A 288,358-nucleotide genomic window follows, 5' to 3' on the forward strand; every position below is an offset into this window, starting at 1 on the left:
GGATATCCATCTGGAAAAAAAATTACGTTAAGGCATACCTCATACTGTATACTAAAAATAGATTCCAGATAAATTGAAGATTTAAAGTTATTCTAAAAATACTAAAAGAGAGAACAAGAAAGTATTTTATAATTTCAGAGTGAAGAAAAGCAACAAAAAAGTTATCATTATTCATACATAATATGGTTATATATATAGAAAATCTAAAATAATCTACAGATAATTTACTAGAATTAAAAAGTGAGTTTAGGAAGGTCACTGGATAAAGAGCCAATGAACAAATCAATTGTATTTTCTATATGTTAAAAACAGGAATGAAACTTTATAAAAAGATAACATTTAGAAATTACAAATACTTAGGAATAAATTCACATACACACAAATCTGCAAGATCTCTACATAGAAAACCATAAACTTTATTGAGAGAAATTGAAGAACTAAGTGAAGGGAAGGCTTTACTATGTTCATGGATTAGAAGACTCAATGATTTTAAAGATGTGAATTTTCCCCTTATTGTCTGTAGAGTCAATGCAATTCCAATCCCAAGAAGACTTTTGTTTTATTTATATAAACTCTATAAGCTGATCCTAAAATTTATAGAGACGTGAAAAGGACCAATAACGGCCAAGACATTTTTGAAAAAGCACAGGATGGAAGTAATTGCTCTGGCGGATAGCAAGACTTATTATAAAGCTACAATAATTAAGCCAGTATGTTAATGGTGCTAGGAAAGAAAATAGACCAATAGAACAGAACACAAAACCCAGAAAGGAACTGCCAAATAAACACCTGATTTATAACAAAGGTGGCACTTCAAAACAGTGGGAAAAGGACAGTGTTTCAATAATTGGTGGGTTGGGTCATTAGATATCTATATGCAAAAAAAGGAAAAGCAATACACAAAACTATAAAGAAAAGCAAGAAGTTATCAGTAGGAAAATTCAGGATTGTGGTTACATCTTGATGTGTGGAAGGGAGCGTAAAGAGGCTTTGGGGATACTAGCAGTGTTCTATTTTGTTGATACTGGTGGTGATTACATGCATGTTTGCTTTGTGATCATTCCTTGAGTTATACATTTTGTTTTGCAGACAATTCTGTACATGTTTGTATTTCACAATTTGTAAGAATGTTTAAAAAACAAACAAACAAACAAACAAACCCTCTCTCTAAAGGGAAAGCAAATGTGGCAAAATGCCAACAGTCACAGCAACTAGGTGAAGGGTGTATGGGTATGGTACTATTCTTCCAATTTTTCTGTAGGTTTGAACATTTAAAAACAGTTGGAGGAAAAAAAATAAAAGTAAAAACAGTTGGAGGAAAAATCTCTTTTGACTTAAGTTCCCCTGTGGCCACTGTCCCATTTTATTCTCTTACATAATGACAAAACTCCCTGGAAGTATCAAGAGTTTGGGTCTCCAGTCCCCTGCCTCCAACCATCTCCTGAACATACTCCTACAGGGTTTTGCTTCCACGACAGCAATGAAACTGCTGTTCTCAAGGTTACCAATATGCTCCCCGTTGCTAAATCCAACAATCACGTCTCAGTCTTCCTCTTTATATGCTGTCTCCAGCATTTTACGCCATTTTTAAAAAGATTTTATTCATTTATTTGAGAAAGAGAGATCACAAGTAGGCAGAGAGGCAGACGGAGAGGGAGGGATGCAGACTCCCTGCTGAGCAGAGAGCCTGATGCGGGACTTGATCCCAGGACCCTAGGATCATGACCTGAGCCAAAGGCAGGGGCTTAACCCACTGAGCCACCTAGGTGCCCCCATTTTACGCCATTGATGTCTCTCTTCCCTGAAACATTTTCCAGCTTCCAGAACACTTGCCTGACTTTTCTTTTACTATTCCACATGCTTCTTGTCATTCTCCTTTCCTTCCCTCTTCATTTCCCCTGACTTCTAAATATTGCAGTGCTTTGCTCATGGACAGCATAGAGACACTTCAAATCTTTAGTTAAATGTAATATTTTTTCAGGGGCACCTAGGTGGCTCAGTCGGTTAAGTGTCTGACTTCGGCTCAGGTCATGATCTTGGGGTCAATGAGCTCAATGCTCGGCAGGGAGTCTGCTTGTCCCTCTCCCTCTGCTCCTCCACGTGCCCCATTCCACCACCCTTGCACTCTCTCGCTCATATAAATAAATAAAATCTTTTTTAAAAGTGTAATTTTTTTAAGTGAGGACTTGTCTGGCCACTTAATCTAAAATTACAACCCTATAATTTTTTTGGGTAATTTTATTTTATTTTTTCAGTGTTCCAACATTCATTGTTTATGCACCACCCCCAGTGCTCCATGCAATACGTGCCCTCCTTAATACCCACCACCAGGATCATCCAACACTCCCCTCCCCTCCCCTCCAAAACCCTCAGTTTGTTTCTCAGAGTCCACAGTCTCTCAGGGTTGGTCTCCCCCTCTGATTTCCCCTAACTCACTTCTCCTCTCCATCTCCCAGTGTCCTACGTGCTATTCCTTATGCTCCACAAGTAAGTGAAACCATATGATAATTGACTCTCTCTGCTTGACTGACTTTGCTCAGCATAATCTCTTCCAGTCCCGTCCATGTGGATACAAAAGTTGGGTATTCATCCTTTCTTATGGAGTATATATACAATGGAGTATTATGCAACCCTATACTTCTTAACTCCTTTTCTTAGTTTGTTAAAATATTCACCCTGGAGTGCCAGGTTGGCTCAGTCTGTCGAGCCTCAGACTCTTAATCTTGGGATTGTGACTTCAAGCTCCATGCTGGGTGTAGAGATTACTTAAATAAAATATTTAAGGTGTGCCTAAGTGGCTCAGTCAATTAAGCATGTGACTTTCGGTTTCAGCTTGGGTCATGATCTCAGGGTTATGAGATTGAGCCCTGCATCAGGCTCGGTGCTGGTCATGAAACCTACTTAAGATTCTCTCTCTTCCCTCCCTCTGTCCCTTCCCCCACCCCACACACACATGTGCAAGTGCTCGCTCTCTCTCTCTGAAATAAGAGAAACAAATCTTTAAAAAAAGAAGTAAGATCTTTTAAATAAAATAGTCTTCCTAGCACTATCTAAAAATGCTCTTTTACTTGTTTATTTTATTTACTGCCTGCCTTCTGCTCTATAATGTAATTTCCAAAAGTTACTTTCAGTACAGGTGAAACTAATGCAAAATGGTGTGTTAAATACTTAAAAAAACAAAGTTACTTCCAATGTTATTGCTGCATGTCCAGAGCCTAGAACAGTGCCTGGTATACATTAGGCATTCAATCAGCATTTACTGAACATTTAATGAATTGAACTTAAAGTAAAATCCATAGTCCTAGCTTATAAAACCCTGATTAATTTGTCATCTGCCAGCCTCTCCCCTCTTATTCGTACCCCTTTAATTTCTCTACACATGCCAAGCCCTACTGTTCCCTCTGCTGAGAAAGTTTTTCCTGGCTACTCACAAAACTGGCATCTCAGGGCTCAATTTAAATACTCCCTCTTCAGAAAGTCTCTGGCCACTCTTCACCTTCCATTCTATGCAATTACTCTTTTATATAATTCCCTGTTTAGTTCCTTCATAGGACTCATTTATCACAATTTTCTGGTTCATTTATTTGATGACTTTGTTGTTGTCATTTGTCTACCCTGGTAGAATGTAAGCTTCATGGGGGTAGGGATCCAGTCTGGTTTTCATTGATACATCCCCCAATTCTAGCACAGGTTTGGTACATAGTTGGTGGTCAATAAATATCTAGTGAGTAAATGAATAAGCAATTAAGTAAATAAATGAAGAAAACACCTTTCTCAGTGTTTAAAGTAGGGTTCAAATAGATACAAAGAAGCTGGGCCATCACTATTCAGAGGACAAAGGAAATTTGTCCTGATGCATCAAGAGTCCAAGAAGGACATACTCAGCATTCTTTTAGAGTCAGCTTCCCTACAAGATCCTTTTTCCCTCTGAATAGTCTGACCAGTTACGAAAGGATAAAGAGCAAATGTCAAAACAGTCCACCTGCATCGCCGTTTGATGTACCAATCAGAGATGGCTTGAAATACTTGGTTATGGATCGTTAAAAAATGACCAGACTTTGAGGAACAGGAGTTTGTGCTGGAGACAATGATGGCTGTGTGGGAAGAGGAGTGGGAGGGGGGCTTCCTGGTGGAGGGCAAAGTACACTGTGTGTCCCACCCACTTCTCCACTTATTTTATTATTATTATTACATGTTTGAGAGCAGGTTTTACAGCAAATTAAGATCAGCCTTAAAGGGAAAAAGAACCCGCAAAGAAAAATGCAACTTGGAATGGAGAAGCTAGAGGGACAGAAAGCCCATCAATTTCAGGAGAAGGAGGAGGCACTAAGGGCCAGACACTTCATTTACCTGACACCACTGAATCCTCATTATAATTCTTCATGGTAAGTATTTAGCTGCCACTGAGCAGATGAAGAAAAGGAGGTCTAGAGATATGAAGGATTTGTTCAAGTTTAAACATAAAGTAAGCAGCACCTTGCTTTAAACCTCCATTCCTCTGATGTCAAGCTTGTGCATTTCTCACCATATTTGGCAGTGTGCCTCCTCTTCCTCCAAATGAACAGTCCTGGACCCTCAGAACTGTGATGCCTGAGAAGACTGCCCGAGAATTCCTTTTGTAGTGCTAACTCATGATAGAATTCTCTCCATCTCCAATGACTGGGATAATGCCTACTACATTGCTGGCTCCTCAGCAATTTTATTGCAAAGTAAATAAATGAATAAAAGAATGAACAAAGGAGATGTCTTGGACAATATGGCTTCCTTTGTAAATCACATGCTGAGAACAAAAACACTTAGTTGTGTGTGTGTGTGGGGGGGGGTTCTTCTTTCCCACTACAGCTCTCCAGAGAAAGGATAGCTCTTTAAATACTGTACAAAAGGGAGCCCCTGGATGGCTCAGTGGTTGGGTGCCTTTGGTTCAAGTCATGATCCTGGAGTCCCTGGGTATGTCCCTCAACAGGCTGCCTGCTCAGTGAGGAGTCTGCTTCTCCCACTGGCCCTCTCCCGTCTCATGCTTGCTCACTCTCTTATTCTCATTCTCTCTTAAATAAATAAATAAAATCTTAAAAAATAAATAAATACCATATGAAAGACCTGGCCAAAAAAACACAAACCAATCCAAAACAAAGCTGCAGTCAGTTTAGCATTGTGCTTCCTCTACTCTGATCTGGGAAATACTCTGGTTGTAAAACCTGTGGGATGATCTTCTAATGGCGTCGTAGATGCTCATAGAAATAGCTAGTGTTTATTGAGCATATACTGTGTGTTAGGCACTGTGCTAAGCCTTTTTCATGTTTCACTTTAATCCCAAAAAGACTGAGAAGGAGAAAATTTATTATCTCTCTTCACAGGTAAGAGAAGGGAGGTTTTGGCTTGACTATAAAAACTAATTGTCAATTTGTGAGGCAAATAGTGTAAAGTCCCTACTTTTTGCTCTCCTTTCTCTCCCTCTCTTCCTTTATTTTTAAAAATAATTTTTAAAAAGATTTTATTTATTTGACAGAGAGAGAGAGAGAGCACAAGCAGGCAGAGAGAGACAGGGAAGCAGGCTACCCGCTAAGCAGAGAGCCCGATGCGGGGCTCGATCCCAGGACCCTGAGACCATGATCCAAGCTGAAGGCAGAGGCTTAAACCACTGAGTCACCCAGGCACCCCACCCTCTCTTCCCTTCTTAAGATATAAAAGTATAATGAGTTTCTGTAGAGAAACTGAATTGTTTGAAAATAGAGGCAGAAGGAAAAGATTTATTCAGTCGAAAGACTCAAGACCTTGAATTTGCTCCAATGAATGTACTATGAGGATGGTATGACAGGGTTACTCTAAAAAATGCAATGTTTTTATAGAATATAATCCATCAAATTTGATATCAAAGGTCCTGGATTTGAGTTTCAACTTCATGACTGACTGGGGGTCTTTGGTTGCCAGTAACATTGAAGAGCCTCAGTATTCTCACATACCAAGTAGGATAATAAAAATCCTTTCCTCTTGGGCTTGTACTAAAGGTCAAAAAAAGGAATGCGATTTGGATGGAGTGAATTCTCTATAAATGTTGACTATTCTTCTCCTGCTTGGAGATGAACTGGACTTTCCAAAACTTTCAAAGATCCGGATCCACCATGAAGCCGCAATTAGAGTCCTTGCTAGACCTGGTGACAGTGAGCTTGGATTCAGGATTGCACACAACCATGCTAATAATATCAGGAGCTGTTTCTTTTGTTTTTCTTTCTAATGCAAGTGTTTGTTTACAGCAAAAAAGAAATGAAGGCAGGTAGGTCTCTGAGGCTTCAGGACTTGGGTTCCAAGTAGGGTACTGTATTTGGAGCACTAAGAAGCAAAGTAAAGGGGTGCCTGCTTGGCTTAGTTGGTAGAGAATGTGACTCGATTTCAAGGTTGTGAGTTCAAACCCCACATTGGGCATAGAGCTTACATTAAAAATAAATCAATAAATCAATGGCATACATTTATTTTAAAAAGCAGCAGGGTTGAAGAAGGCATTCTGAACATGGTACACTTCTCCATTTCTTTTTGTCTTCTCTAATGTCTGTGAACAAAGTTTCATTCTTCTCTTTAGAGATAGACACATCTTTTGTAAGTTATTCCTGGGCTCTTGGTAATTGCTTAATTGTTAAGTCGTCTATTTCAGATATTTTAAAAATTATTTGTGGTATGTAAAAGTTCAATTTATTGCATCCAATAAACTTTCCAAGCATTTTTTTGTCTTAATAATGTATATGTAGTTGTTTTTTTAAATTTTTCTTCCTGAATTATCTATCTATAATCTAAATTTTTCCCCTTAGCTGGCTAGGACCTCCAGGACAATGATAAGTAAAGGAAGTCTCTTATTTTTTTTAAATTAATTAACTAACTAATTTATTTATTTATTAAAGTGATCTCTGGGGTCCCTGGCTAGCTCAGTTGGTAGAATGTGTGACTCTTGATCTCAGGGTTGTGAATTTGAGCCCCACATTGGGTGTAGAGATTACTTAAAATTAAAATCTTAAAATAAATGAATAAAAGCAATCTCTACACACAACATGGGGCTTGACTCACCACTCCAAGATGATGAATCACATGCCCTACCAACTAAGCCAGACAAGCTTCTAAGTCTCTTATTCTTGACCTCAAAGTGATACTTTTTCCATATTGCTTTAATTATTTATTTGAGAGAGAGAGAGTGGGGGAGAGGAGCAGAAAGAGGGAGAGAGAATCTCAAGCAGACTCCCCACTGAGCATGGAACCTGATGCAGGGTTGAATTTCATAACCTACGAGATCATGAACTGAGCTGAAATCACAAGTCAAACACTTAATTGACCGAGCCACTCAGGCGCCTCAGTTATTCTCTTTTAACCATTAAGTATGATATACTTTTTAAAAGTTATCCTTTATCAATTTAAGAAACCTTTTGCTTCTTTAAGCATAATTTTTAAAATAGATATCCTTTGTCAATGTAAGAAGTTCTCTTCTACTCCCAGTTTGGCAAGAGTTTTGTTTTTATGAATGGATGTTAAATTTTATCAAAACTTTTTCTGCATCTATTGTTATGGCCATTTATGTTTATCCCATCAATCAGGTAAGGAATAAACTACATTTGTTTTTATTTATTTATTTACTTATTTATTGCAAAAGATTTTATTTATTTATTTGACAGAGGGAGAGGGAGAGATCACACGTAGGCAGAGAGGCAGGCAGAGAGAGAGGGGGAAGCAGGCTCCCTACTGAACAGAGAGCCCCATGCGAGGCTCAATCCCAAGACTATGAGACCATGACCTGAGCCAAAGGCAGAGGCTTAATCCACTGAGCTACCCAGGTGCCCCTACATTTGTTTTTAAAAATATTAAACCAAACATATATTCTTGATATTAATAAATGGCTATGGCGTATATTTTGGGTTTGGTTTGCTAGTATTTTAAGATTTTTGTATCCATATTCAAAAGTGAAATTAGCTTACATATCTCACTCATCTTTGCAAAGTGGGTTTTACCATCTCTGTTTTAGCTGTGTCTCTTAAAAAGTTGAATAACTGACCGATGTCATATAGAGCTGGTTGGCGGCTATGTCAGGGATGGAAATCAAGTCTGTCTGCATGCAAATCCTGTTTGCTTCCTCTAAGCCACATAGCTTCTTTGAACATTTATTAAGGCTTCAAAACCAATCCTCTACCTCCTGAATGTTTTGAAAATGTAAGACTGAGGGGAGGAACATGATAAGGGTAATAGCAACAAAATGTCTCAGAAGGCTATGCTAATATTCTGATTTACCCAAGGCAAGAAGAAATAATTTATCTGCACTTGAGGAGAAAATGTGAAGCCAGGAGCCTAAGTAGCAATCCATGCAATTCCACAGGAATCAACTTTGCAAGTAAGTATGAAGGAGGAAGAAGAAAATACAGTAGTAGTTACTACATCAAAAATTTGAGATCACTCAGTGATCAAGGCTAAATTATAGGAATTCAATTTCTCAAGATTAAAAATATAGTTCCAGCTAAGTACTGTAATGTCCAGAAACCATGTTAGAGCAAAGGAAACTACTGAGAGAAAAATAACTTGAGAAATTTAAAACACACATTTTAGACCTTAGATCTGAATAAATGAGGAAAAACTCATCAAGATGGAGGAAGGAGAGGTGCCTGGGTGGCTCAGTCGGTTGAGCACCCGACTCTTAATTTCAGCGCAGGTGATGACATCATGGTCCTGAGACCATCAGACTCTGGGCTTCTCCCTCTGACCCACCCTGATCTCTCACTCTCTAAATAAATACAATCCTAAAAAAATTTAAAAAGGAGGAAGAATTCCCAGTATGGATAAAAATTGTATTTGTACTTGTTACATGTTTTTATAAAACTTAAAAGAAATGTGCTTTACTGATTTAGCAGACTACAGAGTATGAGGTATTGCAGGGGTGGTATGTCCATTCCTTAAGGTATGCCCATTTGTATACATGAAAAGCTTTGGAAACCAAAGTGTATTGTCAGTGATTCCCAACATTTTCTCACACTTTACCCAGAGGACTTTTAGATAGTTGCTCGTAAGCTCTCATAAAAGTAACATTCATGTTTCTTAAATTAATGAGGCTAATCACCTTTTCTATTGTGTATCATGTGCCAGACACTGTAAACAATTTCTCTCTCCCTTCTCTAGGTTCTTGTCAGATCTTGTTGTATTAGGATACTTGAACCGCTATAACAAACAACCCCCCACATCTCAATGACCTGACACAGTACAAGTTTATTTCTGGTTCATATCACAATCCAGTAAAGGCTGGAGGTAGCGGGGAGGAAAAGACAGGCTCTTGTACTACTGGTTTTGCTGGATCCTCTCCAAAATGAGGGAAGAGAGCCTGGAGAATTAAAAGGGTGAGTTTCATGGGTCAGACCTGAAGATGATGTTCATCACCTCTGGTCATTTTTCATTGACCTGACACACTACAAGTTTATTTCTGGTTCATATCACAATCCAGTAAAGGCTGGAGGTAGCGGGGAGGAAAAGACAGGCTCTTGTACTACTGGTTTTGCTGGATCCTCTCCGAAATGAGGGAAGAGAGCCTGGAGAATTAAAAGGGTGAGTTTCATGGGTCAGACCTGAAGATGATGTTCATCACCTCTGGTCATTTTTCATTGGCCAGAACAAAATGTGGCTGTAAGTAAGTCCAGGAAATGTAGTCCTTTTGTGTGCCCAGGAGAAAAAAGGAAAATGTTTTAGTGAAAAATTTGTTAGCTTCTACCACCCTAGTATGTCATGAAGATTAAAATAATTCTTGTAAATAGTTTAGCTTATTTGCCCCAATTACGTGTATTTAATTTGAGATTAGCGGCTTAGACAAACCCTTTCCACCTTTCTCTAGTTAAGAGCTCCGGTCTGTGAGGGGCACCTGAGTGGCTCAGTTTGGCAAGCACCCAACTTTTGATTTTTGGCTCTGGTCATGATCTCAGGGTTTTGAGACTGAGTTGGTCTCCATGCTGCATGGAGACTACGTAAGAGTCTCTCTCCCTCTACCCCTTCTCTCTCTTCTCTCCTCCTCTCTTAAAAAAAAAAGTTCTGGCCTGTGAACACAGTAGTGACCAGTATCTAATGATCATGCAATAGGAGTTAGTTGCTATTATTAATTACAAAGCCCAAGGAGGTACAGATACTTCTGATGCTAACAGAAATTATTTGTATATAACCCCCACCATTTTACATCAAGTAAACAACATAATCTGGTCTTTTTGGAGACAGTTCTTTTGCCTGTAATTATATTTGCTGCAATTATGCTTGTCATAATGCTAATCCCTCTTTTAATGTGACTTGAGGAGACCCAGGAAGACCTCTCTTAACTCCTTCTCCACTAACAAAAGCCCCCTATCTCATTCCTGCCCAAAGCCCCACTATTATTATTTATTCCTGTCAAGAAGATGAACTTTATTCCACCCAGGCACATCCCCGCTCAGTTCATCTTCCCTGCTCTCTGCTCCCAGGTACATAGTATAAACCTCAATAACAGCACTTTGAATGTAGGTATTTGTTTATGTGTCTGCTTGCTGAATAATACGTTCTAGTGGGGATAAAGGGTATTTTATTCACAGGTTTTGGAGTTACAGAGTGCTCACTATTCAATCTTAGGCATGCTACTGAACTTCTCTCAACCTAGGGTCTCATTAATAAGGTAGGAAAATACTTTGTAGGGTTGCTGTGAACATTAAATGAGACAATATATTTTAAAATATATTTGGCTTATTTTACATGTTCAACAAAAGTTCTTGTTTTCCCTATCCCTACCATGGAATACAATAATAGATGATTTTTAAATGTATCTTAAGTAAAAGAAAAATGAATTAAAGCCCGGATGTTCTCTTATAAAATATGAATTTTCTCTGAATAATTGTTTTTCAAGAGAATTTACTTGTCTCAGGTACCGTGATATATGCTTTGTACTCACTTTAACCTTCACAACACATCTATGAAGCAGGTACTTAATCCCCATTTTGCACATGAGAAAACTAAGGCATAGTAATCAATTTATTCACAGGTTAGTGGTAGAACCAATATTGGAATTCAGGTCTAACTCTAGGGTTCATATTCTTTTTTTTTTTTTTTTTACATTCTTTTTTTAAAAATTTTAATTTTTTTCAAGTGTTCCAAAATTCATTGTTTACACATCACATCCATCACACCCAGTGCTCCATGCATTGTGTCCTCCTTAATACCCACCACCAGGCTCACCTATCCCACCACTCCCCTCCCCTCCCCTCCAAAACCCTCGGTTTGTTTCCCAGAGTCCACAGTCTCTCATGGTTGGCCTCCCCCTCCTATTTCCCCCAATTCATTTCTCCTTTCCTTCTCCTAATGTCCTCCATGTTATTCCTTATGCTCCTCAAGTAAGTGAAACCATATGATAATTGACTCTCTCTGCTTGACTTATTTCACTCAGATAATCTTCTCCAGTCCCGTCCATGTAGATACAAAGGCTGGGTATTCATAGGATTCATATTCTTCTTTGGTTTTTTTTTAAGATTTTATTTATTTACTTGACAGAGAGAGATCACAAGTAGATGGAGAGGAAGGCAGAGAGAGAGATGGAGAGGCAGGCAGAGAGAGAGAGAGAGGGAAGCAGGCTCCCCACTGAGCAGAGAGCCTGATGCGGAACTTGATCCCAGGACCCTGAGATCATGACCTGAGCCGAAGGCAGCGGCTTAACCCACTGAGCCACCCAGGCGCCCCAGGATTCATATTCTTAATTGCTCTATTTCCTGCAGAGGAATACTTAAGATTTAAGTACCCAATTTTAAGCCATGCTTAGGGCCAATCTTTTTCTATTTTATTTTTTATTTTATTTTATTTTTTATTGCCAGCGCTAGAACAAGCTGCATATATTTGGATTTAGAGCAAACACTGCCTTGGTCTTTTGCAAACACTTCCTGGAAACCATCCTGTTCCCTCCCCCACAAGACTCTGCCCTCTGAAAAGCAACGTGCACAGCAGTGCCAGGAATCAGATCCTTTGAAGTATACAGCCCATGAAATTAACCTGCCTGGGCTTTGGCCCATCGGCCAGCTCTGAGTCAGCTGGCAAGTAAAAGGGCCAGAGGCTCAGATGTAATCAGTTCCTGAACAGGTTCAACCACGCCACCTCCACCTTCTTCAACCTTTTTTATCTTTCTAATCTGATTTCACCACATCAAACTTGTTTGTGGGGGAAGGCACCACTTCTCTCAGAAAAGGCCAGGTAACTCCCCCTTAATCCCACCTTTATGGTCTCCCCACTATGGACAGCAAATGACAGCAAAGATTAATGGTTATATATTAGAGGCTTTGGTAGTGTTCTGGAATGGAGTACAGACTTCAGAGTCAAATCAACCAGGGTTCAAAGTCTCAGCTTTGCAACATTGATGGGTAAATTTCTAATCTCTTTAAATTTTTTAAAATTATTTATTTATTTATTTGACAGATAGAGATCACACGTAGGTAGAGAGGCAGGCAGAGAGGAGGAAACTGAGCAGAGCCCAATGCTGGGCTCTATCCCAGAACCCTGAGATCATGACCTGAGCAGAAGGCAGAGGCTTAACCCACTGAGCCACCCAGGTGCCCTTTACTCTCTTTAAACTACAGTTTTCTTGTTAGTGATGAGAAGGTTAACAGTATTTTACTGAGTTATTACAAAGACTGAGAAACCTGTGAATGAAATTAATGCAAATGCAGCTGGAGCAATGCTTTTGCTTACAGTAAGCACTCAAATGTTAACTGTAACTGTGTATGTACCCTGTGGTAAGTGTACAATGGGGACTCTGTTACTCTTCACCCAGAAATTAAAAAGCTCCTGGCACATAATAAGTGCTTAAAATATTAATCCATCTGATTGACAAAATCTCTATTTTTTCCACTTTAATAATAATAATAATAATAATAATAATAATCAACAACTTAATTTTCCTCCATCACAAGCCTGGATGAGATGCCTTCTTGCTGTCAAGTAAGAGCACAGGAGGTACTGGAGATTAGATAAGCATCCAAATAACTTCTCTGTAGTAGGCCCTGGATTTTATAACAAATTAAGGGCCTTGTGTTTGGAAAAGTGTAGAGTTTACACAACATTGTTTTCCTTTAACCAATTTGATTCTCACTGCTTTATGGGGGGGTTCTCATACCGTATTTGGAATTACTTAGAATATTTGTTTTATAGGTCATCGTCTTCCATTATGAAATAAGGTCATTTTTTTTTCCAACATCTTTCTCTACCCAGATAAAATTTCACAGATGAGGACACTGGCCTAACAATATTTTAAGTGGGTTTCTGAATGAGAAGGAAGAAAGGAAGGAAGAGGAAGAAAGAAGGAGGGAGGGAGGAAGGAAGGGAGGGAGGGAAGAAGGGGAATCATTCCATTTAGAAAGCCAGAGATATGATACTCACATAAACTCGGGACAAACCTTAATTTCTTCATCTGTAAAATTAAACAATTCCTACTCCAAAACCCTTAAAAATATAATGCTGTTCTTTGGTTGTAGCACGTATTAATGAACCAAAGAGCAAGTTGGATATAATTTCTACTCATAGAAAAAAACAAAACAAAATGAACAGTCAGGAGGCATGGTGCAATTTTCTCAAACCTGTAAAGGACCAATAAAGGATGACAGCTCTATAAGCATTACAAGTTAATGGAATTAAGCTCCTAGGCTGTCTAGATATCCAGAAATGTTTCTAGAACTGAGTTCTTAACCTGGAACACATGAATCAATCACAGAAAGGTGGAAAACATTCCAAAATCATGGATTTTGCACAAATACATATGTGGAGTGACTTAGGGCAAGGAGAGGGAGTTGCCTATTTTTTATTTTGTTGTGTTTGTGTAGTAGGAGAGGAGACATACTTGGTGGGTCCATAGCTTTTATAAAATTCTTAGAGGTCCATGGACCCAAAGGACCTCTACTCTAAGGACAGGAGAAAAAAGCCTTTTCATTTCATAAATATTTGCCAAACATTATGTAGAAGAATTATGTTGTCTGTGCCCTCATAGGAGAGAATGACATGAAAAACTTTATATTCTGAATAATTCCAATGACTTGTGGGATGAAAGAATTTTTTCCCTTTTGTTACCAAGATAAATAGGCTCCCTTCCTGTCTGCCTTTAACAATGACCTAAAGAAGATAGGCACATATAAGGTACCTAGCACACAGTACATCCTCAACTCTTAGTTCTTTTCCCTTCACTTACCAATTGAAAGCCACACACATCTTCCTTCCTACTTCCCCTCTCTAATGCTAGTTTTAATATTCACTAAAATGAGATCTTGTTGTAGGAATGTTATCCTGGATGGGGGTAGGAGGCATGGTGTGATTTTCACATACTTGTACACTTACAAAGGACAGCAGCACTGTAAAATTTCTTAAATATCATAGGTGAAATACACTACATTACAAATTCTGGCACACAGAAGTACTAAATGAATAGTGACTAATAACTTAAAAAAGTAAAATCAGAATAGGTACAGAGGAAATGAGAATAGAAATAACACTGGTTTTAATAGGTTTCACTTTCATAAAATGTGAAACCGCAAGGAACATGTATCTAGTTATTCTACAAATGAGAAGACTAAGGGCCAGAAAGCTAGATCACTGGAGCCCAAATGAGATCAGTATTAACTTTGCTTTGCAGCTTCTGATATCAACTACATGACATTTTAAAGGATCTTAATAATTGTTAAAGTTTGGTTATTGTTATCTACAGATACGCCTCTCCAGTTAAAATGGGACAGAAACTCACCACTCCCCTCAGACACACGTACCCAAAAGTTTCACCTGGGTTGGAATAAACTTGAGAATATACTCAGATAGGCTTGAGAGTATACTTATTCCAATTGTTTTTTATAGATGATGAAATTGAGTCCCAGAAAAAGGAAAGTGACTTTTCAAGAATGAATTACTGGCAGAACCAGTGCTGGAATCCCAGGACAGTAGTTCCAGATAACAACAGACTGACTAATCTTTACATGAAGTCTACCCCTCTTCAGGACTCATCTCTTCTTTTGTGCCCCTTGTATCGTTGAGAACCCAGGGACCTTACACTATTCAAAAACATGCTACTCTTATCCTTCTATGCATGCTGTTCCACTGTCAGGCCCTAATCTCCTCCTCTACCACAACTACTATCCTCTTTCTAATCTAACATACACACACCACATACATTGTTTACCTTTTCTGAATCCTAATTCTTTTCAACAGCATGATCTACCAACTAAAGTGCAGATGACTTACAATGGTGTAATGTTTTGGATATCCTTCTTTGGATATCTGTATTTCTCCAGAGGCTTATTAGAAGTGGTACTATCTTAACCCACAGACATACATTTCTGATAAGGAAAAGATGTGCATGAAACAGCCAAACCTTACCTTTTGAAAAACAATTGTACCAAAATAATGAAATACATGAAATTTTAAAAGGGGTAGTACAAAAGAACTTTTTGAGGTGATGGAACTGTTCTGTATCTTGGTTGTGGTGTTGATTACAGGACCTCCATGTATTTGTCAAAACTCAAGAAATTATATATAAAAAATGAATCTTACTGTATGTAAAATTAACAAAAAGATTTTTAAAAGAGGAAAAATTCCACAGCCATTGATGCCCCTTAGTTTTCCTGCCCAGAGGCAATCACAATGCAATAATGGTGGAAATTTAGTAACTGAGGCAAGCTTATCGGGGAGACATTTTTGGAAATGATTTTTTTAGTCCTCTTAAATGAGGAAATAGCCTATTCGACTATAACATCATATTACACTGCAGGGGTTTTTGTTTTTGTTTGGCTTACAAATATCTTTTGCCACCTCTCCCGCTTAAGACAGATTCCCAAGAGCATGTCTGTACTTAGTTATCTTGATGTCCCTAGAATCTACCTAGTATATCTGACACCTAGTGGATACTCAGTGAATATTTGCTGAAGAAATAAAAGTCCCGTTTTAAGCACACAAAGAAATGTGAAATTAAATATGGTATAGTTCCTGCTCTCAAAGAAACATACAATTTAGTGGTCATGTACCCTCAACACAGTTACTACAAAAATATAAGTAGGTAATCAGAGGGCAAAAGGTAGGCTGAGTGTAGGCTAATTATGGGAGCCTTCCATCTATCTTAATGTTCTATTATGAGCATAAGTGCTAAAGTGTGTAACAGGAGACTCTTTAACGTTCTTTCAGAGCTGTGGCTGCTGATGAAAAACATTACTGGGTAACAAGAAAATGGATCAGATGGAGGCAGTCTATTTAAAAATGCTTTACCTAATTGCGTTTTTTTTGTTTTTTGTTTTTTTAAAAGATACTGAAGATGAAACAGTCTTTGACAAATTACATCATTTTGGAATCTGTTTCACTAGAATCAGGTCCCAAAAGAAAATAATAATTAATTCCACTAAAAACCTAATCATTCTGGGGTAACTGGCTGGCTCCGTTAGTAGAGTGTGAGACTCTTGATCTCAGGTCATAAGTTACAGCCCCACATTGGGCCTAGAGCTTACTTAAAACAAACAACACCCGGCTCCCAAAACTCAAGTCATTCTGGAGACATTTCACAGGCTTCCTTTAGAAGATACACTTAAGTGTTATAGGAATGGCTTAATGGTCATGGCATTAAGCATCATGACATAAAGCTCAGCTATAAATAAGATTTTATTCTCAAATACCATGGCCCTCTCTATCTCTTTCTTTCAGGCTAGTTATGATGTTATGATATACTGGGAATCAAGGACTCCCAAATTCAGTCTTGTGTCCAGGCAGGGGTGGGGGGGATTATCAATTAATGAATGTTTTATTTCCTTCATTGTCTCAAACAGTTCACTCATAGAAAATCTGTCACAAAAACATCAGGTGATAAGGGGTGATGTCAGAGCTTACTCACAGGACTAAGCAATCTGTCAAAATTTTAACAACTGTCTTATCCATCATTAAACAATTGTTGCATGCCAACTGTGTAGGTACCAGGCAGAATAGCATGTTACCTACTAACAGCAATAACGTCTGAATGGTTTATGAGCTAGTCGTTTTGCAGTGTCGTGTTAAAAGGAAAGGAGACAATGCTTATTTGCATTTAAAGATTAAGGTTGTTGAAGTTGCTAAAAATTAAAAAAATAAAAGGGAAAGAGAGTTAGAAGATAGAATCAAGCTGTTCCCTAGACATTTTAATTAGCTTTGAAGGAGCACTGTGAATATTAAAGGTGAGTTTCTAATCCCCCATTGGCCTACAACTAGTCACTGATTTTACCCTTTCCAAGTCAATAAACGATGCAGTTATTTATAATTATTTTCAAGATATAAACTGTCACGTGACCCATACAAGTACTACAAGTTTAAAAGGACGCTTGAGGGCACCTGGGTGGCTCAGTTGGTTAAGCATCTGCCTTCAGCTCAGGTCATGATCCCAGGGTCTTGGGATCGAGTCCCACATCAGGCTCTCTGCTCAGTGGGGAACCTGTTTCTCCCTCTCCTTCTGCCTACTTGTGATCTGTCAAGTAAATAAATCAAATCTTTTTAATAAATTAAAAACATAGGATGGCAGTAAGGTCCATACACCATGTTATGAAACGTCTGCAGCAGGGTCCAGGGCAGCACACTGTAGTCAGTATTTCTGCAGTGAAGTCAATGTATGTTCATGCCTAGTAACAATGGTAAAACCTATAAATGGCTTCACATTACTACAGGTCAGGCCAGGTTTTATTTCCCAGCTATTCACTTTCTTCATCTAAAACATGAGTTTGTGTCTTGGCCAAGTGGGAGAGAAGATACTTTGGTCTGGGAAACTGACTGCATCTTGTTTTCCAAGTCCTCTACTAGTTAATGAATAACTCTGGGCAGTGTCTTAATTTTAAAATGGCAATTCCTATCCTCTTGGAGTGCTGAATGGAAATGGTAGGTAAACTTGTACTTACCACAGCATTTATTAGCTTTCTGCTGAGAAAATAAAATATCTCTCTTTATTCACTTACTGAATGTCTAAGGAAGAGCTATTTTTAATTTCTAGTTTGTGGTAGGTTAATGCTTAAATGTTTCAGCAGCATCTAGACAAATGGAGGTACACAAATCTGAGGATGATCAGGTGAGCAGATTAGTTGAGTGTGGCAGGCAATTTCCCCAATATTTGGAATATACCAGATACAATGAATAAAACAAAAATCCTACCCGCATGGAGCTTACACACTAGTAGGATCACTTGAGGATAGTAGCCCAACTCAATTTATCTACAAGTGAGATCACTTGGGTTACAAACAACCCCTCTAAACTGTTCATTTAAGAGAAATGAGCATCTATCTGGTCCCTATTACAGTATTCCACACTTGTTATACCTCAATGTTCTCCAAAACTGTGCCAACCCCTTATGGAAAAGATCTTTCACTTTATTTTACTGCTATTGAGCCCTTTCTATATACCAAATGTAGTAGATACAATCTTAGACACTAAACCCATACTTTCACACAACTGCAGCATCTCCTGTTCATCCACATAAAACAAATGGAGTACTTTAGTACTTCTTCAGATATAACTTAGGACTTTCTAAAAAGCATGAGAGTCTTTACCAGGAGAAACAGCACTTCTTTCAAATCTACTTTATGGTATAAGTATTTTTATTTTGAATTTTATGAGGTGAGGAGGCATCACAAGTTTTTCAGTGCCTACATAGATCTTACTTAGGCCCTGGATACATGAAAAAGTTCCTATTATTAAACAGTTTAACCAGGGTTCTTTTATTATTGTTTTTTAAGATGAGGGAGATTTTTTTTTTTCAAAGATTTTATTTATTTGACAGAGAGAGATCACAAGTAGGCAGAGAGGCAGGCAGAGAGAGAGAGGAGTAAGCAGGCTCCCTGCTGAGCAGAGAGCCTGATGCGGGACTCGATCCCAGGACCCTGAGATCATGACCTGAGCCAAAGGCAGCGGCTTAACCCACTGAGCCACCCAGGCGCCCGAGGGAGATTTAAAAAAAAAAAGATTTTATTTATTTATTTGACACAGAGAGAGATCACAAGTAGGCAGAGAGAGGCAGGGAAGCAGGCTCCCTGCCTGGCAGAGAGCCCGATGTGGGGCTCGATCCCAGCACCCTGCATCATGACGAGCCAAAGGCAGAGGCTCTAACCCACTGAGTCACCCAGGTGTCCCTAACCAGGGTTCTTAATAGAATTTTCAGGGTGACCATGAATTTAGATGGAAAAAACTGCATCTCTAGCTTCAGTAACTCCTAATAAAATTTGAACACAGGCCACAGATCACAGTAGTAAGAAATAATTTTTTATAGTTCAGTTGAACTATGTTTTCATATAATTCTTGCAAACAACTTGAAATATCATTTATGTTCACCACTGTTGAAATTACAGATGAGAGCTACTGTTAAATCTTGTTAATGAGTTAATAAAACATACAAATTTCTATATAAAATTTTTGCTATTTCATTATCACTGGCTTCTTTTGTAATCAGATATACTGTACTTTATACCTTAAAACACTTTTTTTCGGAAAAGTGGCCCATGGATTTAACTACCTTGACAAGGGGTAACACTAAAAACATCAAGACTCTAATGTTTAGAGGGTTGTAGTCATCTTTTGTATCTCTAGGATCTCTAGATCTTTTGTATCTCTAGGGCATTTAACTTGGTAATTAATACATACTTACAGAATCAAAGAAACTGATTTAGGATTGAAACTGTGTCCCCAAATATTGATACTTTGAATGTCTGTAATAGAGTACTATAGGGCTTAATTTGTCAAATGCTTTAGATGAAGATATAATTTGTTCATTTCTCTGTATTACACACCTTAATTAAGCAATACTTGTCCAAGTGGTTGAGTTTGATTTTTCACTGAATATATGTATGCAGAAGAACTTTTAAAATCTTGGCATCTGTGTCTTGGAATAACAGCAGGAATAAGAGCTACTGAGCACGAAGAAAAGAGGAGTTAGGAACACACAAAAAAGAGGGGGCCTGGGGCTCCTGGGTAGCTCAGTGGGTTGAGCCTCTGCCTTTGGCTCAGGTCATGTCAGGGTTCTGGGATCAAGCCCTGCATCAGCTCAGTGGGGAGCCTGCTTTCCCCCTCACTGTCTGCTTGTGATCTCTGTCAAATAAAGAAAGTCTTAAAAAAAAAAAAAAAAAAAAGAGGGACCCATCCTTAGAAGTAACTCTGGCAAATTATTTCACTTTGTGCTTTCAAGTAAGATCAGGTAGAGAAATCATCTGATGAATTTATTTAAAATGCAGGTCCCCAGGGACACCTAAGTGGCACCATCAGTTATGCATCCATCTCTTGGTGTTAGCTCAGGTCTTGAACTCAGGGGTCTGCTTAAGACTCTTTCCTTCTCCCTCTGCCCCTCCCCTCATACACTCATGCACCACACACATTCTAAAATAAATATTCTTTAAAAAAAAAAAATGAAGATCTCCGATCTCTTACTCACATTTTTAAGCAGTGTATGTAGGCCAGAATCTGCATTTTTTGTGTGTATTTCAGATTCTGATGCTGAAGCCTGTACATCAAACCACAGAACATCACAGAAAACCATGTATTTGATGTTGTTAAATGCTACCACATTTTAAAACATAAACAGGTTCAGGGAGCGCCTGGGTGGCTCAGTTAAGTGTCTGCCTTGGGCTCAGGTCATAACCCTGGGGTCCTGGGATCCAGCCCTGAGGTTTTGGGGGAAGGGGGTCCCTCTCAGCAGGGAGTCTGCTTTTCCCTCCTCTGGGCCTCGTGTTCTCAAATAAAATCTTAAAAAACAACAACAACAACAACAACAACCACCCCAAACCCCACAGATTCAAAGTTAATTTGCCTAGGCTGACACCTTAGTTACTAATTATCAGACCAGAATCCAGAACTCAGGCCTGAGTTCCCAGTATTTCAAGCTATGCCTTTGGAATTTTTTTGACTGACATTCAAGTGGGACATAAAGCCTGAAGTCACTTCAGGTATTGGCAGACCAAACTCTGAAAATGGTTTTTAGGTAATACTTCCTTGTCAATCTTTTTTAATTTGAGAGGGCAAGAGCTTGAGAGAGGTCTTGAGCAGGCAGGGAGGGGTAGAGGAAGAAGCAGACTCCCTGCCTAGCTGGGAGCCTGATGCAAGACACACACACACACAAGAGCACAGGCTGGGATCAAGTCTTGCATCAGGCTCCATATATATATAGTTTTTTATACATAGGACATACTCATATTATACATTATATATATTTATATAATTTCTATATACACAAATAGGCTGTAGTTCTACTTTGACCTCAACTAATTCACAAGTATTTTAATAGCATATTCTGGCCAGTAGTACTGGAAAAATTACTTTTCAGTTACCTGTGAACTATTAAATGCATCTGGTTTTTTTGTATTGTTTTGTTTTAGGTTAAGAGTTTATCTGAGAGCGACAGTGATAGTGAGAGAGAGAGCACTAGTAGGGAAGATGAGAAGCAGGCTCCCTGAGCAGGGAACCCAACATGGGACTTGCTCCCAGTACCCTGGGATCACAACCCATGCCAAAGGCAAATATTTAACCAATTGAACCACTTGAGTGCCCTATTAAGTGCATTTTAAGTGAATTCAACATATTCCAAGGTATATTTCAGAAGTTTAGGGTTATCTCAAGGTACAATGGGTTTCAAGTTGCTACTTAGTTTACTGAAAACCAGAATGGACTCAGGCACATAAATGAACAGCCTATGTAATGTCTACCTTCTATCTTAAGACTACTGAGCAGGTAGGTATTCTTAATATTAATAATAATTACTTGCATTAACTTGGTAGTAAGCAGGAGTACCAGAGGTTTCTGAATCTGGATAGAACTTTGGTCCCATAAATAATTACAATAAATATTTGTTTTCATGCCTTTCTCTCCCTTCAGTTGGAAGTGGTAGAAGAGTGCTGCATAGGCTTACATTTGTCAGAAATAGGTTATTAGCTTGATGTATCAAGTGTTAGCTAACCTGGGGAGTCATGTTGGGTGTAGAGTCTTGCACAATGCATTGTAGTTCAAAATGTAACTTGTAATAGAGAGTAATTCAATTGGTAGCCACAAGTGTCTTTTCTTAGAAATACCTTAAGTTATTTCTTCTGGTGCCTAACTCATCAAAGTAACTCATTGAGAATTAACCCTTTATATCAAGTTCAAATCCACACAGCATCCTCAAAAACCTCTATATCAAGTTAAGAATTTTAAGTACATGCCCACTTGCGTAACTGCTTACAACTGCACATCTCTGCAGTTTCCTTAAAAGGCTTTATATTCATAAACATTTATATTTGATTAAATTCATCTTCACATACTTAAACTCTGGCAAAGAAATACCTTCTAGTACTACAATTACCCAAACCTATTAAAAATTAAAAAATAAAATCATAGGATAAACAGGGCTCATTTTTTGGGATAATCATTAACTATGGACATTTGGATTTTAAATGCCAACCCGGGGATATTTACTGCATTTACCTTCAGTGGCCTAAAAAATCCAGCAGCTAAAATTATGCCAATTTGTTACAAACACAATGCATCAACTAAGACTAGAAAACATACATTTTAGTTTCCGGAATATTAAGTGGAAAATAAGGATTAAAGTTTCCAGAATGAGTGAAGATCTACCCTAGAGAAAGTCCAATTGCTAAACTCTGCACGTCATGCTTATTTGTTTTCACTACTAAGAATGTACACTAGAAAATATCTAACTTAATCTAAGGTGAGTCTGAAAAGATACCTTTTGGTAAAAATGTTTTCTTCCCCTTTAAGTTTGCTTGTCTCAACTCTGATCAGGTTAGAGTAATTTTTAATTTAACTACTGGGTCTATATCACCTTTGGGTTACTGACATTTCATTTCTGATAGGTAAAAAAATTAATTCTATTTTGGAAAAGAGATACAAAAGGGCAGACAATAGAGCTGTTCTCTCAAATTGCATAGCTTGGAATAGAAAAAGCATTACTTTATAACTTTAAGATATGAAACAATTCTAACATTTTTCATAATTAAGCAAATCATTTTCTTTAAGGGAATACAATACTGTGATTCTCAAAAAAGAACCTGATTTTCATAACTGACTTGGGGCTTCTTCAAGCTACATATGTACACAAGTGTTTAACAATGAAATTGTTACTATGTAATTTTTTAAACTTTCAATTTTTTTAACTTTTAACTAAATTTTTTAAACTTTTTAGTCACTCAAGCACAACTATGATCTCTTAGGAACGTAACTCAGTAACAGGCATTTTACATTAACTTTAGTAGTATGGGCTGAAAAAGATTGTAGCCCTGTATCACCATATGAAAGGGAGAAATGGAACTGTATTTTGCTAGGAACTTGGTCACACAAATTTGACTTAACCAACTGTTGGAAGAATGTATCTGAATTAATCCTTGTCCTTGGGGCTCTAACTACTCTGTGGCTAATTTTTAAAAACAGCCAATAAAAAAGTAGTCTACCCAACTGTTAAAAAAAAAAATCCACAATTTACATGTTTCAAAGTCCTTTGCTAAGTGCTTTACATAGATTATTTTGTTTAATCTTTACTAACATCCTTACAGAGGCTGCTATTATCAATGAGGCTTAGAAGATTACGAATGGCTGTGAAACTGAGCAAGCCACTTTAGATTTCAAACTGAAGCAGCAGAAACCAGGCCAACATTCCTCAAAATACTAAAGTCGGTCTTCATATTCCACATCCAAGAGGGCTCCCGTCCTCTAAAGATGGATCCATTAAGGGCTTGAATGATAGGGCTGCTTTAATCATTTCAAATGCTTGTCCTCTTGGATCTTGTATTTTTTCTTTAGCAGACATACATGACATAATGTTAAAGGATTTTCAAAGCAGAGACCACAGACAAATTCAGTACTGAATCAAAGGATTTGGGGCTAAAAAGATGCTCCACTGCATATCATTTACCTAAATATCAAGAATACTAAGATAACATCAGTAATTTTAAAAATTTAGGATTCAGGGCAAGGAGAGGAGTTATTGAAGAAAAAAAAAAGAGTATTTTCAGAAAATCCTAGTACCTTATTGCTTCTAGGTACTTGATTCTTTTACATTTTTGAATAGCTTTACCATAATCTTTTTTTTTTTTTAAAGATTTTATTTATTTATTTGACAGACAGAAATCACAAGTAGGCAGAGAGGCAGGCAGAGAGAGAGGAAGGGAAGCAGGCTCCCTGCTGAGCAGAGAGCCTGACGTGGGGCTCGATCCCAGGACCCTGGGATCATGACCTGGGCCGAAGGCAGAGGCTTAACCCACTGAGCCACCCAGGTGCCCCTAGCTTTACCATAATCTTGTGATAGCATGAGCTCTTACTTGGGTAGGTGTCTCTTATCACGACTTTCTTGGTATCATGCTAAATTCTCAGTCTCAGAAATATCTAGGTAAGTCAGGATATCACAGTACTCATAAGGCTAAACTGAAATCTCTCCCACCTCCTCACCAATGTATAAACTGATGTACAAATCATTTCCTCATCTACACATTTTCAGAATTCATTTGTGGGTACAATTAGTTGTGAAACTAAAATCTTTGCCTAAACTTTTATTAGTGTAATCCACCAGACAATTGTACCCTACCCCTGTACATTCACTCAGTTTTAAAAATAGAGAATAAATTGTTCCAACCTGGCAGAATAATTCAACAGGGATGAGTGAAGGATAGTTAAATATTTTTAGAGGTGATCCTGACACAACACTGTTGAAAAAATTGCTGGAAGAGCAAATGACTCAATACACTTTAATGAGCTACCTATAATTTTAATACAAATCAACACCCTAATTCTTTTCTTAGATGAAAAGAATGTAAATTGCTTTATACCCTAAAGGCATTCTTAATCCCACTTTTCAGTTTTCCTAACCCAGTGTTTTCTCTGAGACACTAAGGTTATTCTTTTAGATGCTGGTGTCACCAACTCCTCAAATATTAACTTGGTAAATAAAATTTCTAAGGAAGAATGCAGAATTTTTGCCCTAAAAGTTAAAGGTTAAATCACTGAACTTAAAAAAAAAAAAAAAAATTAGATGTTTTATTTCATTAACTAGATGTCCACTGGATATAAGCCTGGAATAACTCCAAACTACCCAAACATATGCCAAATTATAAATTATAGAAATCACTGCATTATATAGGTCTAGTTTCTCACCTATGCGATTTGTAAGCAATCTGCCCTCACTCCCAAAAATCCGTCTTCTACAGGAAATCAGATGCAGATTACTGCTTATATAAAGAAATATTTTACACCAGGAACAAGATTCACTACATGTTTGTAAAACAAGACATACCAGTGAACCACCAATCCCTAAAATTAATTAAAGAGTTTGAAACTAAGCTAAATGCAAAGCTGTCCACTGTTTTCTCTCTGTTAAATGTAAAACACTTCTACAGTTATACTGAAGGTCTGAAAGAAAACAGCGAACATTTCATTCCCTTTCCTATACTTACCACGATTACTTGAAAAGAAGGTGGTTCTGAATAAGAGAAATATTTGTATGAGCCTTTCCCATTGTTGTACTGCATAGATAAATGAGACCAACACATGTTACCTCTGTTAAAAATGAAACAAAGCCTTTCATCTTGTGACTTGCTCCCAGAAACAGGACAGAAGATGATTCTTCTAAGTTTTTGTAGTTATCATCTGTATACATCTGAAAGACTATTTCTACCATGTTTTATTATTTTTAATCACTCTGCCTAGCTTCTCCGGATAGGAGAATCCACCCATCAGCTGTAATACTACTAACTACTAACAGAGAGAGGAAAGGCATATCCTTAATGACCCAAAGTAACAAGTTAATAATTTTGTTTTCCGAATAACTGTGGAGAAAAACACAAAATATGTATCGTATTTTTAACCCTTCAGACACCCCCAGGAAGAAATTTTCCATCTTTCATAGTGTAGACAGACTCTGAAAAAGAACAAATACACAGCATTGTTTTAGTAACACAATTAGAAAAAAAAATACAGTTCATTTGATACTGTCCAAGGTAACTTGAAGACCAGTGACTTTGGTTTCAGTTAGTTAAAAAAAAAAAAAACTACTTAAGGTAATCGTATATATGGAGTACCACAATTAACACTAACTCTATTTTTAAAGTAAGTTGGTGGTCCATGCTAATGAACATCCTATCTTCTCAATATTTTAGCATACACTCTTAAGTTTATCCAAGACCCCACGTTACTTCGAAACCGACCGCCAGCTGTCCATAGGGCTATCGTCAATAATATCCCTGGCATTTTAAACCGGGAGTTACTCCCTTAGACCTCTCTTAATCTTTTCTTAACTGGGGCGCCACAGCACCGTCCCCTTCCAGCTTAGTTACTCGTGTCAACATTGATTTCTTTGGACCCTTCTGGCTAATCATTCCTTTATGAAAAACCAGTGAGGGTACGAAACCTTGCGGAGGGGTAAGGAAGGCTGGAATATAAGTGACAAAAAGATTAAAAAAAAAAAAAATTAGGAGGAATAACCCAATTCCGTGGGTGGAAGCTGGCTTTTCCGACCAAAGTGAGAAGGGTCGCCGTCCAGGGTCCCCGCAGCCCAAACAAGACGCCAACGCTTCCGAGGATCCTATTAGTCGGCCTAAGTGATGCTCTGGGCCCAGAAGTAAACAGACTCCCTCAATCCCTTAATAAGAAAAAGGACGAGAACGGATAGGGGGCCTATACAACCTGCTGGACCTTAAGGCCGAGGCCCAGTGGGCCTCTTGATACTGCCTCCAGCCGGACCCACCCTACAATTTGTCCTCAGTTGCCGCGTCCGCTCCCGGGTCCCCAGGTTTGGGCCCTAGGCTCTCCAACCCGTTTATGCTCCACCTCACCGTCCCCACCGCACCACCATTCGGCTCGCGCGCTGCCTAAAACCTCGGCCAGGCTCCGCGGACTGTTCCCGGTACTCCTAACATGGCGGCCGAGACCCCTTCGCTTCTTTGGCCCACTCTGGGCGCGTCTGATCTTGGCGCATTTTGGGCATTGTAGTTCCCGCGGTAGCCTCGGTGTCCCACCAAGCCTTTAGAAGACTACGATTCCCAGAATGCATGGCTCCTGAGCATGGCTATTGGGGCCTTTCGGACAGAGGGATGATGTCATTGCAAAAACCCCACTGCATTCATTGTGCTACGGTCTATCCACCCCCCTGCTGCTGCTGGGCTTGCGATTGCCGCTTGCTCCAGCTGAGCTAAGAGTAACAGCAGCACCGGGGCAGGGACTGACTCCAGCCCTTGGACTTAGGACATCGCAACACGTTCACTTGCCTGCGTGACTCATTCGCACATCATTTCTGTTTATGCCTGGGGTGGGGAGAAATATCCCAAACCAGGTGAGTTGAAGTGATTTATTCAAATGGTTCTACCAAGTTATTCCTCCCGCTGAATTCTCAAGGCTTTCTTTTGGGGCAATGGGGGCGGGAAGACTGGAGAGGTGTTCGAAAGTGCTGCTAAGTGAAAAAGCTCTGTGCAATTTGGGTCACTGCAAAGAACAACTCTAGCAACCTTCCCCCGCGGGAGGACCGATTGCTGCCGATTCCCTAGTCGCAACTCCCCTCAACCTTTTTGAGGATTAGAGAGGGGGGCTGGGCTGGGAAAGATGTTGGGAAGCGCTCTTGGAAAATCAGAAAAAGGCAGAGGTGGGGGACTGCAGTCCTGTCACATACGGCCCCGAGTGCTGAGGTTTGAGTGGGAAGGGGTGATGCGTGGGGAGAAATGGAGACAGTGATTTAATGTGGTTGCACTACTTTAGAACATTCCTGTGTCGCTTGGGCAAGCACACGCTATTTATTTTTAAGATGAGCGTGCTTCTGAGTAGGTTAAGTTTTGTGGGGCTCTATTTTATGTGTGTGTGTGTCTGTGTCATTTGTCTCGCCTTTTCTAATGATTTGAGGTGACAGTGTCCTTTACTGGTGCACTCCCTGCTAGTCAGAAACATTTCACGTGTCTGGGGAAGCTTCTCTTAGGCTGCTGGAAGGAGCATTTTTGTTAAGTGTTTTTCTTCTTCCCACTGCAGGATTGTTTGGAAGTGGAGCCGACAGATTTGTGCTCGTGTGAGTGTTTTAAATGATGTTGCAGTAGGCTTCTTGCCACTGACAATGGTACCATAATGAGCTGCCTTTTCGTGAGGCACAATCACCAGTCACAACTAACGGTTTAGAGAACGGATTAGGGAAACCCTGGTTCGTTTTAACGCATTAGGGAAAGGAAAAGTTAGAAGCACTGTTAACCTTCATTTGCCGTTACTGAAAGGTACCCGAAAGGTATCTTCTGAAAGGAAGAGTGATCCTGGCTAGGGAAACCAAGGAGCATAGAAGTGGGGGTCTTTTGGTTTTGTTTTTGGGGGTTTTGTTTTTAAGCGAACTGACACATTTAATAGGAAAGAAAGCATTCTGGCTTGTGTGATTTTGGCTCTTGTAAGAGTTATTAGGATGATTAGTGCAATAAATGTTACTTTGGGATAAACAGCTGGCTAACTCCAGAACAGATGGGGCCAGTCTTAGCCGAGAGATCTACAACCTTGGAAATGAATGGACTTGGGGTCAACCACACCCCCTCCTGGAATGTCAAAAGAAGGAGAAATGCCAAAGCATTTTATGCTTAACTCTAAAATGCCAAACCTCTTTATAGGCAGTTTGGAAATTGGGTGAAAGTCATTCCTGGTTGCCTTCTGCTGCTGAACACATTTTTTTCATTTTCAGTTCAGACCCTTAGGTCTCCAGAGTTGCAGCTGGGTGATGCTTCGTTAAATGCTGCTTGTTACTGAATGCAAAGGACAGTCCATTGTATGGGCTCTGTAGTAGAGTGATTTATTGAGATGCAATGAGCAGCTTTGGGATTTGGGAAAAGACTGCCTGGCTTTGCTTCCTTCTACTTCTCTGATGCTTACCGTTTTTTGCCTGTACCTTCCCTGCCCCACCCCTCTATGTCTGTCGAAGTTCTTTCAGTTTCTTTCCCTGTTTCTCCGTTTACAATTCTCACTTTTCCTCTGTGTTTCAAAATTTCCCTCTTCTCACCAATATGTCAAGTCACTCTAAGTCTTTTTCCAATCTCTGAATACCTTCCCCACCCCTTCTCTACCTCACCCAGAAACTCCAGGGTAAAGGTGGACTGTGTGAGTATTTATTCCAGAGAGTCCTCTTAGAAGCTTTGACTTTTTTTTCTTTTTCTTTCAGTGGGTGCTAGGCAGGATGAGCAGCAACGAACCTGACCCTTTGGCCTGCTCTGTCGTTTCTGTAATGGACATAATTTGGCCTCAGCAACTTGTGGGCAATGCAGTGTTGCAGTTGAGCCTATGTCACTGTAGTTTTCATTGGTACCTGTATTAAGAATGGAAATAAGTCAAGCAGAGAGAGTCAATTATCATATGGTTGCGCTTATTTGTGGAGCACAAGGAATAACACGGAGGACATGGGGAGATGGAGAGGAGAAGAGAGTTGGGGGAAATCAGAGGGGGAGACAAACCGTGAGAGACTGTGGACTCTAAGAAACAAACTGAGGGGTTTGGGGAGGGTGGGAGGTTGGGTGAGCCTAGTGATGGGTATTATGGAGGGCATGTATTGTGTGGAGCTCTGGGTGTGGTGCATACACAATGAATTTTGGAACACTGAAAAGAAATTTAAAAAATAAATAAGAATTTTTTAAAATGCTTTAAAAAAAAAAAAAAACTGCCAGTGCGTTAGCAATGTTTTAAAATGCTTTCTATGAGGGGTACCTGGCTGGGTCAGGAGAAAGAGCATGTGATTCTTGATCTTGGGATTGTGAGTTTGAGCCCCACGTTGGGTGTATAGAGATTACTTAAATATGTAAAAACTCAAAAACAGCAAGTGCTTTACATGAACTGTTCTCTTAATTCCTAAAGAAAAAGAAGACTTTGAAGGGCTTCTTTCTCATTTTATACTTTTTCTTTCCCTGATTTCTGCTCCGGTAAGTGGCGGGAAGGCCATCTTTTCTGTTGATTGCTGAGGAGCAATCCAGGTGGCCAAACTGCCCATTTGCTTTTTTTGAAGACACTTGGAGCGGCAACAGTGTTCCCTCTGGTGATGTCTTCTTTGTGGCTGAAAAGAATTTTATTTGTTCTCTAGAGGACAAAGGTGTGGTGGTGGTTGTGTTTAACTCATTTAAGGCTTTTCTGGGCATAGAGAGTCTAACTGTTTTTGGTATGGAGGCAACTACTGTGACAGGCAGATTGAGAAGTTGTCTTTCGAAGCCTCTCTCTCACCCCCTTCTCATTCCTATTTTTCTTATTCTAAAATGCTCCGTCCCCCTACCCAAGCTGTTTAGTGTTTAGTGGGGACAAATGAGCTGAATGATGGGTTAGATTTGTCCCCATCACTATGTCTTTGACCTTGAATAAATATGCATTTCTTTTCTGCCTCTGTTTACATTTTTGCAAATGGATAATGATCCTTGCCTCTTGGTTTAATTGTTCTCATGGCATAACCTGCTACAGTTTGTTCCCAGCCCATAAACTTGATGACAAATATTAATTGAGCAGCTAGTGTGTTTTAAGAACTATGGATACATCAGTTGGAAGAGAAGCTTCCCAGAGTGACTGGGTGACTCAGTCGGTTAAATGCCTGACTCTTGATGTTGGCTCAGGTCATGAGCTCAGGGCTGTGAGATCTGCCCTCGGTATGGAGCCTGCTTGATATTCTTTCTCCTTCTCCCACTGCCTCTCCTCTTGCTTGTTCATGCACGTGTGTACTCTCTCTCTCTAAATAAATAAATTAAATCTTAGAAAAAAGAGGAATAAGAAAGAGAAGCTTTCCCAGCCCTCATGAAGTTTCTATTCTAATAGAGAGACAATCACTGGACAAGTAATCATAGTGTGATGAATGTTACTATCAAAAGGGGATATACTATATAGGGGAATAGGACTGCCTCACTGGTGCTTTCACCTTGTTTCAGGAAATCAAGAAAGGTTTCCTGTGGGAGGTGGCACTTCAAGAAACTTGAAGAGTGAGTGGAAGTAATTTAGGTTGGGAATGAGAGGAGCTTGCAGGGAGACAAATAGGATTTCTGACAAGGGAAACTGCATGTTCAAAGTACAAAGGGAAGAGTAGTAAATTAAAGATTTGAAAGGAGGTCAGTCAGTATATGGGAGCAGAGCTGGGGAAGAGAGACCAGACTGGGCTGGAGAGGTGAGCCGAGTCTAGAGAGTGGGCGGTTTTCTGAGCCTCATGTGAATTTTGGTCTTTATCCTAAGAGCAATAAGAACCTAATAAACGGCTTTGAATAGCTAGGTGAATTATTTATGTAGAATGATATGAAAAACATCATCTTGGCTGTTAAGTGAGGAAGAGATTGGAGGAGAGGATTGGCCAAAGTCAATGTGTGGAGGACAAGTAGCAAGTAATTCTCGTCGTCTATGTGAGGAGTAATGGTGGCTTGGATCTAGGGTGGTGGCAGAGGGCTTGGAGAGAAGGAAAGAGTTTAGAGAGAGGCAAAACTTGAAGAATATAATCGATAAGATTACTGATTGATTGGATGTGGGGATAGGGAGAAGGGGGACTAAGGATGACTTGAGTCTTTCCTTGAGCAACTGGGAATGCAAAAGAGAACACTGGAGAAGAGACCAGATTTTTGTTTGTTTGTTTAAGAAGGAGGGACTTTTAGCCACGTTCAGTTTGAAATTCCAGACAGATATATTATACAACTTATATGGAGTATGGGGCACCTAGGTGGCTCAGTCAGTTAAGTGTCTGCCTTCTGCTCAGGTCATGATCCCAGGGCCCTGGGATCAAGTCCCACATTGAGCTCCCTGCTCCTTGGAGAGCCTGCTACTTCCCCGGGTGTGTTTGTGCTCTCTCTCTGCCAAATAAATAAATAAAATCTTCAAAAAAAAAAAAAAAAAGTCCCATTAGGGACTCCGAATATTTGTTGATTGAATATATTAACTTAAGTCACTGAGTGTCCATTCAAAGGAAGTATCAATGCACTGGAAGAGGGTATTTAGTAATAAAAGTGTCAAATGTGAAACACTTTTAACAAATTCATTAAAATGTATTCCTGAGACCTGCACCCTTTGAGGTGTTATATAGATGACTTGTAGGAAAATCCAGAAATATTTCAGATCTTGTTTCTTTTTAGGCTGAACTTCCTTTATTCAAGTTAGTTTCTCAAAAAATTATTTTAAAATTGTATAGAGTTCCTTAAATCAATGGGTCTCACACTTTTGAATTGTATAGGTAAGCAAAATTCCAAAAAATAAGGTAAAATTGCCTGAGCTGTTTTGACAATGGTTATTTTTCTATAGTAGAGATAGATTTTTTAAAAAATGACCCTTTCACTTTTAGACAATACTTTCAAAATTAACAATATATTGAGCTTTATGAAAATTCTCTACTTTGTCTTTATTTTTCTCATTTTGTTGCAGAATAGTAAAAAAAAAAAAAATGAACAAAACACCAGAATGTTATAATAATTTATGGAACCAATGCCCTGTTTTCTTGGCTGTGGTGGAAATGTGGCCCATCTCCAAATAAGAACACTTCCAAGTATGGAAGAATTTTGTATAGACCATAGATAATTTATTTTCAGTTCCTTCTTTATAGTAACCCAATCACTGAAAACTAGATGGGTCTCTTCGAGATGTATCTAAGGTCACAGTTCTTTCTTGTTCCTGGAGGATCCTCATGAAGCCCCTCATCCCTGAGATTATATTTTAAAGTGTGTGTGTATGAGAGAGAGAGTTCACATTCACATATTTTTCTATCACTATATGTGTGTCCTTGGGCAAGTTATTTAACTTTAAATTTCAGGTTTTTTGCAAGATTGTTATGAGGTTTAAATGAGATAATATGTTTTAAGAATCTGGTACTATGACTGGTATAACTGATGCTCATAGTAACTGTTTTTAACATTATATTTATTTATTGGTTTAAATATTTTATTTACTGGTTGATCCTTGTTTAGTATCCATAGTGGTAACACAAAGAAAAAGATAACCGTATAACCAGATAAATGGAGGCAATGAGAAGTGTATTTCACTGATGTAGAATTCTTGCCAGAAATGTTTAACCTAAATCTAATCATGAGGAAATATTCAGGCAAATCCAGATTGTGGGACATACTGTAAAACAGCTGGCCTGCGATCTTCTAAAATGTCAATGTCGTGAAAGACAAATAAAACAAAATAAAGCAAAATATACTGGGGACCAATCTAGATTAAAGAAGACTGGAAGTATGACAACCAAATGCCACACGTAACCCTTGATTGGATTCTGGACTTAAAAAAAAAAAAAGCTATAAGGGACATTTTGGGGACAAATGGGGAAATTTGAATGGGAATTGCATATTAGGTAATCAGTAACAATGTTAGTTTTCTTGGATGTGATAACGATTCCATCTGCTTAGCCTGACATGTCTAGATCAGTTGCCATTCCTGAATGTCGTCATTAGGAATGTCACACCAAAGCTAGAAGACATCAAGGGCTGCTTCAGAAGGTAGTGATTTTCTTGGTCCCTGCAGGTATTTAATTAGCTGACAGGCTATAATACCAATTACTGGGGATGTTGTAAGTGATTTTTAAATGTCCTTTCTAGGGGTGCCAGTGTGGCTCAGTTGCTTAAGTGTTCTACTCTTGATTTCAGCTCAGGTCATATCTCAGGGTCCTGAGATCAAGCCCCACATTAGGCTCCGCACTCAGTGTAGAGGTGCTCGCATTGTCTCTCAAATAAATTGGCCAACCCCTTTGAGTCCCCTCCCTCCTTGGGAGTTTTGGACTGTCAGATTGCTATAACTCAATAAACTTATTTTCTGCCCATCAAAAAAAAAAAATCAATCTTTTAAAAAAAGTGTCCTGTCTAAACACTATACTGTTATTCTTTAAGAATGCAAACTTCTAGGGGCGCCCGGGTGGCTCAGTGGGTTAAAGCCTCTGCCTTCGGCTCAGGTCATGATCCCGGGGTCCTGGGATCGAGCCCCGCATCGGGCTCTCTGCACGGCAGGGAGCCTGCTTCCTCCTCTCTCTGCCTGCCTCTCTGCCTACTTGTGATCTCTCTCTCTGTCAAATAAATAAATAAAATCTTTAAAAAAAAAAAAGAATGCAAACTTCTAGAGCTGATACTCTACCTTTGATATTACTAGAGGTAGTAATACAGATGGAGCACTAGCTGCTTCCAAAGTGAAGAGGATGGAGTTCCCAGGATGGCTCAGTGGATTAAGCCACTGCCTTCAGCTCAGGTCATGATCCCAGGGTCCTGGGATGGAGCCCCGCATCGGCCTCTCTGCTCTGTGGGGAGTCTGCTTCCTCCTCTCTCTCTGCCTGCCTGTTGCTGACTTGTGATCTCTGTCTGTCAAATAAATAAATAAAATAAATCTTTAAAACAAAACAAAACAAACAGACAAACAAAAAAGCAAAGTGAAGAGGAAAGGATGGCAAGAGGCACACAAATATTTATCTTAAAATTTTTTTGAGTCTAGACATAACATAGGATTAATCAAAATTTATTATAGAAATACACAATGTATTGGATAGTGGAAATTCCCCTTAATTCCACCTCACAAAGATAATCACTTTTCAGATTTTGATGTATGCTCCTCTGTCATTTTTCCTTCATACATATACTAATGATATTATCTATAATTCTGCTTGCTGTCTTGTAATGTATTTTGAGCAGTTGTCCCACATATTTGCATGTCACTCTAACTTATCTATTTCCATGGCTGTTAGGCACCACTGCAATGAGCATTCGAGAACACATTTTTTTTTTTTTGTGATGAATTTGTGGGAATATTTCTGTAGGACACATTTCTGGGGGTAGAAATGCTGGGTCAGAGGGCATCTCTTTAACTGACCCCTGATTTAAATTCTTTTTTTTTTAAGATTCCATTCATTTTATTTGACAGATAGAGATCACAAGTAGGCAGAAAGAGAGAGGAGAAAGCAGGCTCCCTGCTGAGCAGAGAGCCCTATGCGGGGGCTCGATCCCAGGACCCTGGGATCATGACCTGAGCTGAAGGCAGAGGCTTTAACCCACTGAGCCACCAGGCGCCCCTCTCCCCCCCCCCGCCCCGATTTAAATTGTTATTAATAGTCGTTGACAGTGCCATTTCTACATACCTTTGCCAAGTCCATTAGCCACTTGCACTGAACTCTTAATAAAGGAAAAAAGTTGTGAGGGGTGAACAGAAAGTGAGCAAAAGTGGAATCACAGAGTTCCTGCTAGTTTTTGTGAAGTGTATAATAAGGTTAGTATGTAAATAATACGGAAACCTCTGGAAGAAAGAAATAAAAATACATCATCTCTGCCTACAACACAATGTGATATTTAAAAAGTGAACTGAAACAATAAAGCAGCCAAGAGTTTTCCCCAGAAAATTCTGCAGAAAATTTTTATTTTTGAGTTATGGTTAGCTTCACTAAAATGTGGACAGCATCAACCTTGGGATGAAAATAACCCCCTCTGCTCACTTCCTCTCCATGTCAGTCACACCACCACACTAGAAAGGGGAATTTAAGCTTCACTTTTTAAATATCTGAACTAGGTGGGTAAAAGGCCTGATGGTTCATCTTTCTGAATATTGACAGAAGCAGTCCCAGAGCAGATTTTGGCATTTTTCTGTAGAAAAGGTATGAATTTAGGACTGGCCATCAAGGACTCACTGTGCCCCAGTAGAGACCCTGGGGGAAAGACTATGAGAATCACAAGCTATGAATTACTTCTGTTCTTATGGGGCTGGGTGGAGCCAACACAGATTTGAGCTCTGTGTTGTGTGGGAATTTATCTTTTCAAGTCTCAGTTTCTTCTCCTATAAAATGGGGGTTTTTGTGAGACCAAAATGAGATGATGTGAATGAAAGGACTTTGGCAAATGCATATGTACATAAATACTTGCTTCTGTTAAGGTGCTGCTGTGTCTGACTGGGCCACCTCACGTCACTCTTTCCTTTAATTCCTTGGCATTTGTATTCCAAAAGACTTTTTGAGTCATTCTATCTCTTAATGTCTCATTGTTACTTCTTCAATATCTGTGAACATAAACTAAATGTGAGATTCTGTGCTGGGTTTTCTGATAAGTCAATAAAGATGAAACTGTCAGGAGCCTTCCTTCTTCCCCACTTTTATTCTAGGAGACTAATATCTTTTAATGGGAGTCTTTACAAAAGATGTTTTCCAAAGGTGTATTATGTATGCTGTTTTATAATCTCAAGCTTAAGTGGTAGATTTTAGTTCCACTTTTTTCCATATAAATGAGGAAATAAGTCTTAGTGAGGTTGAGTAACTTTTTTTTTTTTTTTTTCTTTTTAGTTACCTAGTTTAAAAAAAGGTTGCAGATGGCCCTAGGTAGGTATTCTGGAACCAAAACCAAAAGCATCTCTGGCTGCTTCCTATTTTTGCTTTGCCTTCTGATCAAAAGCATAAGCTTCATGAAGGCAGGACTGGCTGGTGACATTTACTTTGATGGCTTATTTTACCTTCAGGCACACAGGGAGGAGCTTTCCTTCCATCTGTTGAGTTAGTTGAAGCCATGATGTAAATTATTATAGCATCTACCAGGTGCCAAATGGTTTGCATGTTTTATTTCATTTTTTTCCCCAAATCATTTTGAAAAGTTTCAGATATGTAGAAAAATTGCAAAAATCTTACAGTGAACATTCCATATACCCTTCATCTAGCTTAATTTGCTTTCTCTTACTGCATCTGTGCACACACACACACACACACACGCACTTTCCCCCCCAAAATCACTTAAAAGTGAGTTGCAAACGTTACAACACTTTATCTCTGCCCACTGGAGCATGTATCTCTGAAGAAATAGGAAGTTGGCCCATGTAACTGCAATATCGTTACATTGAAACATTGAAATTTTGAAGATTCCAAATCTGTTGCCTTTCTAAATTGGATTGGCCTGATTGTTTTTTCTTTATCAGACTCATGTTAAACACTTGTAGGAATTTAGCGTTGCGTGTTGCATCCTTTTCTTTGTATCACATTAGGTAACACATAATGTCACTTTGTAACATCACTGGTGATATAAGATTTGGTCATTTGGATGAAGTGGTATTGCCTGATCTCTTCATTGTAAAGGTACTTATTTCTCTTTCTAATTAATATAATAGTCTGTGGGGTGATACTTTGAGATTGTTTGAATATTGTTCCTCTGTAATTTTTATCCACTGGTTTTAACATCTCTTGATAATCTTGGCCTAGGTCAGTTGGTATCTATGAAAGGATGATTTTCTAATTCTCTCTTTCTGTATGTATTTTATTTTTTTTAGATTTTATTTATTTATTTGACAAACAGAGATTACAAGTAGGCAAGAGAGGCAGGCAGTGAGAGAGAAGGAAGCAAGCTCTCTGCAGAGCAGAGAGCCCGATGCGGGGCTCAATCCCAGGACCCTGGGATCATGACCTGAGCTGAAAGCAGAGGCTTTAACCCGCTGAGCCACCCAGGCACCCCTCTTTCTGTATGTATGACCAGGCGTTTTCTGACAGATCAGCTTTCAGCTTCTTCTCTTTCTCCTCCCCCTCTTCTTCCTGGTCCCCCTTTCTTTAAGCATCATCTGGATTCCTGGATTATTTTTTACCCTCAAGGTATTATAATCCATTACCAACCTTCTGCCTGGTTCCTCAGGAATTTTGCCCACTTTACAAGTGAGGAAATTAAGACTCAGAAAATACAAGTAACCTTCTGAGAGTTACAGCTAGTTAGCAGAGGAGGCCAGACGCAGAGCCGATTTTGATGAACTCTGAGGTGGTTTCTGTTCTTTTTTGCCTTGAGGCAGTCCAGGTATAAAAGATTATGTGAGGAAATCAAGTTGGAAAGAACAAGCATTGCATTATCGTTGCTTATAGCAAATGATTGGAAACAACCCTAAGCGTGTCAGGGGAAACAGGTTAAATAAATGGCTAAGTTCACACAAGGGAAAACTATTAAACCACACACAAGAATTGGGGTGTTCTTTAAGTACTGATATGGAAAGCTCTCAAAGGCTATATTAAATGAAAGAAGGAAGGTGCAGAAGAGTACATATTCTGTGAAAGAAGTGGGGATAAGAAAGTGCATTTGAATTTGCACAAAGAAACCCTAGAAGGATATAAAATAACAAAGTAGTTACTGGAACGGGGCTGTAAAAGTGAGTGGGGTGTGTGCTGTGAGATTTCTTAAGATTTACTATTTTATAAGGTTAACTTACAAGATAGCTTTATTGAGATATAATCCACACATCACAAAATTCACACATTTAAACTGTACAATTCAGTGGTTTTTAGTATGTTCATAGAGTTGTGCATCACCACAATTTAGAACATTTCCATTATTCTAACAGGAAACCTTTTACTCATTAGCATTCATTTGTCATCTCCCCTGCTCCTGTGCCTTGCCCTCCCAAACTGCCCCAGGCAACCACTTTCTTGTCTTTACTTTCTATCTCTATAGATTTGCCTATTCTGGACATTTCATATAAATGGCATCAGGTAATATGTGGTCTTTTGTGACTGGTTTCTTTCATCAGCATGATCTTTTCAAGGTTTACCTGTGTTGTAGTATGGATCAGTTCTAGTTTTATTACCAAATAATATTCCTTTGTATTGATATACCATACCAGTTGATGGACATTTGGGTTGTTTCCGTATTTTATTTTATTTTATTGAGGAGGGGAGAGGCAGAGGGAGAGGGAGAGAGAGAATCTTAAGCAGGCTCCACACCAAGCATGGAACCTGATGCAGGGCTTGATCTTATAACTCTGAGATCATGACCTGAACCAAAATGAAAAGTTGGATGCTTAACCAAGTGAGCCAGCCAGGCACCCCTTCAACTTAAAAAAAAAAAAAAAAATTAAGTAATCTCTACAACCAACATGGGGCTTCAGCTCAGGACCCCAAGATCAAGAGTCACATGCTCCTCTGACTGAGCCAGCCAGGTTCCATGGCTTGTTTCTACTTTTTGACTGTTAGGAATAATGCTATCAACATGTGCATATAAGGTTTTCAATGTCCATTTGTTTTTATTTCGTTTGGTCTGTACCAGGAGTGGGTCAAATGCGAACTCTATGTATGAACTTTTAAGGAACTGAAAAATTATTTTCCAAAGCAGCTGCTACCATTTTACATTCCCTCCAGCAGTATATGTGGGTTCTATTTCTCCACATCCTTGCCAACACTTGTTATTATTTCTTCTTCATTATGACCATCCTAGTAGGTGTGCCACATTGAGTTTTGACCCATGGGAATGTAATACCAGTGTATTTCAAAATTAAAACAAAACAAAACACCGTGGAAATAAATGGCAGCTCAAGAAGAAAAGTTTCAGATGGTCGGCCAGAGGTCAGTTTGTAGGGATGGCCTTAGGGTAGGGATGATCTTAGGTTTTCCTTGTTCAGACAGATGTGCTGATGCATATACATTTCCATCTTCTGCTTTTTAGTACCAGCTGACTTCTCCTCCAGTGCTCTCCCAGATTCATTGTCCAGAGAGGAGGCTTGGGTATAAAGTACTGCACTGCTCTCAGGATTTCTAACACTTTAGAAACAGCTCTATGGACTCAGCAGCTAGGACAATGTCAGTTCTTAAGAGCAGAGAAGTATCAGGAATCTCTGGGCCATGAGGTCCTCATACTCTTTCCCCAGTGCTCATGGTAACGGCGTTAGAATGAGATGCTTTTACCTATTGGTGACTGGTCTAGGAAGCAGTGAAATGCATTTGAAGAATTTTGAAGCCTACAAAATGCAGTTTGAATTTGTGTTTTGGTGCATTTAAGCTGTGTGATCTTAGACAACTCATAACTTCTCTGAGCCTCAGTTTTTTCATCAATAGTAGAGGAAACTACCTAGTCTAAAGTATCTCTTCACAAGATACTTAATTGTTAGAAAGTAGGCAAGAGTAACTTTACAGTGCAGAAATATGGCAGATACCACTTTTACTAGATGATTAAGGTTAATACAGTGTTGGGACAAATCATCATATGAGAAGGACACACCACTAGTGTGGCATTCCTGCCCAAAATGCATAGCTTGAATCTAATCACAAGGAAATATCAGATAAATATAAATTAAGAAACATTCTACAAGTCAAATGGACTGTATTTTTAAAAAAATGTCAAGGTCATGAAAGACAAGCACTGAGGAATAATTCTATATTAAAGGAGACTAAAGTCACATAGAAACTAAATACAATATATGATCCTGGATTGATTGGATCAGAGAAAATTTTTTTTTCTTTTTCTCTCTCTCTCTTTTTTTTTTTTTTAAAGATTCTGTTTATTTATTTGTGTGAGAGAGAGAGAGCACAAGCACATGAGCAGGGGGTAGGGAACAAGGCAGAGGGAGAGGGAGAATCGGATTCCCTGCTGAGCAGTGAGCCCTATGTAGGACTCAATTCTAGGACCCTGAGATTATGACCTGAGCCGAAGGCAGCCACTTAACTGACTGAGCCACCCAGATGCCCCCCCCCCAATTTTTTTATTTTGCCATAAAGGACATTATTTTGTTTAATCAATTGGTGAAATTTGAATAAGGGCTGAGATTAGATTATATAAGTATTAAGATTTATTTTCTGATTTTGATCATCATATTGTGAAGATAGAAGAGTATGTCTTGAATTTTAGGGAGATACAATGTTTAGGAATAAAGTAATATCTATATCAGAAAGAATGGTAAAGCAAAGTGGTAAAAAATTAACATTTGGATAATCTGGGTGAAGGGTACATATGAATTATTAGTAGTTTTCTTAAAGTTTTTTCCTTTTTTAGTTGAAGTCTGAAATTAATTAAAAATAAAGAGATAAGAAAGGAGGGAAGGAAGATGCCAGTACTTAGAGATAGGGTTGCTGTGAGGATTAAACAAGGCCCTGTATGTCAAGGCTCAGTGTGGTGCTTGTCACCTGGTAGCCTTCAAGTACATGGGGACATCCTGGGATGGGCAAGGCAGCCAGTAGCTCTTAGCTGTTATTGGGGAGCCAAACTAAAATTGACATGTGGTATATGGTGACAGTATTGTTCTGAATGCAAAATTGGGATTCATGGTCTGAGAAAGAATTTATTGATTTAATTGCAAAGTCTTACCAAAAAAGAAAGAAAGGAAGAAAGGACCTATATATATATATATATAGAGAGAGAGAGAGAGAGAGAGAGAAATAAATATAATATTTGGTTGCCCATTTAATACATTATCTCATTATAGTGTTAAATTTATCAGAAGTCATGATTATCTTAGGAAAGCTAGGGGTTATGGTTCTTTTAGGCTATTTTTGGGCCAATATTAGCATTTGGGCGGCTTCCTCTTCTTACCTTCTCTTTTTTTTTCCCTCTTCCCTCTTCCCCCAACTATACAATCAAGTTTCCGATTTTATCTGTGAGAGTCATTTGAATTAGCCATGTCAAATGTTAATTGTTTTGGCAGAGAAAAAGAATCTTGGACAAGCTTTTCCTTCTAAGACTCAAAAACTTATATTTCTAAGAGCCAACTTTGGAAGGAATGTTACTGGTCTGGAAAATTCGGATAGCAACCTCAGAAGGAATTCATACCCTAGAGGAATTGGGAGTGGGGTGGGGAGCTCAATTTCCTTTGAGACAGATTGAAATAAATAGTTCTTTCTGAAATAGAATAAAGATCTATTTATTTCCTTCATCTTTTTACTAAAAGCTTCAAAACATGAATTATGATTAAGTTCAAAATAGATTTAGCCCAGGCACCAAAAAAAACCCTCAACTAATCCTGATTAAAAAACATTTATAAAAACTTGGACAGGCTGCTTTGCTGAATGACATGATCCTTACTATAACGTTTAAGTTGGCCCCTTTGATGTGACAGAATTTCCAGCTCATGAGCTGCAATTGTATAGCTCAAGATTCCACATTAAGTGATACCAATCCAGAGTCATTGTTCCTGCTGTGGTAGTGTCTTTCTGTGTTGACTATTACCTGCTATAAATTGTCTGGTCTCAGAATTTTTCGTGTTCTTTGCTTTTAAAGTTACCATGGCCAGGAAACTAAATGGCATGTTGGTATGTGCAAGCTTTTTTTTTTTTTTTTTTTTTAAGTAGTCTCTCTGCCCATCGTGGGGCTCAAACTCATGACCCTGAGATCAAGAGTCACATCTTCTACTGACTGAGCCAGCCAGGTGCCACCAAGTTACTTTTATTATAAAACTTAATAATGATAATAATAATAGCAAACATTTTTTATGATGTGCCAAGTGGTGTGCTGCTTTCCATAAGTTACAGCATTTAGTTGTAGTGAAACCACATGAGAGATCCAAAGCTCTGAGAGCTGAAGTTACATGCCCAAGATTATATGACTAGTAAGAAGCAGATCCAGAGCCAGAAATCAGAGCTGTCTGACTGCAGAGCTTGTGCTTTTCTGCTGTGTGAAATGCCATTTTGCAGACTGGTGTGGAAGATGATTACTTTTTCGCTTCATCTGTGGAGAAGAGTCCTGTCTTATTTACTTGATGGGTATTTATTGAGTGCCCATCACATGTTAGTCACCTACAGAAGATTGAAACCCAGGCCTTGTCATTAAGAAGTTCACATTCGGTTAGCCTGGGTGGCTCAGTGGGTTAAGCCTCTGCCTTTGGCTCAGGTCATGATCTTAGGGTCCTGGGATTGAGCCCCACGTGTGGCTCCTTGCTCAGCGGGGAGCCTACTTATCTCCTGCCTGCCATTCCCCCTGCTGTGCTTGCTCTGTTTGTCTCTCGCCCTCACCCTCTCTGTGTAAAATAAACAAACAAAATCTTTAAGAAAAAAGTTCACATTCAAGTAGAGGAGATAAAACAGTTTCCTCCCTATATATGCATGTTCATAACAGAATTATTCACAATAGCCAAAGGGTAGAAGGAACCGAAATGTCCATCGGCAGGTGCATGGATAAGTCAAATGTGATATGTACATATGGTAGTATATTACTCAGCCTTGAAAAGGAAGAAAATTCTAACACATGCTACAACATGGATGAATCTTGAGGACAGTATGCTAAGAGAAATAAAGCAGACACAAATGGATGAATATTTTATGGTTACACTTATATGCGGTTCCTGGAATAGTCAAACTTATAAAGACAGAAAGAATGGTGGTTGCCAGGGGCTAGGGGGAGGGAGAAATTGGAGAGTTGTTATTTAATGTGTATGGAGTTTCAGTTTTGAAAGATGAAAAATTTCTGAAGATTGGTTGTACAATTCTGTTGTACTACTGAACTGTACACTTAAAATGGTTGAGATTATAAATTTTATATTACATATATTTTATCACAGTTTTAAAAATGCAGACAGATATCCCCCCCCGACATTTTGTGATGAAACATTAATTAGCGCAACAAGAAGGACTGATGAAGTCATAGGACTTAGAGATTCTTTCTAGACGGGGTGGATCAGGTGAGGCAATGGAAGATGGGTCAGATTTATGTAGCATTGAGGAAGGTGGAAAGGGCAACCCAGGTGAAGGGAACAGTGAACAAAGTTATACAGACTTGGTCCTGCTTAAAGATCCAATTCTGGCAAGGAACAAATCTCCAAATGACTCTGTAATTATGGGTGTCCTAGCCACCTTGCATGTGGGCAGAGACTTAAATGCAAAGTCTAAACCAGGTCCATGAAGTTGTGGTATGCTGGACAAGGACTCATTCATGATTCATTCAGTCAACATATATTTAGCACACAGTGCCCATGCTATGCTAGTCACTTTATGTATGCTGGCAGATGTAATAGTCCCAACAACTCTGAAGTTATTAATAGCCCTAATTAACAGATGTAGAAACTGTGACTCAGAGAGATGAGGTAACTTGCCCAAAGTCACATGACTGATAGGTGGTCAAAGTAAGACTTTGCCTGTGTAACCCATGCTGCCTGTGTCCACTAAGCTACACTGTCTCCTCTTGGGGTGGGTGTGAAGTGATGTCTGCCTTTCAACTCATAGTAGAAGTGGCATGTGACTGCTACCCCTTGTCATCTTCTTGCTGCTTTTGAAACTATCTTGACAGCTCTGAGACTCTGCTTCCTTATCTGTGAAATGAAAACCTTGTATTGAACAAGATTATTTCTAAGTCTTCTCCCAGATCAAAAAACCCTATTTATTCATTCTTTTATCCGTCTATCCATCGATCCAACAACAACCTGGTATCTATTATATAATGGGTACAAGCTGATGGGTGCTGGGACTGGTAATTGAGATTTGACAAAAACACTGTTCTTGCCTGAAAGGAGGCTGTGGGCCAGGGAAGGAGATGAAATGGATGGTTATTGTACAGTATGGCCATAGCACTGGTAAGGGTGTATACAGAAGGCTGGGGCATAGAGAAGGGGCATTTGTCCCTGCCTTGGATAAGAGGTTGTCAAGAGGAGAGGAAGTCATCCCAAAGACCAGGAAGGTAGTGAGGAAGACTGTAAGAATCTCATCCATCCTGTTGTTCCAGTGGGTATAAGCACAGTACATATTTATTACATTTAGTTAAGCTTTGTTGACTTTAAAGGTCCTTTTGATTTTAAGCCTTATGGATAGTTTAGTTGAATTTAACAGTTAAGTGCAGCCAAATATTGATATTCATCTTGAGCTGGTGACCCAGCTTGAGAATTTGGAGAAAGATTATAAAGTTGAAGAGACACCTAAGAGTTATTTTTTTTTTTTTAAAGGGAATTTAGGAAGCATGGGGTAGCCTCGTAAGAGACCCAAGGGCCCAGGGTTAATTTGAGGTGTTCACAGCTAAAGTCATAGATGATTATATTTCAAAGAGATGAGTGAAACGGCTAACATTGTATAACACATGTGATTCTTTCAAGACTACTAAGGACTCATGAGTTGCTAAGTATGAGAATGATTAAGTATTAGAACTCTAATACCAAGGAATTGAAATGAGGGTTGGGTGGGGGAAGTTAAAAGCGCTAACATTTATTGCACAGCTAATACATAAAGGCATTGTGCTATGCCCTTTACGTTTATTATTTTGTTTTATTCTCCCCACAGTCTTTCTTATAAGGTAGGTGTTCTTATTCTTCACAAATGTGGAAACAGTCTCAAGGAGGTTTGACTTGCTTGTCATAGCTAACAGGAGACAGCAGGGACTCAAGTCCAAGTTTTTAAAATTAAGGCCTTTACCTTTTCTACACAAGCTTCTTCAGGTTTCTGGGTTTTGTACTTCTTTTTTTGGAAAAGATTTTATTTATTTATTTGACAGACAGAGATCACAGGTAGGCAGAGAGAGAGGAGGAAGCAGGCTCCCTGCTGAGCGATGCAGGGCTTGATCCCAGGACCCTGAGATCATGACCTGAGCCGAAGGTAGAGGCTTTAACCCTGAGCCACCCAGGTGCCCCTGGTTTTTGTACTTCTGGAAAAACAGCACCAGGGTAACAGGGCTTCCCTATCATCCTTGGAGCCTAGAAAGTAGTGATATTTAGGGTCGACCAGCTCTTAAAAATATCCAACATACCCAAGGACAGCTCTCCCAGCTTTCTGTATCTTCCTTCTGAAGTGGTGGGTCACCAGCTCGAGATGAATGGCTCTTACTAAAATACTGATTTCCCCTCCCCACCCCTTTTTTGCCTTTCCCTGGTAATTTATGAATGGCAATTTCTCTCTTAGAAGTGGCTCATAAAAGTTATCTGAGAAAATGCTGTTTGAAGCCAGCTCAGTTTGTGTATTTAATCCCTTCTCCTTCCCCAACAAAGGGTCACTTCACATCATTTGCCCCAGATTCTGTCTTTGGGGTCCTGAGAGAGCTTGTTGCCAAGCTCTCAGAGGCCTCCAGCTCTGAGGTTCTGACAGGATCACATAGAGGTCTCCACTATTAACCCCTTACATTTCTGGCTCCTTCTTCGTCTCTCAAAAGGTTTCCCCACGGGCATAAGCTATGGTGTCTTCTCAGGGAGTGTTTCCCCAGCTTATTTTGGAAGCAGGCCAGGCTTTTGGCTCTGGGCCTTTAACCCCCTAGAAAGTTCCCACATGTGGCTGCACGAATAGCAGACTGTCCTCCAAATGGGTTGATGAATTATGGTAGTGGGGAAAGGTCTCCAGCAGGCTCTTTCTCTGGCCTGGTATTCCACAGTTTGGGCTCCAGTGACATGGACAGAGGATGTGGTGTAAAGAGACTGGAGCTCAAGTCTTGGCTCAAGGCATAAATCTTGGGGCTGTGAGACTTGACCTGTTTGAGCCCGTGTTCTTAGCTCCAAATGAAGGACTGATGACAACCCGAGCTTCGTGCTGTTGTTGTGAGAGGCAAATATCTCGATGTATAGTATTGACGTAGTGTATAACAAGCCCATAGAATGTATAACAGATGTCAGTGCTTGTTGTTATAAAACAAATTTGGCTCAATGAGAGACATTTCTGGAAACTCTCTGGCCCCAGTTCCTGGCAAATCTTTTCATTGCTCAAGTAGGCATGCATGGTATCATTCTCATGTTTATTTTTGTAATCTTTTCATTTATAGTCATACACTCCTAGAAGCTTTGGTGATTCTTAAGTATTTATCTCTGAAGACTCTGGTCAGGGTTGTACGCTCATACCCAGAGCTAGTTGCCTCAGAGTAATTATTTGGATTCTCAGAGCTGTATGTGGATCCATTTCCCAAGAAATCCTGGGACAGCAGAGCTGGCTGTGTATGATAAATGAGGTTTGTCTTGCTTGCTAGGATTCGGATGGTTGAGAACTCCTAAGGGTATTTGAGAGTAGGTAAACCCCAAGGCAGGACTATTATAACTCCGTGTATGTTTCTGGTAATGAGATGAGAAGAGTGCCTTACTGTAAGTGGTTTGAGTTTAGAGCTAGAAGCCTTTGGAAACTGACAAGTCTTGTGTTTTGTCATAAATTTGTTCGGATTATTACTCTGTTGTGAGAAATTTTCTAGGTATTCCTCAGACACTTGGGGATTGTTGCTTACTATATTCTTGCCATTTCAGATGGTTGTATTTCATTCTTCTTGGCTATGTTTCTCAGAGCTCTTTGAATTGGTAAATGAGGGGCACCTGGGTGGCTCAGTGGGTTAAAGCCTCTCTGCCTTTGGCTCAGGTCATGATCCCCGGGTCTGAGATCGAGCCCCGAGTCAGGCTCTCTGCTCGGCAGGGAGCCTGCTTCATCCTCTCTCTCTGCCTGCCTCTCTGCCTACTTGTGATCTTTATCTGTCAAATAAATAAATAAAATCTTTAAAAAAAAAAACACAGCACAAAACCAAAAACCCATCCTTTGAAATCCGCACAAGGTATATGCCCAGGGGTGATTTATGGGTGCACGGAGAAGGAACATTAAAGAAATAATTGTTGGCTGTTTATTTTGGAAAAGTATGTGTACTGAGAGCAGAACCAGGGAGGTTTATTTTCTCTTTTACCTTCCTCCAACTTCCATTAGTGTTAATAGGATCATATATTCTAGACTTTACTTGGCTCATTGCACTCACATGAATGTTTGAATTGTTTTGGTATTATATACGAGCAGCAAAAGGGAAAGAGGAACAGAATGCTGAAAGCTAAATTATTCTATATACCTTATTTTGGATGGGATTTATTCTCTTGAGACCATTAAAATTATCTGATTAGATGATTCTGATAGGTACATCTAGACAGCTATATTACTTGTTTGTCTGAAGTGGTTTGTTCAGGGGATGGCTAAATGTGTTTTGTATTTGGTGGAACAAGGTGAGCCTTAATGCGGGTTATCTAAGCTTTGGGCCATCACAGGTGTCGCTGTTATCCAAAGGACCAATGGAACTGCGTGTTCCCCTGGGGTGAGTTGAGGCTGGGGGCATTTGTTAGGCCATGATTTGATACACACTGACCCAACTTACCCTCCTGGTGGTAAGGGATTCAGTTCCTAAGGTTGCTGCTACAGATCCATTTATTCAATTAAGCAAATAACAACTGAGGTCCTGCTGTTCCTTGGGTATTATTTCGGTCTTAGAAATACTCTGCGTGAGGAGCCAGAATCAGACTGCTCGGGGAAACCCTGTACAGTTAGAGTGCTAAAATTTCTGGGTTTGAAGGGACCTTAGAGACAATCTAATCCAGGATCAGCAAGCTTTTTCTGTAAAGGACCAGAAAGTAAATGTATTTGATTTAGGGGGCCATATTATGCAGTCAAATGCTCTACCACTGAGCTGTACCCCCTAGGGGGCCATATTATGATCTCTGATGCAGATCATTCTTTTTTTTTTTTTTTTTACTATCATTTAAAAGTGTAAAGATCATTCTAAACTGAGGTGGGAGACATAAGCTGGATTTGGCCCATGAGCCATAGTTTTCCCACTCCTGATCTAACCCATTCCCCCTCCCCTTTTTTAATCAAAGAAACTGAGAACCAGGGGGTTCTCTGTACAACCCTTCCCACCACCACCAGCAAGAGCACATCTAGTTCTTGACACTGCTCAATTGTTGACCTGTAATAAAGGATCCCCAGAGGTTCAGGCCCACAACCCAAATTGCCTACTTACATGGCAAATACATAGTTTTGGTCCTGAGGTAAGAATGAATTTAATTATTCAGTAAGTCATTAGGTGCCTGCCACATTCCAGGCACTGTGTTTGGGACGGGTTGTAAAATTAGCAGGACAAAATCCCAGCCTTCCATCAGTTCAGGCAGATATGATGCCCAAATGACAGTTAGCCTGTGGAGACCAGGAGTGGGTGTCTTTGGAGCAGAGGAAGGCACTCCTTCCTCAGTATGTGGGATGCTTCCATGGGTGTATAAATGAATCCACTCATTCATATTTGGAAGCCACTACCCAGCCTATAGGAAGGGGAAAGAGACTTGGCTTCCTCCATACTTGCTTATTTTTTTCTGTGGGGACCGATACCTTATGATCCTATGTATGCATGGGTGGGTTCTGAGATTAAAGGAACTAAGGTGAAAAAGGATAAAGACAGTTTATCTGGCACTGGCTTTGTTGTACCAGTTTATCCAGTCAGTGGCACTGAGACACAGATGAAAGCATAAAAGATCAATCAGAGAGCCTTTTAATATTTTCGAGCTGGAAGGGATTTTATAGGTCACTTGGCAGTACCCTTTCATTTAACAGATAATGAGCATGAGGCCCAGAGATGTCAGATTTTTTACTGTGGGTCGCACGCTAATTCATAGAATCTCAAGAGTTCTAAAGGCCCATAACATATGGAGTAGAACTCTCCAAATAACAATAAAGAATAATAATCAGAGCCAACATTCTTGAAAGTTTATTGACATGCCTAGTAATACATATTAACCTCATTTAATTCTGACGATAACTCAATGTAATTGGGGTAAGATTACCATCCCCGTTTTACAGCTGAGGAAACTTCGCTGGAAGAGATTAAGTAAATGTGTCCGAAGTCACCCAGTCATTAATAGTAGAGCCAGGATTCAAGTACCAAGCTCAAGGGCTTAACCTGCTCAGAGCCCTTTACTCCCACTTAACTGCGACAACTGAATGGGAGCTCAGTGACTGAGGAGACCCGTGCCAGGTCTGTGGATGTCTCATCTTTTGGCCAGATGTATATGCTAATATGCACATGTGGGCCAGGAAAGCCTGTTGCTCTGCAGCTGTCTTTATAGTGCCCCAGAACAGTTCTGAGAATTAATGTGCACAGTAGAATTCTGTTTCAACATCAAAGTTCCCTTGAAGACAGAGAGCCTGGTTGGTAATTGGTTTCCCTGATTCTGCCGAAGTTTGTGGGGGCAACTGGAAGACTCTCTCTGCATGTTACCTTCTTCCTGTTGCGCAATCATTTAGGTTTAAAATCATAGTTTCAGGGGCAACTGGGTGGCTCAACAGGTTAAGCCTCTGCCTTCGGCTCAGGTCATGATCTCAGGGTCCTGGGATCCAGTGCTGCGTCGGGCTCTCTGCTTGGTGGGGAGCCTGCTTCCTCCTCTCCCTCTGCCTGCCTCTCTGCCTACTTGTGATTTCTCTCTGTCAAATAAATAAATAAAATCTTAAAAAAAATAAAATTGTAGTTTCAAACTGTAGTCTGAGGCATCCTGGGGTGTGTGGACTAAAGAACTGAGGGAGTCTGTAGGAAAAATTGGGCATGGATTTGGCTTTGATCCAAATGATGTCTAAAACAAATCTCTTTTGCTGCATTAATTTTTTTAGTTCTGATGAATGAGAACAACTGACTCATTAGATGTACAGTACCTGTGATGCTTGTGATGTTTTCTTTCTGTTCTTGCAGAAGTTGAATGTTTTTCTCACCTGACAATGGTAATACATGGATTTAGTTGGAGGTTTTTTGTTTTTTGTTTTTTTAGCCAAACACATTTTTACAGATTTATAGAGGTTATTCTAAGAAAACCCTCTACCTAGATTACTGTTTTGTTTATAAGGAGCACTATAGGCTTTGTTTGCCATTCATTCATTGTAAGCAGGTTTCTCTATATGGCAGAGGAAAGCCTGGGTTCTTAGATTTCAGCTCAGAAAGCTATATCCTTTGAACCTAGGCCCCTGGGTTGGGATGGATAAGTCAATACATAGCATTAATAATTGCTGCATATCACTTGGAGGAAGATCCAAATTAAATAAAGAAGGCTTTCATTAGGTCATGAAAAAACAGATTTAGGCTTTCTTGGTAAGAATCTTGAGGGATTTTGCAGAGGGAAGAGATGTAATACAAGATAGTCTTCTCATTTGTAGGCGTTTGAGAAATCCCTTAAAATAGAGAAACACATGAATATTTGTTTTCTAACAGAAAATAATTCAAAGACCTGCCCATGTGTCTTGCCAAAGCTTTTTTTCTTTTCAAGCTTCAGTCAACCTGCCAGAAAATTTTTTTTCTGATTATATCAGGGAGAAATCTCACTTAGTGATTGCACGCTGTTAATACCTGCTTTATTATTTTTTTAAGATTTTTATTTATTTGAGAGAGAGAGCATACAAGTGGATGAGGGAAGGGGCAGAGAGATAAGCAGGCTCCCCTCAGAGCAAGGAGCCTGATGCAGGACTACATCCTAGGACCCTGAGATCATGACCTGAGCCGAAGGCAGCCGCTTAACCAACTGAGCCACCCAGGCGTCCCTATTTTTAATAGTCTTAAGAATATCTCACAACCTGCCATTTGTCTAGTTATTTCTCTGTTATTATATACAGATTAAACTTATTTTTTTTAAGATTTTTATTTATTTATTTGAGAGAGAGAGAGATCACAAGCAGGCAGAGAGGCAGGAAGAGAGAGAGAGGGAAGCAGGCTCCCCGCTGAGCAGAGAGCCCGATGTGGGGCTCAATCCCAGGACCCTGGGATCATGACATGAGCTGAAGGCAGAGGCTTAACCCACTGATCCACCTAGGCGCCCAGGTTAAACGTTTTTGGCAAGAATTCTAAATAGCTCATTTTGTGTACTCGCCATTGCTGTGTGAAGGGATGTTAGTTTATCCCATTATTGGTGATGCTCAGTGCAAACAAACATCTGGCTAAAGTGGGGTCTGCCAGATTTTGGAATCATAAAGGTGTCATTTCCTAGAGATAGATTTGCATTAAGTTTGGTACTAAAGTTCTCCCAGATATGTTAACATACATTTATTTTATTTTAGAAGGTTTTATTTATTTGAAAGAGAGTGTATGTGCATGAGCATACAGGGGAGGTGGACTGGCAGAGGGAGAGAGAGAATCCCAAGGAGACTCCACACCTAGTGCAGAGCCCGATGGGGGCTTCGATCTCACAACCCTGAGATCATGACCTGAGCTGAAACCAAGAGCTGGTGCTCAACCAACTGAGCCACCCAGGTGCCCCTGTCAATATTTATTTATTAGATACCTATTGCGCATCTAGCCTTGTGTTTAGTACTGTGATGAATCTAAAAGAATTAGATAAAAAAGAATCTATCTGAAGGAATATGTAGGTTCCTTGAGAGGGTAAGTTATTTTTTAAAAAACTAACAAGTAAAGGAGTGGTGATTCTTTTTTTTTTTTTTAAAGTTTTTTTTTTTTTAATTTATTTGTCAGAGAGAGGGAGAAAGAGCGAGCACAGGCAGACAGAATGGCAGGCAGAGGCAGAGGGAGAAGCAGGCTCCCTGCTGAGCAACGAGCCCGATGCGGGACTCGATCCCAGGACGCCGGGATCATGACCTGAGCCGAAGGCAGCCGCTTAACCAACTGGGACTCCAGGCGTCCCAGGAGTGGTGATTCTTAAGTTAACAACTAGTTTATAAAAACTTTTTATTGATGTATAATATACATAGAGAAAAGTACACTTGTAAGTGTAATAGCTTGATGATGTTATCAAACTGAGCACACCAAGGTACCCAGCACCCAGATTAAGAAACAGAATTTAGGGGCACCTGGGTGGCTTAGTTCATTTATGCACTCAACTCTTGATTTCAGCTCAGGTCATGATCTCAGGGTCTTAAGATCTAGTTCCATGTCAGGCTCTATGCTGGGCATGGAGTTTGCTTAAGGTTCTTCATCTCCCTCTCCCTTTGCCCCTCCCTCCCCAAAGAAATGGAATATAAGCACATCTCAATAAGTCTGATTTTTAAAAAGATTTTTATTTATTTATTTTGAGAGAGAGAGAGAGAGCATGGCATAGGGGATGGGCAGAGGGAGAGGGAGAAGCAGACCTCCTGCTGAGCAGGGAGCGCTATTTAGGACTCATCTGAGGACCCTGAGATCATGACCTGAGCCAAAGGTAGACGCTGAACCAACTGAACCACCCAGGTGCCCATCAATGAGTCTGATTTTTGTGTGGAACTTATATCCAAATGATTGTTGACTTTTTCCATACCAACTTATTTATGAGTGGCCCAAAGAAATCATTATCATTTTAAGCCTAAAATGGTGTTCCCTAACTTGATTGGTTTGGGGATCTATCCAGCTTGATTCAGAGTAATTTTTCACAATGTGCATCCAAGATAGTCTCCCCTTATTCATTACTGTCTCAGAACAGAAGATGACCTCTCCTTTCCCATGGATAGCCTCTTCCCTGTGCATTCCACCTTGCCTCTCTTGACTTTACTGGGTCTGCTCCTTCTCTTTCTTCCTTGTTTCTCCTCCATGTATCCTTGGTCTTTGGTTTCTCCTTTCCCTTAGGTTCCTTAGCAGTCGTCCTCCTGGTTCTCCTCACCAGGCTGCTATTCTCCCTCTTTTTTGTCACCAAACTTCTTAAAAGACAAACTCCTCTTCCTCTTTAACCCGTTCATCCCAATGCCCTTTGAGACGTGGTTTCTTTCTCCACAATTCTAGGGAAGTTCATAAGCAAACTCCTAGGTGTTAATCAGCCTTTTCTAAAGCCCTTGTTTTCTTAGATATTTCTGCTTCCTGTTGAAGTCTTTTTCTTCTTTTCTATGAGACTGTCTCCTCCCTTGGCTTCTATTTGTGTGCTCTTAGTTTTCAGCTACTGCTCTGAGTACCCCTCTAACATTGAACTTCCCAAAAGAAAGAACAACAGTAATTCTGGCTTCTGTCAGTATGTCTGAGAATGACTTTTCTTAGGACCTTCTTCATGGGTAATAGATAAATATCTGAATTTATCTGTGTTTGGAAGATAATGTTTTTAATGGCAACCTCTCAATGAAATTAATAAAATTCTGTGTTACCCTAGTTTCTCAATGCTGTACCTGGTAAGAACTCAATATGTGTTTGTTGGAATCATTTAATCATTCAATTATTCATTTATACGTTCAATAAATATTTACTAAATGTCTAGTCAGTGAATTGATTGTTAAGTTCCACAGTAGGTTACATTTTTAAAATATCTAAACTTCTATCTAAATATGTATTCTTTGTCTTTTTTCTTTTCATTTTTGTTGATGTTTGCTTGTTCCCACCCCCACCCCCATTGAGCAATTACTAACTATATGACTCTTAGAGAAGTTATTTAACCCCTAGAAATCTTTACTTTTTAAAACAGGGATAACAGTGGTATCTGCCTCCTGGGTTGTAGTAAAGATTAAGTGGAAAAAAATGCACAGAGAGCACATAGCACATACTAGGATATAGCAATGACTCGATAGATATTAGTTATCATTATTATTCTTTTTTTTAAAAAAGATTTCATTTATTTATTTGACAGAGAGAGAGATCACAAGTAGGCAGAGAGGTAGGCAGAGTGAGAGGGAGAAGCAGGCTCCCTGCTGAGTAGAGAGCCCGATGTGGGGCTCGATCCCAGGACCCTGAGATCGTGACCTGAGTTGAAGGCAGAAGCTTAATCCACTGAGCCACCGAGGTGCCCCTATCATTATTATTCTTGCTGTAATGGTTCAGTAGTGGACTTTGGTCCTCAAGGCAAATTAAGCATTAGTCTTCCCATTTTTCTTTCTTTTCTTTGTTTCTTTTCTTTTTTTTTTTTCAGTCTTCCCATTTTTCCAAGAAAGTAATGGAGACTCAAGAGGATTTAAATAACTTGCCACAGGTCACAGAGCTAATAAATTGTAGATCTTGGATATCTGATTGATAGCTTGTGCCTTTTACAAAACTATATAAATGTACACCAGTATATCCTATGCTTCCAGCATCTTGTAGGACACTTAGAAGTAAACTAGAAGTCACTTTATAGTGGCTGAAATAAGCTAATGCTGTTCTTTTGCTTTCAAAATGTAGGACATATCAAGGAAGTTCTGCCTGATTGGGAAAACTCCAGCCCTAATGGTCAGATTTAACAAAGATTGTATCTTAAAACCACAGGATCTTAGGGGTAAGAAGGATTTTAGGCTTAGAAGGATTTGCCCACCCAATTATTGAATTTTATTGCTAACCATCCAACCAAGGGGTCATTTGATTTATTCTTTAACACTTCCAATGACAGGGAAGTCATTGTCACCTGGAGGTAGCTCTTTTCCCTTTCCACAACCCTGACCACAAGACTGTCCTTCTCCATCCAACATCCATCTGAACTTCTGTGTCTGCCTTCCACCTGTGGATTCCAGCTTAGTAGAGGATGGCCACATGAAGTATGTTGATCCTAGATCAACTTTTTAGGTTCTTGATGTTTATTCTCCATTTTTCATTCTCAGCAGCTCTTCACCAGATTGAGCAGCTTCAAACCTTTCATTTACAGCTTCCCCAGAGAAAAACACAACTAGATCTACTCTTTTTTTCTTTTTAGTGTAAAAAAGAGTAAAATCTATGACTATCTCATGAGCATTTGGCTTTTCCTTCAGTCTTTCTCATTATGCTTGGTACTTCCTTCTACCCAGTTAGTCAAGCTAGGAACCTAGGAGTTTGTTTCTTTACTATTCACATAACAGTCCATCAGCTACTCTTTTTGGTCCTATCTCCAAATATAAAATTCATCTCTTCTACCATCACCCCGATCTAGTCACCAGATCCCTCAACGATTCCTAACTCCGGCCCCCTCCTTGCCCACAACAAGTAGAGTTATCTCTCTCTCTTTTTTTTAAAAGATTTTATTTATTTATTTGAGGGAGAATGAGTGAGAGAGAACATGAGAGAGGAGAAGGTCAGAGGGAGAAGCAGACTCCCCAAGGAGCTGGGAGCCCAATGCGGGACTCGATCCTGGAAGTCCGGGATCATGACCTGAGCCAAAGGCAGTTGCTCAACCAACTGAGCCACCCAGGCGCCCTAGAGTTATCTCTTTAAAGCACAAATTCATGGCATTTGGGTGGCTCTGTGGGTTAAGTGTCTGAGTCTTGATCTCAGTTCAGATCTTGATCTCAGGGTTGTGAGTTCAAGCCCTGCCTTGGGCTCTACATTGGGCATGGAGCCTATTTAAAAACAAAAAAAAAAAATCAAAAGCCCAAATCAGATCATGTCAGTCCTGTAATTAAAACTATTCTCTGATTTCTCATTGCCCTTACAACAAAATTGAGACTCTTCTATGGTCAGCAAGGCCCTGCGTCATCTCAAATATTCTTCCGTGTTATTCATTCAGCCTTGGTCCCTGGTGGCCTTTATGTTCTCTAGACATGACAAGCCTTCTCTGGCAGCCAGCCCTCACACTTCTTGTAACTTCTGCCTGCACTCTCTGCATAGCTTTGCAAATGGCTGGCTCATTCTCATCCCTCAGGTCTCAGCTCAGATACCACTTCCTGAGAGAAGCCTGCTCTGATCCCTCATCAATGGCCCTAATCTCATTATTTTGTACCTTCCTTTCAGATCTGCCCTGCTTTTCTTGAGAATGTAAGTTCTTTGGTGACTGGACACTGGCCTTCTTGTTAGCAACCATGTTTTCTCTTAAGTGGCATAGTAGGTGCCCTTGGAAGGTACTTGATAAATATTTGCAGAATAAATAAATAGTTTGTGAATGACTGGGTGTAAGGGTGTTGGAATCATATTAAAAAAATGAATTTGATTCTGAAGTTGCCATTCCCTGTGTGACTTGGGTCAAATTATGTTACCTCTTTGGGCTTCAGTTGCCTTATCTGTATAAAAGCAATCCTAGGGGCACCTGGGTGGTTCAGTGGGGTAAGCCTCTGCCTTCAATTAGGGTCATGATCTCAGGGTCCTGGGGTCGAGCCCCACATCGGGCTCTCTGCTCAGTGGGGAGCCTGCTTCTTTCTCTGTCTCTGCCTGCCTCTCTGCCTCCTTATGATCTTTGTCAAATAAATAAATAAAATCTTAAAATAAAAAGTCTATGACCTCAGTAAGTTAGGTTTAATCACTAAAAAAGAAAAAAAAAAGTTTAAAAAAAAATAAAAGCTATCCTAGACCAAAAAAAAAGCAGTCCTATCTACCTCATGAAATGTTGTGAATATTTTCTTTGGATGTTGTGAATATGAATTAAGATACTGGCTGTGAGTGTACCTGCCATAGTACCTGTCACATATTAGTGTTTGGTCTCCCTCCAAGCCTGGCACTTCATTCTAAACATGTGTAGAAGAGCTCTGTCAAGTCTGAACCTAATTACTGGAATGGTTCCTGTGGTGTGCCTGGGAGTGCCTGACCCATAAGCCTGGGGTGACATGTCTGCATCATCTCTTGGGTATCACTTGCCTGGCTGGGAAGCTATTTTTTTTTTTTTTAAGGATTTTATTTATTTATTTGACTGGCAGAGATCACAAGTAGGCAGAGAGGCAGGCAGAGAGAGAGGGAAACAGGCTCCCTGCCAAGCAGAGAGCCCGATGCGGGACTCGATCCCAGGACCCTGAGATCATGACCAGAGCCGAAGGTAGAGACTCAACCCACTGAGCTACCCAGGCGCCCCTGGGAAGCCAGTTCTAACCCTGGATATCAGCTGTTGTGCTGCGTAATGCTACAGTCTGATAACCCAGAGGTACGAGGCCCAGAGCCTTCGTTGGGGTGCTGAACACAGACCCCCAAAACATCATCAAACCTGACATTGTGTGGCCCATTTCTTGTCAAGATGGATTGGGATGCTCTGTCTAGACAGTCGTCTCCTTTGGGAAATCACGGTTGCTCTAAGAGGAGGCACATGGTCTACCGTTAAGAATACAAACTAGGCCTGTGAGCTGTTGGGGAGGGGAGGAGTTGCCGTGAGGTGGGTGGGCCGGTGCAGCCGAGCCTGCAGAAAGGAGCTGTCAGCTTCTGCACTTACAGGCATCTGGGGATCATTGCTGGGAGCCTTCTCCTGCACCCGTGCCGTGTTAACAGAGCTCCCTGTCCATAGCAAGGTACAGATGTCACTGTCAGCCTTCTCAGAGCCAGCGACTCTGTGCCCCCACTGAGGAGTGCTTGGATGACTTGAAAGGTAACCTGGAACGGGGACAGCCTGCTGGGGAGTGGGGGGCTGAAGTCTTCATGCAGCTTGTCTGGTCAGTAGGACGACCTGCGTGACTCTCCTGTCGATTGTCAAGAGTGAGTGTTCTAACATGGGGCTCTAGAGTTAGGTAGACCTGGTTCGTATCTTGGCAGTGTCATGACCTTGGCTGAGTTACTTGACCTCTTGCCTTAGCTTCCTCATCTAAAATGGGGATAATAAGGACTCCCTGTCTTACATGATCGCTGTGAGGTTTAGATGATACAGTACACACAGAAATGTTAGCTGAGTTCCAGGCATAGCTGATGTTCAGAAACGAGTGTTCTTTTTATGAGGCAGGACAGGTTGCAATTTTGAGTTTATTCCTGATGAGCCTCACCCGTATTGAACTTTGGGCCTTGATTGTTTGCCAGCTAGGTCACTTGGGACAACTTATTTAACCTCTCCACGTCAGTGTTTTTATCTGTCACATGAAGTTTATAATTGCCTCCTCCTAGTGAAGGTGAAATGAGATCAGGGTGCCTGACACATAGTAAGTGCTCAAAATCCTTGTTTCTTCCACCTTTGGTTATTGAGTATCTGAAATACGGTCCCTTTAAGCTTGTTAAGATTCCTCACTAGCCTTGTATGCAGCTGTGTTCAGACAGCTTTGGCAGAAGGAAAAGCTTTTTTTTTAAATAGACTGTTTCATAATCTTTTGGCTCAGATCTGTTGCTGCTGCACCGTGTGCTTCTCAGGGTCCCTGGGTCCTCCTGTAATCAGCATGTACCTTGCCTCTCACCTAAACGACCCTGGAAAGTGGCTGCCGTGGGTGATGTTGCTGAATGCAGAATGGATTTTCCTCCCTGCTCTTTGGCTCTTTGGGATGAAACTGGCTCAGGGATTCTAGGCCGCAGAGGGGAGGGGCTGTTGGGCCTGGACTGCAGTTGGACTTAGTGGCCGAGAGTTTTCTGGTTTTCATTAAAATTCTCTGGCTGTCTTTCGGGATTGCTCATTGGATATGACTGTGCATTGGAGGTGGTTGTGCCATTCTCTTGGCTACACACACCCAGCAAATCACAGTGGCCCTGAAGACGAGAGAGAACTGAAGGTGGACAACAGGCTTTCTAAGGGGTATAGCTCAGCAGTCTGTGTGATAAGGGGCCCCTTTCTGCAGCTGTATACCATGAGTTTTACAAACTCTTCAATACAGATGGGGAAGCAGACAGCCGAGCTGGGAACGGGTTGCCGAAAGAATCCTCTCACAGCTTACTCTTGATGACAGACTTGTTCTTCAGGGCAGATATAAGTTTCCTGGCAGCTGTCAGAGGGTCCCCAAATGTGACATCAGTGACTGCAATGAGTCTGATCTAATCATTTTTCCTTAGGTGCTTATGCCCAAGGGGCGGAGGGTGAGTGGCAGTTCTCGGAGAGTGACAGAAGATTCAGTTTTTTAAGAGTTAATTGCTGGTAGTTGAAATCTCACTTGAGATTAGAATTTGAATCTGAAAATCTGGCTTCATATGATGACTCTGCTATTGACTTGCTTTGTGATCTCAGGCAACTTACTTCCGCGGGATAAATTATGTAAAGCTAGTGGCATATCATATGTTCTCAGTAAGGGCTAGATGTTGTGATAAAGTACGCTAGATTTGACCTGTCACTCCAGCTCACCGAGCTATATCCCAGTTCTGTCATCTAAAACATTTGTTCAGCATCCCTCCCAGCTTTGTGTCATTTAAGAATTTGAGGCAGATGTGTTCCCTAAGGCTCTTCTTTCGCTAGAGAAATACATCAAAACCATATTATTATGTTTCCCAGTGAGACGCTTACAACGTTGGATATGTCATCCCTAGGTAACTTAGTAGGGAAAAGGAAGGATTTTTTCTGTCATTCTTGACAGAAAATAGGTTGTGAGAAGGACATTTTAATTGATCTTGGGTATAAATGTCCCTTGACTCCCAAGAGAGCATCACTTAGGCTGCCATTTGCCTTCAGTGTAAACTCCATTTCCCATCTTCTCTCCTTTTACTCTACTCTTCAAACCCTGTGTTCTAGCCAGAGTGGACTACTCACAAAGAATAATTACTGTGGAAACTATTGAGTATACTGAAAAGTGTTCTAAAATGGATTTACAGCTTGAAGAAGAACAATAAAAAGAAAATTGGGCATCCACCATTCAGCTTATAAAATGGAATGGTATTGGTGCATTAGAAGCTGCTTTTGTACCTTCTGCCCCCAAATCACGTCCTCTTCTCTCCTCACCAGAGTCAGTGATTATCCTGACTTCTGTGTTGATCATTCCCTTACTTTTTTCTTTAATGATTTAACTACTCATGTTTATATTACTGAACTGTATATTGGTTAGGTTTTTTTTTAAGATTTTATTTATTTATTGGACAGAGAGAGAGATCACAAGTAGGCAGAGAGGCAGGCAGAGAGAGAGGAGGAAGCAGGCTCCCCGCTGAGCAGAGAGCCGGATGCGGGGCTCGATCTCAGGATCCTGGGATCATGACCTGAGCCGAAGGCAGAGGCTTAACCCACTGAGCCACCCAGATGCAGTTTTTTAAAACAAGGAGCAAGTACAAATCTAGCAAGCTTTGTAAGAAAAGGGCAATAGTGCCACTACTGGGTTTAAAAATAAGCTGATTTGGGTTCATATTGTGACTTTAGCTTCCCTAGAGGTTACAAAAGTCCTAATGGGGCAGTCAGTGGACAAGGCTGTAAGTGGATCCTAGGAAATTTAAAGCCCACCATTATTAGGGCATCTGATGGCCATAGTGTGGGTCAGGCACTGAACATCTGGTAGGGTGTGGTCATGGAGAATGGACTCTTCTGTCTTCTTTACCTCTCATTTTTCCAGCTGTCAGGGAGTAGGTCAGAGCAAAAACTTCCTTGTGGGGTGAAGTGAATGCCATCAGCTAATGCACACAGTCAGCCTGGAGGGGCCGAGCAGGTGCTTTATTAGCACAAGGTCGAGACAAATAGGGTCAGAAAAGAGTCTGAACCAAGTTTGCCTATCATTCTTGGGCAGGTTAAAAAGAGAGTATGCAGTTGTGAGAATATACTATCTGTGGAATTCTTTTTACCTAAAAATGGACCCTTAAATCTAATCAAGCCCCTATAGCTAACTTTGATTTATTGGAAAGATGGAAGAAATTAAACTACACTCTAAGGAAGCGAACAGATAAATGCAGATTGTTGGACAACTGATTTGGCTTTTGCAACAAGTCAGTGGCATGAAAAAAAATAATGTAACTTAAAAATTATAATCAGTATAATGTATGAATTTTTTTGGTTCAGGTAGTCTATGTGTTGGTCTGCAAAGGCTGCCATAACAAAATACCACATACTGGGTAGCTTAAGCAACAGAAACTTATTTTAATTTTTAAAAAATTTTGAATTGGGGCACCAGGGTGGCTCAGTGGGTTACAGCCTCTGCCTTCGGCTCAAGTTATGGTCCCAGGGTCCTGGGATCGAGCCCCGCATTGGGCTCTCTGCTCCTCTGGGAGCCTGCTTCCTCCTTTCTCTTTCTGCCTGCGTCTCTGCCTACTTGTGATCTCTGTCTGTCAAATAAATAAGTAAATAAAGTCTTAAAAAATTTTTTTTAAATTTTTTTTTTTTTTTTTTTTTTTTTAAGGGAGAGAGACATTAGAGAGAAAGAACATGAGTTGGGGAGAGAGCAGAGAGGAGGGAGAGAGAGAATCTTAAGCGCTTTCCACACTCATCACGTAGCTCAATTTAGGGCTCAATCTCATGATCCTGAGATTATGACCTGAGCTGAAATCAAGAGTTGGACCAAGTTTAACCAAGTGAACTGCCCAGGTGCCTCAGAAATTAATTTTCTCACTGTGCTGGAGACTGGAAGTCCAAGATCAAGGCGCTGGTGGGTAGATTTTCCCTGAGGTCTCTCTCTTTGGCTTAGAGATGGTTGCTGCCTTCTTCCTCCCTCCTCACATGGTTGTCTTCTGTACACTTGTGGCCCCAGTGTCTATATGTTTTAATCTGTTTTCTTCTTATAAGGATATTAGTCATGTGGGATTAGGGACCACCCTGAAGGCCTCATTTTAACTTAGTTACTATTTAAAAGGCCCTATCTCCAAGTATAGTCACATTCTGAGTACTGGGTGGGGGGGGTGGTTCAACATATAAATTTGGGGGCCAGGGGAGACACAATTCAGCCCATAACAGTCTAATTATAAAAAAGCATTTCAGGGGCACCTGGGTGGCTCAGTGGGTTAAAGCCTCTGATTTTGGCTCTGGTCATGATCCCAGGGTCCTGGGATTGAGCCCCGCATTGGGCTCTCTGCTCAGCAGGGAGCCTGCTTCCTCCTCCTCTCTCTCTGCCTGCCTCTCTGCCTACTTGTGATCTCTCTCTGTCAAATAAATAAATAAAATATTAAAAAAAATTTTTTAGAGATGTTGGGGAAGTTTTATTATGGCCTGATATCAGGGGTTTGATGTTAGTTTTTCTAGGTATGATAATAATATTGTGATGTTAGAGAATGAGTAATATAGAGGTGGGTTCTGAAGTATGCTAAAATGAAATGGCATGATACGGAATTTGTTATAAAACATTTAAACAAAGAAAAGTAGAGAAAAGGGAGTAGATTAACAGGCCAAAATGTTCATATATTGAATTAATGATGAGTATCAAGGGCTACTTTTTCAGTATGTTTGAAAACTTTCTAATCATATATTTAAAATATTTAGATAAACAACACCAAAGAGGGTTTAATGGCAGGAGGGTTTTTGGTGATGAACAACTTCAATATGTCTGTCCCTTGAGCTCTACTTCTGCAGTCTGGTTAGTTTCTTCATGTGGTGGTCATTTTGGGGTCCTCCACTGACTGTCTCTACTCAGTCCCTCTGTTCCTTGTATACCACTTGGTGAAGGATATCCTTCGGGAACTTCTTAGGTGAATGGAATTTGAATTTCTAAGATCTTGTATATTTGAAAATATTTTTGTTCTGTTCTCATACTTGATACATAGTTTGGTTAGAAATCATTTTCCTGGGACACCTGGGTGGCGCAGTTGGTTAAACGACTGCCTCCGGCTCAGGGCGTGATCCTGGAGTCCCGGGATCGAGTCCCACATCAGGCTCCCAGCTCCATGGGGAGTCTGCTTCTCCCTCTGACCTTCTCCTCGCTCATGCTCTCTCTCACTGTCTCTCTCTCTCAAATAAATAAAATAAAATCTTAAAAAAAAAAAAAAAAAAGAAATCATTTTCCTTCAGGATTTTGAAAGTATTACTTCATTGCCTTGTTTTTATTGATGCTGTTGAGAGGTTGGTGTTGAGAAATGTTTTAATTTCTTACTCTTTATATGTAGCCTGTTTGATTTTTCTCCTTTCTGAAAGCTTATGTAATCTTTTCTTTGCTGTTTCCTGAAATTTCACACTGTGTTTTGTGTGCAGGATGCTTTGAATCAGGCAACCTGCATGCCTTAGTTCTTCAAAGTTTTATCAAATTATAATTTTTCTTTTTTTCTATTTCTTCTTGGGAATTTCTTTTATGTTTTAAAAAGATTTATTTATTTTTGGAGAGTGCGAGCATGTGTGAGAGTGGGGGGAGGGGCAAAGGGAAAGAATCTTCAAGCAGACCCCCCCCAACTGAGCATGGAGCCTAATGTGGGGCTCCATGTCATTACCCATGAAATCATGACCTGAGCCAAAACCAAGAGTTGCCGCTTAACTGACTGTGTCACCGAGGTGCCCCTTGGGGATTTCTTTTATTCAGATATTGAACTTTCTCTACTAGTCCTTTAGACTATTCTTAACTGCTCTGTTTTCCAATCTTTGTCTCGTGATTCTACTCTCCAGAAGATTTTCTCTACTTCATTTTTTAATCCTTTTATTGAGGTTTTTTGTTGTTTCTGTTTTTGTTTTTAAATTTCTGCTAAGTTGTCAATTTCCAAGAGCTCTTTTTTTGTCTTCTTGGTGTTTCCTTTATATAGCATCCTATTTGCATTTCATGGTATTTCATTTTTGTGAGAATATTAATGGTATTTCCCTCCCACCCTGCTCCCTGCCTCTTATATAGTTATCTATTTCCTTCAAGCTCCGTGTGTGTGTGTGTGTGTGTGTGTGTGTGTTATTTTGCTCTGGTCTGTATCTTCATTAGAGGCGTTCCCAAGATGTCTTTGAATGTGATCCTTGGCTGTGTGTCTAATTAAGGGTGAGGGGGTAGGGAGAGGTAGGTTAAAAAAACAGAAAACAAAAACAACTGTTGAGACCTTGAGGGGTAAATGAAGGAAGCCACTCACAAAAGACCACAGAGTATATGATTTCATTTATATGAAATTTCCAGAATAGGCAAATCTGTAAAGCCAGAAAATAGATTAGTGGTTGCCTGGGGCAGGAGTGTGGGCGGGGGTGGGGGGTGGGGTGCGGTATATGGATGGAGTGACTGCTAATGGGTAATGCTTTCTTTGGGGTGATGAAAATGTAAAATTTATCATGGTAATGGTTTAGAACTCTGTGACTATACTAAACACCACTCAATTGTACACTTTAAAAGAGTGAATTGAGTGAGTTTATCTTAATGAAGTTTAATGTTATATCTTAATAAACCACCCCAGTGGTGATCGTTGTACCGCTCTGTGAATATACTAAAAATCACTGAATTGAGGCACCTGGGTGGCTCAGTGGGTTAAAGTCTCTGACTTCGGCTCGGGTCATGATCCTAGGATCCTGGATCCTTGATCCTAGGATCAAGCCGCACATCCGGCTATCCCCTCTCACAAAGGGAACCTGCTTCCCCTTCTCTCTCTGCCTGTCTTTCTGCCTGCTTGTGATCTGTCTGTCAAATAAATAAATAGAATCTTTGAAAAAAAAAATCACTGAATTGTACACTTTAAAAGGGTGAATTGGGAGTTAATATCTTCATGAGGCTGTCCAAAAAACCCAAAAAGCTGTCAAGAAACTGACTGTGGGCTGGAGATTATTAACCCTGGGCCTCACTGAAGTGTGATAGGGGTGGGCTGTTTGTTGGAAACCCCTGAGGCAGCATCTTCACGTTTTCCTCCGTTCCCATCTCTTTGCTGGGAGGGGCAAGAGGGAAGTCTCTAGAGGAGAGGGACTAGGAAACTGTTGTACTTCACCTTCAGCAGACATAGTGCCCTTGTGTTTTTTATGTTCCCCGTTAACCATACTGGGTACTCCTGGACCGAGCCACTCTTACTTTTTATTATGGAAAATTCCAAAGATTACAAAATGGAGAGGACAATGCAATGAATCCTCATGTTCCTGTCACCCAGGTCCACCAGCCATCGTTTCATCTGTGTCCCTCCCACCCCGTCTCCCCAGATTATTTTAAAACAAGTTCTGGACATCTCTGTTTTATGCTCTCTAGCATCTAAGCTTCCAGAATTCTGTCACTGAGGTGGAGGATCTAGGATTTAACTTCTTTTCAAGCAGCTTTCCCTCTTTTCTTTAGCTTCAGCTTCTGCCCCGCTGCTCTAGGAGCGTGATGACTGCCCGTCCTGGGCCTGGGGAGAACCCCGTGGTTCCCATCAGCTGCACACTCAGCTTTCCCTGCCTCTGGTTTAGGATTCAGAGTTCTTGCATCTGCTGTCAGTTACTATGTGTTCATCTGTTTCCCAAGCTTCCAAAATTTGAAACCATTATCTTCTCTTTCCCTGAACTTACAGTTTTGTTATTAAGACAAAGAAGTCTTTAGTGGATTTTTGTAGGGTTTTGGGAGTAAGTGAAATTAGATGCAGCTGTTCAGCATGCTACTTTCTCAGGAAGATCAGCTGCTCCCCCCGCCCCCCACCCCAGTTTTGCCCTATCCTACCCGATTCTACTCAATCGTACCTAGAACCCTATTGGTAGATAGATACATAGGTAAAGAGAGAGATTTGCCAGGAAAGCCCCTTTCCAGTCTTCTGAGTACCAAGAGGAATCCTCTTATTTTAACATGCTTCTCTTCTGACCGGAAGCCCAGGCAGAGTTAAGGAGTGCCTGCCTTTGTGCCTCGCTGGCATTTTGCACTCACCTCTTACAGAATGGTTTGCTTGCACTTTGAATGCTGCATTGCAGTTTGTTTCCCCGCCTGTCCTCCCCATTGAGCTGTGAGGCCAGACTCAGGAGCAGGATTCTGTCTTGTTTCTTTCTGTATCTGGAGCCCAGTGCCTCGCTCCCAGTAAACATTTGTTAACTGACAGGCTGGAGAATTGAGCACTGCATCTCCAGAGTGGGGACAGACGGACATACAATGCCCCCTTCCTCCTTGTCCCTTGCGGGCACTACTGTTTGGTAAATATTAAGGAGGGAAACATGCCTCGCTGGCTTGTTATGTAATGCCATTCCCTTTGCTTTTAAGTCTGGGTTTTTTTTTTTACCCAGTCAGCATGTTGGAGAGGGAGAGGGGCGCTGTACGAGAGTGTAAACATCCTTCCATAGAAGGAATGGACTCTGGCAGAGATGCGTTCTTTCCCTCCCTCCCTGGATAGAAAGGCTTGTGGTCTGTACAACGCTTCACAGTAAAGGAGTCAGTTTGTTCTGTCTCGACAGCTACTTCATTCTGCAAAGTCTCCCATTGCTTTTTCGTTTTGGACCAAGTGCCAGGAGAATTTTTTTTTTTAAGATTTTATTTATTTATTTGACAGACAGAGATCACAAGTAGGCAGAGAGGCAGACAGAGAGAGAGAGAGGAGGAAGCAGGTTCCCCACCGAGCAGAGAGCCTGATGCTGGGCTCGATCCCAGGACCCTGAGATCACGACCCAAGCCGAAGGCAGAGGCTTAACCCATTGAGCCACCCAGGTGCCCCAGGAGAATTTTTTAAATTGCTGATTACATTATTTAAAAGCATCTGATGTTAAAATATTATCTAGGAGAGGTCCTGTTAAAATTCAAATATACAACTTTAAAAGGTTAACAGTAACCTCTCGTTTGTTTCCAGTACCTTTCTCAAAATGCCACATAGAGCCTCCAGGGGGAAAGAAACAGAGAACTAGTGGGCAGTTTGGGGGTGCTGGATTAAACACATTTAAATAGGGTTCTGTACTTCAGGATTTGTCAGCCTCCCTGCTGTGCAGTGTGACTCTCCTAGAGGGACATGCAGGAGGCTGCGTTTCCTCTGTTTATCTTACTTTCCATCAGAGGGGCAGGAGCATTTTGGCGCTCTGTTTTTTTTGTTGTTGTTGTTGTTGTTTTTTTTAAGATTTTATTTATTTTAAAGCGAGACAGAGATCACAAGTAGGCAGAGAGGCAGGCAGAGAGAGAAGGGGAAGCAGGCTCCCTGCTGAGCAGAGAGTCCGATGCGGGGGCTTGATCCCAGGACCCTGAGATCATGACCTGAGCCGAAGGCAGCGGCTTAACCCACTGAGCCACCCAGGCGCCCCTTGGCGCTCTGTTTTGAGGAAAACACACGACCCTGGAAATAGCCCCTCAGCTCTATAAGGCCCAGTTGAAATGCCACTTCCTCTAAGGCTTTCCTGAATTTCCCCAGAGGTATACAGCCTTTTTCTTTGAATTGTCTTGCCTTCATCTGTCTCCCTGTCTCTTCCCTTACCCTCAGCAGAACCTAAATTCTCTGTGATCTCGTGTTACTTCTGCATCTGGGACATTACCTGGCACAAAGATACTCAAGAAATGTATGTGGTTCTGCACTGGTGCCTCAGCTAAGTCATCCTCCCTGTTCAGAGGACACCGTCACAGGTGGGAACTCAAGACAGGTCTGGAGCTTGGGGCCCTCACTGATCAAGGATATGGGTTGGGGAGCGGGCTCACAGCAAGGACCCAGGGCCAGTGTAAGAGGTTGATCCTAAAGGACAGAATAGGAAAGCAAAACCAGGAGATGCTGAGAATATAAATCAAATATGCTGATGGATGGTTATATATGACAGCCACCTGTGGTCAACTTTGAATATTTAGACTTAATTCCATCCCTTCAAGTAGGTGATATTCTTTCTATTTCATAGATGAAGAAATGGACATCAGAATGGTGAAGTAGACATAAGTATTGGGGGCACCTGGGTAGCTCAGTTAAGTGGCGCCTTCGGATCAGGTCATGATCCCAGGATCCTGGGATTGAGACCCATGTCTGGCTCTCTGCTCAGTGGGGAATCTGCTTCTCCCTCTCCCTCTGCCCGTCCCCCCTGCTCATGTGCTCTCCGTTGCTCTCTCTCAAGTAAATAAATTAAATCTTTAAAGAACTAAGTACCTATATGCACAAGGCACTGTGCTGCTGGGGATACAAAGATGAATAAAATTTAGTCTTTTCCTTCAGGGAACCCTTGTTTTATGGCATAGGTGATTCTGTAAATAATTAAGCAAGGAGGTGAATGTGGTGATGAAGCTATGATTGGGGTCATATGGGAGAACCTACGGAGTGAGGGTAGAGGAACTGAAGGGACCAGAAGACAAAGCATGGGGTGAGAGATACAATGATGACTTTATCATCAGCAGCAGGAAATGTGAGGTAGGCTAGGAATGAGGAGAAGCTGACAAGATGTTGTGAGCTGGTTGAAGCATTTCAGACCTGGTTTCGAAAACCAGGGGTTTGTAGGGTTTTCAACCAAAGAGCAAACTGTCCAGCATGTTTCAGATACAAACCCAGGTGGTAGGAGATGGTCATATTATTTCCATTTTCTAGGTAGGGGAGCTGAGGTTCCGAAGGTGACTTGTCCAAGATTACTTAGCATGTTAGAGTTGGAACAGAGCCACAATTTCAAGCCAGAACCACCTTGATCTTTGTACTACTAAGCTACCTCTCAGAGTAACAATGACCAAACACTATATTGAATTTCTGACTGAAAAGTACTCTTACTCTCACTCTGATACTTGAATCAGGGAATAGTTTTAAGTCTTCATATGATCAAGAGCCAGATTTACATGGTACTAGTTCTCAGTGCTATAGAAGTTCAGAGAAGGAGAGATCAGGGAGCAGTTCATGTGGGAGGTGGCGTCAATATTGCTCTGAAGGAAGAGATAAATAGAACAGGTAATGGGAAGCCAGGTGTGAGAAAGGTGATGCTGTGCCACCATGTGGTAGGGCAGGAGTGGGCCTGGGAAACAGATCACGAAAGGCCACTTCTTGGCATCATTACAGTCACTTACTTCCTAAGATAGCTGTGTAAAGAAGAGAGAAACAATGACTGTGTACCTCAATTCCCATCTTCTCTTTTGCTGAATATAAACACACAACTGACATTAAAAACATATTTTTACCTCCTTATTATAGTTATTAGAGAGTTTATTCAGTAGTGTTCCCCCTTACACTGCACTGTGATTTATCTCAGTGTCTCTGTCCTCTCTTCAAACCCCCTCTGAATATATAAGGGAAACAACAGAAGGTCCTACAGCTAGTAGAACCACAACCAAGTGTGCAAATAGAAATGACATTTGCCGGTCTGTGGGATGAACAGAGCTTGCTTATATAGAAGGGAGTGTATGTTTGTGTTGGTGCTCCAAAGTTCTCTTATGATTCCTTCTAACTCCTGGAATTGGGATCTTTTGTAAATTCTTCTGTATTATATTATAGTCAGTGGCGATAAAAGGATGCCCTTAGGAGTCAAAACAGATCTGGATTAGTATCCATCCCAGCTCCCCAGACTACAAGTTCTTTTACCTTGGGCACATTATTAATTTTGTTAAGATTAAGTCTTGTAGATTTTTGGTCTTGTAATTATGCCCCTTCTCTCTACCATCATCAGATTTACCCTCATCACTGGATAATTCTCAGTAGCAAATAAACATGCCCCTGTATTTCCTATCTGAAAATAAACAATAGCCCCCTCCTCCACACCATCTGATATTCCAAAATGTTTTCTAATTTTATCCCTTAAATATTCCAAAATAAATTCATTAATTAGTTTACACCTCTGTTGACATTATATCCCCCTCTAGCTGTCTCCAGTTTCCTTTTCTCTGTAAATCTTACAGGCTGTACACAGTTTGGGTTTTGATGCCTTTCCTTCGCTCTAATTTCTTCCCATTGTTCCATGAGGACTGTTCTTGTCAGTGTCAATCAATGAATGACCTTCATGTGACCAAGTGGAAGGTCACTGCTTTCTTTTAATCTTACTCCTTTTTTCGGCAGCATTTGACAAGGCTGATTGCTGTTTTCTTGGACACTCTACTTCCCTGGGTCTCCTCCTGCCTCTTGGGGCTCTCCTCTATCTCTTCTCTCCCTCTAAATGGTGATGTGCTCCATGTTCTGAAACGGCCCCCTTCTCTTCTCTGAGACATAGGTATCCTCCTTTAATCCAGTGACTTTCAGTAACATCCATTTGCTAATGAACTTCAAATTTGTATCTTTGTCCTCAGACTTTCTCTGGAACTCCAGACTCCTGTCCAGATAGTACCTAAGAGGCATTGCACTTTTCACACCACTGAAAGAGAACCCTTGACTTTGTCTCCACCCAAAACTTGTTCTTCCTTCAATGATTCCCCACCTCAGTAAGTGGTGCTTCTATCCCCTCTCCAAGCGTTCAAGCCAAAATATCTAGGTGTTGCTTTTGATTTCTTTCTTTCTTCCTTATTGTCATCCATTCCTTCAGCAAGTCCTAATTTTTCTGTCTTCCCAAACATTCCCAAATCCCTTCCCACCATTTCTCACCATAGCCACCTCCTACCATATCCACTACCCACACCCTAGTCCAAGCCTTATCATCCTCTTCCTAGACGACTTGCAGTGACCTTCTAATTAGACTTCTTGCTTCTGCTTGTATCCATACCATAATGCCCTCCATTACAGAGACCAGAGAAATCTTTAACACCATTTGTCAGTTTGTGCCACACTCCTTTCCCGTTCTCCATCTCCCCCCAAGTGGCTTCCCATTGTTCTCAGAATGAAATCCACACTCCTTACCCTGACAGACCAAGGTCTCTGTGACCAGCCCGGTGTCACTCACCCAACCTGCTTCTCACTGACAGTGCATCAGCCTCAGTGTGCTGGCTTTGGTTCCTTGAACTTGCCAAAGTCCATTGTCATTTTAGGGCCTTTGCCCTAGTTCTTCCTTCAGCGTGAAATACTCTTCTTCCAATCTGCATGTGCTTGATCTTTCTTGTTTAAATCTCATCTTAAATATAGCCACCTCAGAGAGACCTTCTCTGACATCCCACTCTAAAATTGCCGTCTAGTCACTCTGTTCCCTTCCTCCTATTTTTGTTCCCTACTAGTTCTCTACAAGTGAGAACTTGGCATTATCTGGTATTTTCCTTGTTCATTAAGGTATCTGCTCATCTCCTCATTCATTCATTGCTCTGCTTGTTGCCCAACTGGAAGGTATATTCTCTGAAGTGGGGGAACCTTTTTCTGTTTGTTTATGGCTGTATCCTCTCGTCCTAGATCAGTATTTCGCATAGTAGACGTTCACTCGAAGTATATGGGGTGTGGGAATATATTTTTCTCATCTGTAGAATGGAGACTCTAATACTTAAATCTCAGAGTTGTTCAGGACTTACACTATCAAACTTGAGAATACACAGGAAGTGAATAGTTCTGTGTCCAGCATATTGTATTTAATAAATAGAAAATATGTTATTTTTAAAGTATCCAGCTTATCATGGACACCCAAGAAAGATTAATTCTCTTTCTTTCTTACAGTCTGGGTCTCCTGTAGTATTTTATATTGAGATAGCCTGCATTCTCAGCAAGATGAAAGGTACTCCCCAGTCAGCTATGACACTACATTTTTCTGAAGAAAAGGTTTAAAAAGTACTATTCAATGAATAGTCAGCATCAGCTAGTTCAGAACCATTATTAATGTCGCCTCTGTCCCATTCCCTATTATACACAGACACTGCATTATAACAAGGTTTGACTTTCTCCTGGGAAATCATAATTTTCTTCTTTCCTTTGGTTATATGATCTCTTCCAATTAACTCTCCTTAGAGTCCAAGTGTTTTGGGATTTGATTTCTAAATCCTGGTGTTTAGGTTCTCTGAAAAGTATTTCCAGCTTTGTGTGTTCTGATCAATATTTCTTTTGTATTTATTTAATAAATATTTAGGGTTGACTGAATGCCAGGCAATGGGGATACAGCTAAAAATTCATAGGGCCCTCCGTCTTGAAGGTCTAGTGGTAGAAGTAGAATACATAAATCAATGAAGATAATAAAGTGTCTATGAAGAGAGTCTTATTAGTACGTAGCAGAGGTACAAAGGAGGGAGTGGCTAATCTATTTGGAGGGGGAAGGAAGGTTTCAGAGATCTGTGGTTGTTCACCCCAACAAGGAGAGACTGTCTGTGTGAGTAAAGGTGTGGAGGAGTGAACCTTCCTTGGGGTCTGCACTCTGGGAGCCTGGCGTGGCTGCATGATCTCAGTGGCAGTGATAACTCAAAGGTCATGAGAAACAAAGCTAGAACGAGGGGCGGGGCCTGAGTCATGGCTGGCTCTGTATGCTCTGCTAGAGAATTTGAACTTTCTCCAACAATAGCAATAACAGGAAAAGCATGTACCTCTTACCGAGTGCTTCCTATATGCCAGACTCTTTTCTTTGTTCTTCATTGATTCCTTTAATCCCACCATGACCCTATGAGGTAGCTACTGTAATTATCCCTGTGTACAAATAAAGAAACACAGGCACCAAAAAGATAGGGAACTTGCCCAAGGCCATCAAATTCATAGAGGGCAGAGGCAGGACTCCAAAGTTTGCCCTTTTCACCGGGGCACTGTACTTCCTCTCACAGCTTTGTGTGGGCAGCCGAGCCCCTGAGGAGATTCAAGTGTGGGAATGACATGGTCAGATGAGTCTTTGGAAAGGTTGCTGTGGCATGGCATTACATCTTATACCTGGGTTAGTTTCTAAAAGCCTTGAAGGCAGAAAACGCAGTTACCTTTGTCCTTGACACGAGGAGTAGTTGAGGGAGGCTTGCAGTGCAAACAATAGCGTGACCTGTCTCACTCAGCTCAAGGCAGCAGCTTTTCCCCAGCCTTGGGACGAAGGCCAGCCTTGGGACGAAGGCCAGCCTTGGGACGAAGGCCAGCCTTGGGTCCAATGCATGTTCAAGAGGAAGAGTCGGTTTGTGTTGAGGGGCTCTGTGGATCGAAAGCACAAATGCGTCACACTCCTGCAGAAACTGAGGCCCTCCATAGCCACAGCCGACTCAGTCTCCTGTCTCCCTTTCCAGGGCCCACGCTCACTTAGGGGGCAGCAGAGTTCATACACTTCTTAGTGATTTTTTCCCTGTCTCTGTGTCTCTCCGTGGAAGGAGTCCACGTGGCCTGGATGTGGAATAGGGGCAGCTGCTGCCAAGGTAGAAGTTGGCCCCAGTGAAGGTCAGGACAGGTGGACAGACAGGAGAACGAGGATGTGAGAGATAGAAAGGAGGGTAAATGTTCTGGACGTAATGGCCATCTGGATTAGTTCCCTTCATGCTTTTTTCTGATGTGAAAACTTGATACATTGTTTTATATATATATATATATATATATTTTTTTTGTTTGTTTGTTTTTTGTTTTTTGTTTTTTTTTGTTTGTTTGTTTTCAAAGTCTGGTAAAATTGCTTCCAGTTTCCAACGATGTCTGCTTTGGTAACAGTCTTCTCCTTGCCCCTGACATATGGTTACTGAGGTGGGCCTAAGATGTCTCTGCAAGTGTCGAGGAACTTTCATCAATCCATCTGTTGTGACAGTGACGCAATACGTCCGTTTTTTGTTTACAAATGGACACTATTAGGTAAACTCTCCTGATAGTGCTTGAGAAACCCCACTGCTGTGTTCTCTTGCAGGTCTTAGGGGAAGTTCCCTGAATTTTTAAACAAATTGAAATGATTTTGTAACTGCTTTAAAGAAAACATTGACATGATTACAGTGATAAAAACCAAACCAAACCACCCAGTGCGTAGGAAAAAGGGACAGGGAGGAACACATCAAAATGCAGGGAGGAACACATTGTATTCCTTTTGGTAATTTATTTTCACCTTTTCTTTGTTTTCCATGTTTTAAAAAATGTGCCTGTGGTACACTCAAAATGTCAAAAACTTGTAAAAGAAACAAAAAGGACAAAACTTAAAAAATAAAAAAAGCTCCCTGTGATCCCATAATCCTAACATTCTTCCTTTTTGAAATGCCGTCGTTCACATACATGCTTGTTCTTCATAGCTGTATTCCCGAGAAATGCAGCTTCGTGTATTCTCTTTAGTTTATAGCCTGTTGTCAACATTATTTCATATTTCCACATAGTTTTCATAATTGGCATTTCTGATGGCTGCCCCGCATTCCATGGTGTTGATGTTCCATGCTGAACGATCCCTTGTTGGACATTTGGATCGTTTCCAGTTCTTTTAGATAAGACACAGTGAACATTTTTGTTCATTTAGCAGTTTGAGTTTGTTCAGTTCTTTCCTTAAAGTGAATTCCCAGCAGTGAGCTCACCACATGAAAGGTTTGAACTCTGTTACCGCTCTTGGTTTGTACCTAGTAAGAGCCTATTTCCTAGAAGAGCAAATTGGATGGTCACTACTGTGTCCCTGTGTGCCTGTCCCATGTTTCCCGCACTAGCATCGAGCCTCTATGATATTTTAGTAATGTGTGTTATCTGTAAATGTCACGTTTCTTGAAGAAAATTTAGAAAGGATATACATTCATAAAGAAGAAAATAAACTATCCATAATCCCACTACTCAGAGGTAAGGTAGGCATTTTAAAAAGGTATTTCCTTCCAAGTATATATTTCATAATGTTACATCATGTGGCTCAAAGAGAAACCAAAACAAAAATATGACCTCTTCTTTGTCATATGGAGGTTTTACTCCTCTCTCCATTCTGGGGCCAATTCTAAGTAATACTGGAATGAACTTTCTTGGGAATAAATCTTCATACTCATCTTGACATCATGCCTTAGGAAAATTCCCGGAAGCAGAATTGTTGGATCAAAGAGTATGGACATCGTTAAGACTTTTGATGAATATTGAAAACTTGCTGTTGAGGAACATTGTGCCACTTGGTATATACTTCACCTGTTCAGAAGTCCATGGCAGCCTGGCTGGGTGGCCGCCGAGCTTCAGGCTGGGCCTGAGCCAGTTTGGTGCAGTAGGGACAAAGGTGGTGCCAGAGAGGAATTCCAGCTACATTTCTGATGGAATCTCTGCAGGCTTTGGTGACAGATGGCTTGTGTGTGTGTGTGTTTGTGTTGTGTGTGTATGTGTGTGTGTGTATGTGTGTGTGTGTGTGTGTTTGGGGGGCCGTGTTGAAGGAGAGTTTCACATAGGCATTTGCCAGGATGCAGGTAAGATCATTTACAGGAAAGCACTTAAACTTGAGGTGCTCTATAGATGTAAAATCTTATTGATAGTAAGGGTAACAAAGACATCCCCACCTCCCCCATGGGGCTGTTCCAAGGATGAAATGGCGGTGTGTGTGAAATACATACGCCCTAAACAAATAGTCATTCTCTTGAGTGACACAGGACCTGGCACAAACTTGAAAGACAGACTTGGGAGAATTCCTATATTTTATTCTCATCCATATGAGTCCCAGACCATGTGGACACTTGCTTCCCTTTCACTTTTTCTCATTCTTCCTATGAGGAGGGAATCTGTTTATTTTTTTATTTTTTAAAAGATTTTATTTATTTATTTGACAGACAGAAATCACAAGTAATAGGCAGAGAGGCAGGCAGAGAGAGGAGGAAGCAGGCTCTCCGTGGAGCAGAGAGCCCAATGTGGGGCCCGATCCCAGGACCCTGGGATCATGAGCTGAACCGAAGGCAGAGGCTTTAACCCACTGAGCCACCCAGGCGCCCAGGAGGGAATCTGTTTAAACAGCTGAAGCAAGGGTCCAGCCTGGAGTGACAGTCTTCTGGCCAGGAAGGAGACACTCCTGTCCTTGCAAGGCCATGGGTCCCTAAGTCTAGGGAAGTGCATGAGTCCCCTTGGGGGCTGCAGCCCTGCCCCCGGGCAGCCTGGCAATGCTGCTTTGTGTGCTCAGCCTCGGGGAGGAGACTGAGGGTGGCGGATAAGGAGGCCCTTCCGGTCCAGCCAAACAGGAGCAGGAAAGCTTCTGCAGAGGAGAGATTAGACACAGTCCCCAATTTAGAGAACACAATGGGGCGGGCATTGGGCAATATTGTTTACTGTTGGAGAAGGATGGGGGAGGGAGCCTGGCCTGCTTGTGCAGATGACTGAAACAGCAAGTTGGGACTGGGAAGACCTTTTTCAGAGCAGTTCCACAAACATGTTTTGCATACAGAAGCCCCCCCCCCCAACCCCATCTTGGAAAGGGATGAATGAGTGGGAACGGTATCTTTTACCCCAGGAAACAAGGTACCAGTATTTCCTGGCTCACCCAAGACTCAGTCAAGCACCTGCGCCCCAGTGCTAAGCTGCAAAACAGACTAGTTACGCCTGGGGAGCTAACGGAATGGGGGCCCAGGTGGCCGCTGCTGCTGCTGCTGCTGCTGCTGCTGCGGCTGCGGCTGCGCTGTGGCTGTCTCTCCTCCTCTCCCCTCTGAGGAAAATCAAATCTGTGCTCAGTGCAGGGACGCTTTCTCACGAGGGAAGGGAAGGAGCACTATGACTTCAACAAGAGAATTCAGACATTGGCTTTGGGTAGTGCCGTTGAAATGCTGTTTTATGGATTAACTTTCATTTTCCTTACCTGCCTGGTATCCCAAATCTGTTGCATGTTTCTGGGAAATATGACATATAAAAGGAATAAAATATAATGTTTGATTGTGGAGATCTCAGGCCTATTTTTTAATTTTTATTTTTTTTACATGTCTGAAAAAAATATTCCCAAGGGCTGCTTTTGAGCCCCCTCTCATCGTGGGTCCGTGGCAGCTCTGCCCCCCCCCCCGCCCCCGTGCTGTGCCTGCGGCCTTGCCCAGTAGGGATTTATACTTGCAGACCCGGGTGTGTGCCCTTCTGGCTCTGTAGTTCGCGTGGCCTGAGGCAAGCCACTCCTGATTTCAAAGCCCATTTCTGTAAAATGGGGAGAAAACGATAGGCTCCTTCTCCTTCCTCAGGAGGATTCTGTGTCAGAGGGGAGTAATTTCTGAGCTATGATTCATGATACAAAATGTGGGAGAGTTTTGTTTTTCCTGGTGAAGTTGTTCAGACTGTGGTTCTGTTGGTTGGTTTTGGCTGCCGCGCGATGGAGGCTCGGTCCTGAGGGAAGTTGGTATGAGTGAGTCCATCGTGTAGGCTTTTCCTGGACTGGGACACGGTTTAGTAGAGAAAGCAGTGGCACACACAGTGAGCGGGGAAGGGCAACCCCACAGGCGGGGAGGACATTCCTTCCCTGTCATGTGCAGGGCTGCAGCAGAGCAAAGAGAAAGACTGAAAGATAGAAACAGAGCACCCCAAACAGATTTTTTTTTTTTTTTAAATAAAGACTTCTCTCACTGTGTTAGGAAAACTGTCTTGCCTTGCAAGCACTGCAGACTGAGTAGAAGGTTGGAATACAATGTAAGAGTTGGAAGTTACCTTCCTTCCTATAGCTAGATATGACACCTTCCCCAGAAGCAAATACTGCCGTGCCTTTTTCTGGAGATGCTTTATGCTTATGCAGATAAATAACTAAATGCCCCCTTTTCATACTATACATACCATTTTCCACCTTGCTTCTTTGACTTAAGGCATCTTGCAGATGTCCATGGCAGGCTGCATGGTATACTGATGTATAGTTTTCATAATATTACCACCGTTTTCCTGCGGATGGACTATTAGGTTGTTTTTCATATTTGCTAGTACAGATGTCGTTGTAATGAATATCCTACTACATGTGTCTCTGTGCGCCTATATTATGTAAGTGTAGAATAGATTCCGGGAAGTGGAATTGCTGGGTCATAGGGTTTGTAATAGCCTTTTTAGTTGTAAATCAATATTGCCCTCCACAGAGGTTGGATTGACTTACCTCCTACCAGTGGCATACCAGTACCCCATTTCTCCCTGCCCTCTCCTTCACAGAGGGAACTCTGCCAATCTGGAGTGAAAAATGGCTTCTGCTTTTGAATTCATTATAGTTTTCATTACAAGTTACCATCTTGTTTAAAATAATATTTATAATTATAATCTTAACTCTTTAAATTTATAATTATTAATTATACATTAGAACTTGAATTTACTCTCAGGAGTAAAGCTGGTCATTTAAAAAAATACGTGTCATTTTTCTTCCCTGTCTTATAAACTATCTGCTTGTGTCCTTTGTCCATTTTTTTCTATTGATTTATTCAATTTTTCTTATTGATTAGTAGGAACTCTTAAAGCATTTAAGGAAATTAGTCCTTAGTTATATATTTATTTCAGATATTTTAATCAGTTCGTCTTTTCTTGTTCTGCCATGAAGAGTTTTTTAATTACGTAGTCAAATTGGTCAGTCTCTTTGTTTTCTAGCCTTGATTTTGAGTATTTCTTAGAAAGCCTTCCCCACTTTAAGATTTTATATGGTGTATGCTTTCTTCTAGTACTCTTATGTTTTCATTTTTCAAAATCCAAATCTTTAATCCATCTGGAATTTATTTTAGTATAAGGAGTGAGATAGAGTTCCAACTTAATTTTTACCCAGAAAGACGTGGGTTTTGAATCCTGGCAGTTTTACTCATTAGCTCTGTGATTTTGATGGAAGCTTACGGTGTCCTTTTCTGTAAGCTGGGGATAATAATAAAAATTATAGTACCCTCCTCCCAGGATTGTTGTGAAATTTGAATGAGTACATATATGAAGAAGAGCACCTGGCACATAATAAGCATTGAATAAACCTCAGCTGTGATTATTGGTATCGAGAATGATAGAATGTAGGGGTGCCTGGGTGGCTCAGTTTAAGTGTCTGCCTTCAGCTCAGTTCATAATCCGAGGGTCCTGGGATGGAGCCCCACATCGGGCTCCCTGCTCAGCAGGAAGCCTGCTTCTTCCTTCCCCACTCCTCCTGCTTGTGTTCCCTCTCTCTCGCTGTCTCTCTCTCTATGTTCCCTTTCTCTCGCGATCTCTCTATCTCTGTCAAATAAATAAATAAATAAATAAATGATAGAATGTAAATTCCTTACATCCTCCATGGCTAGGATGGAGAGGCCACGTTGCAACTCACTAGTGTGGGACTTAGTGTGACACTTCATTCCTTCAACTCTCAATTTCCTCACTTGCATAATGAATGATAAGAAGCAGCTCATGAGATTGTTGGCAGGTGCAGATGAGATCATGTCTGTGACCACATTTTGTGAACGGTAAAAGGCCGCGTCAGAATGCTGGAGATTATGGCTTGCTGAATGAGGAGCAGCCATGGCCCAGGTGGGTGTTTGACATCCCTGGCCAAGGAGAATAATTAACTTGCAATAACATGAAATTAGCAGCTTATGTAAAGCAAGTGAGCTTGCAGCAGTTGATTATAGTAATGTTTAGTAATTGCCTTCTAGTAATTAAGCACTAATGAGCTTCCTGAGACAGAACCTTGTTAGAGTGAAAGATCAAACACTTTGAATTCACTGTCTACTTGAACGTGGCCCTGAATATGCTGACATGTGAGTCTTCCTGAAGCATGGTCCTTGGCCTTAAGGACAGCAGGGGCAGCAGATGCATAGAGCACCCCCTCCTCCACCAGGCAGGTGCACATGTGGAGATGGACTGGGAGGAAAGGCCACAGTTGCTCTGAGACTGTCCAGGAGGGAGAAATCCTCCTGCAGAGCGTGCTCTATGCCAGTCTGAGCCTCTGGAGTCTGGCCTAGATTCTAAAGTACCCACACTCAGTAATGCCTTCTACAAATGTTACTTGTTGCCCTTCTTTATTCCTCTCTTGTGGTTTTGGATTCATCAGGCATATCTTGTTTCTCATGCCCTGCCAACCTCCCTCCACAATCTGGGTAGGTGTGAGATTGTGTTTACGGCCTCTGTTTCTAGTAAATCTGAGTGAAAACTACTCCGATTTTCTCTGGGTAGGATTGCGCAGTAAATTTGAATGTCAGATAAACATCTAATAACTTTTTAGTATAAGTATGTCCCATGCAATATTTGGGTTATATTTACATACTAAAAATATATCCCAGGCAATATTTGGAACAAACTTATAATATCAAAATGTATTTGTTGCTATCTGAAATTGAAATTTATCTGGGTGTCCTCTTTCTCCCTTCCCCTTCCTTTTTCCTTCTCTTCCTTTATTTTATTTTCTTTCATGTAACAACCCTCCCTGAGTGGTAACCCTGATTTCAAGTGCTGTAAAATAACATTTACTATACTGATGTTTCATGGAGCCCTAGTAGCTAGACACATTTTTGTTAGGAGGTGTGATATAAGAAAAGAATTCTCAGTTAAAATCATGTTTGGTGAATCGTAGGTTAAACAAAATCAGTTTTCTTCATTATGTGAATTTTTTGAACTTTAAAGTCTTTAAGACTTAGTTATATCACTTTGAAGCTATCTATCTTCTTGCCACCCCTTTCTTGGGTATTTAGGGTCATAGGAGCAAATGTTGAGTGAACACTGAGGGTCTTTGGTAATCAGTTCTGTTGGTATACCATAAGTTTTAAATTTTGGGGTTTGGGGAAAATACCACTCTATAGAATACAAAAAAATACTGTATAATGTTATTTTTGTTTTTGTTTTTAAAATCCATACATTTAAAAATCGACATACATACAGGTGAGTGTATATAAACAAAAAACCTAGAAAGATGTATACCAAAATGTTAACTATAATTATCCCCAGGAGGGGATTTGCCTAGGGAAAGAGATTACAGATTGTTTTCTCTTTCATTTTGTTTGGTTGTATTTTCTGCAATCAGTATATATAATTCTTGGCAAATATTTCATTTGATTATTGTATTTTTTAAATGTCACTTTCCATGTATTATCTTATTTGCCTCTCAAGCAGTTCAATGATAATAGATTCTATTATCCCCATTTTATGGATGAGGAAACTTTATAGAGCTCTTCAGCAGACCCAGGTCTTTCTCTCTCTTCTTTAAGGTTTATTTATTTTAGAGAGAGAGAGACAGACAGACAGACAGAGTGGGGGAAGGACAGAGGAAGAGAATCTTCAAGCAGACTCCCTGCTGAGGGGAGCCTTATGTGGCTCAACGTGGGGCTCTGTCCCAACCCTTGAGGCCATGACCTGAGCCTAAACCAAGAGATGGACTTTCAGCTGATTGTGCCACCCAGATGCCCCCAACCCAGATCTCTGGAGGGCAGTACCCATGCTGCCTCTTCGGTATGGAGAGTGGCAGCACATCCTGCTTTCAGAAGGACCATGGTGCCTATTCACCCAACCCCTTCAGTTTACTCTTCAAGGTTGAGGCCCTGAAAGGGAAAAGGATTTAGTGAGACACATGGTCTTTGAACAAGGCCAAGTCCCCCAAATATCATTTTCTGGAGCAAGGCTGGGGGAGGGATCAGGCCTCTGTTTACCAGAATCCTTGACTTTATCTGTTATACTGAGCCCTGAAGGGTAGGGGGAGAAATGTACTGATGTGCAACAGTGAATACAGTGTCGTTTTTTTGTTTTTTTTTTTAAAGGTCACTTTGATAAATGGTTTATGTTACCAAAATCACATTGTTTTAGTTTTTTTTTTCATAGTACATCTTGTTCATCTTGTTTCCTATATCTTTTCTAAACTCACTTTTTTTTTTTTTTTTAGGGGAGGGAGGGGCTGAGGGAGATGGATGAAGGAGAATCCCAAGCAGGCTCCATGCCCATTGCAGAGCCCAACATGGGGCTTGATCTCCAGACCTTGAGATCATGACCTGAGCTGAAACCAAGAGTCAGACACTTAACCGACTGAGCCACCCAGGTGCCCCTAAACTCATTCTTTTCTTTTCCTCATCTTTCCTTTTTTGAATCTTATTCATACATCCATTTATGTTGAGCTACTGTGGTGATTCTGATGTTTGGGGTTTTGCTGGTAGTGTTCCTGTTTATTGCCCCTATGCCCAGTACTTAGTTACATGGATGAATGAATTGTGGGAGTGGTATTTGGGGGAAGGTCAGCATCCCCAGAGACCTGGACTTGGAAGGCACGATGAGGAGCAGTGCTTGTATGATCTGGAATAATTTTGTGTGGCTCTATCAATGTGGGTGTGCTGCCTCAAGAGGAGGGAGATTCTAGAATATTGCAGCTCACAGGGGTGGGGTTCCCATTCAGTTGTGCCGCAGCTCTTAGGATAGTACAGCAGTGCTGTCTACCATAGGGCAGGGGACAGCAGCTCCTACTTTAGGAGCCAGATTTTGGAGTCAGAAGGATCTAGATTTGAGTCCTGGTTCTAAGACTAACTAGCCATTAGATTTCAGGATAACCTCTCCGTGCCTCAGTTTCCCCAGGAAGCTGGGGATGGTGATGGTAATAATAGCTACCCCATAGAGTTGTTGTGAGAATTAAATGAGTACATGCAGAAGCGTGCCTGGTGCATTATAAGCATTGAATAAGTGTCAGTGATGATTATTATTAACAATGATAGTATGTAAAACCCCTTAGAATAGTGCATGGTCAGTAGTAGATGTTATGACATGTGGGCACCCAGACAAGGTGTAACTTTTGTCAATTTAGGGCTCTGTGGCACTCGCTGATTCTGAATGGCTGCTCTTGGGATGCTGTCTTATCCCACGGTCACTGGTGACGCCTGAGCTGTTACCTTACTTCCTGATCAGAAAGGCTTTCTCGGAGCATAGTTTTCAGAGAATCTTGTGAGCTGTTCATTGAGCCGTGTTTCTTATTAGAAATAGAACAGTAACCACCGCAGGTAACCCAGAGTTTATCAGCCTTAGTCACAGACGGCCTGATTTTTAAAGAGACCAAACACTTCCCCCAGAGATTTATTACACACACACACACACACACACACACACACACAAAACCCATAACATTCAGCAGAGCATCAAAGTGATTTCTTATGGAAAGGAGGGAAGCCTTAACTTGTCTTCTGTGGCTTTCTCTGCAGCTGGTGGCCACAGGAGAACTGACTGAGCATTGACTCAGTCCACCTAACTCTTTCCCTTCTTTTCCTGAAGGTGTAGAATTTGGGCACTGTAAAACCCCTTAGGAGCCCTGTTTCTCAGGCCTTTCTTTTTGGACATTCTCTTCTGAATTTTCTGCTTTTTCTCTTTGACTTCTGCCAAAGATGGAGGAGTAAATGTGTGGCAAGCCTCTGAGCACAGAAGGATGCTGTCCAGGCCTCTGCTCCCTGTTCACTGGCTAATGGAAGCCGTCATTTGTGGTCCATGTGGGGCCCACAGAGCCTCCTGTCCTCCTGCTATCCCTGTCCCTATCCCTGAGTTTTATTTTCTTGTCACTTTTAACAGCTTTCTTGAATTTTAATTAACATTCCACATCCCAGAGTCTTTATCTAGAGTCTGTCCTTGATTCTTATTTAAGCTACTACAGGGTGGTGGGAAGAGTTTTGGATGTGAAGCCAGAGGGGAAGAGAAAAAGGAAATCACATTTTATGGAGTGCTTGCCCTTTAGCATTTAGCTCATTAGATCTTTCTTAAGCTTCTGCCGTAAGCCAGGCATCGAGAAAGGCACTGTGGGTATTGTGTCAAGGACGTCCACTGGGGCTGGACCTAGGTTCCACCAGTTAAGTGGGACCTTCGTGACTTCTTATTTAGCTTCTCCTGTGCCTCAATATTCGGAATTCAGATGCCAATAGTGTCCACCTGTTAGGAGTGTTATGAGGATTAAATGAGTTAATAATATAGAATAAGATGATGATGATGATGATAATGGCAAGGATGACGGTGACTATGATGGGGAGGGGTTAGGAATGGGGACTCAACCAAACAGATACATCATTGCTTCCGTGCTGCTCACAGTCATGCACATGTGTGTGCGTGTGTGTGTGTAGGGTGGAGATGGGCTTGGAGCATAAGACAGATATACATAAACTAGTACAGGAAAGCATGCTGAGTCTGACATGCGAGCTTATGGCAGGGGGTCGGCCTCCTCTCAGGTCAAAGGAGCATACTAGAGAGATGTTTAAGTGAAACTGAAAGGAGAACTCAAAGTTAGTTGGGCTGGAGGTGGTGAGGGGAGGCTGTGTCCCATGTTCTGGGCAGAAGGAACAGTATTTGTGAACGTCTGAAGGGGAAAACAGTCCTATGGCATTTCAGGAACTGAAGAAATCCAGTGAGCCTAGAGCACAGAGTGTGAGCAGATGGTGAGAGGTAGGGGCCGACAGTAAAGGTAGAAGACTGACCATGAAAAACTGCTGTCATATTGAGGAGTCTGGGTGACTAAGAACCAGGTACTGTCCTTGGGGGACAGTAATCCCTTCAAGCATCACAGCTCTGTGATAAAGGTGTTATTAGCCCCATTTTATTGATGGGGAAGTTGAGGGTCCAAAACGTTTTCACTTACCCAGAGGCATAGACTTTAGAAGATAGTGGAGGGACTCCTGGGTGACTCAGTCGGTTAAGCGCCTGCCTTCGGCTCCGGTCATGATCCCAGGGTTCTGGGATTGAGCCCCGCATCAGGCTCTTTGCTCAGCGGGAAGCCTGCTTCTCCCTCTCCCACTAGCCCTGCTTGTGTTCCCTCTCTCGCTGTGTCTCTCTCTGTCAAATAAATAAATAAAATCTTAAAAAAAAAAAAATGAAGAAGAAGAAGATAGTAGAGGATTTGAATCTAGTTTCTCCAGCTCCAAAGCTAGAGTTCTTTTGGTGACACCATAGGCCTTCTGACCTTGACCTCTGGCTATTAGTTTTATGACTTCAGGCTCCCCTCAGTTTACTTACCTGTAAAATAGGTAACAGAGTAATAAATACCAGACTCAGAGACTTGTAAAAACAAATGGAAATACCCCTCAGGTGCCAAGTGCAGTGCCTGGCGTATTAGTGAACTCAACACTGCTTATGGCCCCAGATTCTTGACAGAGAACTGTTTTTCCTTCACAGTCCCAGCAAACTGAGAGAGAACCCCATGAGCTGCCACATGCGTGTTGGCTTGGTTGTCAGGCATCTTTCCAAGGATAAGTTAAAACCCACACAGAAATCATCTGTGCACGTAGGGATCTGCTCCCCCAGCTACTTGACTAGTCCCCGTGCACTGGGCTCTCTTTCGACCCTGCGAACCTGAAGTCACTTGAGCTTCAGCTCTGCTGGCAGGAGTGACCCTGGGAGCTTCTTCCAGCTCTCCCTTCACCTCCTGGGCTCGCGGGTTGTCCTTCTCCTCTTCCTCCAGAGTCCACAGGCTTGTTCTGCCTGCACCTTATGAAATGGGCTCCGCTCCTGGTTTGAATTGTATTTAACTTTGTGGTTGTTGTTTAACTTTTCTCACATTAGTCTCGGGGACAGGGACTGGTTCATCTCCCTGTATTTCCTACCACGATTAGCACAGTACTGTAGTAGGTACTCAAGAGACAATAATGGTTTCACCAGGATAGAGCTTTGTGGGTACCAAGGTTCTTTTGTAGTTTTTAAAAAAATCCTTACAACTGTCCTCTGAAGTAGACAGAGCATGTAATATTCTTTTTAGCACAATTGGAGAAACTAAAACCTACACTTAAGCAATAGGCCTATTCATTAACTCTTTAGTTCTACAGAGTACACATTTACTAAATATTACTGTCCCACATGTGGGCGAGGAAAATAGAGCTGAAAAATATAGTCCCTTCACTCAAGGATGAGGCAGACCTTTGAAGTTTAAGGACAGAGGAATGATGAAAGTTTTCACTTTATTTGGGGAAGAGCGGTGAGAAAGTCAGAGGGAATGAGATGCTTCCATTGGGCTTTACAGGATTGACTTGATGGCACCATAAGGTGGGAGGGAGGGCATCCTGGGCAGAGGACGTGGCACATGCCACAGCCCATAGGAATGAGCAGAAGGCACCTGCCGCAGCATAAGGAGTGGTGGTAGGGGGAAGATGGCCATAACTCCCACGGTTAGGACCCCAAGACGCCTGGGACGTGCAGGGGACTGAAAGGTTTCTTTCTAGCTCCTTCCCCTTTGTTCAGTCTCCCGGTCCCTTGGCATTCTTCCCATAGGCATACACCACGTGCACATAAACTGCCTTGAAGCTTTGGATGGGCTCTTCTTTGTTCCTGCTCCCTTGCACCCACAGCTTGTCTGCACACAGGCTTGTATTCTCCTTTCCATGCTGAAAGAAAATAGATCTTACCACAGGAGTGACCTGTGACTTGACGACTTGGAAGAATAAAGGTTACTGGGTAAAAGGACATTTGTGTCATATACTCTGTGTGGCATGAGGTGACTGGGAAGGAGTAAAGTTCGTCTGTGACCAAACACCTGTGTTCCTCTCTCAGTGTCGAGATCACCAGAGGGAGGCATTAAATTGCTCTTCCCAGGAGTCAGATCTGTTGTTCCTGAGGAGACCAAGCTGGTGCAGCTTGAGCGCTGTGGGCAAGTCTGACCAGGTCCCATCTCACTCCTGCCTGTGTTTGCCTTGCAGCTGTGTAAATGAGTATGGAAGATTATGATTTCCTGTTTAAAATTGTTTTAATTGGCAATGCTGGCGTGGGGAAGACGTGCCTAGTCCGACGATTCACTCAGGTAAGAGAACTTGGAAGTCCGGGTTTGGGTTTCTCAGTCTAACCTGTGGGGTTAGGGGTTAGGGGTTAGGTTAGAGAATGGAGGGCTGGTCTCAGCGCTGGCCGCTGGGCTGCTGGTTCTTAATATGCCCTTTGAGAGTGCACCAGCTTTATAGCCTGGCTCAAGTTTGTTCAGCCATCTTCAGGGAGTCTGGCTCTGGGGGTCACCACCAGTCCTCCCCCATCCTGTGTTGCTTCCTTTATGAGAGGAGCAAATGGTTTTGCTTTCAGTGTATACTATAAAAAACAGATTATTAGATTAAAATAGATTATCAGTCAATAATCTAAAGATGTTAACAAATGAATCTGGACTTCAGACTAAACCTAAGTATTGAGCGCCTGGGTGGCTCAGTGGGTTGGGCCGCTGCCTTCGGCTCAGGTCATGATCTCAGGATCCTGGGATGGAGTCCCGCATCGGGCTCTCTGCTCAGCAGGGAGCCTGCTTCCTCCTCTCTCTCTCTGCCTGCCTCTCTGCCTACTTGTAATCTCTCTCTGTCAAATAAATAAATAAAAAAATCTTTAAACCTAAGTATTAATTTTTTAAAAAACTTAAGTACAAATTAAACCAAACTCCCTGCCTATGCCCTCTCACATCCCCCCCCCACCCCACAACTGAGTGAGTCATTGTGGTTTAGAACCAAATACTCTGATGCTTTTAAGTCTATTAAATGGGAATGAAGCAGGAAGAGTGAAGGACTCTCTGAACGAAATTAAATGTTCCCTCTGGATTGAGCCCTTATCGTATGATCTAAGTACAAGTTCCCTTTGGGGCAGCCCTTTTGAGAATTACTGCCAGAGATTACATGCCTGTTTTTATACAGAAATGAGTGACAAATCATTCTGAAGTTGACCTTCTTTTGTGTTTTCCTGGAAAAATATGAATGGCATCCTTTTCAGAATTATCATGCCTGCAACTTGCATTTGCTTCAAGTGCTGGGTGGGAGAGCTGAGCCTAGCTCTGCGAGGGCAGGGGACGGCAGGGTCCCGTGGAAAGAGCACCAGCTGGAGTGCGGAGAGACTCAGGTCCTGGTCCCAGCTCTGCCTTGGCTCATCCTGTGAGCCTGGGTTCAGCTCCCTCCTCTGGCCGGCCTCCGTGCCTCCGTACCACACAGGACAGGCTTGGTGACCTGCAAAGCTACTTCCAGCGCTGAATGTCTGTGGTTCTGCGCAAAACTGGACAGGATAGCACAGACAGCTTTAGGGCAGAGAGTCACCTGGGGAAATGCCAGGGTTTTTCCCAGGGTACATGAACCCACAAGAGAACTCGTGCTTTTTACTAAGCTCCGGCCTGGTGAAATCAAAAGTAAGAAGCTACCAGGCATCCATGCTTAGTCAGCCACCAGGCTGTGATACTGGAAACTCCAGCTGGTTTTACTTCCACCTACCAATAATCTTTTCTGCTTTTGGCAGGAAGACAAGCCTGCAGAGCCGTGGAGGAGTTTTTAGTCTCTTTGTTATCAAAAGTTCCCTTGACCTTGTCTTATTATCTAAGGAAAGATCCCTTAGAGATTATTCAGTCCTCTCCTCTTGTTTTACAGATGAGAATTTGAGGTCTACAGGGACAAAATGATTCCTTAGCATCATGCATCCTGTTAGTGGCAAGGCTAGGATTAGAACCCACGTCTCCTGCTTCTTAGCCTGATTCTTTTTTATTTTTAGTGTCCTAACCTCTGAGACCATAGGAATCTGGCTTTTCTCTTTAAAAGCATAAAGTTTGTCATTAAAGGTAAAAATGCTTCCATTTTTGAACACTAATTTTTGCCAATAAGCACACCACCCCTTTCTTTTCTGCTTTTTACCCCTCCCAGCCCCTTAACTCCCCCCAAAAGTAACTTCCCAGACAGTATTATGTTTGGTTTTGTTATTTAGCATGCAGTTAAAATGAACTGGATTCAGCATTTTTTGAGACATGAGGAGTTGGGGAACAAAATGATGGGGGAGACATTGGGAAGGATTTGTTTTATTTTTTGGCATTTATTAGACTGCAAAACAGCTGGAGCGATAAACTCGAAACTTGGCAGCCTTGTGTTTGAGCCAAACCAAAATAGAGGAAAATTGATTCAATATTTGTAAGTACAGTTATGAATGTTTATGTTTACATCTTTTGCAGAACATGCAATGGAATATTTTCTGTGGGTTTGAAGCTCAGTCTTTTAAGTTCAAACTTTAATTAAAGAACTCTCTTGTTAGGGAATAGACTTAATTAAAGATGCCCCAATCTTAGCTGCCAGAGCTCATAGAGTCCATTTTACTTTAATTTCTGGCAATTCCCGTTATAAGTGAAGAGGGAATAGAAACTAGGTGAAGAACACTTCCTTATTAGAATTCCTTCCCACATCCCAAGTCCCTGCCTAAGCCTGCAGGAAAAATTATATACCAGCAACATATATTGTACATGTAATTTTGCTAAAATCCTATCTTTCTAGCTCAGCTGCCAGTCTGAGGTATAGCTTTCTGTTTTGTTTTGTTTTGGAATGCCCATTGAATTTGAGGCCGGAAGAGGGGGACTGATTTGCCTTAGGCCACACACAGAGCTCCTCCAGACTTCTGGTTTCGTACTGTTCCTACTTTCTCCCTGAATGATTTTATTTTCTTCCATGATTTTCCCAGTGTCAAGGGCCCCAGTTTCATGTAATTACTATGTGTGGTACATTGCACTGAGGGAAGTAGTTCTCACCCTCAGAGCAGAGGAAAATTCAAAAGCTTCACTGTCTCATTCATGTTTCCTGTAGCGTGTTGTTTGTTTGTTCATGTCAGTGGTTCGTATCTTAGAGGCTGATAACCAGTTTTAATCTTCTAGGATTTACCTCTCTGGGAGTACCTATCCATTTTGCTCCTCTTCTAACAATCCTGATCTCATCCCTATGGCTTCATGCTCTTATCCTTGCATCTGAGTTCTGTTTCAGTTTTGGAATGGGGCTCCCTTGCCCCTTCCCAGTTTTCTCCCTTCCCCCTCTCTGTCTTCCTCCCCATTTCACTCTCTTTCTTCTTTTAGCATTCCTCTCTCCTACTTTCTCCCTCCTTCCTCCTCCCCTCAAAGCATACATACAAAATTAAATTCAACATGGCTCCCATGACACTAACCAGAGTTCTCAACTCAGCCAAAGGAAGGGGCTGGTGGTGATGCATGGTGAGGGAGGAGAGGGGAGAGAATTTCGTTTAACTGAAAGATTTGCTTAATTATTTTCCTTTATGTCCTCTTCAGGGTCTTTTCCCCCCAGGACAAGGAGCCACGATTGGAGTTGATTTTATGATTAAGACGGTGGAGATTAATGGTGAAAAAGTCAAGGTAAGATGCTAAGTGTTCAATAAGGCTTTCATTTCCCGAGAAGAAGTAGTGTTATCATAACACTTATTAAATCTCCTAATTGAAACCCACATTGAAAATAATATATTCAGCCACAGTGACTTATTTCCAAACAGAGTTCTTCTATTCTTTTGTAGATGTTGCATTTAACGATGGGAAGACAGGGGTGCCTGGGTGGCTCAGATGTTAAGCATCTGCAATGAGCTCAGGTCATGATTCCAGGGTTCTGGGATTGAGCCCCACATCTGGCTCCCTGCTCAGTGGGAAGCCTGCTTCTCCCTCTTTCTCTCCCCCTGCTTGTGTTCCCTCTCTTGCTGTATCTCTCTCTGTCAAATAAATAAATAAAATATTAAAAAAAAAAAAAAAAAGATGGGAAGACAGAGAGAAGGTCTAAGGCAAGTTGGTCCTGTCTCCTGTCATGTCAGAGCTTATATAAAAACAAGGAACAAATCCCAAAAATTGGGAACTCCTGAGTTGGGCCAATAAGCAGTGCTACCTCTTAAGAACAGTAGGCCCATGAGAGAGCCTACTGATTCCCACATTTGTTCTGGGTCATTTGGTCGTATGAATCACCTATGGGAATTATTGTGTCTCCCACCATACCATACTATGCTATTGGTAACAAGGGAGAGACCGTAAAGGAGGGATCCAGGAAGGATCCATGCTCTCTCTCTTTCCCTCCATGGCCTCTGGTACCTGTAAGAACCATGGTATGTCTGGTAATGGGAGAAGGGAGATAGTGTTTATTGAGCACCTTTTGTCCGTCTCACTGCTAGGTGCTTTTATATGAGCTGTCCTATTTAACTTAGTCCTCACTGTAACCTCTGTGAGGTAAATGGTGAGTTATCTTCCTTTTACAGATTTCAGAGAGATTCAGCCACTTACCTATCCATGGCTGCACAGTTAGGAAGGGAGGTAGGCAGGATCTAGCCAGTTTTGTGAGTTAGCGCATCCTCTTCCTCCCTGGGATCTCCCCTGCCAGGAGTGAAGAGGATGAAGGCACAGTAGGCCTGTCACTTTGAAGCAAGGACAGGAGGAAGGTGATGGGAAGAAATATGGACTAGGACTGAGTTACTTGGAAGGAGGGGAGAGAGGTTGTCTTTGGCTCTGTGCTCTACCTGCCTCTCAGAGTTAGTGAAATTCCACGGTCAGATCTTTAAGAGCTGAGTCGCAGGGCAAAAAGCAGTGTCCCTGGCATCAGCAGCACAATGAAAACTGTGGCATCAGTTTTCCAACTAGATCCCAACCTAAGCACCCCAAGGCTTTAAATCCATGTCTTTTGTACCCTTCTCCCAAACCCAGTACCTGCAGTCCTGCCTTCACATGCCACAGGAAGGGCAGAGAGTCTCCGGCATGCTCCTGCCACACAGAGAAGTGTGTAGGGAGGCTCCCAAGAGGGGGACAGAAGCACTCCCAGTGTCTCTTCCAGCCCTGACTCGTCAAAGTGGTTCCTTCTGCAGAGACATCCACACCGAATACAATAGTGAATGGAGAGCTAGGGGCCCTGGAAAACAAAGCAGGGTGTAAAATCCATGTCAGTGTCAACCAGAAAGCTCAGAAAAATCATGCATTCAGGTGGGGAGAAGGAGCTAGGGAGTGGGGGTAGGAAGGAGACCATAGTGTGCATCCAGGAATCATCGGAAGGAAGAGTCACTTGTAACCATGCTCGAAGCAGGTTGGAGGTGATCGCCATCCCTAGGAGTTGATTAAAGATAACTAATGTTGCAGGCATTTTACTTCCAGAAGGTTTCCTGGTCATATACATATCTGTGTGAGTTCATTCCTTTGACCACAAATGTTAGTGCCTCCCATGTGCCAGGCCCTGGGTATGAATAGGGGTGAATAAGAAACGGTTCCCACTGTTAAAGAACAGGCTTATTTTTCTTTTTTGCCATTTTCTGCAAACTATAACCTCATTGTTAAGCACGTATTACACTCAGCTAAAAATCCATCTTTTCATAACCTCCAATGCTACCATGAGACCCCAGGCTCCTCAGGAACGAGGTTTGTGTCTCACTCCTTTTCCTGTCCACAGCACAGTTCCTGTCCCCTCACCTCTTTTTAGGTCTCTGGACCTTCATCTTTAAAAAGTAAGAGTTGGTTAATCTCCTAAATTAATGAGTCCTAATTAATTTGCTAGAGTTTCTTTCTAGCCATTTATGTGGAACCAAGATCTAGAATGACCCTCCTCAACCCCATTAATCCAAAGGCCTCATTAGCACGTGGATGCATGAGGAGCAATGTCTTTAGTCTTTCTGTGAATGAGGCTAGAGCTGCCCAAGCATCACTAGGGATATGTTTGTTGTCTCATTGTTGTCCTGGTTCTTTAATGTTTACTGAATCCCTCTTCTCAGTGATGTTTTAAGTGTCTTTTTGCAAGTAGTTTGCTGGGTTTCTCAGAGTCCCACAGAGGACTCACAGGTGATCACAAAGGTGATCCCACAGGATCACCTGCCTGGTGAAAGCCAAGGCAGCCCCATACCCCAGGCCTCTCTCCTGACTTCTCATCTCCCCACTTTGGCCTCCCCTCTTCAGTTCTGTTTCTTTGCAGATGGCTTTCAGGATTGAAGGCAGGGAATCGAAGGTATTAGAAACATTCTTGTGGCAGTGAAGCCTTAGTTCCAAGTCAGTAAAGGCAAAGTTGAGGCCCTTCTCTAAACATGGTCTGCCTTTTGAAATGACCTTGAGTAGACAATGCGATTAAAACAGATGTAGAATTTTCTCCTATCCATTTTTTTAGAAGTCTATCAAACAAACAAAAACAAGTAAAACTTTAAGCTGAGGCTACAACACTGTAACTTTAGGAGAGTACTTATAAAGAGAAGACTTGCTGGCTGTTTTTGTAAGCAGATACATATTGCATAGATAAGAACGTCTTGAACATGTGCACATATATTTACTCATTTGACCATCTGTCCTTCCATTCATCCCTCTATCCCTCCTGCAGTAGAGTAGATGATGCATGCAAAGCACTGTGTTAGGTAACGCAGTTTTGCCCTCTAGGAACTCATTGTCCCCTAGCTCAAACATTTTATCTGTGAAATCCTCTTTAATATCCTACCAGTCATTTAAGCAGAATTAGCCAGTCCTTCCGCCATCCTTTTTTCATGCAGCTAGCCATTATTCACATGTGTCCACCATGTACCATGTACTCTGTTAGGAAGGCACTGGGGTATAAGGTTCAATAAGAGGCAGCCCTTGCCCTCCAAGCCCTCCCTCTGGCACAGAGGCACTCAGGTGCACCTGGGACTGCAGTGCGGGATTGCAGCAGTGAGATAGGAGAGAGAAGTTAATGGTGCTCAGAGTGTAGGCAAGCAGTGTCACCCCTGCTGGAGATGAGGACGGTTAGAAAGCCCATGGCTGCAGTATTGAGAACATACTGACCAGCATGAGATTAAAACCTAGGACACACTCTCTCCTGATGGCGACTCTTCAGTAGAAGAACTTCTCCTTTTTTATTACGGTTAGTTTACTATATATGATATCCCTGTAGATGGTGAGCTCTTTGAGGTCAGGAATTGTGTTGTATTCCTCTAGTTACCCACCCTGTGCCTAGCACTCTACATACATTAATGACATACAAGTGCTGAAAATGAGTGAATGAGTTGCAGAGAAAATGTGAAACCAAATGGAATGATAAAGGCAGTAGAACATGGATATTATTAAGACTCAACTGTGAGGCTAGAAAAGGGCAGCCCCCTAGGAGAAAGCAGCCTCCGTCTGGGCAAGGCCATACAATCACTCTTTTAGAAAATATTTTTAACCCTCAGAGCTGTTCTCAAGATGTGCCAGTCATGAGAACATAAGTGATTTCTGATAATTGACAGTATTAAATTCAATGACAAGTGTTTTTCAAAGCTCATTGTGGTATGAAAACAATAGTCTGTTGTCCTAAAGACACATCCTGGCAGAGGGGAACCATGTCCCTAGGTTGAAAGCAGAGCAGAGAAATAGCTTTTGTCCCAGCCAAAGCCGTAACATCTGTATGGTCGCCTTCAGCACACACAGACTTTCATGTACATCATAAGGAGCAGCTGCGACTTTAGATCAAAGGAGAGCCTTGTGCCACTGCTCGGGGCTAGGGACCACTGGTCCCTCATTAGTCTTCTCAGCTACACTGGTATGAACAGAGGGTGACACCAACTAACTCATCCTCTTTGGATACAGATGTAGCAAAATTAGTCTTTGGGCGCAAAGGCAGCATGGTGATGGGATGCATCCTCAACTGGGTATAGAAAACCTGGAGTCCGAGTCCCAACCTTGTGGGTAGCCAGTGAGTAGATGGAGGAAAGGCATAAACCCGCCCACCTCCCTGGGTTGTTGTAAAGATTAAATGAGACCGGCCATACATATATGAACATTTACTGTCTGCCAGGCAGGCACTTTATTTGGAGTGGGGGATTCTGTGAATAAAATGGACCACTTCCCCTTCAGGAAACTCTCAGTCTAATGAAAGACAGTCATCAAACATATTATTACAAATAAACTATTCAAGTATGTCAGGTGCTATGAGGGAGAATTACAGGGTGGGTTGCAGAAGAGACTATGGGTGGGAGGTGGGGATGAGGAAGCTGGCCCAATTTGAATGTTCCAGAAGGTTTTCCTTGAAGAAATGATGTTCTCTTAATGGAGGTGAATCCATTTTGTGACATGAAGTTTATGCAGTTTAGAAGGGAACATTCTTACTCTTGATGTTATTTCTCAAGGCCTTCTGCATTGTCCTGCACTCAGAAGGCTCTGGAGTACGGCTCTCTTTGTAGTCTTCTGCTCTGTGCAGGGAAATCTGGGGAGAAATGTTTTTTATTTTCTTCTTTATTATTAGAACCATCAGTTGTTAGGTCTTATAACTGGTAGGTGACTTCAGAAAAATACGAACTTCCAGTAGGCTTGTCTATTACTAACATCTTTTTATAAAGGAAGCCCTAGCGTGCCTGGGTGGCTCAGTGGGTTAAGCCTCTGCCTTCGGCTCAGATCATGATCTCAGGGTCCTGGGATCAAGCCCTGCATCAGGCTCTCTGCTCAGTGGGCAGCCTGCTCCCCGCCCCCCACACTGCCCCCTGCCTGCCTCTCTGCCCACTTGTGATCTGTCAAATAAATAAATAAAATCTTAAAAAAGAAAAAAAAGGAAAAAGAAAAGAAACAGCCGAAACCCGGAGATCAAGTGACCTGCCTACGGTCTCAGAGCTTAAAAATGGCGGAGGGGAATTATTTTATCTGCCATGGCATTGTTCCCATTTTCATTAACAAAGATAATATCTTACTAGAGCACTTTGAGTTTTGATCTGGAAAAGGTGATTGAGCTCAGATGTTCTTCCGCTCCAGTTGCTGCCTGAAGTGCCAATAGTCACAGAACGACCGCCTGCTCTCTATCTCAACATTTGTAATACATTATTGTAGCTATGAGCATGAACTCTGGGACCACAATAGCCTGGTTAAACTGGCTCTGGGACATATTGGCTGTGAGACACTGAGCAACTTAATTAATCTCTCTGTGCCTCAGTGTCCTCATGTGAGAAGTGGAGTAATAGTACCTATTCACTGAGTTTGTTAGATGTAAAATGCTTAGAGCTTGATACATACTAAATGCTCAATAACTTTTTTTTTTAAGATTTTATTTATTTATTTGAGAGAGAGAGTGTGCAAGAGAGAGAAAGAGCACAGCTGGGGAGGAGGTGAGCGGGAGAAGCAGGCTCCCAGCTGAGAGCCCGATGGACTGGATCCCAGCACCCTGGGATCATGACCTGAGCCAAAGGCAGACACGTAACACACTGAGCCACCCAGGCACCTCACAATAAGTTTTTTTTTTAAATTAAAGAATGAAAGAAATTCTTAGGTAACATAATAAAGGGAAAAAAAAAACCCAAAACAAAGAAAGTCCCTCTCCCTAACCAGATATACCTACCACATTATTTAAAAAGAAAAAAAAAAAAAAAAAGGGACGCCTGGGTGGCTCAGTTCTCAGTTGGTTAAGCAGCTGCTTTCGGCTCACGTCATGATCCCAGCGTCCTGGGATCGAGTCCCGCATCGGGCTCCTTGCTTGGCAGGGAGCCTGCTTCTTCCTCTGCCTCTGTCTGCCTGTGTTTGCTCTCTCTCTCTGATAAATAAATAAAATCTTTAAAAGAAAAAAAAAAAAGGGCGCCTGGATGGCTCAGTGGGTTAAAGCCTCTGCTTTCGGCTCAGGTCATGATCCCAGGGCCCTGGGATCGAGCCCCACATCGGGCTTTCTGCTCAGCAGGGAGCCTGCTTCCTCCTCTCTCTCTCCCTGCCTCTCTGCCCACTTGTGATCTCTGTCAAATAAATAAATAAAATCTTTAAAAAAATTTTAAAAAGTGGTGTTTTGTTTTTTGGGTTTGTTTGGTTTTTGTGTTTTTTTGTTGGTTTGTTTGTTTCTTAGGGCAGAAAATAACTATGAAATTGAGTGAGGTGTTTCCATTTCTAAACTAAAGCAAGGCAACACTCTCTTTTCTGCTTCTCCAACCAGATCTTTCTCTTACCCCTTTACAGCTTCAGATCTGGGACACAGCAGGTCAAGAAAGATTTCGGTCCATTACCCAGAGTTACTACCGAAGCGCCAATGCCTTGATCCTCACCTATGACATAACCTGTGAGGAATCCTTCCGTTGCCTTCCTGAGTGGCTGCGGGAGATAGAACAATATGCCAGCAACAAGGTCATCACTGTGCTAGTGGGTAAGTAAGGACTAATGAGGAGGGAAATTGATTTGTGGCCATCAGAGAATTTATAATCACATAATGCTTATGCCTTGCTACTTTCCACTAACGTAGTCTACAGCTATATAATTCATGCAGTCAACATTCAGTTCTTCTGAAATTGAGGAGAAAATGAAATAGGTCATATCCCAAGGCGATGGTTTAGAAAAGTAAAGTTGAAAATATTGCTGATTGATTTTTCTGTCAATGAAGGCTCTAGGCAAGAAGGTGGACTGCCATGGAAGTTATGTGGACTGCTAAGCATTACCCAAAAAATCTAGTTACAAAATCCTGGAAACTGCTGGTCTAGATATAAACCTTATCTCAGAAGTTAATAAAGAATTTATTCTTAAAGTAATTTCTTATTGCCTAAAGAAATGGACTTTTTTTTTTTTTTTCTCTTCTTACATTTGTGCTGACTTGAGAAATTCTAACTTCAGGGAGAATCCATTAAGGGAAATTCTGCAGTTTGTTTCATCTTGTGAGAGGGTAGAACCTCTGTTTAGTAAGGCAGAAAAACAGAAAACAACCCATGAGTTTCTGTGGTGACGAATATGCCCATTAACAATGAGATTGCAGTGACATGGATTGGGTTGTTAAAAACTCTTCTCCTGGTGATGAAAAATGTTAATAATATATGGCTGTTAAAATGTTTTCTTCCTAAAAAGGAATATTGCTGTATATTCTGGCAAGACTTGAATTTGGAAATCCAGGTAGAGAATCTTAGAAGCATTGTTAAGACACAAATTATGGTTAACAGTAAGCTAAGTAAACACTTAAACAGGAAGCATTATAGCTAGCACTCATGTGCGAGGAATCATGATAGGAAATTTATATGTAATGATTCCTAATTTACGCATGAGGAAACCGTGGCCCAGAGAGTTGAAGTTCTTTGCCCAAGGTTGCATAGCATGTTAAGATCAACTCCAAACCTTGTATCTGTCCAACTGCTGTGCTGCTCTGTAATAAGTTGCTGGACTTTTCTTTCAGGTGGCTGGGTTAAGTATCTGCCTCTCTGTGAGCTAGTGCTCTGTGCCCACTCCTGAAAACCCTCTTGCACACTGAAGAATGTTTGTCATTAAGCGCTTGAAAGCACCCATCTCAGGACTTGGGCTTTCTTTCGATTCCACAAAAGGCCCTTCAGAACTTGCGTCAAAGCATATTCCTTGGGATTCTGTCTAAGGAAGTTAAATGAAGATTTGATGGGAGATAATTAGTCCATTCAGTATGAAAGAGGCACTGGCTTTAAAAAAAAAAAAAAAGCCTTTTTATTATGGAAAATTTCAAACACAAGTGAAAGTAGAAAAAATGGTATCAGGAACCTGCATGTACACATCTCTCAGATTTGACGATCATCAACTCATGGCCAATCTTATTTAATCTGCTCCCCCTTTATGTTGTCTCCCCTTGCCTTCAGATTATTTTGAAGCAAATCCCAGATGCTGTATTAATTCATCTTTCAATAATTCAGTGTATAACTTCAAAATAGGATTTTTAAAGAAAGAGAACCCAAGCACAAATCCATTTTCACACCGAAAAAAAATTAAGTTCTTAATAGCATCAAAAGTTTAGACAATGTTGAGTTCCTTGATTAACTCAGACATTTTTAAAAAATTTGTTCACGTCAAAGATCTAAATAAGGCTCATATGTTCTCATTGATTTTTGTGTCTTTTAATTCTGTAGGTTATCCCTCTGTTTTTTTCTCCCCTGGAATTTATTTGTTAAATCACATGTTTATCCTTCAGAGTTTTCAAGTCTGAATTTTGTTATTTCAGACCACCATATATACTTTGACAAGTTCCTCCATTACCTGTATTTCTTGGAGAGTTGTAGGTAAATTTAGAGGCCTGGTCAGATGCAGTTTGTGTTTTTCTTTTTAGCGAATATACTTCCCAGTTGATATTCTGAGGTACAGTTCTCATAGTACAGCCAAGAAAAATGCTTGATTCCCCTTTTTAAAATTTCCCACTTTTTAAAATAATGAGTTCTTTCCCTAGTATTTTCAAGAAGTAACTACTAAAATTTGTTTCTGTTTTGAACATTATTATAGATTTAAGTATACTCAACATTTTCTAGGCCCTGGCAGTTCTTATCATTGAGGGTCCAACTGTTCCAACTCTGAGAGTGGAGGAGTTGCTTCATATGGTCTCCTGAGTTCCTTAGATAGGACCTTTTGACAATGACCTTGCTTGCTCTCTGGTGTAAACATTCCAGGCACAATTTGTGCATTTCCTGCCCCAGACCAGGAATTACCCATTTCTTCAAGAAGCACTGATTATTATTAATGTGAAGTTATATTTAGAGCCACAACCAAATTGATAGGATTCTTCCTTATGAGTGGGTGGTCATTGCTTTTAGGCTTTTCAATGGACAGACGTAGTGTGTGTGTGTGTGTGTGTGGTGAATTCTGTAGTGCCCAGAGGGGTTGTCTATTAGGCTCCACCAAATGCTCTGACTCACAAGATAGGCTACACTTGGCATGATGTTCACTTAGGTGGATACAGGACAGAAAATATGGCTTCATTGCAGGTCAGTTTCTAGTTGGCTTTATTCGCTTAACAGTATACCCTCGTGTCTCATTCCATGGCAGTATGCAGAGACATTCCTCACTGCTTTTTACAGAGGTAAATAACTTCATTGTGCAGATAGATGGACCAAATTTCATTCAAGCCAGTGCGCAACTGAGGGGCATCTGGGTTGTGTCCAGGTCTTTGCCATTACAAATGGCATTGATATCTTACACATTGCAGTAATCACAGCCACATTTGCTTTGCTTTACTTGCCCATCTGTCTGATTTGACTTCAGATACGAAATAGAATTTTGAGGCTTCCAAGCCTGTAAAAAGTCCAGTGATGTTTCCTTCTTTGATCTATCCCTGTTCCAGGCAACAAGATTGATCTGGCTGAAAGGAGAGAGGTCTCCCAGCAGAGAGCTGAAGAATTCTCAGAAGCTCAGGACATGTATTACCTGGAGACCTCAGCCAAGGAATCAGATAACGTGGAGAAACTCTTCCTTGACTTAGCGTGCCGCCTCATCAGTGAAGCCAGGCAGAACACACTTGTAAACAATGTATCCTCGCCCTTACCCGGAGAAGGGAAAAGCATCAGTTATTTGACTTGTTGTAATTTCAACTAAAGGCTGAGGCAAGGAGAAGCAAAAGGAATCAGCAGCTGCCCCGATGGGCCCCAAATTGCTGGGGGAGATCTGGTGATGACTATGGCTCCTGCTCTCAGACCTTCTGACTCCCGTGGGATCCAGAGCTTACAGAGCATGGCAGGCCGAAGGCTTTGTCCACAGGCCAGCATTAGCAGAACATATAACGGTTTCACCCTTTTGCAGTTAGGAGTTGGAGCAAGGAGAAAATTGCACTAGGCGCTCCGTGATCTGCAGAGCATGTTGCTTTTGTTCTTTAAAAAAAAAAAAAAAAAAAAAAAAAAAGCAAGTAAAAGCGCATTCCTGAACACAGCCCTGGGGGAAATGTACTGTAGGGAGATCCCTCCTGCACGTCAATGGGTGCATGTAGGGGCTGTGCTTTAGGGTTTCTGGGGGCCCTGGTTTTCTTGTCTACCAGATAAACCAAAACTGGAAAGGCCAAGTACTGCCTCTGTGGTGTGTGTTGATGACTCCATGGAGACTTTGAAAAGTGTTACTTCTCTTGTCCACAGGCACTTTCAAGAACTTTGGGATGTAAAAATGAAATGAAACCTTTTCCCATGACCAACAGTTAACAATCATTGGTTTAATATTATATATAAGCTCCATGACTCCTTTTGGTGCTAATGAATCCACTCTTTCATAGACCAAACAATTTAGTACATCGATGTCCTTAAATGTATTACATTGAAATAAGAAAAAAAAAAAGGGAAGTCCATGAATCAGCACTCTTTCTCAAAGTCTCATTACTACCTTCTCTAGGGTGGATTTGTTGGAAAATAAAATATTTTCATGTTCTTTCCCCTCTAAATCTCTACCATTTTCTTCTTCTATTCTCTCATCTTTCCAGCCCTTTAAGTAAATGAAAACATTAGAAAATTGAGAAAAAAAAATGGCTGGTGATATTCTAATGTAAAAGACTAGCTCTAAGACATCATGAGTAATACAAGAAAACAGACCTGATCTGACCAAAATACTGTGGATTAATGGACTGCGATGCAGAGTTCTAAGCAGAGCACAGTCCTTGATAAGCAGGTGACATCTTTTACTTCCTGGTACTATCCATCTTGGACAGACCAAGGCTTAGAATTCTGTACATGTTTTTAGTATGATAAGTGACAATAGCAACAGAGGAAAAGTCTAATGAACCATTTTTGTATCTTCAGTAACCTTGGAAAAATTCTGCTTGTGGAAGCAGGCGGAGCTGTCATTAGTTGCCTCCTTCATGTTGTAAAGTTACTCTCAGGCTCACGACCATACATTCTTTCCTATTTTTCTTTTCCTTTCTCTCCTGGTATCCCCATTCTTTCTTTCTTTCTTTTTTTTTTTTTTAACTCCCTTCCTTTACATGCATGTGTTACTGCACATCTCCAATTCAAACGGAGGTGTATATGCCTTTAATTAGCCAATTTTAAAACACGATTCAAGATGGAAGATGTGCTGCTGGATATTTGTTACTAATTTCTTTAGTGCCATACTTTGATGCCTTCCAATTTGTTCACTGATATAAATGCAAATTGGGGAAATAATTAAACCTGTATGCTGTTGATGCTGTCAGATGTTTCTGTAGCTTGCCACTTGGCATCGCCAAGGGATGAATAATGGAATAAGGGCAGGATATGCAATTTCTGTTGTTGTAGATGGTGGCAATCTCGGTCCTGATATGTTGATGTTTGAAAGCTGTTTAATTTTAAAGAAATGAAGTGCACAGAGACACGATATTGATAAAGCATTTCCAGTGTTCCTCTAGCGGATTTCAAACTGACTCATCTCTCGTATACAGATTATACATATTGTATAGGGATTGATACTTTTGGTTGGCTTCACTGTGTTTGTTCTGATCCTCTCCTATGGGTGAGAGAAAGAGATCCCAGAAGTTTGAATTGCTTTCACTTTGAATCTGTTTCTCCAGGAAAGAAAAGTCATTTTAATAAATACCAACCAAAATAATTTCAATAATTGTTGCTTTTCCCTCCCCATTTCTCCACTAAGCCAGCAACTATGAAAGTACTCAGAAAACAAGTTGTCCAAGTGGGCAGAACTTCTCTTTTTAAAACTGTGAGGAAATGTCTAAAGGTTTAGATTTATTGTCTTTTCTTTAGGGCAAAAATCCAATTCCCAAATCATAACTGAACTCTATCTCCACAGCAGCAAGTGTGTTGAAACTAAACTGCTTTGTGAATGCAGACAATTAGGTTAGACAAATTTAGTTGTAGAACAGCTTCTAGGATTATTCTTGCACTCTGAAATTCCTTTTCCCTAGGGCTCAGCTGCTTCAGTCTACCCTTGGTCATACTCCTAAGGGGATTAGAAAGTTCTGCTCTTGGGCCCTTCCTTTCCTGTTACTCCTTGCAGCCTTTCCATAATGTACAGTCACCTATCCATGGCCCATAGGTAGAGATACATGGGAACTTAGAACTTTTCTCCCTGCCTTAGTTGTGTGAATTCCAGATTAGGCCTTATGGACACTTGTTCACTGGTACATCTCTAGTTTCAGAACAATCCCTGACCATATTGTTGGTGCTCAATAAATATTAGTTGAATAAATGACTTAGTGCCAAGTGGAGATTGGCCAGTTACATAGAAATTTCTCTAATAGAACTTGAGAAAGGATACTGATTTAATGTGATCCTCTTAACCTAGACCGGAAACTAAACTCATTGGTTTGCTTACTGGTGGTTATTGCCATGGCAACATTTGCTAAGATGACCCTTCTTAAATAAAAATGAAGTCTTACTTCATGGTGGATGAAAAAGAGAATTGCTTTCTTATAATTCAGCTTGGCTTGATCTGCCTCACACTATCAGAGTCTGTCTGCTTCCATTTTTTTCTTCTTTTAATAAAGTTACAAAATATTTGGCAAAACTTTTCCTTTTTCAATGAAAACGCATCATATTTATGTCCTAGAATCAGGCGTGGGAGAACCTGTGAAATCATATAGCTCGCTGACATTAATGATATTTTATTATAGCTTTGGGTAGTCTGTATCCTCATAGGATTTTGTGCTTTTTCCTTTACCTATATAAGGCTTTTTATGTTTTTTATTATTCTTGTTGTATTAATATTTAATTTTGATTATGCAGGGCCAATTGGCCTTTCTGCAAATTAGATTAGGCCATTGGGGTTCCTGGTCTTTCTTTCCCCGTCTTTTCTACTCATTTCATGTTACCATCTCTTCCTGAGTAAAGTGGCAAGTGTAACTAGAAATGAAAGTCAAAGGGATTGATTTGGTCATGTGTCAGTTCCTGAAAAAGGGTAAAAACCACTGGTCAATATATTTGGGTTAGGATTATTTATTTTAAGCAGCTTAGATTTGTTGGAGAGAGGAGGCAGAATTGAACAGAGGAGTAGGTCTATTCATGACTGCATACCTTTGGAGGATACTGGTGAGTTCCAGTGTTAGGTCAATGATTTGCCTCATTTAACTTCTGGGCTATTCCATAATTCTTCCAGATTCAGCATCAAATTTCAGTTAATGAATCATCTTAAATAGATAACAGTTGCAAGTGATTTTGAATTGCTCTTCTGACTAAATGAAAACATCTTTTTTTATAAACCAAGTCACATGAGATATCTCACAACCAGAAAAAAACTCATTTTGTTCCCCTCGTATCAAAACAATGGCTCTAAAAATATACGTTTTCTATTTCTTAAGTCTGCAGAACTCTGTACATTTCATAGCCTTCTGTTCTTTAGGGAATAGTGTGCCCTATTAGCTCTTTTAGGGTTTGCCCTTTGTTGTCTCGAGATTTTTTTTTTTCAACTGCAACTGGTTACTTACTTTCCTCAACCACGGTGCTGATAGATGCATTTTAAAGCAACTATAATACTTTTGAGACTTAACTAGAAATTCAAAGACAGTGAATAAGATGTGTATCTCCTGGTTCAGACAAACATTACTCCACACAAGCAATCTGGTTGAGCACTAATTTTGGGATAAGAGGGGGATGTGCTCTCTTTTCTTCTTTTCAAATTTCATTTCTGTCCCATGAGTGTATTTGTTTAAAAGGAAAGCTGCCTTCCCTTACATTTATCACACTAGGTAGAAATCATACTGAATTAAGAAATTATCCTACCTTCAAGCAGCTAATTAATATATTAATCTTGGAACAAGAGAGATGACACTTCCATCTTCTTTCCTAAGCCTATGATGTTGGAAGGTTATAGTCATCTCTGGGAACTATACTTTTGAAATTAAAAAGAAACTGAAGCATAATAAAGATGGTGAAGAATTTAAAATTTATGACATTTGAAGAATATTTGAAGGAGTTGGGGGAGATTTAGCCTGGGAAAGAGAGAGATACAGTTAGTGAATTAGAGCAAGACTGGTTCAAAAGGATGGAATGAGGTCCACTGAGGCCATAGGGCCACGGATTTGGGATCTAAGGGAGAACTCTCAAAATGGCGGGTCACCATGGAAGGAGCTGCCTTAGGTAATAGTATGCATCAAGCAGATGCTAGATGATGAGGAAAGGATCTTAGCATGGGTTGGAGGTTTGACTAGGTGACCTATTAATTTACGTTGTAGCACTTTGCCTCTCATAACATGTTCAGTTAAATATGTTAACTTACAGCTGACGATTTTTTTTTTAAGGACTGCTTTTCTGCCAGTCTTCTTGGAAGGAGGTTGGTTACATGTTGTTTGGCTAAGAGACTGGCTTGTCATTATGCCCTAGGCTGGGACTGCTTCGTCAGTCCATTCACTGATGTCCAGTTGAAATCACAAACTGGTTCTTGAGCTAAAAAGAAGTATTGTTTTAATAGAAGTTATGTAGAATCATGGAAATTATGTTTTTGTCACATGGCAAACATAGGCCATGCTCAGTTTAGTGAACAACTGGTATCCAGGATTTCAGACCAGGCCTTTTTTGCAGAACAGAATCTTCAGTTAAAGATCCCATAAATAAACCAATATGAAGTTTTGCGGCTTCCATTAGAGATGGGCTGGTGCATTCATGGCATAAAGGAGATCTTAAGATCTGTCTTGGCAGAATCTCAAATGACATTTGGTTAGTTGGGTTGATTCTCTTGAAAAAAAAAAAAAAAAAAAAAAAAAACCCATGATCTGCAAATTATTTTAATAGAACCAAGGCCAAATTTCTTCAGTAGAAAAAGTAACAAAACATGAGTTTTCAGAAATCAGAGACACTATAAGCAACACTTACTAATAAAGCCCACGACCAAATGATTGCACATGCAAAATAAGTTGCATCCCTGTTAGGTTGATAGATGGGTTTTCATTAGTCTTTATAAGTCATTGGTCTTGCATCCATATGGTGAGAAACACTTGAGTTTGGATAAGACTTTCTTTGACTCCTTTAAAGCACAGGTTAGAGCACAAAAGCTAGCCATCTCTTTATTTGAGTTACTTAGGTACATGAGACAAATTCTTAATTTCCACTGAATTAGAGCAGAATTTTTGGAGATGTTGTGTTCTAGATCCTAATGGAATCCTTGATGGGTTATAACTTTAACACTTCAAGGAGTGTATAAAGGGGGGAGGTGTATGAAGGGGGAACACCAGGTTAGATATGAGGAGTCCTAGTACTGCCATGAATTAGCTGTATCTTTATGCAAATCACAATCTCTTGAGGATCAGTTTCCTCATCTATGAGATAGACTCATAATACCTGTCAGGATTATTGTGAAAATTAGGTAAGATAAATTGAAAGTTAGGACAGTGCTCAGTAGGCAGTATGCAGTCAAACATTAGTAATTTTCTCTTTACTTAAGGGCAGACTTTGGATGGTCTGATACAATATAGATCCTTAGGTCAAAACAAAGAATCCATTTCAACTTCGAAGAAAAGAGCACCGTTTCTGAAAGAGCCTTAAAAAGAAGTCACTTATTTGCTCCATCTTTCTGCCTTTGGGCATTACCATCACCCAAGAGTCTATTTCTTTACATATTTCAGGAAAGGTAATCTTACACTCTTTCCCAATGGACAATTCCAGGGTTGCAAACTCCTCATTATCAGGAAACTTAACTTTATTACTGAAATACCTCACAGTGCAATTTGAACCTCTTTCTTCTCGAGCCCATTCTCCATGGGAAGAAAAATGGATTGATCCTATCTTCGTAAGGGACCATGTTTTCCATTTATTATTGCCCTTTGCCTCGTTTTTTTCCCTTTAATGACAGTCAGAAAAAGCTCATTATGGTGATAATCATTATTCTCTTGGGTAGTGTCAGGCTAGGTATTTATAAATTCTTAGTTTCTTATTAGTATCAGATTTAGATCATAATTTCACTGTTGATTAACTTTTCAATTATCCACTTATTTTTCTTCCTTATATACTTAATAACAAAGTGTGCTTCTGAAGAATTATTCTGGTTGTGTGGTTCTTGTTTTCTCCTCTTGGTAAAAATAGTCATGAATCCTAGTTTTGTCATCTGCTTTTAGAATTTCATTTCATAGATGACGTATATTTGATGGACATAATTACCAACACCCAAATTTAGCAGGGTTTTTTTCCCCCTTTCTACATGTGCACTGTATTCTGAAATAAAAACTGGAGTACCAAATGCCTAATAAAGCAAAAACTCACGTACAGAACAACAAAAGAATCTGGTCTGTTAGGTTAATTTATCCTTAGTTAGTTGAATGGTCCACAGCTTTGTTTAAGGTTATACAGTTATGCCTGGATTAAATAACAATAGCAAAACTTGATAAGCCCTCTGAAAAACAGCTGCTAAACGTATTGCTTTCTGGAATGTAATCATTAGAAATACTCTCTCATTCTATACAATTGCAGAATGCTAGTGGAACTTTCTTGTAGGCTATTTGACATTGAATGTCAATTGATTTAAAACATTTTTTTAATCCTCTTATTCCTTTAAGGCGTGTTGGGGCTTTCATGTCCCTTTTGTGGAAAATTTCAAATGACTGGAATGTTGGCTTCTAATTTCTGCTCACTGAAGTGTCCTCTAGACATACCAGATGGTTGGAGCTCCTTTGATGATATGTAAGGGAGCTACATAAATGTATTTATGTAAATACACTTACATAAATGTTAAGTGTGTGAGTAAAGTTGCTGTTTTCAGCAACACACACACACCCTTCCAAAAAAAACTCTGCTTAAAATTTCAAATAATAAAGGATTAAGAAGAGATTTTTGATCATCTAAAGGGAAAAAGTTGTGCCCCATATATATTGTTACAATACTTTAATGCATGACTTTTAGTGTAGGGATGAAATAAAATGCAAAATATATCATTCTGGAAGTCTTCTCAGCAGCTAGTTAAAATATTTAGAAAAGCTGTTTTATAAAGACTTAGAGAACCCCTGAATTTCCTCCCTTTCCTATCTCTTTCCTTTAAAACACGGACCTTTAACATACACATAGTTTTAACAAACATGTTACTCATCAAATCTTATGAACTCAGTTATTAATATCTGGCTGGTTTTAAGCATAGGCTCTCAGTAATATCTGAATACACCAGTATGTAAAATCTTAACTATCTGCTTCAATACAGGCGTAATACTTGGTTTTAAATGTTAATATATAGTACACTGTATTGATCTATGTGTTCATGTATTTAGTTTGTTTAATAAAAAGCCTGTTAGGAATATAAGCCCATAATGACTTGAGTGCACTTAGCTGAAAACCTTCGATAAAAGGTGATTATATGAAAACCTCAATCTGCATTAAAAAGGTGGGATCAGAAACAGGAATGTGAACAAAAAAAGTCTTTAATGAAGTTGCATCCCTCTTTTTAGAATAAAGACATAATTCACCCCTTTAATGTTTTTAGTATTTGGTGTTTTTAGTATTTTTTAAAAATTGAACAACACTCACCATTATCTAACTCTAGAACATTTTAAGTATCCCCCCAAAAAATTCTGTACTCATTAGCAATTAGGTCTCCACCCTCCTCCCCCAGCATCTGGTAACCACTAACCTACTTTCTGCTTCTATGGATTTGCCTATCTTGGACACTTTATATAATTATACAATATATGGGTTTTTTGCATCTGACTTCTTTCACTTAGCATAATGTTTTCAGTTTTATGTTGTACTACAAATCAATATTCTTTTTATGGCTAAATATATTCCATTGTATGTATATTCCACAACTTACTTGTCCATTCATCGTTTGATGAACACTTGGGTTGTTTCTATTTGGGGGTTGTTATAAATAATGCTGCTATGGACATTTGTGTACAAGTTTTCTGTATGGGTATATACTTTCACATCTCTCTAAACAGCAATTAGTCTAACAAATCACTTGTGTTCACTTAAGCAGAACCTCTTAAAATCCCACTTGGAGAAAGCAATTTACAATCTTAGCTCGATTGGTCAATTAGGAGACCCCCGAATAATGGCTAACATCTCAATATGTCTGTAGAAATCTTTCTATGAACCTACCATCTATATATGATAATCAATTTCATGAAGACTGCTTCAGTCTTGTAGAAATTGAATTGCCATCGCATAGAGAATTTCTAAGGTCCTCTGCATTGTTTCAAGGGATAGCTACAAACCATGTTGTTAAGTACTCATTCAATCTTCTAGGATTCAATGAAGGAGCACTTTTAATATATACTTTCCTTTACATACTGTCTTTAAAATTTGGATTTTCCATCTTTTTTTATTAATTATTTTTATTCACACATATTGTATTATTTGCCCCAGAGGGGATTTTTCCATCTTGAAAAAAGACTGTCAAGTCACCAAACCACCTGTCCATTGTAGCTTAAGTTTTAATTAAGAGATAATTCATACTGAGAGTAAAAGTAAAAAGAATGTATTTTGTGTGCAAAGGATGAATGTATTAATAACTTTTTATTTGTAAAGTTTTTTTAAAAAGATGAATGGAAATTGCTTTCTCATGTACTTGTATATAAATAAACATTTCCTGTTGCCCACATGTGGAGTATCATATGCTATCCAAGTACACAGAAGCAAATAAGCTTTAAGTACATGAAAGTCCTTCAGCATGAGGTGGAATGTGCTCTGAATTTGGGCACCTGAGTTTGTTTATTCTCTAATTGACTAACCTTGGACAAGTCATTTAACATTTTGCACCATAAATTTCTCCTTTGTAAAACAAGGGACTAGATTAAATAATTTTAAGGCCTTCTGATTATAATACTAGAACTATAATACTCTGCTATATTCAGAATGTGAAAGTTACATGCTCTTTATTTCTAATGGTGAGAAAGATGCTTTATCTGAAGATGTAGTAGAAAGAGTATTACACTGAGAAGCAGAAGACAACAAATTCTAGTCCCAGTTCTGACATGGACAAGCTGTGTGACTTTGGGCTAATCATTTAATTTCAAGCCTTAATTTTCTCAACTACAAAATACACAGCAGATTAGGTATCTTTAAGGTCCCTTCATCTAAAACACATTATTTTGTTCTATATTCTTTGGAGACATTACTTAAGACCTTATCTTTCACGATTAGGAATGAAACTACTTACTCATGACCAATAAGGCATTCGTTCATTCACCCATTCATTTATTCACAATTTACTAGCATATGCTATAGGGCAGGTACAGGAATCTCCCACCTGTACTGCAGGAGTCATAGACTTGTTCTTTTTCTTGAAATTCATCTCCTCTCCAATCCTTTCCTCTCATCCTCTGTGTTGGGACATGCACTTGAGAAATCGAGTGCCTTGGATTATGAGTCATGGAACATGGTAGAGTTAAGAGGATGATAGAAGAATCAAACCTGATTTTGGGCTCCCTGACGAGTGTTCTGAACATAGGCTATCTATATAGCCTTACTTGACATTATCCTTTAGTGTTTATAAAGTATTGGGCTTTACAAAATCACTTACCATAATTTTATGTTCTTCTCTAATTACAGCTTTTCTACAGTTGCTATGAGAATCTTATTTTTACTATTTTAGCACCTTCATTAAAAAGATGTTTTATTGAATTTCTCTCCCAAATATACATGCTGTGGTTTTAAGTGTTCTGTTATTAATATTAATTTAAATTGCATGAAATTTGTTTTTGTAGGTTAAAACCAGTCAGATATGACAATCTCCCATCATCCTAATATGACCTACTATGCCGTAAGCTGCAAAGCTTGCTTGAGATGCAAATACTATTAGCGAGAGGAGAAACTTTGACTCTTATGTGTTTTCATTCCATTTTGTTTTTTCCCCACTAAGGAAATTTGGACAAGTGATTTCACCGTGAACATTGTTTTTTTCCATTAGTTAAATGGGATAATTGCAAACTTGAATAAGATTTTAAAATACATATGTATGTATTTTATGAGGGTAACTATCCTTAGTTGACTCAATTATTCCACATCTGCTAACAGGCAGACTATACCTCATATCAACTATCTATATACCCCAAAACACATCTGCAGCTGAGATATGAAACTGGGAGCTATGTTTAAACCAGTCATGTGTCTGTGCTTTTGGCCAGGTGCTCACCTCTGAATATTTCTATAACTGAAATATCTTATTTCCTTTACTTACTTGCAGGAAACCAAATGTTATTAACATAAGACACCCTATCTAAAATTTTCATACTTGGAATTTATTCAGGTTTCCTAGAAAATAGTTATATTTTCACACCTAGATAAAAATAAGCTTGAAGAAACAGGCTAATGTGACTTTGATCTTAGAGATGAAACCGCAAGAACTATATGTGGTCTTACATTCTACAAAGGTTAGCGATACTCATATTCACATTTAATCCTCATGTTAACCTTGTGAAGTACTTTCTACAGCTACAAGTTTGGATGGAAGACAAAGATTAAGACCCCGGTTTGAACATAGGAAGCATTCCAAACAAAAGGAATGAAAAATATGAAAGCTTTAGGTCAAAGTATCTGTATTACTCAGAGAAAGTTACTTAGCCTCTTTTTATCTTGTTTTCCTCATTATAAAATGAGCATCTCCATGCCGGTCTTCAATTATTTGACAAGCACCTGCTATGTGCCAAGAAGTGTTCTAGTCACTGAAACTAGAGCAGTGAACAAAATACAAAAGCTTACTTTCATGAAAAGAATAGAAAATAAAGAAATATAAAGTAATATCAAATGGTGATAATTACCATGAAGAGAATAAACCAGGGCAAAGGAGAGAAGCAGTAATGGTGCAGGGTCACTCTTTTATACAAAGTGGTTAAGGAGAGGCCTCATCAATAATGTCATTTGAAAATAGAACTTAGGAAGAGGGAATGGTGTGTTTATTTTGGTGCAAGTGTTGTAGGCAGAGGGAATAGAACGTATAAAGGCCTCAAGGTGAGAGAATTCCAGTATGGCTAAAACACAACGAATGAGTGAGGGCCAAGGGGAGATGAGGTTTGAGGGGAGTGTGATATGGATCATAGCAGCCCTCGGAAGGTTGAGCAGAATAGTGATTTGAATTATATTTTAACAGGACCACACTGCTGCTGTGTTAACAATAGCTTATAAAAGGGTAAAGACAGAAGCAAGGAAAACTATTTGGAAGACAACTGATATAAATCCGGTCCAGAGGTGACCTGGACCATAGGAGTAGGTATGGATATTGTGGGAAGGTTCATATTCTGGTTATATTCTATTTGACTATTTTCTTTAATTGAGGTATAACTGACCTATATCATTAGTTTCAGGTATACAACATAATATTTGATATATGTATACATTGTGAAATGAACACCACAATAAGTCTAGTTAATACTTAAATACACGGTTAATAATTTTTTTGGCGGTGATAAGAACTATGTAATTTTTTATTATAGAAAATATCAAACATAAATTAGAAGAGTATAACAAACCTCCATGTACATACACATCACCACCTTCATCAATCATCAGCTCATGGTCAATCTTGTCTCTTCTATATTCCCACTCATTTTCTCCATTCTGTATTATTTTGAGGCAGGGCCTCCATATGGAGCTTGACTTCACAACCCTGAGATCATGACCTGAGCTAAAACCAAGAGTCTGAGCCTCAACTGACTGGGCCACTTAGTCTACAAAGTTTTAAATAGTTTTAAAAAATACTTAAAAATGAATTCTGTATGAATTTTAAAGTTCGAGCCTACAGGTCTTGCTTATGGTTTAAATGTAAAGAAAGAGGAGTCAAGCATGACTGTAAAGTTTTTGGCTGAAGCAGCTGGTAGTGTTTCATGGACATTTGCTCATATGAAAAACACTGCAGGAGGAGGAGTTTGGTTCAGGATGTGCTGAGTTTGAGATGTCTATTAGATATCCAAATAAGAGATCTAAAGTTGGTAGTTGGAGATATGTGCTTGAGATTTGGGGAGAGATTAGGCTGGAGATAGAAGTTTGGGAGTCAGTAACACGGAGGTAGAATCAAAGCCTTAAACTGGTATCATCAAAGAAGTTAGTCTAAGTGAAGATACCTTAGGACTGAACGCTGGGGCACTCCCAACATTTAGTTAGGGATAGGAAAGAACCAGAAAGGGAGACAAAATGTATGACCAGTAAAATAGGAAGAAAATGAATAGTAGTGTTCTGAAAATATTCTGAGGAGCTGTGATCAACTGTGTCAAATGCTGCTGATCAATTACGAAAGATGAAGAGTAAGAGATGACCATGGATTGAGTTAACATGAAACTCATTGGTGACACTATTATTTTAATGGAGTGATGGGGAAGAAAGAATGCCATGCATGAGTTCAAGAGAAATAGAAGAGAGGAAAAGGACAGTGACTATGGAATAAACTTTTAAGGAGTTTTTGCTGATAAGAGGTGTTGAGGAATGTGAGGCCAAAAAAATTTTTTTAAAGCAGGATATATTAGTGCTGATGGAAATGATCATGGAATGATTCATGATATAGGAGAGTTAGACAGCACCTGGAGTGATGTCCCTGAATGCACAAGGGGAAGAACTGACTTTGAGTTATCACAAGACGCTTCATATAAATGAGCAGGAGGGAAAGCAGGGTCTCTGGGCACCTAGGTGTATGAGACAGAATGTGAGATAACACACTGAAGGCATACAAATGTTAGTTCTCTTCACTTGGAGGTTTTTTTTTTTTTTTTTTAAAGATTTTATTTATTTGACACAGAGAGAGAGTGCATACAACCAGAGGGAGTGACAGAGGAAGAAGGAGACGCAGACTCCGCTGAGCAGGTAGCTCAACGCGGGCCCTAATCCCAGGACCCTGGGGTCATGACCTGAACTGAAGGCAGATACTTAAACCAACTGAGCCCCCCAGGTACCTTTCCTTTTCTTTCTTTCTTTCTTTCTTTTTTTTTTTTTTTACAAGAGTTAATGCTAACTAACAGCCTAGAGCCACAGACAGCTATTTTTACTAATTAATGGGTCATGGAGAACAGAATCGGGTAGCTTTAGAAAATTGCGAAAGGCAAAATGTAGGTGGAATACTCATACAGGTGGCACCTTGGTTAGGATTACTTGGCTATATATAATTAAAATAAGAAAGAAAGAATAAAGAAGACAGGGTTTTCTTTTCTCATGTGAAAGGAGTCCAGAGGTTGGTAGCCTGGGACGAGTAATGTGGTTTCATGGTATTGTCAGTGGAGTCTCTCTCAACTCTGGCCTCTAATTTTAAGACAACGTATTGTGCAAGATGGTTGCTAAAGCCTTCATCTTCATGTCCTTGTCCCAGCAATGGGAAAGAAGGAAGAAGGGCTTGATCTTTTCATTCCATGGAGACTTCTTGGAAGTTCCATGCAACACTTCTATTTATAGCTCTCTGTCCAGAACTTGGCCTACAAGGAAGGCTGAGACACAGTCTTTCAACAGAGAGTATAGCTCCCTTAGTAAAACATGGGTTTTATTACAAAGGAGGAAGCAGAGAACTGATATCAGGGTAGACCTGAGCACTTGTGGGAAGAGCATGGTTTTATGGATAAAACTCCTGTTTGAACTCTAGCTCTACCATATACTGATTATGACCTTGAACAAGTTGTTTTATCCCTGAGCCTCAGTTTTCTCTCCTCCAAAACTGAGCCAATACCACCCATTACATGCTATTCTCAAGATTAAATGAATAATTCAAGTAATGTGCCACAGTGTTTGGCATATAATAAATGATACTACCATGAAATAAAAAATTAGCCAATTAGCAGGCCTCCAAGAGGTGTACTCTTAGTCTTTTCAAGCCACTTTAACAAAATACCACAGACTGAGTGGTGTATAAACATCAAGAATTAGGGGCACCTGGGTGGCTCAGTGGGTTAAGCCGCTGCCTTCGGCTCGGGTCATGATCTCAGGGTCCTGGGATAGAGTCCCGCATCGGGCTCTCTGCTCAGCAGGGAGCCTGCTTCCTCCTCTCTCTCTCTCTGCCTGCCTCTCTGCCTACTTGTGATCTCTCTCTGTCAAATAAATAAATAAAATCTTTAAAAAAAAAAACAAACAAAAAACATCAAGAATTAAAGATTTTATTTTTAAGTAATCTCTGCAGCTAACATGGGGCTCGAACCCACAACCCCAAGATCAAGAGTCACATGATCTGGCAATCAAGCCAGCCAGGTGCCTCAAAACCAGAAATTTATTTCTCACAGTTCTGGAGGCTGGGAAGTGCCTGTAGGTGCCTGGAGATACAATGTCTGGTGAGGCTGTTTCCTGGTTCATAGACTGCTGTCTTTTTACTGCAGCATGACAGGAGTGAGGGAGGTCTCTGTGATCTCTTTTATAAGATCACTAATCCCATTTATGAGGTCTCTACTCTCCTGACCTCATCACTTCCCCAAAGTCCCACCTCCAAATACCATCACATTAGGGATTAGATTTCAACATATGAATTGAGTATTAAGGACACCTGTTGTGATGAGCACTGGGAATTATAAGCAACTAATGAATTGTTTAACACTATATCAAAAACTAATGCTGGCTAACAACATAATTAAAAAAATTAAAATATTACATAAATTAAAAAAAAAACCTATTTCAATCTATAGCAGATATTGTAGAGTGCAGGTTGATTGGCTGCTATTACAGGTTTAATGTTAGAGGAACTGGATCAACTTCAAGGAGAGTTGGAACACACTGTCAAAGGCATTTGTTGAATCCAGTTAACTTTATCATATCTCTTCAGTTTGTTCACATTAATATCTATTTAAATGCTTTCTTAATCTATTCATCTGGTACCAGCCAAACTGCAAATCCTGAGATATATAACCTGGTTAAGACCTGCAAAAATAGGACTATTTTGCCAACCACACATACCTCATATTTAGATCTCCAGAGTGGGAAAATGCTTCTCCAGCCATTCATTTTTGGATCTCTTTTCCAACTATCTTGGATATCATTAAACTCAACCTAGTATGAGTGTGTGAAAATGGCTTTAGCAAGCAAGCAAATAAACACAAACTGAGTTTTCCACCAACAGAATTTCAACTAAAGAAATTCTGAGGGATAGATTTCAGACGAAAGAGTGACAGTGCAAGATATAAGATAAAGAGCAAAGACTGGGGCGCCTGGGTGGCTCAGTGGGTTAAGCCGCTGCCTTCGGCTCAGGTCATGATCTCAGGGTCCTGGGATCGAGTCCCGCATCGGGCTCTCTGCTCAGCAGGGAGCCTGCTTCCCTCTCTCTCTCTGCCTGCCTCTCTGTCTACTTGTGATCTCTCTCTGTCAAATAAATAAATAAAATCTAAAAAAAAAAAAAAAAAGATAAGGAGCAAAGATAAAGGTAAATATATAAGTAAACCTAAAAACAAAACACAAAGAACTGTAGAAGTTAGTATCTGATAGAGTAAAAAATGAATAATTCAAATTCATGAAAAAGATAAGAGAAGGGTAAATGGATTGAAAATGACTTAAGGTCTTTGGGAAAGGATTATAAGCACTGATTAGCTTTATACTTTGATAAACTAAGGGTGCATGGTATAATTCCTATGGCAAAACCAAAAAGAAATAGCATTTAATTTCCAAACCTAGGGGAAAAATAGGAATGATTAAAAAACAAAAACAAAAACAAAAACAAAATAAAACAACAACAAAAACTCACAACAACCAGAAAAGAAAGGACAAGGAAACAAACAGTGAACCAGCACAGGAAGTATGAAAGAAGATAAACCCAAACATATTTTAGTTACATTGCTAATGGACTAAATGTTCAGTTAGAGGACAAAGATTCTCAGATTGGACAACAGCACAAATCCAACCAAGAGTTTTATAGGAAACACACCTAAGACATAAAGATACTGAAAGATCAAAAAAGATATGGAAAACAAAACAAACAAAACCTCCAACCTCTTGCAAATACTAACCAAAACAAAGCTAATGTAGTATAGTTATAACAAGTTATTAGCCCATAAAAGCATTCATGGTGGGGTGCCTGGCTGGCTGTCCAAAGAGCATGCAACTGGTGATCTTTGGGGTAGTGGGTTTAAGTCCCATGTTGGGTGTAGAGATTATTTATTTTATAGACTTTATTTATTTATTTGACAGAGACACAGTGAGAGAGGGAACACAAACAGGGGGAGTGGGAGAGGGAGAACCAAGTTTCCTGCCTGATACAGGGCTCGATCTCCACATCACGACCTGAGCCAAAGGCAGACGTCCAATGACTAAGCCACCCAGGTGCCCCTAAGGATTACAAAAAAAAAAAAAAAAAAAGCATTCATGATGATGAGATGAGCTTTTCAAGATGGACTTTTCAGTCTATCAGGAAGATACAGAATTGAATTTGTGCCTAAAAATGCAGTCTCAAAAACAAAACCTGACTAAAATGCAAAACACATTCACAATCATAGAGGGAGATTTAAAAATACCTCCTTTGGGGCACCTGGGTGGCTCAGAGGGTTAACCCTCTGCCTTCAGTTCAGGTCACGGTTTCAGTGTCCTGGGATTAAGCCCCTCATCAGGCTCTCTGCTCAGCCGGGAGCCTGCTTCTCCCTCTCTCTCTGCCTACTTGTGATCTCTGTGTCAAATGAATAAAATCTTTAAAAAAATTAAAAATAAAAATATCTCCTTCGATAATTGATAGAATGGGGAAAAATCAGTACAAATAACTTGAACATGATTAACATATCTAATATATAGACACAAAATACTGTGTCCAATAACTGCAGAATACATGTTCTTCTCAACCATACATGGAACCTTCACAAAAACTGATCATACACGAGGCAACAAAACAACTCTTAACAAATTTCAAAGGACTAAAATAATATAGTGTAAGTCTTCTGACCACAATGTAATTTAGGTAGAAGTCATTCTTAAAGAGATAACTAAAAAAAAAAGCCTTATGCTTAAAAACTAAGAAACACATTTGTAAATAACTCATAGGTCAAAGAAACCACATGGAAAGTATTAAACATTTTGAAGTGAATAACAAAAACACTAACACACAAGTGTGATCTCAGGAGAAAGTCTAGATAGACAGACTTCAGATTAAACACCCTATGGGTGATAACTGTAGGTAAGTGGATGAATTCAACCAGAGTACATGCGGAAGTGCCAATAACAGAACACTAACAGGAACCATCTTTTAAAGTGTAGGCAAATAAAAAGGCAAAAAGATTTTTTTAGGGGAGATGATCAGACAATATTCTGAGACTCCAGTAAACAGGGATCCTACCCCAGCACCCATGTTTCAGGGTGACTGATGCTTTAGAGAGCATTCCTCAGGATTTTCTAAGTTCTCCATTTCTGGGACTAATAAGCAAGGCACCCTGAGCCCAGATCTGATCCCACATGAGATCTCGTTGCAGGAAGTACCTCTTAAAATTTTCTAAGTTTCACTTTGGTGCCTGGCATAGGTACCATTTCTCCCTTTGAGGTTTGCTCCAATCCTCTAACTCAGGCTGGGTGTGCAGCACATGCCCAGAGGAGCTCCAGGTCTTATTATACCTATGGAACTGCCCTGGGTCTGAACAGAAGGCCATTCCAGTTTGGCTGAGCAGTATTTCTTTCCCATGACAGTATGTGACTGGGCTGCAAGAATGGTGCTTTGTTTAGGTGATTCCTATTGGGACAAATGAATTACAGGTTCTGGGCTACCAAATGTCACCAATGACCCTTGGGATTGAGAGGTGTGTGTGTGTGTGTGTGCCCATGCATGGGGTCTTACCTGTTTCAACTGGTGCTGTCTTTGGTCTGTAGACCCCAGGCTTGTGAGGCTTGTGGCAGTTGTTCTTTACCTTGTTCACCTCCTGCCATTGGCACTAGGGAGATCACCTTATCCCTTTGCAGGTTCTGCACTTTGTGCCAGACCAGGCCCTTCTCATCCGAAGCCTTTTAAGACTGTTGCTCCACAATGCCAATCATCTCTTCTAATCAGTGTCCTCTCTTGTTTCAGTTGATAATGACACTATGCTCTCCAGGTCTGGACTTAAGCCATGCTGATGAAGGAATGGACGCTTCTTGCACAAAAGAAACCACTCTTCTTGCTCTACCCCTGGGCCGCTTGCCTATTATTCCTGGGTGTGATCAAGAGATCACAGCCTAGGAATGAGGTAATTACAGCCTTAAAAGTTCAAGAGAAGACATGGATAGAATATATATTCTGTGTTTACATTATGGAAGTCCAAATGACAAATATGACCAGAAAATGAATTATTATTCATTTTCCTGCATATTCTGGGTGAGGTGTGTATTTTTGGTAATCATCAATGAGGCACAGTAATGACCTCTGGTAATCACTGGAAGCCAGTATTCAGTGACACAATGGATGCAACATCATGAGTAATGACGTAATCAGCATTAAACAGATGGTACTGGGGAACTATAGAGGCAAGATCCATACAGTTCAATACAAACACTTTCTCAAGGGTCATAGCACTGTGAATAACTGCACTACCATTCTTTTATTGCAGTGGGAGATATGAAATTAGCCAGGAATGGCATACCTGGCAATAAAGAAGATGAAGAGATGGGGTCTATATACTACAAAGAATCTTCACATGCACTGACTGAGCAATAAACATATACTCTTTCTCTACCCATTATTCTAAATCTTTATTGATGAAACACTCTACTTATGTGGGCCCATGAATTCTGTAATCCATTTTAAAATCATATCTGCCCTGTAAGCAGCCCTGAACAAAGAGGAGCAGAAACTAGGCAAAAGCAGAAACCATGGGAATAGTGACTTAGAAAAGTAAGAAGTGCAAAGAGATCAAATAACATTAGAAATGACAAATCCACTGGATTTCAGGGTTAGAAAACCATTGACACTACAGCCACTGGAGGTGGGAAAGACAGATTGCAGCAGGTTGAACCGTGAATGGTGTGAAAGTTGACAGTGGCTATTTTTTAAAGGAGACTGGCTATGAACAAGAGTAGCTGTCAGGGATGTAGCAAGGAGTATATAGAGTATCAAAAAGAATGAGCGCAACTGAATAAAAAAAAGTACTTTTACAATATGAGATCTGGTAGGCAACAAATGAATCAAACAATCTAATTTAGTATCACTTATAGACAGTAACCCTGTGTCCTAACATGGTTCAGTATGAAGTACACAACAACTCAGGGACTATCTCTGCCCAAACCCAGAAACTAATTAAGTCTTCAAGCTTTGCTTACAGGAAATACTGGAGGACAGAGAGTCAAGGTACTAACACTATAAAGAAGAAAACACACAAATCTAAGAAGTGGGACATGCTATAAAACAATGGTTTGATTTCTTCAAAAAAGTCAATATGATGAAAAATAAAAGGTGAAGTTCTAGGAAAAAAAACCCCTAGAAACATAATGAAACATCATAGATGAAACTTAAATCCTGGTTAAACATCATCAATTATAAGACAATCTAGGGCAAGTAGAAAAATTTGAAAATGGGCCGAATATTAGATGATACTGGATAATTACTGTTATTTTTCTTTGTTATGATAATGATACTATAATTATGTGGAAGAAAAAGTCTTTAAGGAAACTCAGGTTTAAGTATTTGGGAGTGAAATGTCTTATCTGTAGCTGATCTTCAGTTCATCAAAAACAACTATATATCTATACGGATATAGTAAAAGCAAATACACACATACACAAAAGACAAAATGTTAAAAATGATTCAGTCTAAGTTGTAGGTATAGAAGTTGTATCATTCCACTATTCTTCCAACTTTTCTGTGCTTGTAAATTCTCAAAATAAAAAGTTAGAGAGGGAGGAGAGAGCCAAAAAGTCAGTACTAAGAAAGCAAAGATGGGTATAATAATCAGTAGCTCAAAAAGAAAGATTAGCACTATACAGAAGGTGTGCATCACTTTCTGGGATTAAAGAAGCTGTGGATGAGTACAGACCAGTGGGTAGCTATGGGTGGGGGTAGCTGAGGGAATAACCAGTGAACTCAATCTTCTCCATGATGCATGAGGCAAAGAGAGTACTCTAGGAATACTGAACAGCTGCTGTGGCAAACGGCAAAAACACATATAAGATTTCATATTTTACATAGGTTAAAAAGATTTCACAGGGTACAGCTTAGATGCTGCTAAGGAGAGTCTAGAAATTACTCATTTTTGCTCCTCTAAGCCCTTCAAGCTTATCTCCTTTCACAGAACTTACCAGATGTTTACTAATTGTTTGTTTACACTAATAGACCCTGAGTTTCTTGAAGGAATGGGCTTGACTTTCATTTTCGAGTTCCTAGCACGTAGCCCAGTGCCTAACATGCAGTAACCATTCAATAAATATTTACCAAATAAAAAATGACTGTTGGGTGCCTGGGTGGCTCAGTGGGTTAAGCCGCTGCCTTCGGCTCAGGTCATGATCTCAGGGTCCTGGGATCGAGCCCCGCATTGGGCTCTCTGCTCAGCAGGGAGCCTGCTTCCCTCTCTCTCTCTGCCTGCCTCTCTGTCTACTTGTGATCTCTCTCTGTCAAATAAATAAAATCTTTTAAAAAAATAAATAAAAAATAATTAAAACAAAATGACTGTTTCACATTTAACTCTAAACAGTAAGTTTTTATTGATCTTCTCCCCAACCCATATATGTTGCTTAGTTAATTGATTCTCTACCATGCTCCCATAGCAACAAAAATGTTTTAGTACCAATTAAAAACCTCTATCATTGCATTTACTGCATTGTACTGAAATTGTCTACGTCTGTCTTACCCAGTAGACTAAAATTTTTTGGGATTACTGATCTCGTAGCTTTGTATCACAAACACAGCACTGTAGTTGGCCCTAATACATAGCAGGCATTTTCTGAGCTGAGCAGAACACTTATGACTTTAAATTTTGGTTTGCAAAAGCTTTATTTCTGAATGTACATGTGATCTTAACAAATACTTTTAACAAGCAAAATTAACAGTATCGATAAAGGACAATCAACAATAAGATAAAGTGCCTAAGTATTTGAACGAGTGTAGTCTGGATAAAACAGCGGGAAAAACAATGGCTTTACATTTTAAAAAGCACAAAAAAAACTATTTTCTATTTGCTTCTGTTTACGTTTTCAAAATTCAAGACTGCTTTCCATACTACAGCAGGCAAAAATTTCCAAACAGACTTACCTTTAAAAGCTTAGCAGCTGGCTCCAGGTTGACTTTCTATGAAAATAATTCTGGAGACCAACTGTTTTTATTCTCAGGCACAGCAGGTGGGCAATTTTCTGAAAATGGAAAGCAACGCTGGACTTCTGAACAAGAATCAAGTCCCCAAACTGACTCTTTGGAAAGCCAGCCTGAACTTGTTCTTCGTTTGACACATTTCAGTTTCTTTCTCAGTAATTCTTCTTGATCAGTAGAATCACAAGCAGAAGAGCATTTCCTTAGACCCACGGCTTGGAATTCAAGCATCTCTCTAGGAAATACTTTTTTTGTGGTAGGAGGGACCCATTCATTATCAGTTTCAGGACGCTCAGCAATATTGAAAACCTCTGGTTGTGTAATACCAGATTTAATAGGGCTTCTGAATTTCTGGCTGGGCGTCTTTACATTGTTTCGACACCTACGGGTGGCTTGGTGTGCATCATTTTCAGAGGAAATCCTTCTTTTTTTATAGTTAACATCAAGATCCGAATAAAAGACAAGTAAATTTTTCAAAGCTCCTTTTATCCCATGAGCTCTTGTTTGGTGGAATCCTGCGACTGGAGTTGACTGTGAACATGGAACAAAGTCTTGACTATCTCCAAAATCATATTCCGAATCTGCCTGAAAATGAGGTGGAGAAGAACATGTTCTTGGACACACAGAGGCAGATATGCTTTGCAAAGTTAACTTTTGTGAAAATTGGCTGGAATTCTCATGAAGTGATTTCAGTGATAAATCTGATTCTGTATGATGACTTTCTGCCAAAGATTTTCCCCACTGTAACAAAATGTCCTGTGACTTTTTAGTAATTTCTGTTGTAATGTCCGTTTCTTTAGCACTATCATCAAAGAGATCAGCAGAAGCATTGTAGCTACTACCTTCGTGACCAGTAGAATAGTTCTGTGTTACGTTATTGTTGGTATGTCCACAAGGCATTTCTTTCAGTGTATTTGTACTTTTGGGACTACTGCAAAGTGCTTCTAAAGGATATGTAAGCTTTCTGCAGATTGTAAAACTGTCGCCTTGGTTCTTTGGCCACCTATAATGTTCATTTTCTAAATTGCAAAAGTCAGAAATATTACATCTCCTTGAACACAAAGTTACCAACTTTTCACTCATTTCTGAAAATGATTTTTCTCCACATCTTTTGAAATATTTGCTACTGAGATAAGAATGGTCACTCTCTGAAGTACTGCAGTGAAGTGAAATTTCAGCCCTGTGCAGTGGAATTCTGGTAGACTTAAGAGTACTTGTTTCTAAACCTTCTGAAGACGGAAACAGAGTTGACTGACAAGAATTTGGTGGAAAATATTCAGAAATATCACTTCCATTACTACTTATAGAGACAGTCTCTGCTGTGTTATTTGATGTGTTATTTGACTGTGACTCCTGAACACTAGGACTTGGATTTGCTTCACGGTTGGAAAGGAAGTTATCTTTGCTACAGTTTGCTTCGATGGTTGCTTGTGATGATCTTAAAGCTATAGGTGGTATATGGACGATTCCAGTAGTTGTCTGGGAAGTCACAGATAACCTGCTGTGGTCTGCATGTAATCTACCGATGTCATTATCTAGAAGACATTTCCTACTACTGGCATCTGTCTGGGTTATAGCAATTTCACTTTCAATAACTGCCAGAAACTCATTCAGGCTTTCAGAGAATGGCAGATCATCCCAAATCTCAGCGTCAGAGTCCTGGGAACCACCAGTTACCTCTTCAAGTCTGAGTGATGAAGGTGGACAACATGTAGATCTCTCCTGAAGGCTACTGGGGTTATCTAAATCATAGTACTGGTGACATGTGGGCTCACGTGGGGAATACCTATTTTTAATTTCCACTGTACTGTGGAAGGATTTTTTATTACCCGACTCAAGGGGCTCTTGCATTTTCAAAGGGAAAATATTAGGGTGAGTAACTCTGATTTCATGACTGCTATGGACTGTGGTGGGCTGATAAGCTTGTAAGCCAAGCTCTTCATCCAACTTCTGTGCTGTACTCTTTTTATCCATGTATGAAACAAGGCTCCAAGAACCCTGAAAGGCATCATGGCAGCTATTATTGGAAGTAGTGGTCTCTGTAAAATAGATGTACTTTCTGTTCTGGTGAAGAGTACCAATGGCCTTGCTTTGTTCTGAAGCTGAAAAATCATCATTTGTTAGGTGTGAAAGAGTAGAAGTGAGTTCAAGTGATGTCTGCCAGAATCTTGAAAAATTACCTCTGCTATGGGACTTAAAAAAACAAGAACTGCTGTCAGGGTCACAGATGTTGCTGAGATCACTATTCGTGTGTTCTGAAGCAAGTAAGTGGCTACTTGATGCCTGGGTGCCACCATCAAGTTTCCTGCAATCAGAAATCTGCAAAAGCTGATGGAAGTAGTCAATGACAGTGAAGCTGGCAACACCGGGGTCTGGAAGAACAATCTGGCAAGCTACTAACGCTTTAACTTCTCTTCTGTGATTAGAGCATTGCTTTAAGAAGTTATTAGAATCTGAACCTTGTCCATCTCGGTTTCCAAAATTCTGTGAAAGTAATAAATGAATTTAAATGAGAACAAAAATCTCTTCTTTTGACTCAAAAGTGAAACAGAGACTTAACAGATTAAAATAGACACAGTTATAACTTCTACCCCATAATTTCAATTCCTATAGTGTTTTAGGCAGAGTAGCATAAAGTAATAGAAATAAACCTTGGAGTAAAGAGACTGGTTCTAACATTTACTACTGTTGGGGCTTTAGACAAATTATTTAACTTCTCTGAACGTTAGTTCTCTCATGTATAAAATAAGGATAAATATGCAGGACTATTATATTATCAGTAACACAAGGAAAACTGTAGTGCCAAGCAAACAGTAGTTGCTCAATAGTACCTACTATTATATTTCTCATTAGACTCCAGAAACTTTAAAAGTTTAGGGAAAAGTTCTCACTCATTAAAAAGAAGAAAAGAACAAAAGCCATCTACGATTTTAACAACAACAACAACAAAAAGCTCAATGGCTCCTGATTTCACTGTTACTTTGATTTTTTCTCAATGTTTAGCTGCGGAATGCTCTATTCCCTCTTTTGAAACCTGGATTCAAGTGTGGGCAAAATTTCTATTTGTTCCCTTTAGCATAGATGAGACAGAAAATGATTATTCCTACAGAGTCAGTATATTCTTATAACTTCTACAATCGCTTTTGTAATTATTTAAGACCATTCTTCCCACCTATTCTTAGAGTAATAAATACTTAGAAACTTTCTTTTCCATGTTAGTTCTCTCCTCCTTTTACAAATGATAGAATCAAACCAATAAAGAGTTAAGTTTTACTACAGAATTTAAACAAATTTTGGAGAGTGAAATAAACACCAAATATCAAAATAAAATATCTAACTATTCTGACTTTAAAATTAATTTACATTTTTAAAGCTCTGAACGCATCTGAACTGGCCTCTTCTGACTTGAAAGAGGAACCTGTCACACATGGTGTTTTAAAAGATCGTGGTTAGCCTATTTTTACAGTTTAAAGTGCTTCTACACACTCTTACATGTATGACTCCTAAAGACTATTCAGAAAATTCAAATTATTTTATTACAATGAAAATGTTAACAGAATACTAAAAAGAAAGCTAGTCTCAATTACCGTCACTCCAAAAATAAAGCTTTGTCCAACAAAGCAAATTTCAACTGCTTTAGTTAATAGGTTCCGAATTGCATCATTGTCCAGTGTTTCTGAAATTTCATTAGGATCCTGAATGTACCTTGATTGGAAAGAAAATTAAAAATGTGAAGACAAAAGCTTTGAACTTTTAACTTGCCATAAAAAAAATACAATTAGTTTGAAAATGCAGCATAAACCTTGTGAGTGACATATAGGGGGGAAAAAAAAGACTTTAAAAGGTAGGCATTTTGCTCCCTCTAGTTTCCCATAGCTTAGAAAGTAAAAAATGATCAAGCGTGTATAAAGTGGATCCCTTCCTAGGAATCAAGCCCAGCATTTATTTGAAAAGCGGCAGTAGGTATAGTAGTGGGATCTCTAGCCCTCAAAGCAGAGGGAAGTCTTTCTTCTTTTGATAATCCAGTTTGTTCTCAACTACAAGGAAATGGACAGAGATTATCTTCTGGCAAGTAAAAGAGTATTCTAGAAAGTAGGAGATGGAAGGGAAGAAAACGCTTTAATCGCTTGAATCATTCTTACATCTCAGGACACCTCAATAGGTCAAACTATGCAGATGACGTTGCAGTGCAAGTGAAAGAAATGACAAATTTTCAACCTCTGGTATGCAAATATTCCCTCAACGTTTTCTTCCATTTTAAGGGACTTTAGCTACTTGAATGCTAACCTCAGTCTTGATAATCTTTTAGTTTGAAACAATTTTACTTTCTTATCTTATATTCCTCTAATATGGATTAGAGTATTGTAAACTAATATTTTTACGACAGCTAAATTTCCCTGAAAAAAAAGGAGCCTAGCTTAACATTGTCATAATATGTAATGAGGAAATAAATATCTTTCTATTTCTTTGATCATCTTTTAAAGGAACTGATAATCTGAGGTCAAGTGATTATCTTTCGACTAAATGCATATTACCTTAAAAACATGTATCTTCAAATTCTACTGATACACTAAAAGAGTAGCTAAGGAAAAAAAAATACTTTAAATAGTCTTACCTGTGCAAACCAGTGGCTGTAAGACCAAAAAATGCATCTAAGCAGCTTCCAAATACAGTAATGCCAAATAATTTGTTAGATTCTGCGACTTTTAAGGAAAGTTTGTATCTATAATTGGCATTTTCAGCTTTACCAGTAGAGCCACATTTTGGACAATGAGACCTGGAAGAGTGGAGGAAAAAAAAAGTAGAGATGTTCACTATTTTTTTTTTAAACTATGGAAAGCAAATCTGGAAAAGTAAAGATTAAAAATAGTATTTTGTGTACAAATGTACTTATATAACTCATATTCTTAAACGATTTCAGATCAGGATCTTTTCAATTTCTCTATTCATGAGAACTACTTTTCCTGACTTAAATTAAGTAGCACCAAATTGATAGAAAACTGAAGGAGTGCCTAGCTGGCTCAGTTGGTAGAGCATGCAACACTAGATCTCAGGGTAGTGAGTTTGAGCCCCACAATGGGCGTGGAGCTTACTTAAAAAAAGGAAAAATAAAACCTATGTGCATGAGAGAAGGAGAGACAGAAAAGAAGGAGAGGGAGGGAGAAAAAGAGAGAGGGTTAGGAAAGGAAAGGGGCGGTAGAAAGATATTAGGGAGCTAAATTACCATTAACAAATTGAGGCATATTATGGAATTGAGGGGGGTGGACAAAGTAAACAATGAAATGAGGACCATACCATTGGTCCTCATACCATTGGTATGGTATGGTATGATCTTAAACAGAAGACCGATGTTTAATGTCTATCTTTTAAGAGAATAATATCTGTTAAGAGAATGATGAATAATCTTGAAACATTTAATAAATATTGAAGTATATTTAATAAATATTATGGTAATGGTTAATCCTAGGATTTTATTCTTCCTTCATGACCCTAATGATCTGGCTTAAAAATGAAAGGCAAAATGCAAATAGAAAATAATGTTAGAGATAGTTGTATAATTGTTGTATAAAAGTTGTATAATTACTGCCAGAAAGCCACCAGGGGGAGCCTAAAATCCATAGCTCACAAGGTGACTATTTTGAACAAAGGTTAATCCTTTGTTGAAGTTACTGATTCACCATCACTAGATCTGTGCTAATTATTTTTTTTGCTTTTGCTACACTGAAAATGGCTGCATGCCAATCCATTCATCTATCCTTACTCTTACGTATTAATAATACATTCAGGTCTAATGTAAGCCTCTCGGCAAATCTTAGAAAAATATGCATCAGCATTTTTGCAGTTTACAAATGTTTTTAAGCAGCCCAAGAAATTTCTATGCATATTAAGATTTAAAAACCTCTAATCTATTAGCCATACTGACACTTACTTATTTTAATCCAGCTTTATTCCTCTTGGATTGTACATATTTATTATGTTAAATATTATAATGATAATATAAATATATTAAAGTGTATATAATTTAGGGTGTATATGCATTAATACTAAAAGCCTAGTTTCTGTTAGACTATCATTGGTCTTCTGCTTGCAAGACAGTCCATCATTAGCCTTACAGGTCTTACAGTTATCAAAGACATCATTGAAGGAAAAACTACACGCTAGGAACTGAAATCCTTAGATTTGGGTCATAAAATTCACCTCAATTGCTCCATTTGTAAATACCTTGTTTACTTTGTTAAAATAAAGATTCTGATTCATTAAGTTTGGGACAAGGCCCAAGATTCTGCTTTTCTTTTCTTTTCTTTTTTTTTTAAAGATTTTATTTATTTATTTGACAGAAATCACAAGTAGATGGAAAGGCAGGCAGAGAGAGAGAGAGGGAAGCAGGCTCCCCACTAAGCAGAGAGCCCGATGCGGGACTCGATCCCAGGACCCTGAGATCATGACCTGAGCCGAAGGCAGCAGCTTAACGCACTGAGCCACCCAGGCGCCCCAAGATTCTGCTTTTCAAATAAGCCTCCAGATGAGCTGATACAGCTGTTCTCAGACCACCTTTTGAGAAGGAAGGGTAGAAATAACACATTCAAAACAGTCCCCTGATTTAACTTCTAGAGGCACATTTTCCGAAAACATCATTTGTTAACGGAACAGCAGTCTTCAAATTTTTCGGTCTCAGGGAGGGGCAGGGAGCCTGGGACTCCAGGATCATGACCTGAGCCGAAGGCACTCACTTAACCAACTGAGCCACCCAGGTACCCAGGCCCTTTTATATTCTTAAAAACTGAGAATGTCAGAGAGCTTCTATGTGTCTAATATCTACCCATATTTTTAACTGAATATAAGATATTAATGAAAATAAGAAATTAAAATTGAGAAATCTAAAAAAATATTTATTAACGACTCAAATAATAGATTCATTGAGTTGCTAACCAAAAAAAAAAAAAACTTAATGAAAAATAACTGTGCTCCAAAATAAAAATATTAGCATCAAGAGAAGGGCATTGTTTTATAGTTTGTAAATTTCTTTAATGTCTGACTTAATAACTACTGCTGGATCCTTATATTTCCTTCTTTGCTCAATCTGTTGTATACCTAAATAGTTCAGTCAGAACTTCCTTACCCAGGGCTTCTTAACCTCTGGGAAAGAGGGGGCAGTGATTTCATTCTGGATACAAATTCCACTATCAATCTGAAGGTAATATAGTGTTTAGGTAATGTAGAGAGCAGCCAAATTGTTTAGGGTTGAATATGTTTCTGCCACTAACTAGCTAGCTGTGTGATTTGGGGCATGTTACTTAACTTTTCTAAGCTTTAATTTTCTCCTTTGAAGGCTGGCATTAATAGCATCACTCACAAGGCTGCTGTATTAAAAGATAAGCTTATAAAGCTCCCAGCATAGTGATTAGCAAATGGTCAACATTCATTAATGTTATCTATTGTTATTATCAGACCAAAGAGGCAATAATGGCAATATTGTTCAACATATATTTTTGTTGCAGGTTATCTTGATAAGAAATAACTTGGTAAAAAGCAAACAAAACAATTTAAAAAAATATTTCACATGTATTGACTACTGATTATGTATCACACAATGTTCTAAGCATTTTGTGATATTTACTCATTGGGTCTTATAAAAACCCTATGACACAAATATTACTCTCCCCATTTTGAAAGCCCAGATAATTCAAGTGACAGGGTTGGGAGTCTGGCTCCAGAGAATTATGCTTTTTAATCATCATGATATATTGCAATAAGTATACTTTTAAAAATAATCTTTTTAAGGTTTTATTCATTCACTTAACAGAGAGGGAGAGTACAAAGCAGGCAGAGCAGCAGGCAGAGTGGGAGGGAAAAGCAAGCTCTCTGCTGAGCCAGGAGCCAGATGTGGGACTCAATCCCAGGGCCCTAGGATCCCAACCTGAGCCAAAAGCAGCTGCTTAACATAACAAACTGAGCCACCCAGGCGTCCCTGCAGTAAGTATACTTATAAACACTACCATAATGTCATTTATTCATTCACTTAACAAGTATTTTCTTATTTATTTATTTATTTGACAGAGAGAGAGAGATCACAAGTAGGCAGAGAGGCTGGGGGGGGTAGGGGTAGGGGTAGCAGGCTCCCTGCTGAGCAGAGAGTAGATGTGGGGCTCGATCCCAGGACCCTGAGACCATGACCCAAGCTGAAGGCAGAGGTTTAACCCACTGAGCCACCCAGGAGCCCCTTCTGGGTATTTTCTATAACTAGACCTTTGGGCTGGATGTTGAGGATTTAATGATGACTAACACAAATAGGGTGTTTCTGAGTTTACAAATGAATGCTTGAGAGAATGGCTCAATAAAAGAACAGCAATAACTACTAAAAGGATCTCTTCTCTTAGTCTAGATAGGGGCTGGAATTGCTAATCCTTCCCCATTAAATGCTAACTTGACTATTTAAGAATATTGCTGGCACAGTATTTTTACTTACTTACTACCAAATACTTACTATATATTCTCTCCTCTAGGCAGAAAGTAAAGTATTCTTTAAAAAAAAAAAAAAAAAATTATGCAAGTGGGGGGGAGGGGCAGAGGGAGAGAGAGAGAGAATGTCAAGCAGACTCCATGCATGACCTGAGCTGAAACCAAGAGATGGACACTTAACCTACTGAGCCACTGAGGTACCCCAAGTATTCTTTTTATTTATTTATTTATTTGAGAGAGAGAGAGAGAAGGGAGAAAGAGAGCACACATGTGAGCACAAGCTGGGGGAGAGGCAGAGGGACAAGCAAAATCCCTGTTGAGAATGGAGCTCATTGCAGGGCTCCATCCCAGGACTATGAGATCATGACCTGAGTCGAAGGCAGATGCTTACCTCACTGAGCCACCGAGCCCCAGAAAGAAAGTATTCTTAAGGAACTCCAACTCTAATCCTGACTTATACTTTAAAAATCAAAGAACCTTAGACTTTCAGGTATAACTGGCCTGCATCTCAGGACCACAAATAACTGACTGAGCCACCCAGGTGTCCTCAGGACCACAAATAAAGTATTGTGTGTCAAGCTGTTGAAAGGTACAGAGATTTCTCTAATAGTCCCTTTTCTGAAGGAATTTATTTATTAAACAACAAAAAAAATCTAGGTATGAAGTGAAAATAAAAAATAATAAACAAACAAACAAACAAACAAACCCTACACCATGCCAGAGATACCCCAGAAGTGGATTAAGTTTTTGCATCAGTATTGGATTTACTCTCAGGAAGGTATTTGTCTTCTCTAAAGCAGGTACTTAGCAAAGACTTGGAGGTAACCTGAACACCCCCACCACCGGCCTGCCCTAGATGATTACCAGATAATTCTATTCTGGATTTAAAGAACCAACCCAAGAAAATCTGTCCTGGTATATGGTGATTTTTTTAAAAAATAATTTATAACTTTAATATAATCTAGTTCTACAACTTACTAAACAAAAGTACAGTTCTGTCTGGAGGTGTTTTCACCTTCAGCACATTGGGTAGGTTCTTCTCTGGAATGAATTTTCTGATGTCTAAGGAGTGCTGAACTCCATCTGTAGTTTTTCCCACAGTCTTTACATATAAAAGGTTTCTCTCCACTGTGCATTCTCAGATGCTGATCTAGACATGAACTCTGACTGAGTCTTCCCAGTGTCATTATACTCAGAGGGCTTCTCTTCTCAATGAATCCTCTGATGCTGAATAAGATGAGCACTCCACCTAAAGGACTTTCTATACTCATGACATTTGTAGGGTTTTTCTCAACTATATGAATACTCTGATACTCAACAAGGTTTGAGCTCTGATTAAAGGTTTTCCCACAGTGCTACACTTAAAGGGTTTTTTCCTAGAATGAATTCTCTGGTGGATTCTAAGGCATGAATTATAAATGAAAACTTCACCACATTCACTACATTTATGGTCTTCCTTCCCTGCAGGAGTTTTCTTATGGGTGACAATCACCTGCCTGCTATGTTTCCACTGGGCAGGGGACTGCCTCAGTCTCTCCAATTTGGGATTTCTCTGTTGCTGCTCTAAAGTGCCCTCAACTTCAGAAGTAGCTTCAAATGTAGAGGTGCTGGAGGTGAGTTTTTCTGAGAACACCTGTGATTCCACTTCAGTAATGAGTGGCTGTAACAGTGATCCTTTGTCCCTGGACTCTGGGTTATCTTCCCTCTCTGGGAAAGGCTGGGTCTTCTGAGGTACATACTTGAGCTGGGATTCCCTGCTTGGTGCCTCTTCTGCCCATGGTTCTTTCTGTACAGGTCCATGAGCCAGGCCTGGAACCTGGAGGTGATCAGATACCACTAGGTCTGTGTGGAACCACAACTTACAAGGAGACTTAGAGACTCCTTCCAGAGTCAGCACAAGGTGAAGGAAGAATAGCCAGAGTCTTGTTCAGGGCCTGAGGGTAGAAAAGATAGAGACAGAAACATCTACTAAGCACTCTACCTCACCTCATAGAGATTTGAATGTGGCAACTCTCCCTACTGCTGTCCCTCTGTCCAGCCTAAAGGCCAATGCCCTGGCTCCCACAACAGATCACGTGTCCCCATCTCGCCTGTAGTCCTGGTTCAACAAGTCCCTTCCCCAAACACTCCAGCACAGTTAGTCTCCTTTCCATTCTTGGGATGATGTATGGTATGGTGAACTTAATCCTTATTTGCTGTTCAGCTGTAGGAAATCCACAGTGTACACACGTATTTCCTCTCTCATGCTTACAGACTTTACTTTTACCTTTTGGAGACCAGGATTATCCGAGAGAAGCACTTCTGACATGAAGGATATATAAAACTGGAATTCTGGAGAGCAAGAACTGAGGCCAGAAGAAATTTTCTTCCTCTATTCATATGTTCTCACTGCAGTCTGCAAAACAAAATAGCCATGGGATGAATGGAAAATCTTTCATTGTATGTACATAATTCACTTCTTAGGAAAACAACTTAGTCTCCACTGTAAAGCATTCAAATAGGTGTCTTTTGTGGTATGTGTCAAGATATTGAAAAACTCATTTTATTTTTCTGCCCAATTAAAAGTGTTAGTAGCAAGAAAATATGATTTAAAATAGAGTAGCTCAAACAAATTTTCTGTTTTTAAATAAATGCTGCATCCCTGTAATTCAGGAATGATATAATTTAATCCTTTTCACAACTTTAGAAAAGCTTTAAGAACTTGTTTCTTCTGTTAACTGGAAGGAACTTAAATAAACTTATATGATTCTTTTAAAGAATCTAAATTGGGTAATGGTGCTTTTAGGCTGAAAAAAAAAATCCCTTTACTAGATTTCAGTGTATATATTTTTATACAACTTAAAGAAAAAAAAAAGACAATTCTGATTCTGCAAAAAGACAAATAAAAATGTTACAAAGTCAAAAGAGAGATTTAAGATCCTTTTATAAAACACTCAGAAGTAGAATAATAATGTTCTCTTTTTAAAAAATCAATGTTGGTTTTCCAAACTTTTAAAAATGGATTAGCTTATTTATAGCATGATATAAATTTTTGAAATTAAAGCTTCTGTACATGTTTGAGATAGAAATTTATCATAAATTTTTCATTTGTAAACATATGTAAAAGGTTTCAATTTCTGAAAATGAGTAGAACTGTTTCTGTGACTGCCATTAGCAAAATCAGACAAAATGGAAATTAGTTTAAAAATCATAATAGACTCTTTTAGTTATCATTTTTCCTAAGGATGACCATAAATATAGAAATGTGGTGACTATGGAAGGGAAATCTAAAATGATACCATTCCGGGCGCCTGGGTGGCTCAGTGGGTTAAGCCGCTGCCTTCGGCTCAGGTCATGATCTCAGGGTCCTGGGATCGAGTCCCACATCGGGCTCTCTGCTCTGCAGGGAGCCTGCTTCCTCCTCTCTCTCTCTCTGCCTGCCTCTCTGCCTACTTGTAATCTCTCTCTGTCAAATAAATAAATAAAATCTTTAAAAAAAAAAAAATGATACCATTCCATCAAGCAAAACATTTCTGTGAAAATAAAATCTTGCCACCTAAGGCACTAAGATGAAAACTTGTAAAGATGAAACATAAAGGGATTTCTATAAACCACTGACCTATGTTATTAAAGGGAACATAGAAAAAATAAAAAATCTAATCCTAACTCTTTGTTCTTTGTTGTCATCTTTGTTTTGGGACCCTCAGGATACATGACTAGTAAGGTTCTACCACAAGAAGACATGTAATCCCAGATTTGGTTGTCATCTAGGTCACATGTCAATCTCTAAGGACAAAGTAGAGTAGGGGAATGGAATACAAGGGGAAGACAGGAAGGTCACAAAATACTGCATTAGTGCTCCTAACCTCAAGTTCCTTTCCAACACAACAAATGATGGAATGTAGGTCAGCAAAGGCATCTTTCCTCTACATCTCCTCTAAAATCCAGTTTGTGGAAGGGTGTAACATGGTGGTACAGCTACTTATGAGCTTTGGGAGATAAAGTAGGGCAAAGCTCCCTACCTGAAAAATGTTAACCTTCTTAAAATTGTGCTATTTAGAATGAACCCTCAGTTCCTTACAATAGCCTGTGAGGTTCTTAGTCATCTAACCTTGCCTCCTTACCTCACCCTGTAACGTTCTCCTGCTTAATCTCTGCACTTCAATCCTTGCTAGCCTTCTTTCTGCTCCTCAGACACACCAATTTCCCACCTCAGGTTTTTGTACTTTTCTCTTTGCTAGAGTATTCTTCAAGTAGTTGGCTCATTCTCATCCTTCAATCTGTAACTCCAATATAACCCCTCAGAGAGCTCCACTTTATCTCAAGTAGACACACCTTTCTTCTTAATTTTTTATGACATCACCCATTTTATTCCTTCATAGTACTAATCCTGCTTGTGATATATCCAACAATGAAATTGCATATATTACCTTATTTTTGTTTGTTCTACCCCTACTAGTCTCAAAGTTCCTCGAAGAAAGGGATGTGGTCTATCTTGTTTTCTACTATATACCCCAGGGCTTAGCTCAAAGTACATTTTTAAAAAAAGATTATTTATTTATTTATTTTAGAGAGAGAGAGAGAAATAGAGCGAGTATGATAGAGGAGGATGTCAGAGGGAGAAGCAGACTCCCCATGGAGCTGGGAGCCCAATGTGGGACTTGATTCTGGGACTCCGGGATCATGACTAGAGCCGAAGGCAGCTGCTTAAGCAACTGAGCAACCCAGGCACCCACAAAGTATGTTCTTAATCCATATACACTGAATAAAAAACTATAAGCAGAATTTTGCAATTTAAGAAAAAATTTTATAGGAGCAGGTATATGAAACATAATAGATTTCTTTCCCTTTTTATTTAAAGCCCCCTTTAAAAAGTCTTTCTCTATTAACAAAGAGGTCTGACATTAGTTTTCTTTGTCTAGTCATTTCCATTTGGTTTATTCTCGCAACACCTCTTTCCTTGGCTCTCTCTTGTTATTTAAGTGTTAGTAATTTATGCTAAAGAGAGCACAAAAAAATAATCTGAGTTGTAACCCTTGTTCTCTTCCCTAACCCTGAACACTCCCCTAGTACAATATGTTTTACATTTCTCTGTCTTTGCTTCTTTCCCTTCCTCCTCTGTCTAAAATGTTCTTTTACTTTCCTGGCTAATGCTTATTCTTCTTTAAGAAGTCTTCTTAAGGGCCTTTTTCTCCAGGAAGCTTTCCCAGGTAAAGGACCCCATTTTAAAATTTGCCACTTATCACATCCTAATAAACTTATCTGTTTAATGTTTTCTTCTGGGACAGAGTAAGATCTTAGAATTACCATCTCATTATATCCCCAGGGCCAAGCTTAAAAACTGTTGATCTGAACTTCAGCTGTTAACTTCCTTCCTGATTTTCAGCCTACTTCTTCCTAAGCTGATTTTACCATACACCATTAAATATAAAACCCAATTTTACCAAATCACAAAATAATCTTATATTTGTATATATACACATTAGCAGGCACAGAGTAGTTTGATATACAGTACCGTATTTAAAACTTATTTTAAACATTTGCATTATATCCTTATTTCTACTTTCCCCCTTAGTTGTGGTCATATAATGGGCAGGAACGATCTTCTTTAGGGCTCTAAAATAAAGTTTTATTTTGTACTAGAACTATATGGGGAACTTATATCAAATCATATTCTTGACACAACTGTTATCAAACTAAAACTTTAGGAAATGGATTAAACCTTAAAGATAACTAGGATACTGTGCTAAATGTTATAGAAGAAACAATGCAAAATAAGATGCTTACTGTCTAATTGGGCAGACAGCTCAACAACAAATGAAAACACAGGCAGAAATATTTGGGATTAATTTCTAAATTAATTGTGCAAGCACTAACTGCTGTGTTTTTAAGTTGGGTAAACTGTCTTTATTTAAGGGTCTATTGCCCTCTAGCGGGTCAAATAAGTATGTCTAAAAAAACTACAGTATTTACAACTTAAAGGCAAATTTGAGAACTAAAATGAAAAAGGTCAGTCAACTATTTTTACTATTTGTGTTTCACCTGGTAAGCCCCAGAAAATGGCAAAAAGACTTCTCATTAATTGTCCAGTAGACAAAAATCCAGTAAAATCCTTTCAGGCAGCCACTGTTCCTTTTTGCTGTTTTTACAGTGTTTCCTTTATGACACTTGTCATCTAATTAATCTCTCTCTCTACTGCTTGACTTATAGAATCATGTTTGATAGAGAACTGAATGAAACATCAGGAACAAGTAAATACCAAAGTTATGAAAATCTTACAATGGACTTGGGAACAATTTCATATATAGTATCTCTTGCAATTTATTTTTATTCTTGATTTTCTTGGGAAGGATGGTGAAGAAGCATTTAATTTCTTTTAGCTCTATCACAGCCAGAAAATCATATTCCAGTTCAATTTATCAGTTATTCATTGTGCAGCTGCTAACTACCAGTACTGGGGGATAAGTGATGGGTAAAATGGACAATAATCACACAAAAATTTTAACTAATAACATGGCAAATTCTATAAAAGAAACATACATAATGCTATGAGAAAATATAAGGGGACTAATCTAGTCGTAGCTTCGAGGACAGAGAATAATTAGGAAAATACAATCATTTTCTGGAAACAATTTTTCACAGTTGTCAGATTAAAGGTGATTTTAATTTTTATATGTTTAAAGTATTTTGAAAATGTATTATGTTTATGCTTTAAAAAATGAATAAATATAATAAAAATACTAGGTAGTGAACTTAGAAATAACATACAAAGAAAGCCTTGGGTCCTCTCTCCATCTCTTACACTTAAAAGTAGAAACAAGGAGGTTGAGATGGGTGGGGGGGGGAGAAAAATATATGTTAGGATAGGTTGATGGCAATTAATTAGGACCTCAGTTAGCTTTTGTTTTGAAGTCCCAAATTTCCCAGGAATGTCCAAGAATGAAGAAGACTGAGATTTATTAAAATACGCGGGGTCCAGTATTTAACATAGAATACATGCTTTCTTTCTAGTCAAGCTATATGGGGATCTAAACCATACCCATAGATGCTTTATTAATTCACCATGAAAAATTACAGTCACAGGGAAGGGACACATCTTAAACACACATTTTCTTTTGGGTATAACTATATGTTAAACCAAATTAGAAAAAGGAAGTTGCTTGAAAATGGGGGATTAGGTGAATCAAATATTTTAAGGGAATTAGGCTAATATAGTTGATGTGTTCTTTTCTCACTAGAGATGGTTTTGTCAGTGGGCCCAGATACAAAACTCATTAATCACCATCCATTTGCATACCAGCCAAGTGGTTCTCAAACTTCAGTATCCAAAATCACCAGGAGGGCCTGGTAAAAGGACTTCTGGCCCCAACTTGAGTTTGATTCAGTGAATCTGGGATGAGGGCCAGAGAATTTGCACGTCTCACAAGATAATACTTATGTTGCCCACACTTGAAAATCACTGGCCTAGCCATTGAGGCTGTCTGATGGTGAACAACACTTGCGATTAATGTGGTTACAGTTAAGTCATAAAGCTTGAGAGTATTATAGTCTCTTTCAGATTATTTTGTAAATCTTTGCTCTATTATCTGGAGACTTTTTATTTAAACTCCTTCACTACCAAATTCCTAGAAGACACCTTAATATGAAAAACCACGGCACTTGGGTGGTTCAGTTGATTAAATGTCTGCCTTCCGCTCAGGTCATGATCCCAGAGTTCTGGGATCTAGTCCTGTGCTAGGCTCCCCAGGGAGTTTGCGGCTCCCTCTGTCCCTCCCCCAACTCATTCTCTCAGTCTCACTTGCTCTTGCGCTCTCTCTCAAATAAATAAAATCTTAAAAACAAAAACAAAACCATGCCCCTATATGCACATACAGTGACATAATTTTTTCTCCTTTGGGCTAGACTAGAATAATTCTTATTAAATGTTAGATCATGAAGAAAAATTTAATTGTTTAACATTGTTGAGGACATGAATTCCTGTCCTCTTCAAGGTGATTTTAGCTGCAATAAGAATCAAAATGACAGGAGACAGATTAACAAGAAAATCAAATTTAACAGCATGTGTATAGAGGGAATTCACACAATCCTGAAAATTCCAAAGACGGTCAGGCAAATGAGGTACATATGTTACCCTGAACTAAGTAAGTACAAGTGGGTAGGGGTCCAGGACTTCCTCAAGAAGGCACGCAATCCTCAGAAAAAAATTTAAAAGGGTCAATGTTTGGCAAACAAATGTTTGCTGGGCCACTCAGAAACAATGGGAAAAAGAGAGAACTTTGCTCAAACAGGCCTTGCTAGGTTTCTCCTTTCTACCATACCTTACTATGTATCATAATGTGGAGATAGCTCTCATCTTGGATGAGGTCCTCTATCTACATTCTTTTTAGGCAGTTATGGGGGGAACTAAAGGGCTCTTCTTGAATCTTCTGGGTTTTGATTGCTTTTTAACTCAAAATAATCTTCATGACAGAGTGCCCCATCTTGGGGCAGCCTCTATACTTCCAAAACTGCTCTTGCTGTGCAAGAAAATCTGTCACATTGTTGCTTTCAGATCTCCTGTTTCATATTACACAGGGCCAAGAGGCCTCAGCTATTTTAAGTTATTCACTTAAAACTATCTAATGGTCACCCTTGAGGGTGCATACTTGTCTAATTTTTCTAAAAGTAGTCAAAACAAGTCCTTGATAAATGATTTACTGACATTAACATGAAAATTCTGGAAAGGGATGAGAAGGCAGGAGACAGAAAACTAAACAACTAAAAAACAAAACCTCTTTTATTTGGAGAAATATTGGTGAAAAATACTTTAAAAACACTACCCAAGAAGAGGCTGCTGTCTGGCTCAGTCTGTAGAGCATGTGACTCTTAATCTGAGGGTCATGAGTTCAAGCCTCATGTTGGGTGTGGAGCCTATTTAAAACAAAACAAAATAAACCCTAACAACAATAACAAAAAATCCAAGAACCACCCAAGAAATTCTTAGTGAGTACAACAGTTTGTCTATTCAATTTGTGGTAAATGTAATACTATTTTAGGGATGGGGAGGAGGAAAGAGTTACAAACAAAAAAACACAGGCTTTTGTGTTCAAGACACTTATAAACTGTTGGCTAAAGACAGTGTGTAACTACTAAGGAAGTAACACAAAGGTACATACAATATCTGCAAGCTCCAGACTTCCACACCCAGGGGACAGTTATGGAGAGCCAACTATTTTGACTTCTCATAGATATTTCAAGTTTTAATAGGTAAAAAACTTGAATTCTTAGTTTCCTCTTAAACTTCTTTGTAAAAACTACTTTTAGACAACAGGCTTGAGCAGAGGTATGTACAGCAAGGCAAGAGAGTCCAGTGACCACCTGGCTGAATACAGTCAAGCCTATCAGGTGACCTACCTCAAAATATCCATCGTCCCTAACAGACCAATGGGCTACTTACAACCAGGAACAGTTACCCCTAACAGACCAATAGGCTACTTACAACCAGGAACAGTTACCAAAAAGTTCCAAAGTACCAAAGTACCAAAAAGAAAAAATTCTGTATGTCTCCATACCTCTTCACCTTCCTCCTTGAGATAACAGCCCCACTTTCTTGTGGCGGACGTCTCTTCTTTGCTGTCCTGCCTGCCATTGGTTTGTGGTATATTCAATAAACTATCTCCTTTGTGCTGTCTTGGGTGAATTCTTTCACTGCCTGTGCTACCCATTTCCAACGGATCATTGCCCCACATCTGGAGGTCCCAATCTGATCAGACAGACACCACATTCTTTTTTTACAGTTTTCTCCATCTCAGCAAATGGCACTACTCTCCAATCAGTTAAGTCAGGTCAGTTACCTAGGAATCATCTTTCATTCCCTTTTCCCTCAAATCCCACATTATACCCATCTGTATGTCCTCGGATCTATATCCATATCTAAAAACCACCATCCACTTCCCCCCATATATTCTGTCACCACCTTAATTCAAACCACCATCACCTATTACTTCTGCTGCTGCAATAGCCTCTTAACTGCATGATCTGGTCGGCGCTCATCTCTCAAGGCCCATTTCACCACTTGTCCTTTCTGAACACATTTCAAGCAGCACCGGTCTTTCCTTATGTTCTTCAACACTAAGGTGCCAAGCTCTTTTCTACCTTAGGGCCTTTGCACAACCTATTCATTCTGGAATGTTCTTCCTTCTAGTGCATGGCTGGATCATTTTCATCTTTTAGGCCTTACTCTAAGAGTCAACTCCTCTGTTAAAAAGAAAACCACAGACCCCAAATCGAGTCCATTTAGGCAGGGTCCCCAAATCGATGTTTAATACCTAACCTAATTGCAGTTTTCAACCTTTCCGCAGAAACAATAGTCTTAACTGGTCAGTTACGGGTTTTCCGGATCAAAGCCAACAAGGGCTCCCTCCATTTTATCAAAGGTAATCAGCATGGTAAGACTTCCGGCTCCCCCACCAGCAGGGAGAGTGACCTTGCTTGGAACAATCCTTTCTTTTGCTAAAAACTTTCTAGCCCTACCCTCTTTCCCATAAAAACCTATTTTGTACAACCCTCCCGGAACACCCTTCTACTTGCTACTAAGATGCTACCTGAATCATTTAATAAAGCTGAATAGATCTTCAAATTTACTTGGCTGAATTTTGTGTTTTAAGACCTCAGAAAGGCCATCCCAAACCAGCCTAACTCAGTTTCCCATTATCCTTAACTCCATCCATCAAAGGTCTAAGTTGTATTTGGTGAGCAATCTAACTTGTTCACCATTTTAATACCAGTACCTAGTAACTCTTGGCAAAGGAAGACACTTAAAACTATCTGCAGAATGAATAACTACTGGGTACCAAATGACCCAGTCTTGCAAGGTCAGGAAAGGCTTCCTGACTTAATAAAATACAGGTTAAGAAAGGAGTAAAAATTGGCCAAGGTGGGGATGGGGTTAGGTCTGGAGGTGAGGTGAGTTGATGCATTTGAGGAATTGAAAAGACGTTCCTTCCACAGGGCTGGAGCATAGGGCTAGAGTGGTGAGAAACAAAGCTCAGAGGTGGGCAAAAGCTAGATGAGAAAGGCCCTGTAAAATATGTGAAGGATTTAGACTTAAACCTGAGGGCAAATAGGAGGCAACAAAGGTTTTAAATGGAGTGGGGGAGGGGTGCCCTGATCAGGTCTGCGACTTATCTTACAGCCTGGCAAAGCGGAGACTGGATTGGAAAATAACACCATTGAAGTAAGAGCCGCTGGGAGGCTAGACGCCTACCTATGTAGCAGTCTTGGTGTTAATTGTATGCATCTGAGAGATAAGCCGAATATGAGACAAGGAAGGAATCTTGAAAACTCTTAAATTTCCGGTTTGAGCACACTGATAAGCACTTTTCCCTCTAGACCATCAAAGCAGTTTGAAAAGACCCATTTTCCGGCACCCGGGTGGCTCAGTCGGTTAAGCGTCTCCGTTGGGCTCAGGTCAGAATCCCAAGAGTCCTGGTATCGAGTCCCGCACTGGGCTACCTCCTTGGCGGGAAGCCTGCTTCTCCCTCTGCCCTTCGCCCCACTCTTGTGCTCTCTCTCACTATCTCTCTCTAATAAATATGTAAAATCTTAAAAAGAAAGAAAGAAAGAAAGAAAGAAAAAGACCCTTTTCAGCACGCATTACTCGGCATAGCCCGCAAAATCTCTTAATTCTGAGCACCCCCAAAGCAGGAGTAGTACTTTCCCTCTTTGTATTACCGGTTCCAGACGCTCACCCACATCTAGCTCGATGGCTTAGTAAATGTTGAGTAAACGCTAGTTGAACTCTTATCCACAGCAGTGCCTAAAATTTAAATGACTGACCTTTTTCTCTTTACTCTCAGAAACCTTTTACAGAAAAGACTAACTCCTGAAAAAAATAACATAGAATGTTCTAATTTTCATTTATAACGACATTGAGGACCTCGTTAGGAGTCTCGCCCTTTGCGCGTCCCGAGAATCTCTTCCCATAGTTTCTTACCTGAAGCAGAGGACGGAACCTGCCCGGGCAACGCTCGGTGGTGCAGACCCCAGGGCTCAGCGACCAGCCAGGCGCCTTCCAATCGAATCTCCCGCGTCCTTTTCCGCCGGAAGTGACGCTTTGGCAGTAGTTCCTCCCAGCCAATCAGAAGAAGGCGCCGCCGAGGGTGGAGATTGAACACTGCGTTCTGTGAGTTTTTGGGAACGACCATTTTCGTCAAACTCTGGGTAGAGACAGGGTTTGGCGAATGTTCTTCTCTGACTAGTGGAGTCGTGGTGTAGTCTATAAAGTTGGTTTTGGGGGTCGTATAGGGATCCCAGGAGGTGGTGGTAGCACCCCTCCAGTCGGGGCTCAGCGGGGTCACTGGAAGGAGGAGTGGAAGCTGAGTAAAGGGGTTGGTGGCGCGGTGAAGACGGAAGGGGGTGAGGAAGCGGGACCTGAATGGGGCTATCCCGAGCCGGGAGAAGAAAGGGGGCGTATCCTGGAAGAAGGGACCAGGACGTAACTTGACTCGGGGCTATGTGGGCCCCGGCGCCTCCAGTTAAGGGATGGGTTATGTGGGCAACATGGAGTTTTGGGGTGACCCATGAACAGAGTACCACAGGAGGTGGTTGACTGACTTAATGGAAGTGGGGTGCAAGGAGCCAGACCGAGCGGTCTGCGGAGTGACGCAGTGTAAGTCTCTACACCTGTCTTGGGGCCTCAGTTTCCTCATCAGTTAATGGGAGGGGCGATCATACACGACACACTGATGCTTACGTTAAATGAGTTGGTGTGTGTGCCGTTATGCCTAGCGGTATAGGGACCTTAGAGAACGCTCAAGAAATTGTCATGGTAGCTATTATTATTATCATATGGGTTTGCGGAGGGCAAGGGGTGTGGCAATGGAATTGAGGCCGGCAGGGAACAGCCGGAAAGGTGGATCTGTGGAGCGCTCTAGGAAAGGATGGGATTCTGGCGGTCAGGTAGGAGGAAGTCCAAGGATGGTAAAGGTCGGCTTGGGTTGTAACCGCGATGAGGCTGGACTCTAGAGGGGCCTGCACGAGACGAACAAGAAAAGTTGCCGCGCCCTCGGGTTCGGGGGCGGTATGGTTTGGGTGACCAGGTGTGGGCGGTGTTGCCGCGGGGTGAGTGGCTTTGGGTTACAGCGGGGAGGAGCTTATCTGCGGTGGGCGGAGCTGTGGTTGGGCTTGGCTCTAGCCCGCTGCATCTACCGGTCTTGCTCCCACCCGCACTGCAGCCGCCAGCCTGAGGCATGGGGCTTCCCACCGTCCTGCTCCTGCTCTTGGCTATCCTGACGCCCGGGGCCGCCTTCCATGTACCGCCGGCCATGAAGGCCCTCAGCAGCCTGCGCTGGTCAGCCAGTTCCACATTCCGCCGTACTGTTGCCAAGAATTATTCGGTTCACTACATCCAACAGAAGGTAAGGCGGAGCGGGGTGGGCGTGGGGGAAGGCGAAGTTCCGAAGTCTCCCGTGTAATAGACCCGAGCCTAGGCACCGTAGCCCACCCGGACTTTCGGATCCCTAATGCCTAGGACTTGTTCGATCTTTGGCTCACAGCTCCCAGAGGGTGACACTAAGTTTCAGTTCTGTTTAAAATCTCTCCTCCCGTTACCAGTAATGTAACATCTATACTGGCTCCACACTTTCTTCTGTAATTGGCTATGATAGTCACTTCAACTTCTGCTCTCAGAATTCAAATTCTGAAAAATCTTCAAATTCTGCCCTAATTCAAATTCCCCTGACCTCCCGTCAAATTAAAATTATTTAATGCCAACTCTGGCTCCTACTCCGTGGTGACAGTCATCCTTTGTCCCTAAGCAGCCTCTAAATACACGTTTCCAATATCTTACTAGGTAATATTTAGTATTCAACCTAAAACGCAAGCCTGTCATCTCTTGCTTAGCTCAAAGTTGATTTTGTGACCCTTTGATTAAGAGTTTTTAACCATTCCTATTCTCCATAAGACTGAACTTATGTGTAGCCCATGCTTGTAGAGGAAATAGTAGAAGAGAGTCAAGATTTGAGGGTGGGGATTAGCATTTCTGTGGTTCTGAAGCTTGAGTTTAGAAGTTTAAAAGAGCCTTGATGCTTGGCTGAAGCATAAGGCACTCTGACAAGCCTGGATAAAAAAGTACATCCTGCGTAAAATGACAGGATCTCTTATGGCTCTTTATTTCTGGGAGACTCTGTAAAGATAGGCAAAGTTTAGGGAAATGTATGGATTAGAAAGAATTTAAGAGTCTGAGATTTGGCTTTTGGAGTTGAACAGAACAGCATACCACTCTGTTAGCTCTGTGACCTTGGGAAAGATATAGTACTTCTCTGAACCCAGTTTCTTGGGGTGCCTGGGTGGCTCACTAGGTTCAGGGTCCGCCCTAGGCACTGGTGGTGATCCCTAAGGTCCTAGGATCAGGTAGGGCTCCTGCTTAGCAGGAGTCATCTTTTTCCTCTCCTGCTCCTCCTCCGCTCTTGCTCTCTCCAGCTTGCACGCTCGCTCTCTTTCTCTCTCAAGTAGATAAAATCTTAAAAAAAAAAAAAAAAAAAAATGAACGCAGTTTCTTAATCTGGGGATTTATAATGGTTAAATGGACAGATGACAAGTCCCCAGCAGAGAATTTGGCCCTAAATTTTGAATTTTGGTAGAGGGATCGTATGAATTTGTAACTTATAAGAAATTATTTTTAACCCAGAAATTTAAATTACGGTTTATGAGGAAGAGAAAGCATTTTATTTCAGTAGGGGTACCAGGAAACAGGGGACTTTTATTTTTTAATTTTTGAAAAGGGACTTTTATTCAGACAACTTATTTAAATTAAATCTGTAGGGTACTGTTCTTCATTTGTAAAATGAGAGGGTTGAATAAGGAACAGCAAAGTACACACTCTACTGAGGAAAATTAAGGGCTTTGGGGGAGCTATCTCAGGGTTGGTGGGTGAAGGCCCAAGTGGAGGCCAAGTTAGAGTGTTCTAGCAACCCTCTCTTCCTGAACACTTTGAGCCTGAGCTTTGTGCTTTGGTTTATTTCATATATTGGGATTTTATATATGATTATTTGCAGAGTTTTACTGATAAAGTAAAATTGAAGGGGAACTACTGGAATGAGGATCTCTGAAATCTTTTTAAAAGTGATGAAGGGGCACCTAGGTGCTCAGTTGATAAAGTGTCCCACTCTTGATTTTGGCTCAGATCTTGATCTTAGGTCAGTAGGATCAAGCCCCATATTGGGCTCCCAGCTGAGCATGGAGCTTGCTTAAGTTTCTCTCTCTCCCTCATCCTCTGTTCCCTCCCCACACTTGTGCACATGTGCTTGTGCTATCTCCGCCCCCTCCCAAAAAGAAAATAAGAAATGATGAAAAAGAGAAGTGTCAAGAGAAAAGGGGGAACAAAAAGGAGGAAGAGACCAAATGATCTGTGAGCCCTTAATTTATATTCCTTCATTATACATTCTTTTCTTGACCACTTACCTATTTAGAAATAAAATTTAAGATCGGTCCTTTTTCCATTTTTGGTCATTTGATAAATCTGACTTTACTCAGCCACCTTGCCCTCTGACTTAGTTTATATTTTAGGACACAGATTCCACATACATGTTTATTACTATAATAATAATTTTCCTTACACCAACTCCAGCTGAGCTTTATTTCATTTTTTGAGAAAACTTCCACATATATATTTATTACATAATAATGATTATAGTAGTTGCTAATTCTGGACCATAGATTTTTAGTGGGACTGACTATGTCTGTATAAACTCAACTTCAATTTTTTTTTTCTTAGTTAGAGGACTTGAAATACTTTTGTGCCTTTTGATAATAGACTTCATTATTGGAATTGTAAGGCTCAGTTTTTATTCAAGGTTGAATTTTTATAACCTTTGTAATGATTTTCTTTATCTGTGGTTATATCTGTCCAGTTGACCAAGACATTCCCAGCTGTCCTTTTAGCACGTAAGTCCATGAATGGTCTGGGTATAAAGGCTTAGTCCATGGTCCTTTCCCTCCCCTTTGCTCCTTAACATACGCATATACTTTTAGCAACATAGAACATAGATTCAATTGAATTTTACGATGTTGGAAATTCTGTCTGAAATACCATTTCTCTTCTCCTCAAACTGATACCTGTATCCTAGCTGAAATGTCACCTCTTCTGTGAAGCCCTCTGAACTTTAGGGCAACTTAGTTTGTCTTTTATCACTCTGCACGCTTACTATTTTCTGTGTGTACCCCATAGCTAAATAGTGCTCTCCAGTACCAAGAAGAGCCCATTAAAAAATATAAAGTACAGGGGCACCTGGGTGGCTCGGTGGGTTAAGGCTTCTGCCTTCACCTCAGGTCATGGTCCCAGGGTCCTGGGATCGAGCCCCGCATTGGGCTCTCTGCTCTGCGGGGAGCCTGCTTCCTCATCTCTCTCTCTCTGCCTGCCTCTCTGCCTACTTGTGATCTCTGTCAAATGAATAAATAAAATCTTAAAAATATATATATATATATATAAAGTACAAAATAAATACTTGTTGAGGGAGTGAATGAATGACTATCCAAAAAAAGCCTAAACAAAGCCAAGTCATTTAATTCACAAAGCAAATCATTTAATTGACACAAGTTATTTTTTATTCTTATTTTCGTTTTTTACTTCTCTTCTTCACTAATTATTTTTCCCCTTCTTTCGAAGTCTTCAAATGTTGTTGCTGTAGTAGGAATACTTTTTTATTTGGTTTCTTTTTTCTGAAGTAACTGAATCAGGAGATCCAACAAAGGATAGTACATCACTTGGTCACATCCAGGCTTTGGGTACATATGTGATGCCAGAGTTTTAAGGGGCTCCTTGGAATCTATGGCTTGTGGTTACAAGGTTTCCCTTCTTCTCATTACTCTCCACCTCCCACCCTAGCCCCTCAGAATACAATGTGAGTCCTGAGGGCATTTTACTGTGTGATGTAGTAGGAAAAAAGAATGGGTCCTTTGAGGCTCTCTTTTTCCTCAGTGTTACTAGGAAACACTAGTGTTTCTAGTGTTCTCTAGAGAAACAGAACCATAGAATGTGTGTCTCTGTCTGTCTATCCCTCTTTTCACAGAGATTGATTTATTTTAAGGAATTAGTTCTTATGATTATGGAGGCTTGGTAAGTTCAAAATCTACAGGGTAGGCTAGCAGGCTGGATACCCAGAGAAGAGTTGCAGTTTGGGTCCAAAGAGTCTGCTTGCATAATTCCTTCTTGCTCAGGAGAGGTCAGTCTTCTTTGCTCTTCAGGCTTTCACCTGGTTGGATGAGACCCATTCGTATTATAGAGGGTAAATCTGCTTTACTCAGAGAGTCTGCTGATTTACATATAAATCCTATCCAAAAAAACACCTTCATAGAAACATCCAGAATGTTTGACCAAATATATGGGCACTGTAGCCCAGCCAAGTTGACATGTAAAATTAACCATTATTTCTTCCAAGGTTGTTGTGAGGTTTAAATATAGTAACACATGAAAGCACAAGCATAGTGCCTGGGACATAGTAGGAACTTAAGGAACGTAACAGAGTAAATGCTGGTTTCTTCCCCATTCTGTCCTAAAACCACAGTCCCCATCGTGTTAGCATTTCAGATTGAAGCAAATGCGTGACAGTTGTGGTAATGTCTCTTTTAGAAACTTAATTGGTCAGTAATCTATACTCAACTATTCCTGTTTAATGATCAGTGTTTATTCATCTTGACCCAACATTAAGCTCATGGCCACTGACTTCTGCAAAGCCTTCCCACAGCTCCTTGCTTGTCTGCTGTGAGGCAGTCACATCAGTGGGCTAAGCTGTTTCTACTGGTGTATATCCGTAATGGTTCTTTATTTCCTACTTCAGGTTTCCCTTTTCCACTCATGCCACAGTGGCCCTAATGTCTAGTAAAATTCTGATCTTTCTCCTCCTCCTCTCCTTTTTAATTTTTTCCCCTCTTCTCCACTTTTTATTATTGGTTCATCTATTTACGGCTTTCCCCTAAGGCCCAGAGTGTATGTCACAAATATTATGCGACTTCTGAATTGATTTCTGTTTTTACTCCTAGAATCATTACCAGACGGGGTCTTGGAGATCATGTAGTCCACCCCTTAGATATGATGAGGTAACTTTGATCTAAATTATGAAGAGTCAGGAACTTGTTAGAGATTGATTATTATACACGTTTGAGAGCAAATTATATTTCTCCTATTAGCTGAGGAACTTCAGACAGGTTACTCTGAGCATCTGTTTTTATAATCAGCAAGATGTCTGGGATAATTATACTGTTCATCTCACAGATTTGTTGTGACATGAGCTAGTATGTGTAAAGGACTTAATAGTACAGTTTATATATCATTTTACTCAATAAATGATAAATATTTTTATTTTATCTTGAGGTTTCTTAATATATATGGCTTTAACTTACCCCCTCTCCACACAGAATAAAATATTCAAATCATCACTTACCATACCTAAAATAGTTATTCTGGAAAATATGAGAATCTATACAAACTCTTTTCAGTTACATAAATAGTATATATATTCCTTTTTGTCAGTGGGCTATAGTTTAATATACTTGTAAATAAGGCAAAGAAATGCTCCAGTCTGGAAATTGCACATGTCACTTCCTTTCATAATTCTTTGAACCATACTGATTATATTGCTGCATCTAAGGACAGGGTGGGGAGACAAAAAATACTCACTTTGGAGATCCTAGGAGACAACAACACTAATGACTACCATACTCAGTCTCTTATTCACCACCCATCGACCTACTCGGTGTTCATCCAATTCCTTTTATATGTCAGGCACTGGACTAGGTCCCAGGAAGGCAGAGATGATTACATCCTGGTGGAATTCACATACTTCTTGACCATTCCAGTCATACATACTCAAGCTTATATCTGAAAAATATGAAAGAGGACTGACAAAATGTGTAATGTCTTGGCATTATGTGGCTGCATTTGCAGATTGCTTCAAAAAATCCCTGAAGTTGGCACTCCTAGATGGCTCAGTGGTTAAGCATCTGCCTTTGGCTTGGGTCGTGATCCTGGGGTCCTGGGATCAAGTCCCTGCTCAGCAGAGAGCCTGCTTCTCCCTCTCCCTTTTTTGCTCCCTCTGCTTATGCTCTCTGTCTGTATCTCTCTCTGTCAGATAAATAAATGAATAAATAAATCTTTTTTTTTTAATAAAGATTTTATTTATTTATTTGACAGAGAGAGAGAGAGATCACAAGGAGGCAGAGAGAGAGGCAGAGAGAGAGGAAGGGAAGCAGGCTCCCCGCCTAGCAGAGAGCCCGATGCGGGGCTCGACCCCAGGACCCTGGGATCATGCCCTGAGCTGAAGGCAGAGGCTTTAACCCACTGAGCCACCCAGGTGCCCCGAATAAATAAATCTTAAACAAAAAAAAATCCCTGAAGTGAGCCTGGTCTACTTAATATTTTCTTGCTCAACTTAATCATTACCATGATAGTTCACTGACCTGATGTGTATATATACATTGAAGCATGTGATAAATAAAGGAATTTATTTATTTGTACTGTCACTTAGTATTTAAAATAATGGTTTTGCCTGTCTTTTTCATAATGAAACAAAATTGATATAGAGCTTTATGTAAAAAATCTGAAGTATGTTTTGTAAGTGTCCATCAAAAGGAAACTTTTGCAATGACAATGTGTATGTTATTGGTGAGTTATAAAAATCTTTTTTTTATATCTTTTTTTAAAGACCTTATTTATTTGACAGAGAGAGAGAGAGAGATCACTAGTAGGCAGAGAGGGCAGAGAGAGAGGGGTTCCTGCTGAGTAGAAAGCCTGATGAGGAACTCGATCCCAGGACCCTGAGATTATGACCTGAGCCAAAGACAGAGGCTTAACCCACTGAGCCACCCAGGCCCCCCTTTTACTATCTTTTTTATTCTGGTTCACAATTTAAGAAAAATCTTGTTGTTTATGAGCAGTGAATGAGTAAACATTTATTGATTGTTTTATCAGGGCCAGGTATTATTTTAAAACTCGTTTACACAATCATTTTTAAAAATAGATGGTTTAGTTGAGGTTCATAGAGGTTAAGTGACTTGATCCAGCTATTGAGGGAAAATATATTTTAAACTTTTGCTTCCAAGATCTATGATCTTTCATTCAGTTGACATCACGATGCCTCTGTTCTCAAAACTGATGTCTCTGTGTCTATTATATTCCACATTCAGTTTTAAAAACAATACTGTGAGGTAGATATTATGCTTATTTTTAGAAGTGAATCTATCAGGCTTCAGAAGGATCAAAGGAAGAAACATCTACAATATGCCATTTGTAAATCTCCTGCTTTCTTAGTCCCAAATTGTAAGTAATTTGTGGTACATCCATAAAATGAAATATTATTATGCCTTAAAAATGATGGTCTTGAAGTATATCTGGTAATGTGAGAAATGTTCTTGAATTAATGTTAAATGAAAAAAGCAAAATAGAAAACTTGAACATACAAATGTTGCCAAATTCAAACAATTGAAAAATTCCAAATTGAATAAAACAAATTCAAAAATTCCAAATTTAAAAAAAATGAACACTCAAAATCCAAACAAAAAAAAAAACCCTCTTTTTGTTAAGTTCTTACTCTTTGCAAGGCACTCTTCTAGGCCTTCTAGGCCATGGGGGGAAGAGCGTTCAAGGCATAGGGAAAATCAAGTACAAAAGCCTGAAGGTAGATATTTGTCTGGCAGGAACAACTAAAAGGAGGCCGACCAATATGGCTGAAAGGACCCGAGGAGAAGGTAGCAGGGGGTGAGGACAGTGAGGAGGAAAGAAAACAGAAACACTCCTCTAGCAGAAAAGGAAAGTAAATGGGCTAGAGAATTAATAGTTTGATTATAGCCAGCTTTGAAGTCTCATTCATTTAATAAGATTATTTGATAGGTTGTATGTTTCTCTAGCTACATTTACTTCCTTGGGTATGAATGAGAAGTTGGTGGAGAGTTCTTTTTTTATTTTTTTTTTTAAAGATTTTATTTATTTATTTGACAGGCAGAGATCACAAGTAGGCAGAGAAGCAGGCAGAGAGAGAGAGAGAGAGGAGGGAAGCAGGCTCCCCGCTGAGCAGAAAGCCCAATGCGGGGCTCGATCCCAGGACCCTGAGATCATGACCTGAGCCGAAGGCAGAGGCTTTAACCCACTGAGCCACCCAGGCACCCCTGGAGAGTTCTTTTTAACCATTTGCCAAATCAGTGAGAGAGAGAGACATGGGAATTGAGGGACACATGCAAGGGAGTAGTTTATTCATTGACCATGAAATTTAAGCCAAGTAAGGAAAAGAGTGAGGATGTGGTGAGGAACAGTGAAAGGTAAATTATGTGAGGTTGAAGGGCCTTCTTGCTTCCTGCAGTTAGCCCTTTACTGCATTCCCCTGGATCACTTCAATCACCTCTTCTGCTCAGAGCCTGCAATGATTTCTAGTTATTTGCTTTTTTATTTTTTTTAAGACTTTATTTATTTGAGAGTGAGTGAGAGAGTGTACAAGTATGGGGAGGGGCAAGGGAAGTGGGAGAAGGTCAAGCAGACTCCCACTGAGCAGGGAGCCAGAACACAACTTGGTGTTGAAGTGGTATGGGGCAAAGCACTGCTCTGCTGACCAGAACAAATGCAATCACCTTGTAACAGGTACAGCCTAAGTGCTCTTAATATATTTATCTTCTACCCTGCAAGGAGGTACTACATCTTCTTTATAGAGAAAGAAAGGGCTCAGAGGTAAAGTGATATATCCATGATCCCATAGTTGATAAGTGATAGTGCCAGGATTTAAACTAAGCCCTGTTGACATCAGAGCCCTTGATCTATGTTACTTCTGTGTTAGCTCTATTTCTGGAATAGACATAAGATTGTGTAATTCATGGCCTAAATTAGAGATAGTGTGGAAGTCACATTTGTTAAGGAAATCCAGATTAGACCATAATAAAGTTGAATCAAGAGTAATCTCAATTCTCTAGCACCACGCTGGATAATTTTGGAGAGGAAAAAAAATCGTAATGGAGGTTTTAACAATATAGAACTTTCTTCTGACTTGGCTTTCGTGTTACAAAAAGAAAATCTTAAGTGAATGCTCTTTAAATAAATGAACCATGTTAACAGCAAAAACGAGCTATGAAACCTTCCGAGACACAGACTATTAGGTATTTTTGGAGGGCTCTGTAATTCTAGAGTAAAGGATGTTAAGAGACCTCCACTGATGATCACAAAAAGGTACTCTCCAAGAAATAAAGAAAGAAACTATAAACTGGTTGTGGGGCAGGAGTGAGGTCATTACTTTAGAAATTGTTCCCTTAAGTTTGGTGCTTAGTGTAATTCACTGTAGTTCCATTAGGGAATCCTCCTTTTTAAGCTTTCCCAACAATCTGTGTACAAAATTTGGCTTGGAATAAGTTAAAGTTCATGTAAATATTGCTTATCTATACTCCATGAATTAGTCACTGCTATATATTTATCTTCTATTCCATTTGAATGTTCCTTTTTTGTCTACCAACTCAAAGGAATAGATGTCACCATTTGGCACTTTGGTTTTGAAAGTCTACCTTGGTTAGAAAGTCAAGTTTGGGTAACAATTTCTGTATATTTTGTTTTCTCTGGAAGCCTGGATAATGGTCTCATTTTTTTTTTTTAAGATTAAAAAAAATATTTAGAGAGAAAGGGAGTGAGAGAGTACATGTTGAGTACGAGAGAACCAGTGAAAGGAGGATCAGAGAGAGAGGCAGAAACAGGTTCCCTGTGTGGGGCTCCATCCCAGGGCCCTGAGATCATGACCCAAGCGGAAATCAAGAGTTGGATGGATGTTCAGTGGACTGAGCCACGCGAGTCCCCTAGTGGTCTTATCTTTAAACATGGTGCTTAGAATGATAGTATTCTCCTATTTAATAAAGTATTATCATTTTAAAGGATATTAAGCTGAAAATTTAAACTAAATCTCTAGGAGAAACCTGGATATTTGAGACATGATTGTAATTATATTATTCTGACCCCAAGAGGAAATAAGTAGTCCTTTGAGATGTGAATTCATAATCTTCAACATATGGAGTGATGAAAGTGATGCTACAGATTATTTTAAAATTCTTTAGAAATAAGATTTTCAATCACCTTTTATTTTTGCGATATATACCTTTCCTCAGAGCTTACATAATTCATGTAGTGATGAATGAGTAACTAAAGGTATATTGCACTGTCACAGCACTGGATAGAAAGTCAGAAGCAAAAACCTGTCACACATATCAGGCCACATGGTATTTAGTATGTTGGAGCCTTTCACTGTCACCAAGTCATTGCCTTTTTGCTGTTTTCAGTTCCATGATAACTGCAAATTTAAAAAAAATTTTGCTTTGCCAGGTCATACTGTTCTAAACAAAAAGTTGGAACAAATTGCTCAAGTTTTTTTGGTTTTGGTGTTTTGTTTTGTTTTGTTTTGTTTTTTGCTGAAGTTTTATATCACTGAGGTATCTGGGTGGCTCAGTTGGTTAAGTAACCAACTCTTGATTTTGGCTCAGATCCTGATCTCAGGGTGGTGATGCGCATCCTTGCCTCAGGCTCTGTGTTCAGACTGAGTCCTCCAAAGAGTCTTTCTCCCTCTGCCCCACCTGCACTCTTGTGTTTGTGTGTGCGTGTGCATGCATGCACATATGCTTTCTCTCTCAATAAGTAAATGAAATCTTTTTAAGAAATGTTTTATATGACAATTTATTCCTCATAAGTAGTACTATTAAACATATACCATTGCATATGTTTGTGTATGTATTTGGCAGTGGTTTCAGATTTGGGATGTGCATGCTAATAAAACATGTTCTGCAAAATACACTGTAATACACCAAGCTCTCACTTCCTTCAGGACCTTGCTAGATACTTGCATGCATGTATTATCCAACTTAATCATCATAAGACCTCTCTGAGGGGTGTCCTGGGTGGATCAGTCAGTTAAACGTCTGACTCTTGATCCCAGCTCAGGTCTAAGAGCACAACTTAGGGTGATGAAATTCAGGCCCTGAACTGGGCACCTACTTTAAAAAAAAAAAGATCTCTGAGATAGGTACTATTTTTTTTCATTTTATGTTGTAAGAAAACAAGCCCACAGACATGAAGTAACATATTCAAATTCCAGTAGCTCTAATAGATGGCAGAATTGGCATTCAAACTCCAATCTGTCTCCGATCTTTCTCTTTTTGCTACCTTATAGAACATTTGCTTGTGGTTTTCAGGAGAGAAAAAAACAAAGTTTTTGAAAGATACCCTTGGTACTGATCCAATTTTATTAGTGCAAAGGTGTGTGTTTGTGTGTGTGTCTGTGTGTGTGTGTGCGTGCATGTGCCCTTGACACTGGTATTTTTGATAAGTTTTCCTGATGGCTTATGACTAGAATGTTTGGCCAGCATCATTGTGATTTAATAACCTAATTTAAACAAGAAACTACAACCCAAACAATGACTCTGATTCAGCCGATAGGAAAGTGAGGAAGTACTTGTTATCATTTGCCAGTGAATTCTTATTTTTATGCAGTTTGAACCGTGGGTCACACTGCAGACTTTATCCTTTAAAACTGCCGGAAACCTCTGTCACTTCCGGAGCACTGATGGCCTCTTCCTTTGAGGGAGCAGCTCATACAACAATTTCGGAAAGCAGTGGTGATAACTCCCTTCTCCTTGGCCTAGGCTGCTTCCTTTCTCTTAAACAATTGACTTCAAATGACAATGAGTGGTGTGGCTACTGCAGACCAAAACTCTCTCTGTTTGCCTTTTTATGTAGTTTGATTTCTAGAAAATGACCGTAGTTTAAAAGAGGAGGTAATTAATATGTGCTGACCACCTCTCCGTGATCTCTTTGAGGGCAGCAATGTTGAGTCTCACACATCTGTGGATCTGGGTGGCTGCAGTACCAAGCTTTGTACATGTTGAGCTGTACTGATAGAATGACACTGCATGTAATGTTCTGTGTTATTGAAAACATTAAATGCAAAGATCCAACTTTAGACAAGGTATAAAAGAGCCTATTGCTGTTACTTACATACCCCAGTGTTTTGGTTCATATATGAAGAATTTGAGTGTAACATGGTGAAATGAATTTAGCTAAGATGTCAGGGAAGTTACTCTCCAAAAAATATGGATCTTGGTTTTTTAAAGATTTCCAGAAGGTTTTTTTTTTTTAAAGATTTTATTTATTTATTAGAGAGAGAGAGAAAGATCACAAGTAAGCAGAGAGGCAGGCAGAGCGAGAGGGGGGGAAGCAGGCTCCCTGTTGAGCAGAGAGCCCGATGTGGGGCTCGATCCCAGGAACTGAGCTGAAGGCAGAGGCTTAACCCACTGAGCCACCCAGGCGCCCATCCAGAAGGCGTTTTTGCACTTAAATTGTGTAACATTGCCAAACCCTTTTATTAGTTTGAATTTATAGTCATTTATCTGTAATCTCTATTCCCTAGATGACCCTTCTCCATATCACATTCTAGACAAGCATATATATACGTTTACTCTCGCCTATTGGTCTTCCTCTGAAGATTTATTCTTTAAATACTTCTTGAATCTTCAAGGCATCTAGCCTGTTTAGCACTTGCTTGTTCCCTTCTGTTAAAAAATATTCCCCTCCAGGGAGCCCTTCTTTGTTAATTGGAAAAGTAGTGAGGTCTTCTGTTGTTCTTTTGCTCCTGTTTCACAGTTAATTCACTGTCCTTGTTTCATCTTTGCTTACACACATCTGAGATGTGAAGACAACTCTAGTTGATTTGTGAATTACATGTACTTCATTTTTAAATTCCAAACTGCCTCACCCCATGCCTCCCAGGATATTTTGATTACTGTATCCATTGTTCAGCTTGTATAGGCTTAGACAAAACAAATGAATTTTAGGATCAGCCTTTAAAAACATAATCGGAGAAATAACCCTGCTAGAAAAGAATATTTATTGTATATTGTTATTTCTTATTGACACCGTGTGCCAGGCATTATACATTGGTCATTTCATTATTTTGTATATTCTGTGCTGGAATGTGGCTCATACAGGACTGGTATCTCTCTGTTTGGGATGGTTTATCTTCATCCTTTCTCTGCCTAGCACTCCTGTCCATCTTTCACGGCTCAGGTCTTACATCACCTCTGTGAAACTTCATGGGGCTGCTTTGATTTTCTTCCCAAGCTGTGTATTGACTAATATCCCCTTTGTGCCTTCTGCTGTACTTTATAAATACTTCTTTTGTACTACTACTCTAGATTGCAGTAATTTGTTTATATGTTGGTCTATGTATTAGTATTTGAGCAGGCTGAAACTGTTAGGATTACACTTATCAGTGTATCCACAGTGTACACCCTCAACAGTTGTTTAAATGAGTAATTGGCCCAAGCTGAGGTGATTATTCCCTTTTATGAATGCTGTTAACACTTGCTTTTATTATATTTTGCCTACTACTACCAATAAGGCATACACTTGCCCAATTAGAACAGAAGCTGGTCATTGAGCTAAGGCCTCTTACAGTGTCATGGGTTAGTTCTTTAGGCCTGAGGTCTGGAGAAAGAACTGGGACAGTGGGACAGGTTGGTATAGAGTGGAGGTAGGCATCACTCAAGGTGCTGAGATAATTATTTGATAACTGGTATAGAGGGATTTCAGTATTTTAACTGGCTGAGTAGCAGACTTGGTTCTTCCAAGGAGGGAGTGCCTTGAGAATAGGATGCTGCTTAAACTGGTTAGTATCCCTCATATGGATAGGTGCAACTGGGAGGTATGGGTGTTCAAAGCAAGTTAAACTTTTATTAAAAATATTAATGTCAGGGTGCCTGGGTGGCTCAGTGGGTTAAGCCTCTGCCTTCAACTCAGGTCATGATCTCAAGGTCCTGGGATCGAGTCCCACATCGGGATCTCTGCTCAGCAGGAAGTCTGCTTCCTCCTCTCTCTCTCTCTGCCTACTTGTGATCTCATTCTGTCAAATAAATAAATAAAATCTTTAAAAAAAATATTAATGTCATTACATAACACTCCCTTCTAAAACTCCTTTGGTTTTTTTTTTTTTTCCCATTTCTGTTAATGGCACTAATGACTAGTGCCATTAACTCCTGGTCACCCAGGATTACAGTATTTTAGAGTCATCTGTTCCTTTACTTTCACCTCTATACCGAAGTCCAATTAACCACCAAGACTTCCATGATTCCTTCCTACTTTATGCCCCTTCCTTTGCATTTCCAGGGTTCCTAGCTTTTATAAACCTACACAATTCCAAGCTAAACTATTATAATAGCCTCTTCAGTCCCTTTGTTCTGTTAGTCTCAGGCCAGGCCAGCTGGCAACTATGGTTTTTTTCTCCCCTTCTCTTTTCCAATCCAGGCCTTTCCTGGGCCCTGCTAAAACCCCACCTCCTCAGGGAAACCTTCCTCAACTGACCCAGCCTAGTATGAACTATCCTTCCCTGGGCTCTGCTGGTACTTATTGTCTATAACTTTTGTTAACTATATATTAACTTTGTGAAATGGCTCTTGCTGCCTGAACTGTAATTACATCTTAGAATATGATTTAATAGGTAGTTGTCTCTCAAGTTGAAAGCATACATACCCTAGAATTAATATCCTTACAGGGTCATAATGATTCAGGATATTTAGAGTTTTAAAATCTCCTGATTGACATAATTTAAAATTCTGTAGCCAGGTTGCTGAATAGCAGGTAATTTTCTTTGAAAGAAATGCTGACTGTGATCCACTAACTTTAGTTTATAACTATGAATGGATCACATCCTCCTAATGAAACACTAATCCTAGACTATGTGGATCCTATAAAGATGAATGTTTCTACCAGGTGGTGGGTATTATAGAGGGCACAGCTTGCATGGAGCACTGGGTGTGGTGAAAAAATAATGAATACTGTTTTTCTGAAAATAAATAAATTGGAAAAAAAAAAGATGAATGTTTCTCATATAATGGAGAGGTAAAGCCTGGAATGCAAAAATATTTACTATAGGGTGAATGTAAAGTATTGCAATAGATAGATAGATAGATAGATATAGATATCTGTATATATAGCACAAGATTTCAGAGAAGGGAGAATTGCTTGGTGAAAACTACTTCTTACTGTAGGAAGATGATTGTTTAGGGGCGAAGGCAATTGGTATCTCTTAACAGTCTTAGAAATTTTCCCTCGATGTTTAAATCATTCAGAATTTTTTTTGTTTTTTCTTTGTGTGTGTGTGTGCTTTATTATTACCATTCTTTTTTTTTTTTGCAAGAGCACATAGGAATAATATACATTCTTGTCCATTTTCTTTATTTCAGTTCTAGTACAATTAGCATACAGTGTTATATTAGTTTCAGGTGTGTACAGTTTTAGATTTCAGGTGATTCAGCATTTCTATAAATTATTCAGTGCCCATCACAGTAACTGTACTCTTAATTTCCTTCATCTCTTTCACACCATAGCCCCCACCCACCTCCTCATTGGTGACATCAGTTTGTTCTCTGTATTTAAGAGTCTGTTTTCTTGATTACCTCTTTTTTTCTTTGTTCATTTGTTTTATTTCTTAAATTCCACATATGAATGAAATCATATGGTATTGGTTTTTCTCTGACTTATTTCACTTAGCATTGTATTTTCTAGATCCATCTATATAGTTGCAAATGACAAGAGTTCATTCTTTTTTTCTGGCTGAGTAATATTCCATTGTATATAAATACCACCTCTTCTTTATCCATTTATCTATCCACGGACACTTGGGTTGCTTCCAGAATTTGGCTGTAGTAAATAATGCTGCTAAAAACATCGGGGTGTATACATCTTTTCGAATTAGTGTTTTCATATTCTTTCGGTAAATACTCAGTAATGGAATTACTGGATCATATAGTAATTCTACTGTTAATTTTTTTAGGACCGTTCATACTGTTTCTCATAGTAGGCACACCAGTTTGCATTCCCACCAACAGTGCACAAGGGTTTCTTTTTCTCTGTGTGCTCACCATTACTTGTTTCTTGTGTTTTTGATTTTAGCCATTCTGACGGGTATGAGGTGATACCTCATTGTGGTCTTGATTTGCATTTCCCTGATGATGAGTGATACTGAGCATCTTTTCATTGTCTGTTGGTCATTGAGATATCTTTTTTGGAGAAATTTCTGTTCATGTCTTCTGTCCATTTTTTAATAGTATTATTCGTTTTCTGGGTGTTGAGATGTATACTGTGGATATTAACTCTTTATTGGATATGTCATTTTCAGGTGTCTTCTTCCATTCAGTAGGTTACCTTTTAGTTTTGTTGATTGTTTCCTTTGCTATGAAGAAGCTTTTTATTTTTATGTAGTCCCAGTAGTTTATTTTTGCTTTTGTTTCCTTTGCCATAGGAGACAAATCTAGAAGGATGTTTTTATTACCAATGTTAGAAATTACTGCCTGTGCTTTCTTTTAGGATTTTTATGGTTTTAGGTGTCATGTTTAGGTCTTTCATTCATTTTGAGTATATTTTTGTGTATGGGCTAAGAAAGTCCAGTTTCATTCTTTTGCACGTAGCTGTTCAGTTTTCCCATCAGCACTTTTAAAAAAGATCTTATTGAATTGACAGAGAGAGCATACAAGCAGGGGAAAAGGCAGAGGGAGAAGCAGACTCTCCACTAAGCAGGGAGCCTGATGCGGACTTGATCCCAGGGCTCTGGGATCTTGACCTGGGCCAAAGGCAAGTGGTTAATGGACTGAGCCGCCTAGGCGTCCCTCCCATCACCATTTGTTGAAGAGACTGACTTTTTCCCCATTGGATATTCTTTCCTCCTTTGTCAGGGATTAATTTACCATATAATTGTGGGTCTATTTCTGTTCCATTGATCTATGTGTCTGTTTTTGTGCTACTACCCTACTGATTTGATTATTATAGTTTTGTAGTATGTCTTAAAATTTGGGATTGTGATACCCCCAGTTTTGTTACTCTTTTTCAGGATTGCTTTGGCTATTCAGAATCTTTTATGGTTCCGTATGAATTACAGGATTATTTGTTCTAGTCTGTGAAAAATGCTGTTATTTTTATAGGGATTACAGTAAATCTATAGATTGCTTTAGGTACCATGGGCATTTTATCAATATTTGTTCTCCTAATTCATGAACGTGGAATATCTTTCCATTAGTCTGTGTCGTCTTCTATTTCTTTCATCAGGTATGGTTTTCAGAGTATAGGTCTTTTACTTCTTTGGTTAAGTTTATTCCTAGTTTTTTTGTTCTGTTTTGTTTTGTTTTAACTTAAAAAAAATTTTTTTTCTTTTATTATTTATGTATTTCTTTGACAGAGAGAGAGATCACAAGTAGGCAGAGAGGCAGGCAGAGAGAGAGGAAGGGAAGCGGGCTCCCTGCTGAGCAGAGAGCCCCGCTGCTGGGCTCCATCCCAGGACCCTGATATTATGACCTGAGCTAAGGCAGAGGCTTAACCCACTAGAGCCACCCAGGAACCCCTTGTTTTTGTTTTTTATTACTAGTTTTTTAAAAAAAATTTTATGCGATTTTTTTCTCTTTTTATGCAATTTTAAATGAGACTGTTTCCTTAATTTTTTTTTAATGACTTAGTTATTAGTGTATAGAAACGCAGTGGCTTTCTGTATATTGATCTTTGTATCCTGTGACCTTTCTGAATTCATTTATCAGTTTTAGTAGTTGTTTTGGTGGAGTCTTTAGGATTTTCTATATATAATATGATGTCATTTGCAAGTAGTTAACGTTTTACTTCTTCCTTACCAGTTTGGATGCCTTTTATTTCTTTTTGTTGTCTGATTGCTGTTGCTAGGCCTTCCATTACTATGTTGAATAAAATGAGAGTGGATATGCTTATCTTGTTCCTGACCTTGGGGGCAAAGCTCTCAGGTTTTCCCCATTGAGTATGATGTTACCTTTGGGTTTTTCATATATGGCCTTTATTCTGTTGAGGTGTGTTCCCTCTGAACATACTTTGTTGAGAATTTTTATCAAGAATGGATGTTGTACTTTGTCAAATGCTTTTAATGCATCTGTTGAAATGATCATACAGTTTTTTATCCTCTTATTGATGTGATATATCACATAGATTGATTTGCTTATATTGAAACATCCTTGCATCCCAGGAATAAATCCCACTTCATTGTGGTGAATGATTTTTTAAATGTATTTGATTTTAGATGTGTTGGATTCAGTTTGTTAATATTTTGTTGAGGATTTTTGCATCTGTGTTTATCTTGGTCTGTAGTTCTGTTTTTTCGTAGTGTCTTTATTTGATTTTGGTATCAGGGTAATGCTGGCCTTGTAGAATGAATTTGGAAGCTTTCCTTCCTTTTCTGTTTTTTTGAAATAGTTTGAGAAGAATAGATGTTAACTCTTCTTAAATGCTTGAAATTAAATTTAGAATTTAGAATTCCCCTGTGAAGCCATCTGATCCTGGGCTTTACATTCATTTCTCTTTCTTCACCATCTTGTTTTCCTTCTCAGTGTTTTGTGCTTGCTTAATAGCAGAGCTTGTAATTGAGGTTTCCTGATTGGACTGTATTTCTAAACATTAATGAGCAAAGCAAGATACCATGAGGAAGAAGATTTATATCTGTTTTATAGTCATGCATTTTGGGGACAAACAAAAATGACTGTTTTTAAAATGGGGAACTCGAGGGACACCTGGATGGCTCAGTAGGTTAAGCTGCTGCCTTCAACTCAGGTCATGATCCCAGGGTGCTGGGATCGAGTCCCAGGCTCCTTGCTCAGTGGGGAGCCTGCTCCTTTCTCTGCCTCTGCCGGCCACTCTGCCTACTTATGCACTCTCTCTCTCTGACAAAAAAATAAAATCTTTAAAAGAAAGAAAGAAATAAATAAAAATACAACATTCCACCTTGTATTGCTATCCTGGTGAAGGCCACCAACTTTGGAATCAGCGTGCATCTGTATTTCGGGTCTAGAATTTTCTTTTTTTTTTTATTAAGTAGGTTCCATGCCTGCCGCTCTGCCTACTTGTACGCTCACTCACACACACACTCTCTCTCTCTGCAAATAAATAAATAAAATCTTAAAATAAAATAAAATGGGGAGCTTGAAGAGGTACTAGTCTATAGGATGAAGATATTATCGGTGAATAGTTTACTTTCTCATTGTAGGCTCCTTGGATTATAGTTTTAAAGGGAGACAATGTCCTATAGTAAGTAGTGTTGGGAGGTTATAATTATTACTCCTGAGTATTTCCTTTAGAATGTGCTGTTTGTTTTCTATTGATTTTTCTTTTTGAGTGAAATGAGCTTTCAAGGTGAAGCTTTTCTTGGTTATATTCTTTGTGGCAGCTCTTTTATAAAAGATCCTTTATGTAAATGCCACCTTACATTATTTTTTCTGCCAATTCTGAGCAATTCTGAGGACAGAATTGTTCCTGGGGAAAAATCTATCATCAAACTGCTTTTTAGGTTTCCCAGGGGTCACATGCCAAAATATCCATATGGTTGTAATGTACTTTTGTGTGTGTGTTTGTGTGTGTTTGAATGTCACAAGTTTAATAACTGATAGCTATCAATCATCAGGGAGTATTTGCTATAATTCAGTACATCAGGGGCCTTTACTGTGGTCAGGGATTTATACACACACTGTCTTGAATCCTTATGACCTTCTTGGGAAGATACTAGTACCCCTTTTACAGATGAGACAACTGAGGTTCAGAGATGTGGAAAAATATGCTGAAATTCACCTAGCTTGAAAGTGGCACAATCAGCATTTCAACCCAGAACTGTCAGGTTATAAAGCTGGGCTCTTACCACTGGAGAAGCCCCACTCCTCTGGGCCTGGGGTTGTCCTGGAAAGCCTTACAGAGGGGACAGTGCTTCAGCGAACACATGGATAGATGGAGGATGAAATAGGGAATTTTCTATAATGACACATAATTTCATACAATGTAGGAGAATATTCCAGGCGGGGATATTTCACATGCAGCAGCCTGGAGACTTGAGAAAGGATATTATGTCCAGAGGGTTTCTGAATTATGAAGTAGTAGAGGGCAAGTGATAGAAGATGAGGTTGGAAAAGAGATGGGCAGGGCCCCAGTATGGGCATTATCGTATCCTCTGAGTTTGCCTTCGTTAGATTATATCTCCTCTTTCCTGCTATCACAAACATCCTATGCTTACCTGTATTAATAATGTGCATCCCTTGTGTAGAAATAGTTTCTTTGCTTGCTTGTCTCTGCTATACTGTGACCTCTTTGAAAGCAAAGACTGTGTGTTTTATCTTGTGGCCGTTGTAGCCAGGAGCATGCAGTAGGCACTCAGGGAGTAGTAGGAGGATGAAAATGCCTTGTCCTTCTTGAGAAGAATTAATATTAATCATAGTCATCTGTGGGTTTAACACTCTTCTACTCTTTCAAAGTTGAGTTGGATTTTAACTTGATAATTTTTGAATCTGTTCATATTTCCTATGGCTAACACACCTCATAGAAAGAGTGTCACTGGTGAGATAAGGGCTAAGAGTAGAGATACTGGTATAACCCAAGTTCAGCTAGGTCACTTGGTCTTCTGCTGTCACCCCTCACATTTTCTATAAAATTCAACTTAATAGTCATTGATGAATCAGTCCTATACCCACTGTGCTTTGTGCTGTGGGGATTCAGATGTAAACAAGAGAAGAGAGGCAGTATGATATGGTGGGGAAAGTCACCCTTTACACATCATAGAGTTTCTGTGAAGAAGAGATGAGAGTATGTACTTTTAGGTTTTAGGTGTGGCCCTTGCATTATTCACAGGGGCAAGTGGGACTACTACACATGATTGGATCAACAGATTCTGACATCTTATATAGGGTTACTTTAGTCTTGGGTTAATAACAATATAGCAGGTATAGGATATGTATATAAAAATAACTATAGTGAAATTCTATATTTGAAAAATGGTATAATAGAACTAAAATTACTGTGGAAACACAAAAGAAGGCAGGAAGGACAAGGACCACTTAGTGTAGGAAATGACATTGAATAAATCCCATGGACCTTTTCACACAGTGACATATGTGATACAGGGCTATGGAGATTTTTTTTTAAAGATTTAACTATTTAATTCAGAGAGAGAGCATAAGCAGGGGGTGGGGCAGAGGGAGACAGAATCTCAAGCAGACTCCTGCTGAGCATGGAGCCTGACATGGGACTTGATCTCATGACTCTTGAGATCATGACCTGAGCCAGAATCAGGAGTCAGAAGCTTAAACTACTGAGCCACCTAGGCTCCCCTGAAGGCTGTGGAGAATAAAGGCTTAATTAACTATTGTCTGCTCTGAGACCCCTTCTCTGACCACTGTATTAAAATCAGATCAACCTTTGTATTTTCTTTTGGAATCAAACCTGCTCATTTGTGGTTTCCAGGTGTTTATTTGTGTATTTGCTTGTTTGTTGTCTGTTTCCTTCATTAGACTATAAGCACTGTGAGGTCACTGACCTATCTAGCTTTTCTACTGTTGTCTCCCTAGCACTTATCTGTGGTAGGCACTCAAGAAATGCTTGTTAAATGAATTGATGACTATAACCATTAACTGTCACTTCTCTGTACATCCTATTAACCCTGGGCAATTGCTATACAAGATGGTGACACAAAGGCAGAAGCACCTGAAAGTAATCAAAGAAGCGACTTGGTCGTGTTTGAACTTGTTGCCATTGTTCTGAGTTTTTTGGTTTCAGCTGAGGATATCCTTTTCCTTTCCTTTATCTTTTTTACAGTGTCCTTATCCCTCAGACCGGATGAATGTTGAAAACAATGAGTAGACCATACAGTATATTTTTAAGTTGATGATTAAAGGTCTCTAGAGGCCATTTTATAGTGAAATCAGGACTGAAAATTTTGACCTTGGAGTTCCCCAGGAGGAAAAAGCTTAGGCAGCTACTTTTCTTCAGTTGTTTCCTTTTGTGGGTGATTTTCATGCGAGGATTTTGTAAAGTTTAGTATTTTGAAGTGCTCCTTTTAAAATCTTGTATTATTCAACGTAATCAAAATAATTCATTTTAAAGCAATCTCTGAAAAGAACGCTGTAGATTTTTGTTGCAGTGATCCTCACAATGTGATTCATAGAAGAGTTTCCATGGAGGAGGAGGAGATGCATTTAAGCATTGTGTTGTAGTATCTTGTTCATAGGTACCACTTTAAAAAAAAGTAGTTAATTTAACAGGAGTAACAAGGTAAAGATTGTGGTCCCTTATGTCTTTTGTCTCATTAGAGGGGAACAGATACTATAACTTTGAGAACTTGGGAGTCTCACTTTGTACAATTTTTTAAAGCAGCTTTTGGGGGCACCTGGGTGGCTCAGTGGGTTAAATCCTCTGCCTTCAGCTCGGGTCATGATCCCAGGATCCTGGGATCGAGCCCTGCATCTGGCTCTCTGCTTAGCAGGGAGCCTGCTTCCTCCTCTCTCTCTCTGCCTGCCTCTCTGCCTACTTGTGGTCTCTGTCTGTCAAATAAATAAATAAAATCTTAAAAAAAAATAAATAAAGCAGCTTTTGGAGGAAAAAGGTGGAAATAGGATCTACTTTATTAACTTCGATTAAATGCTAGGAGGAGCCTGATGGTCTTGGGACTCCTACACCAGATTAGTAGGATTCTTACTATTTAGAATGTCCACAGTCAGGGTCAGTGCAGAATCAATCAGTTGTTGAAGAGCAGCAGTGGTGGTTACATTTGTTAAAAAGATTTCCTTTTGGGGCGCCTGGGTGGCTCAGTGGGTTAAGGCCTCTGCCTTCAGCTCGGGTCATGATCCCAGGGTCCTGGGATGGAGCCCCACATCGGGCTCTCTGCTCGGCAGGGAGCCTGCTTCCTCCTCTCTATCTGCCTGCCTCTCTGCCTACTTGCGATCTCTCTCTGTCAAATAAATAAATAAAATCTTTAAAAAAAAAAAAAAAGAAAGAAAAGGTATGTGCTTTGGTGAGTGCTGTGAAGTGTGTAAACCTGGCAATTCACAGACCTGTACCCCTGGGGATAAAAATTTATGTTTATAAAAAATAAAAAATTTTAAAAAAAGAGAGAGAAACTGTTGGAAATAAAGGGGGGAAAAAAAAAGAAAAGACTTCCTTTTACCGATTGCTGTTGTGCATGTACTGCTGATATTATACACTGGGCCCTTTTTTTTTAAAGATTTTATTTATTTATTTGACAGAGAGAGATCACAGTAGGCAGGGAGGTAGGCAGAGAGAGGGGAAGGGAAGCAGGCCCCCTGCTGAGCAGAGAGCCCGATGCGGGACTCAATCCCAGGACCCTGAGATCATGACCTGAGCCGAAGGCAGCGGCTTAACCCACTGAGCCACCCAGGCGCCCCCACTGGGCCCTTTTTGATTGATCTTCTCTAGGTGTATTATGGTTTTGGAAAATGAACATTGTTATATGTGTTATATATGTAGCAATTTAAGTGATATGGTTTAAAACAGCTTATTAATCAGTCTTGCCATGATCTCTCACCTGGACCTTTCAGTAACCTTCTGTTCAATCTTTCTCCCTTTTTAAACCATCACCTTCCTTCTCTAGACCACCTTCCACAGATAGCCAGAGTGATCTCTTTAAAATATGGATCAGAACAAGAACATTTTTTTTTTTTTTAAGAGAAAGGGAGAGAGGTGGAGGGGCAGAGGGAGAGAGAGAATCTTACCCCGGCTCCATACCCAGTATGAGACCCATGCTCATCATGAGCCTCAAGCAAGGCTCAATCTCATGATCTTGGGATGTAGGGCTCAATCTCAGTGACCCTGAGATCATGACCTGAGCTGAAATCAAGAGTTGGATGCTTAACCAACTAAGCCACTCAGGCACCCCTGGATCAGAACAAGCCTTAAAACTCTTAAGGCTTCTCATTTTCTTAATGTTAAATTTAAACTCCCTACCCTAATGTTTTCCCCTCTTTTCACCATGCTCCAGACACTCTTGTCTCCTTTCTGTTTCTAACAAGCTAAGCTCTTTCTGACCTCTGGGCCTTTGTATTTTCCATTCCTTTCTGGAATTTTTCCCCTGGCTGGCTGCTTTAGGCTTTGCTTCCAGTGCCACTTCATGAAGAGTACCTCTGCGTTTGTTTCTCAGGACTGTTGTAACAGTACTACAAACTGGGGGGCAGAAATTTATTTTCTCACAATTCTGGAGCCCAGAAGTTCAAAATCAAGATTTTGGCAGGATTGGTTTGTTTGGGGGGTGCAAAAGGAGAATATGTTCCATGCATTTCCTAGTTTCTGGTGGTTGCTGGAAGTCTTTGGTGTTCCTTGGCTTACAGCTGCATGATTTCCATGTCTTCTTCTGTTGTCACATGGCTGTCTTTGTTTTATTCATTGGTGTCTTTTTTTTTTTTTTAAGATTTTATTTATTTATTTGAGAGAGAGCACAAGTCGGGTGAAGGGCAGAGGGAGAAGCAGACTCCCTGCTGAGCAAGGAGCCCATTGTAGGATGCAGTCCTGGGACTATGGGATCATGACGTGAGCTGAAGGCAGATGCTTAACCTACTGATTAGGCACCCCTACTGTTGTCTTTACATGGTCCTCTCCTCTCTGTCTCTGTATCTCTTCTCATAAGGACACCCGTTATATTGGATTAAGGGCTCATCCTACTCCAGTATGACCTCAACTTAATTATATCTACAGTGACTATATTTCCAAATAAAGTCATATTCTGAGTTTCCAGGAAGGTCATATTCTGAGTTTCCAGGAAGAACATGAATTTTTGAGGGGCTGGGGAAGGCATTATTTAACCCAACACACCTTTCCTGAACTCTTTTTTTTAAAGATTTTATTTATTTGTTTGATAGCGAGAAAGAGAGAGAGAGCACACGCACAAGTACGGGGAGCAGCAGGCAGAGGGAGAAGCAGGCCTCCCGCTGAGCAGGGAGCCCGATGCGGGGCTCGATCCCAGGACCCTGAGATCATGACCTGCGCCGAAGGCAGACACTTAACAACTGAGGCACCCAGGCGCCCCTCCTTTCCCGAACTCTTGAAGTAGGCTGCATTAGTGGAGCTGTATCTGTAAACATACTCATAAATTACTTCCTTTTATCCAGTGGTGAGCAAGCTACTTGATTAGACCACCTTGCATGCATTGCACTCAATTCTGGGCATGCCATCCATGAGAGGAACATAATTGAGCTAGAATATGAAAGGGAGTATGAACATTTCAGAAATGGTGTTAGATGGGTAAGAACCAGTATTGCTCTGTTAGTTAGTAGGATCTGAAAAGTCCTCATACCCTTTGCAGGAAGACTTTCCCTTCAGAGAAGGGGAAGTAGAGAAGAATGGGTGGTGTTACATACACCACAGGGTTATAATTCTGTTTGCGGAAAGATATGACTCTTTAGGCATAAGGGTAGAATCTCTGTCTTTTTATTCTGTACCAGATTCTTTCTCCATCTTTCAGAAGATCTGGCATGGTATACGATTATAACAGTGCTACCAGAAGAGTATTTTGCATGTCCAGAAGCATTTAGAACAATAGAGTATAAAGGAAGAAAAATATTAGTAATATATCTTACTATATTTAACAAAGCAAGAGAATATAAATATGTAAAGCTCTGTTTGGTAATATACAGCACTATGTAACTTTTATAAGATTACTGTTGAAATGCTTACATATTGTATATAAGAGTTCTGTAATGGTTTTTTACTCTATAAAATGGAATAAATACAACAGTCTCTATTCCCTTGCAAGTCAGCAAGTGAATTTTAGCAGCATTTGTATGTGGTGTAGAGGACCTCGTGGTTCTAGGTATTCATGCTTACATGGAGATCAGGAATGACCCCTCAGTTCCCTTTACCCTAGTCCTTCTGTCAGCCTCTTTATGGAATTCACATTCTAGTTTTATCCAGCTGTTAAATGTCTCTATTCCGACGCCTGGGATGTGAACCTCTGCTGAAGCCCACCTATAACTAGGCAGGTTGTTGTGCCTGCAGATTCAGTTCTTTCTTGCATGTCATACTTTTACTTCTGTCTTCAAATTGTTAGAACACTATGCTCTTCTAATAGCCCTGCCTCTGACTTGACTGGTTAAAAAAGTAAAGGTGTGATGTAAGAGGCATTTTAGCTAGGACCCCTTTAGTTTCTTCCCTTTCCACCTGGAAATGTAACTCCTGCACCCATCTGTTACCCAGTGGAGGAGAAATTCCTCTGTCTGTCCAAGTTAAATCCCTCCATCTTTGCTGTTGACCCCATTCTGTCTTGCCTCCTTAGAATCCCCCCCTGCCTCACAAAATGCCTCCTTACCTATAGTTTCAGTCATTCCCTCTAATTTTTTGCTCGTGGGCATGATACCTCTTACGTGTTTCTTCCTTCTTTATAAAACTCTGTTGAGAAAATGTATCTTACACTGATCAAATCAACATTTTATAGCATATTCAGGTTTACCAAACACCAGAATGCTGCTGAATGAGCCCTTATGATATACATTTTACAGGAAGCTGTCATTCAGGTTAGATAAACTGTGCACTCGCTGGAATCTACACCTTTAGATCCTTTTCAGCCCTAAAAACTGTGACTATACCTTGTCAAAAGGCCAAGTGTATTTTAATTTAATACTTCAGTAAAATGCTGATTAGTTTTTCCACTGCCCCTCCATACAGATGCTGGCCTTTGGTCTATATTAATTTCAGTTATTTATCATCCTGTTTCTGCTCCCAGTAAAGGGCATGCAGTTCCTGTGTCCTCAACAGCCTGTATAAGCCTAAACTGTTACAAGTTGGTTTTAGATTGATTTTACGCTTGGGTTTTTCCCTTAGGCATGTGATTTGTCACTGGGCAAAAGACACAGCAAACCTACAGTCTTGTGCTCCTTTTCCAAAGTCAGTAACAGACCCATGCAATAAATGAACCTGCACAAACTTACTTTTGGACACTTTGACCTCCGTTCTCATTATTTTGAATCATTCTGGTCTCTGAAACAATGTTGGGTCTCATTTTATACTAATAGCAGAGCTAGGATGTATGTATGCCATTATTCATTCTCTGTATATTCACTGATCTTCTATTATGTGCCAGACATTTTACTAATCACTGGAGATTTAGTGGGCAAACCAGATAAAAGTCTTTGCCTCATTAGACTCTATTTGTAGTGAACCAGTTTCGTTCAATGTTGGTTTAGAGAGGCAAGCTCAAATTTCAGTTAGGTTTCTCTTGATAGATTTCCTTATCTACATCTGGAGGCAGTCTGATGAATATCATCTTATCTCCTATTTCTTCCCTTCATAAACCATATACCTCCTGCCAAAAAACAGCAGTAGTTCCTGAATATGCTTGTTCTGCATAGCTTTTATCTTGCTCCCTTTGCTTGAAATGCTCTTCTGTTTCTTTTGTACCTGAAAAAAAAACTGTTACTCCTTAGGGTTCAGCTCAGATATTCCCTCCTTGGTGAAGCCTTACAGGATTGCCTCAGGCAGGATGGTAATTTCCTCTTTTGAGCTCTCACAGCGCTTTGTAGAACTTAACCATACTCTATCCTGTGATTGTTTATTAGTGTGTTCACCACTTTTGCTAAATTGGAGAGATGGAATTCTGTCTTACTTCCCTTAATGTGTGTCATTTAATGAGTACTCAATACACATGTTTTTATTTTTATTTTTATTTTATTTTATTTTTTTAATACACATTTTTAAATAAAGGAAAAATGTCCTATAGATGTGATTTTAATGCAGCATAATTTACATATGATTATAGTGAAGTAGAAATGTAAATATACATACATCATAAAATAATACATATACCTTAAAGGAAATTTAAAGGTTTATAAGTCTATTTTGTTGATTATCTTATACATATAGAAAAATGCACTGTCCTAATTCTAGAATCCTCTCATTATCTTTTAGATACTTTTCCCCTAAGAAGAGTAACCACTATTCTTTTTTTTTTCCCTAGTTAATTTTTATTTGTCTTGGAACACATAAAATAACAAGTTTTTATGATATAAAATGAAAAAATATTAAAATATGTGGTTAAATATTGTAATGGTAAAACAAATGACAATTTTTTAAAAAAAATTAAGTTCTTACTAAAAAAAACCAAAACAAAACAAAAACAAAAAAAAATTAAGTTCTTTACTTCCATTTTTAGAATTTTTTTGGTAAGGGATATATACGATGTTATGGTGGTTAAACAACCAAATTTTATTTTATTTTTTATTTTTTTATTATGTTCAGTTAGTCACTCTATAGTATATAATTAGTTTTTGATGTAATGTTAAGTGATTCATTAGTTAAGTATAACACTCAGTGCTCATCATAACATGTGCCCTCCTCAATAGTCTCCACCCTGTTACCCCCTCCCAGGACCCCTCCTCCCCTCTGAAATCCCCAGATTGTTTCTCAGAGTCCATAGCCTCTCATGGTTCATCTCCCTCTCTGATTTGTCTCCCTCCCCTCCGCTGTGGTCCTCCGTGCTATTGCTTAGGTTCCACGTATGAGTGAAAACATTTGATAATTATCTTCTCTGCTTGACTTACTTTCCGTAACATAAACCCCTCAAGTTCCATCCATGTTGATGTAAATGGTGGGTATTCATGGTTTCTGATGGCTGAATAATATCCCATTGTATATATATACCACATCTTTATCCATTCATCTGTTGAAGGGCATGGAGCATCTCGGTTCCTTCCACAGTTTGGTCTTGTGGACACTGCTGCTATGAACATTAGGGTGCACATGCTCGTTCTTTTCACTACGTCTCTATCTTTGGAGTAGGTACGTAATGCAGTTCTGGGTCACAGGGTAGCTCTATTCTTAACACCTTTTTTTGGAGAAGTGTCTGTTCATGTCTTCTGCCCATTTTTCGAGTGGGTTATTAGTTTTCTGAGTGTTGAGTTTGAGAAATTCTTTATAGCTCTTAAGAGTAACCACTGTTCTGCACAGCATAAATTTTTTAACTCTTATAAAATAATCATGAATGCCGTATTTTAATTATGCAAATATATATATATATATAAGAGAGATTTAAAGTAATTAGCATCTCTGTATCTCGTTTTTTTTTTTTTCCCCCTTAAGAGTTTGGACTTAAGGGGCCCCTGAGTGGCTCAGTGGGTTAAAGTCTCTGCCTTTGGCTCAGGTTATGATCTCAGGGTCTTAGGATGGAGCCCTGAGTTGGGCTCTGTGTTTGGCAGGGAGCCTGCTTCCCTTGCGCGCGCTCTCTCTCTCTCTCTCTCTGCCTGCCTCTCTGCCTACTTGTGATCTCTGTCAAATAAATCAAATAAAAAAAAAATAAAATCTTTAAAAGAAAAAGAGTTTGGACTTAAGATCGAATCTGAAATTTTTAGGAGTCTAATATAATATTTAAAACTTAATGGCCTTTCCCCCTTCTTATACAACAGCGCCCTCTGACGGTGTAACATTTCCTAAAATTTATGTATTTAGTGATCACTGCAGCACTTTGTAATTTGAGAATTTAAACTGTGGCCAGGTAATTCTAGAGGTGCAAAGCTTCCTAAAGCCATTGAGAGTTGATCATGTGATTTATTGATCATGTGGTGCTTTGTGAAAGCCAGCAGATGATGCCAGAACCTTCATCTGATGCAATACTTCAGTGTTGTTTGACAAAACATGTTATTTCTTGATTTACTGTAATTTTCTGATGCTTCAAGGGCAGGATATCCTTACGTTTGTTTTAGCAGTAGAGCAGAGAGTATTTTGTGTTTGTAGAATTTTGGTAATTTTGAGTCAGGGGCCCACGGTCTTTAGTCAGAGGAAAAGGGAGTTACTGAGCATTGCACCGTTCCTGGAGAGGGTGCATGAGTAGCCCGTATTCTTGACAATCATATACTATTTTTTCAAATGTAATTAGATGCTGTTGTGTACTCATTTATACCGGTATTAAGTTTATATTAGCTTCTCTAGTGTATTTTTTCAAGCATGGACTATTAAAATAGAATATGTATGCAAACTCTAACATTAATAATAAGAGAAGTTCATACATAAAATTGTGAGGAACCACTGATTAGAATTGAACTGCATCCATTTAATAATTATTTATAAAGTATCTTATGTAGGTATGCTGTGGTAGTTATTGTGTTCTTGCCTTTCTAACTATTATTTTATAAATATAGGAGGCTGGATAGTCTAACTTTTTTCTACAATGGACTCTCCCATATCACTTATTTTCTCCCCTTCCTTTGTCATTTTCTCTTCAAATAAATAATTTATTTCTAATAGTCTCCTTTTTAAGATTAGGGGCAGGTTACCAAAAAAGTATAGATGGAGGGAATATAGTTCTCTCTCCTGGTTAATATGGACAGAAGGGTGTGTGCAAAACAGTGTCATACTACAGAGAATGATGGTTTTCATTTGAAGAGTATACCTGAGGAAACTTCTCCTTTCCTTGTTAAAATGGAAACTACACGTGGTAAGGTTGGCAATGAAGAAAACATCCCTGTGGGAAGAGAAGGACAATCCTGTCTCTTAGACTTAGATTCTTCTTGGTGGGATTTGGTTCATTTCCTTTGTCACTACCGTACTATCCTCGAGGGATACTGTTGCCCTTTTAATTCTTGAAATCACATTTTCTTTCCAGTCCTCTTTTCATAATACAGACAAGCATATGCAGAACATTTAAGCAGGATTTTCACAAGGAAATACCAACTCATAAGATATGGTTTACTCTCCCTTCTTGTTTTAGCTTTGGGCTATTTCTGTATGAGGGATAACTTAACTTAGTAGGACTCCACTTACAGATACTTGCCCTTCTGCAGCTATAGACCTGTGGTTTGCCTAAACCTTACCTTCCAGGTTTTGATTCCTTCCTTGAAAACTTGTATCCTTCTAACATGAGGGTGTCTCCCCTTCAGGGGAGATCAACCTTGCCTAGAAACAATGTGTCTCCATTTAGGAATTCTAATGGAATGTAATGCCACACTTGGAATACAGGACATACATATCAAGTGGAAGAAAGTGGGTCTGTCTTCTTTTTAGCATCTTTGGATTAGAATTGGGAACAAGAGAGCCGTCTTTCAAGGTACTTTGATTTACTGGCGGTGGAACTCTTTTTTTTTTTTTTTTTTTTCTTTTTCTGTGTACCTCTGAGTATACTTTTCCTATCTCTAGTAAAATTTCAGTTAGCTATGATCATATATCTGGGTTTGTAAGTTAAACTAACTGTAATACTGAGTTTTCTAAAATGAAAAGCTCCTGAGTAAGAGTGTGATTTTTTTATTTTGTTTTTTTATTAGTGCCTAATTAAATGAGTTAAAAATAGTTGTATAGTAACAGTTACTAAGTTAGGCCAGTGAAAAGACCAATATTCCACATTTTCTTCAATTTAACTGTTAGTAAATGGCGGGGAGTATGTCCTTCATTTTACAAATTTGGAGAAAGATGCTCTAGTGTTTCCTGTTTAAGGTTAAAGTTGGTAGTCAGCTCCCTGCAATACTGTCTTACAGTGAAAAATGGGGGGTTTGTTGGAGGTGGGATTGGGTAGGGGATAAAAGTGTGTGAAAAAATTGTATTTGAGGGGCACCTGGGTGGCTCAGTTGTTTAAATGTCTGCCTTTGGCTCAGGTCATGATCCCAGGACCCTGGGACTGAGCCCCACATTGGGCTCTCTGCTCTGTGGGGAGCCTGCTTCTCTCTTTCACTCTGCCTGCTGCTCCCTGTTTATGCTCTCCCTCTCTCTCTGTCAAATTAATAGATAGAATCTTAAAAAAAAATTACATTTGATTTTTATTTATTAGTTATGTTATCTTGGGCAAATTATCCGCCTTTCTAAGTGTCGGCACCTTTTTATAAAACTAGTGTAATGTAAGTGCCCCAGAGGGTAACTGCGGGGAGGACATGATCTTTATAAGGCACCAGCGTGGTGCCAGGTGTGTAGTTCATGCTCTGTGTTATTTGCATTCCCTTCTCCCCTGTGTCATGTTAGTGTTACACAGGTTAGTGTAATGTTCTCATGGACTTTTCTGGATATGAACTTTATTCTTGAATAGTTTTGAAGTTAATGAAAATAATTAATTTTGCTGCAGTATATTTTATTTAAAGGATGTTCTCTTTGTTCCTTTTTGCCTACACATTCTGACAGATCTCTTCTCTACAAGGTGAAGGAGAGAGTATTTCTTGAAATTTCTTGGACTGCATTTTAGAAAGGACTAGTTTATGTGACTAGAGGTGTGTTTCTTTTTTGAGGTCATGTTTTATTGCTTCTACAGCACTATTATTTATTTTAGTTATTTCAATAAACCAAATTGCAAAAATAATTACAAGTTCCACCTCTTCCTCTAACTTGTGACCTTGGCAAAGTCACTTGATGTCCTTGAGTGCAGTTTCTTCAGTTGAATGACACAGAGCAAATGGTTTATAAAGCCCTTGTCCCTTTTTTTGTTGTGATTTATAGAATCTCTTTATTCAGGAACACAGAGCTGAAAGTGGTATGTGGGTCCCAGTTCTCAACGGCAGAGGGCACACTGCCCCTAGTGTGCGAAGCTGTTAGTTATTGGAAGCTATCTGCAGTTATGTAGCCTGAAATTGATGTTCTTGATCATAGGAAGGAGCCAAGAAAATTCCCTAAACTAATGTTTTGCAAAGAAGATTTCATGGCCTGTTTTCTAACTATTTAATATTTAGGTGAAACACTTAAAAAAAAAAAAGGAGATTTTGACATTCTGGGGGTACTTCTTACGATTATATGAACTTCTTTTTTCTTTTGTAAAGAGCTTTATCATCTCCCTCCACCTTATTTACCCTATCTAAGTATTCTAAGCTTAGGGTGGTTTGCAAAGGGGATGGAGAGGAGAACTAACATTTATTGAGTCCTTACTGTATATTAGAAGCTATACCTAGCACTTTAGATACATTTTCTCTAATCCTCACAGCAATCCTTTAAATTGTGTGTTACTCTTATTTTATATAGGAAGATACTGGGCTCAGAGAGGTGAAGTGACTTGCCTGAGGTCTCACAATAGGGATTCAAGTGCAGGTCTATTAACTCTCAAACCTGCTTTCTTTCTACCATACCAGAGTTCCTTTTTTCTCCCAATTCAAACAATTAGGGCCAAATTATTAGGAGCAGGCATGGCCAGACAGTAGTCACACAAAGAAGTTTGACTTTCTCTTGTTCTAAAGTTTTGGTGACCCTTATAATTCTAGATAGAAGCTTTCCTCTGACAAGAGTTTTTTTACCATTTATGTTTAACATCCTATATATAAACACATACCCATGTTTTCAAATTTGAAACCTTTAAACTGGATTATTGAAATATTTTTTTTTGGTGGGCTACTTTTTAAGGGTATAGCAGTGTCGCATTTTACAAGAAGCCTGGGTTCTAAAGTCAGTAGGTAAGGTGAAAACCACTACAGTGGAATAATCTCTGAGAATCCCACGGTAAGGTGTCTTGTTAGAGAGCCATGTACCTCCTTTCTGTAGGTCCAGCACAGCTAGTCTTTCCTTCTTTGGTGAAACAGATCATGATTTTTCCTGTTGAGCTTCAAATGATGAGGCTGGCTTGTATTTGGGGGCCATGTTGGGTGGTAATGCACATCTTTAAACACCAGACTCTCATTCACCATGGTTTGATGCTTATAGTATTAGAGGTATTCCGAAACCTAGATCAAAAGAAAGAATAGCAGATTCATCTCCTATTTGAGGGCTTAGGCTTAGGCTAACTCAAAACTTCAGCTGTACATCAGCATCACAGACTACTGCATTCTACTCTCCACAGTTTCGGACTCAGTAGGTCTGGGATTCTGCCAGAGCATTTGCATTTTTAAGAGATTCTCAGGTGATGCTGATTCTGACTTGTAGGGACTTCGAATGGAGGACTGCTGTACTAATTGAATGGAGGCAAGTAGGATCACTTGTCTTCCCTCCACTGTCTCTCTTGCTCTCCATTTTTTTTAGGTGAATGGGTATACTTGAATTCATTTAAATTAAGTGTAGGTGTTATGGCTCAGCCAACACTTTATCCCATTGCCTGAAGCTTACATCTTGGCCCAGAACAGGAGCTTGGCGATTCAATAGATGCTTGTTGAATGAGTGATTGGTTATATATGTTAAACTAGCATATAAAATGGGAGGGATTTTTTAGCACATGGACATCATTATCATATGCCTGTTCTGTACAAACTTTATTTTCTCGAGGTAGGCAGATTTTGGATTAGAATAGCTTATATTTTAGGACTATGTGTAATGATGATCATGGTCATCAGAAAGTATACAGTTAGTGCAGTTTTGAGAAACTTGCATGTTTGGGACCTCTGGAATACTGTGAAGTAGATATGTGTGGGTAGATGGAACTAGGTATGAGGAGTCCCATCTGTTTTAGAAGGACCTAGGTAAGTCTTGCAGAGCTTGGTTTAGGTCTGAACCAGACAGTCTGAAGCAGCACTGGAGCAGCACTGAGGTACAGGTCTACCCCACACCAGATGCAGCAGTTTCACTTCTGTCTCCATAGTACTGGGGAAATGCAGCCCCATGATCCTAGAGGCTCAGTGGGACTCTGTACTGTGGATAACACTATAAATTTAGGTAGTTGCACATGAATATTTCATGTTGTAGGATTTGATAATTATATTTAAAATGGTGAGTTTATTAAGGGAAGGGTAAAAAAAATCACAAAATGTAAAGTTTGTTTTAAGCTTAAAACTATTGTCATTTTTATCATTTGGACATGGTTTATAGTAAGTCTTGCAAAGTCTCAGTGTCCTTTTTTTTTTCTCTTTCAGTATAAATTAAATTTTCTTCCTTTAAATTCATCTTACTTTTTTGTGCTGAAATATTTTCAGGTAAATTGCAGACAGCATGACATTCTATCTCTAAATCATTCAACGTACAGCTGTAAAAAACAAAAATGTTTACTTATGTAGCCACAATATGATCACTCCTAACAAAATTAATGAGTCATTAGTATTGTCTAATACCTAGTCCATATTCACATTAACCTAATTGTCCCTAAATTATCACTTCTTTGAACCAGAATACAACCTGGAATCATGCATTGCATCTGGGTATTTTGTTCCTTAAAGTTTAGTATTTATCATTACATTGCCTTACCATTGTCTTATCCCACGTTTGGATTTGTCTGATTGCTTATTCACAGTGTCTTTATTTTGTTCATCTACCTTGTGTATATCCTGTTCTGTACAAACAGGAAATTAGATCTAAAAGAAATCAGATCTGAAGGCTGGAAAAAGTTACAAGTTGAACATTTTTGGCAGGATTTTATTATAGGTGAAATTTGGTGATATTTGCTTTTCTTGTACCACCTGAGGAAGTGCATAATCCATGCCTGGCCCGCTGGTAGTGATGCTAATTTCGATCAGTAGATTGAGGTGATGACAGTCTGATCCTTCCATTGTAAAATTACATTTTGTGGGACGCCTGGGTGGCGCAGTTGGTTGGACGACTGCCTTTGGCTCAGAGCGTGATCCTGGAGTCCCGGGATCGAGTCCCACATCAGGCTCCCAGCTCCATGGGGAGTCTGCTTCGCTCTCTGACCTTCTCCTCGCTCATGCTCTCTCTCACTGTCTCTCTCTCAAATAAATAAATAAAATCTTTAAAAAAAAAAATAAATAAAATAAAATTACATTTTGTTATGTGACAAGAAGGTACTCTCCATGGTGTTACTTTGGTCCTAATACAAATCTTCGTTTCCCTGTCATTCATTTTCCTAATGTTTTTAATACCATGTGGTAATTTTTGCCCAAATCAGTAACTTCATAAGGGTTTGCAAAACTCATTTGTCTAATTTTGTCATTCCTTCTGCTTTAGCTGACATTTAATTGAACACAGCTCTTTTTCATTAACTGGGACTATTTGATATTTTGAAACACAATTCCACTGGAAAGGGAGGTTAAATGTTGAGTTTTTTATTTTTGTATTCCCAATTTCTAAGTTGGTTTAATAGGCACCTTAAGTGGTGACAAATGACTATATATTTTGTTTTTTCTTTTTTGATATCCTTCTGAACTAGTAGATTTTTGTGAATTGAATGTTTCAATCAGCTAATGAAAATACAGATGGTAAGGGATATCTGTATTTTTTAAAAGATTTTATTTATTTCAGAGTGAATGGTCACATAAGCAGGGGGAGTGGCAGAGGGAATGGGATAAGCAGACTCCCCACTGAGCAGGGCCATCCCAGGTGCTGGGGATCCGACCTGAGTGGAAAGTAGATGCTCAATCAGCTGAGCCATCCAGGCGCCCCAGGGATATATGTATTTTAAAAGTTAATGGATTCGAATCTCTGTTTCCAGTTCTGTTTTAATTACTGTTTTTTAAATACCTCCTTTATAATTGTTATCTCTTCTCTTACACTGAAAATTCTCTTACACTGTTTTTTATTGTTGTTGTTTTTTAAAGATTTTATTTATTTATTTGAGAGAGAGAGAGAGAGAGCGCGCGCGCTTGCACACAGTGGGGTAGAGGGGTAGAAGGAGAGGGAGAAACAGACTCCCTGCTGAGCCAGGAGCCCACACAGGGCACAATCCTAGGACTGATCATTATCTGAGGCCTGAGCTGAAAGCAGATGCTTAACTGGCCAAGACATCCAGGAACCCCTGTTGGGTTTTGTTGTTGTTGTTGTTGTTGTTGTTTTAAGTAAGTTTCACACCCAGTATGGAGCATGAACTCATGACCCTGAGATCAAGAGTTACATGCTCTACCAAATGAGCCAGCCAGGTGCCCCTAACATTTTTTTATCTTACAGTATAAAGAAAGTAATTTCAAAATAACAGTGCCAGTATTACTACTGTGACTAAAATCAAATGAAGTTTAAAAAGTTTTGTGATTAGGTGTGGTGCACAATGAATTCTGGACCACTGAAAAGAAATTAAAAAAAAAGTTTTGTGGTTATTTTTGTAACATAGGTTGATCTTAATGGAAGAATAAACTTAATTACTTTTTTTGTTCTCATTAAATTACTCTCCTCTGAAATTTGTCTACTGTGTTTTTCTCTTAGGTTGACCATTTTGGATTTAGTGCTGATAAAACTTTTAAACAGCGGTACCTAATAGCTGATGCATACTGGAAGAAAAATGGTGGATCAATACTTTTCTACACTGGTAATGAAGGGGACATTACCTGGTTTTGTAATAATACGGTATGTGCAAATTCTTATGCTCAGTTTGCCTTTTATTATGGCAAACTGGAAAAAAATGTGTTTTGCTGTATGTATGACCAAGTATCATTGTAGCTAATTGTGAAGCTCTTTAGAAAATAACAGATAAAACTCACTAATAATAGAAAAATGGCAGAAGCATACAAGTGGGCAGATCACAAAAGATTGAATACAGATGTCCAATAAGCCTGTGTGTTCTGCCTTAAAGAATTATACATGAAAGTATTTTTGGATAGTTGAATTGTACATTTCTAAAAAATTTTGTCTTGATTCTAGAGTGAATAAGGATATGAGGGACATGGGAATAAGAATGTTATTGCAGAGGCATCTGGGTGGCCCAGTTAAGCATCGGTCTTCAGTCAGGTCATGTTCCTTGAGTCCTGGGATTGAGCCCTACATTGTGCGCCTTGCTCATCTGGAAGCCTGCTTCTCACTCTCCCTCTGCCTGCAGTTCCCCCTGCCTGTGCTGTCTCTCTGTCAAATAAATAAATAAAATCTTTTAAAAAATGTTACTGCATATAGGTTTTTTTGGTTTTTGTTTGTTTTGATTATGGTCAATGTAAATATAAACACAAGGGTGTGATTTTTGTTTGTTCAGTGTTGTGTATTCAGTCTAAAACTGTGCTAAGGGATATAATTGGTGCTCAATAAATATTTGTTAAATGAATAAATGGATAAAACCTAAACAAAGCCAGGGCAAATAAGAAAAAAAAAATGCAAGTTTGATTGTCAAATAGGATTTTAGCTTTCCTGTTCTATTTTTCTTATATTTGTGAGGGTTAAAAAATTGTATAGATGTCAGCTTGCTTCCCTGACTGTACATCCCATCATCTTTTATAATAACACTTAAATCCATTAACAACATTTAATTTGAAAGGAAGAAATTTTCCTTTTTTGTATTCCAAAACTGTGACTAGAAGATGTCAACTTCCTACCAAAAAGCTAGTCTGTGAATTACCTTAAAGTGAAGATTGAATTATATTTTCTCCACTGCCAATGTCTGGCAGTGGTGCCTAGTATTCAGGAGGTCTCAGTAAATGTGTGTTGAACTACACTGAATTGGAAGTAAAGATATGAACCCAATTAATCTGTTATTGGATTTCCCATTTCTGATTATTTCCTTAGGAATATTGAGTCTAAATATGTTAGTTGAAAATAAAGTAATTTCCTGAGAAATTAGATCTTAGGATGTCTGTTTTTCTTACATCAGTGACAAATGAAGTTAAGATTTATTTTCCATCAGATTCCTGCTTGCTTTTTCTATTGAACAACTGAGGCTGCTTTAGCTTTTTTTTCTTTCTCTTATGTGACTTCCTATTTATGCCAAGGCCATGGGGCAGCTTCTCCTGTCCAGTTATTTTTCCAGCTCCTCCCCCACTTCCTCCTCCTCTTCCTTTTTTTTTTTGAGAGAGAGAGAATAAATGGGAGGGTAGGAGGAAAGAGTGGAAGAGAGAGAATTTTAAGCAGGCTCCACATTCAGTGTAGAGCGCAACTTGGGGCTCAGTCTCATGACCCTGAGATCATGACCTCAGCTGAAATCAAGAGTCAGACACTTAAAAAAAAAATTAAAAATAAGAATAAATGAAAAAATTAAAAAAAATTTTAAAAGTCAGACACTTAACTGAGCCACCTGTGTGCTCCCTCCTTTTCTTTATAGAATTAATAAACAGGCAGCTGCTCCTCCCTCCACTGCTCTGACAGACACTGCAGCATAATTTCAGGCTTGCCTCAGAAGTGGTAGAGAGGAAGAGCCACTCAGTGTTGAAGCAATTCAGGAAGGGACTAAAGGTAGATCTTAGGAGGATCCCAGTTTTTTCCCAGCCCTAGACACATCCCTGTACATACTAAAATGTTCTGGTTGCATATTCATATATTCTGGACATTCATCTATTAACAGACAGTGTAGCAGAATGTCAGGAGTGATTAGACTGATTAGGACTGATAAGGATTGAATTCTTGTTTTACCATTATGCTTTGTGACTTTGGGTAGTTTCTTATTCTGTGCCTCAGTTTTCTTATGCGCTAAATGGGTATTTTAATAATCTGGTTCATAGAGTCGCTGTGAGGACTAAATAAGAATTAGGAACTTAGGACAATGCTATACTATTATTAAATGTTAATATATTACATGGACCTCTTCTGAAAAATACAAATACCCTGAAATAGATACAGGCAAATAATCACTTATTATAATGCATATCAGTTCACTTAAATTGCTTCCTTTAAAAGCCTGAGGTCAGCTCCCCAGAGGTGTGGCTATTTTGATAGATGATCCTTACCCTTAAGAAGCTCATAATCTGGTAGGGTAAGACATACATATAAGCAAATATTGCAACATGGTAATAGAGAGCTATGCCTAGCACGGTGGTGTTGAGAAGCGGGGAGTGATCAGCAGTGCCGGTGATCAGTAGGTAGAGGAGAGCATGCTTGAGCTGCCTTATTACAGAATCTGCAGATAAATGGCAGGGACTGGGCAACGTATTAAGAGAGAAAGTAAGGTTTATTGAAACCATCACAGATAACAGTTTAAATTCTCCATCAGCACATGCACGCAGATCTTTTAATTGTTCATTTATTGATCGAAATTAACAAAACCTTTTAGAAATTTCTTAGTTATTGGTAGGGAGCAGCAGTTCATTAAAAAACAAGAGTGTGCCCTACGAATGACAAATAGTTTTAATCTGTGCTAAATCTTAATCTAATCGATTGATGTTGGCTGCCTAGAGTGCTTTGTCAAGAAGAATTCTGAGGGCACCATTTGAGGTAAATGAAAAAAATGCAGTGATTGATTAATCACAAGCATTAAGTGTGGACATAAGGAGGTCAAACGCACTGGCTGATTGTGCTATGAAGCCAGCAAGCCAGTGTTCAGTTCTTGGCTCTGCCACTTTCTAGTTGTGTTGACTGTCATAGGATATTTAAACTACTGTGTCTCAGTGTCCCTGTCTCTAAAATGGGGATAATAAAAGTGCCTGTCTCCTAGATTGTTGTGATAATTAAGTGAATTACTTTATATGAAGTATTTAGAACAGTGCCTGACGCATTGTAAGCACTCAGCTATTACTGGCCTTTGTTAGCTACTGCTTATTTCCAAGCAAATAAGATAATATGGAACCCAAGGGAGTCCAGTATGCTTATTTTTATTGTTTTTTTTTTCTTTTATGTTGTGAATGTTTATGAGTAGGCAGGTAACTTAGACATCCTGAGTTCTTTCCTAGACTGGTACACAGGGCAATTTGAAGACTATTTTCAACACAATATTGATCCTACAGCTAGAGTGTTAGAATAAGGAGAGTTGGAATGACTGGTGTTTGAGTAACTTGAGCTTATTTTTTATTGTTTCACTCTAACGTAGTATGAGATTGATGTGCAACAATGAAACAATAATTTTTTATCTGTAAAACAAACATAAATTATGCAGCTTCTCAGAGTTCTTTTTGGTCTGGTTTAATATTCGTTTCATAGGAGTTGCCAAAAGGTTTGATGATTTTTTTCACATCCTGGTTTTTATCCTGTAAAATATTTGTAAATTCTTCCCAGGGGTTCATGTGGGATGTGGCTGATCAACTGAAGGCTATGTTGGTGTTTGCAGAACATCGATACTATGGAGAATCCCTACCTTTTGGTAACAAATCATTCAGGGTAAGTACAGGTATGCCTTGTTTTATTGTACTTCCATTTACTGTACTTCACAGATCATGTGGTATTTGCAAATTGAAGGTTTGTGGCAACTCTGTGTTGAGCCAGTGTAACAGTGCCATTTTTCTAATAGCATTTGCTTCCTTTGTGTCTCTGTGATACATTTTGGCAATTCTTGTAATATATTTGACTTTTTCATTGTTTTTATTTTATTTTTTTTTTTAAATTTTTTTTTAAGATTTTATTTTATTTATTTGAGAGAGAGAGACAGTGAGAGAGAGCATGAGCGAGGAGAAGGTCAGAGGGAGAAGCAGACTCCCCATGGAGCTGGGAGCCCGATGTGGGACTCGATCCCGGGACTCCAGGATCACGCCCTGAGCCGGAGGCAGTCGTTTAACCAACTGCGCCACCCAGGCGTCCCTTCATTGTTTTTATATTTATTTATTATAAATGTAATATAATAATATTATTATATTTATTTATTTTATATTTATTTATATTACGGTGATCTGTGATCAGTTGTCCAAGATGCTCACATAAGATGGCAAACTTAATTGATAAATAACGTATCTGTTCTGACTGCTCTAACGAGTGGCTAGTCCTCCATCTCTTTCTGTCTCCTCAGGTCTGGTTATTCCCTGAGACACAAAAATATTGAAATAAGCTAATTAATAATCCTGCATAATCCTGCAATGGCCTCTACATGTTCCGATGAAAAGAAAAGAAGAGTTGCATGTCTTTCACTGTAAATAGAAAGCTAGAAATGATTAAGCTTAGTGAGGAAGGCATGTTCAAAGTTCAAAATAGTGAGAGAGGCCAAAAGCTAGGCCTCTAGTGCCAGTCATTCAGCCAGGTTGTGAATGCAAAGAAAGAATTCTTGAAGGAAATTAAAAGTGCTACTCCAGTGAACATACACCTGACAAAAAAGTGAAACAGCATTGTTGTTAATATGGAGAAAGTTTGAGTGGTCTGGATAGAAGATCAAACAAACCACAACATTCCCTCAAGTCAAAGCCTAATCCAGAGCAAGGCCCTAACTCTCTTCAATTTGATGAAGGCTGAGGAAGGTGAGGAAGCTACAGAGGAAAAGTCTGAAGCTAGCAGAGGTTGGTTCATGAGGTTTAAGGAAAGAAGCCATCTCCATAACGTAACAGTGAAGATGAAGCAGTAAGTGCTGATACAGAAGTTGCAGTAAGTTATACAGATAATTTAGCTGAGAGAATTCATGAAGGTAACTACATTAAACCATAGATTTTCAATATAGACAAAACAGCTTCTTAAAAAGAATGCCATCTAGGACTTTTCATTGCTAGAGAGGAGAAGTCAATGATTGGCTTCAAATCTTCGAAAGGACAGCCTGACTCTCTTATTAGGGGTTAGTGTAGCTGGTAACTTTAAATTGAAGCCAGTGCACATTTACCATCCTGAATATCCTAGGGCCTTAAAGAATTATGCTGAATCTACTTTGTTTGTGCTGTATAAATGGAAGAACAAAGCCTGAATGGCTGCACATCTGTTCACAAAATGGTCTGCTGAATATTTTAAGATCACTGTTGAGAACTACTGCTCAGGAAGAAAAAAGTTTCTTTCAAAATATTGTTCATTGACAATGCACCTGGTCATCCAAGAGCTCTGATGGAAATGTACAATGCGGTGAATGTTGTTTTCATGTCTCCTAATACAGCATCCATTCTGCAGCCCATGGATCCAGAAGTTATTTTGAGGGGTGTCTGGGTGGCTCAGTGGGTTAAGCCTCTGCTTTTGGCTCAGGTCATGATCCCAGGGTCCTGGGATCAAGCCCCACATCGGGCTCTCTGCTCAGTGGGGAGCCTGCTTCCCCCTCCCTCTTAGCTGCCTCTGCCTACTTGTGATCTCTCTGTCAAATAAATAAAATCTTTTAAAAAAAAGTAATTTTGAATTTCAAATCTTATTTATGAAATACATTTCATAAGGCTATAGCTGCCACAGAGTGAATCCTCTGATAGATATGGGCAAAGTCAGTTGAAAACCTCCTGGAAAAGATTCACCATTCTAGATGCCTTGAAGGATATTTAGGATTTGTGTGAAGAGGTCAAAATAATCAACATGAACTGGAGTTTGAAAGAAGTAGATTTCAGCCCTTGTATATAACTGTGAGGGGCTGAAGACTTCAGTGGAGTATGTAACTGCAAATGTGGTAGAAACAGCAAGAGAACTAGAATTACAAGTGTAGCCTTAAGATGTGACTGAAATGCTCCAATCTCATGATAAAATTTGAATAAATGAAGAATTGCTTCTCATGGTTGAGCAAAGAAAGTGGTTTCTGAAGATGGAATCTACTGCTGGTGAAGATGCTATGAAGATTGTTGAAATAACAACAATGAATGTAGAAAATTATAAAAACTTAACTTGGTAAGGGCGCCTGGGTGGCTCAGTGGTTAAGCCGCTGCCTTCGGCTCAGGTCATGATCTCAGGGTCCTGGGATCGAGTTCCGCATCGGGCTCTCTGCTCAGCAGGGAGCCTGCTTCCCTCTCTCTCTCTGCCTGCCTCTCCATCTACTTGTGATTTCTCTCTGTCAAATAAATAAATAAATAAATAAAAACTTAACTTGGTAAAACAGCTATAGGGTTTGAGAGGACTGATTGCAAGTTTGAAAGAAATTTTCCTGTGGGTTAAGTACTATTGAACAGCATCACAAGCTACAGAGAAAGCACTCATGAAAGGAAAAATCAATCAATGTGGCAGACTTTATTGTTGTTTTATTTTAAGACATTGCCTTAGCCACCCTAGCCTTCAGCAACTGCCCCCCTGACCAGTTGGCTGCCATCATCATTTAGGCTTGATCCTCCACTGGTAAAAAGATGAAAGCTAAGAAAGCTCAGATGATGGTTAGGATTTTTTATCAATGAAGTATTTTAAAATTAAGTATGTACATCTTTTTTAAAATAATACTAATGCACGCTTACTGGACTACAGTATAGTATAAACATAACTTTATGTGCACTAGGAAACCACAATAGTAGTTTGACTTGCTTTACTGAGATACCCACTTTATTGAAGTGAACTGGAACTGAACATGCAAGATCTCTGAGGTGTGCCTGTATACTTTTTATTTTTAAGTTTAAAACTTTTTTTTTTGAAGTTTAGGGTATTACATGTTCTAATAACATGTAAGAAAGAAATGATAGCTTTAACTTGAACAGCTTGAAATTTCAAAAATTTGTAATCTTTCCTTTTTATATGCAGTTGAACAGATTAAGCCTTTTTAAAGCCATAATATTATCATTTATAGTGTTGGTCAGTCTTTAACTCAGTGTGATGAGGTTAGTTCTAACTAGAGAAATCCTAAGGTATGGCTGCAGAGACTTTGAAGGGAACTTCTCAGTGTTGCAAAAATGTCAGTAAGTAATTCTGGTTTATAAATTATGCACTTAAATTCTTGGGTCTACCCCTGGAAAAAATACAGTGAGCACTCAATTGTTTAATGGGTATTTTTCAATAAAATGAGTACAAATTATCCCGTTTTCAGTGAGTCCAACAGGCCACTTGGATTCCCTTCTGGCCTTTCCTGATCTCACAAGGAGCTTTGGCCTTGACCACAGACTTATGCCTAATAAAAAGGATACATTTTCTGCATCTAAGTCACTCTGTACTACCTTTGTGATTCTGAGTGTTTGGTTGAGATCTGCGCTATTATTTACAAAATATTTTTCTTTAAACAACTAACTTTTCAAACTTTACCTTACCTTAACAAGGGCTTTATATCCTAGTTACATGTTTTTTTCTAAATGACATTAAAACAAGTATTAAATTAAGAAAGACTGTGTATTATCTAAGACCATCATGCATACTACCAGTATACACATACCATCCTTTTTGGGAACTCTGAGTTAGAAGAACTCAGGGACAGTAATTTTCTAGGCTGCCTATTTTGAAAGGAGTTTTTTTTTTAAAGATTTTATTTATTTATTTGTCATAGAGAGAGAAGCGAGAGCAAGCACAGGCAGACAGAGTGGCAGGCAGAGGCAGAGGGAGAAGCAGGCTCCCCGCCAAGCAAGGAGCCCGATGCGGGACTCGATCCCAGGACGCTGGGATCATGACCTGAGCCGAAGGCAGCCGCTCAACCAACTGAGCCACCCAGGCGTCCCTTGAAAGGAGTTTTAATTTTTGTTCTCAGAGGTTTTATTACCTCATTATAAATAAATAAAAAGTGAAAAATGAAATGAAAAGCAGAACAATTTGCTGATATTTGTTGGGTTGCATGAGAAACTCTATTCTTTAGCTGCTTATTCTGCATAATTATTTGATTCGGAGAGTTGATAGATCCTGAAACCATTGAAAAGTAGTCACCTTGTTGCAGCCAGAAATGTAGTATCCTCTTCTAGATCCCTTCTTTCTTGCTTTGTTAGCAAAAAGGAGCGGAGGGCTCTTCTTTGATATGCTTCCTTCTCTTCATGTGCTCACAGAATTTGTCAGTAGCTTGGGGGATAATATTACAAATATTATGCGAGGATTAGAAAAAAATCGCACTCAACTATACATAATGCCATGAAAACTGGAAGTAAAAGACTAGTGACAGACAATAAGCAAGGAGGTAAGAGGTCAGAAGGTATACATCTTGGATAAGGGGGAAGGCTAAAGGAGTAGGTGACATACATAGGAAAGAGGAAAGATGGGAACTATGTGGTTTCAGACTTGGCTAAATGATAGAAGGAGTCAGAGTGGTGAGACCAAAGCATGAAGATCAAGTAAGACAGCCTAAAATGTTTATAGCTGTACTAGTTACCTATTGCTATGTAACAATTTACCTTAAACCTTAGTGATTTAGGGGCACCTGGGTAGCTCAGTGGGTTGAGCCTCTGCCTTCAGCTCAGGTCATGATCTCAGGGTCCTGGGATCGAGCCCCACATCAGGCTCTCTGCTTATCAGGGAGCCTGCTTTCCCCACCCCTCCCCGCCTGCCTCTCTGCCTACTTGTGATCTCTGTCAAATAAATAAATAAATAATCTTAAAAAAACAAAAACAAAAACCTTAGTGATTTAAAACAGCAGTAGACATTTATTGTCTCATGCTCCTGTGGGTAAGAAATTAAAAGTGGCTCAGCTAGGAGGTTCTTTTTTAAGGGGTCTCATGAGGTTGAGATGTCAGCTGGTGCTAACAATTATCTGAAGGCTTGACTGGTGCCAGAGAACCCTCTCCACTATAGGGAGAATCCACATGAGTGATAAAATGTTGCTGGGTGTTAGCCAGAGGCTACAATTTGTCTCTTCCTGCGTTTCTCCAAAGGCTTAGTTCAGTGGCCTCATGGCAAGGCAGCTGGCTTCCCTCAAAGTCAGTAATCCAATGGAGCAAGGTGGAAACTGCAGTGCTTATTATGAGTTAACATTGGAAGTCACATATCGCTTCTGACACATTTTATTGGTTAGAACCAAGTGACTAAGTCCAGTACAAGTTCAAAGAGAGGACTTCTCTTTTAAAGGGAGATACATTATTAGCCTCCTCAGCTTAGCAGAGCTCTGAGCTTTACTTCCCTATGTTAAAGTGAGGCAGTCAGTTGTCTCTAGGCAGAGAATTAGCTGATCATGGAACTTTTTGATTATCCTTCTCTCAGGGATCAATGTCTTGTGTTGCTGTTTTTCTAATGCCTGAAAATAGTTGTTCTATTGGTTTTTGTTTTTAACTCTAATTTTCTGTTGTTTACAACAGGGTAATTTCCAGTTGTTGGTATATCAGACATAATTTTCTTTCTTACTAGGGAGGGTGAGATTTATTTTTATTGATGATACTTCAGTATTACAGGATTCGGTCTACTTTTGCCTATATGGTAGCCATTTTAAATGTTTCAAGTTTTAAAATAAAAATTATACAGCAATTATCTGTTAAGCTGAAAATTGTATTCTGTCACATTTGCAGTTAAAAGTTACTTAGAATTTGTTTCTGTTATTTCTACAACTTCATCAAGATCTTTGGTAAATAGCATTTAATAGAAATTACATTTGAATGCAAAATATATTATGTTTGTCACACAAACTTAAAATCATTGTTTTAATGATTTGTTTAAATCAGCATTGCTCTTATGTTGACTGGGCATTTTAACTCAATTGCTTAGAAATTCTGTTTGGAGAAAAGCTTATCTGACTGGCTTTTTTCTTGGATCTATGCTATGCCTAAGCTGCTATTATGTGTACATTTATATTTGTTCTTTGTTATTTTTTTTTAGGATTCCAGACACTTGAATTTTCTGACATCGGAACAAGCTCTGGCTGATTTTGCTGTGTTAATCAAACACTTGAAAAAAACAATCCCAGGAGCTAAAAATCAACCTGTCATTGCCATAGGGGGCTCTTACGGTGGCATGCTTGCAGCCTGGTTCAGGATGAAATATCCTCATATAGTGGTTGGGTAAATGCATTTATGTTGGACATGAGCACTTCTTAATGATTGTCAAGCATACTTAGAGATTTGTTTTGGGTAAAACAAGTTCTGTTGTACTGATACTTCTACTTTATATCTCATTAACAACTGTAATTTTTCTCACCATTTTTGTTCAGTATCAGTTTCAATTTCAGAACTTTAATTCATTAAGTTGCATTTTTTTTTTCTTTTCTCCTTTCTTATTTTTCTCACCATTTAGAGCTCTTGCAGCCTCCGCCCCCATTTGGCATTTTGGTAATCTGGTACCTTGTGGTGTATTTATGGAGATTGTAACTAAAGATTTTAAGAGAGGTGGTCCAAATTGTTCAGAAACCATCCGTAGCTCCTGGGATGCTATTAATCGATTCTCAAGAACAGGTAAGCTTTAATTAATAGAATGGAATCACAGAGTTTTTTACCTTTCACTTGTTAATTTCAACACTTCTCAGTTTTTCAATAACATTTTTACTTAGGTAAAACATACAAGAACATACACAAATCAAAATACATCACTTGATGAATTTTCACAAGGGAAAACATAATTGGTATGGTGTAATAGTTTACTTATCATCCAGTATAATCAGGAACACAATATGTATGTTTTGTGTCTGCTGTCTTTTGCTTGACACTATGTCAGATACTTCCATTTGTTTTACTTGTTGGGGTTTACACTGATTGCTCTCTAGTGTTCCATTTGTTTATTTACTTGTTTACCTCAATCGTATCTTTAAAACAGGGAATAATTCATATAATTTCTGGCAAACTCCATGAGGATAGACAACCTGTTTATCATGGGATTATCCAGATGCCTAAAAATATTTTATTGAATGTTGAAAAAGCATTCTTGGAGAAATGGTATAGAATATTGAATTTTCTGGAGTATTGAGTAAAGCGTTCTGTCAAATAGTGCTTTTTAGGTTCCCAACAATGTGATTCTCTTCTCAGGTGCTGGCTTGCGTTGGCTTTCTGAAGCCCTTGACTTATGTACCGCATTAACAAATGCTCAGGATGTCCAGCATTTGAAAGCCTGGCTCTCTGAAACCTGGATAAATCTGGCAATGGTGGACTACCCTTATGAGTGTGACTTTTTACAGCCTTTGCCTGCTTGGCCTATAAAGGTAACAGAAAAATGTCCTTTCATCACTTTTAATATGAACTTCTGTCTCTCTTTCTTTTTGTTTATAGAAAGCATCTTTCTTTCTTTTTTAAAAATTTATATTCAAGTTAATTAACATATAGTGTATTATTAGTCTCAGGATTTTGTTTTGTTTTTTAAACTGGTGCTTTCTTTTAGCAGTAAAGGAATCTCTGGTGACAAAGGGACTCTTGGTTTGACTAACCTGGGCAGAAATCCTGACTTCTATCACTTCTTGGTTAATCACTTGGACATCTTTTTTTTTTAAGATTTTATTTATTTATTTGACAGACAGAGATCACAAGTAGGCAGAGAGGCAGGCAGAAAGAGAGAGAGGAGGAAGCAGGCTCCCCATGGAGGAGAGAGCCTGATGTGGGGCTCGATCCCAGGACCCTGGGATCATGACCTGAGCCGAAGTCAAAGGCTTTAACCCACTGAGCCACCCAGGCGCCCCTCACTTGGACATCTTACCTGACTTTTCTTTTTTCCCTTTTTTAAAGATTTATTTATTTATTTTTATTTATCTTATTATTTAGCAACAGGTAGAGAGAGAAGAAAAGGGTCATTTTGTTGTTTTTGTTAAAGACAAGTCGTCTTCTTTTTTTTTTAAGATTTTATTTATTTATTTGACAGAGAGAGACACATCAAGAGGGAGAACACAAGCAGGGGGAGTGGGAGAGGGAGAAGCAGGCTTCCTGCCGATCAGGGACCCCCATGTGAGGCTCGATCCCAGGACCCCGGGATCATGACCTGAGACGAAGGCAAGCACTTAATGACTGAGCCAGCCAGATGCCCCAGGAAAGAGAGTCTTGAGCAGACTCTATACTGAATGGAGAGCCTGGGGCGGGGCTCATCACATGACCCTGAGCCCAAACAAAGAGTTGGTGACTTAACCAACTGTACCACCCAGGCGCCCCTTATCTAACTTTTCTGAACATCAGTTTCCTCTCATTTGAATAAAGAAGACAAAATGAATAGATTATAGAGTTGTATGAATTAAAACTAATGCCAGTAATTGCTGCTAATGGAGTGATTAACTGTGTGTCGTGTCTTGTGCTGAACACTTTGTATGGACAATTTACTTATTACATCTTTGTGATGTATGTGAGACAGGTAGACCTGTGTCGTATATGGTTAGTGGTTAATAAATGGCAAATGCTCTCATATGCTATGATTCAGTCAACTGCTAATGTGTTCTAAGTGCTACACATTTATCACAAAGGAGTGATCTCCATGCAGCAGGTGGAGTGGAAAGAGTACTGACTCTGGATCCTTGATCTAGAAACTACCATTTTCCAACTGTGTGATCTTGGGTGAGGCTATCTTCTTCTGAACCTCCACATCTTCCTCTGCAAAATGAAATAATTATACTTAGTTCTCCGTGCTCAGGATCAAATAAAATATTAGATGTGAAAACACTCTGGAAAGTGTAAAGACACATTACATCATAAACGTTTAGGTTCTTTATATGGCAAAATGCTTTATTATGTATCTCCTTTTTTTTTTTGAAGATTTTATTTATTTATTTGACAGAGCGAGATCATAAGTAGGCAGAGAGGCAGGCAGAGAGAGACAGGAGGAAGCAGGCTCCCCACCAAGCAGAGAGCCCGATGCGGGACTCAATCCCAGGACCCTGAGATCATGACCTGAGCCGAAGGCAGAGGCTCAACCCTCTGAGCCACCCAGGCGCCCTGTGTATCTCCTTTTAAGCATCTCTTTGTAAAGAACATTGTTAGTTTTAAAATCCAAGTTTGGCCAACTTGATGGTTAAGTTTAGAGAATATAACTGATTCTGCAGCTGGAATGAGTGCCAGAAATGTAAACAGACTTGATAATATGAGAACCAGTTTTCAAAAGCACTTTTAATTTAACAGTCCCTTTGAAGTTAATATTAAATGAACATTTTGCTTAAAACTTTATAACCCAAATGGAACAAGGTCATTTGCTATTAGAGATATTTTTCTTCATCTAAAACGTAGAATGACAACTGGATGTCTTGCACATACAGGCCAGAGATAAATGTGTATTGAATTAAATTGAATTTAGATAATACAGAAATATTTAAAAGAGCTGTCTCTCTCATGGTAAGAAAAACTGGATCAAAATAATGAGAAAAAAATAAATTCGAGTCAGTTAGCCTCCATATATGTCTTTGTGCTAATAAGGCCTTATCTATATTATTTTACTGTTTGCAGAACACTTTCATATATGCTATCCCATTTAATCCCCTTATATATGAAAAAGAGGTACAATGGAGAGGAAATTTATGGAGTTTTATAAAGTTTTCTTTATAAAGAGGAAATTTAAGCTCAGTGAAGATGGTAAAAGTGGGATTTGAGCTTGGGTCTACCATTGTTCAGAACCTCTGATCTACCATACTGCACTGCATGAGGAGAGGATTTGGCTGAAGTTTTGGGTGGATCACTAGCTGCATTGTGACAACTATCAGATTTAACTGTATTCTCTTTACAAAATGATAATTACTTTTGCGTTTCTATGCCCACTTGAAGAACAAATGAGTTGTCAGGTGATAAAAACATATGGGGAATTCCCTTGTTATTTACAACAAAAGTCGACAAACTTTACAAACTTTATTTGTAAAGAACTAGATAGTAAATATTTTATGTTTTGTGGACCATTCGGTTTCTGCTGCAGTTATTCAGTTCTACAGCTGTAGCAAGAAAGTAGCCAGTGTCACAAAAATACTTTATTTATAAAACAGGCAGTAGCCTGGATTTGGCCTGTGGGCTTTAGTATGCCAACCCCTGATTTAGAAAAAAGCCAGAGGAATATGGCTTTTCAGTGTTCATTTGTTTATGATTTGGAACAAGGAACACTAACTTTGCTTCTCTACCCATTTCTTTAATGTTCCTTTTGAGATACTTTGCTGTTGCATCTTTAAATGTAAATAAATGTCTATCCTTTCTTTCTCTTAAATATTCACTCAAAGTTAGTGGAGTGTATCTGAGATATTTTGCATTCTGTTTTTGATCTAGCACAGTTCTTTTATCTTGAGTGTATATACATTATAAAAGTTTATTTTTAAGACAAGGTAACTTGGGTCTTTGCCCTACAATCACCTTTTGTTTTTCTTCAGGACTACTTCTTGTCATTCTTTTCAGTTATTTCTTACAGTTTTATCTTTTTGGCATATTAAGGAATTCTTGATTGCTTATAATATATTTATGATTCTGTTTCTTGCCTGCACACCAACCAAAAGAAATCTCTCTTTGCCCCCTGCTTGAGAAATTTCCATTGCCCTATTTCCAGTTTTATCCTATATGATTTTAGAGTATTTCTACTACATGTCTCCCTCCCAGACTTTTAGCTTTATATCACTTTCTTTCACTGTTCATTCTATTTCTCCTTTCTTGACCTCCTCTCTGTTCTCCCAACCCACTAATCCCAGGAACACTACCCAGTTGGGGACCACTCTTTCACTTGGATAGTTCCATTTAACCAGGACTCCTCCTCCCTCTGATACACTTCCTCCTTTTTAAAGGGCTGACAAACAGCCGTCCTTTTCTAAGTCTGTAACTCAGGCTTAGGATAGTGAGATGATGTGTAACAGTTGGGTTATGAAAAAAAAGTAGGTGATTTCCAATTCTGCCTGGACCTTGTATGGTTCTGAATGATCCATAGGCAGTGATTGAATGTCTTTTCCTTGTCAACTCAAGTATCGTTCTTTTTAATTTGTTTGTGGGCTGTGTACACTCAGACTCCATTTGCTTTTGTTTACTGTTAACAGAAGCTGCAACATTCATGCAGAAATAATCATGGACTTGGCTGAGGGAACACAAGAGAAAAGGGAAATAGAAAACCTCTCTGTCATTTGACTGCTCCGTCAGCATAAAAACTACTAGACCTCTTCTCAGCTTAAAGAGCAGTGTTTAAGGATACTATAGAGGTTGTTTATTTTGAATAAGTTTTTAGCTGATAACTCACCACATCTCTTGGCTTAGCCTTCTGAGCATGCAGATAGATATAATGAAATAATAAGACATAAAATGGAAAATTTCTTCCGTTTGTCTTGGTGTTTGATAATGTATTCGACCTCTCTGGGTGGTTTAAGCGGTTTAGGTGCATTCTATGAAAGGAGAGCTTTTAAAGACAAAACTAATGTGATTATCTGTGAGTGTGAGAGGGGTATTGAAACCTTAGAGAAAGAATATCTGTTAGAAAAGCTGAATGTATCTGCTTAATCCTTTCTCTAATGTGGATGGACCATACTTTCTCAGAGGAGGTTGGTCTTTTTTTTTTTTTAACCTATCTTCTTTCCTTCTTTTAAAAAAAATTCTTTGCCCCCTTTTATCTTTCTTTTATTCAAGTGCTTATCCTTATAGGTAAAGGGACACGTAAAGCTTTGAAACAGATCATTATCTTTACTTTCTCTAGTGTATGTGGGGTCAAAGCGCAAATTAAATATTTGGGTGCAGAGCAAATTAGTTTGGTACTAAGATAGAAATGTTCTGTTTCTACACTCTTTAAAGACATAATTAAAATGGATGTGTAATGCTCTTTTTTAAAATTTTTTTTCCCTGTACGTTCACTTTTGCTCTAGGAAATAGAAGGTAAATTAAGTATTTCGTATGTTGATTGTTGAGCCTCATATTAATTACTATTTTACAGTTTTCTTTGTTGCATAATAAAAAAGTTGTGTGATTTTTTTTTTTAAGATTTTATTTATTTATTACAGAGAGAGCACAAGTAGGGGGAGCAGCAGGCAGAGGGAGAGGGAGATGCAGGTTCCCCACTGAGCAGGGAGCCCGACATGGAGTCGATCCCAGGGTCCTGGGATCATGACCTGAGCCGAAGGCAGCCACCTAACTGACTGAGCCACCCAGGTGCCCCCAAAAAGTTGTATGCTTTTTATATAAATATAAAATTTATATAATATAAAATATATATTATATATTTTATTTTTATATTGAATCCCTTTTATTAAAATTTTTGCCAGATAAACTTAGAAAAATATAAAGATAATCTAAGAATTAAAAAAATTGCTTAAAATATTTAAGTGTGAGACTACAGGTATATTTAGGCACTGTTTGTGTTCTTATTTTTCTCTTACACTAAAACCTTGAGGTTGAGTATATGTAGTGTTGGTTATTACAAATGGAAGCTCCAGAGTGTGTCTTCTGTTTGAATTCCAGCTCTGCCACTTCCTGGTTGTATGACTTTGGGCAAGTTTCTTAGCCTCTCTGTGCTTTAGTTTCCTCATTAGCAAAGTGGGGATATCATATTTGTAATGCTTATTAGGGTCATTATGAGAATTTGATAGAACCCCATGTATAGTAAGCACTAAAGTGATACTAGTTATATAATAGTAATTATTATTGTTGTTACATAATAATAGGGGGACAGTGTTATCCCAGGACTTTGTCGCCAGAGTCTGGGTTCAGACTACTAAAACTGTATGTCTTTAGCCAGACCTCTCCAGAAGGGAGGAATATTGTGTAATATTCGGTAGTTGTACTAGCAGCCTCTGTCCCAGATGTTCTCGTATCAGTGAATTTATGGCACAAGTGGAAATGCTATACCTTACATAGAAATTGTTTGGAAAAAGCTAATTTGATAGTGTCCATGAAATTAGTAGGAAATATAGTACAGAGGCTATATGAGTGGTGAGTATTCTGAATGAAAGTGGTTGGCAGGGACTCTTACCTTGTTGTCTGAGTAGATCATAGCCCTTAAATAAAGTCAGTTGGCTAATAACTGCAAATTATCAGGCTTAAGGTGAAGTGGGTATTAAAGAAGCTGATAGCTTGACCACCTTTGACTTATAAACATGGCAGTTTCATGTGGTTCCAACTTAACATTTACATAAGTGTTTTGTGCATTCTGTGGATTTTTAATAAAAGTACGTGATTATCTCCTTTATTTTTTTTTTTAAGATTTTATGTATGTATTTGACAGAGAGAGAGATCACAAATAAAGAGGCAGGCAGAGAGAGGGGGGAATCAGGGTCCCTGTTGAGCAGAGAACTGGATGCAAGGACTGGATCCCAGGACTCTGAGATCATGACCTGAACTGAAGGCAGAGGCTTAACCCACTGAGCCACCGAGGTGCCCCTGTTTTCTCCTTTTATTCTTTTTTTTAATTCGTGTTTTATTTTTGAATTTTATTTATTTATTTAAGAAATCGAGGAAGAGAGAGACAGAGAAAGACAAAGTGCCTGTATGAGCAGGGTGGGGGAGAGGAGCAGAGGGAGAAGAACAAGCAGACTCTGTGCTGAGTGTGGAGCCCAACATAGGGCTCAATTCTACACCCCCAAGATCATGACATGAGCTGAAATCAAGAGTCAGACACTTAACTGACTGAGTGAGCCACCCAGGCACCCCATGATTATCTTCTTTTAACTAAGCATGGAAATAGTGCTGAGATTTTGCTAGTATAACTTCAGTATTTTTTTTGGAAAATTTCATTCTTTACTACCATAATTGTTAAGGAAGTACATAGAGATATGTAGAGATTGTGTTCTTTATGCTAGAGGATGATACTTAGAAATTTGTAAGTATTTTACAAAAAAAATTTAAGTGTTTTTTTTTTTTTTTTAGGTCTTCTGTTTTCTGGTATACCAGTAGAATTATAAATTGGTACTTTCTTTCTGTAACGCAACTTGACAGGATGTAACAAAGGCCTTAAAAAGTATTTATTTCCTGGGGCACCTGGGTGGCTTAGTTGGTTAAGCATCTGCCTTCAGCTTAGGTCATGATCCTAGGGTCCTAGGTTTGAGCCCCACCACGTAGGGCTCCCTGCTCAGCAGGACACCTGCTTCTCCCTCTCCCTCTGCCCCTCCCCACTGCTCCTGCTCTCTCTCAGATAAATAAATAAAATCTTTTAAAAAAATGTTTATTTCCTTTGAATCAGTTATCTCAAGAAAACAATTAAGGATATATGTAATGATTTAGCCTCAGGTTTATTTATTGTAGCCTTTGTAGTGTAAAAGATTGGGAATGATACAAATGAGCAATTGTAGGATTGCTTCAACTTTTCCTCAACTCCCCATCCTGATTGCTCCTTTGGTCATTGTCTTTAAAGTGTGCTGCTCAGAACTGGACCCAGTACTCCAAAGGAGCCCTGACCTCAGAGAGGACAGTGGACCCAGGAGTGGCCTTAATCTGGGATGGAATTTCTATTAGATGCCAAGTTTCTGACCAGGATGTTCTCTTTGTGTAACTGGACTGCCGAAACCCAAGTATTGTCAGCTGGTGCCAGTCCCCAGCCATGCTTGTGTCTTTTAAGGAGTGACAGTAACTGCTATTGGCAGAGATGGCTATTCATGGGTACTCCTTTTCTTTGCCTGACAGAGGGCCAGTGTTCTAGCTCTGAGAGGGGATCTGATGCCAGTATGTGAGTCACACTTAACTTGCTACTGTTCTTTTCGAGTTTTAGGCTACTTCTTTGTTGCTGCTCATCAGCACTCACTTTTCCTCCTGCCCAGCTTACATTGTCACCCTGCCTCATCTATTGAGCTATATGCTTGACCTTAGTGTTCTTCTATGCATTCCACAGGTCCATTCCATAGAATTCCATAGACATTGAATTTTCCCTAATTAATTTCTTCCACTTTTTCACGTTTCCCTTTTTTATCAGAAAGGTGTTACTGGAAACTAGTCCTAAGCAAAACTGATTAGAGGCTAGGTTTGCTTTTTGCTGTTTACTTCCTTTCTCAGTGTCCTTCTTTCCTGAGTGGGTGCATAAGGCCAGCCCAGGCCTTGTGGCTTCTGCTGCCCAGAGCCTATCCCCGAAGTAGAGTAACTAGACTCTTCTTTCTTGGCTCTTTCTTCTCTGGATGTCTCTCTCTCTCTTTTATTTTCTTTTTATTTTTCATTTTATTTTTTTTAAGGATTTTTATTTATTTGATAGACAGAGATCACAAGTAGGCAGAGAAGCAAGCAGAGAGAGAGGAGGAAGCAGGCTCCCTACTGAGCAGAGAGCCCGATGCGGGGCTCAATTCCAGGACCCTGGGATCATGACCTGAGCCGAAGGCAGAGGCTTTAACCCACTGAGCCACCCAGGCGCCCCTCTCTCTCTCTTTGAATCAGAACTTGCCTGCTATATACATTTTTTCCATATGAAATGAGAAAGGATCAAATCACTGACTTCATGTCAAGGTGTTAATAGAAGATGAAAGCTTACGGAGTGTGTTTTCCTTGCCATTGTGGCCATTTGTGGTTTTACAAAAGATGCTTTCTAAGCTGTGTAGCTTGATGGATAAGACCTGTATTTTATAACTAGAGAGATCTGGGGTTATATCTAGATCTTAACATTTACTAGCTGAGTAACCTCGAATAAGTGGTTTAAGATTCAGTTTCTCTATATAAAATAGTGGATGATAATATATGTGATAAGATTGTTTGAGGACTGTATGATATAATGGTTGTAAACCCATAACTCTGTAATTAGTAGTTATGGTTGTTTTTTTGCTGTGATTCCATTGCCTGTGATTTTCCCCCACATTTTATTGTGAAGAATTACAAATGTAAAAACATTAAAATAATTGGACAGTGAACACCCATAAAAATGACACCTAAATTCTAGAAAAGTATTTTGCTGTATTCGATTTTGCACATACATATTTGCCTAACCATCCTTCTATCCTTTATTCCATTTTATTTTTAAAATGCATTTCAAAGTAAGTTGCAGGTATCAGTATACTTCTTTGGAACATTTCACCTTTATCATCATTAATGGGACTTCAGGATTTGTTTATGATTTTTTTTAGGTAAAATTTATGTATTGTAAATTACACAAATTGCCAATGAACTATTTGTTATATAACCCAGACCTCTATGAAGATATGGACTATTTCCCTACCCCTGAAAATTCCCCATGCCACTGTCTAGTCACTCATGCTTTCACTCCTCACCTCAAGTATTGTCTATGATTTTTTTTAAAAGATTTTATTTATTTATTTGACAGTGATCACAACTAGGCAGAGAGGCAGGCAGAGAGAGGGGGAAGCAGGTTCCCTGCTGAGCAGAGAGCCCGATACAGGGCTTGATGCCAGGACCCTGGGATCATGACCTTGGCCAAAGGCAGAGGCTTAACTCACTGAGCCACCCAGGCACCCCTTGTCTGTGATTTTTAATACTAGAATTTTATGGGGTGCCTGGGTGGCACTCTGCTCAGCAGGGAGCCTGCTTCCTCCTCTCTCTCTGCCTGCTTGTGATCTCTCTCTGTCAAATAAATATATAAAATCTTAAAAAAAAATACTAGAATTTCAGATGCTGATTATAGTCTAGTGATAGGAATATTTGGAAGCTGGTTTACTGCCTAATATGCTTCTTATCATACCACAGATGTTGGAGCTTGGTATAGTTTTTCCATAAGAAATTTTATAAATTTTGTAGTTTCATAAAAATGTGCTTACTCATTCAGCTAGCATTTAGTTGTCAGATACTTTGCTAAGTGCTGAGTGAGATGTTCTGGAATTACATGAGTACAGTGCAGTGTTATAGGGGCTCTGCTATAGGGCATAAGTAGAAACATAGGAAGTACAGGGCATAAGTAGAAGCACAAAGTGGGTGATTTAGGTCTTCCCGACTTGAAGCCATAGCTAATGATGGCCTTATAGAGGAGGTGATACTTGAGCTAAATATCATAGAAAATGAATTGGTGTTTGCCAGACATTAATGGAGTGGGAGAGTGGGAAAGGGTATTTCACAGTGAGTAAAGGCAAAGAGGAGAGAAAGAGCCTGGTGTGATGGGAATGGTTTTGCTAGATTGGAAGAAAGGATGAGCCTACAGTGGTAGATGTGGAGGACTTTGCACCATGCAAATGACTTTGGTTTATTTCTGTAGCTAAGAGAATAATTTAAATTTTATACTTGGAAATTAATGGTTTATTCATTTATGAACGGGATTATACTCGAGATGAAAACTATCAAGCAGTGCTATTAGATGTTTAAGATTGTTTTATAGACAAATGAAAATTTTTTTTCATTAAAAATTATGATTTTGTAAATATAAACTCTTTTTCCTTTACATTTCTTTAAAATGATAGGTAGTGTGCCAGTATTTGAAAAATCCCAGTGTATCTGATGCACAGCTTCTACAGAATATTTTCCAAGCTCTGAATGTCTATTATAATTATTCAGGCCAGGCGAGTTGCCTGAATATATCAGAGACAACAACTAGCAATCTGGGAACCCAGGGTTGGAGCTATCAGGTAAGCGTTATCATTTCCTCAAGTAGAACTTACTTTTCACTGATATCGTTGTACTGTAACAGTTCACAAGATTTTGTCACTGACCTGGATCCAAATCTGGGCTCCATTATCTTACACTGTGAGACCATGGATAAATTTGTTCGTTCATTCATTCGTTCCTTCCTTCCTGTATTTAATCATCACCAAATATATTCTGGGTACTTATGCATTTATTTCAGAGATAAATAGGACATGATCTCTCTTTCAAATATAGCTCAGTGAAAAAAGATACTTATGTTACAATAGATCTTTATAAATCCTATAAAGAAGCATTTTATGGATACAGAAAAGAAGGGCAGTCTGACTTGACTCTCTCTCAACCTCCATTCCTTAATCTGTATGAGACTAATAATAACACATACCCTCCAGAGTTGTTTTGATGATTAATTATGATAAAAGATGTGAAAGAAAGCAGTTTACGAAGGAAGAATATATAGCCCTAACTTTTGTTAACTTCTTAGCAGGGCCTTTCCAGGAATAACAAAAGATGGTTTAACAGAGTAAAGAGTGGGTACTCTGAAGCCAGACTGCCTGAGTTCAAGTTCTAGCTTTGCTACTATTCACTGTATGACTTTGGGTAATTTATTTAACTCTGTGCCTCATTTTCTTACTGGATTCTCTTTTGGTTTCCTTTTATAGGCCTGCACAGAAATGATCATGCCTTTTTGTACTAATGGTATTGATGACATGTTTGAACCTCACGCATGGAACTTGAGGGAATTTTCTGATGACTGTTTTAAACAGTGGAGTGTAAGACCGAGGCCTGCCTGGATCATTACTATGTATGGAGGCAAAAACATTAGTTCACACACGAACATCATTTTTAGGTGAGTTTTTACTCATGCAAAGAAAAACTTTGGTTGATGGAGACATTTGTAGAATAGCTGAGAAGATAGAACAAGAAAAATGCTGACAGTAAACAATATAGAATGCAGTAGTGGTATCCATCATGTCTTTCTTTGAAAGATAGTGGATGCTGGGGCACCTGGGTGGCTCAGTGGGTTAAGCCTCTACTTTCAGCTCAGGTCATGATCCCAGGGTCCTGGGATCAAGCCCCACTTTGGGGGGGGGGGTCCTCTGCTCAGCAGGGAGCCTGCTTCCCTTGCTCTCTCTGCCTGCCTCTGCCTGCTTGTGATCTCTGTCTGTCAAATAAATAAGTAAAATCTTAAAAAAAAAAAAAAAAAGCGGATGCTGTGTAAGAGATATGATTTTATACTCTGTTACCAACATGGTTAAAGGCTTAAAAAGAATAATAACAATGACATTTAAATATTTTATTGAAAAAAGGGTAGCACAAAATGAAGCATCATCTGCTGCTCTCAAATTTGTGTCGCTGTTGATACTATTACTAATTGTTAATAAAGGTGTTTTTAGTATTTATTCAAACACTTTTGAGGTGCCTACACTGTTCCGATTCAGGCACTAAGTGAGGCACTTTAAATAAGTTGCCTAATTGAATCCTCACAACAGTTCTGTGAAGTAGTTGTTACAGTCCCGTTTTTACTGAGGAGGAAAGTGAAGGTCACTGTGTTCAGTCACTTGCCAAACCTTGTCTAGCTTTGTCGTAGTTACTAAGTGATAAAGCAGCTTTGTCATAGTAACTAAGTGTTAAAGCCAGATTTCAACGCTGGCCTGTGACTACAAAACCTGTGTTTGTTCTGCGTTAAGTTGCTTCTTTAGAAGGAATGGATGTATTTGGTATTGGCTCAAGTCAGACATAATCTGAGTGGACTCCTGCATGTATCTGATTGTGACTTTAAAATTTCCATATTTTTTGGTTTGAATAGTAGGCTGTCAGCTCTTAAGATAACAGTCAGTTACTAAAAATAGTCCCCAAATCTGCATAAAAATAGTAGTGAGATAGTGTATATACTTCTTAATGTGGAGCCATTGTTTAAACTGTAAATGTCATTCTTTTACAAGCTCTTTAAAATGACAGTCAAGGGGCGCCTGGGTGGCTCAGTGGGTTAAAGCCTCTGCTTTCGGCTCAGGTCATGATCCCAGGGTCCTGGGATCGAGCCCCGCATCGGGCTCTCTGCTCAGCAGGGAGCCTGCTTCCTCCTCCCTCTCCGCCTACCTCTCTGCCTACTTGTGATCTCTGTTTGTCAAATAAATAAATAAAATATTTAAAAAAAAAATGACAGTCAAATTTGGCCTTCTGGATATGGCCAGTAGTTGAAGGATCATTCTCTGGATTTAGGCTGGTGGCACTGCCCTCTTTGCAAAAGAGCCTTTCTTACTAGATTCATGCTGTTGGCTAACCCAACAGGTTACCTGCACCAAATAAAAGTTGAAACACTTAAATGGAAAATGTAAAGATTCTTCGGTTTATTTTTTTTTAATTGTGTTTCTTTTTTTTCTTTTTTCTTCTTTTTTTAAGATTATTTATTTATTTATTTGACAGACAGAGATCACAAGTAGGGAGAGAGGCAGGCAGAGAGAGAGGAGGAAGCAGGCTCCCCGAGGAGCAGAGAGCCCGATGCGGGGCTCAATCCCAGGACCCTTGGGATCATGACCTGAGCCAAAGGCAGAGACTTTAACCCACTGAGCCACCCAGGCGCCCCTTAAATTGTGTTTCTTATTCTCAGTAGGATTTTTCAAAACTATACTTTTCCACTCAATCTTATAAAGTGATGGTTGAGCAAATAAATCTAAGTATAGATTATTTAAGGAAGCTGTGCCAAACGAGGGTGTGTGAAATCAGAAAAACATGAAGGGACCTAAAGGACTGTAAAAGGCTTAAACACAATGCTTTTGATGTCCAGGTTCATTTTTGTTCTTCAGAAGAGGAAATACTTTGTTAGTTTCTTGTTTTTTCTTTGGTAATTTATCTCCATATAGTATTTAAATGGATTTCAGTAGCATGCTGATACTTTAAGCTCATCCTTCATTGCTTTAACCCTATAAAGCCAAAGTTCAAGTTGAATTGTAGAGTCTTTAAATCCTTATATGAAGGTTTTAATATGTGACTTTTGGTTAAATATATTGTCCTTTTTTATTGGATTCAACCAGAATAGATGAGTATTTTGGGTATCAGTTTGAGCTTTTATTTTGCTTAGGCTATCAAAATCATCATCATCATTGGGGAAGAAGGCAGATTTTGTGAAAAAATTTTGGAGAATAGAACTGAAGCCAAGAGATAGGAATTATAGCTTAGTGTTAGAAACTTTTAACTGCATAATAAGGTGGGACTTTCTAACAGAACTGTGCAAAGGTCAGATGAGCTGTTTTAAATAAAATTACTAAGCTCTTGGATCCTCAGTCTACTTTTCTGTAAAATGCTAATAATAATACCACTCACTGCTCTGTGTTGTGTGATGCTTAAGAGTTAACCCAAGGAAATATTTGGCCCAGATTTGACAAATACATGTGCTCCAAAAATATTTGTTGAATGAATAAATGGAAATACACTCTCTGCCTTATACTTAATGTCCTAGCCACAGGGAACTATTTGTCTTTGTGTGTTCTTTCACTTCATCTTTTTCTCCCTTTCTTAAGACTCAGGCATCTTCCAAGACACCTTCCCTGAGTCCTCCAGGGACGTAAGATTTCTCCCAACCCTTTAGCTCCCCTAGGCCTGTGAATATCGCTTAACACTCTATGTGGAAATTACCTATTTCTTTCTGCCCCATGAGATTGTAAACTTCTCAGTGGCAGAGACTTTGTCTTAATCATATCTGTGCCTTTGATACTCTAGTGACTGGCACATACTGGATGCCCAAGAAATGTGTGTGTGGATAAAAACAAGGAACAAAATACAAAGCTTAGAAAGGCTTCCAAGACATGTGAAAATTTAAAAGCAGGACTTTGTGAAGATACTGAGGTTTTTGTTTTGTTTTGTTTTGCAGTGGAAAGTCTACTTTTAAAAGGAAATCTTTATGCTGCTAGGTGTGAGAAATCCAATGTAAAAATTTTAAAGTTTTAAAAAAATTCAAAATTTTCCTGCTTTTCTGAAAAAAACACATTCTCAAAGTAAAGAAACAGTCTTAGGTGTCTCTGTTCTGTTTACTTCATGGTATCAGCTAGAAAAAGGTTCTGGTTGATGACTAAGTAAATGTTCAAGGAACCAGGTGGAAAGTGTCTTTATGTCCCTGACTCTCTCCTTTGGTTGTCTCACGCAAATCTAGTTGTGACTGCTTTTCTGAATGAAAAGTTGAGTATGAATTTATCTGATCAGAGGTTTGTCAGTTAAATTAAAAGCTTGGGCTTTAAGTCAGGGAGACCTAAGTGTTAAGCTGTATAGATTTAGGCAAATTGCCAATTTGTTTAAGTTAGAAATAATGACTACGAAACAGAGATACTTTAATGAGTAAATAGATTGTCATGGAAGTAAGCACCATGAGGGCAGAGATTTCGTCTGCTCACTGTTGAATGCATTGTACATAGTAAAACATTTGTGGAATGAATGGCGACTTAATAAGTAGTAGCCATTATTTGTTTCATTTCAGTAATTTTTTTTTTATTCCACAGTTGTTTTGTTAGAAGGATTTATTTTTCCCCCAACCCCAACTAGTAAAGAATTATCTTATCAATGGTCATGCTCAGTTACTTAAATATAAATCCAAAAGGGAGTCCCTGAGGAGTTGGTTAGTTTAATATCATTTCTCAGGCAAATTAATTGTTGCCAGTGATTAGAAGCTTGTTGTTGGGAATTTTATCCAGGCATCTAGATGCTCTCATAAAAGCCAGTATTCTTTCTTTCTTTTTTTTTTTTTTTTTGGTAAAAGTCCCAGTGGCTGGTTTAGCTTTCATGTGTCTAGGACCAAGAAATTCAAGTCCATGTGCATCTTAGGTTTCTCAGCAACTCCAAACACTGTTGCTAAGCCACTGGGCTGATTCAGATGACCTTTTAAATCAAATGCAGTTTGCTTATTATGTGGCTGTTGGGATGGCTTTTTTGTTTTACAAATAATGGAGAGTTTCCTATCTGGGTTGGTTCTGTCAAATTGGAATAATGATAAAGGCTATTTGTTCACTTAAGAGAATCTAACTCCTGTGTAGTTTAAGAATTTATCTGGTATTTGAAAACTAAGGCTGCTAGTTTGCATGGGAGTTATCCTTTTTGTTTTTAACAAAATCAAAAATCTACATTTTTGGAGTGATTTATTTTTTCCTTAAGAATGATGTTATTAAGTTGCAATCGAATTAATTTTGTTTCTAAAGAGAAAGTGTGGTGAGAATAGAACAGGGACTTCTTTTTTTTTTTTTCCCAAAGATTTTATTTATTTATTTGACAGAGAGCGATCACAAATAGGCAAAAAGGCAGGGGGAAGCAGGCTCCCTGCTGAGCAGAGAGCCCGATGTGGGGCTCCATCCCAGGACCCTGACATCATGACCTGAGCCCAAGGCAGTGGCCTAACCCACTGAGCCACCCAGGTGCCCCAGGGACTTCTTTTTTTAAAGATTTATTTCTTTGAGAGAGAGAAAGAGAGAAAGGAAGAGAGAGACGGAGTGAGCATGTGAGTTGGGGGACGGGCAGAGGAAGAGAATCTTCTAGCACACTTACTTCTGAGCATGGGATCCCATGGTGGTCACAATCCCACCACCCATGAGATCATGACCTGAACTGAAACCAAAAGTCGGACACTAAACCAACTGAGCCAGCCAGGCACCCCTAGAACAGAGAATTTAAAATTGTATTTCAAATACACACACGCACACACACACACACAAAATGTACCTAAGTGCATATTTTCTCATTTAGTTTGTCATTTACCTGGAAAAAGTTGATCACATTACTTTTCTGGCCAGAGTTCTATGAGACAAGCTTTCACATCCTTTTTCATGATTAATTTACCTCTCAGAAGTATTAACACTTTTCATGCTTACAGACTATGATAATAATAATTATAATAATACCACACATTTTATAGTTTATACCTTACTGTCATATAACATGAACCTCACAGTATCTCTGTGAGGGAAAGGAGTTTTCTTCTCTTTAAAAAAATTTGGGGGGTGGGGTGTGCTTGGGTGACTCATTCGGTTAAGCGTCTGACTCTTGGTTTTGACTCAGGTTATGATCTTGTGGCTCAAGGAATTGAGCCCCATCATGGCCTCCAGGCTGCGGTGGGAATCAACTAAAGATTCTCTCTCTCCCTCTACCCCTCCCTGCTGCTTTCTCCCTTCTTCTCTCTCCCTCTCTTTCTCTTTCTCTCTAAAATTAAAAAAAAATCTTTAAAAAATAAAATTAAATATTTTTTTTTCTTTGTAATACATGTGGGAATTAAAGTTCATAGAGGTTAGATGACTTACCCAAGGTCATGGGCTGGTAAGGGTATAAAACTTAGATCTTCTTAGTTAATTGTTCTTGCCACTACTACACATAGGTGAAAGTCAGTCTCCCTATATTTATTTTAATCACTTATATTAACTCTGGTTTCCCATGTAAAAAAGTGTGGAGTGATTTCTTGTTCCTGAACTTGGATACATATATTTATGGATCTCTTTGTAGGGCATTTAGTACAAGGCCACAGATAACTATACACTTACTTTTTCCTCCATTCGTTTAATAAATATTTGGCTTCTAATATGTGCAGGCCTGGTTCTAGGCACTGTGGATATAGTAATAAACTCTCTCATGGAGTTCTAGTTGGAGAGATAGTAAAAATTGTACCTATAAATACGTTAGAAGGAGCTAAGTGCTAAGGAGGAAAAATAAACCAGGGGAGAGGCCATGAAATGTCGGGAGGAGGGAAAAGGTTTGCAGTTTTATTTTACTTTATTTCTTTTATTTACTTAAATAATCTCTACAGTGAATGTGGGGCTCGAACCTATGGCCCTAAGATCAAGAGTCACATGCTTTTCCAACTGAACCAGTTAGGCTCCCCAAGTTTTGCAGTTTTAGATGAGTTACCAAAGAAGATCTCACAAGGGGGAACTTTTGAAAAATCATCTAATGGAAGAAGGTAGCCATGGGTTTAGTAGAGTAAGAACACTCTAAACCAAGGAGTAAGCAAGGGTAAAGGACTTGAGAAGTAAATGTCTTATCATGTCTATTCCAGAGACAGTAAGGAGGTCAGTATGGCTAAAGTGGAACTAATGAGGGAGAGAGTAGCAGGAGAGAAAATCAGACACCACAGAGGGTCCAGATCATGTAGAGACTTGTAGAGTCTAGTAAAGATTTTGGCTTTTAGTTTGAGTGAAATGGGAAAACTCAGTGTTTTGAGCAGAGAAGTGACACAATCTAATTCAGGTTTTAACCAGATCAAATTGGCTGCTCTAAGCAGGGAGATAGGAATAAAAGCTGGAAGATCAGTTAAAACACTCTTTAGGCTAGAGATAATAATGGTGATTTGGGTCAGAGTAGTGGCAGTAGATGTAGTGAGAAGTGTTGAAATTCTAGATATATTTTTGAATATATAACTGACAGGAATTCTTGACCCCTTGGGCATGAAAAAAAGAGAGGGTTAAAAAATGACATCAAACTTTTTGGCCTAATCAACTAGAAGAATAGAGTTGCCTTCAGCAAAGATTGGGAAGATAGTGAGAGGGGTAGTTGGCAGTTAGGGACTCTTAAGAGCTCTGTTTTGGACCTAGTAAGTTTGAGATGTCTAATGAGATTTCCGTGTGAAAATGTCAAGTTGGCAGTTGAATTTTGCTTTTGAAGTTTAGGGGAAAGTTCCTCCCTAAGAATATTATTTGATAGTCATCTTGTATAGACTGTACTTAAAGATGAGACTTTTAAAAATGATTATGTGGGGTGCCTGGGTGGCTCAGTGGGTTAAAGTCTCTGTCTTCAACTCAGGTCATGATCCCAAGGGTCCTGGGATCGAGCCCCACATCGGGCTCCCCGCATCGGGCTCCCTGCTCGCAGGGAGCCTGCTTCCTCCTGTCTCTCTCTCTGCCTGCCTCTCTCCTACTTGTGATCTCTCTCTGTCAAATAAGGAAATAAAATCTTTGAAAAAAATGATTATGTAGATTATGGGAACCATTTCATATATCTGATAATGTGACCCTAAAGATTTGTTATTTCAGGCTTTGTAACAGTATCAGCAAAATGGAATGTATATGAGAGAAATATCAGAATGCACATAAAAATATTCTGTAAGTGAAATCAAATTATATGTAGATAAAGATATACCAAGAGGTGCAGTACCAGGGAAAAGTGATCTAATAGTTCCCAGGTTCTTAAATCCAAGTATTTCAGTCTTTATTTTATTTTGAGGAATCTAAACATCCATGAGGTTAGGAAGCTGAGAAGCAGACCTGGAATTGGAACCCAGGTATGTCTAATCCCAAAGCTCATGTTCTTCTTACTCTGCACCACAGAAGTCAAGAGGATGTGTGCTGTTCATTTCCAAACTGTATCTATGAAGTGTAGGGAAGTATAAGATTGAGCATTGGACTGGGCTTAAAAGGCCTGAGTTTGTATCTCAGATTTGCCATTTCTAACTGAATGATTTGGGCAAGTCTTTTAATTTCTCTTGGTACTAGTTTTCTTTCTTTCTTTCTTTTTAAAGATTTTATTTATTTATTTGACAGGCAGAGATCACAAATAGGCAGAGAAGCAGGCAGAGAGAGGGGGAAGCAGGCTCCTTGCTGAGCCTAGAGCCCGATGCAGGGCTCAATCCCAGGACCCCTGAGATCATGATCTGAGCCGAAGGCAGAGGCTTAACCCACTGAGCCACCCAGGTGCCCCTCGATACTAGTTTTCTCATCTATGAAAGAGTTGTAACTAAACTCGCCTCACAGAGTTGTTATAGTCAAATGTGAAGGCCTTGGTAAATTCAAAACCACTCTATGCAGGTGTGGAGTTAATAATGCTAAGGAGCAATTTGATTTACAATAGCATCAAGAATAAAATATTTTGAAATAAGCTTAACAAAAGAAGTATAAGACTTATACACAGAAAACTATAGAACATTGTTGGAAGAAACTAAAAATCTAAAATCCCATGTTCTTTTGGAGGAGGTAATATCAGTAAGCTGTTAATATTCCACAAATTGATCTACAAATTCAGTGCAATCTCTATCAAAATTTCAGCTGGCTTTTCCACATAAATTGACAGGCTGATTTTAAAATTCATATAAAAATACAGGAGACCTAGAATAGCTAAAACAATCTTAACAAGGAAGAACAATTTGAAAAAAAACTCATACTTCCTTATTTGAAACTTAGTATAAAGCTACCATAATCAGTACATTATTATATTGTCATAAAGAAAGGCATACAGATCTTTCAAAGTGAATTGATAGTCTGGAAATCAGCCCTTGTTATGTGTATGGTTAATTGATTATCAGCAAAGGCCAAGACAATTTGTTGGGGAAAGAATAGTTTTTTTCAAGAAATGATGCTGGGGAAAAAGGATATTCACAACCCAAAGGGAGATGTTGGATCCCTATCTCATATAAAAAATTAACTCAAAAATGGATCAAATGATTTTAAATGATAACTCAATTTAAAAACTGTCAAACATCTGAATAAATATTTTTTTCGAAGAAGATTTACATCTGGCCATTCAGCACATGAAAAAATGCTCAATATCATCAGTCATTTGGGAGACTCAAATAAAAACCACAGTGACATTCCATTTCACACCCACATAGGATATGATCAAAAAGATTATTAGTATTGGCAAGAATATAAAGAAGTTGAAACCCTTTTATAGTGGAGGGTATTCGGAAGAAAGGCAGGCAGGGGAAAGGGGGGGCCCATTCTAAGAGGAAACTACCCTTGGTTCAGGGTGCACAGGTGGTAGCATGGCTGAGCAATCTAAGGCATTAGATTAAGGCTCCTGTCTCTTTGGGGATGTGGGTTTAAATGCCACCACTGCCAAAATATCTTAGGGGGTACCTGGGTGGCTCAGTTGGTTAAGCATCTGCCTTCAGCTCAGGTCATGATCTCAGGGTTCTGGGATCAGAGCCTCACACTGGGCTCCCTACTCAGTGGGGAGCCAGCTTCTCCCTCTCCTTTTGTCTCCTCCCCCACCTAGACGCTTATCTGTCAATTAAAAAAAAAAAGAGGAAACTGTCCTTAAAAGGAAAAAGACCCATCCTGTTATTCAAGCTTTACTGAGTGCCCCAGCTTCAAGTCTTCCTACTGGGAGGACTTATCACGTGTATGTGGCAGAAAGGAAGGAAATGGCCTTCGGAGTCCTAAGCCAGGCCCCAGGACCAGCTCAATGGCCTATGGGATATTAAAGCAAAGAGCTTGATCTGGTGGCCTGTGGCTGGCCAGCATAGCTTAGGGCGTTGTCGGTTGCAGCCTTCTTGATCTCCAAGGCTTCAACTACTCTGAAAGGAGCACCCCACCTTTCCCCACATGAACAACCACCTGATAGGTAGACACGTGCGTGAACAAAAACCTGATTGGGTGACAGGTGCATATCTGTTTTAATCAGATTAAAACAACCTGCCAGAAATCTCATAAAAATGCCTGGACTTAGAAACTCTGAGGGCAACCCTCTCAGGTGCCTTCCCTCTTTGGGAGCTTTGTACTACCCATAAACTTTACTTTGCTGCCCACCACTGTTTATCTGGTCTACCTCTTCATTCTTTGAAGTGATATGACCAAAAACCACGGCACTAGAGGAAAAGAAATCCTGAAACAATTATGTTGCTAGTAGGAATGTAAAACTGTAGCTACTTTGGAAAAAGTTTGACAGTGCATTAAAATGTTAAGTCACCATATATCCCAGAAATTCCATTCCAAGAGAAATGAAAGCCGGCACCCATGGAAAATGTTCACGGAAGCAATGTTGTTGATAATAGCCAAAAAGTGGAAACAATACAAATGTGCATCTGATGATTGAATAAATGAAATGTGATGTATCCATACAATGAAATACCATTTGGCAATAAAAAGGAGTAATGTACTGATACATGCTATAACATAGATGAAACTTGAAAACATTATGCCAGAGTGAAATAAGTCAATCACAAAAGACTGTATATTGAATAATTCCACTTATATGAAATGTAAAGGCAAATTTATAGGGGTAAAAAGTTGGTTAGTGGTTGTTTGGGACTGAGAATGAGGGAGAATGGTGTTGGAGAATAGAGATTGACTGCCATGAGTATGGGTTTTGTTTTGAGGTGGTGAAATATTCTTTATTGTGGTGATGGTTGTAAACTCTGAACATATTAAAAACCATTGAATTGTACATTTTACATGGGTGATTTCTATGATAGGGGAATTATATCTCAACAAAACTGTTAACAATATTATTAAGAATGCTATCAGTGGAGTGTTGGGTTTTTACTCGGCCAAATTAAAGAGCCAGTTAATGACTGATCCTATTTACATCATTCTGAAATGTTGTGTGAACCAGCCAAGACTAATAAAATACCATTTATTTAACTTAAAAGCTAATATAAAATGAAGATCTTTGAGTAATGCCCAGTTTCTGATTCTAGATCCAGAGGAATTTTTTTTTTAGTTCTACCATCCAATTTCCCAAAGTAGTATTAAGAGGAAAGTATTATTTAAAAAGAAAAAAGGGAGTGCCTGGGTGGCTCAGTCAGTTAAGCCTCTGCCTCTCCCTGGGATCGAGCCCGACACTGGGTTCCCTACTTAGTGTGGAGCCTGCTTCTTCCTCTTTCTCTGCTCCTCTCTCCTGCGCACTCTCTCTTCTGCTCTCTCTCAAATAAATAAAATCTTAAAAAAGAAAAAGAAAGCAGTTTTTCTTTTTTAAAGCTGAAATAAGTAGAGTTTTTTAAATATGGGAGTTTGTTTTGTTTTTTTAAATCACTCTGGTATTAGGTCCTAGAAAAGAAGGAAACCAGTATAAATTGAAGGACTCATCTGTGCCTTACACTTGTGCTTATTCAGTACATCCACATCTACCATATGGTTTAACCTTGTAACAACCGTAAGAGGTCGGCCTTATTACCTCTATTTTACAGATGAAGAAACTGAGTCTGGTAGCTTGTGTGTCATCTAGCTTTTGAGTGATGAATCTTGGATTGAAATTCAGCCTTCTGAATTCCAAGTCCTAGTGTAATCTGGGATGCTTCATGGAGCACCACCTTCAGCCTTCTCTGATTCTGTTTCTTGTACCTGTTTGTAGAAATATTATAAAACTTGAGCATGAAGCAGCTTTTTATATGACAAATTAGATCCTCAGATCAAATCCCTCAGGTTATGAACTTGTAATTTTAGATGTTATGTATATAGTAGGTTTCTCCTATCTTATCTGGGTATAATTATGAAAAACTAACAATCTTATTTTTTCTTCTTTCCCTCACTTAGCAATGGTGAACTAGACCCCTGGTCAGGCGGTGGAGTAACCAAGGATATCACAGACACCTTGGTTGCGATCACCATCCCAGATGGGGCCCATCATCTAGATCTCCGAGCCAGAAATGCCTTTGATCCCACGACCGTGATATTAGCCCGCTCCTTGGAAGTTAGACACATGAAGCAGTGGATCAGAAATTTCTATGCCAGTCTGAGAAAGAAGCACTGAACAGTTTTGATCATTTTCACTTCTTTTATGTTAAGTCTACCCATGTTCCCATTCACTTTGATTTTCTACATGTAATTACTTTTCCTTGTTTGTCTTTAGATTTGGTGGGGCGAAGGTTGAGATAGAAAAGAGGGTGATGGTGGTGACAGCAGCCTTCCCACATCCTGGGTCCTCGCCATCTTCACACCACCTCCAGGAAGAATCTCTTTGTGACACTTTCCTACACCATCAGTGGCCCTCGTAACTGGAGCAGAGTTCCTGACTGCCTTTCACAAGAGGGAGAGTCGCTTCCTTTGTTTCTCTGCAAACAGGGCTTTCTCTTGGTTTTGAGGTTTAAGTCTCTTTGGTCCTTTTGTCACTCCCCAACCCTCCCCCCTGAAAAAAAGAAAAGCAGAAAATAGATAAAAATGATGTAATTGCAGCTGGTAGGAAGGATGTCCGATGCCAATCCAGGAAATGGAAGCCATTTCTTTTGTACTTGATTTAATGACTTTGAACTGTGCTGTAAATAAAGAATAAGGCTGGACCTTATACCTGTGTGTCACTTCTGAAGCTCACTCCAGCTGTTGGGAATGCTGTGTACACTGGGCTTGGCTGCTTTTGGAAAGTCCTTTAATTTTCTCTCTTCTATTTGGCAGCTTTTTTCCATTCTGGGATATTTGCCACTGTGGTACTGTCAGTAAGAAATCTGGCCTTTTTCTGCTCCATTTCTCTTTGTTCCTAAGGTCAGTTTTGTGGTAATTTGGTTACATTTTGCCAGTTTAGAGAATGACTCTTGTTTTGCTTTTACTTCTACATTTGAGTGAGCTTTTATATACTGCAGTCACTGATGATACTTCAGTGAGAAGTCTTTAAAAATTGGTGAATCAGCTATTTAGAAGATAGAATGTAGTTATATTCAGCTTTTTTTTTTTTTTTTTTTTTAATTTTATCTCCTGGTGGTCATTACTGCTGTCATTAAAGTCAGAAGTGTCAGGGTGCTAAGAGGCAGGTGCACGAGAACTTTTCTGTATGGCTTCCAAAAGACAAGCTGACTAATTCATGCAGGCAGCATATTTGACATTAATAAATGGCCGAGCCGTTCTATTTCCAAGGGGTTGGCTTCTTTCAAGCAGTTCTTACACTGAGACCTTTCTTCAGAAGAGCTTTTCTAGGATAACAAATAGGGTTGGATCAAAACCTTTCAGGGACACAGAGAGAGACTAACAGTTTCTACTCTGTTGAAAGATTTCTTCCCTCTTGTTTCTTTTTTATTTTCTCAGTAATTTTTTTTTCTTCACCCTGCCTTGGGAACATTTTCTGCTTTTCAAAAACTATACCTTGAGGTCATTCATTTCTAAAGCACTTATTTTTTTTAAAGTACAGATATAGAGTGCATTCTTGGGTGGGAAACTGAAATATTTCCCTTACTTTCCTGGCATCTGGGAGATAGAGAAAAAAATCTTTGTCTGGTTTTGGAAGCCTTCAGTTCTCATTGTAATGAGTTGTCCATCAAAGCATTTAGTCACTATTTTCGTTTCAATATCAGAGCAAAGTCTGCTGGAGTGAGAATTTAAGGGTCAAAACTACTAGTTTTTATTCTCTATCAACTAAGAAGTTATATAATACAGGGTTTAAATGCTTAATAGAGGAGTTGCTTTACTATTTATTTTAGGTACCATTGATTTTGTGATATTTTCCTTGAAATCTTGTGCTTATTTAAAATCTTTAAAATATTTTGCCATTGGATTTAATATTTGTCATTTGGATGAATTACATTTTTGTGAAGAGACATATTGTCAAAAATTGCTGTATTTTTATACAAGTATAATTTGGGCTTATGTAATGTTTTTCAATGTATGTTTCATTACAGGCAGCAGCCTTAAATTAGCCTAATTATAATAATCTAGAATTTAATTTTAAATTGAAAAAGAACTGGACCATTAAATGAGCCTTATTTAAAGCATTTTCCTCATTAATAGATGATGCCTTTGAAAGACAACGAAAGAGAGACCTAAAGAATTGGGGTTATTTATCTTTTTGTTACTTTAACTACCTGGAGTTAATAGATAGAAGGAAGGAAATAGGAATTTTTCTTAGGGGATCTGTAGGATCAAGAGATTACCCAGAAGAAACAATGTCTAGTCTAGTATATTAGAAGGTGAGGGCACCGCAGCTGTCATCCAGTCCAAACCCATCATTTGTAGATGATGGCATTGTGGCCCAGAGAGACAGGACTTGTCACACTCATTTCTGGTAGAACCAGGCCTTGAATCCAGGTTTTGTTTTGTTGTTTTTTAAATTGATGTAGTGAAATGTCTATTTGGATAAGCAACAAAACCTCACCAAATCAGCTTATGCAGAAGAGGAAATTTACTGAAACTATGTAGGAATAGCTCCAGGATTTGAATAAAACTAGGAATTGTGAGGGAGGGAGTCCAGAAAGTCATGAAAGGTCAAGACTTCTAATTTCTGTTTCATCTCACGTTCAACAAGGGCATAAGCCTGTGGGGGAGATTTGTTCCTCAGATTTTTATAATTTGGCCAGCAATGTAAAAATGTGTATGAGCATCAGAGTTACATAAAGGGCTTGTTAAAACACTGCTAAGCCTCACCGCAGAGTTTGTAGTGAGTTGTGGGGCTGGACCCTGGGAAGTTGCTTTTCTTACAAGTTCCTAGGTGATACTGGGGGATCTTATTTTAAGAACCACCAGTTGAAAGAATTCTAAATTTGAGTATCTCAGGACAGGAAATGGCCCTGTCAATTTACCTCATTCCTGTTATCCTGCCTGGTTCCATCTGAATGTGGGATCTTTGCCTAAAGTGTCTCTTCCCATGGTTGCTTCATTCTTTCTCTGCAGACCAGCTTTTTCTCTGCCGGTACAGGCCCATGATGACTTCCCAACATGATGTCCTTGGGCCCCTGTGGCTGCACCACCTTTCAAGCCCACAACTCTCAAGTGTTGAGGGAGGGATGAGGTTATAAAACCATGAGATACACTGAGATACACTGTTGGAGAGGAAGCAGTTCAGGCATATATATCTCACAGTGTTTTCCAGAACATAAGTAGCCAACAAAATGCTAATACTTAAGTAGTAGAAAGATCCACAGTTTAGCTAGTGTGGAAAATGATGGGTTAAGCGAAGCTAAATACTCATTGTTTTTTGTTTTTAATCTATAAATATGCATTGTGACTCTCCAAAATAATAATGGAGAATGCAGCTTTTCCTGTTCTTACAGAGCACCTACAAGGCATAAGGCGTTCTGGGACTCAGAAAAAACAATGGTGAAAAAGCAAACACATCTGTTCTAATAAGATTTATATTCTAGTGGTAGAAAGACATGAATGTCAAGTTACACAATGAGTTGGTATAAGTGCCCTGAAGAGTAGGGGTTATTAGCAGGAAATCAGAACTAGTCTACAGGAAGAAGAGAATGCTGTTTAGAGATGTGGTGTTTTAGCTGTGATCTAAGCGTGAATAGAAGCTACATAGGAAGGAGAGGAGGAAGTGGCATGTGTAAAAGCCTGGAGTATAGCATATTCCAGGAACTGAAAGAAGGCCACTGTCTAGGATAGCACACACAGGGAAAGTGCCATAAGATGAATCTGCATATTTGGGCAGGGAGAAAGCTTATTCAAGTAGACCATGATTAGGAGTCACAAGGAATGAGAAATCAGTGATGGTCCTAGGAGGGGAGTGACATAAACACATTTTCATTTAAAAAGGTCATGTTGGAATATGCATTGAAGGGGGCAAGACTGTGATGTAGAGATCACATCATTTTTGCATTTGTCCAGGTTAGAGAAGAGGGTAGCTTTGACTAGGGTGGTAGTGATGGCAATGAGAAGTAGATGAATTTGGGAGAGATTTAGTAAGGAATATCAATAGGATTTGATGATGTGTTCTCTGAGATCTAAGGGTGATTTTTGGGTTATGCATTTGGATAGATGTGGTGTTCTACACTGGCAGAAAGCACCAGACGGTAAAGAGTGAACAGGTTTGGCAGGAAGACTATGGGTTCAGTTCAGTTTTGTCAAGCTGAGTTTTATGCAATTTGAAATAATCACATAGAGCTAGCTGTCGAGGAAGACTGTTGGATGTAAAGATTTGGAATCCAGTCTGGGCTAGAAAGCCTTGGTGAATAGATGGTAATCAAAGCATGAGATGTTAGTTCAAGGAGCTAGTGTTAGGAAATGTCAGGAGCCACTGCTGTGTTGTACCTACCATGATGCATTAATGAAGCCTTACACATCTAATTCTCCTATAGCCTTAGTACATACGGCTCCACTTAGCCAACCAACATGGTTGCTGTGGTATAACCATGGCTTAGATTGGGATCTACCTCTGCACTCATTTCCTGTTCTTATTTGCTAGCTGTTAACTTGCCTTAGGCCCTGCCAGTCATTCCAAATTTCCTCTGAAATTCCTTTCCTGGCATTACCCTCCAGTATGTTTTCACTGACAAACTAGTATGCAAAAGCTTAGGTCAACTTGATTATTTCTACTGTGAAGTCTTTCTCAGTTTTCCTAAAGGGAATAAATGATTTCCTTTTTTATGTTCTCAAAGCACCAGGTTCATACCTCGTATGTCAGTGACAGTGTATACTCCACCAAGGTAAGGATTGCCTGTTTTATTAATCTCTGCATCTCTAGTACCTTAAAGGGTGCCGAACTACCTCTAATCTAGTACACATATCCCAAATTGTGATATTTTGCTAAATGTTCTCACCCTCTTTTTTAAGAAGACCAAGTTCTTTGACAGAGGAACTATGTCTTACTCTTTCTAGTAATCGGTATCTAGGATGGCGTCTGGCTGCCAGATATCAGTAGGCTCTCTGTAAATTTACATGAGTAGATACTTTTCAGGGTGGAAAGGCCAAGCTTTCCATTGGTCTCTGTAGCCAAGCACCTTTCACAGCTCTGATGTGTCCATGTGACCTCCTGTCCCAGGCTTTCCTAGATTTTGCAAAGAGGATGTCTTAGTACTCAATACCTCTAGAACTCAGACTTCCTGATTTGCCCACTCTTCAACTGGGTGTGTTCCTGGCTCTCTTTCCCACTATGTCAGCCTGTCTCTCTTTGTCAAGGGGGCTGAATGCAACTCTGTCTTGAGGTTAGGTAGAAACCTGACCATTAGAAACAGACATGCAAGTGGATAGATATCTCTGAAGCTGTTTTTCAGTGCAAAGAGTCAAAGAAGGGTCTGATTCCAATAGATTTTGATTACCTACCAAGGGTGATGGGAGGATAGATGCTTCCAGTAGTAGTGTGTGAACTCAGTCTTGGATCATTCAGTTCTACGTGTGTGTTTAACGTGGCTGACATCTTTGATAAGCTCAGGCCTGGAGTACAGAAGTTACCAGCCCAAGGTCATAGAGCTAACATGTTTATTTAACAGTAATTGTAAAATTTTTGTTACATCTGGTTCTGAAGGTGTTCTAAAGATATACATTAAACAGCAAGAGTGGGACAGAAGAGATTTAAAAGGGATAGAGATACAAAATGGATCTAGGAATGCAAGTCAGAAAGCAGCATTTATCAAACAGGTTTCACAGAATGCTAATAAGGCTGAATGTTAGTGGGTATTTCATCAAGAAGGTATATATGATGAAAATGTTTGAACATGGTTGAAATAAATTTAAACAGATTATCTTTACTACAGAATCTCTCAAACTTTGATACACCATGTGCACTGTGAAGAATGCAACATTTTCCAAACTTACATGACCCAGAACCCCTTTTTTAGCAACATTTGAAGAACTAGTACTTTGCCAAAAACTCATTGAGAAATACTGCCATGGAATCGTACATGTTTTTTAAAACAGGGGCCAAGAAAATTTGGCTAACTTTTCTAGCAGCCATCTGCAAAGAAGACGACAAAATCAGTTAAAACGGTTCACACTGTGCATAAAATAAATCAGACCAATCAGCTTGGAGGAGCCCAGGCAGGAATTTCCTGATGGAGCCTGAGAGAGGGGGAAAATGTGATGAGATCTTCATCTTCTTCGTACATATTGCTAAATCTCTTGGTATTTAGCCTTTCCTTCAATGTAGAGAAAAGTCTTTTTGTGTGTATGTTTTTTTTTTAAGATTTTATTTATTTGGCAGAGAGAGTACAAGCATGGGGAGCTGCAGGCAGAGGGAAAGGGAAAAGCAGGCCCCCAGCTGAGCCAAGAGCCCTACCTGGGGCTCAATCCTAAAATCCTGGGATCATGACCTGAGCCGAAGACAGATGCTTAACCAACTGAGCCACCCAGGTGCCACTAGAGGAAAGTCTTAACACCATAATACAATTATTCTATGATGAGCTAATGAAATACACTACTGGAATATGTGTTTTTTGCTGATTTGGCTTAATCTAGAAATAGATTTTATAACGTTTGGAGGAACACTCTCAGCCAAAATTTTGCCAGATAGATACTTCTTGGCCAGTTTCTAATGCTGTGGTAGACAGTTGAAGAGGAGAAAGAATGATGTTTTATAAACACAAATGAAGTGTTTGAAAAAAAACGCTCAGACACCTGAATATACTGTTAACTTACTATGGGACCAAGGGTAGCTCACCAATCATGTGGAGGCAAGCCCAGACAAGGAATCAGGTGCTGCTTCCCCTGCAGATGTTTGCATCTGTTATCAAACTTCCTCTGTAGCTGTGGGGGATGAGTTTAATTTGTATTTTTCTTTGTTTTGTAGCTCCTGAAATCTAGAGATAAATAGGCAAAGATTTACAGAAAACTATCGGGTCAGTAACTTCAGGATAATTAAACTCTAAATGAAACTTTTTGCTCAGCTGCTATGTAAAGTGCTATGACACTGAGGGTATACAATAAGTGCCTGAGTATGTACAATACAGTGAAGTAGCCAGATGATTTAATAAATAAAAGACTTCCTTCTCTCATCAACAAAGGCTATCTATCAGATTCCTGTTTCAGAACTCTCCCTTGCAGGGCACCTGAACAGCTTAGTTAGTGAAGTGTCTGACTCTTGATTTTGGCTCAGGTCACGATCTCAAGAGTTGTGAGAGTGAACCCCGTGTCCAGCTCCATGCTCAGTGGGAAGTCTCCTTGAGATCTCTCACTCTATCCTTCTCCCAACATGCATGCACCCACACTCTCAAATAAACAAATCATTTTTTTTTCTTTCTTTTTTTTTTAAAGAGGGCACCTGGGTGGCTCAGGGGGTTAAGCATCTGCCTTCAGCTCGGTCATAATCCCAGGGTCCTGGGATTGAGGTCCATATCAGGCTCACTGCTGGGCGGGGTGTTTGTTTTTCCCTCTCCCCTACTGTGCTTTCTCGCTCTTTCAAATTAATAAAGTCTTAAAAAAAATTCCCTTGCAGTTGACAGAAGACATTTTATATGTTACCATGATGTCAGTTCATTTGGTCAAGTTTTCTACTCTTTCAGAGTAGAAGATACGATATAAATCAGTAAAATAAACCATGCGCTTTATCTTTGAGAACTTACAGTCAGAGTTCCACCATCTCTTTTGTCTCTTTTTCTGATGCCACAAAAACCCTTACTGGCAGGAATTTAGTCTTTAGGTATAAGCAAGTGGTTTTCGACTGGTATCAATTTTTGTGCCCCCCCAGGGGACATTTGGTAATGTCTGGTGTATTATTGGTTGTCACAACTTGGGGGTAGGCTGGTGTCTAGTGAGTAGACATCCTATAATGCAGAGGACAGCCTCCCACACCAAACAGTTACCTGACTCAAAATGGCAATAATGTTGATGTCGAGAAAGTCTAAACTTTAATCTTCTCTATTGGAACTTAAGGCCCTTTCCTCAAGTTTTACCCTGCAAACATCGTTAATTCAATTTACCCGTTAGTCTTACATTGTAAATAATACAATACCACAATGTTTAGTATAGACACACGCCTGTCTAAAATTTAATAATCTTTATTGTAGAGACTGATTCTTTTTTTTTTAATTTTTTTAAAATTTTTTATAAACATATTTTTATCCCCAGGGGTACAGGTCTGTGAATCACCACGTTTACACACTTCACAGCGCTCACCATAGCACATACCCTCCCCAATGTCCATAACCCCACCCCCCTCTCCCAACTCCCCTCCCCCCAGCAACCCTCAGTTTGTTTGTGAGATTACGAGTCACTTATGGTTTGTAGAGACTGATTCTTAAGTTACTCCTTGAATTTAGCTTTCCTGGGCCAAATAACTGTAATTCTTTAGATTATTTGTTCATTTATCATTTGTTCGTTGAAACAGTTATTGAATGGCAACTCTATGCATTATAGTGTTAGTAAGAATTCAAAGGCAAAGCCAGGTTGTTTTCAAGAAGCCTCGTGTTGATGGGGAGAGGTGGTCACAATGTCAGAGGATGCAGCTAAGAATCTGTGTCGCATTTAGGACGCTATGGAAGCATGAAAGCACATGTGATGAATTCACCCTGCAGGTTTGAGGAAGGCTTTAAAGGAAAAGTAACATTTGTATGGAGACTGAGGGGTGAGCATTTGCAGGGTGGATGGAACTTTGTGAGAAAGGCAACAAAAACATTATTTAAAAAAAAAATTTCAGTACACATTATGTACCAAGCATTAGGCATCAACCGTGTTACTATGAAAAGGGGGGGTGGGGTGGGGAAAGACATAGTTTCTATTGTTAGGGGGTTCATAAAACAAAAACCAAGGGAAACCTCCCCTGTAATGCTGGTATCATAGTTTATAGATCGGAGAACTCTGCTGCCTGTCTTTTCTCATTTGAGCCCCTCAACATTCCTGGGCCTCTGGGAGGCAAGACAGATATTACCTCTATTTCATAAAGGAGGATCATGAAGCCAAGAGAAAGGACGTGACTTTTCCACCCCCGACCATGGCCCCAGATCTAGTAAGCAGCCGTTGTCTGATCCCAAATCTTGCACTTTTCTACTTTTCCTTAGTTCCAAATGCAATTTCCTGTGTAGAGAGGCAAGCACACTTCTTTCTATCCTCTCCTTACCCTACTGTCTTCATCTGTCTTACCATTTTTTCTACTGGCCTCAATGCTGAGGGAGTTTTCTCATCTTCCCAGCTCCACTGCCAAGGGAAGGGAGGATTGAGAATTGCCACTGTCTATTTGAAAAATCATCTCTTCCTCTATTTCCCGAATTTTTTGAAGAATAAGGAAAACTGAGTTGTGGAAGAGAAAATCCTTTTTTTTTTTTTTTTGTCTTGGTGTTTGAAAATGTATGCAACCTCTCTGGGTGGTTTAAGCGGTTTAGGTACTTTCTATAAAAGGGAGCTTTTAATGACAAAACTAATGTGATTATCTGAGTGAGTGTGAGAGGCGTATTCAAGGCTTAAAGAAAATCTGTTAGAATAGCTGAATGTATCTGCTTAATCCCTTCTCTAATGTGGCTGAACAATGCTCTGGGAAGCCATTGGTCCGTTCTTTCTTCTAGTAAATGCCTGTCTCCAGAGGTAGGGACTGTTTGCCACTTTTGATACCCTTACGCTTCACCTTCTCAGCTGCACAAAAGCACAGGAAAAGTCTAGAGGAACTCAAAGGACTAGCAGAAAGCAAGTGTTTTCCTCTGAATGCTGAGGGCAAAACGTACAATGCATGCCTACTTTCTCCACAGTGTGCTGAAAACCTGAGGCAGTGGTCATCAACAGGAATGGTATCTCTGAGAAGGGCCCAGGTCTGGGTGCCTGCTTTCATTGAGTGCTGGGTGAAGGGTCACTTGTGGAAGCTTAACATCTTACACCTGAGTTAAAGAGTGGATTAGCTGCTCCTTTTTGGGGCCAGCGTGGGGGTGGGAGATTGGAAGGGAAACACAAGAGAGGAGAAAAGTAATACAGGTTTGGATTCTGCAAATTGCTCTACTGACTTTGGGCCAAAATTAGATCCCTTTGAGACTGTTTCTCTAATTTGAGAACTTGGGATAATAATGCCTGCCACTTAAAGTCACTGTGAAAACCATACTGAAAATGTGGACATAAATATGAAAGTGCCACAGTCAATCTAGAATATTATCAAATAACATTGTACACTTTTATTTATATTTTATCTTACTTTATTTAAGGTATTATTTTTAATTGTTCTTTTAAGAATTCTCTTCTAAATGTGTAATTCATTTTAACTCAACAAAACATTTGTTGACTACTTATTATATGCTGGGCCTTATACCTAATTCTGAGAATACATATATGAATTGGTGTCTAACCCTTAAGGAAGTCATAGTCTTGTAGGAGAGGCAAGCATGTAAAATTTAGCTTGATAAATGTGCATCATAATTGATTATTTCTAACTTGGGGTCAATAATAATAGCTAAGTCTATACAATGCCTTTTATTTGGCAGGAGCTTAGCTAAGTGCTTAAGTTACTTCATTCAATCCCTAAAGCCATGTGAGGTAGGAACTGTCATGCCCATTTCACAGATGAGGAGGCCGAGGCTTGGTCAGATCAGCGAAGTCACTTTTCCACTGTGATAAATGGTGAGCCAAATTAGAGTCCCAGATCTGTCTGACCTGATAGTCTAAAGCCTTACTCATTACGCTGGTCTATGTCTCAATCAAGAAAGACTTCCCAGAGGAGTTAACCATAGCTGGGTTTCAAAACAGACCTAGAAATTTTCCAAGTATATGGAGGAGAAAGGGCATTCCAAGGAGATGGGATAGCATAGGTGAAAGTACATCATCTAGAAAAGCATTTGCGCAGTTTGAACTAGAACTGGAAGCAGTGTGTGATTAGCAGTGGAGTCGGGCAGGTTGGCAGAGCCCAGATTATGATCTCTCACTTTGTACCTTTGTGAAAAAAGTAGGCAAATTATTTATTTTAATTAATTTCTTGATTTATAGTATGTTTATCAAAAGGGTTTTGCAGCAAAGTGGGAACTCTAGCCATCTTTGTGGTGCAGAATACAAGATACAATTCAAATTTTAGAATGAGAAAACTTTCAGAATAGATGGCACATAAGAGATCATCAACTCGTTCAGTGTAAGAAGAAATCAACGCTGACTGCAAGTAAATGTCTTCATCCAGGTTAAAAAGCAGTTTAATCAGCTGATCCAGGAATATCTGTGTTCTTTAGATGAATTATGAAGTGAAAGTAAACATTTAATGAGAGTTACCCAAAAAATTACAGGATTATTTTTCGGTGCATTTATAGAAATTGGCAAATTGACGGGACACCTGGGTGGCTCACTGGGTTAAGTGGCTGCCTTCAGCTCAGGTCGTGATCCTAAGGTCCTGGGATCAGAGTCCTGCGTTGGGCTCCTTGCTCAGTAGGGAGCCTGCTTATCACTCTGCTTGTTCCCTGTTTTTCCCTGTGCCTGCAATTCCCCCTGCTTTTGCTCATTCTCTCTCTGGTAAAGGAAGAAAGAAAGAAAGGAAGGACGGACGGACGGACAGAAGGAAGAAAGGAAGAGGAAGAAAGAAAGAAGAAATAGATAAGTTGAAAAGAGGGAGAGATGTGTAGTAGATAATTCTGGGGAATGGGTATAATAAAGTCCTTGGTAAAGCTATAAGTTCCCTACTGGGAAACTTACTAACAGCCATCTTTGGGGAATGGTGTTGGATATGTAAGTGAGTATCTTTCTTGGCTGAACTGAAGCTGGGAATGAGGTTTGTCTAGAGGAAAGAGGGGATACCTTCCTATGTCTATTTATTAATTTTCTTTGATTACTTTAAATGGGGGCCTTGCAGAGATGTGGTTTGGTTCTTGTTCTTTACTGAGCTCATAATCTGAAAGACAGGAGAAGCAAGAAAACAGGTCTTGCAACCAACTGGAGTTAGTTCTATAATAAGAGAAAACCCTTAGGACCGCTATGGAAGTCCCAAAGGAGCACCAGTTACCAGACAATGTTACAGATGGGTGAGGAAAAAGCTTTCTGGGTGGAGGGAGTGACACTTAAGGTAAGACCTGAGAAATGAGTAAGAGTGTAGTAAAGGCAGGGGGTGGGGGGGTGGGCAGAGTGCTCTAGATAAAGGGAACAAGTAGTCCAAGGAGAGAGACTATGGCATTGGGGAACATTAGTGTGAATGTGCTATTCCCATTTGGTATAGGTGACGTGTAGTATGTGAGGTGGGAGTGACATGAGAAAGAGTGACATTCTCTTTCCTTTCCCCAGTAAACAAGATTACATAGACAGATAGTTTACTGGAATGTGTCACAACTCTGACAACAAAGATTGAAAAACATTTGGAAGTGCCACAGAAAGCAGGTGCTGATGTGCTGGGTGCACACTAAAAGATAGCACAAACAAAACCTCCAATATCCACCCCCCCCCCCGCCCAATGTCACTGCACTGACCTGAGAACTAGTCTCCTCAAAGGGGCTACTTCTTACCTCTAAGATGGAAAACAAAAGGCATGAAATCAATGCTCTGAATGTAAACTAGACAAATAAATGCCAGGGCAGCAGGAGGGAAGAGCAATAAAGTGAACAGGCCTGAGTGATGGCAGTAACCTGCTGAATTCCCAGGTCACAGAGTAATTTACTGACTGGTCCTAGGCCACTAGATAATTACCCAGACAGCCCCGATTCTGGTGCGAAGACTCCTGCTGCTCGGGTTATTAATACCAGCAGCAACCAGCGGGTGTTGGTGGGAGCAGAGAGGAGCCAACAGAGCCCCCAGGCTGCTGAGTGAACGCAGAATCACCTGCCAGGGCCCTCTGAGCCAGACCTCCCCAGAAATGCTGGCCAGCTCCAGCATTTAGTTCTTAGCCCAGCTGCTGCATGGTCCCCAGGGAGAGGCTCCCCAAGGATGGATGAGGGCTTGGGCAAAGAAAGAGGACAACCAAGTCCTGAAGTTTGACCAGCTTGTGGCAAAGAAAAATCTGCTCTGTTTCCCCTTGGAGCTGACTGAAAAGTGATTTTGAGGACTTCCCTGAATAATTTAAATTAATATCCGTGGAGTAATGTCAAGTACTCCTCTTTGACATGGCATGGGAATTAGACTTCACCGTGCTCAAGTGGGGCCAGGAAAAATGATGGTGTCTGTCTTAGGGTTAAATCATTTGGAAGCTTGACCTCAGGTAATCCTGAAGGGATTTCTAGGGGCAGGTGGTGTGGACAGTTGGGGCTCTCTTATCCCATATTCCTCTTTAAATTATGGTAACATATGTAGTGCCCAGCACTTTGTAGATGTTTTCAAACAATGTGAGTATACTTCATTCTTCCTGCTATAACATTACCTGGTGAATGGCCACAGGAATTATCTTTCATCTTTTCCCTTTAGGACAGTGGTTTTCTTTTTTTTTTTTTTTAAAGATTTTATTTATTTATTTGACAGACAGAGATCACAAGTAGGCAGAGAGGCAGGCAGAGAGAGAGAGAGGAGGAAACAGGCTCCTCGCTGAGCAGAGAGCCCGATGCGGGACTCGATCCCGGGACCCCAAGATCATGACCTGAGCCGAAGGCAGCAGCTTAACCCACTGAGCCACCCAGGCGCCCGGACAGTGGTTTTCATTAAGGGGTAGTTTTGCTTCCCAGAGAACATTACCAATTTTTGGAGAGACATTTTTGGTTTATAACTGAATTCTACTGGTATTTACTAGCTAGAGGCGAGGGATGTTGTTAAACATCCTACAATGCACTGGACAGCCTCCCACAACAAAGATTTGACCCAACTATCAGTAAGTGCCAAGGTTGACAAAACCTGCTTTAGGAGATTCTACACACTACACCCAGGGTAATCCTTTTAAACACAAATCTTAAGTCGCTTTCTTGCTTCAAAAGTCCCATATGGTTTAGCCGTCATAAATGCATTCCTAATTATTTACTCAGTATGTAGGGAGTTCTGTTCTGTGGTAGACACTGTGTGAGATTACAGAGATACATCTGCATAGACCCTGCCCTTGAATTCATGATTACAAAACACTAACTTTGTGTCATCCCTAGCATTTAGTACCTAATCAACTGAAGATAGAGACAAGATGTAGGCAAATAGAAAATGAAACTTGGGTGCCTACTTGGCTTAGTTGGTTAAGCAGCTGCCTTTGGCTCAGGTCATGATCCTGGAGTCCCAGGATTGAGTCCCATGTTGGGGGTCCCTGCTCAGTGGGGAGTCTGCTCTGACCCACCCCCCTCTCGTGTTCTCTCTCTCTCTCTCTCTCACTCTTTCTCAAATAAATAAATAAAATCTTGAAACAAAAAAGAAAGAAAATGAGAACATGGTTTTGGGACATGAGTAATACTGCTTGTGAGACATCTCGGCCAACTGGGCAAAAAGGACAAGAAATACTACTCTAGATGGAGCAGAATGTTCTATAACCAGAGGGCTGAGGGTAGGGTATTTTTTCTTGTTTCAGTAAATAGAACTTCCACTTTCTTAGGTCCCAACCTGAAACCCAGGCTTTCTTCTTGACCCTTCCCTCTTCTTCAAGCTATTAAGTCTTTCTCATGTATTTCATGAAGGAATTGTGCCTCACTGCTTAAAGTATCCATTGTGTGTAATGAATTAACTTTTCTCCATTGCATCTATAAATGGTCCTAGCTATGCACTGTATTTAGGAGAATTTTTAAAAAGTAGTTTTAAATTCTTTCTATAAGATTTAATTTAATCAGGGGATTCTCCTTGAGACAGGTTGCCAAGTATCGTGTTTTTATGGTTTGTGTTTTAATTGAATATTAAGATATCATGATCTTTAAATATTTTTCCCTTGGAGAAATGTCTGTTTGGGGTTATTTTCTTTGTTTGTTTGGTCCTTCGTTAATCAGGTTATTTGGTTTTTTGCTATTGACTTGTAAAAGTTTCTTACAAATTTTAAATATTACCCCTTATCAGATGTATGTCTTGTAGATATTTTCTCCTGTTCCATAGGCTGCCTTTTCATTTTGTTGATTGTTTCTTTTGCTGTGCAGAAACTTCTTGTTTGTTTGTTTCTTTGATAGAGTCCCATCTGTTGATTTTTGCTTTTATTGCTTGCGCTTTTGGTGTCATACCAAAAAAATCATTGCCAAGGCCAGTCCCAAGAAACTTTTCTCCTGTATTTTCTTCAAGGAATTTTATAGTTTCAGGTCTAGTGGTGATGAACTCTTTTAGCTTTTGCTCTTCTGGAAAACTCTTTTTGTGTTCTTCAATTCTGAAGGACTACCTAGCTGTAGGTATGCCAAGACCTGGCAGTATCCCAAAGGGTAAGATCAAGTTCAGCAACCAGATGAAGGCTAATTAGAAGCTGGACCCTCAGGCAGCTACTGGGCAAGTATGTATTTAACCCCTTCCAGGTTTTTGCTTGCTTCCTCAGTACTTGGCCCAAGTGTATAGCCACAGGGGTGTACTCCTGTACTTGTTAAGAACTGTGTCTTTGTTCGCTTCAGTCCTGTGAGACTAGTGAATGCAAGGCCTGTTGGCTATCAAAGGCAGATGATATGGGAACACATCTCTTAGGTGGTGGCTGCAGAACTGGGCACAGGCATGAGTATACCCCGTTCTAGGTTGATACTGGTGACTTGGAGCAGGCTAGAGAGAGAAAGTGGGGATGGTGTCCATTGTGGTAAAGTAGAAGCCTGCCCTTAGGCAGCAGCTTTCAAAAGTATACTGATGGACTCCTTTCAGAGAAAGACTAGAAAATAGGCATTTTTGCCACTCCTTCTGCACTGGTCCCTGGAAGCAAAGCTGTAGTGAGAAACTGTGAACCCCTTAAGAACTGCTTCTTTGTTTACTTTAGTTCTGTGGGACTTGTGAATGCCATCCCTGTTGGCTTTCAGAGCTAGGTGTTTTGGGGACCCATCACTCAGGAGTCTTAAAGGTTAGAGCACTAAAAATGGGATTCAAACTCTGTGCACTTTAGGGAGAAGCCAGGACTTGGAATTTCCTTCCCAGTAGCATGGCACTGCCCGGGAGATGGAGTCTACAATGAGAGTGTGTCTCAGTCCTTCTTACCTGTTTCAATGTGGGCATTTTTTCGTCTGCCTGATGTGTAAGAGTTGCTCAGCTAGTTTCTGCATTTCTTTCAGAAGAAATTGCTCTGACTAGCTGTATATTCAATGTGTCTGTGCGAGGAGGGGAGCTCAAAAGCCCCTCTGTTGCTATCTTGGTCAATCTCCTGAATGTCCTAAAGGTTTAAAAAAAAATGGGTGTGATGTGAGGGGAAACATGTATATGTGTATTTTTACTGGAAGGTGAAGTGGTGTGTGTGTGTGTGTGTGTGTGTGTGTTAGGGGAAGGGGAAGAGGAAGGTGGTGGGTATGTATAAAAGATTTCCTTTTTCTTCAGAGAGTTGTTGTGATCATAATAATGGTTTTACCATACTATGGAAACTGTTAAGTGCTATTGAAACGTAGTCGCTGTTAGTGCTCGGAACAATATAATCCAGGCTCTTGGAGGTGGCATCACTTTGAGCCAAGCACTAGGATTTTCTCCTCTCACACCCTTCAAGTTTTGTTTCCTCTGTACTACCTTCACAGGGCTTTTCTTGGCTTAGAAGTAGATGGGGCATACAGAAATTATACCTCTTACCTGAGGACTAGTTACTGTTTATCTTGAGAACATGTGTGAAATGGATTGCATCTGCTTGGCTCTTGGGTTGCTGGGCTGCCATAATAAAATACTACAAACTGGGTGGTTTAAAGAACAGAAATTGATTTTCTTCCATTTCTAGAGGCTGAAGGTGTTAGCAGGTTTGTTTTACTCTGAGGCATCTCATTGGCTTGCACATGGCTGCCTTCTCACTGTGTCCTACATGACTTTTCCACTGTGTGCACATCCCTGCTGGCTTTTTATGTGTCCAAATTTCCTCTTCTTGGAAGGCTACTAGTCAGATTGGATTAGGGTGTTCCCTTTAAGTACTTTTACTTTTTATTTATTATTATTTTTAAGTAGGCTCCTTGCCCAACATGGGACTTGAACTCATAACCCTGAGATTGAGAGTCACATACCCTACTGACTGAGCCACAGGTGTCCTTTAACTTCCTCTTTAAAGGCTCTATCTCCAAATGCAGTCATATTCTGAGGTCACTCGGGTTATGACTTCAACATATGAATTTTTAAGGGGAAAAATTCAGCTCATAGAAAACTATATGAAAGAGTAAGATTTCTTTCTGTCTTTGTAATCTCTTTGTGGATTGATGGCCCCTGATATGCATCATATTCTGGTTCAATGCTTTTTCAATAATAAAATTGTTTTCTTTCTCTTCAAGCTTTGTGGAGAAGTTTTCTGGTTTGGGAAGAGAGTTTGTTTTTAATTATATTCCCCAACAGTATAAAAAATACTGAGGTGGGAACCATAGTCAAAGTTTGAGGTCTGATTCCCATGGAAAGAGCTGTATGAGTCACTTCCTGTTTGAGGCCTTGGTTTCCCAATCTTGATGGGCAAGTGGAGGGTGGTTTTTGGTTGGGATTCAAGTGGTTTCTTCAAATTCTATTTCCTATGGAAATAAAAGCTCTCAATTCTTTTTCTGATGAAACGCATTGGTGATAGTGGTTTGGGGAGAGTGGGGGTGGGGAAAAGCCCAGAGCAAAAACAACCTATAGGAGCACAATCTCTGAAAGACAGCTCTTCCAATTGCCTCCAGACCCCTATTGAAATATCTGGGTAAATGAAGTTCTTCTCATTAGCATTCTTCAAGGGGCTCTAAGACTCATGCAGATTACCCTGGGTCTAAGACTCACTAGTTGTGAAATGGATATAACTTGATCTCCTCTAAACCAGTTTCCTATTTTCTATCCCTTTTTGACAGAGCAAGGGCAACACTTTTTTTGTGGGCGGGGGGTGGGGGTGGTGGTGGTTCTGATTGCCTTATTCTTACTCTTTTGGTCTCCCTACTGGGTCAAGTATTCATTTGTGCCCTCCTTCATCCAATGTCATGCAGTACATGGAGGACATATGATGAAAAAGAGAGGTACGATGCCAAGAAGCTGTATTGCATAACAGTTACCTAACCTTGGGTTCCGGAGCCAGAATGGTTGTGTTCAAATACAAACTGCTACTTTGTGGTTGTGTGACATTGGGCAAACTATTAAGCCTCTCTGAGCTTCTGTTCCTCATTTAAGAAAAGTGGGATGCTAGATAGAACTTACCTTATGGTTTATTATGAGGACCAAAAGAGTTCATTTATGTTACACACTTAGAACAGTGCCTGACACATAATATGTGCATAAAAGACATCTAACTCACTCTGATGAACCTCAACAATCAGGTTATACAATTTATAAATAAGGAACAGTCCATTTTGGGGGGGTTTATTCTACACACTGTAAAGTACTAGAATATTTATATAAATATATACCAGGATATTTAGTAAAGACTTTTTTTTGGTAATACTGAAATGGTGAAAAAGAAAGAACAGCTCTATCTATAATGTGCAACTCAGCCTTGTTTATTGTGAGATTAAGTTGGAACATCACCATCTTCCTGCGACCAAGCCCACCTCAGTCATCTTTGACTTCTTCCACTGCCTTCAACCCATGTCCAATCCATTGAAAAGTTCAATCGCTTCTGTCATCTGGCTATCCCATCTCTTACAGAATCTCTACTCATACAGCCCATAGTAACTGCCTGATGTCCTTTCACTGATCCTCCCCCTCAGATGGTCTCCCAGCTTCCTTTACTTGGTGAATTGTTACTTGATTTTCAACACTCAGATTGAATTTGGTTCTTTGTTAAATCTGTGCTGAAACTTTCCCTTGAGGGTTACTATCCTGTATACACTCTACTTCATACTTACATTTTGTGCACACCTTTTATAGCCTTTATAATATCACCAAGTGCAATGGACTGAATGTTTGTATTCCCCCATCCACAATTCATGAAATCCTAACCCCCAGTGTGATGCTGTTAGGAAGGTGGGGCCTTTGGTCATGAGAGAGAAGACCCTGTGAACAGGAGCACAGCAAGAAGGTGGTGGCCTGCAACCCAGAAGAGGTCTCTCATCAGAATCTAACGGTGCTGACACCCTGACTTTGGACTTCCAGTCTGCAGAGCTGTGAGAAATAAATTTCTATTGTTTGTAAGTTGCCAGTCTATGCTAATTTGTTACAGCAGCCACAGCTGACTAAGACACAATAGGACTACTTGTTTTTCATATTTGTTGTTTTCCCTAGACTGAAGGGATCCAGACAGAGACTAACTGCCTTTCCCCTTTCTTAACTATCATTTTTTTTTTAAGATTTTATTTGTTTATTTGACAGAGAGAGATCACAAGTAGATGGAGAGGCAGGCAGAGAGAGAGAGAGAGAGGGAAGCAGGCTCCCTGCCGAGCAGAGAGTCCGATGTGGGACTCGATCCCAGGACCCTGAAATCATGACCTGAGCCGAAGGCAGCGGCTTAACCCACTGAGCCACCCAGGCGCCCTTAACTATCATTTATTGATTAACTTCAATGTACCAAACACATACTATATAGGAGTTTTACCTATGTTTTCTCATTTCATCGCTCCCTCACCAACTCCTGGAAATAGATATTAGGAAATCCATGTTAGAGGTGAGTTTCCAAGAGCAGAGAGTTTAAATGACTTGCTGAGCTGTGATTTGAATGTTTCCTCTCTACATTCTGTGTCATCATCCAGCTCCATGACCAGGTGTGTGGCAGATGTTCAATGGACTAAAATTCCTGAATGTAAGCCTCGTTTTAGACACTGCCATTTGAGGAATCTGTAGCCTAATGTTGCGTCTGTTACACACAAACCCTGATCAGGCCTCTGTTACCACACTCATCACTCTGAATTGTGATCTTTCACCAGACCAGTCAGTTTTCAAAGCCTGTTGAGTGGACTAGGTAGATTATGCTTCTCCTCTGGTGAGAGAGATCAGGGCAGGAATGGGGGGCTGCCCTGCTGAGCCAGTTCAGGAAGAAATGCTCCCAGAGCACCCAGGGCTGAGGCAGTTAATTTGCCCCAGTGGTGAGGAGGAAATTTCTTGTAAAAGCTAGCTCCCCTCAGAACAATGTGGCCTTTTATTTTTTAGCTTTGGAATGGAGCCTAGCTGTCCATGGAAACAAAGAGAGGAGAGAATCACTGAACCAGTCTTGCACATAAAAAACTGACCATGTCTGTCTTTGAAGTCTCCTTTATGTCGTTTAGAAAACTTTGGATTATAGGGGTGTTTTTTCCTCCTTTTCTTCCTCAGTTCCTCACCCACCCCAATTTTTTTTTTTTTTTCAGAGAAAAGAGAGAACTGGGTGTAAGGGAACCTTTCTTTGAAACAGGGCAGAAGTCATTAATTAAGGCCCCCATTCATTCCTTCTGACACTTGCTCATCAATCAGATTTCCTCTTAGCATTCTGATGACCCTGCTGACCTGGGGTCCTCCATACTGTCTGCCAGACAGAATTGAAACTCAGACCACACACCAGAACAGAGGAGTGGGCTCTGGCTCCTGGCTTCCTGAGATTGAGGAGAAAGAGTCTGGGGACAAAGCTGGCTGGTCAGGAGCTCTTCTGAGTTGAGGTAAAGGTAAACAGAGAAGATATTTTCTTTGCGGAAGCAAGTGTTGCTCACTTCACTGAAGCAGTGATCTATAGTTGCCCTTCCTTTTCTTCCCCTCACCCAGGGCCAGCCATGGAGCTCGGAGCCCAGCCAGCTGAGCCCGGGAAACCAGGCTAGCAGTTCCCCTTTGCCAACTCGGCACTGCTCAAAGAAGTTAACAACTCTAAGCCTTCTCTCAGGAAAGTACAGGGAGCTGTTCTGGAGATGACAGTGGCATTTGAGGGGAGAGGGGTAGTCAGCCTGAGGTGTAGGACCTTTATTTGATTACTTGTTCATCGTTAACTCATTCAGTTACTGTTTACCTAGCACCCAGTATGTAGTAGGTGTCATGGTAGGTGCTGAGAAGAAGCAGATGCACTCTTTATCCTCATGGAGTTTATAGTCTAGTTGGGAATATACCCGGGACTTCTCTTCAGGAAAAATTAGGGTTAGGCAGACTCACGGTTGTTATGTGCAGTTAAAATTCAATGAATCTTTATGGGTCTCCTTGTAGGTATTAGGCATATGGCTAGGAGCTGGGAATACCAAAAATTAAAAAGAAAAAGAAAATGCCCCTAACCCAGGTCCTCAAGTAATTAACATAGTAGGCAACAACAGACTGGTAAACAAGCTCATTAGTATTCAGTGTGAGAAGTGTTGTGGTACATACAGGATTCGGAGAAGAGAAAATAGTTTACTCTATGGAGTTCCTTGGATCTTATTCTAAAGGAGATGGGAACCCCTAAAGGGTTTTGAGCAGAGGAGTGACAAAATCCGGCACATTTGTAAAAGTTTGGAGGTTAGAAAAGGAGTTAAGGGAGGAAATAGGGACATTGGTTAGGAGGTTTATTGCAATAAACCAGGTTTAGTATCTTGGGCCAAAGAGGTAATGATTTGGGTATGGAGAAGTGGTTGGATTTTATTAATTTTTTTTAATCTTTAAAAAATTTTTATTTTTATTTTTTATTATTTTTAAGATTTTATTTATTTATTTGACAGAGAGAGAGAGAGATCACAAGTAGGCAGAGAGGCAGGCAGGGAGAGAAGGGGAAGCAGACTCCCCGCTGAGCAGAGAGAGCCTGATATGGGTTTTCATCCCAGGACCCTGAGATCATGACCTGAGCTGAAGGCAGAAGCTTAACCCACTGAGCCATCCAGGTACCCCTAAAATTTTTTTTTAAAAAGATTTTGTCAGAGAGAGAGCATGCACAAGCAGGGCGAGAGGCAGGAAGAGGAAGAAGCAGGCTCTCCTCTGAGCAGGGAGCCTGATGTGGGACTCGATCCCAGGACCCTGGAATTATGATCTGGGCCGAAGGCAGACGCTTAATTGACGGAGCCACCCAGACGTCCCAAGAGGTTGGATTTTAGATGCTTTCAAAATACAGCCAGCAGAATTGACTTTGGGTAGGAGCAAAGACCGTTCATTCACAGTAACAGGAGAGGTTGTAGAGAATATAGGCACAGACATGTGTGAGGGCGAATGGGATGATGCAGCATTGGAAGTTCTAAGTGACTGTTTCTATTTCCTCTGAGAAAGGGGAAACAATGATCAAAGAAGGAGTGGCAATTTAAAGAGAGGAAACTATATGAAATACTTCCATAAGAAAGCCAGAGAGTGACTAGATCAGGGAGATGATTCCCGAGCAGTTCCAAGAGTCTGCTCCAGTTTAGGAGTCATGAAAATAAAGTCAGTCAGCACAGCTGTTGTGTACCTCCAGCCAGGTTCAGCTTGTCAGAAGAGGCTGGGAGAAGTGAAGAGGTGACTCCCACTGAGATTGGAGTTTTCAAGGTGAGTACAATGAAGCAAGAAAGGGAAAAGAAAGTTGAAGGTGCGTGTAAGGAGAAACTATTATGACTGAGTGTAGACTCTGAGCTGGGTAAAGTGAGGAGTGAAGCCACAGAAGGGAGCTCGAGTGGGCAATAGTGAAAAAGAGTGGAATCTATAGATTGCAGATTACTGTGTGGTCAGGGATTTCTTGGACTTGGAATACCATGACTGGAAAAATAAGAAGTGGTGGTGATCAGAACGTGGCATGTTTGAAACTGAGACTAGATAAATGCAATTATTGATAATAGTAAGCTGTAGGATAAGACTAGGCGAATGAGTGGCTAGGTTGAACTGTAGGATAATATCTTTGGAGGAGATGAGGTCAAGGAAGACCGAAACCAGGATGTCGGGATAAACATCTATATGAGTATTGAAATTATGTCTCAATGAAATTATTGAATTATAACTGAGTAAGAATAAAAGTGAAATACACTCTCCAAGAAATAAGGAGACTTGACTTAGAGGTCAGTAGATGACAGTGACCAAGAGTGGGTAGTGGGCAGTATGGTATGGTGGACATGATTTAAAACTAGGAGTTTTAGGGAGATGCAGGGGGCATTGTAATAGGCAAGGAAACCACCCCAACCCCCGGGCTCCATAGTCCAAGGAATTTGGAGATTTAAAAAAAAAAAACAAACCAACCACTTGAGATGGTTGCTGGGAAAGCAATGTCCTCCCAGAAGAGTCAGATTTCTGTTAGAACAAGAAGGCAAAGGGAAAGTATAAGATTGAGGATGTAAGGGGGTGCCTGGGTGGCTCAGTTAAAGCCTCTGCCTTCGGGTCAAGTCATGATCCCAGCATCCTGGGATTGAGCCTGTGTCGGGATCTCTGCTCTGCAGGGAGCCTGCTTCCCCTCCTCTCTCTGCCTCTCTCTCTGCCTACTTGTGATCTCTGTCTGTCAAATAAATAAATAAAATCTTAAAAAAAAAAAAAAAAGATTGAGGCTGTAAGGGTTTTGCTGATGACTGGCTTTGATTTCCAGGGTGATACAGTGCTTTGAAGGGTTTCCCAAGGTATCTCCTGAGGTCAGTGACATCACAAAAGAGGATATAGAGAACCAAGTGGGAATGAGAGCCTGGAGGATGAGGATGTCCAGACTCCTTTTGATGTCTGACTTCAGTAGGTATAAAGGGCATATGAGATTAATTCTGATGGTCTCAAGGCAGATGGTAGTATGAGGCTATGGGTGTCGAGCTGGGGGAGGAGAGAGAGGTGAGGGCTCCATCAGGAGCAAAGAATTCTGAGAGAGGTAGCCTCATCTGGATTAACCCAGACTCCACGACAATTTTCCCATATAGCATAAGGTGCTCTGAGGCTTCCTTCTGACTCTACTGGTGGATTTTTTTTTTTTCCTAGTGAAACTGGGCAGCGATCACTTGTATAAAACTGTTTGTGTTGGCATTATATAATCTAGTCCTGCCTTAGCTTTCCTTTTAAACTGGGGTCTTGGGAAATGGTCTACCTGGCCTACCCCTAAATTGGTTCTAGGAATAATGAATAACTCAGTGCTGTGAATTGTGTAAGACTGATGATTCACAGACCTGTATCCCCGAAGCAAATAATACATTATGTGTAAATAAATAAATAAATAAATATGAAAAATGAATGACTCAGTTTGGGTGAAGATAATCACTGGATTATTAATAGACCATTTGTGATAGGATAGAAGTCAGGGAGGACGTCTTTCATTCTGAGATGTCTGGCAAGACATCAGGGAGTAGCAAGTCATTGAATGTTGGTGATTTCCTTGGGCCAGGGCTGCCAGGAGTGTACATGCTTTTCTGCAAGGTATACTGAGGATCACACTTTTTAGGCCACTCAGATGAATTTTAATATAAGTTTTATTGTCTTGTGGCTTCTTACTCAGTGACTCGATGTCATTGTCTTTCATTAGAAGGCCAAATACCATCTAGAGCCAAGTTCCCCATTATTCAGCTTTCAGTTTCAGACCTGAGTTCTTTGCTGAATCCTTACAAAGACAATAGTTTTCAGAGTCAGGCACTTTTGAAAGAAAAGCTTGATTTCCAGCAGTCTTTTTTTTTTTTTTTTTTAAGATTTTATTTATTTGAGAGAGAATGAGAGTGAGCAACAGAACACAGACTGCAGGAGAGGCCGAGGAGAGAGAGAAGCAGTCTCCCTGCTCAGGAGCCTGATGCAACACAGGGCTCGTCTCCCAGGACCTTGGGATCACGACCTGAGCAGAACACAGATGCTTAACCGACTGAGCCACCAAGGCTCCCCAAGCTGGGCACTTGAGACAGTATGTCACTTGAACTTAACCTTGAATAGATAGTATGCTATTGGCCCTATGTTACACAAAAACTTAGGACAAAGAGACTTGGAGAACAATAGTGTGTCTCATGTCACATAACTGGTAAGAGGCAACATTGGACCCCCAGCCTGTCTGCGTTCAGAGTCTTGTGTTACATTGCAGCTGCTGTGGTGATCCAATGAGTCTGTTGTCCCAGGCAGTGCTGAAGTTGCTGACTCCTTTGGTCCCACTGGGCAAACATGATTATACACAGGAAAGAACAGAAGCAAGGGGATGGCAGGATGATAATACACTCAGAGACCAGATAGACTCCAGAGAGTCTTTAGATACGCTTGATAATCACATATACAGTGCATTACACTTCCTAAGGCGCATCCCATTTCTTAGCCCTCCTCCATGAAAACCTGGAAGTGCTTGTTCCTATTATCCTCCTTCTACAGACAGAGGAACCAGGTATTCAGTCACATAAGTTTCCAGAAGGCACATAATGAAAGAGTGGAATGGAGACCTTCAGCCTGTTCTTTTTATTCCCAGAGAGACACACATCATAAGACTCAGCCTTCCTATTTAGACAGAAAGACAATGGCAAAACATTGTTACCTTCCTTTCTTCTTCCCTGCAAGTGGGATACAGGCCCCTTGGCCCTCCTCAGGTCCTTCTTGTGCTCTGACTGGTGGTGGCCTTTTTGTGTCTGACTGCTGTTCAGGACAAGTGGAGTCTGAATTTTTGACGAGTGATAAATGGCAACAGTTTATGTCCCTCTCTCCAGTCTGAGGGTTGGCCACTGCTGCAGCTGGGAAGCAGTTGCCCGAGCTGGGGTGCGGTGGGAGAGGGGGACTCTCAAAATGTCTGGCCATAGGTGGATGCGGTTATGCAGCCTTCTGTTTCCAGAGCCTTTGAAAGAAGGTCCAGCATGAATGCAGACATCTCTGACCAGCTGGTTTGGCACCTTTTCCCCTTTGGTTCTGAAGAGTCAGAGAAGATGAGGGATAAGGGACAAATGCTTTCCTGCTGACTAGAGACCTTGCTTGAATGTCTGAATAAATTGGCTTCCATATTTTTAAAAAAAACACAAAACTCTAAATGAATTGTGAACAGAAGAACTGATGCGTCTCTTATCAGTCTGCTGCCTGTTGACTTTGGCTGGGAGATAATCACCATGGTTAATGAGGATCTTGGCAGCCAGTTATTACTCATTCCTGACCATTCTCATTCACCATTGTTTTGGCATATAATACCCTGAAAGAATATGAAATCCCAGTGCTCTGCTGCGCTGTGGTTTCTTTATGAACCACAACCTTCTCATCCTTTCCCCAGCGCTCTCTCCCTTCCTGCTCCCTTCCCCCCACTCCCCCCCAATCCTACCAACTGCGAGGGACTGAGCAGGCCTTCCAGACCTATCGTCCCTCCAACTGCAGGAGCTCTGCTACTATCTGCCTTATGAAATGACTTACTCCAAAGTGTTTCTCTGGGAAATAGTTGAAAATCACATGCTCTCAGAAGTTCATGATGACCAGCTACAAGCTCTGACAGGGGTGAGGCAATTGCATGTAGGCTTCCTATTCTCCATCCATTTAAGTAAGAGCAAATTATTGTGAGTGTGTGTTAACTGTCCTCTCCCTATCCTGGCACCAGAATGCAGGTGGAGAAATCCCAGCACATCTTGTTTGTACAAGTGTCCAGTTGCTGATCGAATTAATTTTTTTTAATCAGGCCCGAGACTCTGAAGGCCGAACTGATTTTCCTAGCAAGGAATTGAGTCACCAGTCTCAAGTTTACTTAGTCTTGGTCCAAATTTCGTTTGGTCCTGGGGTCGTTTTGAAGCTCCACAGGTTGACAGTGTCCCCATAGTTCTGTTCCTTTAACCGACCAGGGCCACTGACTCAAATGCATGGCAGGAGCAGCAGGCAATCCTGGTCTCTAGAATGAATCTGGACATCACCATGGGCTTATTTAACTCTCTTCAGTTGACATACTATCTTGAACTCGTTTTTCTGTTACAACATCAGCACTTTCCTTTAAGATGTATACAATTAAAAGTCACTCTCTGGGTTCATAAATGGCAACTGGGCACAAAAGTGTTTCCTTGCCCAAACCCCTACTCCCACCAGATCTTGGGGGACAAATTCTAAGGCAGGGTCCTGCCTGAATTTTTGTCAAGGAAGAGAAACAGAAATGTGCACATCTAAGGAAAGTCCAGAGGAGAGAGCAAAATCTGTTAGGAATGGGAAATTGAGTTAGTACATAAGTCATGAATCATTACCAAGCTCTGAGGCAGGTAATGAAGACCCAGCTTTTTTTTTTTTTTAATTTTTAATTTAAATTCAATGTAATTAATATATAGTATATTAATAGTTTCAGGGGTAGAATTTAATGACTCATCAGTTGCATATAACAGCTGGTGCTGATTATATCATGTGCCCTTCTTAATGTCCATCACCCAATTACCCCCTCCTCCACCCCCTCCCCTCAGTTTGATTCCTAGAGTTAAGAGTCTTTTACAGTTTGCCTCTCTCTCTGATTTCGTCTTATTTATTTTTTCTCCCATCCTCTAAGTTCTCTGTTTCTTAAAGTCCACATATGAGTGAAATCATATGGTATCTGAAAGACTCAGCTCTTACCTTCATGGTGCTCACAGGCCAATGCAGAAAGCAGCTTCCAAAGCAAATAATTCTTTGTTCAATGTTATCATGGATTTTGTATCAAAAACCAAAGGAAGGAGAGAATGAGTGGTAGACTGTAAGCTCTATGAGAGCAAAGATCCTGCTATTTGTCTAGAACTCAGCATCATATCTGGGACATGATAGTATTTTATATATATTTGTTAATTGAATTGATTCATTTATACCAGGTATATCCAATGGTTTGATTGATTCATTCAATTATTTAATCATATTTACTTCTTAAATACTGTTCGCTATTTTTAAGTAGCAAGGCAACTGATCACCACTTAATCTGAATGTGAAGCTATTCTTAAATAACAGTAGGATGAATTTTGATTAAATAGAAATGACAGTTATGACTTTGGACACATCTAGCCTTTACTGGACTGTCACTGTGTGCTAATTCCTCACAAGGTACATGTGTCATTTGTCACAGACAGATAAAGATATAGAATTTTACAGAGCTGAAATAACTTGCCCAGCTCATGTAATGGGGTTCAAATCCAGGCCTGAATGCCTGACTCCAAAGGCTATGATAATTGCCTACGTGACACTGCCTCTACTAGACTGTGTGGGACCTTAACAGCAGACCCTAAAGGAGTGGATGGAGCTGGATTTAGGCCGGGCCAGGGGCTGTATACTCCGTAAATCTGATCCCTAAGGGGATGGCCAAGAGCCCAAGGGGTTGCAATGAACTTGGTTTGATCTGAGCTGGTATTAGGAGGCAAAGACTTTTATCTGGAAACAGGGCAGGGCATGACTTGGTCCTAGGTAGTGACGATACTTAGAATATTACAAGGAAGGGGGAAGGATATGGCAGCTGGGATTTGATATAGGACTATAGTTAGCCGCAGATTGGAGGGTAATGGTGAGAAGAGGCTCCTCAGCAAAGGTTGGGAGGGCCTTGGAACCCAGGTGAAGCAAGGCTGGATTCAGGAAACTAAAGCATAAACTAGGAAACTGTTTGCTGAATTGCCCTGAATGTGCTTTTTGGAACCTACCTCTCATTTCTTCTTTTTGTTGATACTTTAACACAGCAGCAGTGTGGTTCAGTGAAAAGAGTCTTAGACTTGGGGCTCCTTTCTTTCTACTTGCTGGCTTTGAATGTTTTGTCAAGTGGCCACATCTCTTTGGATTTCATTTTCCTTTTTTTAAACGTGGATTTTTTTTTTTAACACCGGCTTCACTTAGTGGTTAACAGGATGATATGAAGGATAGGTTGTGTTTGGATGCTGAGGCTTTGTATCCACTGAAGTTTTATTCTTATGTGTTACATTTCCCATGAAACTGGGCTTGAAACTGTGTGAGAGGACAATAGGCTGGAAAGCAGAAGTTGGAATGGTACATGTCTGTGATTATAGGCAATGGGGCATCGATTAAAAATAGACTGCAGCTTTCTTCGGAAGAGGTAATGGGACTTAATGGAAAGAAACAAGAAATGCTCGTAAAACAGCTCTTTATGCACAAAGGAGCCAGTTTTTGCCTTGTTGCTAAGGTCCCAATTGTTTCCTGGCTGTGTTTTGTGTGTCTGTGTCAGGCCATTCTGTGGGTTCCTTTCAAGAACTGGGTGATATTGGCCTGCAGATAATTAGATCAGTGTCATCACTTTCACTACCCCCTTTTTATTCTGCTGGGACCATTTGCATGAAAATAAAAGTGGGTGCTATTTCTTTTCCATTAACAAGTCTTGATTTCTTACTGGTATATAATTTGGGGGACTCATCACATATAGCAGCTTTGGAAAAAAGTCCCAAGTCACTACGTAAGTGACCTTGCTTTAAAGAGGCTTCTAAAACCCAATGTTCAGCTAAGCCTTCCACTTCCCAAACTGACCCTTCAAAATCTTCCCCTTGTGATACAGAAGATCTTCATCTGGGGTTAATCAGGGTGCAGCTTGTGTAAGAGAAACTTTTAGGAAAACATTCTGTAGTGAAATTGGTTCTGAAGTTCATAAACATGTGTGTTTCTGTAGGTTTTTTCTCAGCTTAGGGTTTTTCAAAGAGCTAGAACTAGAAGAAACCTCCATTTGCAACAATAAAGTTCAGGAGGAAGATTCACATATTTGTCATTAATTTGTTGTAAAGCAATGGAGGCATGGTCGAAAGGATTGATTTAGGTGTCAATCAGAATCAGATTTAAACATTAGTTCTCCCTTATATTAATTGTGTGATCTTGATAACCTTGTTTTCTTGTTCTGTAAAGGCAGTAACAAATCTACCTTGCTACTCATGGTCGTATTGTGAATTATATGGCAACGGCCTACTAGTGTAAGAAGCACTATTCGTTGCTCATTAAATGTTAATTCCATTCCTCTTTCGTCTTCCTTTCCTCATATCCCTTAGCAATTGATGAAGAGATAATGGTATCATTTCTGCACCAGTCTTCCTGGATCCACTGTTTTTACACATGAACTGTTTCCAGAGCATGTGAAATCCATGATATAGGCAATTTCTTTTGATGGTTACTTTTCCAGTGGTAAGGAAAAGAAGGGGGGAAAAGAGGGAAATTTTTTGAGTCATTTATGAGGCTAACTTTATTCTTAGGTCAGGATAGCTATTTGAGATATCAGTTGTTTGTTTGTCTGTGCCCTCCCCCGCCCCCATTTTCTTCCCCAGATAAGCAGGTAGCCAATCTTCGTGTTTCTTGCTTCAGGATTTGTGGTAAGATAGAGAGCAGGGGATATTGACATCCTCCTTCCCTGGCTCTTGTTTTCCAAAAGTCCAAGATTTCAGGAAGGGATCTTGTTATGTGCTCCCCAGAGAGGTAGAGGGAGGGAGGTAGCCCTTTGAGATGCAGCAAGGCAAAGAAGAGAGGTTCCAGGAGACTGAGAAAGGGATAAAGATTTGTGGGTCCCTTGAACAATGACCCTCTGCTCCTTGGCATTCTCTCCCCACCAGTCCTGACGGGATAGATGTAAAACTTCAGTGGAGTTTCTAGCCTTGCCGAAGGTTCCAAGGCTATAATTAATTAAAAAATAATAAGAGCTAACACTTACATACTGTGTGTCAGGTACTTTTGAAAATGTTACATATTGGCTAAGTATTATCATTCTCCCCATTTTATAGATCAGGAAACTGAAGGTCAGCTTGGAAGGAGTAGAGACAGGGTTTGAACCTGGGAAGTCTATCGCCTGAGTCCATTCTTCTAACCATTTTTCTCACATCTGGAAAGAACAGAGACTGGCTTGAATGGGCCTGCAGATTTTGTGAGACTGTGTCTTAATGAGAGTGACCTATGACTGTTGACTGGAGAATTTATCCTAAAGTTTTAATGCTCTTTTAGACCTCAGAATCTTGCAATACCTGGCAAAAATGTATCCCTGGAGATGACTGAGATTAAATTTTCTCTCTGTAAAGCTGGAGGGAAGTTTGGTGTTGAAGTTAAAATTATTTAGAGAAAATAAAGAAATATAGGGGTTTTTATTTGTTTCTTTTGTTGTTGTTGTTGTTGTTGTTGTTGCTAAAATTCTTATCTGCTAAACTTTGATTCCAAAATCTGGCAAAAGGAGTATAAAAGAGTACTTGTATCATCTTAAAATATTAACATCAATAAAAACTTGCTCCTAGGGCACCTGGGTGGCTCAGTGGGTTAAAGCCTCTATCTTCGGCTCAGGTTGTGATCCCAGGGTCCTGGGATCCAGCCCCACATAGGCTCTCTGCTCAGCAGGGAGCCTGCTTCCCCCTCTCCCCCCACCCCCCGCCTGCCTCTCTGCCTACTTGTGATCTCTGTCTGTCAAATAAATAAATAAAATCTTTAAAAAAAAAAAAAACTTGCTCCTAATTGAGTGCTCACCATGTGCCATGAGATGTATATCTTATTTAATCCTTGTGTGGAAGGAATTAACGTTAGGGAAATTAAGTAAATAGTTGAAGCTCAGATAGCCATTAAGTTGTGGGGTTAGGATTCAGATCAAGGATGATCTGATTTCAAAGCCAAGTTCTTTTCCAGTGTGAAGCACTGTAATGCCTCCATACTGCTGCCACTGCATAGAAATGTCTTTTTTTTTTAAAAGATTTTATTTATTCATTTTGAGAGAAAGAGAGAATGAGCAGGGAGAGAAGCAGAGGGAGAGGGAAAAGCAGGCTCCCTACTGAGCCAGGAGCCCAATGTGGTACTCGATCCCAGGACCCCAGGCTCATGACCCGAGCTGAAGGCAGACGTTTAACCAAACGAGCCACCCAGGTACCCCTAGAAATGTCTTTAATAAAATAACTGGATTTAATTTATGACCGTATTAAATGATGAATGTGTCATACAAAATGTAGTTTAATTGTAGAAGTATTAGGCAAATCCAGTAATAGGAAAGGTGATAAAGTAATATATTATAATAATAATAGAAAATAAATGTAATATATTATCACCTGTAAATCACTTTGATAAAAGTTAAGACATTATTAAAAAAGAATTATACACCATGGCCAAATGGAATTTATTCCAGGTGTGCAAGTCTGGTTCAACATTCAAAAAAATATTGATATGATTCATCACATCAATAGGCTAAAGAAAAAGTATGGTTATATCATAGATGCAGAAATAAAAATTTCCAACAAAGTCTAACACTCATGCATAATAATAGAAACTCTCAGCAAACTACAAATAGAGGAAACTTCAAGTCTGGGAACAAGATAAGAATGTCCCTTCTCAGGGTGCCTGGGTGGCTCAGTAGGATAAAGCCTCTACCTTAGGCTCAGGTCATGATGCGTATCGGGCTCTCTGCTCAGCGGAGAGCCTGCTTCCCCCCCACCCCATCTCTCTCTGCCTGCCTCTCTGCCTACTTGTGATCTCTGTCTGTAAATAAATAAATAAAATCTAAAAAAAAAAAAAAAAAGGAATGTCCCTTCTCACCACTTCTATTCTATGTTGTACTGGAAGTCCTAGTTAATGCAATAAAATAAGAAAGGGAAATAAAAAGTAGACAGGTTGAGAAAGAAGAAATGAAACTATCTTTCTTTGAGATGATAAGATTGTCTATTTAGAAAACCCTAAAAAATCCCCAAAATACTACTGGAACTAATAAGTGATTACAGATTAATATAACAAAGGTTAATATGTAAAAGTCAATCACTTTGGGGGCGCCTGGGTGGCTCAGTGGGTTAAGCCTCTGCCTTCAGCTCAGTTCATGATCACAGGGTCCTTGGATGGAGTCCTGCATCAGGCTCTCTGCTCAGCAGGGAGCCGGTTTACCCCTCCCCCTCTGCCTGCCTCTCTGCCTACTTGTGATCTCTCTCTCTCTGTGTCAAATAAATAAACAAATTAATCTTTAAAAAAAAATGTCAATCACTTTCTTATATTGCCAGCAATGCACAATTGGAATTTGAGATAAGAAAGTAAAGCCTTCGGGACACCTGAGTGGCTCAATCAGTTAAGCCGCTGCCTTCACTTGGGGTCATGATCCCGGGGTCCTGGGATGGAGTCCCACATCGGGCTCCTTGTCCATCAGGGAGCCTGCTTCTCTCTCTGCCTCTGCCTGCACTCTGCCTGTTTGTGCTCTCTCTGACAAATAAATAAAATCTTAAAAAAAAAAATAACGCCCTCTACATCAACACCAAAAAAATCAAAATACTTAAGTTATAAACATAAACCTAATAAGTAAAATGTCCATATGAGGAAAACTGTAAATCTCTGATGAAAGAAATCAAAGAAAGTCTAAATAAATGGAAAAACATTCCGTGTTCATAGATAGGAAGCATTATTATTAAGATGTCAGTTCTTCCCAACTTGATTTATAGATTCAGTGTAATTCCAATCAAAATCCCGGTGAGTTATGTTGTGGATAAAGGGATTCCCAAGTTTATATGCGAAGGCAAAAGAACCAGGATAGTCAACACAATACTGAAAAAGAACAAAGAGCATTGACACTATCTAACTTCAAGACTTACTATAAAGCCATAGTAATTAAGACACTGGCAGAAGAATAAACAAATACATCAGTGGAATAGGACAGAAATCTCAGAAACAGATCCATCCAAATAGAGTCTTTGACAAAGAAACAAAAGCAAATCAATGGAGAAAGGATAGTCTTTTTAACAAACAGGCCTGGAACAACTGGTCATCCACATGCAAAAACATGAATCTAAATGCAAACCTTACACCTTTCACAAAAATTAACTCAAAATGGATCACTGACTTATATATGGTATACAAAGCTATACAGTTTCTAGAAGGTAACATAGGAACACTAAAACTCAGAATGCCCTAGGCAAACTAGGAAAAGCATCCCATCAGTTAAAAGTGACTTAGATAAAGAATAGGATGTGATGGCACAAATAAGCTTTATGATTCAGACATTCATGTATCTACTGTTCCTTTGTCAACTTTCCTTAAGCCCATTCCATGGCCTCATGGGGAATTTTCTGTGAACATTTGACTAAGGAAGAAAATTCTAGCCTGGTCTATGTATGGTTCCACATGGTTTACTGACTCCAGCCAGTAATGTACTATAGGAGCAAAAGAGCCCAGTTTTGTAGAAGTCTGTTTTTTCCCCCAACCATTCTGATGCTTGCTCAAGGTTGTACATGGGTTTAACAACATTAACAACATGGGGTCCCTCCCCCATTCAAGACTGAACTACATGTGATCACATCTGGAAGCCCAGCTTGCCAACAGCAAAGGCAAGTGCAATACCCTAGGAGTACCAACCAGCCACCTGGTAACAAGTTGATTTCAATCTTTCAGTTATTGACAGAACAAATTTTCTCACTTGAGTAGTCATTCTGGGTATGGATTAGCTTTTCTTCTCAAATGCTTCTGCCAACCCCGTCACCTATGGACTTATAGAATGCCTTATTTGTCACCACAGTATCTCACATTTCATTACTTTTATCCAAGGAAATAATTATTGCCAGCAGAGGAGATGAAGCTATGGGCTCTAGCTTATAGTATTCACTGTTTTTGTTGTGGGATCATGTTGCCTACTATTCAGAAATAGCTGATTTTGTAGGGTAGTAGAATGGTCCAATTACATTAGTTGGGAAATAGTACTTTTGGAGGTTGGGTGCTATTCTACAATGTGGAACATGTGCTAATCTAGCAACCAATATACAATTCTGTTTATCTTATAGCTAGAATACACAGGGCTAGAAATTAAGGAGGTAAAGTGTGAATTGCTCCTTTTACTATCCAAAAAAACTCAACATATTTTTCTTTCCATCTTTATGTATTTGGTCTCTGCTTATTTTAGAGGACTTAATGCATAAAGAAAGAATGTTTTTGTTAGGAGACATGCAATTGTTCCATTGAATTGGAAGTTGAGACTGTCACCTGGCAATGTTGGTCTCCTCATGTCACTGATCTAATGTACAAAGAAGGGTGTGACTGTGGTGGCTAAGGTGGTTGATCCTAATTTCCGAGAGAAAATTAGATTGCTGCTGCACAATGGGGCGAAGAGAACTGTCTGGAAATCAGGGTACTCTCCAGGTGCACTATTGTGACCCAATAAAGTCAGGACTGCTAAAGCTTCAGACCCTTTAAAAATGAAGATTTGGGTTATTTCACAAGCTTGTGAACCTTGATCAATTGAGGTGATAGCTGAAGGAAAGAGGAACAAGTCAGTGAAATAACAAAGTGTAAAACTCAACTATGGCATTGAGATCATTTATAGAAATGAAAACTATAGAAGATAGTATTCTACCCCTTGCATTTATGTGTATTTTTGTATATGTTAACTATTTTCCTTACTCTTTTTCTCTATTATTTTACATAGGAATTGTTCATTGGGATTAACCTGACAAATTGATATTTAGATTACAAGATATGCAGGTGGAATTTGACCAACTAAAACAGAAGTTAACCTCATCCTGGGATGGATATGGTGGCTGTCGGGATCTGTCTCTCCTTTTCAGGTGACAGTGTCTTCTTTTCTATAAATGTTAGTTGCGTCTTGTTAGGAGGTAGTCTGAAGTTGTTACTGTTGTTATATGGAAGTTTAGTTATGGGTAAAGGTGTGTGACTGATACTGAATAGGCTAAGAGTTATATGGTGCATCTCTTTTACTTATCTCTTGTCTTACAGACCTAAGCCCACTATTCTATATTCTGTTCTGAGATGTTGGGGGTGGGACTCTGCAAAATACTTTTCCTAGCTTTCCTTGCTAGCTGGCTTCCTGCAGTTAGGTGGTGTCAATGTGAGACACTGGTGGGAAGATGGAAAGAGAGAAGAGAGGGATAGGATGTCGTGCTTTCAGCTCCTGTTAGTGTCCTTCCAGCATCAGGGGACAGCGTTTTGTGACACTCCTAGTACCAGCTGTACCATGCCCCCTCAGTTTGAGCACCAGCTATGTGAAGGCCACTCCTCCACAACCTCAAATTCTGGTAATCCTATCTATTCCCCTTGGTTTTTTCAGTCCCAAGGATGGCCTGCTGCTTCCTTAGGTTACTAATATTTGGCTTCCCTCGCACGTCCCTTTTGGCTCTTTCATTCAGTTTTCCAACATCACTATAAGCAACTCCTTATATTAAATTCCTATGTTTAAATTTCCTAGGGTGATTTGTTTTTTCATGATATGGCCCTGGCTGATGTAAAAAGGATCCAATGGGGAGAGGTGTTTCCTAGTATTAAGAACCGAGTAGGAAAGGTAAGTGGATGAACACAGCAGGCTAACATGAGATAACCATGAATGGCTCAGACATTTTACAAATGAAGATTTGGGTTACCTTACCAAATAAATAACACTGACTAGGTAAGGTGCTAACTGAGGCAAAAGGATCATGGAACATGGAAGAAGGTCATTATAAATACCAACTATTGCCTTGTGACCACTTAGAGAAATGAGAATTGTGGTCGTTATGCATATTGCTTTGTCATGAATATACTTGTATTTATTAGCCAATTTCCTTTATTCCACTCTTCCTTTCTGTTGCTACTTTATATAAGGTATATTGGTGGTGCTTAATTTTATAATTTGGTTCATTAGATTATCAAGATGGGACTGTGGCTGAGGTGGAAGAGAAAAGATTGTCATCACTAGATGAATACTGAGTGGTGGGGCTTTGGGTGTAAACCCTTTTTTGGATAGAGAATAAGTGCATGTTCATTTGTATGAGGGTAGCTATATTACATTATGTTATATTGTAGTTGCTATTTTGTTGATTGGAAATTTAAACTTGGTAGAAACTTGTGTGTCAATATTATGCGCAAAGGGGTGGAATGCACTATACGTTGTTGACTGGAATTTAGCAGTTGTTTCTACCTCTTCTATGTTCTCAGCCTCTCCTTATATTGCAGATTTTGGAAAGGTAAAAACTTCATTTCACAGACTCACTTGTTACTAGAATCCTGAATGTAATTTAGGCTTTTCCAATGAGGCACATTTGTCTTAGATTTGGAAGATGGAAGGCAGATGGAGGCCATTCTTATTGGGCAGTGGCAGCTGACGTACGGACTTCTGGCAAGAGTTTTTGCAGCAGCCAGATTCCACATCCTATTGTTCAGCCAACAGCTTTGTAACAGCTGCATTTTTTCCCTTGTTTTCTGAACTTTGGGTAGCAGAAATAGTTTCCTGACTATGAAACCTAGTGGTGATGTGACCTTAATGTGTAGTACTGGCTCCTTGACTTCAAGCCTTGTAATGCCCTTTAAAAAATATTTATGTATGTATGTATGTATGTATGTATGTATTTAAGAGTGAGTGCATGAGCGGTGGGGAGGGGCAAAAGGAGAGGGAGAGAATCCTTGAGCAGATTCCCCACTGGGCATGGGACTCAACGCAGGGCTCTATCCCAGGACCGTGAAATCATGAATGAACTGAGCTGAAACCAAGAGTTGGCTGCTCGACCAATGGAGCCATCCAGGTATTCCCCCTTTTAATGATTTTTAAAAACAGTTAGCTTATAGTACACCGGAATCACCAGAGTATAAATCCTTGAACTTGAACATACATCAGTAGAAATCTACACTGAAATACAAAGAAAATGAAGGAAATAAAACAGAGCATCTGGAGATACAGAGCAATAAAAAATAAGTCTAGCACATTTGTGATTAGAGTCCAACAAGGAAAAGAAAGAAATCAGAAGAAATATTTGAAGAGATAATGGTTAAGAAATTTCTACCTCTAATTTCTGTTCATCAAGTAAACTACCTTCAACTCTTAGCTATTTTTCCTTCACTGTCCCTGTACATTTTCCATTAATATGTTTAAAATATGTTTATTTTGCAGTTAGAGATATTTTTAACAGATTTATTGAGATATAATTCACATACCATAGAATTCTTCCATTTAAAGTGTGTGATTCAATGATTTTTAGTGTATTTACAGTGAGTATCACCATATCAATTTTGATCCTTTTTATTAGTTCAAAAAGAAATCCCACATGCCTTAGCCTTCTCCCCTTCTATTAGGGTTTTCTAGAGAAACAGAATGAATAAGAGGTGTTTCTGTGTTTCTGTGTGTGTGTGTGTGTGTGTGTGTGCGCGCGCGCGTATTTTACAAAATTGGTTCACACGGTTTTGAGGGCTCACAGGTCTGGTTTGCTGGGATGAGCAGCAAGCTGAAAATTTCAGCAGGAGTCATTGTTGAGGTCTTGAGTTCAGAGACATTCTGGAGGCAGAGTTCTCTCCTTGTAATTGTAATGTCGTTGTAAAGGACTTCAGTGTATTCTTTTAAGAACTTCAGTAGATTGGGTCCCGCCCACTTACATTATAGAGGGTAAACTGCTTTACTTTACTCAAAGTCTACTGATTTAAATGTTGAACACATCTTAAAATGCCTTTAGAGCAACATCTAGACTTTCACCAAGCAACCAGGTACTATAACCTAGCCAAGTTGACACATGGACTTGTGATAATGAGATACAAATGTGGATTCCTTGTAACAAATGTACCACTCTGGTAAATGACATTAATAGTAGGAGGCTGGGGAGAGAGGGAGTGTATGGAAATGCTTTATATTTTTTTTTCTAATGAGCAAAGCATTTAAGTAAATGTTTCTCCAAAGAACATATACAAATGTACAATAATCATATAAAAATGCTAAACATCATTAGCCATTAAGGAAATACAAACCAAGACTCTAATGAGATACCACTTCATACTCACAGAATGGCTATAATCCAGAAGATAGAAAATAAGTATTTTTGGTGAGGATGTAGGAGAATTTGAGCTCTGATATATAGCTGGGGTTGGGGGGAATGTAAAGGAGTATAGCTGCTTTGGAAAACAGTCTGGCAATTCCTTAAACTACTTCCTCAGAGTTACCACACATTCCAATAAATTTAGTCGCTTTTGGGGTCACTTGGTAAAGGCAGCACACCCAAATGAGAAATAGGTTGACTCCAAAATCAAAAAAGGCACACTAGGCATTACGCCTGTATTTTTGTTGTACGAGTGACCAGATACAGCACTTTTTCCTTAATCTAAGAAGGAATAGCTGTACATGTCCCACACCATTGGACCTCTAGAAATTTCACTGAGGTAGAAGGCCTCTGAATTTTTGTTGGGTTAATTTACGACTCTCTGACACACAAATATATGACCAATAAGTCTAGAGATGTCACTCCTTCGCTCAGTAGATTTAATCAGCATATTGTCATCTCAGTATAATGGATGCAGTGTGATATACTGTAGAAGAGAAAGATGGTCAGAGTCCCTGCACACTAAATTATGATACACGGCTGGACATTTAGTATACCTCTGAGGTAGGATGGTAAAGGTATATTGCTGGTCTTGCCAGCTGAAAGAAAACTGCTTCTCGTCCTAATTCAGAGATTAAGTATAGTATAAGGAGATATGTATGGGTGCCAAGTTGACAAGGGATGGCTGACAATGGTTAATATTACGTGTCAACAGATGTAAAGAGGCGCTCACTCTCTCATACTTAGGGTTACTTGCATGAACTAAGAGTGAGTATCTCCTTCAATCTTGTGCCCTGAGCACTTTGCTTGCCTCACCCATGTCCAGGCCTACTCCTCCTACCTCCAATGTCTCCAATTCCTTCCTAGTTCTATGTGTATGTTCAGGTCAGAAAAGAGGCCCCCATGATCCAGTAGCTATCCCTTTCAGACGTTGTCCCCAGGACTTTGGGAGGGTGGAAATAGCCAACCACGTTTATATAAGTCAGGCCACCTCCATCTGCCCAAACTTATCTCCAGTCCTCCAACTCTGTTCTCTTTCTCTTTTAAGGAATATTTCAAATCCAAGGGCCCTGTGAACCCAGTGGTTCTGCCCTGATCTGACCTGCTTCCTTCTTCCCACTCAAAGCACTACTAGCATGTGGGTAAGCTGATCCCATTCCCTGTCCTCCCAGCTGGCGTACCTGTACAAAGGTGGAAGGGACCAGCCTAAGGAAACCATAGAGCAGTATTTGGAGCTAAATAATAGCTAATAAAGAGACTTATGGTAGAGGTTTGGAAATGGCTGGGGTCTATTTGTGTTGGACTGAGTTGGGCTCCTATCTAGCCCAGGAGTGGAGATCCCTATCCTTTGTAGGCAAGACTTCAGAGCCTCAGTTTCCTGCCCCATACATTGGAGTTTAATCCATAGCAATAACTCTTTAGCAGGAACATGTATGCAGAAAAATGAGTTTGGAACCTTAAATCTCTTTCTTTCTCTACCCAGTTCTTGGCCCAGATCCTCACTTCCATGTGGAGGTCACTAAGTCCAGAGAAATCCAATTAGAGTGCAAGTCTGAAGGCTTGTTCCTTCAGCCAAAGGTCCAGTGAATGGACTTGCAGGGAGGGAAAATTCCAGGTGTGACTGAGTCTCAGATCCAGAACAAAAGTGTGCTGTTCCATGTAACAACATCACTGCTCCTCAGAGAACCTTCTCAGAAAAATCTAACTTGTTCTATCTGGAACCCAGTATTGAATCAGAAAAAGGAAGAACAACTGTCCATAGCTGGTCAGTTTTCTCTTTCCCCTCACTGTGCCACCCAACATGGGCTTTTATGCTCATATGCCTGACAGTGGCAACTCTAACCTGCTACCTTGGGTTTGGCTGATTTCGATTATGTATTTTAGGCAGGAATATCTCAGAAATAATTCTGTATTCTTAATGTATTCCATCTCAGTAGAGTGTGATTTCAATTTCTCCCATTACTGATAATGTTTATTTTGATCATTTGACTAATGTGGTAACTTCCAAGTTTTTTACTGTGTAAATTTATTCTTTTTTTTTTTTAAGATTTTATTTATTTCACGGGGAGAGAGAGATCACAAGTAGGCAGAGAGGCAAGCAGAGAGAGAGGGGGAAGCAGGCTCCCTGCTGAGCAGAGAGCCCAATGCGGGCTCAATCCCAGGACCCTGGGATCCTGACCTGAGCTGAAAGCAGAGGCGTAACCCACTGAGCCACCCAGGCGCCCCTAAATTTACTCTTTTCTAAGTTATATATAATACATACTTTGTGGGGAGATACTTTAAAGCTATGTAAATATTCAATTTCTTACCAGACTTTTAATTTATCCATTTATCTAAATATATCTGTTTGGACTCATTGTTTTCAGTTTTATTCAATGGTTTATAAACCATTATGATTGTTATTAATCTTGATGCTCAAATTGTTTTCTGTTTGGTCGGTGGGAACCCCTTCAAGCTTGCTTCTGGGTCCTTTTGACAGATCTCCATTCGTTCATGGAGCATTTCCTTTCCCTGGCACAAAGAGATATTCTAGACTTATTTTCTTTTCCCTCTTCAGTACTAGAATCAACTAATTATCCAAGGAGTCAAGATCTGAGTGCAAAGTATGTTTATTGCTATTGGCCTGTGGCTGCTCCCAGTTCCTCCCAGTAGACAGGATTAGGGAACACACATTTATGTCTATATTTATTTTTATATTTATCTACATGTATTAAAACCCATAAGTTTACATCAAAGCCTCCAGTTCTAATCCAATACCATGGAGCTTCTTTTAGCCCCGCTTCCCTTTAAATACTTGAAACTCTCTTCTCTGACAGTAAGAATCCTGGCTCTCGATCCTTAATATATTTAATTTTTGATCAGTCCTCCTATATAAAGCCAATTTCTCATCTCTGTCTTTCCTCCTTGTCCTACATGAATGCCTTCCTCAATCCTCTCCAATATTCTTTGCTGAGCCTTTCATCCATATGGATGCCTTCTTCTCTTATTTGAGCTCTGAGATGTCATACCCCATTCCTCACTGTGCTCTGGCTCTGACACTCAACAGGGAGCTCCCTTCCATGGACCCCTCCCCGCTTCCATACATCAGACTGACAAATGGGTTGATATGCCTTCACTGCTTGGGGATGGAGGCACCTTACAGTGGGCCACTTCAGTTCTTTTACACCCCACTCTGTCCCACTGCCCGCACAGATGTTGACTCTGTTCTGCCTCTCCTGGCTGCCTTAGAACTAAATTATTCAGGACAAGAAAAGTAGGGCAAGAAAGAGATAGGAAGAAGGAATGGGAGAGGAAAGAACGGCTGTGATTCTCCCTCCTCTTTTTATTCATTAGATCCGTTAGTGTATTAATCATAGATAAATTCCTGGTCTGAAAATTCCAGTATCCCTGCCATCTATGAGTCTGGTTCTGTTGCCTGCTCTGTCTCTTCAAACTCTTTTTGCCTTTTAGTATGCCTTGTAAATTTTCTTGATAGTTGAACATTATGTATGGGGTAAAAGGAAGAACATATGACTCAGTAATGGGGTGGTGAGGTGTGGGGAGTGGGGAAGCATTTTATAGACCTGTGATTAGGGCTCAGTCTTCTTGTGGACTATGAACTTTGCAAGTGCTTTTCAGGGTTGTTGTTGTTGTTGTTGTTGTTTTTCCCCTCCCCTCAAGTGGAACAAGATGGTTTGTGTGAGCTGGAGTCAGATATTTCCCTTTTTCCAGGGAGGTCAGGCTCTGCTTAGCTTTTCCTGAGGGCAGACCTGGTTCAGAACAGAATGCTCTGGCATAGTTCAAGGTGGTTCTTTTTCTCCTGACCTTGCTAGAAGCACAAGGGGAATTTTTCTTCATTATTTACTTTGAGAACTGGTAGAGCTCCAGGAACTGAAACGTACAAAATTTGGGGGAATCCCATGATGACAGGGTCCCCTGAAGTTTTTATTTCTCGGGTTTCTACACTGAGTCCCCAGCATTTTGCAATCACAGTTCAGTTTATCTTACTACAGCACTGGTCCCATGAATGTTTCTGCTCTAGTAAGTTAGATTCTCTGTATTTGCCTTTCCTTCCAGTTTTGGGGGTTTGCCCTGTGACCTTATTTTTCTTATGGATTTAAGAAGAGTTGTTGATCTTTCAGATTCACCTTTTTTACTTATTTGAATGGGGTAGCAACTCCTTATACCTAGGACACAGAAATCTCTTAGCTTTCTGTTTATAGCTCTTAGTGAAATTATTTGGTTCCTAAAACAATAAATCTAATTATTTTCCCAAAATGATGTATTTTAAATATGTGAAGAAAGCTATTATGTTGTTTCTAATTTTCCTTGGGCTAGCATCCTCCTTTCCTTGTCTCACATTCCTTTGTTTTTTTCTTTTTCCTTATCTTCCTTTCCCTCCTCTTTCTTTTATTCCCTTGTCAAATAGTTATTAAATGTCTACCTGTCATACTTCCTATTAGGCACTGAGAATAACTTCTTCCCTTTCCTCAGAACAATTATGCACTGGTAGTAGAAAAAAAAAGCACATAAGATTTTATAAATGTTCTAAATATTACAGAAGTATACCTCCTTCTGTGTTTTGATTTTGATCACCATTGCTTCCCTACTCATTTTCCTTCAGATAAGCTGTAACATAGTAACATTCTCCTTAATTTGTAATCTGGCTACAGTCAGATCTGTGCAGATTCAGAAAATTCTCTTATTTCTCTTAAACTAAATACCTATTGAATAATTTAATGTTTGCTTATGACTGGGACAGTGTGTTTGACTGATGCCACATGTTAAAGTTGGACTGATCTAATATGTATTTTCTAATGGATATTTACTCCATTGCTAAATGTCAAAATGTGGTCAGGGCACACAATCCACGCAGGATGGCATAGCCTTTTTGGAGTCTGGAGATCTTTAACGGAAAGTGAATGAAACTTTGTTTATTCTGATGCAAGGGTAGGCCCTAGTCACCATCAAGGCTTACAGTGGCCACGGTCCATCTTAGAATTTATTCAGATAGGCAGAAGTTTTATTATGAATCTAGAATTTCATGGTGTGGAGAGCCCATGATCTACATTGGTTGATGTGACTCATTAGCAGTAGATGGACAAAAATAAAACAATACTATTTACTGAGTCACCATTGTTACTATTTAAAATGAATACATGCATAGATTTATTTTTTTCAACTTCAGAAAATTCTCAAGGTGGCTTTGAATCACCTAATGCAGAATCCTAAAAAAATTAAATTGATGGCTTAGATTTCAAATGAAAAAGTAGGTTTCAGAAAGAGAGCATATAACTTCTTAAAAAGGAAGTTTTGCCTTTTCTATACAGCTTTGCAACTGAAAATCTGTGTTTGGATTCCAGTGACCCTGAACAATAAGGGTGGAAGTGGGCCTTTATTTATTTCACATTGCCTTTCAGGTTTCTCTTTAAATTCCCTGTGATGAGTGACTGTCGTTTTTTGATGGTCAAACGATGCTTAACGATGAAAACAAGAGAAGGCCTTGACTAGGGTAGTGAAGCCTGTAACGTACCCACAAGCAGATTCTATATAAAGATTTGAAAGCACGGAGGATAGGGAAGCCTGTTAAGAAGCATTCCCAGCTCACAACAGCTTAGTGGAGAAAAGCTAAGATCACCATATGGTTAATCTATCTGCCAGAGCACAGTGGCTTTTGCTTCTTGTACCTGACAGTTATTGGAAACTGTAACATTCCAGGATGTGTTAGTAGACCTTCTCTCTCACCACGCAAGAAGTTATGTAACTCAGAAAAAGAAGTCGAAGAGAAGGTTCTCTGGAGCACCAAGGCATACTTGTGGAAATCTCAGACGTGAAAGAGAGACTACTGAGTCGGAGGTCAAAGCACGAGACTTAAATATGTAACTCTGATCTGTAGTGGGAAGAGGAGCAATTGGATTCCTCCCAGAGAAATTTCTTATTCCTGAAAGAGAGCAGAAAAACGGAAAAGAATGGTTCTTGGTCCTTTGATTGTTCCAAGAATGAAGGAGAAATCCTGGTCTTAAAATACTTTGACCATCTTAAACAAACAAACACTTCTTGTGGCATATTCCTTCTCAAAATGAGATCATTCCTTTGCACCATTTAAGAGCTTGAGACACCCTTTGCGATGGTGAACAGAAAGCATCACTATCTCAAGCCCGCATTCTGAGCTTTTATGTCTCAGTGCCTGTCACAAGGAAGCTTCCTGGACATTTTAAACTTTTTAAAAACTTCAGTTCAATAAAAATGAAGATTTTCCTTTTAGGTCACCATTTCTTCTGGCAGACTGAGTCTAAAATGCACTTTATTTCCCTTTAATTTAACAGCTCCAGCAGCTTTTCCAGTTAAATCGACTGTTCATTATTGAGCCCCATTTATGAAGGGGCTGTGCAGTGCAGTTTAATGAATCCTTGGCACAAAGCTCCCTTTCAGGACTGGGAAAGAATAGGGGCTGTTCAGGCCCTGTAGGGCTGTATGTCAAAGCCAGTCCATAATGCCTGTCAGCCAAGGGCAGAAATTCCCACTGATATAAGAATGTGCAAGAAATCAACTTTCACCACCGATGAGCAGATTAAGACACGATCAGGAAATGAGACTGTAGGTTTAGAACAGTGACACCTGTTTGAACAGAGGGATTTTCCCATCCCTTGATCACTGTGTGCCTGGAGTGGGGGCTGGTAGAAGCAGCCACACAGCCGAGGCCTCAAAGCCTTCCAGAGTCTTCTGAGAGGGGAAGGAAAGACCAAAAGACCTTTGTGGGTAGGGGCACCTTTGGGCTAGGTCTTGTGCTAAGTACTTTCACATTGTTTTTGTTTTGTTTTGTTTTGTTTTACTTTAACCCTCATAAGAAGCCTGTGAGGATTATTTACATGTAGCAGGAGAGGAAACTAAGGCTCACGGGGATTTCATTTCTGGTTCAAGGTTACACTGCTAATTAGCCACCAAATGGCAATGAGAGGATGGAAGGCAGGCCCATCCGGCTCCCGATTGTGTGTCTTTTCTAGTGCTCTGAAGTGAGGCTCATCAGTAGATTTGGTCCTTTGGACATAGCCAAGTTTTCTGGTCATTAGGAATAGTTTAAAAAAATTAATTTCATGGGATTTACACTAATTGCCTACTAGGTGCCAGGCAGATGTGATATACATTGGGATTTCAGGCAGATGAATCACAGCATGGAAGTTTGAGGAGTGGGCGTTATGGGCTTCCTAGAGTGCTAGACAGACCTGGGTTTGGATCCTAGCTCCAATGATACATAACTTGCATACCTTTCAGATCTGGGAAACCTTGGAAAGGTCCCTCTCACTAAACCTAGGCTCTGCTGCTCTTTCCTCACCTCTCCCCCAGCCACCCAGTGGTCAAGGGATGGTGGTTCTGGTGACACTTGTATGCTGATTACTCTCCTGAGGGTAACATGGTCCAGATGATTTCTGCAGAAAGGAGTCCGGGATGCCTTTGTGTAGGTACGGTGAGGTCCCTTAATTATCAAAATGGCTGTACGGATTGTTTGTGTTTGTTTATTATTATAGGTAGGCTCTAAACCCAGAGTGGAGCCCAAGGCAGGGCTTGATCCCAGGACCCTGAGATTGAGACCTGAGGTAAGATCAAGAGTCAGACGCTTAACCCACTGAGCACCCAGATGCCCCACGTGGACTGGTTTTCTTTCAGCATCATGGAGCAGATCAACCCTGAAGAAGTATAATTTTTAAAAAGGTAAAATCATGACTCTCAGGCAAATATAAATGAACCACATGAAAAAGAGTCTATTTAACTCATGAATTAGCAAAGGAACCATTAAAGATGTTATGACTAGTTCAAATAACATTTAAAAAGTCAGGTATATACTATTGCAATATTAGGGTAAGTTTACTGGCTTACATAAGAACTGAGCTATAAATCTTTGTGATTCCATGAATAGAAATTATTTGCATATCTACTAGGCAAAACTCTACCAGGTAATAAGAAATTTTACTGAATCTGGAATCTTCAACTATTGGCAAATGGTGAGAAAAATTAAATTCATTCCTCTAGACAATCTCTGGGTGGTCTTTGTGCCTGCATAACACTGAAAGAATGCGAGACTCACTTTTAAGCCTCATTTCTAAGTTTTTCATGATTCTGATAAGCCTTATATCTTATAAACAAGTAAATCTGGACCCACCTAGAGAGAGGAAATGATTTTCCCACATCATAGTGAGTCTTTGGCAAAGCCAGAACTAAAACCCAGGTCTCCTCTCTCCCTAAAAGTGTTGTCCCACTTTACTATTGTGGAACGACATTAACAACCCTCTCCTCCACTGGAGACCAGAGAAAGAGAGGACTCAAACCTTTCAGATTCGAAAAGGCACGTGTTTTCTAGGGCTGCTTTTAAATTAAGATCATTTAAATTTTGGAACAGGAAATAAATGCTAACTGATCCATTTTATTAAGATACAAACTAAGAAGTTTATTTTGGGGTTTACTTCTTATTAACAGCACTGAGGTAGTTTGGTTCCTCAGATAGGGATCCCTGGAAACAGACTTGAAATGGAGTTATGTGCTGAAGGCTTATTGAGGGAAGACTCTCTTCCCCATCCGTAGGGAAGAGAGGAAGTCAAGATTGGGCAGAAGCAGACCTCCTATCAGCCTCCGCTGATCTTTTGGAAAGCTCTGGATCTAGGCTGGTCCTTCACACTTGACTCAAACTGAAGGGCAGTGGTGGGAGGGGCGGGGTTATCATTAGTTTCTGGTGCACTTGGGAAAGAATATGACCTTGGGCAAGGCAGTTTCCCTCCGCTGTGGGCAATGCTTGGTGAGAGTTGTCAGCCATTAGCAGACAGTAAAGTCAGCAGCTGGGGGATGGGTTCATCAGCTCCCAGAAGCAATCTGGGCATGGGATCATGATTTCCACTATGTCTGATTTCTATTACAAGGTCAGCTGTAATAAAAAGATTTTGACTCAAGGGCCAAAACTGATGCATTAGTAATGTCAAGAGTACTATGCTAAGAAATTTCTAAGCTCATCTGGGCTGGGTGGAAGGAATGTGAGGATTGATTAGTGATGTCTGTAGGACAGTGATTGATGATGTCTTGATTCTTTTTGCATTTAGTGCTGGTATAGGGTAGGGTGACAACACCATGCAATCTCCCTAGAACCATCTTGGTTTATGTCTTTGCTTCCAGTGCAATTATTAATAACTAATGTTACTTTTTATTCTCAAAAATGTACTTCTTTGGAAAATCAATGTTATGGTCATCCTAAGAAAGTTCTCAATCTTGCCATTCCTGCCTCTCTCTTCTGAAAATGCTCCCCTCTCTGGACCCTATTTGACAAATAGCCTAGTATCATCAGTATGTTTAGACTTTCAAAAACTGGCAGAGAGGGTTTTCTGTAGCAACTTCTGCTTCTGCTTAGCAACACAAAACTCTCCTGAGGCACAGGTACAAACATCCTAGCAACCTTTTTAGAATAGGCAAAGAGTTGGTAGAGGATGGAAATGTGAGGCATAGTACAGGGAGAATAAAACAAATTACAACCACGGAAAATTATTCTGCTACATGGTGGAGCAGAACTTTGTAGATATAGCTTCGATCTGGCCTGGCTAAAGGCATGTTGAACCTGCATTTAAAATCAGAGATTTTTTTTTAAATGTTTTTTTAAGATTTATTTATTTAGGAACACCTGGTTGGCTTAGGTCATGATCCCAGATTCCTGGGATCAAGTATCACATTGGGTTTCTTGCTCAGCAGGGAGCTACTGTCTGCCGTTCCCCACTGCTTGTGTGCTCTTTCTCTCTGACAAATAAAGTTTTTTTTTTTTTTAAAAAAAGATATATTTATTTATTTGAGAGAGAGCATGTGCAGCAGGGGCAGAGGAGGAGGCAGAGGGATAGGGAGAGAGAATCTCAAGCAGAATGTACTAAGTGCAGAGCCTGATGCAAGGCTCAATCTCAGGACCCTGAGATCACAACTTGAGTAGGAATCAAGAGTCAGATGCTTGGCAACTGCACCACCCAGGTGACCCTAAAATCAGAGCTTCTTAAGTCTGGAAGGGAATGGAGAGATCATCTATCCATTTTATAGATGGGAGATAGGCCAAGGTTACACTCTAAGTATTTGTAAAGCTGGGATCAGGACACTGGTTCCTTAAATCTCCTCTCTAGGGCTTCTTCTACTGGACCAGCTTCTGTTTGCCGAGGAGAAATTAGCAGAGTCTGTAGCAGTGACAACAACATGGAGGCAGCAATTTGGCCTCGGATAAAAGAGAAAGATCGCTCTCAGACCTGGGATGACTTGGCACAGGGACTGGAAAGAAAAATTGCTGTATGCAAGAGCATAGGCATTATTTTTCCTCTGTAAACAGAGCATGGCATCAGGTTGGGGGCCAAAGTCTTCTCTGGTGCCAGGAAAGTGACAAACGCTAAAAACTGCTACCACGGACAAGGCAGTGTGCCACATGCCATGGAACACAAGGATAAATAAGTTCCTCTGCTCGAAAATCTCCAGTGGTTCTCTCTGTTTTCATCAGATCAAGTCTAAGCTCCTCTGCACAGGCATCTGAGGCACGCTTTTTGATCTTGTCTCCCTCTGCTCCCTGCCTCACACCTTATATTCCAGCTGCATGGTGCTACCACATGGTGCTACTACTCTGATGCTGACTTGCAGTTTTATACCTCCATGTCCTGTCCCATGAGGATGCTCTTTCCCCCCACCTTCTTGAAGAATTATAGTTACCGAAACTCCTTGTCCTTTATGGCATAACTCAATGGCATCTTCTTTATGGAGCCTTCTTCCCCTTCTTTGCTCCAGTAACCATCTGCTTGTGCCTCTATGCACACACCGCCCTTAGGACAGATGGCATTTCTCCATGCCTAGAGCATGGTGTACCTAGGATACTGCGGGTGCTCAGCAAATGTCTGCTGAATGAATAAACTGACATGACAGTTGGACTCAGATAAATCGTTGGGAATGTGGCTGTCTTCTTAGGACCAGGACTTAATTATGTGTCTTTTGGTGCTTAGGATGGCGCCTAGCACATAGTGGGTCCCAAAAGCTATTTCCTGAGTGACAGGGCTAGTCAAGTACACCAATAGCGGATCCCCGGCAGACTGGGCATGGAGATGGTGGATTTAGATTTGAAGCTAAACGCTGTCCATACCAACTCTTTGACTATTGGCAGGCTACCTAAGCTCTGTGACTTTAGGTGCCTTCAGTAAAATGGGCATGATATTAACTATCTGAGAGGGTTATTGTGAACAATGAACAAGGAACAATGAAGGTCCCTGCTATGCTTCAGATATACAGTTTATGGCTCATAAATGCTTGGTGAGTGAATGGATGAATGAAGAAAAAAGTGCCATCAAAGACATTGAGGTAAAGTATCAGGAAAGCAGGAGGGAAGGAGATAGAGCAGCCTGAATCGGTGGTAACAAAAACCTGGGAGGCCTTTTTGAGAAAGTTAACATTTGAAAGCAGAATAGGTTTCAGAAAGGGCAATGGGATTAGTGATACCCTGATTCTGCCATAGAGAAATATAATCTAGTATGTTTTCTGCCACCCCAAATAATATGCCTGATGAAAGTCACTTTAATAATGATGAGGAAAGACCAAGCATAATGTAGTAAAACAAGCCTTAAGTAGGAGAGTCTAATTCAGGTTCTCTTTTTGTAAAAGTGATTTTGAGGAGTTGGGGGAGGGAGATTGAAAGGTAGGTATGGAATTCTAAGACTTGAAATCTCCCCCTTAATTCATTTCCTCCTTGGTGCTGTCAGGAAATGCTTTCCAGAAAGAACAGGCAGGTTTAATGCAATTACGTTGTGTTGGCCCTCCCCAGCTTGGCCATGTGCTAGGCAACTCCAGCTGGCCTCACACAAGAGAAAACAAACTTCAGCTGCCCCTTAGGCCATTGTTTTAGCACTGTGCAGAGAGGGGTTCCAGCGACTGATCCGAGCTGCTTAAGCTGTTTAATTGAATGAATTCAACCTCATATAATAGGATCTAGGTCTTTAAGCATTTCTGTCTGGCATACCGGATATTGGGCTGAGGGCTGCTCAAGCTACTCAGGCTTGCTGAGACCCTGAGTGTCTCTGGTGTCCGCACTTGCCACATTCTGGTGTAAACCTCGGTCGACTCAGGCGAGCCTTATGTTGTGCCCTGATGGATATGCTCCACACTGATCCAACGTAAGTCTCTAAGAGGGGTATGCACAATCAGGTATTTGAATGAAGTCTGAACAAAAGAAGATTCCACATTCAGGGGCTTGTTAATTTTTCTCACTTTTTTTTTTCATAACAGGAATCAGCACACATACATGCCACCCATTTTTTAAAGATATAATTCATATGCCACAAAAATTCACCCTTTTGAAGTACATGATTCAGTGGGTTTTAGTATATTAAACAAAGCTATGCAACCATCACCACTAATTCCAGAACATTTTTATCATCCCAAAAAGAAAACCCATGACCATTAATACACATCACCAATTTTAAGTAAATGAAATGAAGTTTTAAAAAATGAAGAAACAACTTTAAAAAGTAATAAAAAGGTGGGGGAATGGGGTAACTGGGTGATGGACATTAAGGAGGGCACTGGGTATTATATAGGACTGATGAATCACTGATCTCTACCTCTGAAACTAATAATACATTATATTAATTTTTTATAAAGTAATGAACTCATATGCAGACTTTCACCGATGTGACTATATCCAGATCATTAACAGATTTCTTCAGCTATAGGGTCAGATTCTAATACTAGGTAATTTTTAAAATTCTCTATTTATGCTAAATTAAAAAATTCTAACTCCCAATTATAGCTTATTGGGAATGACAGCAAATGTTTGTTGGTTCTGTTAGAGAGTTCTGGATATTTGGATCAAACAAGGCATCTTCTCCATTATAAGTGGGGGTTTTGGGGTGTTGGGCAGAGATCCCTCCATCTCAGTAAGTGTAGATGCCTAGGCAGCTCTGGGGGTAGATTAAAACTGGTCTAAACAAAGCAAGGTAATATCCTTTTCCTTGGTCATTGAGTAGTATAAGGGTAAGCATATAGTCTAGTTTTGGCTAATGAGATGTTTTTCTGGGAAGGGCTTCCCTTTATATATAAAATCATAAGGCCTTCTGAGGAAAAGGCCCTTTGCCCTTTTGGAATAGTGGTGTGATTTGGAAATGAATCAGCTGTCTTGCAACCATGAAGCACCCACGTTAAGGATGACAACTGACACATTAGGAAAAAGAGAGCAGAGGAATAAGTCTGAGATCACAGTGGTAACAACAGCTGAACCAGTGCAGAAATTTGCTCACATTAGGATCTCTTTCTCTTATCTAACTATCTATCTATCATCTACCTCCCTATCTACCTATTTAGTTTTCTATGACTATCAGCCCAATTGTAAAGACCTAGAGATTACAAAAAGATTTTTAACTCAACATCCCATCAGATGTTAATTTTACAACTATAACATACTTGAATATTTTAATTTGTGAAATAACGGTGCATGGACTTCCAGTTTTAATTTTAGTTGCATTTAGTTCTAGAAAGTACTTTTCAATACTCCATTGCAGTATGTTGATATAGTTTTGAAATATTTCTCCAAAATAAGCTTTAGTTTCTTTCTTGGGTAAGTGAAGAAAATCATCACCTAAAAGGGAAAAATCAGGCTACTTTAAACCACAGTTTTATTTCTAAAAATCCTGTTATCTTATCCTCAACATAAAATAGTCTTGATATCTCAGCTTGAAATTACTGATTAGGCCTGGCTATTCAGGATACTGAAAATGTTGCCAAGGCAAGGCACTTGAGAAATATCGTTGGCATTGTTACAAATTAGCATTATAGTATAATAATTTCTATTTGGAATAAAGTAATTGTGAAAAGCTCATGTAGAATTACTTTTTAAATTTAGATTTTAATGTGTTATTAAAATAAATATGTGCATGGTTTATAAAGGAAAAATATTACTACAATTTTCTTCTCATTATCCCTATTTCCAACTCTCACTTTAAGCATTCTTTTTATTTATTTTTTTAAATATCTTATTTATTTATTTGACAGAGATCACAAGTAGGCAGAGAGAGGGGGGAAGCAGGCTCCCTGCTGAGCAGAGAGCCCGATGCGGGGCTCGATCCCAGGACCCTGGGATCATGACCTGAGCTGAAGGCAGAGGCTTTAACCCACTGAGCCACCCAGGCACCCCTAAACATTCTTTTTAAAGATTTTACTTATTTATTTGAGAGGGAGAGAGAGGAAGAGAGAGAGTGAGCATAAGCAAGGTGAGGGGCAGAGGGAGAAGCAGGCTCTCTGCTGAGCAGAGCCTGATGCGGGGCTCCATCCGGGGACTCCAGGATCATGACCTCAGTTGAAGGCAGATGCTTAATGACTGAGACACCCGGTGCCCTCTCACTTTAAACATTCAAAAACTATTTCTTCTTTCTATTTTTACCCACATATTTCAAAACAGTCTTATGTGACAGACAGGGAGATGCACTGCCCAGATCCCTCTTCAGGAAAGGACTCATTGCCTAGCTGATGCCAGTATGGTGGGCTGGCAATGTTCAGGGGTTAGCTTGCTCAGGCTTCCTCCTCTTCTAAGCTGATCACACTCACACGGAGGTGACCCCTTCAGATGACGACTGCCACAAAGTGCTGATGCAAAGGCCTAGCTAACTTCTGTCTAGTGTAGTTCTCCTTTCATGAGTCGTCTTAGCAGCAGACATCTCCTGCAGGTTTGCAGAGACTTCTGTCAGACCACCAAACTGTCTGAGGCCCTCTCTGCTGGGCTTGGCTTCCTCTTTGCTTTCCTTTCAGAGGTCTCAGATCTGCATTGGAGTCTGACGGCTCCCCTTGTCCAGTTCTGCTTTCTCTTCCTTTTATCTTCTGTGTTGCCCCTCAAAAGGCCACCTTCCCTGAAACTACTGCTTACAGAACTCTTACACCTTTTCCACCTGTGGAGTGCTACCCCTCTAAGTTTCCCAGTCCTCTCATATAGTTCCAGCACAAAGTTGGGTTAAATTCATTTTCAATGATGATTCTATGATTATGTAAGTATTCTTTCCAGTCCATGTATATTTTACTGAAATTTCTTGTGCAGTTTTCTGTTTTACCTGAAGTTAATGACTGCCTTCTTTGGTGGTGGGAGGGGTAACTTCGTTTTCTATGTATATTTTACTACTTCTTCCCTAAATGCAGTAACAGAAGGATAACAGCTTCTTAAATTTAGAATGCTTTCGATTGCAAGTAGCCTCACGCCCAACTAAGAGTAGCTAAACAGAAGAAGAGGTTTATTGTCTCAGTCTTATTTTTAAATTTTTATTATTTATTTATTTATTTATTTGAGACAGAGTAGAGAGGGAGAGGAAGAAGAAGCAGCAGACTCCCAGCTGAGCAGAGAGCCCCGAGATCATGACCTGAGCCAAAGGCAGATGCTTAACCTACTGAGTCACCCAGGAGCCCCTATTATCTCACTCTTAAAGAAGACTGTATCTTTAAAAAAAAAAAAAAGGCGGGGGAGTGGGGAGGTGGCGGGTGGCTCAGTTAGCTAAGCATCTGCCTTCAATTCAGTCATGATCCTGGGGTCCTGGGATTGAGTCCTGCATTGGGCTCCTTGTCCAGTGGAGAGTCTGCTTCTCCTTCTGCTCCTCCCCCCCTTGTGCGCGCGCTCTCTCTCACAAAAACGAATAAATAAAATCTTAAAATTAAAAAAGAAGTCTATAGATTGGAGTTCGAGGATTGGTTAATTCAGTGACATTATAATGTCATTGAGGATCCAGGTGATTTTCACATTTCCAGTCTGCCAACCTCACTCAGCAGGTTGATTTTTGCTTTTTAGGCTTTCCCCCTCCTGGTTCTAAGATGTCTGCCCATAGCTCCAAGTATCACTTATATATGAACAAAGGCAGGGTGGGGAACATTTCTTCCTCTCTCTTTCTATTCTCTCCTTTTATCTGTCTTTTTATACGTAGGTAAAGGGGGACTCTCCTAGAATTCCAAGAGTGGTTTCTCCTAATGTCCCATTGGCCAAGATTGGATCTCAAGCCATGCTATAGTTGAAAGGGAGATGCAATCGTCTGTCATACTCAGCTTCCGCAGGAGTAGGTAGGCTCTGTCAGCTAATAAGTGTGGGGTATTGAAAGCAGCGAAGGTATCTGCCTCCTCCCACCATCATGGTCAAAACCCCACCTATATTGATCACTTTCTTTTTTTTTTTTTTTTTTTAAAGATTTATTTATTTATTTGATAGACAGAGATCACAAGTAGGCAGAGAGACAGGCAGAGAGAGAGGCAGAAGCAGGCTCCCCGCTGAGCAGAGAGCCAGATGCGGGGCTCGATCCCAGGACCCTGGGATCATGACCTGAGTCGAAGGCAGAGGCTTTAACCCACTGAGCCACCCGGGCGCCCCAGATCACTTTCATTTATTTTTCTTGTAGTCATCCCCTCCTTCTCCAGGATTTCTCCATTCTCCTGTTTCAATTTGGATGAATTATCATCACTTGGCCTGCTCTGTGGTTATTATTATGATACTTTTCTTGGTTATCATCCAGGGAATTCCATTTGATTCTATCTCATGATGGATCCCCTGTTTTCTGGATACTCTTTTCTTCTATCTTTTTCATGAAGCACATTATTCAGTGGTTCCCTGAGAAAAGTTTCTTGAGGGACTATAATACTTGAGGGACTGTAATACTATAATACTATAATACTTGAGGGACTGTAATACTATAAGGTATTACATGTCTGAATATGTTGCTGTTCTACACTCACGCTTGAGTGATCACTGGGTTTGGTATAGAATTCTAAGTAGGAAATAATTTTCTCTAAGATTTTTAAGGTCATTGCTCTGTTGTTTTCCAGGTTTCAGTGTTGTTAATGAGAGGTTTGATTTTTTTAAAATTTTTTTTGGGGGGAGGGGAAGAGAGCGAGAGTGCAAACAGTGAAGGCGGGTGGTGCAGAGGGAGAGGCAAGAGAATCTTAAACAGACTCTGCAGGCTCAGCACAGAGCTTAGTGTGGGGCTGGATCTCACAACCATGAAATCATGACCTGAGCTGAAATCACAAAACCTTAACTGATTGAGCCACCCAGGAGACTCTAGGTCTGATGTTATTCTGATTCTTTTTCTTTTTATTTTTTGTACATGATGTTTATTTTTCCCTAGGGTCCTTTATTCTTTGATATTCTAAAAATCTGTAATGTGCTTTGGTGTGGCTCTTTTTTTTTTCATGAAGTTTGCTAGGCATTTAGTTGGTTCTTTTAATTTGGAAATGCATATTTTTCAGTTCTACAAAATTTCCTTGTTTTATTTATTTAATTATTTAATTAATTTTTTTCAGTGTTCCAAGATTCATTGTTTCTGCACCACACCCAGTGCTCCATGCAATACGTGCCTTCCTGAATACCCACCACCAGGCTCACCTAAACTCCCACCTTCCTCCCCTACTTCTTATTTTATTTCTCTGATAATACTTTCTTCTCCATTTTGTCTATTCTCTTTTCTGAAATTCCTTTAGGCTTAATGTTGAACATCTCTTTGGCTTTTGTTCTCTCTAGGAGATTTCCTCAACTTTATCTTCCAATCGTTCTATTGACTTTTTAAAACATATTACCACAAATTTCTAAGACCTTGTCCTTGTTTTTGATTCCTTTCCCTTTTTTTGGTATCATTAACTCTTGATTCATGATTCCAGTATTTTCTCATATCTTTAATCTTATCTTATATTTTTTAATTATAATTTATATGGAAGTTTTCCTTTATTCTTTGCATTGTCAGTTTCCTCTAGGATTCTCATTCCCCACAGTTTTTTGTTCTTGTCTTTGTTTTGTTTGTCTCTGCCATCCATGTTGAAGACATTGCCAAAATATTTGATGAACATTGGATGAAAGTTCGTTTTTAAGAGTGGATACCTAAAAAGCTTATTGGAAATCTATCCAATTTTTTATCATGTGCTATTAACCCTTCAGAGAAGAGTACTCCAATTTTCCTGACTGAGGAGTAGATAACCTGCTGCAAACATTCTGAAACCAACTTAAAATGTTGAGAGTCATTATTCATAACGTGGGGCTTCATTTAATCCCTCATTGTTCACTCTCCATTGCACAGGGAATCCCCTAAACTGGAAACATACTGGGTCCAAATCCATAGGAAATAAAAACCTTGTTTCCAAATCCAATTAGAAGAGAGGTTGTTTTGTGACTGCATGAGATTGGGAAGGGATCTTAGAAACGAACTGCTTCTTACACAGGCTTTCAGCCAATTCCTATTTTCAGTCTTCCTTCTCACTCATGCTTTCTCAAAATCGGAAGCTTTACTGGGTCCTGTGGCCCAAATCAGCTAGTTTCCAAATTTCTTCTTCCTTTTTCTTTCTTTTTGCAGTGTTTTATAAATTATTCCACTCGGAGATACATTAATGCCAGCATATACATTTTATATTTTCATTTGTCTTGTTCACTATATATAATAAACAATGTTATTTATATTTTTCTCACTAATTTAGTACTACAAAAACTTCTTTGAAGCCATTGATCTACTTTCCCAGATTTGAGATCCAGACATGTACTATATTAACGAAGAGAATGAAAATATAACTAACAAAAACTCTAATGTATAAATTACATAAAAATGAAGTGAAAAGCACATCTGTTAACTGAACGGTCACATAATTTAGCTGGAACAAACATATGCAGTCCTTGTAATACATGTGTAACCACTAGGATATGATTATAAAGAATAAATTGTGATTTCTATGAAAGTCAATTAATTTTTAATTTAAAAACTATGGAATATGTACACAGAATAGCTTTAGCTTTTTTCCCTTGAAATCAACTGGGTATCAGCTGAGCAATCATTGATGACAAGCAGGGAGTGGAGGGTACAGTTTAGGAAACATCAACTTAGTGATCGTCTAGGGTAGGAGAATCTAATGTTGATTTTAGGTATGTACTATTTGCTGCCCTGGTTTAGCAATATTTTGGACAGCTAATAGCATTTTTTTAAAAAGTGGACAAAGAGAGACTAGTAGGATGCTTCCCTGTTTGCAGAGTGTTTTCATATCCTTTATCTCATTTGAAGTGGGCAGGGCAGAAATTATCTTCCTCAAGAAATATTTCCAAGGTGCTCAATTAGAGTGAAGGCTTTCTGTTTAGTTGCTTTGTTAGGATTTACTGGCGTGTGGGGCTGTTCTTCCACAGTGAGCTATTATTTAGCAAATAGAAAATGAAACTTGTTTCCTAACAAACCATCCCAAAATTTACTGGTTTAAAACCAAAACTTATTATTTCATAACAGTTGTATTGGTTGGCAATATGAATGGTTCTTTTGCAGGTGTTTCCTGGAACCATTCCTGTGACTTTAGTTGTCTGATGATTTGACTGGGTTTGGAGGGTGCAGAATGGCCTCACTGGCCTGTCTCGCAGTAGTGCTGGTTGTCCTCGGGGTAACTTGATTCGCCTGGGATTGTTCACAGTGTGGGGCCTCAGGGTTCCAAGAATATGAAAGCGGAAACTGCCAAATCTCTTAAGTTGGAAATTACAAAGGCTGGAACATGTGTACTGTCTTGAGTACAGATTCGAAGGTATAGAGAAATAAACTATGGGAAGAGTTCCAATATCATACTGCAAAGGGGTTTGGATCCAGGGATCAGTGATTCCCTGGGGCCATTCTCCCCCCCCCCGCCCCCACCCCTTTTAATAAGTAGATTGTGAAGTGGAGACCTGACATGAGATCAAGAGGCAGACACTTAACCCACCTGTCCAGGCTCCCTGGGGCCATTCTTATAATAATCCACCACAGCTATTGCATATGAAGATCGTTCACTCCATTTTACATTTTCCTCTTCATGAGAACCCTTGAAAGAAATACCTGACTGGCTCTAGTATGAAGGATCCTTCTATTTTTCCTAAGCAATTCATAACTACGCTGGTATTATGAAAGGAACCCCAGACCAGTAGTTAGTAAATCTTGGTTTTATATTGAAGCTATTCATTGTAGCACTGTTTGTAATATAAAAGGCCTGGAAAAACGCCAGCTAAGTTAATCATAAGAACACTGTTTGAATAAACTGAGGAGATCCACTCAGTGAAATATTAGACAACTGTAAAAGAAAATAAATGAAGATATATTATTGTTGAGTGAAAGAAACAAGGTAGAGGAATGCATATATAATAAAAATATGATTATCTAACAAAGAATAAACCCAAACACAACAACAACAATGATTACTTATAGGAAGAGGGGAGAAAATAGGGTAGAGGGGCTACAGCGGAAGCTAGCGCTCCCTGAATATTTCTTTGGTGTCATTTAACTTTGAAACCATGTAAGTTTTTGAAAATTATGAAACAAATATTTATAAAGTGATTTTTATATAAGCAAAGTAAAACAAATGAACCTACCTTTTTATTGAATTGGTGGCCTAGCCACATGGGATTTTTTTTTAATTTTATTTATTTGTCAGAGAAAGAGTGAGAGCTCACAAGTTCTCACTTGTGAGAGGGGGAAGCAGCAAGCAAAGGGAAAAGCAGGTTTCCCACTGAGCAAGGAACCTGACTTGGAACTTGATCCCAGGACCCCGGGATCCTAACTTGAGTCAAAGGCAGACGCTTAAGCCACTGAGCCACCCAGGCATCCCCACACGGGAATTTTTTCTTAAGATTTTATTTATTTATTTGACAGACAGAGATCACAAGTAGATAGCCAGGCAGGCAGGTGGGGAGGGGGAAGCAGGCTCCCTGCTGAGCAGAGAGCCTGATGCAGGGCTCCATCCCAGAACCCTGGGACCATGACCTGAGCCAAAGGCAGAGGCTTAACCCGCTGAGCCACCCAGGTGCCCCCCACCCCACGTAGGATTTTTTTGAGGTGAATTTAAAACATAGTAATTGGACGGTTTCTCACTAGTGGGATATGTTTGGAGGATAAAAGGATGGCAAAAAAAAAAAAAAAAGAAAAAGAAAAGAAAAGAAGAAGAAGAAGAAGAAGGAAAGAAAAAGAATTGTTTGTAGTAATTTTGTTATTAGTAAGAATATTGGCATTGTTATTATGAAAGTATTATACATATTGTAGCAGTATTCTATTGTTGTGGATGCATACTACAGAATAAAAAAAGAACATGAATCTGATCAAGACTCAACATCTACTTCCCATTTATAGGAAACAAGGGCCAGAGAAACATGTTAAATGACACTGTGGAAATGGATGCAACTAATTAAATTAGAATGTGGGAGAGATGACAAGACAATGACCAATTTCTTCAATAAACCAATTGCAGAGAAGACCAAAAAATGGAGGCAATAAAGATTAAAAGAGATCAAGAAATGTACCAAACCAATTCTTTGCTATTTCTTCCATTGAGGGTTGGATTCTAATTTCCCCCCAACTTGAATGTGAGTTGGCCTTAGTGACTAGCTTGACCAGTAGAATATCGTGAAAATGACATGCTGGGAGTTCTGGGACTATTTCATAAAAAGCCTGGGAATTGCCAGATGGGGCCACTTGCAGCATTGTCTCTGCGATTCCTGAGCCTCCATGTAGGAAGTACGAGTACTCTTCGATTGGTATGTTGCAGAGGCCAGAACATGCAGGCACAGGAGCAGTCATGTGAAGGACACCATCTTGGATCCTCCAGACCAGCCATAGTCGACGTGGAATGGACCAGAAGGACCACTCAGCCAAGGATTGCTCAAATTACTAATCCTCAATATGGTGCGATGCAATAAAATGTTGTTTGTTTTTAGTTACTCAGTTTTGGAGTAGTTTGCGCTACAATTATAGGTAACCAGAATAACATTTAATATTTTAAGATGGACATTAAGATCTAGTGTTAATAGAATGTTTGTTTCTAGGAGTTTGTAGGAGGTTTGTAGGAGGAAAGGATGAGAAAGAAAACAAGAAGTACTTTTTGGGTGTGCACAATTTGTGAAGTAATGTTATTTCATGATGAAAATGATAATGTAGTAAATACTGTGGTGAAACAGAGGAATTGATTTATTTTATTTGAGGTTTCAAAAATAGCTATAGGAAATCGGTAAGAGGGGAGAAGAGAGAAAGAGGAGAGATGCATAATTATTTTTCCCTTTATGAATGTGCATTCCTGACATCTCTGAGGACTAAGATTGTCCTGCAGGGAGTATGATTAAAGTTACAAAGAGGGAAACAAAATAAGTAAGTCAGCTCTTGGTCCTGCTGCTATATTTACCCACAAGAAAGGAGGCAGCTCTCAGGTGGGCTTTTGTCTAAGTAATGTCCTGAAATCCAAGTGTAAAAGAACAATATGAAATCTCAATTCTCTCAAACGGTTTGGGGCAGTTCAGCCCTTGAGCCCCTGGGGGGCTTGGTTCCCAAGGAGACTAATCCCGCTTGCTTAGCATTAGGTATCACTGGGGCAAAAGAGCTCTAGTTCAGAGCTGTGCAGGGAGGCCCTCCTGCATGCTGGAGCTGGGTCCCTCTGCCCTATAGGAAGTGAAATGTATTGATGTCAAAGCCATTCAAGTGAGTGTGCTCACTCGGGGTGTAGAAGGAGGGGCCGATGGGCCTGGCAGGGGCTGGCCACTGACCGCTGAAACTAATTTCATCCCAGAAAGAGCTCTTCCCAAAGGAAAGGAGATCAAGGAGGAAAGCATCTCAGACCATGAAGTGGGGTCTCCATGTACAATTTAGTTGGATATAGTAAATCTAAAGATTTATTTTGGCCTCAGGTATTAGTTATTTCAAGTAGAAGTTGTTCTTTGTTGCTTTATTATCTATAGTTTTCCATAAACACCCTTACTTTCATATGACCACGACTCTGCCCAGGCTGTTCCCACAGATACAGCTTGCTTGCTCCGATGCCAAATGCATCATTTAAGTCTTAGCTCAAATGCTACCTTCTGGTAGCATTTGGTACCTTTGGTACATTTCTTGATCTCTTTTAATCTTTATTTCCATTTTTTGTTTTCCCTGCTTCATGTATGCAGGCTTCCCTGACTTTTCTGAGCAGACTTGAGGGTCCTCTGATCCCTCAACTATTGCACCTTGAAGTTACTTCACTGAGACTCATATTGCATCATATTACAATGACTTGTTTGTGAATCAGGCCACAGAACTTCTAAGCCACGAATATCTTATATGTGGATTTAGAGCTTTAGGGTTGACAAAGAACTTCCTTTTGCATTAGCTCATTGATTTTCACAATAGCTTTATCAGATTGGCTCACACTGTTATTTCCATATTATAGATGGGTACATTGGACTTTTCTATAATCAGTTGGCTAATAAAAGGCAGGACTGGACTCCAGTGATCATCTCAGGCTCTAATTTCAGCTCTCCTTCTGCTACATTGTATTGCCTTTTTCTAAGTTTCTATAGTCAGCAAGTGGAGCTGCCCTCTTGCATTTGAAAATAGTCACTTTGTTGGGGGAAAGGGCAGATGATGCTGATTTTATAGAGTGATGTGTTGGTAAGAAACTGGTGAGGCCTAAGGAATCAAAAAAGTGGATATTTCTTGAGCTGCTGTTTCATACCAGGAACTTTCATATACACCAACTCACAAAATCTTTGAGGAGTTGAAATGATCTTTATTGCACAGATGAGAAAAGACTCAGAGGTACTATTTTCCTGTTATATAATATATTTTGCACAAAGAGTCTGAGAACAGTTATAACCATTCCCATTTTTTTCAGATCAAAAAACTGAGCCTCGAGAAGACAAACTGACTTGTCCAAGGACTTTTTCCTAGTAAGTGGCATGCCAGAATTTGAACCTGGTCTCAGCTAATTCCAAATCAGCTCTGAGCTTAACATTCCAATGATCTGGAAATGAAATGACTTCTACATATGACACCTTTCATATTCTACTTATGTTGAATATGATTATGTTAGGGCTTAGTTAACTCTCTGAAGATTAAGAGAAATTTTTCAGACTAAAAGTAACAGTTAAATGTAAAGCCCTCTGCTGCCTGTGTCTGGGGATTTGTACTGCTCAGTTAAAAGAAGGTGAAAAAAGAGTGCTCTTAGCTGCCAGAGTTGGAGGCCTATGGAATGGTCTTGTCAAAAAGGGGAAGGTAAGTACTGACATCCACATCTGACGGGTGAGAAATACAATTCACACAACTTTCTTAGTGCAAATGTCACCAAGAGTAAAACAGATAGTCTAATGATGGAAGACAAAATCCTGCGTGTAAGTTTAATGAAAGATACATTATACCTGAACCACCTTAATTAAAAAATAATAAAAAGTTTGATTCAGCTCTGTTGGCTTGGGAAGTGTCTACTTCATCTCCTAAATGGAGAGTCCTCACCTAGCTTCTCTTTGGTCAGTCTGTGCCTTTAGGGTGCTCAAAAACCATCTTGCTACATCCTGAAAAATAAAATGTAAGAGAGTTTTAATTGGAAAACAAAACAAAACAAAAGTTTTATAAGAGACCGTCTGGATCTCCCTGAGGCAGACTCTGCATCTGAACTATCATAACTTAATTATTTCTTTTTAAAGATTTATTCATTTATTTTGGGGAGGAGGAGTAGAGAGAGAGAGACAGAGAGAGAGAGAGAGAAGCTCAAGCAGACTCCCTGCTGAGCGAGGAGCACACTCTCACAACCCTGAGATAATGAACTGAGCTGAAATCAAGAGTCGGTTGCTTAACCAACTGAGCCACCCAGGCGCCCCATCATAACTTATTTAGAGATGACTGTGTCACACACCTTATATGTCTTTTCTATCGCTGCGTCTTGATATATGTGATTTCATTGAATACTCATGAACATCCTATGACAGAAAAGACACATGAGGGAATACAGTCACTTTTTTGTGTCTTAGAGAAGTGAGGGGGAATACTCACACAGGGTATGCATGAGTCAACAGAGAAGGATTTTTCACAGGATGTTTCCTTTAAATATGACAGGTGCCCCCATGAGGTGGGCGACCTTACCTGCATTTACTGTGAGTAAATTAAGGCAGAGAGAGGTTGGCTGGTTTGGCCAAAGCCATGTACTTATCAGAATATGGATTTTAACCCAAATCACAGAGCTACTGAGTGGCAGAGCTACGACAGAATGGGGAACAGACCCATCTTCTCTGAATCATCTTCCATGGTCTACTATATTGCTCAGTTTCTCTATTCCACGCCCAGGTGAAATTGGGTCCAAGTGAACTTCATGGCGATCATTGAAATGCAACAGAAGTTCCAGGAGGACAACTTAAATGGGATGTGAGTAGGGGAGAGGTTCCCATCCATACTTTGTCCTAAGACGCTGAAAATTTTATACACACACAGGATTTGTGTGCTCTCTCAAGCACCAGCTGGCTTAGGGCTTAGGGCTCCATTCTCCTTTGCCTACTGCTCTCTATTTACAATATTAAAAGATGGGCCAAGTGTATGCCTCAGTTTACTATGAGCTAACTGTTACTTCTAGTAATAGAAGAGTATAATAGAAATAGAGTAGAAGAAAGAGCACCGGTCTCTAGAGTCCCGCAGAAAACTCCAGTTAGAGTCTTCGGAGCAGGTCTATGGCTTGAAGAGACAGCAGTTTCCTTCTCTCCACACATAGATGAGGAGGAGCGGGCCAAGAGGAAGCACAGGTTCTGTCAAGGACTCAGGAATGGCTTCGGAGTTGAAATGGACTGGATGCGGCTTAGGCCAACTCACCAAACGTCTCTGAGGCTGTTTCTTCATTTGTTAGATGGTGATAAGAATATGCATTTACTATTAATAAGACGTACTGTTAAAAAGTTAATGTGATAATGTACACACAGAGCCTGGCATAAGCACCAAAGGAGTTGGTGACTACTGTTGTTACCAGAGCAGGGGGCTGAACCCACCTCTCCGGACTCTTGCCTTCTCAGCCTCAGGGAGAGTCTCCCGCGCCAGAGCGTGGTGGTACAGGAGCTGGAGTTTGAGAACCGGCCGTCTTATCCACGGCTCGTGCCGCTGCAGCTGGCCAACAGAAACGTCGCAGGGAAACGAAGGGGTTAAAGTGATGAGCTTGAGAAAGCCCAGAAAGTTAGAAAAACGACCCCCTAACCCCCGCCCCCGGCCTGGCTAAGTAAGCCCCTCCCCTCCGCCACCGGGGCGGTAGCCTCGCACTCCCTCCCTCCGCCCCTAGCTTACAAGACCTAATGAGCTCCCCCGCGAGGCCGAGCACCGAGCCCGGCCCGGAGCGAGGACGCTGCGCCGCGCGCGCCGCGCGGGTGCGGGAGCCGGGCCTGGGTCGCGGGCGGGAATCGGCCGGGGGTTCACCGGCCGCGCGGCGGGCCGCTCGGGAGTCTCGGCGATGGCGGTGCAGGCGGCGCTCCTCAGCACGCACCCTTTCGTCCCCTTCGGCTTCGGGGGCTCCCCGGACGGGCTGGGGGGCGCCTTCGGAGCCCTGGACAAGGGCTGCTGTTTCGAGGATGATGAGACCGGGACACCAGCGGGCGCGCTGCTGGCGGGCGCCGAGGGCGGGGACGTGCGCGAGGCCACCCGCGACCTGCTCAGCTTCATCGACTCGGCGTCCAGCAACATCAAGCTGGCACTGGACAAGCCCGGCAAGTCGAAGCGGAAGGTGAACCACCGCAAGTACCTGCAGAAGCAGATCAAGCGCTGCAGCGGCCTCATGGGCACCGCGGCCCCCGGCCCGCCCTCTCCAGGCGCTGCAGATACACCGGCCAAGCGGCCGCTCGCCGCCCAGGGCGCCCAGACCGTCGCGGTCCCGCCCCACGGCAAGGCGGCTCCTCGGCGGGAGGCGTCGCAGGCCGCGGCTGCCGCCAGCCTGCAGAGCCGGAGCCTCGCCGCGCTCTTCGACTCGCTGCGCCACGTCCCCGGGGGCGACGAGCGGGCCGGGGGTTCGGTGGCGGCGCGGGTGGCCGGGCTCGGTGGAGCGGGCGCTGTGGGCTCGGGAGGGGACGCGGCCGGCTCCGCGGGAGTTACGGCAGTCCCCGGCGCCAGGAAGGTCCCGTTGCGAGCCCGCAACCTGCCCCCGTCCTTCTTCACCGAGCCGTCCAGGGCGGGCGGCAGCGGTTGCGGCCCGTCGGGGCCCGGCGTGAGCTTGGGCGATTTGGAGAAGGGCGCGGAAGCCGTGGAGTTCTTCGAGCTGTTGGGGCCCGACTACGGCGCCGGCACCGAGGCGAGTGTCTTGCTTGCCGCGGAGCCTCTCGATGTTTTTCCCACGGGAGCCGCCGTCTTGCGGGGTCCCCCGGAGCTGGAGCCTGGTCTCTTTGAGCCGCCACCGGCGATGGTGGGGAGCCTACTGTACTCCGAGTCCTGGAGCGCCCCAGGCTGCCCTCCGGCCAAGAAGCCGCCGCTGGCCGCCCCCCGCGGCGGCTTGACCTTGAACGAGCCCTTGCGCCCCCTGTACCCCACTGCGGCGGACTCTCCCGGCGGCGAGGAGGCGCCCGGCCTCTTGGCGTCTTTCGCCCCCTTCTTCTCAGACTGCGCACTGCCCCCGCCACCGCCGCCGCATCAGGTGTCCTACGATTACAGCGCGGGCTACAGCCGCACGGCTTACTCCAGCCTCTGGAGACCGGACGGGGTTTGGGAAGGGGCGCCCGGGGAGGAGGGGGCGCACCGGGACTGAGGGAGAGGTGCCGTGGCGGGTTTTGAGACTGCTGTGGGGAGCTCCCGCCTCCGGGTTTCTCCTAAGCCTAAGAACGCTGGAAAGTGCACGTGGAGATGAAACGGGGTTTTAAAATATTCAATTAATAAAAGAAACTTAAGAAAAAGATGAAGAGCAGTTGGGGGTTGTTTTAATTATAGCTTCAAGTGTTGAAAGAAAGAAAGAAAGCCATAAAAAAGCCGTTGGTAGGTTCTTACTGGACCCGGCAACCAAGAAACCAAGCTGGGCTTTGGGAAATGGGGTGGGCATGGTGGAAGGGGCAAGCGGTGGCTTCTGTAGCCACCTGACACTCCTGCAACTTTTCAGCGAAAGGTCAGTGTGTTTAGTTTAATTGCCCCTTCCCAACAGTGCGCTGGTCCCTCCCTTTCCTTCCCCTTTGAGTGCATTATGAATTAAAGCCTATATTGAAAAGCCTGGAGCGGAGATACGTTATTGATTGGGGTGTTTTCTTAGAGGATGGTTTTCGGTTTGGTCTTCTTGCCTTGCTGTGTTATTGAGGACAGGAGGCCAGTGGTCCACAGCTGACCTCCGCTGAGCTTGTCCTTGTGCGGGGGACTCCTCTCTGACACTGGAAGTGTTCTGCTCTCTTCTTCCCATCTCATTATCCTTCTTCCATTTCTTAACACTCTTACCAGTGCTGTTGCTTACTTTCCTTCTGTTTCTCTGGTCTCTTGTTGCTCTCGCGAGATTATATAATATATATATATATATATATATTTTTTTTTTTTTTTGCCTGTCAGCTTTTCTTGATGTAGGAGGCTTAAATTTGGCAAACCTGGGGGTCCGTTTCTCTCCTTTTCCCATTCTTCAACCATTCTTTGCTAAGGTGGCACTGGGCAAGTTATAACCTCTTTGTATCTAAGTTTCCTTATAAGAGAGGAAGGGCAAAATATTCCTTCTCTTATCACTTCTTCATAGCTTGCTGGCTAGCTCTGAGGGGAAATATATAAAACTTGGGGCTGCTTAACTGGTTCTGCACATATACCTATTTTATATACACTTGTCAATAGTTTGTACATACTGAAGCCATTAGAGTTGTGAATCTCATGCTCTCTTTGGGCCGATGCCTGGTGATTGCCCTTTCCCTTACAAGCTGTAAACGCTGTCTCCCCTTTCTCCTCCTGTTCCACTCGCCACCCCAGTTCCTCCTTGCTTGGTTTCTGTCTCCCTGGTGTCCTCACTCCCTATACCCACACTTTCCCAATGGAAGGGAATGGTGAGGGTACGAGTTTCCTAAGGAGTCTCTGTTCCCTAAATAACAGGTTTGATTAATGGAATCTGAAGAAGCTCGGAAGGGCCTGATCTGTCATTTGAGAGACGTTTGGGGGAAAAGTCAGATAAATGTTTTAACCGGCCATGATGTGGCGGAACACATGACATCATCAGCATGGTTGAGGGACAGAGCAGGAAAGACTGGGTGGGGAGTGAGCAGCTGGAAAGAAAAGAAGGACCCCTTTAGTTCTGCAGACCTGCCATGAAAATGCATGAAGGCCAACATTCAGGAAGTGTAAGGAGATGTCATTTACTGATTAATGACATTGCAAAGAGAGCTGCCTTGGTTCAAGGCAGATTCTAAGAATATCTACATGAGAGAAAGTAGAAACCCCCATGTTACTACAAAAGACGTTAAAATCCAGATTAATGTTTGTACAAATCTAAGTGCTGTGATATTTTCAGAAAGGAATTTGTCAAGAAACAAATGGGTATCAAGTCATGGCAGACAGCTTTAAGGGCTATTACTGAGTCTCTTTACTCTGTATAAAACCTTTCTTCAGTTAGCACCACAAGAAATATAGCAATGAGTCTTGTTAATGATGAGAACTTTTCCAATTCCAGAAACTTGGTGTCTCTCTGATTTCTTTCAAAGTGATTAAAAAGTGATTAATTCCATTGTGTTGGCAGAATATTATTCAACTGTCATTTAATTTCTCTGAACTACTTTGTGAGGACTATTATCCAGGGTAGAATTTCACAGGAGGAAAACATTAACAACCCTGTGACAATTACTAAGGCTGGCAGTCACTGCAATCTTTCTTTCTTTCTTTCTTTTTTAAGATTTTACCCATTTATGTGACAGAGATCACAAGTAGGAAGAGAGGCAGGCAGAGAGAGAGGGGGAAGCAGGCTCCCCGCTGAGCAGAGAGCCCCACGTGGGGTTCAATCCCAGGACCCTGGGATCATGACCGAGCCAAAGGCAGAGCTTTAACCCACTGAGCCACCCAGGCGCCTCACAATGTTTCTTTCTTAATTTCTTCTTTTTTTTTACCGAGTTCAGTAAAACAGGCTGTCCCTCTCCCAGTATTTTTCCATGCCTTTCATGAACAATGATAATACCAACACTGTGTGTTTCCATGTGCTGGCCCTAAGCTTCTAAACAGTGCCATGAGGTAGGTGCTCTTATTATCCCCGTTTGAAAAGAGGGCCTCAGACAGGTTAAGTAACTTGTTAAAAGCAAGTAATGGGCCCAAGATCCAGATCTGCAGTACCCTAACAGTGAGACCTGCTGCTGCTTGCAAGGCTCTGCTGTGCTTTGCTTGTGTGTATGGTTCCCAGTCCCCTGCGTTCTGCTACCATCAAGGGTTCTCAACCTCACCGCTATTGACATTTTGCCCAACATAATTCATTGCTATGCAGGCTGTCCTGAGCATAGTAGAATGTTTAGCAGCATCCCTGGCCTCTACCCACTAGATAACAATAACACTCCCCTAGTCGCGACAAGAACATCTCCATTACCACGTGTCCCCTGAGGGGCAAGATGGCTGCCAGCTGAGAACCACTACGCTAGACAAATATAGAAACAGCATCTGTGGGGTGCCAGGTATTTTCACAGCTATGGTCTCATTTAATTCTTTCAAAGGCCTGTGCTGAGGTGTTGTTACTATCCTCATTATAGGTGAAAAGAAGGCTGAAGGGAGGGGTTAGATCAATCAACTTAGCTATATCTTATCTGTGCAACTTAAGCGAGGTGGACAAGTACTTGATGGTATTGAGACACAGTCTTCCCCTTGGCAAAAATGGATAACAATCTTCACAACGAGTTATAGTGGGGATTTGGCATAGGGAAAGTGTAAATACCCACCAAGAGGGAAGGTCTGGTGTCTAGTACCAGGCCTCCATGGCTGAGCATTGTGTCAAGATTCCAACCCACCCTGTTATCCAAGATGCCGAGAACGTGTGCTTGGTCACTACGTAGGCTCCAAATTGCCCCATGTCTGATTCCTCTTCTCCCCACATGGCCTTCCCTGCTGAGCACCTGTGTGTCTGATCATGGTCATGCCACCTGCTGTAATACTATAAGTAGCAGCCATTAATAATAGTCCTGCCAAGGGCTGATGGTATTGTTGCCTCCTCTCGTATGTCATTTTCTAGTGCAGCCTGTTAGAAAGAATTTTTGTCTCTTTTTTGGCCACCTGAGGGGTTGTGGAGTTTTTGTTTGTTTGTTTGTTTTTGTTTTTTTTTTTAGGTACAATGGTAGATACTTTTAAAGATCAGAAATATTAAAAAAAAAGATCAGAAGTATAATACACTTGTAATTTTATGACTTTGGACAGGCTACTGATCTTAACCTAGTTGGTACTAGTAAGTACACTATATGCTGCATATTCATGATTCCCCACCTCAGCCCCTGGTGCCTGGAATGTGTTGGAGTGTCTTCCTGCATCCTTTAAGTAGCTGTCCTAAGCCTTTGCTCATCTCCATTCAAGCCTCTGTCCTAGCCCTTTCCTCACTCCCACATCCCAACAAGATGGAGAGCATCTGTTGTCATCTCCCTCTATTTCCCATCCCCTCTTTCACAGTTTTTCTCTCCAGCAGGCAGGACCTTCTCCTGCCTTTGAGGCTCAGCATTCTTCCCCTCCCCCCTTCATGAGAACAAAATGTTGCTGCATCACATCTTTAGTCATCTGTTTCTTCAGCCTCTCCTCCTAGAAATAAACCTTTAGTATGGTTTAAAAATAAAGAGGAAGAATAAAGAAGTGGAAAACTCTCCTCTAGATATTACTCTATCTTCTGCTCTTTAGAGTTGACTCTTTCAGGAAAAGAATCCATGCTTTTTGCCTCCACCTCACCTACTTGTTTAAACCTTGCCTATTTGGGGTTCTAACCACCCCAGTTTGTGTGGGGACTGTCTTGTCTTGGTTTTAGCCCTGAAAGTTCCAAGAAGCCCCTCAGTCCTGGGCAAAGTAGTACAGATGGTCGCTCTACTTCTGTCTAGAGTTTCCCCAAATTGCTCTCACTGAAATCCCAGTCACCAACCACGGGGTCTTCAGCCTTCAGCTTCTTTGGCCTCTGTGCTGCATCTCAAGAACTGGGCTCCACCTTGCTAAAGCTTTCCTCCTTGGGTTTGTAGCGTATGATTTTCTTTTGGTTTTCTCCTAACTTCCTGGCCATGCCCACTCTGTGCCCCTGGCTCCTCCCATTTCCGCCCTTTCCTCTTCATACTCCACACTTCTTGCCCAGGGATGGTGGCCTTCCGCCATCCCAAGGCTGCAGCTATCACTGATCCACCGAGGACCCCCAAATCTAGGCCTGCTTGGCTTCTTTCGTCCATCCTAGACCCATTTCCCCACCTATTTCCTAGACAACTACACTTGGAGGGCTCATAAGCTCTTCAAATTGTACGTCCGAAATTGAGCACATACATAGCCGGAGTAGCCCACCGTTAGCCTGGCCAGACTCTTCTTGCAGCAGCTCTCGTCCTGACCAAGCAGTTACCTGAGCCTGATCTGTTCTAGCTTCTAAGTCAGTATGTTTCAAATACTGTTCTTCATCACCTTGAGAAAAACCCCATCTTACGTTATGTCTCAATATATCCATTCCCTACTTACGTAAGCTCATATCTGTATAAACAGTCTCTCATTTAGTAATTCAGATATTATTAGATTATTATCTATATTAATATTCAATGATCTATTTTAAGATTTTATTTATTTATTTGTCAGAGAGAGAGGGAGAGAGAGCGAGCACAGGCAGACAGAGAGGCAGGCAGAGGCAGAGGGAGAAGCAGGCTTCCTGCCGAGCAAGGAGCCCGATGTGGGACTCGATCCCAGGACGCTGGGATCATGACCTGAGCTGAAGGCAGCTGCTTAACCAACTGAGCCACCCAGGCGTCTATTTTAATAGATCATTGAAAACAATATTTTACAAAGCGCAGATTCTTACTAGGAGCTATGTGAAACACTGATATTTTCTTCTCTATTTAATAAAACCTGGCTATTATCCACTCTATGGGTTTTACGACTCACTAATGAGCTAGGCCTGCTGTTTGAAGGATGTTATTCTAAACCACTCTTATGTGTCTTCTCGACACTCTTTTGCCAATGTCGCTTCCTTAGTTTGGGCTCTCATCACCTCCCACCTAACCTAGCGTAAGGATCTCCCAATGACTCTCTTGTCTATGAAGTCACGATCCTTTAATCCATCTTTACCATCGCTCCCTGAGCTATTATTTCTAAAAAAACCACTTTAGTGCCATCATTGCCTTCTTTAAATTCTTTCAGTAGCTCCCTGTCCCTTCCAAGGTGAAATTCAAAGTCCTCAGCTTAAACATGTAGCTCCTGCCAGCCTCTCTGGTCTCACTTACCTGTCCTTTATACTACCTGTGTTTCAGGAATTTAGTGCTAATTATAGATAGTTGCTTGAATACTCCACATCCATATCACTTCCATGAATTTATTCCTGCCCTACTTATACCTAGATTGTACTCCTCATTTTCTCTGCTTGCTAATTTCAGCTAAACCTATTATTCTCTGCTGAAGTCTTGACTTCTTTAGCTTCCCTAGATCAGTTAAGCACCTCTACACTGGGATCATCTATGATACTCCCAAACCCCAGGCTTATTTTCTTATAGCAATTAATTACACTGTTATGACAGTTGTTATCCCTCTGCTTCCTCTATTGGGAGCCTCTGCACTCTTATCACTTTCTGGAATTTGGCAATAGTAACATGTAATAAATGATTACTGGGTGCAGTTTATAGTGCTTTAGAGATGAAAAAGAAACTTCCCATTCATCCACACATTTGGCCTTCTTCCCAAACCTGCCAATTGCCCATATGATCCTATGACACTATTTGTTAAGAACTTACTGTGCAAAGAAAGCCCCTTTCCGTGAGCACCCTAACTGTGGCAGGAATTACGTGTATGGAATAACAACCATACTAGTAATTTTATCAAACCAAAGAGCAGAGCTGTTTTGTCCAGAGCAGTGCATTTGGTGGCAGGCATTAAGGATATTGTAACATGCTTTCAGTCACTTGTCCCATGTATAGAGTGTGACCAGAATTTTCTTCTGTGAGATGAGCAATAACTAGAAACCCTGTTCTTTTTTTTTTTTTTTAATTTTATTTATTTATTTGTCAGAGAGAGCGAGCACAGGCAGACAGAGAGGCAGGCAGAGGCAGAGGGAGAAGCAGGCTCCCTGCTGAGCAAGGAGCCCAACATGGGACTCGATCCCAGGATTCCGGGATCATGACCCTAGCCGAAGGCAGCCGCTTAACCAACTGAGCCACCCAGGCGTCCCTAGAGACCCTGTTCTTAATGAGCCTACCAGTGAGCAGTTGACACAATGAAATGTTCAGTGTCAATAAGGAAGTGAAGAAACAAAGCAACATAATCTAAGAGATGTCACAAAGTACTTGACAGTTTTGTTCCTAAATGAAGGGCGTAGGCAGTTGTTTTTCCCCCCACTTTCAAAAGGTGATATTCCTAGGGGCACCTGGGGCTCAGCTGGTTAAGCAGCCAACTCTCAATTTTGGCTCAGGTCATAATCTTAGGGTCCTGGAATGGCCAGTGCTCAATAAGGGAGTCTGCTTGAGGATCCTCTCTCTCTGCCCCTCCCCAACCCTGTGCTCTCTCTCAAATCTTTTTTTAAAAAAGGTAATGTTCCTACAAACATATTCCAAATTGAGAAAAATCATTTTTATTTTCCAATGGAACGTAAGGGATTGGGAGGGAGGAGAAAGAAAGAGAATGGATATGTGGCTAGACTCCTGGCAAGCGGCTCAAGATCCACTTACTACCCATAATAAATATTATGGGTTGAATTGTGTCCCCTCACTAAGATATGTCGAAGTCCTAACTCCCAGGCCCTCAGAATGTGACCTTATTTGGAAATAAGGTCTTTACAGAGGTAATGCAGTTAAAATGGGGTCACTAGGGTGGGAGCTATTCAAATACCACTGACATCTTTATAAAAAGGAGAACTTGGGACACAGATAGATACAGGCAGAGGAAGATAGCGTGTGATGACATGAAGAGGAAAGACAGCTGTGTGACTGCACTGATGCGTGTGCAAGCTAAGGAGAACCAAGGTCTATACATCAAACACCAGAAGCTTGAAGAGGCAAGAAAGGATCTTCCTCTAGCAACTTCAGAGACAGCGTGTCCGTACCAACACCTTGATGTCACACCTCTAGCCCCCGGAACGGCGAGATAATAAATTTCTGTTGCGTTAAGCTTCCCAGTTTATGGTACTTTCTCACAACAGCCCTAGGAAACTGATAAAATAATGACCGATGTGGCGACTAAAAATTAATCCTATTCTTTGTGCCACACGAAATGGTTTTTTGTGCGTGAAACAAGACTTAGGTAAGCAAACCACAGGTAATTCATTTTATTTCAGGGAATTCTAGGAAAGGGACTCAGTACAGATACAATAAAAACCCTAGAAGCTGTCCACAATTTGAAGGAGGGGCTCTCAGTAGCTCTCAGTAGCCAAAAATGCTCAAGTGGCGGGAGCTGTTCGGTTCAAGCCCCGGGTGGCCGGAGGGAGGCGCACCCGGCGCAGCGTTGCGGCTGAGTATTTGCCATCCCAGGCCCTTGTTGAACCTCATCGCATACAGCTGCGCTCAGCGTCTGGGCCAGTAAGATCCAACCCTGGCAGCGCCTCCGGAACCTGCTCCTCACCAAGAGGCACGTCTACTGGCCGCGTTGGTACCCCCTGTTGGCGGGGGAAGCCGGCAAGCCTGCTCAAGGGGTGCAGCCTTTGGTCTAAGCTCCTTGGTGCATGCTTGATGGGTATGGCAAGGTTTTCAGCCTGTCTCCCACTCAAGCTCCGCGGAGTCTGGAGCTCTGTTAGGAAGCCCGGCCCACTTAGCTGGGGCTGGCACCCTTTCTCTTTGTTCACCCTCAAGCTTGTGAGTGCAGGCGCTGTGTGTGGTACCTCTGGGGCGATCTGTGTCGGACAGGAGAGGAGAGTCCCGCGCATGCGCAGTGTCTGAGGGCGCTGAGCTTGACCTCTGGGACTACCTGTCTGACATATAGGGTCTCAAACATTTATCCTGGGAACAAATTGCTAGCCCTCTTTGCTACTGGCAAGACTCTGTCCTTCCTTGCTACCAGATTCTCTGCACTTCCAACCTCTGCTTTAAGTAGAATCAAAGACGCCTTGGGATGAGAATCCTGCCTCTTTATATGACCACCAGTCATTGAATTTGACAACCCTGAAGACTCACCTGCCCTTCTCATCCTGTTCTGCCACTGGCATATACCGACTCCAAGTCCCCCTTGCCTTCAGCACCTCTTGACTATGCTGCTGTTTCTCTTTGACTACATCACCCCTCTCCCAGGCCAGCATAGCACGCCACCTAGAGGACATCCCTGGGCCTGCAGCTTTCCCTGTGGGAAGAGAGAACCCAAGGTGGACATCCCGCTTCCCCAGCATTCTGGGATGCTGCCCAAGAGGCCCACTTTGGAGTTAAGTTAGAGCTCAGTTAGCAGTTACACCCAGTTTGGGTTCCCAGACAATGGGCTATCGCAGCTGTAGATGTTATTCTATGGCCTTGCCCAGATAGGGTGGCAAGCTAGCAGCTCTGTCCAACTACTGAGCCTAGCTTCCAGCCCTGCTCAATGAGAGAGCCTGGCCAGAGGTATTGGGCAGTCTTGGAGCTGAGTTTACCAACTGCTTGGGCAGGGAGCCAAGCCACCAGCCCTACCTAACTGCAGAGCACAGCTTGTAGCCTCACCCATCCAGGGAGCCTGGGCACCAACCTTGTTCAGTCTCTGCCCAGCCTAGGTTGATTGCTAACCATAGTCTGCAGCCTCATCCCATGAAGAATCTTGACTAGCAACCTCACCCAACAGGAGAGCATAGCCAGCAGCCTGCATGGAATCCAACCTGTGGTCCCAGTCAACTACAGGTACAACCTATGGCCTTTCTTGATCATGCAGTCTAGTCAGCCACATTTTATGAGGCCAGAATTACCCACATACCAAAACCAGATAATGACACTAAAAGAAAAGAAAATTATAGGCCAATATCCCTAAAGAACATAGATGCAAAAAATCCTCATTAGCAAATTGAAGTCACCAGTATATTACAAGGATCATATACCATGAACAAGTGGGATTTATTCCAGGAATGTAAGGATGGTTCAAGATATGCAAATCAATAAATGTGATAAACCACATTAACAAAATGAAGGATAAAAATCATATGATCATTTAATAGATGCAGAAAAAGCATTTGGAAAAATTCAACATCCTCTTATGATGAAAACTCTCAACAGACTAGGTATAGAGGGAAACATACCTGAACATAATAAAGGTGATATATGATGAACCCACAGCTAACATCATACTCAACAGTGAAAAGCTAAAAGCTTTTCCTTTAAGATCAGGAACAACACAAGGATGCCCACTTTCCCCACTCCTGTTCAACATATTACTGGAGGTCTCAGCTAGAGCAATCAGGCAAGAAAAAGAAAGAAAAGATATTAAATCAGAAAAGAAGTAGATTTCTTTCTATTTGCAGATGACATAAATATATATATATATATATATATATATATATATATATAACCCTAAAGTCTCCACCAAAAAAACCTGTTAAAACTAATAAACAAAGTCTATAAAACTACAGGGTGCAAAATCAACATATGAAAATCAGTTGTGTTTCTATACATTAGCAGTGAACTATCCATCTAAAAAAGAAAATAATCTCATTTATAATAGCATAAAAAAGAATAAAATACATAGGAATAAAATTAACCAAGGAGATGAAAGATATGTACAGGGAAAACGATAAGACTTTGATGAAAGAAATTGAAGAGGATACAAATAAATGGAAAGATACCCTGTATTCATGAGTCAGAAGAATTAAATTGTTAAGATGTTTATACTACTCAAGACAATT

General features: G+C 40.2%; 4 protein-coding genes and 1 pseudogene across 11 annotated transcripts; 4 read left to right on the top strand and 1 right to left on the bottom strand.

The window, feature by feature from the left end:
• Positions 1 to 27,069: 27,069 nt before the first annotated feature.
• RAB30 (RAB30, member RAS oncogene family) lies at positions 27,070 to 100,956 on the top strand. 2 transcript variants are annotated; one of them, XM_044258434.1, is made up of 6 exons: positions 57,231 to 57,432; positions 66,948 to 67,084; positions 85,697 to 85,797; positions 89,041 to 89,124; positions 95,647 to 95,830; positions 98,738 to 100,956. In XM_044258434.1, exons 3-6 carry the CDS (start codon positions 85,705 to 85,707, stop codon positions 98,986 to 98,988), a joined length of 612 nt encoding a protein of 203 aa, XP_044114369.1. In that variant the 5' UTR covers positions 57,231 to 57,432; positions 66,948 to 67,084; positions 85,697 to 85,704; the 3' UTR covers positions 98,989 to 100,956. The 2 variants fall into 2 exon arrangements, with proteins under 2 accessions (XP_044114371.1, XP_044114369.1); XM_044258436.1 differs by lacking the exons at positions 57,231 to 57,432; positions 66,948 to 67,084 and adding an exon at positions 27,070 to 27,277.
• Positions 93,497 to 140,900, bottom strand: DDIAS (DNA damage induced apoptosis suppressor). Of its 5 annotated transcripts, XR_006385653.1 has the most exons (7): positions 140,822 to 140,900; positions 131,135 to 131,263; positions 125,024 to 125,185; positions 123,996 to 124,113; positions 120,355 to 122,892; positions 102,378 to 102,490; positions 93,497 to 93,925 (listed from the first exon to the last, which is right to left on the bottom strand). XR_006385653.1 is itself a non-coding variant. In XM_044258432.1 (6 exons), exons 2-5 carry the CDS (start codon positions 131,245 to 131,247, stop codon positions 120,391 to 120,393), a joined length of 2,895 nt encoding a protein of 964 aa, XP_044114367.1. In that variant the 5' UTR covers positions 131,248 to 131,263; positions 140,822 to 140,900; the 3' UTR covers positions 93,497 to 93,925; positions 120,355 to 120,390. The 5 variants fall into 5 exon arrangements, 4 of the variants coding, with proteins under 4 accessions (XP_044114367.1, XP_044114365.1, XP_044114366.1 ...); XM_044258432.1 differs by lacking the exon at positions 102,378 to 102,490; XM_044258430.1 differs by lacking the exons at positions 93,497 to 93,925; positions 102,378 to 102,490 and having other exon boundaries at positions 119,789 to 122,892.
• Positions 140,901 to 140,970: 70 nt separating this feature from the next.
• On the top strand, positions 140,971 to 213,096 carry LOC122912538 (prolylcarboxypeptidase). 3 transcript variants are annotated; one of them, XM_044258438.1, is made up of 10 exons: positions 140,971 to 141,010; positions 142,062 to 142,244; positions 178,619 to 178,759; positions 182,318 to 182,419; positions 188,615 to 188,796; positions 189,029 to 189,186; positions 189,754 to 189,926; positions 199,953 to 200,117; positions 200,796 to 200,983; positions 212,349 to 213,096. In XM_044258438.1, exons 2-10 carry the CDS (start codon positions 142,077 to 142,079, stop codon positions 212,563 to 212,565), a joined length of 1,494 nt encoding a protein of 497 aa, XP_044114373.1. In that variant the 5' UTR covers positions 140,971 to 141,010; positions 142,062 to 142,076; the 3' UTR covers positions 212,566 to 213,096. The 3 variants fall into 3 exon arrangements, with proteins under 3 accessions (XP_044114373.1, XP_044114372.1, XP_044114374.1); XM_044258437.1 differs by lacking the exon at positions 140,971 to 141,010 and adding an exon at positions 141,017 to 141,496; XM_044258439.1 differs by lacking the exon at positions 140,971 to 141,010 and adding an exon at positions 141,032 to 141,048.
• On the top strand, positions 183,052 to 185,281 carry LOC122914631 (annotated as a pseudogene).
• Positions 213,097 to 276,907: 63,811 nt separating the features above from the next.
• FAM181B (family with sequence similarity 181 member B) lies at positions 276,908 to 278,335 on the top strand. The gene has a single exon (XM_044260712.1). The coding sequence runs from the start codon at positions 276,908 to 276,910 to the stop codon at positions 278,186 to 278,188; it is 1,281 nt and encodes a 426-aa protein (XP_044116647.1). The 3' UTR covers positions 278,189 to 278,335.
• Positions 278,336 to 288,358: the final 10,023 nt, after the last annotated feature.

The sequence above is a fragment of the Neovison vison genome, chromosome 7, assembly GCF_020171115.1.
Source record: "Neovison vison isolate M4711 chromosome 7, ASM_NN_V1, whole genome shotgun sequence".
Lineage (NCBI taxonomy): Eukaryota > Metazoa > Chordata > Mammalia > Carnivora > Mustelidae > Neogale > Neogale vison.

Bases quoted from the DNA above. Each gene is read 5' to 3' on its own strand.
- RAB30 (XM_044258436.1), top strand. From the start codon at position 85,705: ATGAGTATGGAAGATTATGATTTCCTGTTTAAAATTGTTTTAATTGGC. The intron at 89,125-95,646 runs GTAAGATGCTAA...ACCCCTTTACAG, and splicing joins TTAATGGTGAAAAAGTCAAG to CTTCAGATCTGGGACACAGC. The intron at 95,831-98,737 runs GTAAGTAAGGAC...TCCCTGTTCCAG, and splicing joins GGTCATCACTGTGCTAGTGG to GCAACAAGATTGATCTGGCT.
- DDIAS (XM_044258432.1), bottom strand. From the start codon at position 131,247: ATGAATAGAGGAAGAAAATTTCTTCTGGCCTCAGTTCTTGCTCTCCAG. The intron at 125,186-131,134 runs GTAAAAGTAAAG...CCACTCTTCCAG, and splicing joins ATAATCCTGGTCTCCAAAAG to GTCTCATTGTCCAAAATGTG. The intron at 122,893-123,995 runs GTAATTGAGACT...TTACTTTCACAG, and splicing joins GCTTTATTTTTGGAGTGACG to AATTTTGGAAACCGAGATGG.
- LOC122912538 (XM_044258438.1), top strand. From the start codon at position 142,077: ATGGGGCTTCCCACCGTCCTGCTCCTGCTCTTGGCTATCCTGACGCCC. The intron at 182,420-188,614 runs GTAAGTACAGGT...ATTTTTTTTTAG, and splicing joins TTGGTAACAAATCATTCAGG to GATTCCAGACACTTGAATTT. The intron at 189,927-199,952 runs GTAACAGAAAAA...TTAAAATGATAG, and splicing joins TGCCTGCTTGGCCTATAAAG to GTAGTGTGCCAGTATTTGAA.
- FAM181B (XM_044260712.1), top strand. From the start codon at position 276,908: ATGGCGGTGCAGGCGGCGCTCCTCAGCACGCACCCTTTCGTCCCCTTC.